This window comes from Corvus moneduloides, chromosome 11 (assembly GCF_009650955.1).
Source record: "Corvus moneduloides isolate bCorMon1 chromosome 11, bCorMon1.pri, whole genome shotgun sequence".
In the NCBI taxonomy this organism is placed as follows: domain Eukaryota; kingdom Metazoa; phylum Chordata; class Aves; order Passeriformes; family Corvidae; genus Corvus; species Corvus moneduloides.
In genome coordinates this window covers 987,384-1,201,236 of record NC_045486.1, presented here as the reverse complement: position 1 = coordinate 1,201,236, position 213,853 = coordinate 987,384, and the positions used below count along the sequence as shown (strand labels likewise).

The following is a 213,853-nucleotide window of genomic DNA, read 5'->3' as shown; positions in this document are numbered from 1 at the left end:
CCCCGCTCTCCGCCCCGCTCTCCCCGCACGATCCCCCCTCCCGGAGCGGCCCCTCCGGCACCATCCGGTCGCCGCTGCGACTGCGCGGGTGCACGGGAGCAGATTTGTCACTTCTTGTTAAAATGAAGGAAAAAAGGAGAAAGTGTTCGTTCCAGCAGAAGCAACATCAGTGCTTAAGGCTCTTTATCAGGGGTTCTAGTTGAGCGGTTGGGAGCCAGTCCATGAAACCTCACACACTTGCCAGCAGCGTATGCAATGGCACATCCGAGCCCTCGGACAGGCAGGATCCACAATCCACTGAGTGGGTCCTCTGTCCGGCCCCGGCTACGCTCCCATCACTGCTCCACACAATGGGTTCTTTTATGGGTGTCTTGTGAGGAGTGAATTCAGGGAGATTTGATGATTCACAGTTACTCTGCCAACTTTAAAAAATAACCCCAGCCCATTACACAAATAATTTACCTAGTGCAAGCAGGCAGCACAGAGAAGCATTCTGCATCTCAGTGGCTGTGGAAGGGCCTGGGAAGGAGGGAGAAAAAGCGAGCCCTTCCAGGAAAGCGCAGCCACTGCAGAATGTGAGGCCCAAGATGAGGGCTGAGCATCGTTACTCCAACTCCAGGTGGACCAAGGTCCTCAGAGCTTCAGGGAAAGCACAAACTGTGCTAGACCCCCGCTGAGCACAGGGAGAGGAAGAGGACAGGGACCACGGGGAAGGCACAGGGACAGCGGCTGTGAGCACAGCTCAGTGTTCTGTGGCAGAGCAGGAGCAGCCAGAGAGCATGTACCAGTCCTTAGGGTGGGTTGTGCAGCATGGGGGAAGCAGGACAACAGGCTGCTCCAGTTCACAGGGTTTGGGGGGCAAACCCCTCTGGGGGATGAGCATGCAGGGCTGGCAGCTGGCAAGGCCTGAAGGGACAGGGACACACACCAGCAATCTGGTGGACCTGCCCTGTGGGATCCTCCTTGTGCCGGTGTGCTGACCTATGGAGCAGCCAGGGTCCTGAGCTGATGGCTGCAGAAGCTGCAGAACCAGGGGGAGTGGGGCAGCCCGGGCATACCCCAGGAAAACAGCACTGCTCTGCAAACCCTCGATCCAACAACCGAGCACAGGTGAACAGAGGGAGCCAAGTGCAGAGGCAGAACAAGAATGTAAAACTTGACAGGGGAGGGTGCAGCCAGCACAAAAGAGGCAGGAGGAGAGAAGTGGGAAAAGAGGCCATGAGCAATGGGGTGAGCTGGAAGGGTGAAGGATGGACATTGGCTCAGGAGCTTCTTCGCTGGTCTCAGCAAGGATGGTGGGGCAGGAGCAGGGAAACATCAGCAAAGGAGTGTTGACACATCAGCTGAGGAGAGCTGGGGCGTCTGGAGAGACAAACAACAAATCCTGAACTGAGATAAAGAGTGAGAGAGGGGAAGCCATTGATTTGGGATGGGGAAGCCAGGAAGCTGTGCCCACTCTGTGCCCAAGGTTGTGTGAAATCTCAGCAGGGCAGGCAGCAGGCTGGCCAGCCACTCTTGCTGTTTTGGGTTCTGCCACTCACTGATACCCTGAATATTTTATGTCATCTGATAATGTCATCTGATCTTTGAAACACAATTTGCCTTGGTCTGGACAGTTTCACAGTGCTGAGAATATTGGGGTGGGGCAATGGAGCCTGCCAGCAGTACAGCACGTTATTGGTTAGGGGGATAGAAGGCGCAAATGGCAGACAAGAACGAGTCAAAGTGCTGCATGCAAGGAAGTGGCTGGGACGTGAACTTATTTCCAATATATTGCTTAGGGCGGGTGAGGAATTTTTGGTGGTGGGCAACATAACAGCTGACGTGGGGAAATGGGAGAGAGATTAAAGCTCTATTAAGCTGCTAGCAGCTGTGGTAAAGGAAAAAAGAAAAATAACACAAATTTGTACAGAACAGGAACATGACAAGGTTTTTTGCTGAGAAGGATTCTGCCCTGAAAATCTGAAAATCTGCTTGGAGGGTAACAGCCCTCCAAGAGGAGCATGTTGATCAGGACTGGGAGCTGATGCCAGGGCATTCAGGTGGAGGCATGAAAACAAGAAAATAGTAGAACATTGTAATTGAAAGGAGAAAATGGGAATGTCTCAGGCACTTTACTGAATCATAATAAATCACCTGTTAGACAAAAGGCTCGAAACCCAAGCCCACTGTGGGGAATCCTCACAATCCTCCCTCATGAACATACTGCTCCCCAGCACAGTTCATGCCGAATGTGTGTCTGCTGCACCAAGAGCATGGGTTTGGGGCTGAATCTTGCTCTACATAAACCCACAGTTTTAGGCAGAACTACTCCAGAAGGGAAGAGGAAGAAAAAGGAGCATCCCGCCAACCTGGTGACAGTCCTGTGGCCGTGGGCTTAGTGGGCTCCAAGGATGACACTGCTGGACTCCTTACACAGGACTTGATGAACCACAAACGTGGCTGCATCCCCTGCCCGGGAATCTGGGAAGGGGCTGGGCTGGGATGCAGTGTGTGACCACCCTTAGCTGTACTTGGAGCAGGGCTGGAAAGGCGACACCAAGGAAGAGTCAAGAGGTATCAAAGAATGATCCTCCAGGAACATCAGGTCTCTGGAGAGGGTGCCACTGGGGTGTGAAAAGATTGGTATACACTGATGGTGTATCGTCTCCCAAAACAAGGAAAAGCCAACTTACACAATGACAAGAAAAGTCCAGGGATAACGATGTTGTGTTCCTTCACAGCCAAGAACACTCTGGAGGGACCTCACAGTTCTGAGCTCCCTCTTCACAAAGAAAAAACAAACCAAACTAAACACGGGAAGAGAAGCACAGGCCATTTTATAAAGGATTCATCCTAGTGGCAGTCACTTCTTGCAACACCCACAGGGACTCAGAGAACGAAGACCAGCGTTTCCTGATAACCACCTGTGCCGTAAGACAGATTTTGATTTTCTTGCCAAATTGCTTCAAACCTGTGAGGCCACCTCTGAGGTCAAAGCCGAGTGTCTGAGGGTGTTAAGCATCTTCTCTCAGAGTGGTCCACAATATAGTGGTGAAAGAAAAATCCCAGTCATGAAATGACCCAACAGCGCCAGGGGTTTCTGCTACTCAGATATCATGAAGAATAAAGAAGCAGCAATGGCTGAAGAAAAATAATCCAATCATGAATTAATGATCTTTAATAAATATCAATGTCTAAGATATTTTGTGGAATTTCTACTTGAAACAGCTTCTTAAAAGGAAGGATTACATTATAATTCACTCTGTGACACTTTCAACCCAGAATTTTTTAATGAAGAATGGGACTGGATGAGATTTAATCATAATAAACACTTCAAGCTTGAGGTATAGAGAAGCCAACAGTAACTATGGCAACGTGGTCACTCCAGTAAGGCTAATGCAGATTATTTCCAGGGCAGTAGCCTTGTGTGTGTTCAGGAAGCAGAGGTAATGTTGGCTTAAAGCAATTCCTAAATTAAGGAAAAATTTTTAAGCAGAAAGCTGTCTTGCACTCTTTGTTTCCAGCTTCAAACTGTAAGTGTTTCATGATGTGCTGAACGTACACACAGCAGCCTCAGCCGAGTATTGACATGCTGCTTCCAGGGACACTCATGTGTGTTACCATGAGTTGGGCAGACCCTCTGGTCATGGATTCACAGACTGGTTTGGGTTGGAAGGCACCTTGAGGCTCACCTCAGTCCATCCCCTCCCATGGGCAGGGACACCTTCCACTAGACCAGGTTGCTCCAAGCACTGTCCAGCCTCGCCTTGAATACTTTCGGAGATGGAATATCCATCATACCCACTCTCACACCACTGAAGCTTTGCAAGAGAAGGCTGGAGCCAGGCTGGAGGCCACACTGAGCCACAGATGATACAGACACCAAGCTGTTTGTTGAAACCCTTCACAGCACTGCCGCCAGTTACTCATCCCAGAGTAAGGCAGCTTTGACATTTCCCCAACTCTCCCTTGGTTTTTCTGCCTTCCTGAGATCTCTGAAAGGCAGAATCCCTTGTGCCATACCTTGGGTTGATGGAGTTGGGGAAGGGGGATTGGCCATTGATGTGTGGCTGAACCCTCTGCAGCCTCTCTGGGAAGTTGCTGTAAATCCTTACTTGGTGATGGAAGCTACTCCAGTCCGGGCTTGAGGGTCACCTGGAGGTGTGGCCTCTGCCTCAGGCTCATGAGACCTGCAGTAAACCAGCCAGACTGGGAGAGACTGCCCATGCAGGAGAGCACTCAGCTGCAGCGGAGACAGCTGGGGAATAAAATCTGTATGAGCTGGGGCAGCAGCACCCAGCCCTGCTGGCTGTCTCCTCTGTGGGCATGGCATGGCTCTGATACAGCATGCTGGACTGCTGGGGAAAGGCTTCCATATACACGTTTCCCAGTGTAGGAGTAAAGTAGCTGGAGATGCGTAACACGGCAGCTGTTGGTGCTGCGCTACATCACCTTTGTTTTTTGAACCTTACATCTTCTTTCCTGCCAGCAAAGTGCTGTTACCTTGTCATATTAACAGAGAACTACTTCTCACTCTGTTCCCTTTTTTATCTCTGTAGTGAAGTGCAGTTGTAACTTGGCACTGACAGAGCTGTATCGATGGGTCCTGCCTTTGCACCCAAAATAACTGCAGCCGAAGTCAAGTCCTGATTTGCGTATGCAGAAATACATGTTGTTTTTCAGGTAAAGCATCCCAGAAGTTTGCTTTTGATTTTTATTTTGTACAGGTTTCCAACAGCTCAGTTGTAAGTAGAAAGGTATCTTCTGAAAATACAAGTGTAGTATCCTTGAAGCCATGAATATTCAGAGAAGAAAAAGAGCATTCTAAAATACACACCCATCTTGATCCCAGCCTTTTTCACTGTTACCATCTTAAGCCCTTGTGATACCATTAGAATTCAGCATTATGCTGGTCAGTAATTCAAGTCCCTGTAAGAAATGGGAATATTTATGTGTGACTAAATGCATGAAGAATTATGATAAACAACTCGGCAAGGCAACAGCAATTTTTCCCAGTAGCCCTAATTCTCCTGTTAAAGGCACTGGAGTCACAAGCTACTCAGAACCTGTTGTAACTGCACGAGGCAATGGCCACACTGCACAGTGCTTATCAGTGGTGAAAAGACTCTTGCAAGCAGTTTCCTGCTGGAGATCTGCTACCTCTGTTTCCTCAGGGAGATTGCCCAGACTCTGTGGTCAAAGCTGCGCTTTCATTTCCCTGCTGCAAGCAGCAGCTTCAGCTGGTGCTTGAGCGGCCACTGCTTTGGGGAGTAGGCACTCAGCATCCACGCCCAGGCTCTTCAGGAAGGACATCCCCTGCACAATGCTGGCATTTGCATGTTAATATCCAAGGTGTGCATCTGAAATCCAAGCAGCTGTTTAAGCCTTGCCCATGAGATGGGTTGCAGCCCTTTGCCCTGTACTACGTAAGCCCCCAAAGAAGTGCTTTTGCACACAGCTCTCCAGGAAAAGCAACAGGAGCTGTTTACTCCGTTGGGCTGTTTCCATAGCTTTGATCTTGTGCTAAACCCAAGGTGGCCCAGACTCCTCTTGGGCCCATCCCTCCTGTGCACACCGTGCTGAAACTGAAGCTGCCAGAGCCAGATCGTTAATTATACTCCCACTGATTCAGAGGAAAGCTAAATATGTAATATTTCATGTGAATCAGTCACCCCCCTTTCTCCATATGTTGTTGTTCCTCTCTGCCTCCATTTTCTTCCATTTTCCCCCATTCTCTCCCTCCCCAGGGGTGAGGATTCCCCACCCTGCACTCCTGGGAGCTGCGGCTCCACCATCCAGGATGGTCCCACCATCTCCTCTTCCACCATACGGGCACAGTTCTCTTCAAGGTTGGGTACACACCTCTGCCATTTGGTGCAGTTGGATTTGCAGTTTGGTTATGACCTGACCCATGCTTTGCTCACGTAGGATGGTGCGGTTCTCCCTTGGGTACGTGCTCCCAGGAGTTCATCCCAGTGCCAGGGGCAGTCATGTTTTGTGTCATCTCAGACTAACACCACTGGCCTTTCTTTCCCTCATCCCCGTTCCCTGCAGTGCTGAGCTCCCCAAGCCCTGTCTGGAGCAGCCCTGTTGTATCTGGCACACACAGGTGACAGTCAAACACAAAGTGACAGAGCACTTGCTCCAAGGGCTTGGGGCTGTGACGGTCCCTATGCAGGAGCTCTGGACCTCCAAAGCCAAGGATCGGGGCTCTGAAGGTGACAGGCCCTCACATCGAGGCAGGTCCTTGTCAGGCTCTGTTCCACCAAACCCAGGGGTTCTGCATGTGCAGATGTGATCCCAGAGATGCAGGTCCGTGGCCTGCTCAGGGTCTGCCCCACAAGAAACACAAACTGTGGGGAGGGAGAACTGAAATGCAGCAGTGCTTTAAAACCAGTTTTAATGTTCCCAAATCCAGATGATCTCTGTTGCAGTTACTCAGATTTTACATTTCTGGTCTGTGCCACCGGCATACGTTGAACTTTGCTGAAACAGTACTTGCCAAGAACTGTTTGTTTCTTTTTAAAGAATATCAAGGCTTTGGGGATTTTGGTACAGCATATGATTTGTGGGTTAAAATACATGATGTTCACATGCAAAAGAAATAAAGCTAAGAAATGCAGTGTTTATAATCACCCACTGAACTTAAATAAATTGATTTAATTGGTTTCTGAGGGGAAGGAGGAAAGAGCAAAACAGGAATTCTTGTCACGGGAAGGCATGATTTCCATCTGAAATCTAACACAATTAATGCATCAGGATTCAGTTACCAAAGGCAAAAAAAAGAAGGGAAATCAGGAGTCAATTGAGTTGCTGCAAAATTTAATATCTTGCTGTCATCTTTGTTCTTGGTAGAGAGTTGCTGTAGCAACAGACCAAAAAAAGAACTTGCACAAGAGGAGGAGCTTGCTGCTCTTTTAACAACATCTCTTTACCCTCCCTGAATTACTGTTTATGGCCAATCAGTCGCATGCTGCAGTATCAATGACTATGGACACAAGGCCAGAGCCTGCAGGTACTATACCTGTCACATACACAACAGTGTTCTCAGCTCCTCTCTGCACGTCACATGCAATTCTCTTCTGTAGAACTGAGCCCATTCTTACCACATGCAAGATACATCTATTTGTTGATCCATTTCCATCACTGGGGGCTCTGCAGCCTGCAGATCAGCACTGCGTGGGACTATGCTGCTATAAATAAGAGACAACTTTCCCTACCACTGCTTTTCTGGATGATGCTGATGGCACAGTAGCTCAGGAAGGACAGGCCATGGGGTAATGGTGCCAGCAGCCTCAAGCCTGGTCCACAGAGCAGAGCCTCTGGAGCTGCGTGCAGTTGGTCACGCTGAAGCAAAGGAAATGCTCCAGCGTCAGTGGTGGCTGGGCTGTCAGTGTTTTCCAATACTTGGGTCCCTGCTGTTTGTTGTTCCCAATTAATTTAGTCACACATGATTTCCAATTCTCCATCTGCAGTGTGAAACCTACTAGCAGCAATTTCAGGCATTTTGGGATCCAGAACTCCTAAGTGCAGGTTAGAAAGCAGGAGGTTTCCTCGTGTGCCCTGTGGAAGGGCCCCTTCACAGCCCAGGAGGACCAGCACCCACCACAAGCCTGGCCATCATGGCCCTGAACATCCCTGCACCAAAAGAGGGTCCCTGCACATCACAGCATCTCCACCTGATGTGGTGCTTGATTGGATTTGCCAGCAGTGCACAGAACTGAGGATGATCCCCCATTCCTGCCTGTGCTGTTGGGGCCCAGCGTTTCCAGCAGCACCCTGAGCCACTTGGCAGCAGTGAGGGGCAGGAGGGCAGGCATGGGGCCCACGGGGACAGAAACAGGGGCTGATCTGGGACACAAAGGTCTTGCCCACATCCCCATTTCCATGTCTGTAAGTGGAGTTAGCATTCCTGCTTCCTTCTGGGGGTACTTTCATGTCTGCTGATACAAAGGAACATCCCCTTGTGTGCAGGCTGGATGGCCCTGCAGTCTTGCCTCTGTGAAAGAGCACCACCAACCTGTTGCAGAGATTCAGCCTAGGTTGATTTTTTTTAAGTTTCACTCTGTTGCTCCTCTCTGCAGCACCTCCATCTGTCTTGGTATCACCTGTTGCCAGGGGGCCCTCACCGAAGCACACCACATGGGCACCACAGCACTCTGCCCTCACCAAAGCCACCCCTGGTGCCATCACCATGTCTCCAGGGTTGCAGCAAGGGCCCTGCCTGCCTGTGGACCTGCTGAAGCAGTGGCTGGAGCCCTCCTTGCATCCTGCTGGGCATTTTTGCTCAAATTACTCAGGTCTGTTGTACTTGAGGAAAATGATCCAGTACCTGCAGCTGGAGCCAGGGGCAGGGGTGGAGGGGCCCACCCCACACCCTTTGTTCAGTGGCAGCAGCCCCTGCTCAGTTCTGCATTGCCGGGGGCTTCCAGCAGGACAGGGAAGAGGAGAAAAGGAAAAGCCTGGGAAACTGAGCTTGCACTGTGTGCTCACACAAAGCGCTATTGTTCGGTGGCTCAGAGATGCAGTTTAGTAGGGCAGGCTGTCCTCCCCGAGCAGCCCCGGGCAGCACACAGGCCCAAGGGAAGCTGCGTGTGGGGCCTCTGTCTGAACTGACAGCGATTGATGAGGGAAAAGGGGCCAAATGGAAAACACAGCTTTGAGGGAGAATTCAGCCCTCTCATTAGAGCTGAATACAGCTGGCCAAAGGGGCCTTTTCCTGGAGAAGCCCCGGGCTCCAGCCACATTCACAACTTCACTCAAAATTCCAGCATGAAAGTGTTCTTTCCTGAAAGAGTGGAAAGTTATGGAGTGTTTTTAAGTGCCCCTTCAACGGCACAGAGACCCAGTGACCTGGCCTGTGCACCACAGCAGCGCCGAGATACTGAGATTTGATTTTATTATCTGAGGTCTCAGTCACCTGAGTAGCAGCCCACCTGGAGGGATTTTTTAGCTTTTCTTAGGAACTTGGGCTAGGCACACTGAAATGGGTTCAGTGCATTAGCCATGACTGCCCATCCCATGGATTATCTACCATTGGGCACACACAAGAAAACACCAGCAGTTCCACATACAAGTTGCTTCCCAGGCTCTTGGCTTCAGCACTAATTTAGCAGACAGGGATTTTCTGATTTCCTCCACCAACTCAACTGAATGCAAAGTAGGCTGGGATAATCACAGCCATCGGAGCCGAAGGGCTGGTGAGGAGGGGAATGGTCTGTGTGTTCAAGGGCTCCAGGGCCTTTGCCAGGAAACTGCTGAGTCTGCTCCACTGCACCCCGTGGTTTCTTGAGCTTTGTTTCCTCAGACATTGCCTTCTGCTAAGGCCCAAATGACACCCAGCCTCACTTTGGGAGGTGAAGCCAGCCCTTGGTACAAGGCTTAAGTCAGTGCATGTGCTTTTGTACTTTCACGTGGCAAAACCAGGAGAAAACTGCTGATTATTGTTGCTATTACACAGCGAGGCCACACAGTTAACCCCATTGTGATGGATTGGCTTAATAGGCATAAGAGAAGGAGAGGGGAGGGGAGGGGAGTGGCAGTGAATGAAAGAAGAAAAGCGAGGTTGAGGTGAAGGTAAGTAAGTACCCGGCTGCCTGCTCCAAACCTGCTGGCACAGGCCCCATTGGCAGGGGGATGCCGAGTGGCACTGGCACACAACACCCTCATGCAAGGGAGTGAACAGGGTTGCACCAGGGCCTTCACACTCACACAGGGCCCACTTAACACACTGTGCAAATCCTTTCCCTTGGCTGCAGCTCCATGCCTGGAGCAAATCCAGACCTACCTTAACACCTCGGCACCTTCAGCCCCGGGGTGCAGCTGGGAGCAGGAGCCATCAGTCAGGCCAGTCCATGAACACAGAACAGAGAAGACTGGGAAGGTTTTCTGGGAACTCCTTAGCATTCCCCCTTCATTCCTGATGACAAACATTCATATGGAACTGCCTCTGAGAGCTCCTGTCCAGCAAGGAAATGCCTCTGCAGTGCCAAGCCTGGGCCACAACTGGGCATAATCCCCTGCCAACAGACAGCACAGTCCTGGGGTTGCTCCTTCCACCCACCCCTCCACAGCACAGCCTAAACACAGTTTTTCTTCACAATTAAACAAAATTAAAGTTGCTGTTCAGACCCAATAAGGCAGCTGCTTTCAAAAACAACCCTGCAAGAAGGCTGAAACTCCCCACAGCACTAGAGAAGAAAACACAGTTACCAGCAAAGGCCAGGCAATATTAACTATAGCACTTCAGTAACAGCAGCTATTGATTGATCATCCCCAACCGAACCTGTGCACATCCTGGGAAAGCCTGACTGTTCCGCTGCCACTCCCCACTGCTGGCTCAGCAGCTGAAAAACTATATTGGAAAATCCTTGAGGATGGCAGCAAGAGGAGCAGCAGATGAAAGCACAGGGAGAGCTGGAGCAGCCAGCACCAGCTGTGTGCCCCACGCTGTCACAGGGACTGACTGCAACAGGGTGGGACTGCACAGACAGTGCTTTAGGGCACCACTGCAGTCTGGATCAAAAGCCACTGGAGCCAATAGATCATCTCCCAGGGATTTCAGCTGGCTTTGGATCAGTTTCAGACACATTTGGAGGAAGGTCTTTGAGACATGAACACAATCCTACAGCCCAGAAGCACTGGGTCTGGCTGAGGAAAAGCCAGGCTCCCTCCTAACAGATCCAGCTGTTTGCAGATGTGGTGTCAGGCCTGCCTGATGTGATCACAACCCTTGCATCACCAGCGCTGCTGTGGGGCTACAGCAAAGCTGCTAAACAAGCACTGAGGCCTGGCAAAGCCCAGGGTCCTTCCTGCTGCCCTAATAAAGCTGCTTTTGGGCTGGAGCAACCAATCCTCCCTCCTCAGCAGAGTCAGGGTTAGTCTGCACCATCAGTGCCAGCTCTGGCCTATAACCTGGGGGCACAGCCCTGCATGCAGCACCTGAAGCCAGGGAGATCTGCTGATGGAGATGTACCTTCCCTGGAGAAGGAAGGCTGTTTAATGGAGCAGCATCAGTCAAACCTTCCTAGAACAGCTGAAGCAGCATAAGCACTTTGCTGACGTGAGCTGTGTCAGCACGTCTGGACCTGGCCAAGCCCCTCCTGGATCTGCAGAGGGCTTGGGCCGCATCCACAGCAGTGAGGTGCCCCCGTGGCCAAGCCTCAGGGTGCCACCCTCTGGGAGGGTCACCAGGCCTTGCCTCAGCTCCAGGACAGTGATGCTGCTGCAGCTCACAGGGAATCCTGAACCTTCGCACGCTGCAGCTCGGGCTCAGCCACGGGGCTGCCCTGCGCAGAGTGAGGTCTGGCAGCACTCCCTCCAGTTAGCACCATGGGGACAAAACAGCTGCCTGGGGCAGGCAGGGAAGGTGTATTAAACCATCACAGCAACTCACTGCAAGGCACATCTCAGCCCTGGCCATGCCTGCAGGACACAAAGAGACTCCCAGAGTGAGGCAAGGACAGCAATCCACTTTTATGCCATGTTTTTAAAGCTTTTTTCTTCCCTCTTTGACCAGCATCACTGTGCTTTGGGTTTGACAGTTTGTGTGCACAGTGAATCTAATTTGATTTGTATCCTTTTTGTCTCCCTCTATTTCGCACACTACATTAGGCTTTTGTTCCAAGGCAGTTAAAGCAGATTTGCTGTGTGCTTCGAGCTGCCTTGCAGTGCTGGCAGAGCCTCAGAGCACAGATGAGTGTCACATAACAGATACGCTATCGATAAGGGGGAGGCTTGCACAACAGGAAGGCCCAGAAAACTAGAATTCTCAACAACAGCAGTGAAACCAATTGTGTGTGAGCAGGTCCCTCCAGCTGGAGAACTGCACCCTGCAATGACAGCACTGTGGTTGCTGGAGCTGCAGCCACTGGGGGGAAATTGTCAGGGAGGCTCCAAGAGCTTCAACAGAAATAGCAGCCCTGCTATTGTTCAGCTACACCCTGATGTTTGATTTCTCCTTCCCCTCTTTTTAAGTTCATGCTGTATTGACTGTGCTGCTCTCACAGCCCTGTGAAATGTGGAGGTGGCGGAGCAGCAGCTGTTCGTGGCCCAAGGTCTGCTCCTGCAGCCCCCCAAGGCACTGCGGGTCTGCCCAGCAGAGCTGTGCATCCAAACTCCGCTGCTGGGATGGGCCAGCTCCTCCTGGACACTCAGTGAGCTGCACGTGAATCCTTCCCTTTAGACAGGATCAGGAATGTCCCAGCATATTCTAAGTATAGCCACGATTGCTTTCCAGAAAAAAAAGCTGCACTAATTTGTGTTGGCACTGATTTGGCACTGGTTTCACATGTGCCAATCATCATGATACATTTTCTTTTCCTCCCCTAATCACTGCAGTAAGAAAAATCTGGTTTACAGTGACAGTGGAATATCCATTAGCTATTATTTAAATGTATACAGATCCATAGATGCTTAAATGTACTTAGATGCAAATGCCTTGAGAAGGAAATGAGGACAAAAGATATTTTGTCAAGACAATAAAAAGTATATTGTTTGAGACAAGCTACTGGTTTAATAATACTAGAAAATATTTTAAAAATTACTGCGGACTTCTAATACCTGTGAGTTTCAGTCTGAAGGAAAAAGCCGACCCTCCTAACATGAGAACAGTGGTGCTGCAAGGAGGGGAAAGCTGAGGCAGAACTGTGGTGATCAGACAGCCAGGGACAGAAGCAAAGCTGAGGAGGCACAGCTTGAGATGAACCTGAGCAAGCCCTGAGTTGGGCTGAGCTGCTGAGCCAGTGGACAGTCACCGTGGCTTCATGCTGGGCTTCAGCAACCCATGGTCACAGCACTGCTGCGAGGCTTGCACTGCCCTGCTGCCTCCCAGCCCTCCTCTCCATCCTCTTTCTCCCGCTGGCACTGTGAGCAGCACAGCACTCAGCTCTCTATGCTGCTCTGGCTGTCACTGAACCTGCCAAAATGGGCTGCAGCTTGTAACTCACGCAAGTTAAAGGATCTCTGACCTGAGAGGTACTGGGGTATGTGCCTAGTGTGGGCCCCTGAGGCACAGACCTCTCAGGAGTACACTGCTCCAGAAGGGAAAACTTCATATCCTGAGGGGTCTCCAAAACACAACTAGGAATGAAGGCGCTGACCTGAAAATACCAAGCAAAAGCTTGAGTCAGTCATCTCCAAAGGCAAAGCAGAAGCACAGCCCACATGTTTGGGGTTTCACCTTCTCAAAGAGCCAGATGGGCCTTTTTATTCATTTCACTGCCAGAAGACAAGGCAGTGACCTTGGCTCCCTGCAGCAGTGACCCTGACTCCCTGCAGTGGTGACTGTGACTCCCTGCAACAGGATTCCAGAGGCTCTGGGTGTGCAGCTCTGCAGAGGTGTGACACCTGTAAGCTCTCACAGCTTCTCTCCAGTGAGGACATGACCCTGCATTATGGGGCTCCCGTTCCAAAGCACTGGCATTGCAGGGATGCAGCTGGATCCAGCAGCTCCCAGATTTGAGGAGCAGAGCAAAACACATGTGTAAAACAGGAACTCAGCTGAACTGTGCCAGCTGTCCGCGTGCCCAGAATTGGTGCAAAACACTGTCAGATCTAACTGGCAACATCAACTGTAATACAAACAACGCAGCCTTCTTGCTCCCAGGGACTCACAGCCAGTACTTGTATGAGAGGCAACACGTTGTGGGGGATTTTAATTTGAAATAAAGGCTGGAACAACCTTTCATTTCAGGTTTTAATTAAGCTCCCCTGCCTCAAAGCTACAGAGAAAAATTCTGAAAAATATAATCCAAGACCATGGTAAAGTCTCAAATGTCAAAAGCGAGCAAAATCCTGAGCTGCTGTTGTTTTAATTGTAATTTAGTTAGTCCAAAGGACACAGCATAGTTTCCGAGGAAGCTCGTGCTTCTCCAATGCTCACAGTCTGACTTTCTGTAGGACACATCAAATGCCAGCCAAGTTGCAGATATAAGCCTGCATTTCATCTTATCACAAGATGCTGATTTACCTGCATTCAGGATATTATTTTTCCATCCTTTCACCCTCTCAACTCAAAACAGCTACTTGCAGAGCTCTTGTCAGTCTCTGGCTGAAGGCCTGGATCCCCCATTCTTTACAAACCAGTCCCAAACCTCCTGTTCCCAAGCAGTATGACCTGGGCTCCATGAGATCTCCCAGCAGGTTTGCTCATCTCCTTCTCTTTCTGTCTGGGGTTTGGCTAGTTTTTCCCCAGGCAGATGTGCAGATAGCCCAGAAATATTTACAGAAATTAAGCATTAAGAGCTCCTTCCCTTCTGCTGGACCGAGGGAACCAGTGTTGGAGACTGCAGTCCTGCCCAAGCACCATCCGGGCAGTTACTGTCTCCTGTTTCTGTAGCCTTGGCATCCCTCCCGTGTCCTGTTGCACTCCTGCTCTGGGTTCTTCTAAGAGCTGTTTCATTGCCAGTGTTTGACATCTAGCCCTTGGCGTGTGCTTAAGAGGAGGAAATTGAGCTGACACCAGCACCAGAGCCTGCTGCAGCCTCACGGGGAAGCTACTGCATGCGCAGGGAGCTGGGCCAGAGCAGAGGGAGCCCCATTTCCTGAGCAAACCACCCACAAGGTCACTGTTTCATAATCAGCTTGAGCAAGATCATGGGGGAACAGCATGAAACACTCCTGCAAATGCTTCAAAACTGCTACAAAAACTCAGCCCCAACACTGCAAGATCTTTGCTCTGACATAGTTCGCACTAAACTGAATCCCACTAATCCACAAATGGTTTGCTGGGTGAGTGTGGTTCAGGCTGGAACAGGGGCATGAGTTGTTGCTCCCTGTTCCCTCAACTGTCTCTTCTCATCCAAAACAGCTCCAGCTCACAGCACATCCAAGTCAAAAAAGAAGAACCAGGTCAGCAGAGACAGTGACTGACACCTCCACACTCTATTATGACATGAAACCACTGGGAAATCGCCAGGTAAGGAAAACCAAGAATTTGGGACAACTGGCACCTCCCTAACACTCCCTTCCACCTACTGATTTATCCTGCAAAATAATGCACAACTGATTGAACTGACTGAATACTGTCATCCTCAGGGAGGAGCCACAAACCACATACTGTTGGTCCCCTGGAGGCTGTGTATCACAGGCCTTACACACAACACACCTGACACATCACAAGCAGAGCTGGCTGCCAAGGCCCACCACAGGAGCAATGAACGCACAGAGCTAATGGGTTCAATGCTGTGGAGGGAGTCCCACACCCTCCAACCCAAAATCTTGCAGGTAGGAATTTGGGTGAGTGACTCATGTCAGTGCTAAGTTGGATTCATTCCAACAAAGGGTTATCTTCCCCTCCTATGAAATGAGTTTAAAGATCATCATGTTTCAGAATTCCAAAATTACAAGCCTTGGTTCTCTCACGTCACTGTTTTGCAGCTCAGTTAAATCCCTGTCCCTGCTGAAGGGATTCCCTCCAGGCCAGGGTAAGGCATGCTGGAGGGGCAGGTCTAGAGAGCAGGAGCACCTAGCCAGAGGATTGGCATCCATAGCCCAGGAGACTGATGATCCTCTAATTATTGCCATGGCTGAAGTATTTCATATAAGCCACATCTGATGATAAAAGTCTGCTCCTAGCAGCCATGTAGTCATGGATATAGAACAAACAAGTCACTAAATAGCAGAAAAACAGTGAGAAAATTTAAACCTGGAGTTTTTTCTGGACTCTGCTCTCTGCAGAGTTGCACAATGTTCCCAGTTTTGCTTTAAAATATCTCTGTGATTTAATGCCAAAGAGCTGGGTTTCAAGGGAAGCCTGGATTCCCCGTGGCTGACTTCACAGATTGAGTTCAACACTGTGTAACTTGGAAGGCATCTCCTCTCAGCCTCTGAAAAACCCAGTGCTGCAGAATCTGTTAAGGAATCAGTCAGATATCTGCTCAGACAGAACATTCATCACAACACAGTAATACCCAGAAATTAAACCATAACGTGCAGCGGGTTGTCTCTGGCCCAGAAGAGCATGTAACTGTATGAAGAATTAATACAGATCAGTGGTGCTTCACAAAACCCTGTTGGGGTCTGTGGGTTTAGAATGGAAACTTAATTATCAAATCTGAGTTTTCATCTTACTGACATCATCCTTTTAAAATTACTTAGGATGAAGGTGTAGCAGTAAGCAGACACATTATCCAGGATTACTCCTTTTCCTAGCAGAGGAAGGGCTGTCCACTTGCTGCACTATGAACCTTATGCAATTCCCTATGAGTCCCTGCGTGAGCTGTGCAAGCCCAGAGGCCTGAAGGAGATGCTGGGTTTGGCAGGACAGGTAGCAGGAAATGCAATGCTTGCACATTGTCGCTTCTCACCTTGATGCTCCCTGCACAGCACTTCCAGGAGAGAAGGACCTGCAAGCAGGCACCTTCCCCATGCCAGCACTGATCTCAGACCTGGTTGATAAAAGGTCCCTCAAGCCTGCGGGGCTGGAGGGGAGGGAGAGGAGGGTTTGTGGCAAGGCATGTGTGATGGGTCAAGCCACAGATTCAAGCACAATTGCCAGCACGTTGAACAAACATGGCAGAGAGAGAAGGAGAGAGAATGGGAAAAAAGTCACAGATTTTCCTTCCCTGCTCCAGAAGTTTTCCAGCTGGGCCTGTGGGCAGGTCCCATCTGGCGGGCAGCTCCCGAGCCCATGTTCAGAGGGGCCATGTCCTCCTGCCCTCCCCACAGTGCTCCAGCAGCACCTGTCCCGGGTGCCCGCTCTTGGACACGCTGTCCCCATCCCAGGTACCATCAAGGGCTCAAGAGGAGACAACCAAGGTCTGAATCCTTCCTTTAGGTTTTCAGTTGGTTTCAGCCAGCATTTCCAAAGCCATTACACAAGCGGAGCACAAGTGGAGCACAGCTGCAGAGCCCTCGTGTTGTCACCACAGCAGTGATAGGAGGGAACAGGAGTCCCACTGCCACAGGCACATTCAAACTCACAACACAAGCAGATTCCAAAATCACTCAGATGTGAGAGGGGTGGCGGTGTTTATAAAAGCAAGATACTACCTTTTTTTATTATTTAAATGATCATTTCCCTATCTATCTTTAAAATGGGGGTGGAAATACTGAACCTTTTTAAGAACATATTCAGAATTTTTCAGGAGCCTGGCAGCAGCCCCAAAGCCAGCTAAAGCTCTGCCCAGTTCCTTTTGTCACTGTGTCTAGATGCAAACCAGAAATTCCTTGCAGTGTTGCCATTTTGACTTCTCAGATCCTCACATCTTTTTTTCTTCCTCCTCACATTCCCAAGCCAGGGGGAGGCACAGAAACCATTTTCCACTTCTTACTCTCTTCCCATTGTCCTTTCATGTGCAGCAGTCAAGTATTCTCTCCACATAATAATTTATTTTAGAAGAAGAGTGAGGCACAGGTGGAAGGATCACCTGAATTATGAAACTGCTTTCACTAGCCTTGATGTACAAACACCTTGAAAAATTATTTGTAAAGATGACTTTTGTCACACAGCGATCTCAGACAAATGGGATGCTGAGTTTACGTAGATGGGATGTGACTCTCAAGTAAGTCCTTCCACTGCATGCTATTCTCACCTAGTTCTGTTCTCTCTCTCACACAACTGCAGCACTCAGACCTCTCACTGTCCAGGTGATACTTTCTTTTGAAATGTACTTTTTAAATGAGATTTCAGATTTGTGCATGCTTATGCTTCTAGAGGTGAAATTAACCCTGAAAGCCATGAACTCAGTTCACTGGACTGAATTAAGTCCTTACCACACCCCAGTAAGAGGCACAGATGGATGTAGATAGATCTTGCACTGCACATGCTAGAGCTAGTTTCTGCCTATTGTTACACAGCCTCACAGAAAATACCTAAGATTAAGTCACTTCATTTAGGGAAACCCCCTTCCAGAGTGACTCACATGGAGACAGTTTCCTGTCCACATACTCCCCCACTCCCTCGACAGGCGCTCTGAGCAGCTCTCCCGCTTTGAAATCCCAAGCACAGGGATAGGATTCCAAAAGTGCATTTTTTTGCAGAATAGACTTTAAGGAGGTGATCAAACCGTTTGTTTCACGTGGTAAGAAACAGTGCAGGCTTCCCACTTAAAAGCATGTTTAATAGAAATGAGCTTTTACTAGTAGATCAGACTTTTTTAAATAAAACCCAAAACCCCAGGCTCCCCAAAAATGTCTTTTTAAGTGTGTGTGTGCCGGTCTTCTTTCAAATATTCCCAACAGAAGGATTTCCCTTCAGTAACATAACTTAAATCTTCTCTGCAGGATATATTTGAAGAAATTAGCTGACAATTCAGCTGAGCTGTCCGCAGCCATATCCAGCTGCAATGCCCATACAGGTTATATGCAGGCTAAGAAAATTCCCAACAGAGTCATTGGCACAAAGGTCACTCCAATTTCTGCCAAGCTTCTGCTGTTTAGGGAGTTGGGATTTCCCAGTACATCCAGCAGAGCCTCCCTGCACCATACAAGCTGCTGTGCACAGGACACAGTGATGTTCATGCCCAGACACACAGCACCTCACATGTCACTGTGGTCTGTTAAGCACTACAATAATTCTGCTGCTCCTCCCACAGCAATGACTAACGATTAGCTGGAAATAACTGACTAGCCAGGAACAAAGGTCTGAACAGCAGCTCTTGTGTACAGGCAATCTCACTGACAGGTGCTGGTTACGCTGGCTTGGAATGAAAGAGGTTACAGCACTTGTGTGCCACTGCTTGGAACACAGAACCCTGGTTCTAGAGAAAAGAGCCTGAAACTGATTTTTTCTCACCTCAAAATATCAGCAATAGCAGGAGTGCTGAGCACTTAATGCATCCTCTGAACATGTGGTTTAACACGACAGATGTTGGGCCAACAGCGAGAGGAGTGACAGATCCTCCAGTCCCCAGAGCAGGGTCACACAGAGGTTAACGGAGGTAAATTAACTGAACTCTTTTGATACTGCAATACACTATGCATCTTGTACATTCCATCCTAGAAAATAATTAAATAGACTTCATAAGAGGGGGAGTTTTTTGGGTGTGGAGGAGAGACTTTATAATTCCATTAGCCTCTGTTCTGGCCCCTAAGTGATACTTGGCAAGTCTGTTAATATGCAAAAGCTTCAATTTGCTCACTGATAAATTAGCTGTTAGGAAAACAAAGCTTCAGATCAAAGACATTAGTAAAACACAGCTGCAGACTCTGAAGATGCTTAGCAGTGCCCGTGGTAGCTTCCCAAGGCTGTACATTCTTAGCACCAGTGGCCTTTTGGACTCAGGTAGGAGCTAATCAGGTGTAACAGAAAAATACAACGATGCACATTGCATGAGATTATATATTCCCCTCCCCTTCTGAATTGTGTTTCCAGATCTGTTAAAAAAGACTGTAGGGTTTATTAGTTTTCCATTCCTTAAATCTCATGACAGCTCTACCAGCACTGTGAGCAATCCCAGTGTCCTGGCTGCCAAAGCAGATTCAAGACCATAAAGTTCTATCTCTGGCTGGAAGAGGAAGAAATCCTGAACTGTGCAACCTCTTCCCTTCCCCACACAGGCCACTGAGGCAGCACAAAGGACTAGACCCCATTAGCCCTGTCTGACTGCAGTTCACACCACAGGCTGTCTACCCACACTTCATTCAGACCTTGCCAGCACCAGTTGAGGTTAAAATCCCATGAAAAATCCTGAATTGTAAACTACTTAATCTTTGCCTGATTTTTTGTTTAATTATGTGTGTAGGAATCGTCTCTTTACTAAGTTGTCTCAAAGTAAATTTGAGTGTCGGGTCAGAAGCAGATGCTGTAGGTTAAAAGGTGATCTGAACAATTCCCCACACTAACCCTCACTCCTGTAGTAAATCCCTGGCAACCTTCTGAGTAGCAGTGAGGAAGCACAAGAGTAGCACAAGAGGAAGTAACTCCAGTACCAGAGAGGATGCAGCTGGAATACCACTGAGGAAGAAGTGGTATAGCCTTGCCCACAGTCCCCTGAAAGCAGAACCTTCTTCAAGAGGTCATAGGAGGGAAGAGCCTGGCACCATCACACGCATCTTTCCCTGATAAGCTTTCTATACTGCTCACAGCATTTTTACTTTGGAAGGGCAAATTTTTGATTTCAGTCTGCTGCGCACATATTGCAATACAAAACGATATTTTTAAAAGCAACCTCTGGAACCAGGAAGCAGTCCCTTGGGGCATCAAACATGGCTTCAAGACAACATTCTTGAAGTCTCAAACTCTACTCTGTATTTCTGAAAATTTCCTCTCTGAGGTCAGTGGTTACAAGGCCTCTGAGATGGATTTGGCATTGATAGATATCAAATTTACCTTCTCCAAATTCTTCTAAATTCTTGTACTTGTGCATTACTGAGCCCATAAACCATAGCCAGAGCAGCTCAGCTCCTTCTTCAGGTCACAGGTTTTGGCAGGACTGCTTATGGTAGGAAGAAAGGAAAAACGTTTAGGAAGCAGAATTCAATGTTTGACATTAACTTTGAAGAAATTACCTTGGAACCATTGATCAAACCCCATCTTATTTCTGAGATTCCCTAACTGGTATTGTTTCACTTTCCATTCCCAACAAAACAAGCCCGATCCAATTAAATCCAGTCCTATTACCATCTACTATCATTTTCCTCAAGGGAAGCAGGAAGTATCCTTCCTCCTGTCAGAACTGACCTTTAACAGCCACGCACCCAGTGTGGCCATTCAGTGCAACCCATGTGCCAGGCCCATGTCCAGCCCCACCCTCATTCTCTGCAGCACACGTTTCCATGAAGGCAGAGCTGTGTGATCTCTGATATGAGAGCTCAGACAGCTCACCAGAGGAGGGTGCTTTAAGAATGTAGGGAGAGATGTAAAAAGAGCCAAAGACTACAATTTCTTGAGTCTCTTCTCGACTCACACTGAGCCCAGGATAACCTTGAGGTGAGCCTCAAGTGTATCTAGTGAAGGCAAGGTGGTTATCCCAGAAATACTCACTTCCTACCTTCATATGTATTTCAAAAGAACTGTGACTAAACAGGCAGAATATGGAAAGCCACTCATTCCTACACAAGTGTGTGATTTTCTTCAGATCCACAAGAAAATGTGGTTTTGCTGTCCATGAATTTGGATCTAAAATGTTCTGTCACCACAACCAAGAGCTAATCCTGCCCTGTCCTGCAGTGTAGCATGCTAGTACAAGGACAGAAAGGCAGCTGGGAAATGTTACATATTTGTGACTTGCCAGAAACTAAAAAAGGCTCGTGCAGTGCTGAGCCAAAGGGAAAAGCCCAAGCAGGACAGACTTGTACTGAATCCAGGTGGGAGCCACAGAGCTACCACCACAGCACGGACTGGAGGCAGCAGCGTGGTGCAGCAGGCTGCTGCTTCAGGGTACAAAAAAGTCATTTGCAGTTGCCTGGCAGTTCACAGAAAAACCAGCATGCTGACTGTTCTCAGAGTCCCGATGCTACCTGAAGTCAGGACTGCTGATCCATTCATGCTTTCCCCCGTCACGGTCTGAATTGGCAGCATTGCTGTGGTTCCTTCTCAGCCATTCCAAAGCAGCACTTCCAGGATGGCTGAAATGCTTCCTTCTATCTAAGGACATTTCAGGCAAACTCTGTTTGCCCTGAGGTTTAACTCATAAAGTCTCCACAAACCACATCAAACAAATGAGTGAATATAAGAGTTTCTCTCCTAATGAAGTAGGTGCAGGATGTCTTGAATGGAGGACACTTGCTTTTTCCACCTGGCACTCTGGGCTTTCTGCTGGCAGGACCCTGAACACCCTGACAGCCTCATCCTTCCCATCAGCCTGCAAGACATGATGGCACTTGGGAACAGGGGAACCCAGAGCCCAGGGAAACTGTGAAACACCCAGATCATTCCACTGGACCCAACACTGTGCTGGTGGGATGCTGCTGCTGTGGCCTAAAGCCTGGATGGTCTTTGGATGAGGGACATCAGAGAGGCCCTGGCTGCACATCATTGATGCAGACAGGCTGCTGCTGACAGAACCAACACATCTGGAATGACATGTGGCAGCTCACATGGGACTCTGCTATGCTGCTGCCAAGGATTTGGAGTAGTCATGATATTTAATTTGGATTGTGATCCATTTCCGTCCAAAGTAAAAGTTGAGATGGCCTGAAGCAAAATCCAGACACTGAAAAAGATCAACTGTCTCACTTAAAATGTTTTCTTCAATGTGGGTTTCTTAGGATGACATATCCTGGATATGAGATCTTCCTATCCTCCAGCTTTTCCATGATGGCCTTGCATGTTTAGGGATCTCAGCACTCCTTAACGCTTTAAAAACCTGGGCTGCTGCAAGGAGCACCACTTGTGTTTTTCTGCTCCTGAAGCCCAGGCTCCTCTGTAGGTATGTCCCAGGAAGCACAGCCTTTGCATCTGAGTGCTGAAAGGCTGATTTGGAAGAAAATGTATTTCCTTGCTCCAAGAACTTTAACCCTTGCAAACTCAAGTGCTGGGTGAAATTTATACAACACATGCCTAGGCGTCACTGCAAGACAAACCAGATCAGTTCACATCAAATTCATTCTGCAGCTCTGAAATGAACTCAAACCAAGTGTTTTTTCCAGGCAAGGCAGGTGCAGGCATAACTTGGCACTTCAGTATTGGAAATTCTATTCTGTAAATTCGTTTGCACCCTAACAAATTAATTAAACTAATCCAATAAGTTAATTTCAGTTATCCTGGTAAAAATTAAGCAAGGCGTTGGAACACCTCTCACTGTTTTCATGAAACTCAGAGTTGTAAGGTGATGTGTGTGCACTGAGTTTCTTGCTGATGAGGCTCCCTCAGCAGTTTCCATTTCACAGATATCACAGGTGACAAGCTCGGTCCCTGGGCACAGGTGTATGACCAGTACAGCAGGGCTGACCAGTCTGACATTTTCAGCACACCTCTCACATTCTGTAGAATGAGCTGCTCATCCTCTGTGGCCTTATCACTGCTCTGATCGCCCAGAGTAGCTCTGCAGCCACCCACACTGCACACCACCACCACACTGCAGCTCTCCTGCACGCCCAGCACACGTTGCTAATTGTGGTTTATTTGTTCCTGTGCAAAATCTGCTGGGGACAGGAAAGGCAGGACAGTCCCATTAACCAAACACCTCCAGCAACAAGGGTTTGACACACAGTTCCTCACTTAGACTTGTGAACTCTTTGTCATGTCTTATCACCCACCAGCCTCAGTTCACAGCTCTTGTGACTAAGGCATTGGGCTCACCAGAGCTGCTACAAACACTGACTAATTCTTCCCCATCCAGTAACCGTTAAACAGCCAGTTCACTTCTCTCCTAATCTCTCAGTGTCAAAATAACATTTCTTTATCCTTCAGCTGTAGATTCCCAAACACCATACTATATTATCTTTCTCACACACATGAAAATAGTAAAACTTAAGAAAAATTAGGTAACGAGATTTGACATTGGGAAGAAATTTTTTCCTGTGAGGGTGGTGAGGCCACCAGGCTGCCCAGAGAAGCTGTGGCTGCTGCACCCCTGGAAGTGTTCAAGGCCAGGTTGGATGGGGCTTGGAGAAACCTGGTCTGGTCCTAATTACAGGATAAGTTGTTGGTTTTAATAAGTTAAGTGTACGGCAAATATTCTTTAGTTGTGTGCCAATATTGTGAGACAAATAATGATGATTCCAGGATAATATTAGGACCCCTTGGTTAGCTGGACAATTGCTATTTCCATCATTCCATTGACAACCCTGAGGAGCAGAGTTGTGCAGAAACACCCAGCATCCTCTGGGATCCAGCGTGCTATTGATACAGATTCCAAATGGACAGACGTGGAGCACCTTCCAGACAAGTGGACAGCAATGCTCCTCCTCAGGTGTGCACTAAGCCAGCCACGAAAACAATGCTGCCAGCTAATCAGGAACTGCTATTCCCTGTAAACAGGGCTCCCAGACATGCCCAACAGGCACCTGCTCACTTTAACTGAATGCTGCTGATCCTGGGAGCCAGTCTGGTTCCTTGGCTCTAGGAAGGAGTTCATAATGGACACACAACACTGCTCTGGTTTGGTCATGAAGACAGTTGTCGTATTTTCCCTCCTTTCAAAACACAGGTAGGAGAGCTGCTACAAGACCTGTCATCAACCAGAAACTGTTCTCCAAGTGGTGCCTGGACAGATTCCAAGAGCTGCAGCAGAGCAAGCTGATCCCCGCTTCTCACCTTTCAGTGTGAGGCCAGCTGGGAAGGTCAGAGCTGCTGGTGCTAGGCCAGACACATGGAGTTCATTTAAGTGTCTGGCAAACAACTTCACCAAAAGATGCTGAAAATTCTTCTAAAGTAGCTCAGCAATCTGAGCTTGTTGTCCCACTTGAACCACAAAGTTCTGCCTTGCTATAGGTGTTGCTGCAGGATAAAGCTGAGCAAAATCTGTGACTACCTCTGCTTTAGCTTATTTTTAAATTCTCATTGAAGCCATTTCACAAACTTTCTCCAGCATGTTTATGACCCAAATTACACGGGTTTCATAGTATATTTTCAGACTTGAATCACAAGTCAACCCACACCTTCCCTCATCCTTCTCATCTGAAAGCAAAGCAATGCTTCAGAAGGTTCAATGGCAGGAGCAGCACCTCAGGCCTCCTGTTCAACATGAAATGTGACAGCAGAACAGAACACACATGGGGAAATGAACACAAACAGTGCTGCTGACAGTACATGCTGCACCTGCAGAGGTAGAAGCTGCAGGGACAAGTTGTGCTTACATTTATCAATCCAGTGCTGGGTGTAAAGACTCCAGGACCTGAAATGAGGAGGGAAAATAGTGCCTATTCAGCTTCATGCAGCTCACACTTGGTCATGGTGACAGGGGCATGGCCATGGCAGATAGCTAAGAGTGGCCTCTCTTTCTGTCTCTCCTGAAAAAAACATTTAGCCACTAAATTTTTCTTTAAAAAATAATTCTAATTCTGGAAACACACCAAAGAAAACAGCCGAACCATCGAGACAACTGAGTAACAAGGAACGAGAAGAGAAATGGCCCCCCTACGGTTTACCACCCACGGCACTGGGGTTATGGCAGCACCGGCGGCTATGTGGGTGCTCAAGGGCCAGAACCCCCGCAGCCCAGCTCTGGAGCTCAGCGCCGGGAGCCGAAGAGGGGCTGCGGGGATACCCACACTCCCGGAGGGCTGGGCTTGGAGCCGGGGAGTGACCCGCGGGCCCGCCAGCGCTCCTCGAGGAACATGAACGCCCGTGTCACAGGGTGGGAACACGCACGGAGCCGCGCACGCCCACCCCGGCCGAGAGTCCGACAGGCGCTGCCCGCGAGTCCGTCCGGATCGAGCTCCGCGGGGCCGCGACGCCGCCTCCCGCCCGCGCCCAGCCGCGCACCGCGGGCGGTGGAGGCGGTGCCGCCCGGCACGGAAGCGGAAAGGGCGGGCGGCAGTGCCGCGTGGGGCGGTGCGCCCGGCGGCCGTGGGTGATCCGGGGGGCCTGTCGTGGGTGGGTGTGGGCGGTCGCCCGCCCTTCCTCGGCAGCCCGGCATGGCAGAAGGGGAGGCGGCCGGCGACGCGGGGCTGGGTCCGGCCCCAGCCCCAGCCCAGGAGGGCGCGGAGCTCGCGGCCGTTATCGGCGCTACCGTGCCCACGGGGTTCGAGCAGACGGCGGCCGAGGAGGTGCAGGAGAAGCTGGGCTCGGCATCCAGGATCAGCAGGGATCGGGGCAAGATCTACTTCGAGGTCCCGGCCCGGAGCCTGCCTCAGGTCCGTGCGGGCTGCCCGCCCCGCTCCCCGCTCCGCCCTGGGCGGGGCTGGTTCGGTGCGTCCCAGCCCCTCCGAGCGGGGCGCTTCGGTCTCGGAGGCCTCCGGTACGGACAGCGTTCCGCACCCGGCCACGGCCGGCCTGGGTGCAGCAGCTGTATCCGCCTTTATTGGGGTTTGGAGGGAGATGAAATAGATGGGGACGTTAAACCAGTGCGAAGATGTAAACTGATAACTCCCGTGGGGCCTAAAGGTGGAAAACTGTAGTCTCTGAAACGACATAAGATGGCAAAATTCTAACGACAGTAAACACAGTCCCTACAGCACACGGTTAGTAATGTGTCGCCGTGCGTTTTCATCTCTTCTAGGTCCATCGTCTGAGGTCAGTGGATAATTTATTTGTTGTTGTTCAGGAGTTCAAAGACTATCAGTTTAATGAAAATAAGGTGAGTTACTCTTCATTTTTCAGTCAGTTCTGGGATTTGGAGTGTTGTTCGGGGTTTTAAATTTAAGACTAATATCAAAGTATTCTGTTTGCTTAACAAGTTTTTCATTTGTGATATTATTCCAGTTCTCTTTTTCTGGCTTGTAGATGGAAGTGTGGCCATGTCGTTTAACATAATTTCTACAGTTAAATACTTTGCATTGGCAGAATCTGGGATAAGAGCTGATGCCATGTTTGTAGGTCACAGGCGTAGGACAGTGAAGTGTCACTTTGGTCACTTAATATGGCGTTGTCTGTTTTACAAGATAAATTATGAAGTCCTGTGGGTCTGGTGATTTTCAGTGTAATTCCGTTTAGTTGTGGCATAAACAGACAAAAACCTGTAAGCTTTGCTTAAACATGTAGTGGATTAATGTTCAATAAACTACTTCGAGAGACCTAAAAACAAAGGATAATTTTTTAAAGTATGGAATGACTTCAAAGCACAACTTTTTCTGTCTGTTAAAGGAAGATGCTCTAAAGGATTTGGAAGATTTGGTTAAAAAGCTGCCCTGGACCGATCCATTGAAAGTTTGGGAGTTGAACAACAGCTTGAAAAAGAAAAAGACAAAACGCAAAAAACACAATCTGCAGAGTCCTGCAAGCAGAGAGAAGCTGAATGATGGTGGAGAAGAGGGAGGAGCAGACCAAAATAACACGAATGACCAGGAGGACTGTGCCCAAAACCCTGTGGCTGTGGAACCCACTGGTGGCCAGAATACAGAGAAGCCCCAAGGAGTGACATCCAGAAATGGGGTGGAGGAGGAGGAAGATAACAAGCAATCAGATGTGAAAGTTGAAGTGCAGGCGAGTTCTGAGAGTGGGACCAAGGCTGGTGACAGTCAGACAAGTGAAGGAGAGGCGAAGGTGCTGAGGTTCCGAGTGACGTGCAACAGAGCTGGAGACAAGCACAGCTTCACATCGAATGAGGCCGCAAGAGACTTCGGCGGAGCTGTGCAAGAGCACTTCCAGTGGAAAGCTGACATGACTAATTTTGATGTGGAGGTATAGTGGCATGCCTTACCTAAGTTTCTGCTGTACAAATTTTTAGTTCTTATTTCTGATGCTTAGAGAACCCCAAACTGCCTTCCAGAGACTCTGGAACTGAAAGCTGGTAATGCTGAAATTGGCCTTTTCTGAAGCATTCATTTCCCTGGCACATTATGTGTGTCCTCTGATCGAAGCACTTGCCTTGCTTTCAGCTTTAGTAAATCCTCTAATGCATTGTTTAATACCCATCTAAGTTACCAGGAAATGCTCCATATGGAAGCTGGTTTGGGGGTAAAGGGGACAAAAAGAATTAACAATAACTGTCTGGTGTTTATTTCCTGTCAGGAGAGAGCAGAGGCTGGGAAAATACAACTGGCACCCCTGGCTTGTCGGTGGTGAGGAACCACCGTTTTTGAGGGGCAGAAAGACTTGAGTTTTTCTTGCTGGTTTACTAAGGGCTGGCCACTGTCCTGGAGTGAGATTTCACCTTGCTAGTTAATGTAGTCCCCACCACAAATACGATTTTTATTGCTGCTTTGCAGATGCTTCACTGTGTCTTGCAGGAGTTACCAGGCTTCTCCCCCAGACTTACAAACCAAATCCTTTAAGAAGCCAGTGCAATGGTTATAGCACTTTGAGAAGTCTTGTGCAACAGATTCAGTGTGAATGAGAGACTCTGTGAATGCTCTCCTGAATTCTGTCCTATTGAAATGGTGCTTTGCTTTACTTCCATGAAGAAAAGCTTTTTTATACATCATTCCTGGATTTTAAATTACCATCTAAGATTCCTGTAAGTATTTACCAGGCATTCTGTGGAAAGCTTCTGTTACTCCTGAAATTCACTTCAAGTTTTTTCTTTAGGTTCTTCTGAATATTCACAGCAATGAAGTCGTGGTGGGGATTGCATTAACTGAAGAGAGTCTCCACAGACGGAACATCACACACTTTGGACCCACAACGCTGCGTTCAACTCTGGCTTACGGCATGCTCAGGTCAGGGCAGTTGTGTTGTATTACGCTCGGTTAACAAGTTATTTGTTTCAGAAATTAAACCTTTTATCTCCCCCACTGCTTCCTCAGAAACCATTTCTGTTAATTCTTAAAAATAAATTAAAAAAACCTGGAGTTGCTGACACCACATGCCTTGTAATACCAGTGGGTGTTTCCCAGCCAAGGAAAGTAAACATTTGCTGTATTAGCCAAGTTTCAAAATAGTGTATCACATTCTTGAAAGACTATTACTGCATTGCTGGTTATAAAATAGTGATTAACTAGTGGAAAAAATAATCACATGAAGGTTTTTGTTAGAAGGGTAGAATCAGAGTGATGAAAATAGTACACTTTCCCTTCTTTACAGAAATTCAGGTTTTTAAGACATTTCTCACCATATCTTTTCTTCTGTTCCTCAGACTCTGTGATCCCCAGCCCACAGATATCATAGTTGATCCCATGTGTGGTACAGGTGCGATACCAATAGAGGTGATTCTTCCTTGATTTTTTTAAACTTAATGAAACTTGTCTATATCTGCAGCTGAATAATATGTGTAAGTCTGCTTGGTAATGACTGAATTTTAAGCTCCAATCTCACCAATTTTTGAACAGATACAAATACACTTTTTGCAAATTACCTCATTTTCCTTCCCTAGAACATAGCAGGAAGAAGCTAAATCCAAAAGTATTTTGAGCTTTAAAGGTGCATAATACAGCTGTCTGTTACAGAATTCTAAATTCCCTGCCATCCACTTGCAGTCACTTTATTGTATTCTGTCATGTTTGAGAAATTATTCTGGGGTTTTTTTCATTCAAGCAATGTTGATGCTAATGTTGCTTATTACCATTTTCCCCCCAGGGAGCTGCAGAATGGCCCTACTGCTACCACATTGCAGGGGATAACAGCCCTCAGGCAGTGAAGAGAGCAGCAAACAACATCTGCTCCTTACTGAGGAAAAACGAGAGTAAGGACAGGTGAGAAGAGCATGAGGGATTTTCCTTTCCTGCAGTGTTGTATGCACAGAAATCCACTTTGCAATGATGCATTTGAGTGTCTGATTCATATCTGCTAGTTGATTTTGTTGCCAACGTTCTAGACCTCCCCAGTGTAAAAACCTGAGTGCTCATGTCTCAGGTAACTGCCTTTGCTCTTGCAGCAGCACTGCCCTGGGTGTTCCCTTGGACATCATCCAGTGGGACATCTGCAACCTTCCTCTGCGGACGGGCTCCGTGGACATCGTAGTGACAGACATGCCCTTCGGGAAGAGGTGAGATGTGCTGGGCAGGTGCTGCGCCTCACTGCCGTGGCTGCGTGCACTGTCCTGGTCCAGGGCTGGGCTGCTCCCCAGTTAGGTACTTAGATGGGCCCGGTTGGGAAGGAGTTATGAACCCTATGTTAAAAATGAAGCTTGAAAGTAACAGTAACTGGGGTCCTGAATGAGCAGATTGATGTCTGGGAGACCAACACTGAACTGGTGTCGGTGATCACAATGGGGATCTGAATGTATCTTGCAGGATAGGGTCGAAGAAGAAGAACTGGGATCTCTACCCAGCTTGCCTGATGGAGATGGGCCGGATCTGCACCCCAGGGACGGGCAGGGCTGTGCTACTTACCCAGGACAAGAAATGCTTTGCCAAGGTTTGTTCTGTGAGAGAAAATCAAACCTATTTACACTTGAAAATACATTGAGGGAAAAATTGTAAGCCATCATCATTACAAAAGATACTCCACTTATAGAGCAATAATTAGTAACACTTAAATGCAGTTTTGGACCTGAAAAGTCCCTTAATGTTGTCATCAGATGGGTTAAAGAATAATAAAAAATAATGTTATTGTCTTAACAGCATTCTTGGGCTGGTTTTGGCTTGCAGGCCTTGTCCCGCGTGGGACACATCTGGCGCAGAGCTCAGACCGTGTGGGTGAATGTGGGGGGACTCCATGCTGCAGTGTATCTGCTGAGGCGCACCTGGGAGAGAGCAGAAGAGAGAAGATCCTTCTGGTAAACTGTGTGGAAGAAGATGAGACACCTCCAGACTTTGTTGAATAGCCATCTGGTAAAGCAGACACCTGAGAGCATAGGTCTGTCAGTTTCAAAACCAAACAACCTATGCAGAAATTGTCACACAATTAAACCAGGGATCAACTTGAGAGCTACCAGTTCTACTGTGTGTTCTGAAACCTTACTATCTAAATCACCTCCCTGCCACCCAAACTGAAATCGGTTAGTGGAATTAGTAATTCTTTCCCTGGCCTGAATCTTCTCTTGTATTTTTCAGTTAAATGTTTATTTCTTCTGCTTACAGTAGAAAACATGTTGAAGCAGCTCTGGGGGTAACAGTAATTTATTTACCGAGCTGTATCTTCAAATGACTAACAGTACTACTAAGACTTTCACCTTAAAGGGTTCAGAGGTAGTATCCATAATGTAGTTTTCTAATTTATATCATTGCGCAAATGTAAACTAATAATAAACCAGTATCTGGTTTTTGTGGTCTGATAAGCAAATTCCAGTTGGCAGACAGTATGCTGTGCTGCTGATTCTCTTGCCTGTTACCTCACCTTAGTGTAAATTACTAGTAAATGTCTAATCCATATTATAGTATTCCATTGCCATGGGTGAGGGAGTAACACACAGCCTTAGAATACAGTCTGTGGTTACTATTTGAGGACAGAGATTCTTTTAGCAGTTGTATTAAAAAGTTCATGGTTTTGGTGTCTACCATGGGCACATCAAGGTGGCAATTTGAGTTTCTTGGGTGATTTAACTACCGCAGTTACGCTGCCACAGTATTCACAAAAATATTGTTGCAAATTTTTTTTTTTCTTCTGTGACCATACTGTGATTTCTCAAGCCTCTTACTCTGCTCATCAGAGGCTGAAAACACATTGCCAGTTTGCCCTTTTTATTACAGTGTGTTCATGCTAAGTATGTGTAACTGTCCAGAGGTGAATTGACAAGTATTAAAGTTTTAGAAGTTTTGCATAAAGAGATGAGTCTTAATTGTGTTCTTTTTCTGGTTCGTGTTCAGATTGAAGAATGTGGGAAGATGAGGCACAGTGATGTCTGTATAGCTCTGCTCTCTTACTAATGTAAATTTGTGCTCTGAGTTTGTACGGTTTGAAGCAGTTGCTGTTAAAGCTTGCAATTCTCTTTTCATGGAAGATTCGCACCAGACACTGAGGAATAGTGGCTTTTTTTCAGTTAAGGCGATCAGCCTCACTGTTTATATGCCATGTGATCCCATAGTGCTGCTCATAGCTTCTTTACAGTATCAGGATATGAGCTACGTTCTAGGATGTGAATTTACTATTTTCTTCTCATAGAAGGAGCACAGGGGAAGTGACTCATTTTGCGCAAGGGCCAGCAAACAAGCATGGCCAGCAGTTCTAATACCTCTGCCTGTATTGGGAAAGGTGTAACTGACTGGTGATGGTTTCTCTTGCATCATTCTCTACCAATTTATACACTTCTCCCTCGCAGGCTGCTAGAGGGACAGAAATTAGGAAATGATCCCTCCTCTAAGTATTGTTGGAGAATACTGAGTATTCTAAAAGAAAAAGCTGGTGAAAGGTGTTGAGACATACAAGGAAAATGCACTGTTGTTATGCTTTTAGTACTGTAATTTGCAGTCACTGTGGAGAAAAAGACACTTAAACTGCCTTCACATACTTCATTACTGCCTAGGGTGGAGGAGTTAGAAAGAGTTGATATTTAAGGTCCCTTCCAACTCAACCCATTCTGTGATTCTGTGTTTGGAGGGATATCTGTTATCACACACTTGAAAAAGCAAAATGAATGGTTTGGGTTGGAAGGGACCTTGTAGATCATCCAGTCCCAGCCCTTGCCATGGGCAGGGACACGCAGTGAATTACACTATCCCAGGTTGTTCCAAGCCCTGTCCAACCTGGCCTTGGATTCTTCCAGGGATGGGGCTGCCACAGCTTCTCTGGGCACCCTGCGCCAGGGCCTCACCACCCTCACAGGGAAGGATTTAGTCCCAATATCTAGTTAATTTTTCTCAAATTTTAGTGTTTTCGTGTGTGTGAGAAAGATAATACAGTGTTTGGGAATTTACAGCTCAAGGATAAAGGAATGTTGTTTTGGCACGCAGAGCTCGGGAGAGGAGGGAACTGGCAGTTTTAACTGTTACTGGTGTTTATGGCAGCCCTGGTGAGCCCAGTGCCTTAGTCACAAGACCTGTGAACCGAGGCTGCTGGGTGACGACTTGTGTGCCAAACGCCTGTACTGTTTTCCGTCTATTTGTTAAAAGGCTCTGGCGGGTCCCCGAGCGGGCAGCGCCGCTCCGCCGCCCCGGCCTCCCCTCACGCAGGCCCCGCCCCGCCCTGCAGGGCCGCGCGCAGGCGCCAGGGGGCGGCAGCGAGGGGCAGGTCCGAGGCAGCGCCGCCCTCTGGCGCCTGCGCGCGGCGGGGCCGGGGCGGGCGCGGGGCTGCGATGTCGCCGCCGGGGCCGCGGCCGGGGCGCCCGGGCGGGGCCGAGCCTGTCCTGCGCTCTGTCAACACGCGGGAGCTCTCTGAGGTCGTCTTCAACAACCACAGCACCCGCTACGTGCTGCCCGTCTGGCTGGACTTCGAGGGCCAGCCGCGCTGCTACCCGGTCCTGCAGCCGCGCACCGGGCGCGTCATGCGCAGCTACCGGGGTGGGTGCGGCGGGACGGGACGGGACGGGACGGGACAGGCTGGGGCGCCGCGGGGCCCGGGTGGGTGAGATGGTCGCGGTGGACTTTACCTTTTTGCCTTCCCCCGCCGCCGTTCTCCTTTCTCTTCCCTTTTTCCTTCTTCCACTTTTACCTTTCCCTTCCTTTTCCCTTTTTCTCTCTCAATTTCCTTTGCTCTTTCTTTTCCTTTCCCCCTCTCGTTTTCCCATTTCCTCCTGCTGGTTTTTTTTTCTTTTCTTTTCCTTTTCTTTCTTTTTTCCTCTCATTTCCCCGTTTTTCCTTTCTCCTCCCCATTCATACCAGTGACTGGGGCCATGGTAGTGGCCTGTGCACAGGGAACTGAGCTGGAGATTAGCTTTGTCCCTTGTGAGCAGATGCCTCTCAGAGCCACTCATTAAAAAGTGCCATAATTGGTATATTCCCACCTCGTTCCCTGCCAGGGCACCTCTGGCTGTTCCGGGATGCAGGGACCAACGATGGGCTGCTTGTCAACCAGCAGGAGCTGTTCGTGGCAGCCCCCAATGTGACCAAAGCTGACATCACACTGCCAGGTAAGGGACAGGACTACATGTGCCCTAGGGAATTCTGAACTTGGTCTCTTCAGACCTGTTACAATTAGTGAGAAATCATATCCTCATGAAATTAAACCTGCTCAGACACTGGAAGAGGTGCCTCTTGGCAGGAACTACATCTGTCTGCTCTCTGGAGAGCCCAGCCTGTCGTGGGTCACTGCTGCAGGCTGTACCGTGTGTTCACATGCTCAGAGCAGCATCATTGGCATTGGAGCAGCAGCCGAGAGCCCTCGTGACAAGGTTGTGTTGCGTTTGTGTTTAACTGCAGTGTTCACCCTGAAGGAGAGATGTCTGCAGGTTGTGCGCAGTCTGGTCAGCCCAATGGACTACAGGAAACTGGACATTGTTCAGTCGTTATATGACGAGCTGGAGGATCATCCTGATATTTGGAAGGATCTTCAACGGCTTTCTCTGGAGAGGAATGAAGCACTGAGGAACAAAATTCTGGAATAACACGATTACTCACTTCAGTACTTTCCTCAGTAGCAAACCCCTGAGTCTGAGCAGCGAGAGTCGCCAGGAAACACCAAGAACTGATGCCTCTGTTTAAAGCTTTGAAACATAAACTCAGTAACATTGGTGATAGCAGGTCAAATCCCAAAGACTGAGCAGCACCTGGAGGCATGCCAGGTTCTGATGGCTCAGTTCGTTTCTTCATTACATGTATTGCAAACCATAGGGTAAGATCAGAGCAGCTATATGGAAAATACTCATACGAAGTAACTTTCATTGTATGAGAAAGTGAATTACACCAAGGATTAATTTAGCCCAGACTAAGGGTTGTAAGTGTCACCTATTTAGTTTGAGTAATTTGGTTTGATGGAATTTCCCTTTCATGTGTAGCCTCAATGTGTCTGTGGGTCACAGAGCATGGGGGGTTTGTACATGAGGGTTTCCAGCACCGCCTGAAGGTCTGACAAACATTACATTGGTGGAAAGACGAAGTGTAAATGCTTGGAGGTTGTTCTGCCTCTTGCCTTTCCACGTACAAAGCCATGTCATACCCACTCTAGGTCTGACATGTTTTTATTCTCATCATACCTCGAATGCCTTATTTGCCTTTGTCATAGGATTGTTGTCTGGCTGATCTCAGCCACACAGACCAGATCCTAGTTCTATGACACCCTTGTTCCCCAAAGCTGCCTCCCCAGCAGCCTCTACAGGGTTCACAGGAGGTAGATGCTTTAAGTTCTGTCTTTTCCCCTTGCAGTGCTATAGTCTGGGTTGTAGTAGGAGGCCTTTTCAGGGAGCCTGGGCCTCTTGAGCTGCCTGTGCCTTCTCAGGACCAGTGGGAGCTGTATTTGCTCACACAGCCAGTTCACAAACAGGGCCATGCTTAGCGGCAGACTGCAGAAACAGAGATAACATTTCTTTGCCTGTATTCTGTTCCCCCGTGTCTTAGTGGAATGTGCTCTTCAGTGAATGCACACAGAGAGTTCAAAGCAGCATAGTTTAGTGTTACATGAATTGTCTGCCGAGCAAGATGTGGTGGAACTCAGGTTAGAAGCAGATTGGTAGGAGACTGATTACAGCAGGTTATTTCTGTGAATATGTTTCCTTCCAGCTGTACATTCTGAGAGCAGATGTGAAACAGAGAATCTCAATGTATTTTGTAAGTATGGAATGCCTCCCTATTTGTAAACTTGTTTTTCTTACATATTTGAAGAAACTGATCTTTGACATAAAAATGGAAATGTGTGCTAGCTTTCTGACTGTAATTCTGTCAGGTATATTCCCCAGTGTCTGTGTGTTTGTATCCCTGTGATACTCTGACAAGTGTTGTGGTTGATCAGTAAACAGACACTTTGGAGTGTACAGCCTGCCCAGCCAGTTGCTGCAGGGCTGTGTTGTGGCTCTCATGAACTATCAGCACAGCTTCAGACAGTGTCTGGGCAGGAATGGGGCTACTGGCAAATTCTGCTCTTACCACCTCTCAGATCTCTGAGGGGAAAGTGAGCCCATGCAGGCCTTGGGAGCAGACATGGGTCAGTGCCCTAGGGAGCCTGAGGGTCAGAGGGTGCTTTCTCTGCTCTTAACCATACCTGGGAGGGGGTTCCCTCCTGGTGTCTATGAGGCTGTGCACTGCAATAAGCATGGCAGCTCTGCCAGACCCTGGCAGAAAGCTGGCCTGCTTGGCTGCAGCTTTTCCTGTAACAGTTGGTATTAGGTGTTGGGTTTAACAGTCTCTACACGGCACACACGTTCTGGGTATTTCTTAGTTGGGTGGGGTCTGTGATTTCTTGTGTGTCTTATGAGAATGTATTTTTCTGCTCTGGAGTGGTCCTTTGGATCAGAATAAAAGATTGGAGAAACTCCAGCTGGCTCTAACACATGAACATTGGGAAATGCAGTCTCCTACTAGTTACTCAGATGGGTTAGTGATGAGTGAAAGTCGTCATTTACTTGTGGCAGCTGTGTTAGCACGGTTTCAGTCGCTCCCAGCACGGCCTCTTTGGCCATCTCAGGAGCAGCAGTGACAGCAGGTCAGGGCCAGCCCGAGCGAGCACGGTGTGCCGGGAACCTGCTGCACGGGAAGCGGCAGGGCACAACTGAACGGGAGAAATCCCAGAGAAATAGATGTTTCTGACACCATGCAGTGTCCAAGGGCTCGAGGAGAGCACACAGCAGTGGAGAGTCCTGCCCACGCCACGTTGAAAAGGAAAGGCCCAACAGCAGGAATATACAGGATTGTTTCAGTCTCTAATCAGTCGATTCCAGTTCCCCAGTAAGACCCTGCATTACTTGCAACATTCAGAGCAGAACTGAAGCCATACACACAGTTGGATGTGTTCTTTCCCCTTGCTTCCCCCGAGGCAAATAGCTAAAATGGTTTCACAAGTTTTTCCGGTACCCAAGGGGAAGAAGTATTTTCTTCCTACTTTTATGTAATTCTTTGCAACATAATTTCAGTCTAATCTTACATCCCTTTCAGAGATGTTCTAATCATCTTCCCATTAAACCATTTAGATGTGTGTCAGAGGGACAGTAAGCAGGGAAAAGGGAGGGGAAAACCCCACAAATGCAACTATTATTGTTGAACTTGTACTATGGATAGAACAGCTCATCCCAAGGCACTTTGAGTTGTCATATTTTAAATACACTTTGGATAGTTTTGTTTATTTTTTCCTGTCCTTTGATCTTATAGTTACAATAATACTGCATTTTTCAGCTTTTCCTTGTCACAGCGGAGCTAAGAAGTTCATTTGAGAGGTTCGTGATTTCTGAGGCCAGGAGTGCAGAAAACTGCAAAAGTTTGAAAGTTTGATACTGAAAACAAGAGTTAGCTGTACTGTAACATATATGCAGAGTACAAAGAAACAGTGACTTAAAAGCTGTCAAAACTTGTATCACTTCTTGCAATTCATACAAATTTAGACCTAGGGCTAAATATGAACAACAAGAGCAGAAGGACGGATGGTTACACTTAACGTATTGCTGGCAGTCTCTAGCAGCAGAAGTATGGCAGGAAGGCTCTCCTTTTTGCCAGAAGTATTTGTAGCATTTACACTGGCAAATTAATTAATCATACATTTTTATCAAAATCAGGTTAAATTAAAAAAAAAAAAACAGAAAAAATTGTTGACTTCAAGAATGCATTTTAAACCTAATCCTTGACAAGCAAGACCTGGCCCTCTGACCACTTCTGATGTTCTTTAGTTCCCACTCCCTGCATATCCTGCCGTACACCATATTGTATTGAGTGAGCTCCTGTGTGCTGCCGTGATGGCAAGCCCTGGCCGGAGGATCCCTGCGCGGCATCACCTGGCGGCATTTTCAGTGCCTTCTCTGGTGGTGCCCGTTCCTTCCTCAACCATTGTGAGATCTGTGTCTTGCTGCCCAGTGGTACGGCCCCAGCACGCTAGGGAGCGTGGCTGGTGGAGCTCTTGGGGGGGATCCATCTTTACATCCCCCTCTCTATTGTCACACGGGTGAAGGAACCACCAGAAGAGTGCCCGGGGGACGTGGCTCTGCCGGGCCCCGCTGCCGATCCGCACACATCCCGTTCGGTCCGTACCGCCGGCCCTGCCAGCTGTGCGCAACACCCGGGAAAACACCTCTCGCTTCCGGCACGTGAAACTCGTAATTTGGCAACCAGGCTGGAGTAATAACCAGTCATGGAAAGGAAAATCTGATTTGCATCTGGGGCCGGAGCCTGACGTCAGCCGGAGCAGGAAGCAGCGCTTCAGAGACTGCCGGGGATCGCTTGCAGTGTTGCGGGCTCTTTCCCCGGCAGCGAGCCTCCCCGGCCGGGCGGGACAGGCTGTGAGGGCAGCTCCTCAGAGAAGAGGAAGCTCTGGGAGAAAAGAGGAGAGGCCGGTGAGAGTCGCTGCCCGCGGCCGCGGTGCCTGGCCCGGGGAGCACCATGCGCAGCCGCTGCTGATGGCCGCGGTGGGGCCAGAGGGCTGTCCGGAGAGGGACCGCGGAGCGATGGCCCTGCAGCAGCCGCCCCTCGCCCTCAGAGGGGGCTCGGGCCCGCCGCTGTACATCCACAGTATGCCCGCCTGGGTGCTGGAGGACTTCTGCCATAAGATGGATTGCTTGAGCGACTACGACTGGATGCGGTTCGGTGAGGGGGACATGGGGCAGGCAGGTGGGGTCGCGACGGGGCTGGCGCTCCCCGAGCCGGTGGCGGGGCCGTGGGGACGCAGGGACAGCAGCGCGTTTGGGACGTGCTGGAAGGGCGCGAGGTTCGGGCGAGCTTCGCGCTGTCCCCCACGCTTCCCAGCGCTCGGCAGAGCACATCCTGTAAGCAGGGAATTCCCGGGCACCGGTCTGGTTTTGTTTTTCAGACACAGGTGGAATGCCAGACTTCTGTGGTCCCTTGGCTCTTCCCGGGCAGCCAGGCTCCTTCCGCTCACTTCCCGCAATCCTTCGCACTTCCCTCTCCAGTCGCACTATCTCCTACTTCTGTCTCACTGCCTGTTTTCACAACTCAGATCTGCTCAGATGTTCTATTTTTTTCTTTCCTCCGTCTTTTCATGTATCTTCCCTCATACTTTCTGCCCCTGTTTTTCTCAGTCCTGGCTGAGTACAGTCAGTAAGTACAGAAAATGTAGTCCCTGAGTTGTTGTTTTTTTTTCTATATCCCAGTGCAAACAATTTTAACCTGAATCTTTTCTTAGTGCTTACCTTCCTTTATTTGACATGACTTCCCTAACTGTGTGCTGAATAACCTCTTACCCCAGTTAAACTTCCTGATGTAGGGTGGGATTCATCTCTGGAGGGGTTTCATCTCCACTACCTTCAGATGCATAAAACTGTATTTCTGACATCCTTCCAAAGCCAGCCATGGTGAGAACTCAGGAATCTTTGTCTTCACACGAAGACCCCAGCCCCCAGCCTTTTTCCTTCAGGCACAGCCCCTCTGAGACTTCATCTCTAGGGCTGTGTCTAGGTGTGTGGAGTGGAGCTGGGGCAACATGAGGGGAGGTGGGTTTTGTATGGGTAAGTGAGCTGGGAAGAATACAGCTGGGTGACCAGCATGGTCAGGAAATGGGACACATTGTGTAGGGTCAGCTTCGGCATAGGATCTAAAAATAGCTGCATTTCCCTGATAGCTTTATCGGAGCATTACTAACACCCAGGTGATTCAGTTATTGTTTGGCTCACCACAGCACAGGGATTCAGGAATGCAAGTGGGAGTGCAACCACTCCACTGCTGTCACCTGTTTAGGGAGAATCACCGCAGGAATTTCATCTAAACTTACTTTGGTACAAGGTATTAAGGAGAAAGATTACAGGGAAAATACGCCGAAAAGTGTAAGTGGGTCTTCTTTTCAAGTGTCTTTGATAAAACAAATTTTTTTCCAGGATAGTTGAAGGAAGAAAAGGGGTATCTTACTTTAGGAACAGAATTTTCTTCATGTCCGCATAGGTAATTTATGGTGATCTTTCCTTTTAAAGATATGCAAAAGCAAACTGTGTCTCACACCTTAGCCTGCCCTGCTTGCCCTTGCCAGTTTTTTCTAATTTTTAAACAGAAATATCTGTTCTCTCCCACCAGCCTCCTATGTGATCACTGATCAAACAGAGCTACGGAAAATCAAATGCATGGAGAAGACAGGGATCAGCATCACGAGGGAGCTCATGTGGTGGTGGGGGGTGAGGCTGGCGACAGTGCAGCAGCTCCTGGACCTGCTGCAAGGGCTGCAGCTTTACCGAGCGGCTCAGGTCATCCTGGACTGTGAGTAGTTCCCCTTCCTCCCACGGGTCTGTGCTGCTCCTCACAGCACCCAGGCCCCTCCTAGGACATCTCCCTTGCTAGCTGAAGAAGATTTTTTTAGGACTCACATCCTGTGTCAAATTCTAAAATGTCTCCATTGATTGTGATTTTCTGCTCGCTCAAGTGAAACTGGTGGTGAGAGGGAAGAGGTGACACAGGTGGACTCACCGGTCCCCACAGCTCATCACCCCACCTTTGTAGTGCCCATCTTGGACCCTTCAAGAAGTGCCAGGAAGACAGGCTGTGGCCAAACCAGGACTGGTGCTTTTATACATCAGACAGGGTTTCAGAACACAGAGGCTGCACAAAAGGTCCCTGCCCTTCAGGCCTGGTCCTGTGGCACTAGATCACATCCTGAGAGTAAATTTTGAGAGATCATGGCAAGAAATGGGCATCCTCTCTCCAGCTCACCGAGCCACTCAACTGCTGTGATAATAGACCTGTGAGATAATAGAGCTGTGGGCAAGCTGCAGTATTAGGCTAGATTGTGTAAAGCAATGCAAAGGCTTCATAAAGGGGGTTTCAAAGAGGCTGGAAGTGACAAATCCTGTGGAGTGAACACATTTTAGTTATTCTTCTGGATGATCAATATTAATTTTGTCCCAGATCAATTCAAATGCAACAAATTGCAAAATCACAATGAAATTATATTTGAAAAAATCTTATCATTGAATTTTATATAGCAAAACTTAATGTAAACAGCAGAAAGTCTGGATTATTTGGTACTTCTGCTATGTGGAAGTAGCTAATTTTTTTTCTGGAACTAACCCAATACAGGCATTCCACCGTGTGCTCACTCATAAGCAGAAGTGATTTCTACAGGTTTAGACAAATCTTTGAAGTCTTTACCTTCTACTTCTCCATTTTTCTTTGTATCTGAATACGCTTACTCAGGTGTTCCCTCTTGGGCAGATACAGAGGATATGTTGCTTGTTCAGTTGGGCACTTCAGAAAACTAAGCAGTCCTTACATCACCATGATTCAATTCGTTCCTACTTAAAGGAATCAGACACAGCACAAAGGGAGATCTTTTGCTGGCACGTTACTTCCCAAAGAGTTCTACCTCCCTTCAACAATTTCTTCCACTCTCCAGTCCTACTTCTGAATGTCCATAATAATGTTTTCTATATAAGTTCTTTAGCTGCTGTGCTGCCCTGTTTGCCTGACATGCAGGAAGTTGCAAAACTCATGAAAAACCCTGAAAAGTAGGTTGAATAAGGGAAGTGATTCTAAGTTCTGAAACTTCTAGGTTAAACTACGTGAGGAAAAACCAGAATACAGGGACTTGCCTGCATAATGCTGGCACTGTCAGTTTTGACTAAAAGCCTGCAGACTGTTGGATAGCTAGTTTTAAAACCCTGTAAAATTTGGGATTTCTTAGCATTCTGACACAGTAACAAAAATACCTGAGTGTTCAGAGTTTTAGTTTTCAGACCTGGTTTCATTCAGACCTGAATTCACGGGTGGCATTGAAGAAAGTGGATAGAAACCTTAAACAGAGCATGCCCATTTCTGCCATTATTGCTCTCCATGTACTTCTGCTCTTCAGCCTCACTGCCTGAACGTGCCATGGCTTGGCTTCTCTCCCACAGTTCGCTAACTCATGGTCCATACAAGAAGCCCAGATTACATGGGAAACACTGGGCTTCCCGCTTGTTCCAGGCACTTCCCTGGGCTTTCTTTGTACAAGTAAAACAACACAAAGCTGCTGTCTGATTTCAGAAGCAAACAGAGGCCTGGCATGTTTGATTCTGAGATCACCTGGTAAGATGCAAAGCTGGTAGAACAGCAGGACAAGAACCACCATGTAATAATATTTGGGCTTATGTATTTTCTGTGTAAAATAAAACATTAATTTGGATTTTTAAGAAAATGTTAAATGTATTGCTGATAAAAGGTGCCAGATAGAAAAACAGAAGTTTAGAACTACAACAGGAAAATGTTATCAGGGAGTAGAAAGCCCTTATATCACCCCACACTGGGCATTTCCAGGCTCCTTTTCATCCTCAGTTTTAAATGCATTTACAGATAAGAATTCATCTGCTTCGGAGATTTTAACAATCTCATATATCATAGTATCTAGAACTTTTGTACTTTATTTCTTCGCATCCTAACTGTAGCCTAGTCTCGTCTGAATAACTCCCCCTCAGCTGTACATAGTTTTAAGTTCTTGTACACTGTAAGCATCTTTGTACTTCTTTTAATCAGACTTCAGGTTGCTTTTTCAGGCCTGACTCCGAGGTTTTGCCAAGCTGTGTACAGCACAGGATCTGTTAGAGCTGTAGTGAGTCAATAATTCAGTCTTTAAGCTTTTTATCAATAAGTTTTGAGCTTTGACCGTTTTTTTGTTTTCCCTAGATTGTCTCTGGTTTGTTTCTTTCTGTTGCTAAGTAAAATATGAGTCTTTCTTACAAACAGTCCTGTATATGAAAGTGTTTCCTGGGAATAAACCTAGTCATGCTGCTAAAATCACACAACTGAAAATAGTCCTAAAATGTTTAACTGACTAAACCAAGCACAATTCTGTCCATCTTCCCCTCAGACCCACGACAACTGAGAGAGAACTCAATGCCTTCCTTAGGCTGGGAGATGTTTGTGGTTTGAGATTGTTACCTGAAGGATGCTATATAGAAAATGATAAATATCTATTATTGCTGATTTCTTCTTTTAAGAGACTCTGCATCTCTTGAATAATCATTGCTGGTATTTGTTTGAAGCTATCAGTTCCTGTTAATTTTCAGTAGAAGTTAATGTCATGGGTATGGTCTAAATTTAAATACCATGTAAATTGCTTGAATGTTCATTTTAATGTTGAGGTTGATTTGAAGCTTTATGTCCTGACTAGGATTATTTTCTGGTCACTGATTAGAGTCAGACTCTTATTTTCCCTGGTTATCCTCACATTCCCTTTGCTCTATTTTGAAGGGACATCGGCCTCTGATGTCACCAGCCCTAAGAAAGAAGAGCTGGAGCCGCCCAAACAGATCATATCTGTACCTCCCACAGAAGGCAAAAGGAGAGAGAAAGAAAATGAGATAAGTTCGTTGCCATGCCCAGACTCCTCACACCTGGGAGCAGTCCCAGCAGGCAGTAAGTACAGTACTGAACTCCAGATTTGCTCTGACATGAAATGACTGCATAGCCAAGGCTGCTGTATTTGTGCTCAGGATATTACAATGAAGACACTGATCTCCCAGATGGGCACAGCTGAGTGTTTGCCTTTTTCCTAGTACTGCTGTCTCCTGCTTATTCCTGACATTAGCACACAACCTCCTGGCCGTCCTTCCTTTAGCCCCCTTGGCCTTGAGACATGCTGGCTGTAGCTATCCTCTGGGATCTCAGGATGATTCCCAGGTGTCTGAATGCCTTGGTCTCATCCTGGCTCCATACCAAGACTACACCAGTGCATGCATTTCCTGCCCCATGTCCCTCTCTTCATGCACAATAAATCTAGGCCAGCAGAGAACCGGGTAGGGATCAGCAGCCCCTGTGCTGGGAGAGGGAGGGAGAGAATCCCAGCACATACTGGGGAGAGCATCTGCAACAGCACAGACACAGGGAGCTCCATGTCCCCAGCCAGGGCTGGAGAGGGCTATGCAGTCATCGTGCAAACAGGAACCAGGAAGAGAGCTACCTGTCTTCACACAGAATTTCAGTTTTACAGCTTGTCACAGATTATCTCTGGTCAGAAAATTCAAAAAAATGCCCCAAATCTTCATAATTCCTAGACCTTTGTAGTTAGTCACAGGTGGTGGTATTACAATAATAAAGTGTGTCTTCAATGCTGTTATTTCAGCTTCAGGTGCTGTTTCTGAAGGAGCCTTCTATTCCCTCCCTGCTCCACCACCTCCCCCAAGAGACCTTTTGAGTTCCCTACAGTCCATTCCTCCTGTTTTATCAAGTGTGAAGGTAAATTCCCTTAGTATTCACTGACTATAACAAGGAAAATTGCCTTTATCATGTTCTGTCTTTTTTCAGTTAAAGTTTATCCCTCTACTTGTACAAAAATCAGTGATGTAGAGAAAACATTGGGCTCGGTTACAAAGGGTTTGTACTGAATACAGTAGTAATGCTTCAGTTAGATTGCTTATGGTTTACATCACTTTTTTTGCCAGTGAAGGACCAGCGAAGGAAAAATTTACAGTGTTACATCCTGCATAGCTCAAAAGGGATAACATACCCACAAATAGAAATTGAGTTCGAAGGACTCTCACGTGTAGATTTTACAGTGGACTTACATTTCTAGTGTGATTGCAGGACAGGACAGTATATACCACTGATCAGTCAGAATCACATATCTCTTTTATTTTCATTTTATACTTAAAATGTAGTTTCTGCTCAAAACTGAGCTAGTATTGAATGTAAGTCATGTTGTCCAAAGCCTTGTGTAGCTGACAACTGAAAATCTCCCAGGATAAAGGTTTCATCACCTCTCTGAGCCCCTGTTCCAGTGCTTAACCATGACACTGGGAAAATTTCTCCTCATGTTCCTAATGATTTCAGCATGAAGTCTCCTGTTCCTTCCTCCCCACAGTTCTCTCATCTTTCATACAATCTAGCTAGATCTGTCCTGTCCTCAGAGTGTTTCCCAGATCTGTGGGCATACCTTAGTCCCATCATGGTTGTTCTTGGCCTGTTTTCTTTGGTTTATTTTGTCTGAGGCTTTAAGCTCTTCCACAATAACATGGTCCGGGAGTACCAGCCAGGAGAGAAGATTGACTCAGAGAGCAGTAGTTTCAGAGTTTCTTGAGAATAAGTTAGTGCTTTGTTTCCTCAAGCTGGGTGCACATTAAGGTTGTGAAAGCTGCATGATTAGGCTACAGTGGGACTGCAATTATAGTTGGTATTAGGACTTACCGCACTGGAAGCAACAAATTATTGTGCAACTGACACCAGATGCTTCAAAAGTAGATATGAAGTTTCTACCAGGGCATAATTACATTGTGAGGGACCCCACTTTCTCATCCAACTATTTCTTAACATAAAACCCAACCATAAAGATTAATATATCTTTTGTAACTCAGACTAACATCAGTTCACATAAATATATGGACTTTTAAACAAAACTAAGTCCGTTTCCTGGGAAAGGTGGAAATGCAAATTGGTAACTGATTTCAAGTTGCTTCTAGTATGCAGAAGTTTTACATCATCCCAACACATCAATACAGGAATTACCTACATCCTAAGGAGTGATTGCATAGTACCTTTCACAGTTTCATTCAGCAATCACAGTGATTGCTTAAAACATGGAAAGGAAAATATGACACTGAAAGAAGGAAAGAGCATATGGATTATCACGAGATAAACTTGTTTCTTCTACAAATGTGTAGCCTTGCAGCTCTTCTACTCCTCAGCAGGAGACGATGGTTGATCTCCCTAGCGGGAGTCTCCTGTGGACCCAGAGGGAAATTGCTGATACCACAAACAGTTTCAGTGACAAGAACAGAATCTGTGAAGGTACTTTTGCAGACATCTACAAAGGCCAGAGGAACAACATGGTGTATGTCATCAAAAGACTCAAAGAGGCAAGTACTGCACCTTTTTCTAGAAGAGGGTGTGTTATTAGCATCTCTTGCCCATTAGCAGTTGTTGTTTAATATTGTGTGGGCACGGAATGAGAATAGCTGCACAAGAGGAGAGGTAAAAATGAAATGACATAAATAAGTAAGCCTAGATTCAGAAAACACGTGATGGATACTTTACTTGTGTGAGTAGTTCCATTAACTCTGTACATAGGAGTAGCCTGCAGTATAGCTGCCTGCATTGATGATCGGATCAGGGGTGTCTTTACACTAGTTTTTGTTCTAATTCTCAATTAATTGTTTTCTTTGACTTAACGTTGCCATCAGTGGTACTCGCCTGTTTCCTACACTAGCTTGTCATCTAGATGCTACCAGATCTTTATAAATGCAAAGTCCTAGTAATTACTAATGACATTCTCTTGCATGTTTTCATTTTGCAGCTGGAATGCACAAGCCCAAATTCCACCCAGAGGTTCTTTCATACAGAAGTGCAGATTTGCTTTCGGTGAGTGGTTGGCTTTCAGAGGCAGTGATGCATGTCCTGCTCGTGGCCTGCTGCTGGGTGTTCCATCAACACTGGGGTGTCTGCTCCAGGCACTGTTCTGGGTGGGAGCCCTGGGCAAGCAACATGGCACCCGGGGCTACTGCTGGTCCTGGCTGAGCTGGCACAGCCACTCTGCAGCCTTGGGACGGGGAGGACACAGTGCCCACCTTGTACCCCTGCTGCAATGTGATGGGCTCTTGCTCAGTCAGCCTTCTGCCATCTCCTGCCTGGGACCATTTTGTGCCTCCAGCTGTGCTTCCAGCTGCAGCACACCATTCCAGTTGCCTTGAATTTAGGAACTTATTCCAGCTCAGGAATGTATTTTTCTGTGTTGCTCTTACATCATTTGCAAATCACTGCTGATCTGTGCCTGCAGGTGTTGTCACATAAACATTCTGCAGCTGCTGGGGTTCTCGGTGGAAACTGGATTGCACTGTCTGATGTATCCGTACCTGCCCAATGGCTCCCTGCAAAACAAGCTTCAGTGCCACGTAAGCAATAATCTGGGTCTGCCATCTACTTGTGATTGCAAGTCCTCTCCTGGAACTGCAGGAAAAACAATTGCATGTCTTTGATTTCTGAGAAACAGCCAGGAAAAAAGGTGCCCAAGTGCCTTGGCTGCAAGCACCAGAAAGGCAGCAGCTCTTCTGCTGGAGTTTGATTAGGACTCAGGCTAAGCCTTTGGTTTTCTGAACTACCAATCTCTTACAGTGTTTTATTCTATTAATTACCAATTTTTTCCTCCTTTCCTTGCAGGATGATTCTGCTCCACTGACCTGGGAGACGCGAATTAGCATTTCTATAGGAGTAGTCAGAGCAGTGGAGTATTTGCATAATTTTGGAATTCTTCATGGGAATATCAAGAGGTAAGGACTTTGGCATATCAGCACTTCTTTGGTCACCTGGTAATTCAAGGATTTCTTTAACAATCATGGCTGAAGTTTATGCAACTTGGAAATCCATTTGCAGTATTTTCTGCTGTTCCTTGTTTTGTAGGGCCTTTACCCTTTTTTGTTTAACCTGTCTCTCTTTCCTAAATGATGGAAGCATATTCTTTTGAAGTAATTTTTGAGCACTTGTTTTTCCCCTTCTTGCTTTCTAACATTCTTAATCCTTTCAGTCCTATGCAGCAGGCTAAATGCTGGACGCTTTCAGTGCTTAATTTTAAAGTACAAAACTAATTATTTGCCTCAAGATAAAGTAATGATTTGACCAATATTGTTATTTGTCTGTCATTATCACAGCTCAAATGTCTTGTTGGACGAAAACTTTACACCAAAGCTTGGGCATTCTGGCCTGCGATTGCATTCTTCTGATAAAAAATCAGAATATGCCATGATGAAAACCAAAGTCCTACAAGCGTCTCTTACTTACCTGCCAGAAGATTTTGTCAGACATGGGCAGTTAACAGAAAAAGTGGATATATTCAGCTGTGGTGTGGTACGTTGCCTTTTTTCCATGCTTTGTTGCACTTTTTAGTGCTTCTAGACAAGAAATTGAATGTAAGAGCCAGTACCTCATGCTGGCAATTTCATATTATAGTTGCTGGCTCTATAATGTGTTGAAATCCTGGTTTTAATTACATTCACACTCCAAATATATCTCAGTTTGTGGCAAAATTAGGTGAATCTTTCAAACAAGGGAAATAAAAGTGTTTCTTATTGTAAATAAAATATTACTGCTGATGGCTTAAAACAAATTAGATGCTCAAAATTCTTGCAGACTCACCACAAGAACTGCTACAAACTTGGCTTGTTCATTTGTAATTTCAGCTAAAATAATTGATAGTCTATGATGTCACCCATCTCCAGGTGTTTCCATTTAAGTAGGAAGTTACTCTGTTTAGTGTGATTTCTTATCTACATTTGGTTTTGCTTTCTTCTTATTCTTTGTTTCAGCAATATCTATTGTACTATAAAATCTGGAATTGGCTCTGGAGGTAGATCTAAAGCCTCATAAATGCCCTGAGATGGCATTGTTGAGCCATCTGAAGCAAAAATATCAAAATGCATTGAAAGTTCAATATTTCTTTAGTTAAAAACTTATTTTTTAAAATTATAGTTCATTCTGAACAAATAATTTTATCTTTCAAATACACTTTCTAGGTCTTAGCAGAGATACTGACAGGGATTAAGGCACTGGATGAAGACAGGCACCCGATTTACCTGGTAAGAAAAAGCAGCAATAATGAACACCAATATGAATGAATGGGGTTGCCATCATAAAAAATGATTTTAATTTTATTTAAATACAGTGTGATATTTGCTGTCTGCTGTACATGTCCTGCAGAAGGGATGTTTAGGAGCCATATCCTGGTTCCCTTAATGTCAGTAGTCTGCCTGCCATTGGAACAGAAGCACAGTAGATATTCCCATTTCACATACCACACTCATGAGTGCTGGCCTGAGTTGTATTAGGAGAGATTCCAAAATAAATAAATATTTCAGAGACAAAGTCTTGTGCTGAAATGCTGCCACACATTTTCTCTGTGCCAGGAAGAGGTGGTATGAGCCACAGTGAGTGGGGAAACCTGGGTAGGAGGGAACTGTAGATGCTCATCATGATGTTTATCAGGTGTTTGTCTTGTGCTCATGCCTGGAACTGATATCCCTGCCAGTTTCCCAAGCTGAGGTTAGAGCTACACAAACCACTTCCACAAGCAATCAGAACAGTCAAACTCACAGAATGCATTAAAACCATCTGTAGAAAGCAGCCTCCACCTGCATTTCTTCTGTGGGATGTGCTCCTGATTTCTCGTCTGGCTGAAGCCTTGTGGTGGAGAACAACAGTCTTCTCACTATTTGCAAGCAATTCAGAAGTGTTTAGAGGGGTTCAGAAAATCAAAGATCCTGTGTTCCTGATTTCTTTAACACGTGTTACAAAGGCCTGTGTAAGAATGCTGCTCTACACAGTGTTGGCACTTTTTCATTCCCATATAAATGAGCACAAGCCAAGAAGAGCTGGCTCTGCTTTAGGGAATTTGACATTGCACACATGCAGGGAAAGCCACTGGCCTTTTTCTCTCCTGTGAAAACAAACATTTCAGTCAGTTCCATGAACTTTATTAAAGCGTTTCAGTCTGTGAAGCAGACATTGAGAAGCACTAATGACGAATACACAGCAATACTGATTCTCAGAGATTCAGACAAAAATAAATGCTTGTGTTCATTTTGCCTTCACTAACGCATCTCCTTCCTTTGAACAGAAAGATATGATTGCCGACGAAATTCAAACAGCAAAAGAAAGCTCACACTCCAAAGTAAAAAATTTGGAAAAAGTGGCTGCCAAGGAAATCTGCTGCAAATACCTAGACAGAAAAGCAGGGCACTTGCTGGAAGAGGTGGCTGTTGATTTTGCATCAGCCATCTGCCTTTGCCTGAGAAAGAAAAATTCGAACATAGCAGAGGTAATATTTTAAATACATGGCCAAGTCTCCTTGTCATCAAGGTGCAAAGCTAGAATGTTCATGTCTTGCTTATTTTTGCGAGTGTTGACATAAGAGAATATGTGTAAGCAGGGGTACAGGAATTATTATGCGTTCACAGATTTGGTTGTTAAAAACAGGTACTTGAAATTATGGAAATGGCTGAAAACAAATTAAAAGAACATTACATCTGTGGAAGCAGCACTTCCGGATTCTCCATGAACACTCCAGAAGAAACTGATGATGAGACAGCCAGTCTGAGCATGGATGTGCCTTCTGCAGTGGGGAATAAAGAGGAGAGCACCCAGGCAGCAATCCTGACCAGTGGCAGCCCCTGCGCCCCTTTCATGGGAGCTGTGGCACCCGACACGTACAGCAACTACATGTCACGGGTCCCTTGTGAATCAGATGAGTCCAGTAGTTTCATATGGAATCCTCCAGAAAAATCCACAGAGGAGTTACCTAGCCACAACTGTTCCAATTCAGAAAAAGTGGCAGCCTGTGATTACAGGATCAAGCAGGAAAAGCCTGCCCAGGGACTGCAGGAGAGAAACATGGCGTGCGCCAGAGGTGATGGCATCCTGGAGACAGCAGCTGCTGCACAGGGCACCTGTCCACAGGGAAACACAGACCTGGACTCCTCGTGTGGTTCACAAGGTAAAAGTGCCCTGGTTTTACAATACTAGGGACAAATTACTCTCCAGAACTGCTTAGCTTCCTCTTCCTACTTTTAAACACGTATCAGTAAATCTTTGCTCCTTGGTTATGAATTTACTAATAAATCTACAAAACATTTAGCGGTTTTCTAACAGCTTTTTTTCCTAAGCCAGTTTTGTTGGTTGCTTGCTTGCTTGCTTTCATTTTTTTAAATTTAAAATTATCATCTATTCCTTAGACAATAGATGGATTTTTTCCTCAGTATTTGGGCTTTTTTTGTTTTTCAGCCTTAGCCAGAGAGACATCTTGGAAAATACAGATAAATGATCAAAAAAAGAAGCTAATGGAAAATATTTTGCTGTATGAAGAAGACAAGTTAAACAGTTCTGAACTTTTTGAATCATAAATTGGATGGACTTACAGCAGTGGCCAGCCCAGAAGAAATAAGGACTGTCTCCTCATTAGAAAGATGGTAAAAGTGTACCTTTCATGTAAGATTAGGTAGCATATTTGGAACATTAGCCCTGAGTAAAGGAAACAAAAGTACCACACGGAGAAGCAGCAGAAAATCCCTGTTCTGTAGCAGATTAAAGCACAGTCCCACTCTGTACACAGAAATGCCTTTTGCCTTTTCATCTGCAATGTGAAAAGGAATGGCAAACACAAGTGCCAAAATAATTTATGATTCATTTGCAGTGCAGTGTGTTTCAGGAGGCATCTGTTCATCTCATTAAACCGCAGTCCGGGGAGTTACAGAGCAAGCACTGACCAGTGGCCAGGCAGCAATACCCTGTGTTGTTATCCCCACTGCGTACAGCAGACAGGAATCCGCAGAGTCATTGGGGAGGCTTTCCAATGACTCTCTCCTATTCCATATAATCTTAGTCCACATACTCAAAACCACTGCATTACCAGAGAGGGGGATTTTTATGCAAGTTCTCAGAATGTTGTACGTGGCTTCATCTCGGTTTCAATTGCACTGACCACAGGTGTAAGTAAATAACTTCAGCCACTTTCCTCTACTCTCAGAGCTTCTCTCCCACATACACATGTGACACCATTTAAGTCCAACCTTTCAGTTCACTGTTGGGAGCTCTAAGACCATGTTTAATACTTAATAGGACTACTTTTGGGAATGTTTTTTTTTCTAAGTGTCCTTTACACGTTAATGTTTCTCACTGTGTTTCACACGGCAACTGTTGTATATTTCGGATTACGGAAAATATTTTAATTTAAAATAGCTTTGTTTCTTTTACAGGACACTTGAAATTTAATTTATTTTGGCAATGGGTCAAATATAAGCTAGTAAGGGGACTTGTTGATGGTCCCACGCTGACCAGGTGTTCTCAGAGGAATCCTTGTGGGTGTCCCTTGGTTCACCCAGCAGTAGGAGCCTCGGTCTCAGCCCCAGGGATCACATGCAAAAGACAAAATAGAAACTTGTATGCTGGTGTATTTATGATCAAGTGAAACCCGCTTAAGAAAGTATCACTTTTATTTTTATGATATTCATTATTCATTATATTGCTAGCATATTCCACTCGTGTGCAGTCTAGGGAAATACAGGTTTATTATAAACCAATAGAACTGTCAGAGTATGTAGCTCAGCTTACAGACAGGTGAGCTGTCTCCTGAGCACAGGGAACAGGGCCTGATGTGCAGAAATGGCTGGAATTCACTGTGCAGTTCAGGAAACAAACAAAAAAATTAATTATATGTAATTATTTTAATTGGAATTGTGTAACAGTATACATTCCTAGCTTTACACAAAGGCCTCACACCTCTTTTTGTACAGTACCTAGTTCATTGTATGTATTACTATGAGCAAGTAAAAGTATTTTAACAAAAGACTGGAATTATCTACACATTTCTCAAATTATTCTCTACACTAAAAACTGGTAAAATTCTGTAATTATAAGTGCCTTGGATACTGTCTATATATTTACCAGTGTCATTTTTTTTATTTTACCAGAATCAAACCAAGATAAGATTAGTACTGACATAAGAAACATTGTATATTCAGATTGGTCAATAACCGCATAGTTCTACAGGAGATTTGAGATACTTTATGGCACTGAAAATGTAATATTCATTGTTTTTCATGGGTATATTCTGGGAGACCCATTGCAACAACCTCAATGAGTCTTCTCCAGAAAGGAATGCACATGGATACACTGCAGAGCTGAATGGGAAACCTGAGAGTTTTAAACTGAGAAATGTAATTTGTACACAGTTCTGTTTCAAAAAAGTGCTTTAGAGGTTTTGTTCTCCTGTAGTCACCAAATGGAATTGTTATTCTTTGCCTTGTACCCTGATAGTTTTAAAATATGCTGAGGTGATATAGGCGGCCTTATAGAGTTACCTGAATATTTAACCTAACATACATAAGACACTGTGTGGTCTTATATTAACACTGTTATGTAACTTGGCAATTCAGAAGCCAGTTTATGCATTACCATTTACTAATAGCTTTGTGAATAAAAAAACTGAAAAGTTCCTTTCTTTCTTTTTGCTTTTTCATGATTTATGGCACAGAAAATATGTCTCATTCCACCCTATTTGGGGAAATCTGCATTTGCAAGGAAGCAGATCAAGGTCTCCTTGCTCTAGTAGTAATTATTAGAACAAACATGTTTATTCAGTCTTCATTCACTGTTAAATAGCTGATTTTTTTCCTTTCTGATGTCTCTAGAGAAAAACGTCACCGTAAAATGAATTACAAAGAGGACTGAGGTAGAGGCGGGCCGGGGCTGAGGGGGGCGGGCGCAGCGCCCTTCGCGCCCTTCCCGCCACACCCAATGAGCGCCAAGGCCCCGGCCCGGGGCGGGGCCGTGTCCTGAGGGGCTGCGCACGGGCGGGGCGGTAAATAAATGTGCGGCTGTCGCTTTTCCTGCGCTTCTATTAGAACGCCGGCTTAACGTTGGTTTTAAAAATAACTTCAAAATGTGCCAATGGGTTCACGTCCTTCTTTCTTCCCTCATGATGAGTAAAGTTATAATAGCAGAAAAGAGAAGCTGGCACTGCTTTACGTTCTCCTTGGGAATTGCCAAGGCCAAAGGAAGAGCCGTGGCTTCGTAAAGCCTAGTCTCATGATGTACCGTTACAGGAGAAAAAACCCCACCAAAAAACCCAAGCTCTTGCAAAGCTAATTCCATGGATGGGAAGACGTGACTGTGGCTTGGCTGAAGACAGACTGTAGACTGCCTTGATCAGGTCCCTGTGAAAAGATTATTTAATACAGCACACCAGGTTTTAACCAATAGGACTTTATTCTGTTGGTATCTCAACAAAAAAAAAATCCAAACAACTGAGGTACAGTACAGAAGTGTGACTAAAAAAATAAACCTTCAAACCATGGTTTGATTTATTGATGTTGGTGAAATAACCAAGTTTGAAATTACTGTAAAGCAGAAGACATATGCATTCCACTACTCCTTTTCATCTTCAAGAAAGCAAAGAGACTTTCACGTGGCCAAGCACATTATTTGCAGAAAGACACAAGTACAACATCACTGTTACCAGCAGGGCTAGCTAGCACGCTACCAGCTAACCCGAGAACTCCACCAGCCCTTTCCCTCACTTGAAGCAAAGTTCTGGCCTTTGAGGGCACAGAGTATTTGTCCCCTTGCATAAAAGAGTTCACACCTCATCATTTTAACAGCTTCCCCCGTTCTGTTCAAGTGCTTGAACTCTGAGCACAGCACATCCAATCAAATTTGACCCCTGAACCAGAAAAGCAGGGAATAATTCTTACAGTATCAAGGAGTAGTATCAAGAACAGTACTTGGCTATACTGTTTACTTTAAGGGAATGTCAATTAAGGCTGATTATCAACATATTGTAGCCTCCCAGTAATAGTTTTAGAGTGCTCATAAAATTGGATAATTGTTTCCCATGTTCATGTCCAGTTTAGATAAAATCAGTTCTCATCCAGCTAAAGACACATTGCAAATTAGGGACAGTGATCACTTGTTGCAGCTGGAGTACTCCGCTGTGCATCACTGCTCATTCTGCTGCCCTTCTATCACAGCAGACACCCCTCCTTGGCCCTTGTTCACGTCGCTGATACACGCCCACAGACCGTCCACCGACTCCTTCCACAGTGTCACCTCAAAAACAGGAGGAACAGCTTTCAGCTTTAAACACATCCTGTTTCCCCTTTTCTTGTAGCTACCACAGCACTGGTTTGGTGATAGCCTCCATTCATATGAGCAGAGTATGTGAATTGTCAGTACCCCACAAAATCAAGTTCAGCCTGCATTTCTGCCCTCCAGTAAGGACTCAGAATGCAGTGCACGTAGTTTTCCAAAGGTTAGGATCTTCCTGCCCTCTTGATAAATCAGAAGAAAAAATGTCCCCACTGCAGCAAAGGAGATTCTACGACAGCCATGTGTTAAACAAGTGACAACAGCCCGTCTCATTTCAGCTCCTCTGGAAACAGGGCACACAGCAGCAAAAGCCAAGGCAGCAGTACTCACTTTGTTGTCTCCTCCAGACACTGCAAGGATATTGGCAGTGATGGACCAGCTCACATGCCAGACGACATCATTGAACTTGTGCAGCAGCTTTGGCGACCAGGAGTTTCCAGAGGCATCATCACACGTCCAGATAAACACTCGGCCATCCTGCAAAAGCAGAGACCAAGCTGTCTAGGCACAGGAAACATAACCCTGATTTGCCCTTGGAGCTACACTTCCAAATCACAGCTCAGATACCACCCCTTGATGTGTCTGCATGGATTTGTGCTCAGCATAGCAAGGGGGCTGTTTCCTTGCTATGTATAAAGGCAAGGCAGGAGTACAGCTCTGATGAAAAAAACCACCAACAATAACTTGCAAATACCAGAGAAGAGCCCCCAAAATACATATGTATCAGCTGAAATACTTCCCCAAAATGGGATTTTGTTTTCCAGTCACATGGCAGGAGCTCATTAAGGAGTCTTCTTGATATTTAAAAAAAAAAAAAGCATTTACAGATTAGCAGCAAGAACACAACAGCCAATATGAAAGCTGAGGACATCAAAGCTGATTAAGAATGGCAGTTATTAGCAGACAGTATTTTTAGAAGGAAGTTCAGTGAATTTGATCCTGAAACACTAAAATACGACATTAGTTGGAAGGTCTTCCTCCTAGTGAGACCATCCTGCTCATGATTTTCAAAACAGAAGCCAATCTTTGGTACAGAAGCACACACACATAAACATTTGTCCAGAAATGCTTCTAATTGGGCTTCTGAGTTGGGGAGGAACAGGAATCAAAGGCTCTTATGCAGAGACCCAGATATAGCAAAGGATTGCCAAGAGGACCTGTTAGAGCAGCTCTATCCTTACAATTCCTTTACTAGAGAAACAGGGAAGGAAGCACACGGAAGTGAGCGCACCAAGCGCCTGCCTCTGTCGCTCCAAAGAACGCTCACCTGTGAGCAGCTAGCAATGGTGCTGGTTGGCAAACCTATGGATGGAGCCCAGGCCACGTCTCGCACCCAGTCACTGTGAGCCTCCAGCTTCTGCTCTTCTTTCCACTGACCGTCTTCTTCCCTGAAAACACAACTATATAGTCAGGAGGGTAGCGGCAGCATTTCTCATCCCCTGCCTAGGAAGGCCTTGGATTGTAGCTTTCAGACTTTGTATTGTTCATCCAGACAATACAAAGCACAAGTGTTCCCCACTTCTCCAAAAATCTCTATGGCTTGAACTGACAAAATCCCTTCCAGGGGACACAAAGCAGCACAGGCAAAGAGGTTCTGACCTTCAGTTACTGTCAGAAATCTGCTATTGCCCAAGTTGACAGAGGTAACCAAAGACCATTAGAAAGCCACCCTTGGAGACAAGATCACACAGGGCTGGCATAAACTGCAAGAATCATGGGAGATATTGTGCACCACTAAGTTTCCATTTTTAAAACACTTCTCTAAAACAGTAATTCAAAAATTATACAATAGGGATGCTGAAAATATTACTTGAGATACTAACAGGGACACTCAAAGCCTAGAGTGTCAGGTTTTATCTAGCAACAGGGCACTTACTTCCAGATCTTGACCAGGTTGTCACAGCCACCAGATGCAAATCGTTTGATGTAGTTCGGCTTTTGACCAGAAGGTTGTTCTATAAGGCTCCCTGGTACAACAGCAGGAGCCCAGCTAACTGCATTACATCCAATCTAGTTAATGAAAAACATCACTGTTAAAAGTTGCATACTTTAATTAACTAAATAAATAAATAAAGGCTGCTGAGGGGGTGAAGAACATGTAGCATACTCTCTATTGGGAGTGAAGAATAAGCCCATCTCAGAAAAACTGAAGTCTTGCACAATGCTGGATGAATATCGGATGAATAAGAAATCCAGATGCAGCCTAGTCTCACTAAAGTACTTACTCAGAAAGCCTGAGGTAGCTAAGGGTATTTGCACACAAAATAGTTCATCTTGGATGTGTAAATAGGAGAGACAGAGACGGAAACTGCAAAAACACAAGGCACACACAGTTGCTAGTATTTAGGAATGCAGGAGTAGAACGAACCTTTGGTCCTAAGCCAAATTTCCTTCTACTGGGGGCCACTGCCATTAGCTTATTACGTTCTGCTTAAACAAAAATCTCCACAATTTTGGGAGAAACAGGAGTCCTGCAGTTTCTCCAGCTTATTTATTCAGCTGGTGCAGGTATTCTTAGGACCAAGGCCACTTCTTACTAGGTAACTTTCAGCACTGTGTTTAACAATAATGCACAAGAGACAGGCATTGCCAGTGCTGTTAAGTGAACTTCATCTTATTTCCATTTCATTTTAGTGACTAAGAAGTATACCTGCCTACTCTGGATGAACTTAAACTATTCTTGGTTCTGATGTTTCACATAATTTCTTTGCCTTTCAGTATTTATCTAGTCAACTCTTTGAGGCATCACCTCAGTGTTACCTGTCGCTCTGGGAACTCTGGGCTGCTCCAAAGAACCCGACTCACCGTGTGTGCATTGCTGATCTTTTTGACTTCCCACTGCCCATCACCCGTGTAGCTCAACAAGGAAATGGCCCCATCAGAGCTCCCACAGGCCAGGATCAGTCCATAGTCGTGTGGTGCCCAGCAGACAGAATTCACTGGGAAGGGCAAGACAGACCAGATTACACACAGGGACTACCTAAAACTGACTGACCAATTCACTGACTGGTATCAGCGGCATAGTCACCAAAAGCAAGTGGCTTTGAAAGCTGAGAATGCGTCAAATTTCAGCAAAAGCCAGCCAATAGCATTGTTTACTGAATGACAGAGAACTGCCTTTATTTTTGGCACCTTATTAGAATGAGAACACCAACCTAGCACTCTTAATGAGGTTAAAAACTCTTGACAACAGCAAGGAGCATCACTGATTAGAACGAGAAGTGAATGGCAGGCAGAGGATTTAAAGTACAGATCAGAAACCCAGCAAAGCTGGAGACTTCAGATCTGCATTGGGAGGGCAAATCATCTGAACACAACAGTTTCCATTTTAAAACAAAATACAGCATGATAAATGTAGTTTTTCTTACTGGAAACAGAGAGTATTTTCCTCAATAATTCAGCTCCCTGCCACCTTTATTTGAAAGCTGACTTATTTGTATAACGACACCTATGGAAATGCGGTGTGAATCAGTAGAGAGGGTTATCCAGCAATACAACCTTAGGGAAATGTCCTGTTAGTGCTGAACAGATTTAGTCTCTTCAGTTTTTATCCTCTTCTGTTTGACAGACGCTTTCTTCCTTAACACTAACAGATTTAATCCAGCCTTACCCAAATTCCCTCATCTCCCCAGTCTCCATTCCCAGCTCCATACTCCAACCCTCCATACCTGAGGAATCATGTCCCGTGTACTCATAGGTCTTTTCCCAAGTGCCATTTTCTTCCTTCCAGATAATAACCTTCCTGTCATAGGAACAGGAAGCCAAGATATTCCCATACATAGGATGAGCCCAGGCAACCTGCCACACGGGACCTTCATGCCTGCAAGAAACAACATCATTTGGAAAAGCCGAGAAAAACCCCTTCCGGCTGCAGCTGCCTCACAGCATCACTGTTGTGAATCACTGTTCCAGGAGGGATTAGCACCCTGACATGAGGAATGGGTAATGCTAAGATGGCAATATTAGTGCCCTGACACAGGGCTCTCACTGTCATAGAAAACAATTCCAAATGTTTATTCTTGTATTAGTGTATTTTACTTCTTGAAAATCACAGGTGTAATGTACTAAACAAATGACCAATCCCCACTGTGTTTCCCACTGGGGCTCTGTCCCCGCCCCAGCTCTGGGAAGTTGTTCAGCACAATCTTGGAGGAGTTCACCCTGGAGTTCAACCTGCACTTTGTGCTGCCCAAGGGCAAAAGGACAAAGCATTAGGAGTTTGCCCTGATTAACCTCTCCTGTTGTGACATCTCACCCCCTCAGGTCTGCAATGAGGATCTGCCCTCCATTCCGGACGTCAAAGATCTTCACGGATCGGTCTGAGGAGCAGGTCGCCAGGCGCGTGCCGTAGTAATCCATCTGTGCATCGTGCTGCAAGAAGAGCAGGGAGAGCTGCGCTCAGCATGGCCAGCTTGGCCTGGTGACTGACTCCACTGCAGCACAGCCGCACCAGGCCCTACGTGGCAGGGTCAAAAGAACGGATTCAAACAATCCAGACATGCCACATAAGCAATTTGTTTCCCTAGCTGCTTCTTCAATCACTATGTAAATGTTACACAGAAGGAATCCAGGGAATTCTCACTGAGCAGCAACCCAGAGAATTTTTGATGAGAGAGAATTCAGGCTGCTGACTACAAAGCAGTGACCAGTTATGTGTTTTTGTTTCTTAAAATGTAAAGTGGGTGTATTAATACTGCTCTAAATTATGTTTGAAACTTCATCATCACCAAACCACAGAATCTTTAAGGTTGTAAAAGACCTTCAAGGTCACTGAGTCCAACCTTTGACCGATTATAACTTGACACTAGACCAGAGCACTGAGTACCACATCAGTCATTTCCTGAACACCTTCAGGGATGGTGACTCCACCACCTCCCTAGGAAGCCCCTTCCAATGCTTGATAGTCTTTTCTGTGAAGAAATTCTTCCTGAAGAACTAGGCTCACCTAACCGGGCTCCTTCCTTCTACAAATTACTTTGAAACCTTTCTTCCTACCCACACTAATACATCTGCTCCCAGAAAGATCCATGTAAAGGAAAACCAGTTCTATCAGTTGAAGTTCTGTACCAGTAAATAGACACATGTATCTACTTTGCCCGTACTTCACAGACACGGGCAAAAACAAGCCCGCACATGAAAATTAAGATTTTACATCAATTCCCCTTCCCTCCGAGCCAACTTTTCCTCTCCACCCAGTATAAAATGGCAAGATCAGGATTTCAGACAGCATTCTGCATCCAACGCCCCACGAGTGTCCTCTTACACGGGCACCTACATGCCGCCCTCACTGCTCACAGAGAACCCCAGAGCAGCTCTGTTACAGCAGCCACCGGATCAGGCGGAGCAGCTCCCCGGCACACTTACAATCATGTCCTCGTGGGACGTGTCCACGGTGTTAATGACCGAGACCTGCGGGGAGAAGGAACAGAACGAGCTCAGCGCACCAAAGCGCGGCCGCGGCCCCTGGAGCCCCAGGCCATCTCCGGCCGCCCAGCTGGGGGCAGCGGCTGGGCCCGGTGCCCCCTGTGCCGTGCCCCGGGCTGCCCGGGCCGCGACGGGAGGCCGCACCCGGCTGTGCTCGGGCCCTGCACCGGGACGCCGCCGGTTCCCCGCCCCCGCTCCCTCCTGCTCCGGACCCCCCGGCTCTAGTCCCGGGGCGGTCCCCGTTCACCCCCGCCTCACCATGGCGGCGGCCCCGCGCTACTCCCGGCCCGGCCTCTGCCCGCGCTCAGACGTGGCACGGCGGTCCCGCGCACAACCGGTCCCGCCGCGCCCCGCCCGCTTGCGACGACGTTCCGCTCGTGCCGGGTTCCGGGGGCGGCCAGTGCCTTCGCTGGGCAGGGAGAGGGCGAGGGGCGGGAGCGGGGACTGACCTGTCCGGCCCCGGGCACGGGCAAAGGCACCGGCTGGGCCCGGACAGAACCCTTCGTCGGCAGGGGCCGCCGCCCCGGCCCCCAAAGCCGTCTCGCCCGGCTCCTCCCGCCGCCTTGGGGCCGCCCGGCACGGAACGGAGCGGGCGGCGACCCGGGCCCCGCAGAGCCGGGCTCCGCCATGGCCAGCGTCTCCTACCATATCTCCAGCCTGCTGGAGAAGATGACCTCCACCGACAAGGACTTCAGGTGTGGCACTGCGGCACGGGACGGGCCCTGCGGGCGGCAGCCACCCGCGAAGGGCGCCTCGGGGCCCTGGGAGGAGGGGGCTGCCCAGAGAGGGGCCCCTTCCCACCGGGGGTCCCTCCGCGCCAGGAGCGGGTGTGTAGGAGCCCTGAGATTTGGATCAGTTCTACTGACACGGTTTCAAGCCGACTGTGTCCTAGCTGAGGGGGGAAGGTAGAGAAGCCAGCGGTGTCCCCCTCCTTGCCTAGATTGCTGCTTGATGAAAGTGGAACGGGAATAAGAGTCTTGACTGCTGGACTTCAAGTTGTTATTTTTTTTGTGAATGAAGAACATCGTAGCAGAAATGCTTCTAATTTGTTTTGATAATTTGTGAGATAGTCAGTGCATTAAAAGGGAGTAGAGTCCTATGTCCCCGGGTGACGGATGCTGCACATACTGGCTCTGCTCAGGCTGCTTTGAGAACTTTTTCTGTGTGGTGGGGGAATGTGCCTCTCTAACAGGACTGAGATGCTTTTATTTCTTTGTTTATGTCGGCAGAAAGTTGGCGTCCTTTTAGGGTTAGGCAGGTGGCTCGATGTGTAAGGCAGTCTATAAAAAGTAATTAAAACTGACATGTATGAAAGGTTTCACTCCTGAGCATATTGTTCTCTCATTACCTGGAAGGTAATGTTTGGGCCAGACTTGGTATTTTGAGGTCTAAGAGAGGGTTTAGTAATAGCTTAAAAGTAGGTTGATTTTTGTAGAAGCTGCTGATGTTCTCAGATGTCAAAATGGGTATTTTATAAAGAAGTCAGTGATGGAGTAGTTGTACAAACAGTTTGTTCAAAGAATTTACAGTTAACACTCCAAACTAGATGTGCCCAACACATGTCATGTCACAGAGATATTGCAGGGCCATTTCCTCCCAGCACATGGCCAAACGTGACCAGTTAAAGGACCAAGTTTCTCTTGCTCCCCCCTCACAGATGGATCTGTTTGTGAGATCCCAAGGTCCTGGGGCAGGATGGCAGCAGGCAGCAAATCCAAAGCTGGATGTGTTGCCGCAGAAGGCTCTGTTCAGCCTGTGGCCATAATTGGTCATGGTGGTTCAACACAGACATTGAACTGCAGAGTGCAGCTGAAGAGCTCTTGTAGAATCAGAAATAGATTGCACGTTAACATCTTAGGGCACATTACTGCTGTTTTCTCACTCTGGATTTCGGGCTGGCTATGGAACACCACAGCAGTCCCTCGTTCCAGATGTACCTCACTGCTGCTCAGGAATGGGCTTGCAGATTGAACGATGACCTGTACATGAGAGATCTTATGTGCTGAATGAGTGACATCAGAGCCTAATTTAAAAAGGAGCTGTCATTTGGTAACAAGAGAGAAGGACTTTGTGGTTCCTGTTAGACATCCATTCTGTGCAGGGCTAACATTAGAAAGCAGCTAATACATGATAGCCACATTGAGGTTTCTTAGAACCTCAGACTCCTATACCAGCACCTTTTGCACTTCCTGCTCCCAGGAAAACAGATTCCAGAATTTCTCAATATCCATTTTGTCCCTGTTAGAAAACTGACTGTCAGTTGGGTCTTTGTTTTTCTTTCTAATCTGGAGTGATAAATATTTGATTTTTTTTTTCTCACGGCAATCTAAATAAAGCCTAGTGCACTTCTGAGGTGTAGTTTGCATGGAGTCATGACTTTATTTTTCATTTTTGAAAGTGATAGGCCTTGTCCACGTGTGGAGTCATACTATCAGTGCTAGGTTAGCCAGAAAGAACAGAGCTAGGTGCATCCTTAGACCCCAGACTGCTTTTCCTAGGCCAGGCAATTGGTGAAAAAACTCATCATTATTTTTTTCTGGTATGGTTAACCATCTTCATTTAGTCGCTGAGAAAAAATACACATGCTAAGTGCCACTTTTAGAGTTTTTGTTTACCTGACCCCTGTTAGGTAGTTATCTACTTGTAAGACAGTAGTGATTTTCCTTTTTCTTCAGGACAGTGTTGTATGTTACTTTTCGGTAGTGTGTTTTCATACAAGCACCAATTGCCAAGTTCTGTCCCAGGTGATGCAAAGGTGATGCATTTGTGTCTGTACATCAGCCAATCCACTTTTTACCCTGTGTCCTTTCAGGTTTATGGCCACCAATGACCTGATGATGGAACTGCAGAAAGATTCAATAAAGCTAGATGAAGACAGTGAGAAAAAAGTTGTGAAAATGCTTTTGAAATTGCTGGAGGACAAAAATGGGGAAGTACAGAACCTTGCTGTCAAATGGTAAGAGCCTGGACAGTAATAGCCATGTTCCCTGGCACTAGTAAAGCCATCACAGACTGCAGAGTGTGTGAGAGTGGAGCCTGGCCCTTGACACTTCCCTCAAACCTCCTTTGCAAGGGAGTTTGCCCTCTCTTGCCAGGCACTGCACTTTTTTTCTTTGTAGGCGCTCACAAGGGGTGAGCACACAGATACCTTTGTAGCAGCAAGAGATGATTTTGGAAGTACTTCAGTGTTGCTGTTACAAACATTCTTACCACATGGAAAGCACATCCCTAAGATTTTATTTCTTCAGGGAGAAGCACAATTTAAAATTTTGGTCATCGAGCTCTTGGCCTCTCTCAGGCTTTGAAATCCAGTGCTGAATTTCTCCATGGTTCTGTCTTTGACAGCAGTGGTACTAAACATGTACAGACCTTATGGTGTTTTAATTTCAGGTCCAAATCCTTTTCTTCAAGGGCGTTTTCATTGAACTTTATAATGCACTTGGATTTTTCCCTGCCTTGGTTCTGAGTGCAGCCTGTGCTGTTGCTTTGTCTTTGACCATTCCCATATTTTTTTAATCCAAATGAACAAAAGCAGAAAGTTCCTCTATTCGTGAATCCTCTGATAAAGGGATCCTGCTGCTGACATGTTCTTTCCCATCTCTTTCCTCAGCATGGCTAAGTGGGAGTGTTCAGTCTAGAAATGCCATTGAATGGCTCAGTTCACCCCAGGGCTCCAGAAAGGTGGGCCATTTAAAGACAACTTTGGGTTCCTCTATTTTTTCCTGCTGTGGATCCTGTTCATATTCCCTTCTTTTCAACCACATGCTGCTTCTATCCCTGTTCTTTCCCCATTATCTTTGGCCCTTTCTTTTTGATTCCCACTGTCCTGACTTTTTTTGGCCCTGCTTCTGTCTTTGCCTGCTTTGGGTTGGTTTATTCTGGGTTTTAAAGCAAAACAGTTGGGCACTGAGCAGAGGACCAACTTCTTAACTTCTTTGCCTGTTTATCTCTGGTTGTATCTGCAGTAACTCCATACTTACTGCAATCTCTCATCCATCCAGAGTGTGATAATGAGGAGGCCTCAAAATGGAACCAGGAGTATTTCCTTTATGTGCTTAAGGAGGTGCTTAGAGCGGAATGTCAGCCTTTCCCAGATAGGTGGCCAGGATCTCTAAGAAGGAGCAATGTGATGGTTTGAAGTTGGATTGGGCAGTTGGATTAGGCCCTTTATCCTGACTGGCTTCTCCTCCCACAGCCTGGGCCCACTGGTTGGCAAAGTGAAGGAGTACCAGGTGGAGACCATCGTGGATACGCTCTGTACGAACATGCTGTCAGACAAGGAGCAGCTGCGAGATATCTCCAGCATCGGCCTCAAAACAGTTATTTCTGAGCTGCCACCAGCCTCCACAGGTACACTGTCTGTCCCCATTTGTCACTGAGGAACAGGGAGTCCCAGCCTTTGGCAAATGGGGGAAAATGCAGAGTTCAGAGCCTAAAAGTTACCAATTCTTTACTCACCTGCCAGAGGACAATTAGTGAAATCAGGAGGAGAAACGGTAGAGCTGAGATACCAGTGTGATGAAAGATGGAATGAAATGAAAACTTGAGCTATATTTTGAACTGTGTATCCCAAAAGTGCATCAGCTTTTCAGGGGATGCCTGAGGCTCCCAGCAATAGGATTTTCCTCTGCAGCCATCTCATGAATCTGTCCTGATTAGATCTCCCAGTGGTGATTTCTTTTTTCAAAAAGGGAAAGAATGGTTCCTAGCAGCAAAAAGACTCCTTGTTAACTGACAGCAGGGAAAAATATCTCTCTTGCAGGTTCCACCATGACAGCAAATGTGTGCAAAAAGATCACAGCCCAGCTGACAGGAGCCATTGGCAAGCAGGAGGATGTGTCCGTGCAGCTGGAAGCTCTTGACATCCTGTCAGATATGCTGAGCAGGTACCAGAGGATTTCCTTCTGGCAGCTGTGCATGGCAGGGGGCTGCAGGGATGTGTCTGCCTTTGATTTCTTTACTTCCCTAATCCTATTACTGGGACTTAAAAACACAGGATTTGGTTGGCTGCTCCTAGGGAATATCTGAGTAGAGCAGGTCCCCAGCAGGGATGAGAGATAACATGTCAAGCCTTTCTGTGCTTGGGAATGGCCATGCCTCTGGTGATGGATCCCACAGAAGCTTAGCTCACACAAACATGGAAGGGTGAAGGCAAAGCAGAGAGGTTTTTTTTAGCCTATGAGCCCATCACATATACTTTTTTTCTTTTCCTGGCTGCCTCTTGTTGCATAAGTCAGAGTGACAGTGTCATATGTCATCTGCATGCAAGAAATTATTAGCACACCCTTGGGTCATCCAGAAGGACACAGTCAAAAACTCCTCCATGATGGAGACAAATAACTTCTCCCTGTGTTTTACAGACCAAGTCAGTGTTCAGACCAAAATGACAAACCCACCCTTCTCCTCCCCCTCCCCATAATGCACATGAAGTCTCCATAGCTGAAGGATTTTTAGATTTGTTGCTGCCAAGAGGGCTTTTTTCTGAGCTTTTGGCTTACACCTTCTGCCTTGTTCTGTTCACTGCAGGTTGGGAGGAACACTCTACTCATTCCACTCCTCCATCCTGACCTGCCTGCTGCCCCAGCTGACGAGCCCCAGGCTGGCAGTACGTAAACGGGCCATTGTTGCCTTGGGGCACCTGGTCTTGACCTGCAGTGGAAACATCTTCTCAGAGCTTACAGAGCATCTGCTGGCAGAGCTGAAGAGGAACGAGTCTACGTCGACCACCAGGACGTACATTCAGTGTGTGGCTGGCATCAGCAGGCAGGCTGGGCACCGCATAGGTAGAATGAGTAGCTTGAAATGATGCTGGGAAATGTACATGCATTTTAGAGCCGCTCCTCTTAGTGGTCACTGTTGTTAATGTATTAGTGACTTGTGCTTGTGATCCCCTCTGTGGTTCTGGCCTGGTTCTCTGATCTCCACTTGGAAGGGAGGAAACACCAGAGTATCTCTCTGGCTGCCCTTTGCTAGTGACTTCTCCTCAAGATCTTGCAGCACTTCCCTGGTTTGAGTTAACACCTCTATGATCTAGGTCAGTGGATTCACCCCCTTTTAAAGGACAGGAGAAGTGCATGGCAGCATATTGTATTACTTGTCTTAAAGACCTGCCAGAGTTGAGATCAGATCCTGAGAGATCTCTAATCAGAGCTCTTCCTGTGACTGAAATGCCAACGAGGGGCTGCAAACAGGGAGCAGGGATTGGCTGCTGAAAACCAGCACAGCTGGTTTTGGTGGGCTGCTGGCTCCTTGCCCATGAGGTCGGGGCAGGAATGCTCTACCAGGCAGGCACAGGAAGGAAGTGCCAGGGGGCTGAGCTGTCAGCTACCCAGGTGAGTGAAGGCTAGGATGGTTTTTCACTGCTGCTTGCTTTGTCTTTCCCAGGAGAACACCTGGAGAAGATAATTCCTCTGATTGTTCAGTACAGTAACGTGGATGATGATGAGCTGCGGGAGTACTGTTTCCAGGCCTTCGAGTCCTTTGTGAGAAGGTGTGTCCCCTTGGGGAATGCCTCTGCACCATCCAGTGCATATGTGTCCTCCTGGTGTAAATATCCATACGTTTGGCATCCTCGGAGGGCCTTCCTGCATGCATTCCTGTTGGGAAGGCAGTTCACATATGAAAGCTCTTCTGCACATGTAGGGTTGGACGGGAATTAGGAGCTGCTTTACCTCAGCATGTGAGGCTGTCCTTCTATATTGGTTTTTCAGGAGTGGGAGTTTTCCTTGTCCGTGGAATGTTCCTTAGCCAGAGGGAACTGCCTCACTCCTGGTGCATGGAGGGAGCTGGAGGCAGGCAAGGGGGTTGGGCAGAAGAGCTGCTGAGCTGCAGCTCTCATGTTGTTTGGTCAAATATTTACTGCTTGGAAAAGGAGCCCTGCGGAGCTGCTGAGGTGTTCTCTCAGGAAGGGAGGATTCAGTCAGGGTGTGTATGTGTGAACTGACACACACAGGTAACCAAGGGCAACCATCAAACCACAGCTGAAATGCCAGCAGTAGGTTTATTTCACAGGCTCTGTTTGGCTTAGTTCATCGTAACTCAGAGAAGGGCGAGGGGGCTCACTGCCTGCCTCACTCTAACAAAATGCTTCGTGCATGCTTGTGAGAGTGTGTTACCTCTCCACAGGAATTGTACTTCTGAAAACATGCAGAGGATGAACAGCATTAGGTATAACAAGTGGTGTTTTCCCACACTGACATCTTTAGCATTCCCAGCTGCAAGGTCACTTTGAGCAAAACTATTCCCTCCTCCTCTCCAAATCTGGTTTTAACTCATTCCTCCCAACACGGTGAAGGCAATTGATTTATTTATTTGTCCTTATAAAAATTACTGCATCCTCCCATAGGGGAACGTGGCCTTGCTTTATGCACAGCAGGAAGGAGCATCTTTGGTTTAATTCATCTTATCAAAATCTTCACATGGTCTGTGAAGCCCTTTGGGATCCTTTTGAGATTAATATTACTTGGATATTTAAAACAGCTTAGTCTCTGATTACCTCTTAAAATTTTCATTTGTTATAGGTGCCCAAAGGAAATGGATCCTCACATCTCGAGTGTGATGGCACTATGTTTGAAGTACATTACCTTTGACCCAAACTACAACTATGATAATGAGGAGGAAGAGGAAGAGATGATGGAAACTGAAAATGGGGAGGATGAAGAGCAAGGTGCCTGCTTGTGAGGATGGCTGTGCTCAGCAGAACACGGGGTTAACATTTCTCCCCTTCCTGCTTTCTCCTCCTGGAGAGGGCAGCTCTGAGGATCAAGTGATCCTTTAGCTCCAGTTTTCTCATAGTGCTGCACCTTGTTTTCCCTTGTGTTGTTTCTAGAAAGCGACGATGAGTACAGCGACGATGACGACATCAGCTGGAAGGTCCGCAGGGCTGCGGCCAAGTGCCTGGAGGCCATTGTCAGCAGCAGGCACGATCTCCTGCAGGACTTCTACAGAACTCTCTCCCCAGCCTTGATAAGCAGGTTCAAAGAGAGGGAGGAGAATGTCAAAGCTGATATCTTCAATGCTTACATCTCCTTGCTGAAGCAAACACTGCCCACCCAGAGCTGGCTGCACTCTTCCGATGCCTCTGGCAAGGATGATGTTCCCCTGACGATGCTTCAGAACCAGGTGTGTGAGCAGGTGGCGGCTGGGTTAAGTCACAAAGCAGTGAGAAGTAGGTGCCTTGAGAATGTGGCTAGCTGAAGGAGCCCTGGGGCAGGGATCTAGAGGGCACCAGATCCAGAGGGCTGGCTATTTACTGTCTGTCTCCTGCCATTCCCGGGGTAAGAGTGTTGGCACAGCACAGGAGCATTGGGGTACAGCTGGCACTGCCCTTCCACTAGCCACTGGCACGTGTGTGCAGGCTGAGGCTGGGTGGCTTCTGGGTGAGGTGTCTGGCTGGTGCCTTACTGCAGCTGTTGCTCGGGAAACTTGTTGAATAAACTGTGGTAGAAATGTACCAGAGTGAGCCTCTGCGAGCAGCTGAGATGACTGAGGTATCCCCTTCTTATTTGCTTCTCCAAACTTCAGGTTCCCAACATCATCAAGGCCTTGCACAAGCAGCTCAAAGAAAAGAGCATCAAATCAAGACAGGGTTGTTTCAGCCTCCTGACACAACTGGCCAGTGTTCTTCCTGGCTGCCTGGCAGATCATATACCTGCACTTATACCTGGTAAGCCTGTCCATGGTCTGGGGTGAAGGAGCAGGGTTGGCAAAATCCATTCTGAACATATGTGCTCCTTGCCTGCGTGTTCCAGTTTTACTCCTGTGAATTATTCTGCTCAGCATTAGGACATACACATGAAGCTGTGCTCTGTGCTGATGTGCTGAACAGCTCCCACATTATTTCTGGCCTCCGCACTGAAAGCCAGGATAAGAATGTCATGTTCATTTCCACAGTCCCCTGACAAGATGCTTTTGGGAGGGCCTATTCCAGCCTCCTCTGAAAGAAGCTGTTATCACACTGAGAGCAGAAATACAAATGCCATTTCCTTTGGCAAAATGCAGTAGCATTTTAAAAAAATCTTTATATTGACTGATTCTTTAATTTGCACCACCACATTTTCCTCTGAGCTCTCTGGCCTGTGGGCTTACGAAGCATCCCACTGCTGGAAGGCTCAGGTCCCGCCTTTGCTTTTGGTGTGACTGTACAGTGAATATGAGAAAAGTCTCCTGTGATTGTCCCCGGCTAGATCCATGAACCTCCTTCTTTAGGAAAAATATGACATCATCATATTTTCTTCTGCACAGGTATTGTTTTCTCCTTGGCGGATAAATCCAGCTCCTCCAACATGCGGATCGACACACTGTCCTTCCTCCACGTCCTTCTCTGCAACCACCAGCCAGAGGTATTTCACCCTCATGTCAAAACCCTGCTGCCTTCTATTGTAACCTGTATTGGAGACCCCTTTTATAAGATAACATCAGAAGCTTTGCTGGTGACTCAGCAGCTTGTGAAAGTTATCAGGCCTTTGGACAAACCTTACACCTTTGATGCCAAGCCCTATGTGAAGGACCTTTTCCCTGGTACTCTGAAGCGGCTGAAGGCAGCTGACATCGACCAGGAGGTGAAGGAACGTGCCATCTCCTGCATGGGACAAATAATTTACAACTTGGGAGACCATTTAAGCACTGACCTCCAGCCAACCTTGAAGATATTTCTGGAAAGGCTCAAAAATGAAATCACCAGACTAACAACAGTTAAAGCGTTAACCTTAATTGCTAGTTCTCCACTTAAAATAGATTTGAGACCCATTCTAGGGGAAGGTCTCCCCATTTTAGCTTCCTTCTTGAGAAAGAATCAACGTGCCTTGAAACTGAGCACTCTGAATGCTCTGGACATCCTGGTGAGGAACTACAGCGACAGCCTCAAGCCTGCCATGATTGAGGCTGTGCTAACAGAGCTCCCTGTCTTAATTACCGAGAATGACATGCATGTGTCCCAGGTGACCATCATGTTCCTTGTGACTTTGGCCAAGGTTTATCCATCCTGCCTCTGCAAGATCAGCGGCTCCGTCCTTGCTGAAATCTTTCAGCTTGTCCACTCACCTTTGCTTCAAGGAGGGGCTCTGAACGCCATCATTGACTTCTTCCAGGCACTGGTCCTCACAAAGATGGCTGCCATGGGTTACCCAGAGCTGATGAAGCAGCTGACGGCACCCATTTACTCCTCGGGTTCGGCCGGGGCCTCGCTGACGTTGCACAAACAGGCATATCACTCCGTCGCAAAGTGCGTGGCAGCCCTGTCCTCAGCCTGCCCAAAGGAAGCCCCTGCAACAGTGAACCAGTTTGTCCAGGATGTGAAAAGTCCCAAGTCCAGCCCTGCTGTTCAAGTGCTGGCTTTCCTCTTCCTGGCAGAGGTGGGCCGCACCACAAACCTCAGTGCTCAGAGGGAGCTCAGAACCGTCATCCTGGAAGCGTTCGCTTCCCCCAGCGAAGAGGTGAAATCTGCTGCCTCCTACGCGCTGGGGAACATCAGCGTTGGGAATCTGCAGGAGTATCTGCCCTTCATGCTGAAGGAGATCGGAAGCCAGCCCAAGCGACAGTACCTGCTGCTGCACTCCCTGAAGGAAGTCATCAGCTCCTCCCCAGCCGACAGCCTCACGCCTTACGTGGAGGATATCTGGGCTCTGCTCTTCAAGCACTCTGAGTGCACAGAGGAGGGGACGCGCAACGTGGTGGCGGAATGCCTGGGGAAGCTGACTTTGGTGAACCCTGCTGAGCTGCTGCCCCGGCTGAGGAAACAACTGTCAGCAGGTAATGGGTAGGGCAATGGCCAGAGCGGGGAAAAGCTGCCTTTTGATGGAAATTCATCTTGTAAAGCGCTTGTGGGTACAACAAGGGAGCAAAGCCAGTTGAGAGGAGAGCGGGTAACAAGATGGATCTCTCTGCAAGGGGGATCAGAGGAGCACTGGTCTGCACAAGAGCAGGAGGATGCTGGGAACAGGGACTACACAAGGAGATTGTGCAGGAGCAGATTCAAACACAGAGTTGATAAGAAGAATCCTCTACTCCCATATTTCTATAACGTGTAACAGAACTAAGGGCAGAATATGTATTAGAGAGTTACAGCAGTGATTTTCTCTCTTGATTTTTCACTGTTTTTCTTCCCCTCTTCACTGCAGGCTCCCCACATGCCCGGAGCACTGTGGTTACTGCCATCAAGTTCACGATTACAGACCAGCCTCAGCCCATCGACACTCTCCTGAAAGGCTGCATAGGTAGGCTGGTATGGGCAGTGGTGTGAGCTGGGAGCATGAGAGGTTGAGTGTTGTTAGCTGCTCAACGATTTTCCAGTCCTGTATGAACCTAATCTAGTCCAGTTAGTTTTTATCCATGTTTCTCAGCTTTTGGGATTAAAGAGCAACACTGTACTGTGAGTCCCTTGCTAAATGCACTGATGCCTCGCTCCTGGGCATGTTACATTGTTTTTTAGAATGCTTAAGTTCCTTCTGCATTTAAACTCAGAATTCCAGCACCCCACAAAAAGGATCTTCAAAAAATATAACCTGCATGAGAAGTGTGTGATGTCCAGGGAGCCCACACATGGATCTGCTCTATAGAACTCGGCCTTCTGTTTCAGAGATGTTTGATCAGATGGGATCTGAGCAAGAAAAATCCCCCACAACTTCCTTGAATAACAAAGCTTCTGATTTGAGTTTAGGGTGAGGTAGCTAGAGTCACACCATTTGTTTTTATGCCCAAATGCAGGATAGTTGTGTTTCTTTACTGTATCCCAAATGGAGGGAGAGAAAGCATCTCAAATGGCTCTGACAGACCATGCCACTAGTTATTTTACCATAAATGCTTTCATAACCAGCCTCCTTGAAATACACCTCAATATACTTTTAAAATGCTGCAAAACCATTGCAGCCTGTTGGCTGCAGGACTGACTGATGTTTTCTTATCCCACAGGTGACTTCCTACAAACCCTGCAAGACCCAGACCTCAACGTTCGCCGTGTGGCTTTAGCCCTGTTTAATTCTGCTGCTCACAACAAGCCTTCTTTAATCCGGGATTTACTGAATACAGTGCTACCCAGCCTGTACAATGAAACCAAAGTCCGAAGGGAGCTCATCCGGGAGGTAACTGGGCTCAGCTGTGTGCCACACTCACAGTGGCCTGTGAAGCTGAGATGGAACTGTTGCTCTGTCTGCTCTTTGGTGACAGCTGTACTGTTTGTCTTGGTTCAGGTGGAGATGGGGCCATTCAAGCACACAGTGGATGATGGCCTTGACGTGAGGAAAGCCGCTTTCGAGTGCATGTACACCCTGCTGGAAAGCTGCCTGGATCGGCTGGACATCTATGACTACCTGAACCATGTGGAGGATGGGCTGAAGGATCACTACGACATTCGGGTAGGCGCTGTGCCCTAACTGATGTAATTTTCTCTGGGCGGCAATCAGGCTGTGTATCCCCACAGCTCCAGGCCAGGCGGTGCAGTGTCCCCAGGGCTGTCAGCCCTTTGCAGACACCTGCAGCACGGTGCACACCTGGGCCAGCTGCAGCTCCAGCCCACTGGCTGCCAGGGGTGTGTTTCCAGTACCACCAAAGCTCTTACCAGAGCCCCTTGCAAAAGTGCAGAGGAACTCCCCATGGTGCGGCTACAGCTCGGCCTGTCAGCAGAGTGGGCCCAGCTCTGAGCCTCGGGGCCACAGAGAACCAACACCAGTTTACCTCCCCTCCTGCCCAGATGCTGACGTTCATCATGGTGGCACGGCTCTCGGTACTCTGCCCCAACGCTGTGTTGCAGCGGCTCGAGCGGCTGATCGAGCCCCTCCGGGCAACCTGCTCCACAAAGGTAAGAGCAGGATCGTGCAAGGGCCTGGGGTGGGTCCTGCCCAAAGCTGCTTCTGCTGCTGGCCTTCTCCCTCAGTGCTGCTGAGCCACCTGCTTCCCTCACTTCCTGGCTGAAAAGTATTCTGCTGGCCTTTGCTGTTGTGTTGGTTCTGTGCCTGTATGGGCTTTTCTAAATGCCAACTGAAAACGGGGCTTTGGATTTGCAGGTGAAAGCTGGTTCAGTGAAGCAGGAGTTTGAGAAGCAGGATGAGCTGAAGCGCTCGGCCATGCGCGCAGTAGCTGCTCTCCTGACCATCCCTGAGGTGGAGAAAAGCCCAGCAATGGCAGAGTTTTCATCCCAGATCAGATCCAGTCCTGAAATGGCATCACTTTTTGAGAGCATTCAGAAAGATTCTGCTTCCCTCCCCACCTCGGAGTCAATGGACATGAGCTAAGATGTTTTTTCCCCACCACCCTCCTGCCCTTGGGATGCCCCAGCCAGACACCAGCTGGGCAGGGAGAAACAAATTGAACTGCTCTCCTGCCACAGCCAAGTCCAAGTCCCTGGGCAACCACAGGAGAAACTGGGGATGGTGTGTGAAATGTGACAGCTGGACGTGGCTGGCTTGATCCAGCTGCACTCGCATCAGACACCTCACAGAACTGGAACAAGACCTGAGATCAGGGGAATACAGCCTCATGTAGGTGAGGGGCTGGAAGATGAATATTCCCACTTTTTAGTAAGTTTAAAGGGGTGCACAAAGCAATCGAAGTTGTGGTCCCATGAGCAATAGAAACTACTTCCTCTAATAGTCCTTACTGCAGTACCAAGGTTTTTTAATCACTGCACATGCACTTTCTACCTTAAATTGCCCAAGAATGTATTAATAGTGTTTTCACTAAATAACATGGCTAAAAACTGGAAGCCATGTCTTTATTAATGGGTTCATCCCACAGGCCTTTTGGGAAAGGAGACCTGCACCTGCCAAGCTGCAGAGGCTGCACGGGGCAGGGGGGTTACTTGACACCCCCACCCTCCTCCTGGAGCTTCACAGTTTTGGCATTTGGGAAATACAAAGCTTTGTTGCTTGGCTTCCATATTTATGGTTTTGACTGCAAAATACCTCAACCATCTTCCCCAAGGGATAATTAGTGACTGTTTCAGTGACAAACCCTGCTTTAAGCTTCACTTTGCACTAACACTGGCTTCTCTCCCCTTGGAGCACCTCAGTGTTGGTGTCACCAGCCACAAGGGTCTACTGGTCCTGTCACAGATCAGCAGCAGGCATCTGCAGGAACACTGATGGTCAGTGTGTCACATGGCTCAGAGGTGGCAGGCAGGAGCCAGGGGTGCAAGCACACAGTCCATAGTAGCTGCTGTGCTCAAATCCTCCTTTGTGCAGGAGAAAATGCCTTAAGAGACAAAGGTTCTAACAACCAACTAGAAGATGAGGCCATCATGACACGTTGCTCTAGCCATGAACTGCTCTGTGCTTTCTCTTCTGACAGAGTGGTTGATGTGAATAGTATTTATAGTGCTGTGTGAAAGGACGTCTGTTGTCCGGGTGGTATAGAAAATAAAATATACTTGTGAAGCTGCATGCCCTGAGTTCACTGGCCATCACCATGACACTGCTCCTTGAGTGCCCCAACAGCAGAGCCAGGACTGCTGGAGCCCTGCAGCCAAACACAGGCTGCTGCCCTCTCCTCTGCCCATGCAAAACAGCACCCGAATTGGACTGACGCTTTATTAAATACACCTCGTTACTCATTCTCCTCGCTGCGCAGTCTGGCATTGGGGTTGGTGATCTTGATGGCGAGCTGTGCAGCTCTCTCCACGATCACCTTCCTGTTCTTCGAGGACACATTGTGGGCAATCTCTGCACAGTACGACCTGTTAGAGACAGATGGTGTACTGGGCTTGGCTCTGGCAGCACCGAGAGCCAAGGCAAAGCCCTCTGGAGCCATCCCACCATGGGAGAGCAATTGGAGCTGTCCTGCCAGCAGTACTCAAGACACAGCTGAGCATGGGAGCAGCACTGGAGGGGCACTGAACCGCAACTGCCACCCCTCACCAAGCCGGAGCCATCTGGCCTGAAGCAGGAGCTCTCCTCCAGAACAGCTCAGCTTGTGAATGACTCGGGCAGAGGTAGTCGTTAATTATTGTTCTTACTACTTTGTAGTGAAAACAAGCACTGAAGCAGACCAGTGCCCAGGTCTGACCCAGAGCCCCAGTTCTGACCCTGGTTACCACTGACGCGGCACAGCCTCGCTTGCCGCTGCTGTGTATTTCTGCCAAGGGGATGAGGTTGCCGGCCCCAAGGCCTTTCTGTGCCCCCACCCTCCAGTGGCACTGAGGGAACCATGATGGCATCTGTACTCTCAAAAGCTATGACTTCCCTCGTTTTCACCCCGACCGTGCCACCTCTCCCAGGTGGGAGTATAGGCCCCACATACTCACTTGTTGCTCATCATCAGCACTTCCAGCTCTTTCACATTGTGGACCAGGAACTTTCTGAAGCCTGTGGGCAGCATGTGTTTTGTCTTCTTATTGCTGCCATAGCCGATGTTGGGCATCAGGATCTGCCCCTTGAAGCGCCGGCGCACTCTGTTGTCAATGCCTCTTGGTTTGCGCCAGTTGCGCTGCAGAAATGCAGAGAACAGTTACAAAACGAGATCATCCTGAACATACCTGGCCTGAAGGCTGCATACACCGGCCTCCACAGATTCTCCCTGCCCATCTGCTGCAGCTTGGCACCATCCTGCTGGGCTTTCCTTCACCACCAATGCCAAAGGCATCCCCACGGTTCCAGTCCTTGGGAACCTGCAGTAACTCCTCACCTTGATCTTGACATAGCGGTCAGACTGGTGCCGGATGAACTTCTTGGTTCTCTTCTTGACGATCTTGGGTTTCACGAGAGGCCTGAGAGCAGGCATGGTGGCTGCGGGACAGAGTGGGGTGAGCGAGGGGCGTGGCCCAGGTGCGGTGCAGCTCCCCGGGCCATGCGTGTCGCAGACTGCCTTCCCTCGCGGGCCACGGCGGGCCGGTGAGGGAATGGGTCTTCATCTGCTGGGGCTCTGCCTCCCGCCTCCGAAGCTGGCAGAGCACTGGGAGCTCTCCAGATGCGATCCTGGGAGGTGTCATCCCCGCGGCCCTGCGATCCTCCCACCCGGAGCCGCGCACGGCGGCCGCGAGGACCGTGGAGATCAACAGCGACCGAGACCCCCTGGCGCGGGACGCGCCGCCGCCGGCGCGGGCTCCGACCCGACGGCTCCGGCCGCCCGCGCTCCAGAGGACCCGGCCCGACCCAGTGACCGGGCGCTGCCCCGAGAGTGCGGCCAAGGCGGCCCCGCCGCCCGGGAAGGGGCACGGGTGAGGCCTCAGTGCCGCCCATCCAGGGTCGCCCCGGCAGGCAGAGGACGGATTCCGGCCCGCGGGGGCCGCTTCCCGCGCCCCGGGGAAAAGATGAGGCGGAGGGAAAGGGAAAGGGATGGAACCGGTCCGTGCCAGAAGCCCCGGGGGCCGGATGGCCCCGGATAGCGCGGCCGGGACTCACCAGTGGCGATGGCGCGTCCACCGCAGGCCCGGCTGAGAGAGGGCGGTGCCCCGCGCGCAAGCGCTTATGGGACACGCGGGCGGTCCTGGCCGGTGCGTGAGGCGAGGCAGCCGCGCAGACAGGGCGCCAGGCACCGGCGAGGCCGCGGAGACGCCAGGCCGCAGCGCCGCGAGGTGACAGCGGGCAGGTTCAGTCCGGCGGGGGCACCCCGAGGGAGCGGATCGGTGCTTCCCGCCCACCGTCACGAACGGCGCGCCTCCTACGAGGCTGACAGGACCTGCGGCATAATTTCCGTCGGCCTGTGTCCGCCAGCTACTTCCGCCAGTACGAACGGGCGGGCAGGCGCCACGTAGCGGCGTGGCGGACCCGATCACGGCGGGTCCCGGCCCGCGCCGCCCGGGCGCAGCGGTAGCTCCGGCCCGGGCCCCTTCCCCGCCGCCGGGCCCAACAACAGCGACAGAACCGCCCCAGCCCCGGGAACAGCGCAGGCGGGGACTGTGCCAGCCCTGAGCGGCTGCGGGCACTGCCCGAGGGTCCCCGAGAGCGGCCCCAGCTTCGGGGAGCCAGAACCCACCTCGACCCCTCCCCTACTACCGGAGAGACACGGGGCCAGCCCCTGGATGAGACTGGGCAGGAACCAGTACTCCCAGCGGCACCGGGGGAAGTGCCAGGACTGGACAGCGGGCGCTGAGCAGGGTCTGCTCTGTCCACACTCCCTGCACAGGCTCTCCCCCTCAGCCCGTGTCCAGGAGCACAGAGATCAGATCTGACTCCTCCAGCCCTGCTCCGGCCCTGGGGGAGGCAACGGTACGCACTGGATGGCTGCACCCAGGAGCCCCCAGGCCGGGGACGCAGCTGCAGGCACAGACCTGCACTGCAGGAAGGGACAGGCACTACAAAATAGGGACACGTTTATTAAAAATATAGCGATGACCCCAGCCATGACATCACACAAATATTTACACCAAGAACTGTGAGGGCACCCGAGGGGAGGTGGCAGGGCCAGGTCACCCCCGGCTCAGCTCAGTCGATGCTCAGCTTCTCCCGGTTCTCCCACAGCCACGTGTGGTATACGTTCAGCTTGTGGTCCTGTGGCTGCACCTGAGACACAGGGAAAATGTCGAACATTTACTAAAACACCTTAAAACATCTCATCGCTCCAACATTGTGATTGTTGGTTTTCTAATGCCACGGGGTCAGTGGGCACAAGTGGGATGCTGAAGGACCCAAAGGGCACCACCCACCTCCTTCCACTCGTTGACACAGAAGATTCTGTAGGAGTCATTCCCGTACTTGCCAATGCCGTGCAGCTCGATCGGGTACCGCCACGCCTTGCTCAGGTACTCACCTGCAGGACAGGTCACAGCACCCTGCACACATGGCCCCTGCCCTCACTGCCTGGACACAAGGAGCAGCCGGGCAGGACCCTCTGCCACTCTTACATGTCTTCACTTCGGCACATTTCAAATGAAAACCACAAGTTTTAGGTGTTTCCTGGTGAATGCAGGCCATGAATCCCCACAGATTAAACACCTTTTCAACAAACCACCGTGGGAGTTTTAATCAACTGTCTCCCCTCAGAACAAAATATTCCTCTGCAGGTTCTGAGCATAGAAAATATCGGAATCAGAAAAATCCCAGCCAGAAGGGCCTTCTGCAGGTCACCAGAGCAACCCTGAGCAGAGCCACCCTATAACAGTGCTGCAAACACAGTACACCACTGCTGCAGGTGCTTGGGTCTCTTCTACTTGAAAAAGTTTCCTGGTCTCCTGCAGAACACACTGTGGCTGGCATTTCTTTCCCAGCTCAGACTGGGATCAGCAGCTTTGCCTGCGTGACACCAATGGATCCCAAATGCTGCACAAAATAACCCACCAACCCACCAAACAGAGAAGCCACAGAGCAGCATTTGGATCAAAGCTGTTTGCCTTTTGCCAGCATAACCAAGATTGTTCCAGATGTCAGGAGAACCCACCTGAGAACTTGATGATGGTTTTGGCTCTGAGTTCATAGAGGCCGAGAGGTTTGAGCAGCTCTGACATCTCTTTCCAGTCTGCAGCCCTGGCTACCTCAGGAGAAGGATACTTCTTCAGGAACTCCCAGAGCACTGGAATGGCCATTTTCCCTGGTGAAAGAATCCCGTGAGCAGGAGGCTGGGCTAGGAGTTCTTCTGCACTATCCATATGCTTTCTCAAGTGAGGTCTTCCAAGGCAAGTTACCAGCTAAGGATTATTGTTTCACAGTGACACAAGTTAATATACATCCATGTTTCCATTAATGCCATTAGAACTGGCAGCTGTTTCAGCCCTCTGTAACACCTCCCAACATTTACACACCAACTCATGCTACTCTACTTACCTGAAGTTTTATTGAGAAATATGGTGGCAATGAGAAGCTTCCATGGATCATGGAAGAGTGTTTCTTGGATAAGATTAAAAGGAGAACGTGGAGGAGTCCATTTTCTGAGGGCCTTCCTTCTGGGTGCGCTGGGGGCTGCACAGGGGCAACACAGGAACATTTATTAGACAGGAAAGGATGGCTTTACCTATTTAATGAAAAAAAAAATTAAAATGAAGACCTCTGAAGCAGATTTATCTTTATGGAGGCACTGTGTGTAGGTAGAGCCACAGCAGTTCCCACGCAGCCTTTACAGGGCTGCAGGGGACTGTGTCCCACTGGCACAGCTGCAGCCAGTGTCAAACTGCAAGGAATTTTCCACATCATCACTTGATCCTGAGCCATCCTATCCCTTCCCCATTTAAAAAATGTATTTCTCTAAGTACAATACCTTCTTTGTTGTATTTACTGGAAAAATATGGACTTGTTTTCCTTCTCTCCACTTGTGTGCGTGGGACAGACTCCTCTGTAAAGAAATAAAACTTCAGCATTAGGAAGAAGAACCAAGTATTTTGCGGTCATGTTTCACACCATTTCTGCTTTATGCTGTGATGGAAACAGAAGGAATTCTTCTCGTGCAAAACACAAACGTGCCTTAAATCTCCTCCAGATTATTGTCTGACACTGTACGGCTTAAGAGCTTGGTACAGTAAGTTTCAGTCTTTAATTAGTCTGCATTAATTTAAATGCTGTTGGATAAAAATGAGACAGATCTGGATGTCAGAGCAGCTTGACCTGAAGCAGAACACGTGGCCTCAATAGTCAGGAGAGGCCCAGGCAGAACACGAGAATTGGCATCACATTCTGCACTTGCACATACGCACCTGGTGACATTCTGACTGCTGTGAATGTCGTCCTGTCCCATGGCTCAGCATCCACCTCCGTGTCAGATTTAACATTCTGCTTACCCAGATCCCCCGGATCTGGCACCTTCCCTGTCTCCAGTCCATAGGATTTCTCTTCAGATGCCGCAGCACGTGTGCCACTGGAGCCTGGCCCCTCCTTTGGCAGGTGACCCAGCTCCCTCTGTGAGCCAGCCACTGACCTCAGCCGTGCCCTGGACATTGCTGACAGAGCTTTCCCTGCACCCACACCCTGGCTGTCAGCTCCACGTGTGTCTGTCTGTCTCCGGACCCTCTTGTTCTGAACACACTCGGTCTCCTGTGTGTTAGAGAGTCTTCTCTGCCTCTTGCTCTTGGGGTCACCTTGGTTCTTCCTTTCTGAGCCCTTCCCAGGTTTCCTAGTTTGGACACTTTTCCCATCTACCCCCTTTCTTTTGGTTTTCAAACCTTCCTCTGGGTTTATGCCTTCCATTACTAAATCTGTGCATTCCACAGTAGATGTAACATCTCCCAGGTGTCCATTTCCAGCCTGGATGTTCTGAATTCCAACCTCAGCACCATTCTGTGCATGGAGCTCCTGCACTTTGCTCTGACAATCCTCCTTTTCCAGGTCAGTCCTCACGGCTCCCATGCCACATCCTCTCAACCCTGAGCGTGTGCTCCCTCGAGGAGCTGTGAAATCAAAATCTGCTGCTTTCAGTGTTGTCTCCCCAGTTTTCTGTAAATACTCCACAAGTGCTCGTTTTGACCTCAGCTTCTTCCCTTCAGGGCTGTGGTAGGAAAGGAAAGTAAATTAGCAATGACTTTCTCATTCTGCAGCTCTTCGCTTAAAAATCTTCAATAATACATAAAACAACCTCAGAACAAAGTACAAAAACAGTTTTCGGGGCGATGTCTGGGCACGTTTTTATGGCTCTGCCAAGAAAGGCCACACAGCGCTCACTGACAGCCCCGGGCCTCACCTTATGAAACACACGTCGATCCTCCCGGCCGTCCTGCCCGCCCGCCGGCGGCTGCTCACCCGCTGCCACCCGCGGGGGACGGCGCTGGGCCCCGCCGGGCCGTGCTCCCTGCTGCGAGGGCTGGGGCCGGGCCGTTCCGCCGCCGCGCTTCGACTGCCGTCCCCGGGGCTGCAGGGGAAGAAGAGCCCGGGTAAGGTCCTGCTACCGGGGGAGCTCCGGGGTCAGCAGGGCGGGCCTGGGCACGGACCCCCACACGACCCCGAGGCCGGCCCGACACCGTCCGCGCCCCGCTGACGAGGCCCGTGCCCCGTGCCCCGTGCCCCGTGCCCCGCGCTCCGGCCCCACCGGCCCCACTCGCCCTCACCCGTTCCCCGCTCCCGGCGCCGCCATCTCCCGCGCTCCGGTCACGTGACGTTCAGAGGCACGGCCTCCGCGCCCCGCCCCGCGCGGACGTCCCTGCGCGGGGCTGGCAGCGCCCCCTGGCGTGGCGGCGGACCCGTGGGCCCCAGGCGCAGGCGCGTTGCCCCTGGCACCGGCGGGGTCGGGGAGCGGCGCCCGGCGCGGAGCGGGCCCGGCCGGGAGGGCGGTGCCGGGCGGTGCCGGTGCTGGTGCCGGTGCTGGGTCCGGGCCGTTCTGGGTCCGGGCAATGCGGGCCGCGCTCACCTGGCGCGACAGGGCCGAGCAGTGGTGAGCGGCCCCGGGGACAGCCGGTGTGTCGGCCCGTTCCGCTCCGAGCGGCTCTTCGGGGCGGGGTCGGGGGTCCCAGCGCGGGGTCGGTCCCGGAGGTTCCTTGTGCTCGAGGAGTTTGTTGGGAATCACACCCACGCTCAGTGTGCCGTTACCAGCGCTGGCCGTGTGACACGTCTGACGGGCAGGGAATGTGTTTTCTGTCTCCTGACACGGAGTTCTTGGTTTGTTTGTTTCCCGCAGTATTTACGACCTCGCGTTCAAGCCGGATGGGACCCAGCTGATAATTGCTGCTGGAAACAGGCTGCTGGTAGGGAAACCTTCCTGTCCTCTCTCCTTTACAGCTGTATGAGCATGATTTCTTTCACATTAACTTATGAATATAACCTATCCAAAATCCCCTTATCTCTGTCAGTGCAGCCTCACAGCAACATACATATTAATGCAGGCCAATTCTAAAGTGTTTTGAAGCTTTTTAATATTTCTTACCAAGTCTTAAGCTCTATTTCCAAAAGTAATGAGATTTAAGTTATTTGCGTCATCTCGTCTTCTTGTGCCTTTCCCGAGGTTTGAGATCTATGAACCTGCCCCCAGTCCTGGCACAGAGTGCAGGGGCTGTGCTCATGCAAGTTGCATTAAAATCTCTGTGACGAGGGGAGAGACTCAAGCCCATGTCCTGGCATTGTGGTGATAGGAAAGACGTGGGAACATTCCGCTCAAGCTGTCTGTGGGTCCTTGGGGCTGCTGCAAGAGCAGTTCAGGACCAGCTGCTCTCAGGTCTTGCAAAGCTTTCAGATGGGGCAGGTGTAGGAACTGCAGGAAGGGATGGAGGGCATGGTAGGATGGTGGATGAATGGATGTTTGGATTGTAGAGCTAGAGTTCAGCACTGCAGGACAGCAAGTGTTATTTTCAGGGCTAACAGAATAATGTATTTAGTGATGCTCCTTAGCAGTAATTTATTGTTTAAACATCAAACGTAGAGAAAGATGTTTTAACAGCAAAATGTAAAATATAAAAATAAAAGATAAAAAACCCAATGAGATGTAAAACAAGCTGCCAAACAAGCTGTTGAAAAATGTCTTTTGTGTGTGTTATTTTCTAGTACTGACTCTTCTTTCTTTCTAAGAATTGTCATGTTACAGAAAGCTGTGTGCTAGAAAACATTTGTCTTGTATGAACTGTATGCAATTCAAAAAGCAGACAGAAAAGGAAGTGCATCATCTGTTAGCCTTCAGTAATTCTATATCCTAGTCCTCACACTGGAGGTGTTTAAGGCCAGGTTGGATGGGGCTTGGAGCAACCTGGGATAGTGGAAGGTCTCACTGCCCCATGGCAAGGGAGTGAACTGGCTGAGCTTTTAAGTCCCTTCCCACCCAAATGTGGTTCTGTGATTCACTGAAAGGTTTTTTTGTGTTAAGTTCTTTTGTTTGTATGTTTGGATCGGTTTTTTTTTTTCTCCCCATTTGAACAGGTGTATGATACTTCTGATGGAACCCTAATTCAGCCTTTGAAAGGACATAAAGACACTGTGTACTGCGTGGCTTACGCTAAAGATGGTAAATAGCACTTTGGGGCGTTGTTAGCCTGGTTTGTAAAGTGCATCTCTCCCATTTGTGATTGCCCATTGAAATGGAGAAATGGGGGTTGTTTCAATTACAGCATGTGAGTGCTGGAGGCTTGTTCTTTAACAAGTACTGGGCTTTGTTGTCCAGTGGAGGGTTTGATCTGTTGTACAGGTGCTACCTGCACAAATGCCTGTAAGGTCACCTGTGAACCCAAGAGCTGTGCTCCCACTGCCCCTCCCCTTTGACTTCAGTGTTAGGTTTAGCACTCGGTGAGTGTATGTTCATGGGCAATGTGAGGAGAAGGCTCACCTCAGAGATTCCTGTTTCTGCTACTCATCTGCCTCTGAGTTTTATTCCTGTAGTTCTTCTATCCCAGAGTTTCTCCTGGTCCTTCATATGTTACGTGCTCACTGCACTGTGCTTCCAGTTCTCTCACTGTCTATGACTCTCATTCAGTGGGACTCACTCTGTGGGCTTGGGGGCCTTCCTGGAGCTGCTGCTGTTTGAGTGATGACAGTTCCTGGGACAGTGTACCAGTTTAACTTGTCACTGTTCCCATCAATCTCCAGCCTAGGGATGGACAGCACTGGAAGGACTGTTTACTGGCAAGGCCATGGAAATGGTACAGTACAGCCGTTGGAACTCCATGTGGCTGGGAAGGCACATCCAGGCACTCAGTGTCAGCCCCATTATTACTTGAGCCTTGTCAAGTTCAAGAACTTCTTGCTCTCTCTTTGATTGAGTATTTGGAGTGAAAGTGATTCTTGTATGTGTGGGATTTAAATTATCTCTAATTCTTAGGCAAGCGTTTCGCATCTGGCTCTGCTGATAAAAGTGTGATAATTTGGACTTCAAAGTTAGAAGGAATTCTGAAGTACACGTAAGTGATGCTGTTCAGTTTTGTGCCTCAAAAGCTGATTTTGATTATGCACTGCTGCAATTAAAGAGCACGAGCTGTTAGATTTGGGAGAAGGTTCACTAAGGTCAGAGAAAAGGAGTGGTAGGGGAGGGAGGAGGAAAAGAGCAGCTGAAGCATCTGAATGAGGCAGGAAGGCAATTAAAGGCATAAAAGGCAGTGGGGAATCCAGAGAAATCTGTGAATTTAGAGGGCTGACAGAGAACTAGGGAAAGTCAGAATAGGTCAGAATAAAATGAAACATAATATGACCAGTCTTCTATAATAAACTGTAATTCTGGTTCAAAGATCAAATTAAAGATGGGTTTGGCACTTTTGGTGTATTTCAATCATCTGGCTCTGTTTTGAGTCAGCCCTCTGAAGCAACAACTTCGTGTTCTGTTTCCTGACTGCACATTTATCAGGAGTTGGTTTGTGTTAGCTGGTCACTGCACAAAGCCTGCACAAGCACACTTGTTTAGAATTTGGGTACAACCTTCAGACATCTTTCACAAACCACAATTGCTGTACAGCTTTAGCTAATCTTGATGAAATACAGTGAATCCTGTGACTTGGAGACAGTTTTTATAAGGTTTATTACTGATTTACTTTACAGTAATAGATTTTCTTGATGTACTGTAAACCAATCCAATTACTTTGGCATCTGCTGAAGCTTTCAGCTCACTTGCTGAAAGTCAGAAAAGGGGCATTTAAGAATGATTTATTGAAATCTGATTGTAACTTCATTCTAGGCATAATGACGCTATCCAGTGCGTTTCATACAATCCTCTCACTCATCAGTTGGCATCCTGCTCATCTGGGGATTTTGGTATGTCTTCTCCCTTGAACTTTTCCCTTGAACTAGTGAATTCCATTATAGCTGGATAGCTAAGCTAACCACAGATAGATGCAGCTCTATAACTCCAGAACAGATGGGACACAAAGGTACCTAAAGTTCAGTGACATTGGATACTGATTTAAATCACTTAAATTCAGTGGGAAAGAACAATGTAGCGAGGGGCCACAGGATAAATGTGCGGCTCTGTTACTGGAATTTTTTGCAGACACCCCCTCTGTTACTTAGATGGATTTTTTTTTGCCATTTAATAATAAATATTATGTATTTAAGTGTCATTCTAACAGTGGACAAGACTTTGATGCCTCTAAAATCCCAGCTGAGTTCTCTGAGAGTATTAGTTTCCAGTCTGAACACTGGCACGCACATACTTGTCATTGGGTTTTTGTTTTCTTTCATCGAGGCTTGTGGTCTCCTGAACAGAAGTCAGTCTCTAAACATAAAACAAGCTGCAAGATTACTTGCTGTAGGTAAGTTTATCTGTGTCATTTAAGTTAGTTTCAATACAAACCATTTCAAGTCAGATGGAAGCTTTAAAAAAAAAGACTTTTCCCTCCTTCTTTTTCAGTAGCAAAGTGCTGGGTTATGCTTGGTCCTGTTTATAACCAAATCATACTGAAGGCATCAGAGACCTATTCTGGTCTTGAGCAAGCGTCTTAGGTTCTCTCTCCATCTGGTCATCCATCTTGTACAACAACAATACAATGAAATTGGAGGAGATATAATTGCAATTTTTGTTTGTAGTTCATTCCCTGTCCATTTGGTGTTTTCAGTTGAAGGAGGTATTATCATTGGGGAAGCTGCAGCAAGGATTCATTAACTGAAGTCATTCATCTGACTGAAGAAGAGACCAGAAGGGACCCTAGGCCCCCTCTGTCCAACACCAGACAGTTCTGTCTGATCATGTTCTAAAATGTGGCTTTTAAAGCATTTTGGTCTGCTCCCAGACTGCCATCCCCAAAATGTTGCAAATATTGCAAGCTTTAATTTATTTTACTTCCATGTATATGATAAAATGTTCTTGATGAGTGTGTACTGTTGCTATAAATGTGGATTTAGATGCATAAACAAACTGTAAGATTACTAGCTACCTCCCAGAACTCCCCCTTAGAAATATACTTTAATCTAGCATTTCTGTGTGAATGTGCTATATACCATCCTGCCTTCCTGCTGCTGGTTTGTAGTAGCTTACTCTTCAGTATGTGTGTGTTTTCTCAGCTGGACAAATGATGGCCAGTACCTTGCTTTGGGGATGTTCAATGGCATTGTCAGCATAAGGAACAAAAATGGTGATGAGAAAGTGAAAATAGAGCGGCCAGGGGGCTCTTCCTCTCCAATATGGTCAATTTGTTGGAATCCTTCCAGGTAAATAATTTCATCCTTCCTTTTTTTCATGCTGAATAGATTATCCTTGGCTCATTGATTGCAGAAAGGCTTGACTTCTATCCCAGCTGGAACAGGTTAATGCCATCTGTGTTACCTTTTTTAAGTGATTATATATTGGGGTTTTGGCTTTGCTGCCCGTCTTCAACTGAATGGAGAACCTGGGAACAAGTTACCTTTTAGATTGGAGATGTGGGATTGTTTAGGTTGGAAAAGCCCTCTGAGTCCATCGAGTCCAACCATTCCCACAGCACTGCCAAGGCCACCACTAACACCTGTCCCCAAGTGCACATCCACATGGTTTTTAAATCCCTCCAGGGATGGGGACTCCACCACCTCCCTGGGGTGCTGTGCCAGGGCTGGACAGCCCTTTCAGAGAGAAATTTTCCCAGTACCCAACCTGAGCCTCCCCTGGCACAGCTTGAGGCCATTTCTTTTGTTCTCTCCCTTGTTCCCTGGGAGCAGAGCCTGGCCCCCCCCGGCTGCCCCCTCCTGTCAGGGACTTGTGCAGAGCCACAAGGTCCCCCCTGAGCCTCCTTTGCTCCAGGCTGAGCCCCTTTCCCAGCTCCCTCAGCTGCTCCTGGTGCTCCTGACCCTTCCCCAGCTCCATTCCCTTCCCTGGACACGTTACAGCCCCTCAATGTCTTTCTAGAAGTGGGGAGCCCAAAACTGACCCCAGGATTTGAGGTTCCACCTCACCAGATCTACTGAGACATTTTTTTCTTGTTTTGTACTCTTTTTGGTTAATTTTTTTTTAAGGATTTAGGGGTACGTTCTCTTTGGATTGGCAGAGAGAGAGGGGAGCTGTTTTTTCATTTGAGTTCAGAGGGAATGTTCTTCCAAATACATGAACAAGCAGTTGCTATTGCAGTAGGTGGCAGAATTTTTGGAGTAGAGTAGATGAAGAAGAGGAGGATTCAGTTCACAACTATTTAGAGGAGATCCCACTACTGGATCCTTGGCAGTAGGCAGGATACTCAGCCAGGTATAGAAGACCACAAGGAAAAGGAGGTCTCTTTCAACTTGTGAGTGAAACTTCAAAGAAACATGAGTACCTATGTTACCTGGAACAGCACTTCATAGGAAGGACTAAGGGCAGAGTATTATGCAACCTCAAATATTCAAAAGATAGGAAATTCTAGATCAATAGTTACCTGTATGGTCTTAGTTTGTTCTGCTAGTATGTGTTCATCATGACGTAGGTGTGTGCTACCCCCCAGGTGTATGTGGCATGCACTGACCAAAGGGAGGGTGACTTGGCTTGTCATTAGGGGTTTTTTTGTGATTGTTTTATATTCAATCCCTGGCTAGAGGCATAGTCTGCAGCAGAACATTCAGGTTACCATCTCCTCCTAGGCGAGGAGCTGTGGAGAAGGTGACTCTCCTGTTTTGCTCCAAGCTGAACAGAACATGTCAGACTACTGGAATTAAATTTGGGACCTGAAGTCTTTCCTCAGCCTACTGTTGGCCTCACATGAACATTTTATTCTGATAATTGCAGTTCACTCTTGCTCAGCTGTGTAGACTTTGATGATGGCCTTGTACTCCTGTAGCTAAATCAGAATGTGGGCCTAGGTGCTTCACCTGTCAAGGGATTGTTTGCTCCACTGTGTCCACTGCTCACACAGCTCCAGCTGAAGTGATGCTTCAAGCTTTGGGTCATTCCTGTAGAGGAGACTGGTTTTGATTTTGTGTCCCCAGGCTGTTTTCCACAGGTTTAAATGACAAACTGCTGTCCTTTCAGTTTGTGACTTTTAAAGAGTAACATGAAGTGAATTCTGCTAGTCTACTACTTGGTTCTGTGGCTCTAAGAAATTTATTTAAAAATTGCTGTGGAATTGCTACTTTTTTTTTTTTTTTTTTTGGCAGGGATGAACGCAATGACATTTTGGCTGTGGCAGATTGGGGTCAGAAGCTTTCCTTTTACCATCTGAGTGGCAAGCAGGTATGTCTTAGAGAGTTTATTCAATACTCACAGGGTATTTTTGGTTCTGTTTTGTGTCCCTCAGTCAAAGTGTTTGCATACTGGTGCTTTATTAGTTACATTAAATGTCTTCTGTTTTCCCAGCCTTTTATGAGTCTACTGTTTTTTTAACCATTTCTCCTTCAGCTCTTGTTTCTCACGTAGCAGCTCAGCTGCTGTCTTGCAGTTCTTCCATTAAAGCCCTTACAGCTCTGCTGGCTTCTGTGACATGGTTCACTGGTTTGAAGAGAACCTCTTTGTGGTTTTTTTCAGCTGGTTAAAGGGGTTTTTTGAGTTGTTGCGTTCTGAGCAGAATGGTTTGGGACTGGAGGGATTCTTGGACATATTTTAGAACTGCCTTTGGGAATCCTAATATAGCCAGTGGTTCTGGGTATTGAAAAGCCATGCATGGAGGAGACGAATGGTATGAGTGATGGCACTTGTTGCCTTCAGAAAAAATGAAATGATCCTTTTGTTTATGTTTTTGATTGGTTTTTTGTTTTATTTTCCCTTGTAGATTGGGAAGGACAGAGTGCTCAATTTTGACCCATGCTGCATCAGCTACTTTACTAAAGGAGAGTATCTCCTACTGGGAGGTTCAGATAGACAAGTTTCTCTCTTCACAAGGGACGGCGTACGCCTGGGCACTGTGGGAGAGCAGAGCAGCTGGGTGTGGACCTGCAAAGTTAAACCAGACTCCAACTATGTGGTGAGTAGGGACATTTTTCTGACTTTTTCACAGGGAATTTGTCACCTAAAGTAAGATCATACATTTCAAACTTAGTTGCTTAGACATTCCTACCGAGGCAGTAGAACCTGAGCAGTGTCTAGGGAGATCCTAGAACTGCCACTGGAATTACAAATATCCTGCAGAAGTAAAACCTGAGCTGTAAGAAGGATATAAGGAGCATAACACCTGCTGTCAAGTGGTAAGACATTTACTGTATTTTGATTAAAAAAGAGGAGGGAAAACTAATTAAAAACACCAGCTAATAGCTTCTGCAATTGACCAAATCTAATTCCATGATGGGTAGAAAATACATACAGGGCAACTGTCAGCCCAAAATGCTGCACTCTGAGTCCTGTACAAGTGGGAAGAGAATGAAAGCAAATCTAAAAATAAACAAACGAACACACCTCCTCTGCAAAATACTTAACCAAAACCCCAACCAAATGAACCCAAGGCCCCCACCCAGCATGGTGTCTCCATGGTCTGTGGGGAGATCAGTCCTCATTCTGCATTGCACTTGAACCATGGTTAAATATAAGTCAGCTGTAATTGGTCTATACATTACACAGGAAGAGGGACATGGTGTTCGTATAAACACCACACACTCTCCCAATTCTCACCTGTATGTGCCAATTAACTAAAATTATTGTCTTCTTGTGTTCAGGCAGTAGGATGTCAGGATGGAACAATCTCCTTCTACCAGCTGATATTCAGCACTGTCCATGGCCTCTATAAAGATCGCTACGCCTACAGGGACAACATGACCGATGTTATTGTCCAGCATCTCATCACGGAACAAAAAGGTAGTTCTACACTTGCAGCCTCATGTGGTTTGTTTTGGCTTTTGATTTATCTCCATCAGGACACTTGGAACATACACTGCATGTACCTGACAGGCTGTTGTCACTTTGGCAGTCAAACCATGGAACACACTTTGCACGAGGAGAGCGCAAACTTGGGAGTGTGCAAGTTCAGCACTGACAAGTTTAATGAAAGATGTGGGATTGGCAAAGATACTGGGAGGGACAGGGGCTTTTAAAATAAGGTTTTAATCTCTGAAAATGAGATAAAAATACTATGTGTTACATTTAGCTTTTATTTTCTTTACTTGTAACCTCAAGCATTTGTGCTTATTTTGTTTCTTCATTTCTGCTAGCTTTTTATGGCAAGGAATCAAAGTACTGCTCCAGACTCCAGAACATGCTGTTGGCAAGTCATAAAGGGTGGTAAACTATGACAGGGATAGTAGATTACGTAGATGCAGAGCAGCAAACGTACCTGATCAGGAATGTGCTTTGAATTTTAGAGGTGCTCTAGAGAGATTCAGTTTTACTTTTCTGATTTCTGTATGTTAGTTTTGTGGCAGCTTATACTGTATCACTTCTGTGTTTTTTGTTTCTAGTTAGGATAAAAGGCAGAGAGCTTGTGAAGAAAATTGCAATCTACAAAAACAGATTAGCCATCCAGATGCCAGAGAAAATCCTGATTTACGAGTTGTACTCGGATGACTCTGCAGATATGTACTATCGGGTGAAGGAAAAGATCATAAAGAAATTTGAATGTAACTTGCTGGTGGTGTGTTCAAATCACATTATTTTATGCCAGGTATGTGCCTTAAAAGCTAGAGTAGTCCTGGGCTGTGTTCAGTGTTCAAGGCTGCTGTCCCAGTCAGTGGCTGGCAGGACTGCCCTGTGGGATCTGTTACAGCTCTTGCCAAGGCAGTCTGGCTGTGCCATGCAGTGCTGACATGATGCTGGGCAGCTACTGTGGCATGGCTCAGGTGACTCTGCTTCAGTAAAACAGGCTCTCTAGTGAGTTTGATAAATTAGCACAGAATCCAGGGGTACTTTTTGGGTGGGAGAGAAGTACTAGTAAAAGACTAGGGGTGTTTGTTTTTGTTTGTTCATGGGATTGGAAAATCTTAAAGAATTCACCCATTAAATTGAGTATTTAACTGTGTGATTTTTGAATGTAAAAGTAGACACACTGCTAGTATAGGTATAAATGTCTCACATCAGACACAGATTTTTGTCTTCACCTCCCTGCTGTGTTTTATGTCTTGCTGTGTCCTTAGGAGAAGAGACTGCAGTGCCTCTCATTCAGTGGTCTTAAAGAACGAGAATGGCTGATGGAATCTCTCATTCGTTACATTAAAGTAATTGGAGGGCCTCCAGGAAGAGAAGGCCTCTTAGTTGGTCTCAAGAATGGTCAGGTAACACATCATGTCTGGTATGTGTTTTTTCACTGCAAATAAAATGTGTTCTGTGCTCTTAGAGGGAGATCTTAGGAGCAGCAGGCCTAGAATTTTATTTGACAATCTCATTTTGGGATTAAAAATTAATTACTTCTGTCTTTCACATTCTGTGACAGTAAAATTCATACAAATATGTTTAACTGTGCCTAAAAGTCTGTAAGTTGTTAGTATCAACTGACAAAAATTAAGTTCTTGGTGAACTGAGAGCAGGTTTGCCATTAGTTGGGGTTGGAGGTGGGTACATGTCTCCTGATGACCACTTGTGAGGGTGTGGCTGTTCTCCAGGTGTAGGTGCTGTCTGTTTCACACGCCAGGTGGCAGCTGGAAGTGTCAGACTGGAGCCCAGAGGTACTGATTGCGAGGAAGTTGAGATCCTGTGTGTCTTCTCTATGTTTTACATTAATGTATTAATGAAATTGTGTAACTAGTGGAGAATCCAGGATGCATAGCATCTGATTTATCTGTATAGGCTTGTGACCTAGAGCATGTTGTAGCAGCCAGTCTGCTCAAGAAACCTCAAACTGGAAGCATTTCCCTAATTTTATTGCAGTTTGTCTCTGAAAAGCTTGCAATTTCATCACGCTTTCAACAGCACCGAAGTTTTTACCTGCTATGCTGTTTCCTGTTCTAGGGACAGAAATGTCTGGAGTGACTTTGTTTCAAATCTGTCTAGATCCTGAAGATCTTCGTGGACAACGCCTTGGCGATCGTGCTGCTGAAGCAATCCACGGCCGTGCGCTGCCTGGACATGAGCGCGTCCCGGAACAAGCTGGCCGTGGTGGATGAGAACGACACCTGCCTCGTCTATGACATTCATACCAAAGAGTTGCTGTTTCAGGTAAAAATTAACAGTTGTTGGGGTTTTTTTAAAAGGTGGCGTGGGAGGGCAAGAAGTACTTTGGAGCACAGAACATCCCAAAAGTGTTGCTGCACAGGAATTCGTTTTAACTCATTTAAGATATTAATCCCATCTTGTAGAATTTAACTGTGATCTGTTTATGAAAACCACCTTTTCAGAGATGTTGGAGTAGGAATGAGAAGACAGGAAATCTATGTGAGCAACAGGTGAATAAAGAGCACTTAAATATGTGACCTTTTCAGTTTAATTTAGAACTCTGCCCTGGTTCCCTGTGAAGCATTACAGTTAAAGAGCATTTTAGTTTTATTAGTACGAATGGAATTAAAGCCTGAACATCTTTGTTCATCTGGTGTTCGTAGGCTATAAAAGGAATCATGATAATGCTCTCTTCATTGGCAGTTTAGCAGTCACTTATTAATGTTGATTAAATGTTTTCATAACACACTGGATAGCAAGGATGGAGTGCTGCAAAGATAGGGTCTGTAACTTCCTTTGTGTAATGGACTGAGGAAATGATCAATTAAATGTTCTAACTAACGGTATATTATTGTGGAATTTGGTATAATGTTCTACAGTTTGATAGTAGACATCACTAGTAAATATACATAAAAGGCAAGACAATTATAGCTGTGTATTAAAATGTAAAATACGTCCCTATGAATCTGTTTAGGAATATTCTAGGCTTTAGGATATTGCAAATGTGAATAATTGGTGTGTGTACACACCAGGCTGTAATGGGTCAAACGTTGTAGCTGAAGGAGGCATGTTTCTTAGGAAAGATGTGATTGCATCAGTTGTAATCCTGAGTTGTTTTGCTCACTAGGAACCCAATGCTAATAGCGTGGCCTGGAATACCCAGTGTGAGGATATGCTTTGCTTTTCTGGAGGGGGTTACCTCAATATCAAAGCTAGCAACTTCCCCGTCCACCAGCAAAAACTGCAAGGCTTTGTTGTGGGTTACAATGGCTCCAAGATCTTCTGCCTTCATGTTTTCTCTATGTCAGCAGTTGAAGTTCCGCAGGTAATCCTTTAATCTCATTAAGTGTTGCTTTATATCTCATAAACATGAATGTTTAACAAGTGAAGAAGCTTTTCTGAGATTTACTTGTATTTCATTACTAAAATGATTGCAGTTCACACTTCCTTCGTTGTTATTTAAGTTATATTGTGTGATCTATTTTATTTTTGTTTCTTTGGCATTAATTAAGCTAACCTCCTTTTTGCTGTTGGTAATTGTATCTGATTCTCCCTTTCTCCTTGCAAATGCACGTAATCTGATATAGTACAGGCCTTACCTCCTGCAGTATTTTTACTGTGTTCTCCCTATATGACTTTTCCCCAGTTGTAATTTCATTTTTCTTGAATATATCAAATACTGTCTTATTGTTGCTTCATCTAGATATGTTTAGGCAGTATTTAAACTGTATATTTTAGTCTGAATGTATAATACATGTGTAGTCTTTATAATCGGAATTTAGGGATTACCTTCCATAAAATGCTGTTTTCTGTGTCATGAGATGCAATGGAAGTCCAAAAAAAAAAAGGAAAAAAAAAGCAAAAAGATTGTGACTCTCTGCATCCAGGCGTGTGCAGGATTTGCCTCTGAGAGTCAATGAAGGAGGCAGAATGCCCTGTGCTTGTACTGACTAATGCACACCTGTGTTACAGACCCGTCTGTCCCCTGAGGCCCTGGGCAGGTCCTTGATGAGGCTCTGGGTTGCCCAGGGTGGATGGCAGCCACAGACAGGGTCACCAGGCCTTGAACACTCCTGTCTGCCTTTGGCATGCTGTAGGCACTGAGACACCACAGAATTACTGTGCAGTGTCACAGAGGCAGCTTTTCCAAAGCTATGCTTTTGGAGAGAGGGAGTACCAAAGGGTGTACAATTTTCATATAAATGGATAAAAATAACACAGAAATGGACCTGTGTCCTGCTGGGGTTGCAAACCCAGGTTAAGGCACGAGTGTTGCAGTGCTCCGTGTTCCCTCAGAGGGCTCGAGCTGTGGCTGCAGACCCACATCTGTCTGTGTGTGCCACCCTGCAGCAGCTGGCAGTTCCCTGCTTGGATTTCCTTTAGGGCAGGGGCAGGTCCTTGAAAGCCTGAGTGTCTTTTGGGCCTATATAGCCACAGTGCTGATAGAACAGCTTTGTCCTCGAGCTTGGGGCAGAAGGGTTACTTCCCATGGCACCCTTCCTGTGTGTCTGGGTGTTTCCAGGGACGCATCGCGCCCGGCAGTGGTGCCACACCTCATGCTCTTAGCCTTTGCAAACACACTGCCCCTCCTTTGCTCTGCTTCTGTAGTACTAGAAAAGCTCAGTGTATGTCGTATTTAGTATGTTCAATTCCCAGAAGAATTCACATTCTTAACTATTTCCTCATATTGCAAGGAACTGAAGATTTCAAAATGGATGAGTTTGGAATGTCATTAACCCAGCTTGTTTAAAGATATGATCATGATCACCCCAGAATGTTGTTCTGTCTGTGTACAAAACCCAGATGTTTATTCTCTGGGCAGCTTGTAATGGTTGTGATTAGAATATATCTTTTTTCCCTCCAATGTTTGTAGAGAATTTTATTAATATATCTCAGTATTATGCTTTCTGATACATGTTTTTTTCTATGGCAATCCTCAGTCTGCACCCATGTATCAATATCTGGAACGAAAAATGTTTAAAGAAGCCTATCAAATTGCCTGTTTAGGAGTGACTGATGCTGACTGGAGAGAGCTGGCCATGGAAGCCTTGGAAGGGCTGGAGTTTGAAACTGCTAAAAAGGTAAAGCATATATTTACTCGTTTAGCAGAAAGCTTGGGTTTTATATTTATATTTTTATGTGTGTGTGTGTGTGTGTATAATGCATGTTTTATGACTGGAATGCAAGTGATGTTCCTGGGTTACTGTCTTGCTTGTCCTTAGTGTGTCTTGTTCCACAAACAAACCAATTGTTTGTTCTGTACTCAGGATTTTGAGATGAGGTTTTGAACTGAAGTCTAATGTATCTCTCTAGGTAAATGCCATGTTCTAAATCAAGGTGTTCGGTAGAAAGAAAATGGTTTCAGCTGGAAGATGTGTTAGTGGGTTTGGGGGAGCAGAATTGGGAAGCCGTTCAGCAGCGCCCAGCGGGTGGCAGCACAGGATGCTCAGCTTCCCTACTGCTACAAACTTGCCCTTTTCCTCCCTAAATATTTAATATAACCTCAGTACAAATGTGAAGATTTCCTGTTCTTTGTTATCTACCCATTAACGTTCTGTGAAGGTCGTGGTGATGGGATAGTGTCATTTCAGTCCTTTTCTGTGTGGCATGCCTTGCTTTGGAGAGTGGTCTATGAGAGGGCATATACTGAAGAACTGAGATTTTCTCCGGTATAAAATACTTCCCTATTTTCTTTCACCACCTCTTCTCAAATAAGTGAGAGCAAACTGAGTTCGGTGTCATGAATACTGTATGAAAGACAAAGCATTCTAAAAACACACTGAGAATGGTCTGTAATGATAGGTATCTTTTAATAACAGATTTTTTTTTTTAAAAAGGAAATGAAATGCTTTATTTTTCTTTTTTTTTTTTCTAAGTGGAGGCATCAGAATAATTCCAGTCTCATGTATGGCTTTATGCAAATAGATACTTTTAAAAAGAAGTTTTCAGTGCCTCCTTGGAATTTTAAAGTAGTGCCCTCTTAGAATTAGAGCGGATTAATTCGAACAAAAGCAGCTTCTTGACATTAAAGGCTCTCATAGCTCCTAGTCCAATCCGTTGTAAGCAGAATACACTGTGCCCTCTTAAGTATTAGTTTGGTTGGAAATCTTGAATGTGCAGCCCAAAGAGTTAAATTTCTGTTTTGTGATGCATGTCAGGAATAAGTGCTGAGTTGCTGCAACTTGCACGTGACTTTGCCACTTGAGACGTTGGGTTGCACATTCATCTCTATTTGCAAAGATATTACACTGTCTTACAGTACTTTTATCTTATCGTCTCCTTACTTCCTTTCCTCTCTCTGAGCTCCTTTCATGCTGGATTTTCTGAATGGTTTAAAAACTAGAAGCATATGCAGCAGGCTTTGGCAATACAATCAGTTATATCCCCTTCCTTGTAATAGTTTCCTGAAATTTCCTCGTCTGTGTCACACCTCACATCAAAATGGAGAAGCTATTAAATAGCCAGAATAAAAGCATGTAATATTTTAATTGACACTTTCTATTTCTTGGGGGACTGGTATGCACAGCTCCTGTTCCCTGCTGTGCTGCTCGTGTCAGGGCCGAGCTGTTCTGGTTGTACCTTGTCTCCTTTCCTGCAGCAACTCAGGGGCCACAGTCATAGTCAGAGCCCCCTTCAGGTTTGGGACTACACAAACTCAAACCCAGCTGTCATTTTTGCATGAAGACAGCTTGATTCATGCAGAATAATATTTGGGTTTTTCTGGGTTTTCAAATTAATGCCTTTTATTATTTTATTATTTTCAATAGGCATTTACCAGGGTACGAGACCTTCGATATTTAGAACTGATCAGCAGCATAGAGGTAAGCCAGTGTTCAAGATGGTGTATTTTCTTAAACTTATTACTGTGCCAAAATCACTACTTCCTGTTTTGGAAGGAATTTTGTTTGGATAGTGCTTCTGACAGTTGGAGATGTGTTTGAAGTGAAAAATCCTGATTAGTAGAGGTGACTCAAATTCTAATCGTAGGATTGGAACTTCATGGACCAGAATGTGGGTGTGGGATGGGAACTTCTGTAACTGTCTTCAGGGGAACTGGAAAAACGTTCAATATTCAATTAATAATTGGTAGAATACTACTTTGCTGACAGAGCTTAGTATAGAATACTTCATAAACATGAGTTCATTAAGCTTTTCCCTACCCCCTGGAGGTAGGTAATTACTATTATCTCCTCCTTGCAGGGACAGAAACAGGCTCAGAGAAATGAAGTGACAAACTCAGGGTCTCATGACAAGTCTGTGACAACTGGAAATAGAATTTGGGATTCCATACTTCCATACTGTGCTCTAATCACTCCTTCCTATTCTTTTCACACTTCTTGATAGAATTTCACTCAACAATAACTGTCTGTCATGAGCACTTGAAAACACATACATCACCCTTGTCCTTCTGCAGAGATGGCAAGATAATGCTTAAAGATCTGCATGGAGATGGCATAAAGGGAATTTTTATTCCTTGTGTTAATTAGATTTACACCTTCTCTTAAAGGATACACTCCTTGTCTTCATGTCTTCAGAGCTGCCTGCTGCTGTCAAAATGCCAGCTGGTTGCAGTGAACTTTTCTCTTACACAGGACAAAGGTCTGCATTAAGAGCCTCTTCTTCTGTTGGTTTTCTTTTTTTTTCTTTTCAAGGGTGTAGGTAGGTGAGAGTGTTCTCTCACCAGTAGTAACCTTTCTTTTCCACATATGCTTCTCCAGATCTGCTTTTATTGAGGATATTCTGGATTTGTCGTGTCATATCCTGTTTAAGAAAGATTCCCCTTATAAGCAGGCATAAACTTACTTTCGCATGTCATGAAAATGCCCCTTCTGCAGTGAGTTCTACATCCCCACTTTCTCTCACCTGCAGTGGATTGGATTCCTTTTAAGGCTTGTAGGGGTGTAACTAAGCATACATCTTCCATTAATATGATGGTTTTCTCTCAGTAATGACACTTTTTTTTCCTAATTGATGTCAGAGAAACATAGTTGCCACCTCTATCTGGCAAGATTCTGTGGAGTCTTGTAAAAATGGTGTAACAACTCCTCAGATTTTTCATTTAACCAAGTTTTTGAAGGGAACTTTGAGCACCAGCTCAGTGTCAGCCCAGTCAGTAAGTGTGACCAGGGAGTGATGGCTGAGCCCCTTTGGCAGCAGAGGATTGAATTTGGATGCTTGTGGAACGCTTTTCCCCTTGCATGCAGTTTTCTTTAAATCCAGTTCGCAGCTATGTGTTTGTCTATGATGTGGGCTAACTGCAGCAATAATTTTATGCCAGGCAGGGCAGTGGAGTGTGTCCAATACACAGGATAAGGCACACACATTGAAACACACACGTGCCTGCAAACCTGTGTCCTGGGTCCCTCCCAGTCTGGGTACTGCTGCAGTTTGATTCATGTGAAGGGTTTCTCCGTGGCTCTGCACACACATGAAGGGTTTCTGCTTGGCTCTGCACTCACACTGTTCTCGTGGTCCCTTCCCAGGCAGTCAGAGCAAGCAGTTCTGGTTACCAGCAGAGCATGTACAGGTGCACTGGAAGTGACTGGTACTGACCCAAGTCCATGAGCTCTTGCATGTGGGGAGAGTGGAGGTGTCGCTGGTTTGTATTCGGAGGCAGGCTAACATACTTGCTGAATCTACTTATTGCTGGCAGTTACCCTCCTGTTTGTCATCCCACCTGCACACATTGTTAATTTAGCCAAATTATGTGCTAGTGACTTTGTAGGGAGAAAATGAGGAGCCCATCAGATGCCTTTTTTAAAATAGACTGGTGTAATGATAGCATGTGTTCATTTTCCTGTGTGAAATCAAGACAAGTGATTTTTCATCGCTTTGGTTTGTATAGTGACATTTAATTTTGCTCTTCGTAATTTTAATTAAGGAGAGATTTAATTCTTTAATTATAAATTCACCAGAAATGTAGGAGAGGTGTAATTATGATATCCCGTTACAGGTTTTTAATTATTAACAGTTAAAATCTAAGCCTGAAAATCTAATTCCTCAAGGGCTGTTTCTCACCTAGGTCCTGATCATCTAGAATATTTTCTACATCTCTCTTCAGTTTTTCTATTCTTCCAGGACCGGAAAAAGCATGGAGAGAACAACAATGACCTGTTCCTGGCAGATGTTTATGCCTACCAGGGGAAATTCCATGAGGCAGCGAAGCTGTACAAAAGGAGTGGCCATGAAAACCTGGCTCTCGAGATGTACTCTGACCTACGCATGTTCGACCATGCAAAGGTAGGACTTGGCACCTGAACATTTAAATGCAGAAGTATTGATTTACCTGTAATTGTTTGCAAAGTATGATCCTACAAAAGATTTTGAAGAAATGTGGGCTTTGAATTCCAATTTTATTTTCTCAGGTATTTGTTTGGAGTTCATTTGGCTTATAAGGGGAAAAGTGTCTCTGGCCTGGGTGTAACAGTGGCATTTTCCTTCAGAGTCTGCTACCAAGGCAGCAGGTTGTGTTTTGTAGAGTCTCAAATACGGCTGTGGAAATTCAGGGCTTTTCAGTGGATTCTTTTGGTGACACCACCAGCAACTCTTGTGGTTACATAGCATTATCCATAGTAATTTTCCTTCTTTTAAAACTAAAAATTTTGGGTGTATGACTCCTTCTTCTACCTTATCTTACTCGAGAGTCCCTTTTTATTTGTTTGTCCTCCAAAGATGACAAGGTAATACCCATGTTATAATAAAAATATATTTGTGTCAGAGTAAATCAGTTCTATATCGATGCATTTTAAAAACTGCATAATATGCTAACCTAGAATATTTTTGTTTACTACAGTATTTTTTCCAAAGATTCAGTGTCTTGGCTTTTTTTTAAACTCTGTTTCCATGTAGGAATAAATTGAATATAATTCTAAAAAGTGATGTTTCTGTATGGTGATAAGAAGCATTACTTGGCTTTTAAGTCTTCTATGGTGTTTTCTTATCAAAATCCCTGAGAATGCATGCACTGTTTAGTCTCATTCATCACTCATCAGAGCCTTATTCTGCCCAATCCGGGACAAAGAATTCACCATGACATGCACAGAAACTCTGTAGCAGAGGTTCCCCAAGCCATGCTGCAAAGAGATCTTTTTCTTCCAAGAACTCAACAGAAACATTTGGGGGCTTTGCTGATGTAAGCCCGACTTCCGCTATTTTTGGCTGATGAGTCTTTGTTAGCTTCAGTGTTTTGGCTCCTCTTGAACATAAATTTAATTCATACAGGAAAATGTTCCCATAAGTCTTTGTAAGAACCTTTTAATTCTTGGCTGTAGTCATGTCTATATTTAACCAGTAGAGAGCAAGAGGTCTCATGTCTCCTGTACTTCAGAGTGACTTCATTCAGAGAAATTCAAGATACTTCATAAGGCAGCTTGTGCAGGGAGTGCACAGGACATGGAAGAACATGTAAAACCCCCTTGTTGGCCAGCTATTTATCCAAGGAAAGATATATGGGGGAGGGGTGTGTTTTTGTGGTGGTGTTTTCACTGATGCTGCCAGAATTATTCAAAGGGACCCACAGAACCTGGTTTCTTGTGCATGACTTTGATGAGGTCTGGACGGAAGGTCCAGACTGGAGGCAGAGGTTGGGAATCCTTTGATACCTGGTCACAGGCTCGTTATCACAGCACTGGATCACTAATTACTGGCAACTCACAAAAAAACTGTTTGTACTGTGAGAAGCTAAGCTTAGCCTTTGATTTTGGGCTTATTTTGGTGACCTAAGCTGGAAAACAAGTCATGCCAAAGAGGTTGTTTGACTTCACTCTTCAATGCAGTTTTCCATATTCCAAGGCTGTCAGGATACCTGTGTAGCTGTTCCCTGGAGCAGGGCTGTGCTGCAGGAGGCAGGCCTGGGGCTCATTTAGAGCTGGCACAGATGGGGTGCAGCTCTGGCTGTAGTGGAGAACTGCTGAATTGCAGTGGTGAAGCAGATCTGGTGTGTGGGTGCTCCTTGTAGAGGTTTTTGCCCATTTGTTGCTTTGGTTTTGGTTTTTTAAACCTCAATCAGAATTTGCCAGAAACACAGAGGATACACAGTTTTCCACTCTTTTTCCACCTGTCATTTCTCCTCTGTTCTGATTTTTCTTTTGATAGAAGCTGTTTAATGGGCAGTAGCCTGTTCTGTTAACAGACAAAATTGCCCTTAATCGATCTTCTGGTGTTGAAGAGGGGTTTTATACTTTTTTCCTGGCACATGATGTCAACAGATGTGAACCATATGGTGCCAGAGCTTTAGTATTGGCAGAAGAAGCTGAACTAACTATTAGAAATATTTCCAGAATGGTTGTCAACACAGGGTCCAGGCTTGGTGTTTGCATTCCTCCCACAAGTCCAAGCAGTGCTTCAGAGCACTCTCACTTTTGAGCAGCTGTGGTTCTGTCCTTGCAAAAGAACGTCGTTGATATATTTTTTAAAATATCTTGTTTTCTGCAAAGACACTTGATAATTACTTCAGCCTTTAGTTGATTGGTGGTAGGGCATCCTGATGCCAGCATATGATTAAGTGGATGTGCTGTTGTTAACTGAGCATGTGCTGGGACCAGCTCGTCTTTGAGAATGAATCCATACCTGCTTGGCTTGCAAGAGAAAATCTGAAACTTGGAATTGATCTGTTAGAGTTTTTAGATTAGTACCATTTTGTTTTGGGAAGGCCTTTTCCTGACAAGCTTGCAGAAATCTTAACTCGTATCCACCGAACCAGGCTCAGCAGAGAGCGGGAGGGGGCATTAGTGTTGCCTCTGAGGCACCTGCATTGTCCTTCTCTGGGGCTGGCCAGAACCTCCTGCTTTTTGGTTTTTTAATTGAAAACTGTCTAAATGGGAGATTTGCCACTGTTTCCTCCCAGACCCAGGGCCTTGATGATGAGCTGCTGAAGGCTGGCTCAGTCCATGTTGCTCTCCATGGAGTATTTCTGTGCCTAGGAAGCATCATGATATCCATTACAAAAGCCTTTATGTATTTTAGAGTTTAGACTGTAACGACGTTTGTGACCAGAAGGTAATGCAGTCTTTTGTATTGCACTGTTGCAGGAATTTCTGGGATCTGGAGATCCCAAAGACACAAAGATGCTGATAAAAAAACAAGCAGACTGGGCCAAGGATATCAATGAGCCAAAGGCAGCAGTGGAGATGTACCTCTCTGCTGGCGAGCACATGAAGGCCATCGAAATCAGCGGGGACCACGGCTGGGTGGATATGTAGGTTTTTTGCCACCTCAGAGATAATATATATTAAAAGCTTGAATGAGATATTATGAATTCCACATAATTTTAAAATAAGACCGTATGTGTTTGGTATCTGCCTTTATATCAGGAGTATCTGAAACACATCTATGATTAAAAATGTTTTAAAAGTTGCATATGTTTAGAGGGTAGGGCCATAAATATATTACAAAAACAAATGCATTACAGCAGTGAAGAGTATGCATGGATTCATCTCCAATATGAGATTGTCTAAAATAGCTTGAATGCCTTCAGGGTAATCATCACAGCAGTAATTGTACCTGGTAGCCCATTGCTGCTGTTCTCATCTAGTGGGTAAAGAAGTCACCTGGGGCACGGAGTCTTCAGAAATTCTGTAGCTGCTCCTGTTGCTGGTCATTTCTCACCAATGTAGGTGGCACTTTGGGTCATTTGCTGAGCTGCCTTAAGATCTTGGCCAGGCCCCTCAGCCTGCTCTTGCCTCTGTTTTGCTGTGTGGCACAGGGGGTGATGTTTATTCAGGAGTCTGTTGCTCAGGTCAGGGTTGGGGAAGTGTGTCCTGTGCCACTGAGTCATGTAGGATGTGTTCCCTCCTTCTATCTGCATGGCTCTGCATGGAGTCTGAGATACAGAGCTGAATGTGTGAGTAAAGAGGGAAGGAAAGGGTTTGAGTTTGCAAGAGGAGAAATGCTATTTGGAATGTTTACTGAAACTGTTTAAAGGGTGTAGCATGGTAGTACTATTATGATGTTTATTAAATGTTAACCGATTAAAGGTGAAGTTATGACAGTAATTAAAAGGCAAAGCACCAAGGCAGAATCTGAAACATCTGGCTTCTTTCTGCTGAGTCTAGGTTAATCGAAATTGCTCGAAAACTGGATAAAGCTGAGCGTGAGCCTTTGGCCAAATGCGCCTTCTATTTTAAGCAACTTGATAACCCTGGCCATGCTGCAGAAACCTACATGAAGGTTGGTGACCTGAAAGCATTGATCCAGCTCCACGTGGAGACTCATCACTGGGAAGAAGTAAGTGTGCCCTTGATTTCTGTTTTGAAAACCACTGCTTCTTACTATCACTGGTTGCAACAAAACAGGGAGGCAAATGTCTGGCTCCCCCAGCATCGTAGTGAGGGAGAAGCAGGCAGGAGAGAGGGAGGCTTCTGCAGAAGGATTCAGAGTATCTCAGTTAATTGTGTATGCCAGCATGTGTTTGGTGGTGGTGTGGTTTTCTGAAAGTGAATCTAAATTGCATTTATAGTGTTACTTCAATTTCTTTAGAGGATGTATTCAGTAAAAATACAAATATTTTTTGTCTCTTGCTGGGAAATCTACTAAATTTCCTGGATAATCACTTTCAAGTCTTCCTGTTTCAATAGTCAGTCTGTTATTATGCTAAGCTACTTTTCTCTTGTTGATTGCTTTCTATTTTAAAACACATAAGTTTTCTATTGGAGAAAATATGGATTACACTCTCTATTATGTGTATATGTTTTATTATGAATTTTATTAGAGCTGAAGGATTGATGCCATGGAATATTCTAAACCCTTGAACTGTTTAAACCTGGCAATATTCTAAGAATGAATTTTTTATTTATGTCAGGCATTTGCTCTGAGTGAAAAGCATCCTGAATTCAAAGATGAAGTCTATGTCCCTTATGCTCAGTGGCTGGCAGAGAATGATCGATTTGAAGAAGCCCAAAAAGGTGAGAATGTCACTGACAGATCACTGCTCGCTCCATATTTGCTCCATAGTTCTCCACTACAGAATATGCAGACTCTGCCTTGGCAAATTTCTTATCAGTGGTATTCAAAACCAAATATAATCCATGTTTTCATGCTGGTTTTAAAGTAACTGGAAATCTCCTTATTTTATAGGAAAGTGTGATGGATGTATCAAAAATTATGGCATCTAAATATATGTCCAGATTTTCTATCTTGTACATCTGAGTGTGGCATGTAAGGGATATTTGGCCTATAATCCTGTCTTAATATTTTTATCCCACAAAAATTCAAACATTAGCAGCCGTCTTATAAACCTGAGTGAAAAACATAATTTTTCTTTGTATTTAGGTAATACTGGATTTGCACAAGTAAAGTTTTCCTGTTTCTTTAAGCTTTTTGTGGGGTTTGTTTGGCTTATAAGATTACATTTGAACTGTCAAGTTTCCATCCTATGGAAAGGCTTCAAAATTCAGTCCACAAACTGTTCCAGAGACAAGGAGCTGTTGAAGTGAGCTCTGTGTGAAGCCAGGAGGGCTTCAGTGCAGTGCCTTGGCTCAGGTGCAGTTCCATGTGACAGCTGCACCTGCTGTTCCCTGAGCCAGCTCGGATCCAAGCCTGGCGTAGAAGGGCCCAGGTAGGGAACGAGCTGGGCCTGATCTGTCTCTGCACAAGACGAGTTTGTGTCTTGGCATCAAGACTTTGAGCACCTGGTTTAGGGCAGTGGGGTGATTTGCACTCTCTGAATGCAGGTTATAGGCCCCATTTGTTCCACAAAGCCCTGTGCTGCTGGGGCTCAGCAAGTGTAGATGCCCAGAACTGGGGGAGCTGGAGGTCCTCATGGGACTGTTGCAGTCTCGTGTGAGGTCTGGTTCGAGCTGAGCTGGCTTCACTCAGGCAGCAGCAGTGCTGTGGGGTCGGGTTTTTTGGGGGTTGATTCCCCCCCAGTCCCATTCCTTTATATGAAGACTGCATTGGCCGAATGCATGTTTGCCAAGTGAGAATTGAGGGTGTTACTTGGTGCAGCAGAAAAGGATGTGGTGTTAGTAAATGACAGAAGGGTATAGTCTGTGCTGTACTCTTTTAAAGTATTCAGCACAATATTTTTAAAGTATTCATACACACCAGAGCACTGACTTCAAACAATTTATTGTAGTTTTGAGTAAAGTTGTGATTTGCAGTGTTTGGAGACCACTGTTGTTTGTACAGAGATCTAATCATCACAGCATCTTCCCTCTTTTCTATTTAAAAAACCCCCAGCAACCAGTATTGTACATACTCCTTGAGCTCAAGAGTTGCTGAGACAGTGTAAAAGTTTCAAAATACCTACAGATTCTTCTCGTGTTCCATTAGTGTCACTGCTTTCAAGGAGGAAAATACCAGTGTATAATCCCTTTTATCCTGCCCTGGACAGAGTATTTGATAGGGGCTGAATAGACTGCTCTCAATTCAAAAACATGAATTTCCGTTAATTGATATAATCACACTGTAAACCCCTCTTTGTTTTGGGCTCTGTAGCGTTTCACAAGGCTGGCAGGCAGAGAGAGGCTGTGAGGGTGCTGGAGCAGTTAACGCACAACGCCGTGGTTGAAAGCCGATTTAATGATGCAGCCTATTATTACTGGATGCTTTCCATGCAGTGCTTAGACATAGCCCAAGGTGAGTCACTGAAAGGAAGCTGGTGTTTGTTACCTTATTGTGCACGTAGACAAACAAGTCCTGTATTGTGATAGCATTGCTGCAGCTGCTTCACTGCTGGGTGGTTTGGTTTGGGTTTTTTAATGCTGTACATATCTCAGGCTTGTGCTATTTTTGTAGTCCTCTGGTTTTCCCATGTGCTAATTTAAAACAAATAAACAAACCAGTGACATCAGCAGGCATAAGGCTCCTTCTGAAGTCTGGTGGGATGGTAATTGTGCCTCCTGGGACCATGTGTCTTCCTGCACCTTCCCACCACACCCATTGCCTGGAGGGTTAACGTGCTAGTAAATAAAAGATGTTGGAGAGTAAGTTACCTCAAATGTTCGAACATAGGTTAGGGAGGGTACAAATTATTTCTGACGACAGGTAAAACTTATTGTTTGCTAGCTGTCATCTTGTCTCCCAAATGTATTTCACTGGGAGAGAGGTGTTAATAGTTAACAGGTGTAGTTTAGTGATAATGAATACAGAGGGTTGGGAATACTGCCTTTTGCCTGGTGCTCTAAGTACCTTTGGTTTTAGTTCAGCTGATCTGTCACCCCTCAGATGTTTGAGATGCATGTTTTTCCAGATGGCTTAGTAGTGTATTTGGTGTTTGTGAAAGTTTTCAAAACTAATTTTATTTGTGAACTCTGGCATTCTGGAAGAGGTTTCCAGGGATGCACACCTGCTGCTTTCTGCCTGTAGCTCAGCTGTAGCCTCTGGCTGTGTCAAACCATTGCCTCAACTGTTCTGTGTTTTGCCATGCTTGTTTCAGGCCAGAAGTTTGCTCAGAAGAATAGCAACTCTGTAAACATACGATTTGCTTGGGTAGCTGGGGCATACTTGAGCTGGTACAAAGCTCCTCTGGCAGTGCTGGTGCTAAAATCATGACAGGTTGTTTTCTTCCAGCTGAGTCTCATAGGCTGCTCTTTGAGACTGACACCAATGCCTTTGCCTCCCGCAGAGAACGAAGGACAGCAGACTGAAATGTTGCAGAAGTTTCATCACTTCCAGCATTTGGCAGAAGTTTACCATGTCTATCACTTTATTCAAAGATACACTGTAAGATACTCACTTTAGAATTGTGTATTTATGCTTCCTGAGCTTTTTTCCTTAGGGAGTCCAGAAATAACTAGGACTTTTCAAGCAATCAAATATTGAATCACTGTACATCATTGGTACTGTATAGTAACTTTATTTATTTATTTAACTTTATTTTATTTTATTATACAGTCTTCAGCTGGCCTATACAAGAACTTGCTCAGCTGCTTACAGCTGCAGGTGGAGCAGGGCTGTGCCAATGCCTGACCTCCTTCACACCCATGGCCCTTTTTGCTGGTTACCTTGGTTTGGTCCCCTGGTACCTGAGCCTCTGCTCCTGCCCAGGCCAGGGTCAGTTTTTCCCTTATTCGTTGGGAAACGGGGTTGAACAAAAGAAGGCACTTTAGCCTGGGGATTCCTACGTGTGTCAGTGATAATGCAGTCACGAGTGAGGAGCTCCTACTAATTCCAGCAATTAGAGTCATGTTGCCATCAGTGTTGGTGCAAAGATCTGTTGTAAAACATTTGAGAACCCTTGCTCTGTGCCCTTGCCCAGAAGAAGACTCTGTGCTGTGGAGTCTTTGCTGTCAGCCTATTTTAGATCTCACAGCACTGTGGCTGTGCAGACTGCCCTCATTTTTAAATAACCTGTTAAAGGTTCTGTCTTAGCTACACTGATCTCTCTGTGTCTCTTTTCTGTGTGTATCAGGCATGAGCTTTGGTAATATAGACATACAAAATCCACTTGCTATGTTCTGTCAACACCTCTTTTCTCAACAGATGAAAGAAGCACAGTACTAGAGATGCCTCGTGTTGTGATGCTTACTGATGTAAGTTGTTGGTTTTCCAGTTGAGAAATGTGTCTTTTTCATACCACAGGAGGAGCCTTTCAGCTTCCACTTGCCTGAAACCCTCTTCAATATTTCCAGGTTTCTGCTTCACAGCTTAACAAAGGAGACTCCTTTGGGGATCTCAAAAGTGTATCCTTCCAATACAGTACAAAATCTAGAAGTTATCATGTGATACATTAAAGGAGTAACTGCTGTTGGTCCAAGGCAGGGACCTCCTGCAGGGAATCTTCAGTGTCAGCTGTTGGTTATCATTAATGGGAACTGATTTTTGTCCCTCAGGAATCATCAGCATCTTCAAACTATTGTGTGCTGAGCTGCACTAGTTTGTTATTTGTTATAGTTTTGGAGAGTTGTGCAAATCAAATAACGTAACTCTGTTAGGCCACCTTGAACACCTGCCCATTCTGGTGTGTCACCTGTGTCAGAGGAGCAAGTTCTAGGACACCAGTCACTGCAAGAAGATGTTGGTTCTGAATCCTGACGGTGTTATTGCAAGGAGACTGAACTGAGGCAGAAGTGGGGAAACCCAGGAGCTTTTGCATCCCTTGAGGCTGGTGTGGCAATGTGGTCTGTCAGGCCAACATCTGCATGGCTTTGTCAGTGCCAGTGAGTCTCTGGGGAGTGCTTCCTGAAAGGGCTGTGTGAGCCCTGTGAAATGCACCTTTCTCTAAGAGACAGCCAGAAGGTCACGGGATGCCATAGGGAGGCCTCATCTTGGTTTCACTTAATTTCTGGCTTTGGATGGGATGTTAGCTTTCCTTTTCATAACTTCCTCACTTACAAATGTAGAATCTTTATCATAAAGTCTTTGATAACAGGCCTTGTGGTCAGTAGGTGTAAACAGCAGTTACTGGTTCACTCTGGTGAAAAGGAAGGACAACACTTGGTTGCTAACATGGGGCACACTTTCCAATCACATCAGGTGTATTTACTCAGTGTCAGTGGATTACTTACACTGTAAAAAAATTTTGTGTTTTGGATTTTTTGTGTCTGGGAGAAAATACATGTACCCCAAAATTAATGAAATAATGTAAATAGAGTCAGAATATTTAACCTTAGCATCATTTATGTAAGGTCAGTTCCTTACCTTGCTAATAATTGCCCACAGATGTTTTGATAGTCCTTTCACACGTGTTTATAAATTAAGTCCTGTAAATAGATTTCTCTGGATAAAGCCTGTTTGAAGTCCCAGTGTTGGATATGCTTAATTGCACAACTGCTACGATTAGACAGAGTATTGCATGTTTTCCTAAATGCTGTATGTATTTTTATTCCTTAATTAAATTATAGCAATACATTATTGGCCCTGGCAAAGCAGAGTAAAGCTCTTGGTGCATATAAATTGGCTCGTCATGCCTATGACAAGCTGCAGGGACTGCAGATCCCAGAGAGGTTCCAGAAATCCGTTGAGCTGGGCAGCCTGACAATCCGGTCCAAGCCATTCCATGACAGTGAAGTAAGATGTAATGTGTTTCATGTTAATCATTAATATGTGGCCTAATCCTGGAATACAAGTTCCTGTGTGCACAAAACAATCTGAAATATATTATGCATCGCTCTGTGATATAATTGTATTTCTGCTGGAAACACAGTCCTTTTATTGTTACTCTTCAAGTCAGACTTCCTTCTGCTCCTGAGAGCAAATTAAAATCAGCCGTCTCTTTGTGGGCAGCTTCCATCCTCCCTCTCCTCTCTTGCAGTCACCTTCCTCGCTGCCTGTTAATTCTTCCAAGCCCTTTTCTCCCCAGTTCACATGCTATTGTTCCACGGTCTTTGTCTCTCTCTCCAGCTGGAGGTCACTTTCATTTGTCCCACTCCTAACACTCTTTCCCTCCTCCCTCCATCCCTTCAGTAACCTTCCTTCCGTAAATCTTATTTTAACACCTTTTCTTCTTTCACTGAAATCTGGCTTTCTGCAGTGTTCTATAAAGCCATGTCTCAGGGAGTGCTCACTAAAAATAAATTGCATTGTACCAGTGAACATGCACCTGGCCTCCTGAAATAATAGAAACACACCCTTTAAGAGCTGCCTAAAATAACTCTGCTCTTGAAAAGAGATGAATTAATTGGAGAACCTAAATTTGACCAAATCTTAGAGCAAAAAACTTTGCTTCAGCAAACTTCTCTTCAGCTTCTTTTGTCCCTGTGTATTTAATGCAGAATTCTGCTTCTGTTACTGCAAAGGCAAGGTGAAAATTTAATTGTTAAAATGGTGAAGACAGCTATTTTTAATGGGAAAACTTGCTGGTTTGTTAAAAAGGGAAAGCATTTTCAGATGTTGAAGGATCTGTTTTCACAGCAGTGCTTCTCCAGACTGGCGCTGGTGTTGTATCAGTGTTGTCAGCTGAAGGGGCCCGTATTTAATTGAAAACAAAGAGTTGGGGATGTGCTGGTCTGTGATTACCATGCTCTCAATCTGTCTTTTCAGGAGCTCGTGCCCCTGTGTTACAGGTGCTCCACCAACAACCCTTTGCTGAATAACCTGGGGAATGTCTGCATTAACTGCAGACAGCCTTTCGTCTTCTCGGCCTCCTCCTATGGTGTGTTGGGACGTCAGGTTTGCTCATGCTTTGCAAGTAGATAAATTTTAACAGAGTAGGTTAGTGCTTAATTTCTTCTCTCTGCAGTGTTGTTTGGGTAAACAAATGTTCCTTTACTGCTGTTAAATTTGACTAAGTGGGGGTTGTTGGATCTCACTTCAGGGCAGCAACAGCAGCACAGCATTGTTTCATTGCCAGACACTGAAATGCGTCTAGTGTTCTGTGAAGGTGAACATAATCCTTTCAGAAGTTCAGGAGATCTAGTTTGCTGTAATTTTTTTTTATTTAACTTGTTTCATGAGAGAAGGTGGGCAGAACACCACTGACATGGAAGCCAGAGGCTGTTTGTTACTGAAGGAGCAGAGTATCTGCTATGAGGCATTTCCTGAGTTCCTGCAGGTCAAACACTTCCTGCCTTTCCCACCTTTTAGAGGTGCTGCACCTGGTTGAGTTCTATTTGGAAGATGGCATCACAGATGAAGAAGCTGTAGCTCTCATTGATCTTGAAGCTCCAAGAGCGAGTAAAAGAGAGAATAAATGGCAAGAGATGATGAGTGACCGTATCCTTTTGATTAGAATTGGTTTCCAGTCCTTTTCATAGGGAAGTATTAAACAATTTTGAGTTTATTTTTTCCCCTTAGGTTTAAACCTTTCTTTTTGTCATATGACTGATGTAAGTACAATTGCATCTTGCTTCTTCATCGTGTTGGTATGACAACCAAAGTATGGTTTAACTAAACCTAACATTGTGAAGAAGCTTTTCCATCAGGACAGTTTATTTCTGATCCTGTGCAATATTTATTTTTAACCATGGAATGCCATGCTTCACCTATTCTGTGTGAACTGCTTTCTGACAAGGATGGGGGGAATCTGGAGTGCGTTGCTTCTAATTAAGAGCTTCCTTTAGAGCCCGCCTTCTCTCAGCCAAGGGAAGTAGCACTTCACAACTTTGGTTTGGAATGCTTTGGCATCCAGAGCTCCCAGTTGCTGGGGAGGTTTACAGAATATGAGATGTAGAGTAATGCACAAGAACACACAAACTCTGACTAAAGCTGCCCAAAAATGTGATTTCAATAGATTGCTTCCTTTGCTCTGTCATCTGTGGACGGGTAAGAGCTGATGTCATGCCTGGCTATGGTCCGTCTTGCTGTTCTACAGCAGCTGCAGTGATAAACTTCCCCAGTCACTGGAAATCCCAGCAAGGCCTTCTTGGTGCTTTTTATAGTGGCCTGGGCACTTCCAGTTTGAGATACTCTGAAGCAGCAAGGGTACTGGTCCTGCTGGGATGCTTTCATAGGATTCTGTCAGTGCTGGCTATGGTAAGCAGAGCTAGTTTTACAGGAATTCTTGTCCTTCCTTAAGACATGCATCCAGATGCTCAGAGTTTGAGACTTGATGACAGTACAGATATTATTGAGGATGATGATCCCTTTACAGCAAAACTGAGCTTTGAGGTAAGAACTGTACTAGTATCTACCAACAGAAATTAATACAAGATTTTACTTTACAAAGCTGCTCTTCTGGTGTGTGTGTGGTACAAAGAGAGCTGCAGAGCAGGGGACTGGGAGAGGGATGGCACTTGAGATGCGAATGGACTAACCAGTCAACTCCTCCCTTAAAAACAGCAAACAAAACCCCTCAAAAACAAACAAGCCAGGAAAACCCACACACACAAAAGCCCCAAACAAACAAACACAAACATCACAAAACAACAAAGATTTTAAACTAAACGTTGCTGGAATTTCGTTTTCTCACTGTGCACTGGTACAGCAGCAACACACCTATAGAGCAGGCCTTACTGTGAGGGTTTCATAGAGACTGAGCATGGCTGTTATTTGCAAGGAGGGATGTTAAAGAGGTAAGAGAAAGCTCACTGGAAACAGATGTGGCTGGATGCTGCTGTCACTGAAGGTTTTGATAAAGCTGACTGGGACTTTGGTGGGACAAGGCTTGGGCCAGTTCTACATTAGCTTCTTCTACTGAATTTAACTTGGCTTCTTAAAACAACTTACAAATCCTCAAAGGGCCTTGCAGCTGGTAACAGCGATTCTTTGCAAACGTGCTCTTGTGCAGCAAGGAGGCTCCGAGTTTGTCCCAGTGGTGGTGAGCCGTGCCGTGCTCCGCTCCATGAGCCGCAGGGACGTCCTGATCAAGCGCTGGCCGAGGCCGCTGCGGTGGCAGTACTACCGCTCGCTGCTGCCCGACGCCTCCATCACCATGTGTCCATCCTGCTTTCAGGTAGTGTTCTCATGGAGAGGCTGAAAAAATAAATGAAAAGCCCTATCCAGAACCTGATGGGTGAAACAATGCTAATCATTGAAACCTCATACTCTAAAATGTACTGAGCAAATTCCTGAATGAGGTAGAGACAGAGTAGTGAAACCCCAGCTCTGAGTTGTGTGCTAGATAGAGGAACAGCTGCCTTCGAAGACTTGGCTGTAGCTGAATTTGAGAAGTTGCCCTGACAGCAAGTCAGAGCCTCTCAAGCAAACCTTGGCTGACCAACAGAAGCTGATTTGTATTTATTTCCTTTTGCTCTGTCTCTCTGACTTGCAGCCTGATCTAGCAAGGAAAATCAGTCAGTGACTGTTATCTTGTGATTCAGTCCTGCTCCTGCCTCCCTCAGAAATTACTTCTTGAAATGCTGGAATTCAGTCATGTTTACTTACACAACTGTCTAATTGTCTATCCTTTTGCAAAAGTAGTTAATGGGTTTGTGCCTTCTCAGCAGCACTGGCAGAGGTCTGTGAAGTGCTTGCTGCTCTGTTCCAGGCTGTAGCATCTCAGGTGATTGAAACCAAGAGGACCAGTTCTCTGTGGTGGTAGTTCCAGAATATCTGTGCTATTGAGCAGCCATTGAGCTCAGTTTGCATTTTCTTGGAGCAGGGTACAGGCTAACTTGTCTTAAATCTGTTCCTAATTAATAGATGTTTCACACAGAAGACTATGAGCTCCTCATACTCCAGCATAATTGTTGTCCATTCTGTCGGCGGAGAATAGATGAGTCAAACCAATGAAGAAAACCAGTCTTTTACCTCAACAACAGACTCCCCTGTTGGCTTGGCAAAACACTTCTTAGATCTAAAGAGCTTTCCTAACAACTTAGTTATGTCATCTTGTCCCATTTTGTATGTAAGAGTGGAACCAAGTTGAAGAATTGTAATTGTTTTTTTTAATTAAAATGTCTGGTTTTTGTGAATGTGCTCTGCATTTTCCAGGCAAGCAGCTGAAGTGCCACAGAATTTTACAGGAATGTTTCTAGGATCACGTTCAGCCTTTAAGAAACTGGTTTTACTCCAGATTGTGCTCCTTATAACACACCAGTTATTGACAGATCTTCAAATAAATGGGACTATTTTTCACTATTCGTTGTCTCAGAATTTGCTATAATACCCATGCTTCTGGTCTTGAATTTCTTTTTCCTTTCTATTCCATTTAGGCAAGAACAGCATTTAGAGTTTAGAGCCCTTCAAATATAATCTGAAGAGTTCCACTGCTCTTGGCACTGGGGGCATCTCACAGCCACCCTGGAGCAGGTGGTGGCTGAATCTATGTGGAGTTCACCTGGTTAAAGTGCAGGATGTCAGAGTGTGGTGCTGCCATGGAGGGCCGTGCTAAGGGAGTGCTGCTGAGCGGCGTGTCCCCAGTATTGTGTCAGTCCTGAGCCAAGGGCAAGCTGTGTGTGCAGGTGGGAGGGGACAGAGCCGCTGCTCTCCGCTGCAGCCTCTTGCAGAGGCACGAGACACGGGGGGCATCAGTCCCAGGCAGCACCCGAGCCCCCACGCTGGCTTGCTCTGCCTACAGAACTGGGCAGGAAATAGGAGAACAAAAGCCAAGAAACTCCTGTGTTGAAATAAAGACAGTTTAATAGCTGAAGCAGAGCTCTGCGTGCAAGCAAAGCAAAGCAAGAAGGAATCTATTCCCTGCTTCCTGGAGAGCAGGGCTCAGCGTGAGTAACCGTCACTTGGGAAGGCAAACACCACAAAAACATCCTCCCTTCTTCCCCCTTTCCCCGAGCTTTTATTTAGGAGCACAACATCATCTGGAGTGGCACACCCCTTTGGCCAGCTGCCCCAGCTCTGTCCCTCTCTGTTCCCTGCCCTGCTCTGGCCTGTTGCTGAGGGGGACAGAGCAGGGAGAATGGAGAGCCCAGTGCTCAGCCCCAGCTGCAGCAGCGGCCTGTTCCCAGTGCCGGTTTAGACACCAACACACAGCCCCCCACGCTGCTGGGAGGGAAGTGAGCTCTGTGCCAGTAACACCAACGCACCCCCGGACAGGGGAATCTCACGAGGATGGTCACGGGGTCATTCCCAGCAGCGGGAAGATTCATGTAGGTAACCAGCTCGCCTGGAGCTGGGAAGTGATGTCTCTCTTGACTTTAATCCAGTATAAACTGCCCGTGTTGCCATGAGTTCTGTTGTGATGGCAGCCTGTTTGTTCCAGCCTGCCTTTGCCCTGAGTGGGAAAGGACGTGAGCAACTGGCTGAGGTGGTTGGTGCTGGCGGAGCAGCTCCCACGGGAGCAGCACTTTGCACGTGAAACGGGATGTCTGTCTGCTCGAGTTCCTCTGGAAAAGGAGACCCTGCAATCGCACTGCCGGGTTTCCGAGTCCCTCAGTGGTTCCTGACCAAGTTTGCTTGATTTACCACTTTAAAAACATTCTGTTCTAATTACAGCTCGTCTGCTTTCTAACTCAGCTGTCACTGTTTGCAGTGAAGACTCTGCTATTGACGTGGATAAACAATGCTGTTTGAGATGGGAGCCAGGGTGGAATTCAGCTCCTTCTGGAACTGAGCTGGCTGTGCGGAGCCAGTGGGAATGAAAAATTATAAAAATGAAGAGAAAGGGTTTGCTGTGACACAGATACAAAATGGACCAAGCAAGGAAGCTTTTTTTTTTTTTAAACAACTCTGTGAATGCAGTCTAGCTTTGAAAAGTGTTTTGGGCTTTCTGGGCAGAAACACTCCACATGTCTCATACATGATGAAGGTGTTCTAGTCCAGGCTGCCCTATGCCATGGAGCCTCCCAGCCAACTTCATGCTGAGGAGTCCCTGGAGGCACAAGAGGTCCCACCACGGCACGTTGGTTGGAAGGTGTTGTGAGCAATTTGCCCCGTTCCTCTGTCTCACTGCTGCCTGCCTGTCCCATTGCTGCGTCCAGTGGTGACGCACGCCAGCCCTAAGCTTTGCACAGCAGCTGCTACCTCAGCAGTGGCTTATTGCATCAGCTTAAAGTGTTTAAGGAAATAAACCTTTAATCCCTGTGTGCCCAGGTATGAGTGAAACAGCTGCATTTGCAGTTAGAAAGTGGCACTGCTTTGGCCTTGGCAACAAGTGTGAGAAATTAATTGAGAGGGACTTAGGGTAAGCAGTGTGTGTGAGGACCTGGTGTTTTCATGTTAAGGTGAAGGAAGACTTTTGGGACTGTCCAGAGACTGTGGCCTGCATTGGGCTGCCAGCAAGATCTACCCTAGTCTGTGGTGCCAGCACTTCAGCTCCTTCCACCTTCCCCACTTAGAAGGCAGGTTTCCCAGCTTGGTCTCTGCTCTGAGTACAGTGCTTTGTGCATTTTTCCATTAAACTTATTGCTAAACTAACCTACAAGGAACATTGGTGAAAACTAGGCCAGGACTGGAGGAAGTTCATAAGGCTGAGAGGACATGAACTGCTGCCCACCTTGCACCCATGAGCTCCAGCAGCTCTGGTATGTCCTCCAGTGCTGGATGAGGCCCTTGAGTTCACCTGCTCCTGGCTGTGAGGAACCCTCCGCTCAGCTTTCAGTGCAGCCAAAACAGCAAGGGGAGGTGGGTGCTCAGCTCCCTTCCAGCCTCTGTCACCTACAAAGGGGCAGAGCAAAGAGTCTCTTTGTGCTCACTTCCTGTCGTTTTGTCCCACTGCCTCTGAAAAATTAAGAAAATGTGTAACTCAGCTGCTGGTTGGCACAAGGAATGTTTCAAGCACAACTGAGTGCATAAAGTGGTGAGCCAGAGAGACAGAGAGGACATGGAAGGCTCCAACAATAGCCTTCCCTACGGAGTTTGATGATTATGCAAGGTTTGAGGAGACTGAGGTTGTCTGTCAACCAGCATATGAAGCTGAGTGTTGGCTTCAGCTCTGAACCTCCCAACAGTGCCCTGGTCCAGCAGCCTTCTCAGCACTGTTGCAGAATGATTCCAGTCCAGGAGAGATGGAGTAGGTTATTTATTAGGTGTTACCAATGTAGTTGGCATGACCCAAATCAGATGCAAAGACAGACACAGAGGTGATGGCACAACTCGTAACCTGCCAGTGGGGCCAGTGTTTCATGGCAGTGGTCAAACAGCCAAATCCTGAGTAGAGAGGTGACTGGAGCATGTGGAAGGTTTGGTCATGCTGCCTTCTGCAGCCTCCCACAGGGACTGGCAGTTACGTGGCGATGGCTCTCTGGTGGGGACTGGCTGGTCTCATAGACCACATTCCCCTTGTGAGAATGGGGCTGGGACTCCCCTCTGTCACTGAGGGACCACACCACACCTGCCCAGCCCGGCCACCATTTGCAGCCCCCAAACCCACTGTCCTGGGATTTGAACCGCCCACATCCCTCCTGTTAGCAGGGAATGGGAAGGGAGAGCAAGGCTGTGTGAGTGGAGCTGCTGCCTGATTTGAGCCCCTCCAAAAGAATGGTGCAGTGCAGAGCTACCTCTTTATATATGCGACCATGAGCTGTGGTCTCCAACAATGACAGCACTGGCCAGAAACTGGTGTCACCTTAACACCTTCCCAGGAAAGCCAATTATCCAGGGATGATTATGATTAATAATTCTCTAAACCCTAATCGTGCTGACACCAGTGCCTGGAGCTTACCCTGGGGGCACTTTATAAGAGGTGCCCTGTGGACGCGAGTGTAACTGGTTCCTTGGGGTGACAGTGAAGGCTGAGAGGTGGCAGGAGCTCCATTTCAGAGGCGATTTCCTCCTTGCACAAAAGAACTCCCAGAGTAAGAGCAAAAAACGCCTCACAAACTGCAACCATGAACGGGACAGAAGGCCAAGACTTCTATGTGCCCATGTCCAACAAGACTGGAGTGGTGCGGAGCCCCTTTGAGTACCCCCAGTATTACCTGGCTGAGCCTTGGAAGTTCTCAGCACTGGCTGCCTACATGTTCATGTTGATTCTGCTCGGCTTCCCCATCAACTTCCTCACGCTGTACGTCACCATCCAGCACAAGAAGCTCCGGACGCCTCTAAACTACATCCTTCTGAACCTGGCGGTTGCTGACCTCTTCATGGTATTTGGAGGCTTCACAACCACTATGTACACCTCCATGAATGGGTACTTCGTCTTTGGAGTAACAGGGTGCTACATCGAAGGCTTCTTTGCCACACTGGGTGGTAAGTTTTCCAAATATTCAAATGTCTTCTGTCAGGAATTTCCCCAGATTGTGGGAGTGGGAGGGAAAACACGCAGATGATCTTGGAAAAACATGGTACCTGTAATGTCCTTGACCTGCTACTGATGTGAACTGAGGCCACTGCCATGTTTCCAGGTAGGAGCTGAAGAAACTGACAAGTGACACTTTTTTTTTAAACTTTATTTTGGGAGCCACCTGCTCAGTATCCTGAGAACCACAGTGCAGCAGTGAAAAGCAGCCAATGCCAGATTTTGCAGTTGTTGGATTTGCGCATCTCCTTGGCTCACTTTCTGACTCGAGAGATGACAATGTTTTCCTCCCATTTTGCAGAACTGAATCTGCCATTGGCTCTGGTGTGGTGCATGGTGGTACAGGCAAGCAGAGCTGGCTCTCCTCCCCATGCCAGCCTGGTATGGAAACAAACATGTTAAACAGAAATTGTGTATCTAAAAATGCCCTCCTCCATTCAGCTCAGCCTTCAGCCACAGCTACTGTTCCACTGGTTTGGTCCTTGTGCCACAAGTTTTCTGGGAAGCTGTGGGTAGTGAAGGGAAATCCTGGGATGACGGGCACTTGCCGCATCTCAGAGCGTGACCACAGGCTTGCAGATGCAGGTGCTGTCTGGGATGAATGGTGGGATCAGCCATGGAGCTCAAAACATAGCAGCAAAGTGGTTCCTGTGGGTCAGCAGTACAGTAAGAAGGGGTCTTCTCACACTGACCTACCACATCTGGCCTTGACCATTCTTCATTTATCTTTCCAAACCCTTGGTGGAGATTAAGCTGCTGCCAGGAGTTGTCCTCAGGAACATCAGTCTGAGGAGGCCTCATGCTGCCATCAGGGTGTTTTTCTTTTCCTGTTGCTCAAAGTCCCTGTGTCCCTTTCCACCCCTCTCCCCCGGTGCAGGTGAAATTGGTCTCTGGTCACTGGTGGTCCTGGCTATCGAAAGATACATAGTGGTCTGCAAGCCCATGAGCAACTTCCGCTTCGGGGAGAACCATGCCATCATGGGCGTTGCCTTCTCCTGGATCATGGCCTTGGCGTGCGCGGCTCCCCCACTTTTCGGCTGGTCCAGGTAGGGAAAGCGTTGGACCCAGCGTCGGGGCTATGGGAGCCTGGCTGGTGGCTCATCTGTGGCTTCCAGCCCGTTTCCTCTGCTAGGTGCTGACCTGCTGGGCTCACCTTGCAGGTACATCCCCGAGGGCATGCAATGCTCATGCGGGATCGACTATTACACTCTGAAGCCAGAGGTCAACAATGAATCTTTTGTCATCTACATGTTTGTGGTTCACTTCACGATCCCGCTGTTGATCATTTTCTTCTGCTATGGGAACCTGGTTTGCACTGTCAAGGAGGTGGGTACCTGCCGGATGCAGTGGCCGTAGGGCTACCGCATCCCCAGTGCTGGGAAGGGGCCCACACCAGGCTCAAGAACGGTGACAGGGAGGGCCCTCCAGGGGCCAGCCTGGCCATCCATGAAGAGGGAAATAGCAAACTCCAGATGTGCAGCTTGACTACCGTGAGCTCTGACCCTGTGTCCCTACCAGTGCAGCACCCACTGGTGCCATTACATCTCTGTTCCCTTCTGCCCGCAGGCTGCTGCCCAGCAGCAGGAGTCTGCCACAACCCAGAAGGCAGAGAAAGAAGTGACTCGCATGGTCATCATCATGGTCATCTCCTTCCTGATCTGCTGGGTCCCCTATGCCAGCGTTGCGATCTACATCTTCACCAACCAGGGATCGGACTTCGGGCCCATCTTCATGACCATCCCGGCATTCTTTGCCAAGAGCTCCTCCATCTACAACCCCGTGATCTACATCGTAATGAACAAACAGGTAACTGGCAGGGTGCCAGGCAACTCCTCTTTTGTGTTTCTCTTTATAACAGCCGGCAGAGAGTTACAGCATCTCAAGGTGCCAGTGGTCTGGAGCGGGGGTTGTTTCCAGCAGGTCTAGTCCTGGCACGTGGGAAGCTGACTGTGCAGCTCATCCTTGGTGTTGCATAAATCTTACAAATGCAAGGCCATCTCACCTGAAATAATGCAGGTGCTGCATGGAGGAGGAGCCAGGACTGGAGCAGGCAGGACTGGCAGTAGATGGGGTGGGCAGCAGACAGTGGGGCAGGAGGCTCCATAGGCATAGTTCCTCCTGCACCGCAGTACTGGGGACTTCCAAGCAGCTCTGCTGGGCTTAAAGATGGCTCTGCAGCCAGAGCTGCATGGTGTCTAGCTGCCTCACCCTGGGCTTCCGTCTTTCCCAGTTCCGTAACTGCATGATCACAACCCTCTGCTGTGGCAAGAACCCACTGGGTGATGAGGACACGTCTGCTGGCAAGACAGAGACCTCCTCCGTCTCCACCAGCCAGGTCTCTCCTGCATAGGCCCCACAGGAGCAGCCAGTCCCTGGGGTGCCACCCTGGGAGCACAAACTTAGCCCCGCCGCCGCCACCACCTGCCCCTGCTTCACCATGGCCAAGGCCCTGTGGGGCGGGCTCCTCGCTCCTGGCACTAGGAACCCTGGGAACAAGGCTGAAAATGTGTACACACGTTTTGTAATTAAAATGCAAAGGCTTAGCTCCTCTGGCGTAAATCCATGCATTTCTGTTGACTTGCTGAGAGCTCATGCCCCTTCTCTGAGTGCAGATTGGGTCAGAGAGCTCTGCCATGCCTGGGCCATGGCAGAGCTGTCCTTGCCTCCCTCAACCCACCTTGACACCCCAGCCAGGGCACGTTCTGCATCTGCTGCTGCCGGGGCCGGAGCTGGGGCCACTTTCTGGCTCTGTTGCCAGAGATGGATCCTAGCCAGTGCTGCCCAGCCGCTCAGCCCCATCACACTCTGGCTGCCCAGAGCAGGTTTGGCTGCTGCACAGTGCCCTGGCTCTGCCAGATGCTCCCAGCTCCAGCCCTGTCCCATCTGCCAGAAGTCCTGGGAGGCACTGTGACTCCTCTGGGGAGATGGGACAGATACTGGTGCACGGGTCCTGCCTGGCAGGCAGGTGGCACAGAGGGCCCTGCCAGCACAGCACAGCCGTGTGCGGACGCAGCACTCAGGGACAGCTCGGTGCTCAGTCCTCCAGCACTGGTGCAGCAGCACACGGATGGAGTTTGCACCCTCAGCATCAGCTCTGCTCCGTGTCCCCCAGCACCCCTTCCCTGCAGTCCCACCTCTCTTCCTTAGGCATCTTTGGACCCCTAGGGCCATCTCCCCAACGAGCTCCCCCATGCCCCTCCCCATTTTGGCTGTGGTCAGTTTGGCCTCGGCCCAGCAGGAGGTTTGGGGCAGCTCTGGTGCTGTTCAGGCTTGCCGGGCGCAGGGCTGATCTCCCCCCACGCCGCAGCAGGCAGGACCCAGCAGCATATGGCTCAGCGATGCCGACATATGTTCAAAGCACTACAAGATGGCATATTGCAATTGTAGCAGTGTTCTTCATTTTTATTTTTAGTTCAATTATACAAATAAGATGTTTTTCTCACTGTTCAGTGTTATCAACATTTGAAACTATTTTTGTACATTATTATCCTCTCTGATTTCTAATCCTATGCAGCTTTGCAAGGACTAATAGGGAACATATAGAGCCCATGCGAGTTAAACCCTTAATAAAGAGCAATTTGCAAGTACAATTCTCTCATTATTTTTTTTATCGATACTTCTGCATATTCAGTGAAATCTAAAGATTAGCGTTTTATGAATAATTCAGTGTTTAGGCTGATGTCTGATTCATATACTTCAAATCTGGGAGGTGGTTTTGGAGGGAAGAGGAGGAAGGATTCAGTGTTTATTTGCTGTCCGTGAGGCTGTGCTCCCCAGGAGTGTGGTGATGCCTGGCACTGTGGTTCTCCTGCCTGTGCAGGACTGGCCCTGGCACAAGGCCTGGCCCCGAGCCCACAGGCTGTCTCCCCAGACTGTGCCACCTGGCTGCTGCTCGTGGTGCTAGGGGCAAGCAAGGGTTTGGGACCCTCCTGCCAGCTCAGCCAGGTGCCAGAGGCATCACAGAGCTACCAGAGAGGTGATGGATGGATCCAGGATGAGGAAATACACCCAAACCTTCTGTGGTGCCAGCCCCAGCAGCCCTCCTGTGCCCCCAATGTCTCCTTCCTGGGGAATTTAGAAATGGACTGGAAATGGAGCAAGAAACAGGCTGGTGCTGGTCTGGGGGGGAGGAGAGCATGTGGGGCTCCAGGCAATGGGTCTATCTCCCAGCTCTGTGCTCCAGACCTGGCTCCCACTGGCACTTCAGCCAGGATCTGGCCCTTGGGCTCGTGAGGTGGGCGCAGACCTTGACAAGGGTCTCCATGGGCAGCGCTTTGCAGGTCCATTGCTGGGTCTGCTGAGATGGCCATGAGCCCGTCCTGCCATCAGGTAATCCTGCTTTACAGCTTCCTCATCTTTCCAACTGACAATGCACACGAAAGCCTGTGAGTCCTGCATGAAGAGGGCAGTCCCCAAAGTGGGGACATTTGCACTGTTGCTACACCAAAGAGCCATTGATGATTTACTCAGGTTCTCCTCACAAGCGCAGGTGCCCACACGGAGGAGTCATGGAAGTGATACGGCTGCCTGTGTCCAGGGCTGGGAGTGTTCTCCCCAGAACATGGTGGGATTCAATGGGCAGGGGTGAATGGTTGTCCTGCTTGTGATGCCTGGGGATACCGGGGGAGAGTTGTTCCTCCTGCCTCCACTGGCTAACCAAGCAGCTCTCCATTTTCCTCCTCTCATGTGTGGAATCTTCCCCTGCCCGCCCCCCCATCATTATCAGAGTCCCATTTCCCAGTGAGGCCATACTTGATGAAGGGAGACAGCACATCCGACCAGCACACTGGCAATGGGTCTGTGTGGGCCCCATGCTCTGGGCTGGTTCCCTGTGCACTCCACAGCAAGTGTTGTCAGCCAGCTGGAATCTCAGCCCCCCAACACCCACCCAGCAGCAGGCAGACACCTTTCTTCTGCCTGTTCAGGGCAATCACCCTGCAACCCCCCCCCCCCCCATCTCTCATTCCTCTCTGAACCCTCTGCTTAGGTGTGCCCCTTCTCTCTAGTCCCTCACAAAGCTTTGGCAAAGGGCCTTCAACTTCCAGACCCCGACTCCCACCAGGGCTTCAACCAGAGCAATTAGCAGCTGCCAACAAGCACCTGCAGCCAGGCTGCTCATCAGATAAATTGGATGGAGGTGAGCTAGGTATGTTAGTAGGGTTTCTGGTGCTGTGGGTAGAGTTGCCTGTGCTTGCTTGGGTTTGTGTGCTGCCATGGAGCCTCAGCTGGGTAAGGGGTCTGCAAATGCTGTGGGGTCCTTCAGAGCTGGAGCTTGGCTATGGCTATGGTTGGGCTATGGTGGCTGTGGTCCTTGGGAGGCTGTAGGGATGAGCAGGGTTGTGGCTGCTTGGCTTCTAGGGCTTTGCAGCCCATGAGGGTGTGAATGTCTTGGGACTGGACTCCCAACCTAAATGGTGCCTCTTTCAGCAGCCAAACCCGCTGGCATGGCCCAGTGCTTTCGGGCCCAGCACCCTCCAACCCTGCAGATGGTCAAGGAGGCACTGCGGGCCCATGATGAGAAGAAGGGTGCCTCAGTCGTTGCCATCAAGCGTTTCATCCTGGCCAAGTACCCCACTGTGGACCCCATCCGCCTCAAGTACCTGCTGAAGCAGGCGCTGAGCAAGGGGCTGAGCTGCGGGGACCTGGTGCGGCCCCACAACTCTTCTTCTGTGGGAGCCACTGGCACCTACAAGGTGAGCAAGGGCTGCTGAAGCCACAGGGCTGGGGACTGAGGTGCTGCCTGGCCCTGTTGACACCCCTCTCTCACCTCCAGCTAGCCCTCAAGAAGCCACTGCACAAGCAGCAGGTGGGCCAGGCAGATCCTGACAGAAGGCAGGCTCCAAAGCCAAGACAGAAAGGGACCACCGAGGCCTCTGTGGCAGGAGCACAACAGCAAGGTAAAGGGCTGCTGGTCCTGTGAGCCAGCTCACACTGCCTGGCCCCACCTGCACTCATCCATTGCCCTTCCTCCGCAGGTGCCGCGAAGCAGAAGCCAACAGCCACAAAGCAGCAGCCAAAGGCGAAGCCTGCGAGTGTGAGTGGGGGCCAGCAGTGGGGTTGGGTGGCTCATGGCATGGCAACACCCTGAGGTACTCTCTTCCCTTCCCTCCAGGGCCAGTCACGAGCAGCAGAGAAGCCCAGGAGCGATAGAGCAAAGCACCCTCGAACTGCTGACCGGCCCCGGGCTCATGGCACAGGGCCTTCGGAGCCCCTGAGAACTGCCAGCCACCACCAGGCCCCCCGAAAAGGACACTCAGGACCCAGCGCAGCTCTGGCTGCTGAGAATGCAGGAGGGGGTGAAAGTGACAGTTCTTCAGGTGCTGGGGTGAAGGGGCCCCAAAAGGCCCCCAGGGGAAAGAGCAAGGGGAAGGTGCCCAAGGGGGCACAGCAGGATGCCCCCAAGGCACAGGCAGGTCAAGACCAGGCAAGGAAGCCCCGGGTGACTCCAGGAGCTGGGCAGGGGAAGGCCAGGCTGAAGAAGGCAGCTCCCACAGCAGGGGACAGAAAGGCTCCATAAGGAGCTTAGCCCTGCTTCAGCTGGCCCCAGGCCCTTGGGGTCTGGGCTGGTTTCAGTCCCTAGGACAGGTTTTAACTCAGTGTTCTCCTCATCCTAATAAAGCTGCTTTACTTGCCTCATGGAATGGCATGACTGTTGTGGGTCCCTGTCCCTGCACTTCTATCTCTCAGTGCCAAAATCCCTTAGCCCTGTCCTCAACCTGCATGGCATGGTGGTGAGCTGATGCTGCAGGTTTCAGCTGCCTTGCTGCCATTGCTCTCTCTGTCCCCATATGTCCCCAGCTGTGGTGCCAAGGGGATGTTGGGCTTTGGGGGCTGTGTGTGTGCAGGCTGGCAGTGAGCTCTGGTGCCAGGTGATGGGCAGGGACCCTGAGACCCATGGGACACAGCATGGTGATGCCCCCAGGAACAGAGAAGCTCAGGTTTGGCCAGTTCTGTTGTGGAACCATGGTGCCCACAGCCTGTGTGAGGTGTGCAGCCCTCTGTCCTCCTGGCTGCCCTTGCGCTAATGCCTGGCTGAGCTGGGATTACAGGAGCACCAGGGCAGCAGGTCTGGGTGCATGCCATGGGCAAGTCTCTCCCAGCAGAGGTGAAGCAGCCTGTGCTTTAACTATAATAAGAAGAAGGTAGAGTTGTTTTAGGGCTCAAAAACCAAGTTTGGGGTGTTCCTGTAGCCTCCAGCTTAGCTCATGCTCTTATTACCTGTCTGTGACACAGTTCCCACCTACAAACCTATCTTGTGAGCTCCTGTGGGTCTGTGTATCACACTTTCATTTAATAACTTCAATTGCCTGAATTTCTCTTGCTCTGCCCAGAGCAGAGCCCTTCTGAAGGTCATGCTGATCATGTAAAGGGTTACAGTCCTCCTGGGCAGGAGAAAATAAGTGGAAGTAAAACTCTTTCTAAAGAGGATTTTGTTAATCTGCAACTTGCCTTGCCGTTGCCCTCCAAGGCTCCTGGCCTTGCTTTGGGGCTTAAGCAAGAGCTGAGCAAACTAACTTCTCTTAAACTTCAGCCTTGACTGTGTTGATCCATCTTTAATGGAGCTGGAACTCGTGTCTCCACAGGGACAGGGTGGGGAATGTGGCAATGTAACTGAGCAGAGTTCACTGCTTTCTCAGATGGGGGTGGCCACACAGAGCACCACTCACCTTTGTGGCAATGTCCCCAACAGCGGCAGGCAGGAGCTGTGTCCTCCCTCTCAGCAGCCACCAGGTGTGAAATGCAAAGCTCTCTTGCTTTGAGAGAGCCCAAATAATTAAATGGCTGGATTTAGCTTTGCAAAGAATCAGCTTCCTAGCAGAAGAAGAAAATCCCTCTGGTGTCTGGAAAGCACAGCTCTTACTAGGGGAGGGGGAAGATTTAGCAATGCCATGGTTATTAAGGGCCCTGGGCCACAGCTGGTGTTGGGGTGCTGAAGCTGCAGACTCGAGTCTGGCAGTGCAGGGAGGCACTGGCTCCTGGGGCTGGGGAGAGGCACCTGGCAGAGGTGAGGGTGCCTGGTCTCAGCTGCTTCTGTGGGGTTACTGATCTTCATGTGCACAGCACTGGTCAGTTCAGGTGCTGTTGTCCTCATGCCAGTTGTCCCCTCCCGTGCCTGGTCCTGGAAGGAACCATTGCACTGGCTGTGGCAGTGGTGTGTGGAGAGCCCCGAGGGGTACAAACCTGTCCTCACTGGGCTGCTGACCCCACACATGGTGTCTTGCATGTGCAAAGCTTGTCTGTGCAGGTGTCTTCCATGTGTGTCCTCCCCATGTGCTTGGCAGGAACTGCACTCCACAGGTTCAGCACCTTGTTTTATTACAAAGATAGGCTTTTTCAGGAGTCTGCCACTTCCACTACACAGCAGGTAAGGGCACTACACCCACAACACGTGCCAAGGTTTAAAAACATCTTACAAAGGGCTCAGAGGTTCAAGACAACACTACAAACCCTCTGCTGAAGTTGTTCCTTTAAATGGTTGTAGCAACTACTTTTTCTCTCTTTTTTTTTTTTTTTCTTTTTTTGGCTTTGGAAAAAATTAAATAGTAGAACAATAGCTCCAATACATGGCCCAGCCACAGCACCTGGAGGCAAACTCTACTTACTCCTGGCTCACCTGTATCCTTTCCCTGTAACAAACAACATGGGTCTACAGCTCCATGGCCCTTTCCCTGCCTCCAGCCAAGATCAACATTCTCTGCTACCTTGGTTCTTCTTGCCCTGGCCTTTCCTATGCTGGGCCTGCCTACATCTCTGGCAGCTATTCACAGTTTCTAAAAGAAAAAAAACATCAAGAAATTTTTGTGAAATCACTTTCAAAATAAAATGTAGCCCAGCTACATTCTTAGAGTTTCTATTCTGAAGCCACATCCTCAGCAAAGACATTGAGACCTCCACAGTGTAAGTACTTTTTCTGTAGTTCTCTTTAAAAAAAACTTTGATCTTCCCCTTTCCCTCCCCTCCCTCCCCACCTTTTAACATATTGGATAAAGTCTATTGTTTGTTTTAAAATAGATATCTATGTACACATACACAACTCTGATGTTCTGGTTTCTGACAAATGTGGCATTACTGGAAATGATGGAATGGAGACCACCTGTCCATGGCAGTGAATCACCCAAGAGTTTTGGTGGACAGTCATCCAATACCAGACTGCATCCTAGCCAGCTGGATGACTAATGAAGGCTTCCCTGACACCCTCCTGCAGTGAGGTAGTAGCTTTGTTTCTGTCCTATATGGCAGGTCAAACCGCGGTGGCTGTGCTGGCTCAGCCCTATGGGCAGGAGCCTTTGCCCGTGCAGGAATGCTGGCTTTGAACACGTAGCATGGGCATCCAGCCTCTACAGGGGGCCTGTGTGACGCTGGACAGGAGAGCAGTCATAGCTCCCCGGGCTGTGGGAGGGAGAACAGGCCACCAAGCTGGCTTGGGGGTTGCCCCAGTGAGATGCTGTGGGGGTGGCACTGGCGTGTCTAGTCTCGGACAAGCTCCATTTGTCTGCCACAGGGACCTTCTCCCTGACCCCAGCCTGAGCTGGGGCACTCTCTACCATAGTTTGCAGCTCTGGGTGCTGGAGATGCTCTGCTGGCCTGTGTCACTGCCAGGGGTTGGGTCCAGTGCCTCTGCCTTTAAGGGCTGAAAACAGGCTGGCCATGCAGCAAGCCCCACTCTCTTGGCTGCTCTCAGGTACCAGCCACAGGGCTGGGCCCAAAGCAAGCAGAATAAGCTGCTTTAGGAGACACCTCTGCAGCACTGGCCTCGTGTTTAGTGATGGTCACAGGGAGAGGCAGAGACAATGCTATCTGGTGTTTGCCCTGCGTGTGGCTTGAGGCCACTGGCAGAGGGGCTGTCAGCAGGTGCTGGCCCTATTGGCATGAAGGGTGTTACGGAGGCTGAGGTGGGGCAGTGCCAGGGACACGTGTGGAGCCAGTGTGGTGGGGCAGGAGCAAGGGCCACGGTCCTTCCCTCACCCGCTGCATGCAGTCTAGGACCATGCCTGTGACCAGCTGGCTGGGTGGTAGAATGTTCACCTCCCCACCATGCTCCAGCTTGCCATGCATGAGAGACCAGAACCCAGGAAAGGCAAAACAGCCCTTCTCATGCTAACACAGACTGTGCTCCCTCCAGCTCCCAAACAGCTGTCTCCATGAGGGATAAAGTGCTTTCACCATGCCTTAGCTGCTTGGGAAGCAACTGCTTTGTCTTAGCCCCGAGTTTCCTATGTTGCCCAAGTCTCAGATGGAGGAGTGGTTATGTTTACATATACAGTACAAAAATTAAAAGGCACAAAAATACACAGAATGCAGCAGATAGTGAACAGCTGATAAGAGTCCCTGGTGTTGGAAAAACAAGGATGTTGGAGGGATGGAGTGGGAGCTCAGGCTGTGATGGTCTTTGCTGTCTGTGGTCATTACTCCCTGAGGTGACCCTTCTGCTTTGTGTCTGTTGTTCCAGCCTCTGCAGCCTTGTCCCGAGGAACCACGCACAGGGATGCATGGAGTGCTGACTGCTTGGGTGCTGACCAAGGGGAAAGTGGTGAACTGAGCTTGCCACAACTGTCATGCCTCCATTTCTGGCTAGCAATAGCAAATAAATTATGGGTGCCACAGCGCAGACCAGAGGAGTTTTAGCTGCTCGGAAAGGTGTCTTGTGGCTTCTTGAGAGGTGGGGGAAACTTTTAGCCATGGCCAGGCCCACCCCATCCACAAGGCTTATCTGAGTATGACCAAGGTCTGCCTGTGGCTGAAGGCAGGTTCCCTTGTGGCACTGTGCTGCAAGAAAGGTCACTTCCAGGGCTGCAGCCAGCCTAGGCTTCACTGCAGGACTCATAGATGTTGTCCTCCATGAGTGCAATCACTTGGTCAAATTTGTGCTGGAGCTGGGTGCGCTTTGTCGTGGGGTTTGCATCCAGGGCGGCCACGATCTGTGGGAGACACAGGCAGGCAGAGTGCTGAGACAGTGTGGGGTGCCCACCTGCCAGCCCAGCTCCCCCCACCAGACCTATGGAGCCCAAATCCCAGCCAGAGCTCCAAAGGGGAGAGCCCACCCCTGCCCCACAGCCCCTGTGCTCACACCCTCGGCACCCCTGCTGTCCTAGGGTCCCTGGTCAGGGCTGGCAGTGGAGTGGTATATGACAAAAAGGCACTGCTATAATGGAGCTGAGGGCACAGCACCAGCCCACAGGTTACAGGGGGGCAGGAGCCAGCCGGGGCTGCTGCCTTGGTGGGGTGGAAGTTTTTTTGGGGGTGAATGCTTTGCTCTCCTGAAAGGGTCTACACATCTGGCAGCCCTTCTTCAGCCCAGCCAAATACTGTTAAGATCAGCTGGGAAAAGCCAGCCTTCTCTTCCAAGAAGTTACCAGCCAAGGGACAGAGAGTAGGTGCATAGGCATCTATTACATCTGTACTGCAATTATGCACACCCTGATAATCCCTGTTCTGTGGGACTGGATACAGGTGTCTGCCTGTGGGGTTACCCCTGCAATGGTTCCTCCTTTCCCAGGCAGGCCAGAACCCAAGTGCCAGAAAACCCACTCACCTGGGAGCGGTATCTCTTAGCGTATTTGTATATCTCAGCCATGGCAACATTGGTGTTGAACTCATTTCGGTATTTCTTTATAAAGACAGAAAAAAGAGAGGAGAATATTAGCAGGATGGAGCATGTGAGTTCCAGCACAGCCAGCAGGCACCGACTACAGTAAAAGCAGGTTTTGCCTGACTTTACTGTCACATTGTTACAGCTGGATTTTTAAGGAAGGTGCATTTGCTTGCATCAGGGTGGGTCTTGGTCTTTTCAAACCAGCTGTAAATACCCATGCTGGGCAGCACTGCATATCCCTCTGTGCCCAAAGCCATTTCACAGGAGGGGGCAGCACATCAGCTGCACCGCAGAATATTGACAGAAAAATCTTGCTTGGTGCCCAAAGCTAAAACACCCTGGGGAGAAGGTTTGATTTTGAGGAACCTGCGGTGCATCACTGGCAGGACTCTGATCTGAAGTGTGGCTGCCAGCTCCTGTGGCTGGTACCAGGGTTGGCTGCCAGTGGCTGCCTGGGACTCAGAGCTGTCCCTGGCAGTTGTGCCTGGGAGCCAGCAGGCTGGGTGGCTGCAGGACTGCAGAGATCCTTGCCTGAACTTCCTGGCTTTTGGCACTGAATTTTGCTCTCAACTCCCAGTGGTACCAGAGCTAGTTAGGCTCAAGCAAACTCATGGGTGTTTACTGCAGCTCTGGCAGTAATTGAAGATGCTTGGAATTAGGTCAGATGAAATTTGTGTTTGGAAGTTTCAGGCAAAATGTCCTTTCTTGTGTGCTCCTTCCAGCATCTAAGCAGTAGCTGATTGCGACCTATGTGCATTCCCTGCTGTTGCCAGGCTCCAGCAGGACACTGAGCCGGCAGACTCAATCCCATCCCCTCCACCCCCTTACCCGTGACTCCTCCGCGAGGTGGGCATTCATCTCCTGCTCACTCAGAGGGGGCATGTCGTGGATTTGCTTGTAGTATCTCTGCACTATCTTCCGGTACTCGGGGATCTCCTTGGCGTACAGCAGTTTGTTGGTTGGGGAGTCCTAGAGTGAGGGTGAGACACCGAAATCAGGCACTGTGTTGTTCCTGGCTGAAAACATTATCCTGTGTGCCTGACGAAAGCACTGATAGGGACCTCGGCTACAGCTGGGCACAGGGAACAGCTTCGCCTTTGGTCCCAGCTGTCACTGAAGTGCGGTACAGGACAGCAGCGAGGCACGAACAGCTCATGGCAGAAGGGCTGAGACAAATCAAGGATCTGTGGATGGGCACCATGTGCCTGTGCAGCCGCAGCACCATCCCGCTGCCCTTCATCCTTGTGTGAGCTGAACATCCATCAGCTCAATGCCAGAGAAGGGAGTGAGGGGTGTGTGTTTTAATTTGCAGCAAGTGCAGGCTAAAAGCACGCCCGTGGCCAGGCAGGGTGGCTTGCTGCCAGGTGATGCTCTGCAGGTGAGGTAGCATGCCCGTGCCAGATCAAACACTTGGGCTCTGTGGTGCTGTGTGTGTGGAAACTGGCAACAAGGGAAGGGCTTCTGCATGTATTTGCTAGGGTTTCTTGAGCAGCCACATTGATTTAAGCCAAAGAACAAAGCCATCTTACAAGTTGAACTTTGTCAGTTGAAATGTTGCTTTTGCATTTTTCACGTAGCTTTGATTTATTTTGCATTGGCTAATCCAGCCTGCCTGGCCTAAATTGAGTGCATGTAAAGTAATTAACGGAGAATACTGAGTTCTCTTGATTAATGTCAGCTTGGACACAGCAGCCTTAACCTCCCAGCCACACAACTGGGTTATGCCAGTGGAGGCACAACCCTGCTGCCCTCCTTGCAAACAAAGAATGAATAATTTTAACCTCAAGGCAATGCTGCCCTGCTGATATCATTACCCCAGGAATGAACTTGGCTGCCTAGCCTCATGTTGCATCCCCAAGGGGAACCGCCCCAGGCTTGGGGACACCAAAGGGAGTGAGATCACCATGTCCTGCCACCAGCGTGCGGGACTGCTCCCCAGTGCTCTGACAGGTGGAGAGGGGACCTGTGGACAAGAGGGAGTGGTGGGTTCTGCCCGTGGGCAGCATACTTGGCTGTGTCAGGCAGGAATAGGGGAGCCTGGGGTAACTCCAATCTGCTGCTGCAATCTGTAGCTTGGCTAATGCTGCAGGGGAAACAGAAAATGGGCACCAGATCCCACAGCAGTTTATTTTCAAACCCAGTGACAAGGCATTATGAGAATATGGCCAACTTACAAAGAGCCTGCTCATAGCATTATATTCTTTTTCCTTGGAAACACAAAGGAAAACCATGCTGCCTCTTTTCCAAGTTATTTTTTAATTTGTGTCCGATTTGTCTCTATTACGAAGAGATGGGCACTGGTTTATTAACTGCTTGTGCACTGTAGATGTATGGACTGAGTCTGCTCTCACATTTGCGGTATTGAGAGCAATGTGCTGAAACCAAGGGAAGAATCCAGCCTGGAAAAGGCTCAGTGATACACTGTGTGTACATGCAAACTGATTTTTATGCTGAGGATTTATCCTTCCCACATTACTCAACAATTCATTCACTTATGCTATTGTATTCCTGAAAAATGTTTCCATCTGCTGTCTGACTCCAGCTGACCCCTCTTCCCCTCATCTGCCACTTGACAAGGACAAATTGTAGGTGTTTCGTAACACATGCAAAAAAAAAGACCAAAACCCAAACAAACAAAAAATCAAGCACTCATTAGATCTTCCTCCAGCATTAGCCTCTCCCAACAAAGGCTTCCTGCAGCTCTGGGGCTGGGGGCGTAATGCCCACCCCCTCACTGCCGGCTGTCCCCCAAGTCACACACTGCCACCACCAGTCTCTGGGCTGGGGGGACACTGGGGGTGAGTTACAGCATTTCTTAATAAAATTTATGTCAGGAAGTTTCAAATGTCAACACCGTGCTCAGCCAAGGCAGCAGGAGAAAAGAGAATATGCACACAGGATGTCTTACTGCTGGCCAGCCCTGTGGGACTGTGTGTGCAGCCTGAGGGTGGGAGATGGGACCTGGCCCATGCAGCCTGGCGTTTGCTTGGAGCAGGCTCAGCTCCCCCCTCAGTGTGCTGAGCCCACCGGCCTCCAACCGCACATGGTCACTGTGGGATGGACACGCTGCACGGGAGGAGAGCATCAACGGTGGCTGTGTTTGCCAGGTGCCTTCCATGTGCTGATGGATGGTGTCACTGGGATGGCCCTGGACAGCCTCACACCTCCAGGTGAGCCAGGCCTGGGCTCTGATGCCTGGACAGGCAGAGCCTGGGTTCTCAGAGGATTGGCTCACTTCCTGGGCTTCTCTCTTAGGTGAGAGGTTGTGCAGAAATCACCAACAGCAATGACTGAAGCTTCACCTGGAGCTACATCATTTTCCATCCTGTCACTGGGAGTTTATGTTGTCCCTCAGCTACTTTATGGGATCATTATGCTGATGATGTCCCCTAAACCAGCCCTGACTGGGCGAGCTGGGCTCCCTGGTGGGGTCTGTCCATGCCCCATGCTGGTGCCCTGAGCAGAACTGGCCCCCACCTGTGCTCACTGTTCCATGTTATGCCCCTGCCTGAGACAATAGCAGAAAATACTCATCTGCTCCAGCACCAGCTCAGCTGGGTCAGGAAGCATTTCAGACACGGTGCTGAGTCAGCAGGCACTGTCCCATGGCTGCAGGACAGCTCATGGAGCTGATGGGTAACCCTGAGCACACAGCCCAGTGGTTGGTCTCCCCCACCCTCAGAGCCCCCCAGGCTGGGGGCCCTGCCTTGTGCTCATCGTGCCTATGACTGTGCGTCCCCGCTCCCTGGCTACTGTTTGTGACAGAGGAGGTGCAAATTTCAAGCTTAAACCTGAACAAAAGGGTGGGGAAGGGAGGGGAAAATGCACCCCTGGAGACAACCAAAACTCAGCTGCATGAGCCCAAGCAATGGCTCCAGCCAGCCATGGGAGGGCGGCTGGGCTGGGGGGAGGCTGGGCTGGTGCCCTCCTGCAGTTCCTGCCCACCCAGACTGGTCCATGTCTGTGACTGCCTGAGCAGGAGTGTGGTGCCCTCGCTGGATGTACCTTGCCCAGCTGCAGGTCGGAGAGCGAGCAGGCATCGATGAAGGCCTGGGCGATCACAGACAGACAGGCGTCGATGTGGTCTGTCTTGTCAATGTCAAAGACGAACTGGGGGTTTTTCAGGATGTTGACCCAAAACCTCAGCGGTAGGCTGCAAAGGGAAGGATCCAGGGACATGCACCAGATGAATTTTTGTGTACCAGAGGAAGAGGGGTGGAAATGCAGGAAAGATGACGATAGAAAGGGAGTAGTAGAGAGGAAAGCTGAGGAGATGGGTTCTGCTATTTAATCACCCCCTGTAGAGACCCTTGCCTTGACAGAGGGGCAGGCACACACCTTCATCCTCAAGACATTTTTTCAAGCTGGAAGATGTGGCACGGACAGGTGATTGTACGTACAGCCTTCTCTAGGCACACACATGCCCCTGCTCCTTCAGCAGCTCTCAGCAGGCCCAGAGAGGCACCAGCAGCTTTGCCTGTGTGGGTCTGTTGAGTCAGGCTTCCCCACTTGCTGCTGATTGGAGCAATGGTGTCACCTCCTTTTCCCTCTTTACTGACAGTAACCATCATCTGGTTCTGATAGTGAGCCTGGCCCCACAAAATGCATGTCATGTATCTTTTTTTTCTGCTCTCTCATAATTTTCTCCTTCAGTTATTTCACTGCTGATTTGGCCACAATACAGCTTCAGTCTATTGCTCACCCTTCCTACCCTCCACAGCAGCTAAGAAGTGAAAGCCACTGTAAGTCTTTGCTCTACAGGCCAGTGAAGGTAGTAAAGAGTAGGCAGAGCTGTTGCCCAATGGTTGTATCTGCATGCCTGCTCTCCCAGTAAAATTTGGTTTTAATTTTCACACTTTGGGCTGGAAACAGTTCCTGCCTCCGCAGTCTCCAAAGTGCTGAGCCTCTCCTTGACACTCTCTCCAAGCTCCCTGCTCTCTCAAATCTTCTGTTTTCTTTCCTCCACTATTTCCCCTTCGCTTTGGCTCCTGCACCCCATTCCTGCTGCTCATGTCCCTCAGCACCACTCAGTCTAGTCCCACTGCTGCGGCACTCACCAGCATGCCACTGTCACAGCACCCGCTCCCCGAGTCCCCTGAATACCCTGGAGACTCACCTTGGTTACAGATGTGAGCCAGGAAAACTGCCACTAAGGGCTGAAAAGGCAGAAGGCAAATGAAAAGGATCCAAATATGCTAGTTTTAAAATTTCCATGACCTTTTAAGATATGACATGGTTTCAGACTCTGTCTCAGATCCCCAGTGCTTGCAGCTAACACTATTGGCTGTCTCACATCATCCTGCTTCTCCTTTCATTATTTGTGTGTGCCAGTTCTTTCTGCCCTTTGTCTGCCCATGCCTCCTCTTTCAGCTCACTGTTCCCCTGAGCTTCATATTTGTTCAAAGCTCTCCAATCCTGTGCTTGGCTTCATCTTTCACAGCCCTCTCTGCCACCCTCCCTGTTTTCCAAGTCCCTCTTCTACTTTTAGCAACCTAATGATTAGTCCAGGACACCGGGGTTTTGCAGCTCCTGCTCCCAAGAGATGGAAGGAAGAAAAGAAGGATTTCCTTTTCCAAACCTGTTGGTCTTCCAGATGTGCAGAGTGTCAGGGTCTGTGATCCCTCTCTTCTCTGCCTGCTCCTCTAGGAAGTCAAAGAAATACTTCACAGCCACGGGTGGTTTATCGTCTCGGATACTGAGAATGGCTTTGAACAAGTCATCCAGGAACTTCTGGAGTGTGCCCTGCAGGACAAGGACACGGTGGACCCTGGTGAGAGCAGCAGCACCCAAACCCAGGAGAACAGTGGAGGGGCTGTGACTGCTGCACACAAGAGGAAATGCTTTGCTGCCAGTTGGATAAGTCAGAAGAGAAAGGGGATGCTGACGCAGAGAGGGAACGGTTTGTTTGTGGATAGTAATATAATGAACTTGCATTTGGGGTTAATTTCTTTTGGCATTGAGATTTTCTTTCTTACTGCTGGGATCTCACATCTGTGCTTTTTCTGTACAGCACAGACAAAGAAGACCAGAGACTGCTGGCCATCCCTGTGATCTTTTTTTCAGTGAGGCACCATGCTGGGATTAAAGATGGGCCAGATCTGACCTCAGATCACACAGACATTTCTCTTGCTCCCACAGCTGAGCATCTCCATCTCCTGTCCCTGCAGCATCTCTTTCTGGGGACATGGGTTCAGGTCTCAGCTATGCATTGGAAGCCCTGAGGCAGCCAGAATTGCTTTTGTCTGCATGGCCCCCAGTCCATCCTGGGGAGAGCATGTGGGGCATCACACAGTAGCAAGGATGAGCTGGGAAGCTGGAGGGACCCTGAGGAGCCTGACAGCCTCCCTAAACATGCTCCAGCCATCCAGGACAGGATTCCCACTGCCTTCTGGGAGCAACCAGCCCTGCAGTGCTCCTTCCCTGGAGCAGGCTTCTCCCTATAGACCACGAACAAACCCACCTGCCAAGCACGGGGGCAGCCTGGCTCCTACCTTGGTGGAGAGTAGCCTTGTCAGGTAGATTTCTGGAAGGACCTTCTTCCTATGGCTCTGTCTGTGGGACTTCTTATGTTCCACTGATTCATCAGTTGGGAGAACCTGGTCCCAGATAAAGCACATGGTCAGAGCACTCTTCCCTGGAAGTGTCACACTAAATTTTCCTTTCAGCAAAGAATTTCAACCACATATAAAATTCAATTAAAAAGCAGTTACTGCTTTATAACACACCCTTATATGGCTTTAAAAAAGTGATTCATAATACTCAGTTTTTCTGACATTTGTTTCTCCTGTCTCTTTATTGCCTCTCTCACCCTAGATGAAGAAAATGAACCCATCCATCTCCCTTTGCACACTAGCCTGCTTGCCCCCCTGGGCTCTCACACCCCTGTCTGGGCTGTACCTAGGGCTCCCAGAAGCAATGCACATGGCTTCTGCAGAAACCAGCTTTGCTTGGATTAGGAAAAAGCACAGTACATAGGAATACTGGCTTTTTCAGAACACAAATTAATATTCTGCTGGTCAGGTCAGTGAATTACTCTCCATAATGACAAAGCAAGCAACTGACGTCCATCCTGGCATTGTTTCACATGTGAAGAGTTGATTTCCCATCCCTTCTCCCTCCTTGCTCTGCATGTGTGTGTGCGTGCGTGCTTCTACTTGAGCATGGAAATGCTTGCAGAGAAAAAAAACCACCTCAAACCAGGCTATAAAATATTGTTGTTGTCCGTAACACCTTTTTTCATAACAGCTTTTAGCAGCATTTAGCACTTTGCGCTTCCAGCATGGTACACCAGCAGGAACCCATGGACCTGCTCAGCCCGGGAAACAGGCGGAATGCCAGGAGCTCCCAGCAGGTGACTCAGCCAAGGTGTCACTGGATGCCACCACTGACACTGTGCCATGTCACGCCACACTCTGACTGTGCGCCTGAGCTCTCTGTGGCTGCCAGCAGCTCCATCATTCACAACCATTTCTCTGCCATCCTGGTAATTCTTGATCATGTCCCTCAGTTTATCTACAGATCACCTTTCTCGCCTCTTTGAACCCTGGTGAAGAGAATTAATGAGCCCTGATCCAGCTTGTTCACCACATCTGACACTACAGCCCACAGATGTAATTTAAGTTAATATCTGCAGCCCCCACAAGCAGCCATCATCCCTGCAGCCAGGAGCAGGATACTTACCAAGTGGAAGTACTTTTCAGTGTCCAAATCCTTCACTGTGAAGAAGAAGAGAGACACAGTGGCTCAGCCAGAGGGTCCAAGCTGAAATCCACCCCACTCGTGATCTCCATGTCAAGAGGCATTTGAACCCCAAAAACCTCAACACCGAGCTGGTGTTCTCACCACAAGTGATCTAAGTGTTTCTCCTTGGTTTGGAGTTGTTTACTGCGTTATGGGGCACGTGGGAGGTACCCTAGGAGGTACTTCAAGGGGGACCTGAGATCTCCCAAGGGATGTTTTAAGAGACACTCAAGAGGGCATGAGAACAGGATGAGCACAGGGGCACTCCTGCACCCTGACCCTGCTGTGCCCCACGCTCCCAGCATTATTCCGAGCCTCATCATCAGGGCAGCTCAGTCCCAAGCAGCTCCTCACCACGGCAGGCAAAGGACTCCTGGAGAGCCAGGCTCTGTGCAGACAGCCTAGAAACAGGGTTTGAAATTCCTTGTTTAATGTGGATTTTTGTCTCCCTTGGTCTGTTTTGACTCTGCACAGCCTGAAACCTAGAAATGCACTGGCAAGAGACTGAATATATCTAACTGGGAAGGAGAAGATTTTCTCAACCAAGTGGTTTCAGATTCTTCCTTTTAATCACTCTGTCAGCACAGATTGGATGCCAGCCCCCAGTGAGGGTGCGAGATGGAAGCTGCAAACACCTTGAGGGCTGGGAGAGCACCCTGCACCCCATGATGCAGAGGGAGGAGACTGGATAGCACGTCTAGAGCCACCACATCCACAGCACCCAGGAACGGGGCCTGGCAGTCTTCTAGCATTCCCAGCCAGAGACAACCCTCTGCCAGTGACCCTCTGACATTCCTGCCCTGTCACCAGCAGCAGGGAAGAGGAGCGAGATGTTACCTCTGCTCAGTGTGGTGTCCTTCTTGTCCGTCAAACTCATGGCCAGGGATGCCCCTTCAGGGATCTGTGGAGGAAGGGAAGAACACGCATTGATGATGGGGGCCTTATCGGTGCCTCCCTGGTCCTGGGGAGATCCCAGGAGCTAGGGGATGCTGGTGCAGTCATAGTTCTGCCACAAACATGCCCCTGAACCTGCCCTGCCCCTGCCCCCCACCTACGTGGAAAGGGAATTTTCAATACAATTACAAGATAGTGAGGTTCTCAAACCTGATGGGAACTGGGCAAATATATGTATCTAAGATACATTTTTGGATGTCGACAGCAGGCAATTTGAAAAGGAAGGAGAGTTTGGCTGTGCAGGTGCTGGTTTGCCATTCCCCAAACAGGAGAAGGAAGTGGTTGTGCCCGGACCCGTGGGGCTGGCGCAGCCTCTGTGCTGCAGGGCACCGTGCCAGCCCCGCTCCACAGCACGGCTGTTACCCCGATAACCATATTAATGAGCACTCAGCTCTGCTTTTGTTTTCCATGCACGGCTACAGACCAGTGAGGATTATGCTTCCAGACATACCAGGGAGTATGAACATCGTTAAGTATTTCTGGTTTCATTTAATTTTAAACAGAAAAACAGTCAAGAAAACAATCTGATTCACCATGTTTCCTCGTATTTTTGGCCTCGCTTCCTTGATGGTATCCCCAGCCCCTGCTCTCGGAGCAGGCACTGACAGTTGTAGCTGCGATTTCAGCAGGAGTGCAGATCAAGAGCACAGTGATACTAATCAGCTAGGCTAGTGGCCCTTGGGAATAAGAGCTTTTTTCCCCTCCTCTTTCTGTTGTCAGGATAACTTGTTTTGCATGAAGAGTGTTAATTAGTTTCTGTGTGTTGCAATATTAACAAGATGCTCGCCAGGGCAGATGTCTATTCCCTGGAAGCTCTCATGGAGCTATGGCAACCTCCCTGCTTGTTCCTGATGATCCCATTTTTGGAGGGGAACCGCAGCTCACCCTGGAGGCCAGGCAGGCTCCGAGGAGGCGGAGCTCCCCTGAGGTGTCGACAGCTTTACCTTGTAATGTGCTAATGTGTTAAGTTTCTTCCTGCCGTCCTCCACCACTGACGTGTCATCGAGGTCCCGCAGGATGTAGCTGTCAGTGCTGGTAGCGAACCACTCTGAACACAGAGAGGGGACAAGTGAGACCCCAGCCCGAAGGAAGCAAGACCCAGGGGGTCTGGGACCAAATTGCTGCCCTGATGTCTGCCCTCCTGTCAATGCTGCTTCACCCACTGCTCTGACAGGCACCAACAGCTGCTGCACAATATTAAGTGCTTCACCTGGATTTACGGACTGGCTGGTCCCATGCACCTGGTCCTTACCGAGGTCAACGTCTTCCACCCTTGGCCACTGGGAGTAGGGGACGTTCTTGCAGAAGGCCTCCAGAATTTTCTCCTTCACTTGACTGAGTGTGTCCGTGTCCATGGCTCTGACGCTCAGGGAATCCATCCCACAGCCTTGGAAGGAGACGTTGAGGTTCTGCAGGCAGAGGCTGAGTTAGGGGTGACCTGCCTGGTTCTGCTGGCTCCCAAGAATGCTTGGAAGCTGCAGTGCCTGCACAGCTCTGGCTAGTGTGCCCTGGGCCCTGTGCTGATGGAAATCAGGCTGAACTAATGTGGCCATCGATGCTTTACATCATGAGAGGCACTGATTTACAGCCCCAGGGGCTGAGGGCTCTGTTGATCAAGCTGGGAGGACACAGGGAGCAACATAGCAGCCCCCTCTCATGCTGTCTTGCTAATGGGGCTTGACCACCATGAGGCAGGGAGAAGGGTCAGCCCCCATTACCAGCTGTGTCCTCAGTTGCTTGGCTCCGACTGGTGACTAATGGAACCATCAAAGCTCATTGCTCAGCCTCTGCTTGATGCAATGGGCCAAGCTCCACTGTTTAAACAAGCTCTAAGCCTGCTGCAGGATGGGTCCGCAGCGGTGCTGGAGCCCACTTACCAGCACCAGCTCAAGAGCTCCTGAACAGCAGGACAGTCAGCTGTGAGGGCCTGCAGGCTGCCACAGACACTCGCTCAGAGACCAGGGGGGCACAGCTATTGCTTCAGTTGCAGCCAAATGCAGGGCAATGAGAGCAACTCTTTCTGTCAGAAACCCTCTCCTCTTTTTGTCTGGGTGCCTCTTTCTCTCACCAGCTGTGCAGACTCAAATGCTATGAGCATGGCATCTCGCTCTCATGCCAGCTCTGGGGAAGCCCCAGCACATGGGTACTCACCCTCGGCTTTGCCTCTATGTTCTCCCTCAGCAGCCACTCCTCGTTGAGGGTGTACCTGGCCTTCCCCGTAATGGCGTCGATGGAACCCTTGTTAATCTGCTGTTTGATGGCACAGATCAGCAGGAAGAAGGGCTCTCCAACCGTCTCCTGGGAAAAGGAAAGAAGACCAAGTCAGCAAACCAGACATTGTAGTGATGGCTCCATCAACAGTGCGGTAGGGACAGGCTGTGTGTGGACACTGAAGGTGCCTCTGCACACCAGAGAGCAGCACTAGTCCACCTCAGGTGCTGCAAACACTGGGGGGCCATCACCTCCCAACTCCCACTTGCATCTCTCTGAGGCTGCTCAGAAGTTTTCAGACTCATGGCAACATGACAGCGCAGATGGGGAAGAGGACACAACAGCCAACAACAGCCGCAGGCCATTTTTGGGGATGCTGTAACTGTCAGCATCAACATACCCCATCCAAGTTCTGCAGCAAGCACTGGAGCTGTGGAATGCCCTCGATGGGCTGTGCCAGCCTGTGCTGTCTCACGGGCAGAGCTGGGGTGCTGCTCAGAAGGCAGGGGCATATGTATGGCTGTGCTGAGCGGGGACGTGCACACATGATGCTCGACAAAATACAAATGTGCATTAATTTACATGTGAATTACACAGGAACAGGGAGACTCTAGCATACTGTGCTACAGAGATGCTTCCTGCAATCTGACAGAGTGCAGACTGTATGACATGCTGCACTCAGCAGGACAAGAAAGGGCTGATGTGCACAAAAATCCAAGTACAGAGATATTTGGGCACCCAGCTTTCTCATGAATGTGTCAGCTGAACTGCTCTTTGCACTGCCTGATTTGCCGCTGAACTCCATGGGAGTGAGCCCACAGCCTGGGCCTGTGGCTCTGGGAACCAGCGTTCATATTTCTCATACCACAGCAGAGCCCTCATCACAGCAAAACAGAGGATCAGGGTCAACAAGCTGTTCCCATGTGACAGCAAGCAAACACACCATTTAACTCCTTACATTCATCAAGCATAAGTTCATGGGAGAGAGGTGAACTGTAGCACTGCTATAACAAGAACAAAAAATATAAAAGGGAGCACCTATTTGTGATGTGATTCAGCTACACAGTTTAATGCCAAATTTCGGATCCTCTTCTGCCTGCTGCACTGATGAGCAAGGGAAACATAAGCTATTTTCTTAAGGAACTCTTCAGTGTTAGAGCACATCCCATTCTCCCTAACGTTCATGTTCAATTTCCTTCCAATGATGCAAGTGCAAATTCTGCACATTTATGTATTCTGAGCATCCCCCCCGCACACACAGGCCTGCCATCTGAGAGCCTGCTCAGACAACAGATACCCAACAGTTCTGATATTTCTCAGCTAGGAGCTGCTAAATCCTGTTCAATCTGCTTCTTAATTAAAACTTGGTGATTCTTTTATTCTAATTGCCCTATAATTGCTAAAGCAATTAGTTCGATGTCAATTTGGATGCGCTGCATTCGGTGCGGTTGATGATAGGGCGATACAGCAGGGCTGTCAGTGGGCACACACCGTCTGTGCCAGCAGGGCACTCACTTCCTTTTCAAGGGTAACTTCATGAATACAGGGAAGCTCCCTGGGTCTGCTGCAGGAGTTTAATGATTCCTGCAATGCTCCTATGAGCAGGCAGCACAAAATGGGCTCAGAGCAGGGCTGCGGGTGTTGGAATGGAGGAAGGCATGGCTTCCAGAATGTAGAGGAAGGTGTGGAGTCAGGAAGTGGAGAAGCTGAGGATTGCAAAGAGTGGAGAACGTGCAGAAGACACAAAGAGTTCATTTTGGAGAGAAAGGCAGAAGCAAGATATAACAAGGGAACAACACTGACACAGAGACCTCCTCGGGCTGCAGTACCACTGCCCCCATACTGCAACCACAAGGTGCCACTGGCTGGCCCTGCACACGGGGTCAACAGTCTTCAACACTGGCCACGCTACCAACAGGAACCCTGTTTGTGTCACACATGAGCAGGGACAAACCTGAGGCTAAACGCAGGGCTGGGCTCTGGAGCCTGCCCATCCCCGCCATGGGCAGCTCCAGCCGCAGGGAGACTGCAGTGCCTCCAAAAACATTAAAAAAGGGCAAGTCCTACTGATATGGGAACCCTTATGGCTTGAAATGAGCATGGGCTGCACGGGTCGGGGCCAGCTCTGCTCACACAAGGCTGCCCTGGCAGCGGTGGGCGGGCGTTGCGGAGCAGCGGCACTGCGCGGTCACTGCGGACACGCTGCAGGGTGCACGGGCAGGATTCGGCCCAGGCCAGGCCACAGGGGACAGAGCGACAGCGCTCCACTGGCCAGATGCTATTTCTGTTTGGCTTTTTGGCTTTCAGGCTCAGGAACTGTGGGATCTAATGGAAATCTGCAGAAGTGCTAATCAGACAGCATATTTCAAAGCAGGGAAAGAAGGGCTGGCAGGCAGGGACTAGAGATAAAATGGCAAACTTGTGAAACCTCCAGCATTGTTCAGAAAACTCATCTGGAAAGGAATCAAAACCGTCTTTGGACTTGGCTAGTTAGGAGAAAGGAAGTTTAACCAGAAGAGATCAGTGCTGATTCAGGACAAAAAAATAGTTAAAAAAACACAGTCTGGGGCCTTTTTTTCCTCCTATTGTGAATGTATTTTAATGAGACTTCATTTTCATTTTTGACTGAACTGTTATGGGCTCTTAAAGCTACCCAGGGCACTGAAATAACTGCAGTAATGGAAAGCACAGTTCAGGCTGGCAGGACTTGAACTGTTCCACGCACAAGGAGCGTGGGAGGGCTTCAGTTTTATATGCTTGGGAAAACAAAAAGGTTTAGAGCACAGACTGGATTCACATGTTGCTGCCCTATTAACACAACTCTGACAAGTTATTATAGATGTCCTCCCAGGAACACACTACAGCCATTTCCAAAATGTTTTGGTGAGGCTAGGGTGGGAAAAGCACAGAAAACAGCTGCTTATCCCAAGTGCCTGCTAATTTTGGGACAGTTATCTGTTTGCATTCTGTGAAGAACCAAACCTCCATCCCACATGCAAAACTTGGGTAAGTGTGGACACAGACATAAAAGCTGAATTCCAGAACCCCACTTTTGCTTTAACTCCCCAACCCTGTTAGGAACCAGGCACAATGGTACCATGGTAGCTTATGGAGAAGGCTTTCTTTTAAAGATTTTCCACCAAAAGTGTAGCACAAAGTAGAGACATGGACCATTTCATCTACAATTCTCACTCAGTTCTGCACAAACAGAGTTCTGCATTGATTGTGCAAATGCTGCAAGTTACCTCTGAGCCCCTGTGCCTCGCAGCAAGCCCCCTGCTAGCTCATCCCAACCCCTCACACGCTGAGCCAGCCCCCAGCAGTGGTGACTCCACGCCTTCAGGTGCCCTCCACATGTGCAGACCACGAATGCCTGTGGCCGGCAGCTCCTTCCCAGCTGAAGACAGCTCCTTCAAATCATTTTCCCCCAAAACACAAGTGGACGGGCTGTTAGGCAGAGCATTAATGCGAAACAAATGTTTTGAGCATGTAGCGTTGACTTACAAGGGAAAATACAAGCACTTGGAATTTTTCCACTGCACAACGGCAGGGACTTTCACAGCAGCTGTTTCAAATAGACATTGTGATTAATGGGGATAATTCAGGAATGAAAACCAGGCCCATCATCACATGTCTGACAGAACAGAGCTACAGGCAGGCGGGCAAGCCTTCCTTTTAACCAAGAAATGCCTCTCTGAAGGCAGCAGAGTTTGATCCTGAGGAACGCGAGGCACATGGGAGGCCTTTGGCTATCACTACTATTTAAATCACAGCCCTGAGCTGACACCAGCCGTGTGGAAGGAGGTGGTGTCTGTTCCACCACAGGGGCTCCGTCCTCATTTGTGTAGCAGGGAAGATGCCAGCTCTGCTGATCTGGACCAAGCCCCTGTCCCTTTGCACAGCTGGGCTTGTGTCACCTGGGACAAATTTCCTCTCCAGACACTCGTGTCTGACCAATTCTTTTCCCTCTTCATACTTCAGGAGCAGCTCAGTGTCTCCTTTGATCCCACCTTCACTGTGGAGCATGTGTGATATCAGAGTCTCTTGGAAATCAACTTCATTGTGCTTTAGTTTGGAAACCATTTGCTTTCAGAGATGGGAAACAGGCTGCAGTGATGCTCTGCACTGCCGTGGCTTCAGTCTGGGCATGGGAGGCCTGGAGGGGACTGCAAACCCAGTGTGCAGCCTTAGCCCCTGCCAAGAACCTGCTGCAGGCAGATGGAAATGCACATTCAGCCAGTGGCCCAACAGCTCTGCAGAGGACCTAGTCACCTTGCAGTCCTGCTCCCACCACACCCTATTCCTCTCCTCCCTCTGTGGACCACGAGCAGGGGGAAGCCCTCTCACAGCAGCACTGCCTGGCCCCGGGGATGGCCACAGCCTGCGGGAATGAGCAGCTCCCACCCATGGCCGCGTGTGCAGCTCCTTGCCATCAGCAAGCCGTGTAATGTGCTCAAGCCTTCAGGCCCACGTGATAAGGCTCCACTTCCCTCTTTTTCTTTTTTCACTGAGAAAGCCTTCTTGCACAATGTCCATTTTTAGCACAAGCTGGAGCTGGATCAGATGCCTCACATGTGGTCTCCCCTCCCCAAAAGGGAAAATCAGCACTTTCTTTCTCCAATGGTTAAACTACAGGCACAAAATCTGAAGATTAAAAAAATTTTACTAATTTCCTTTTTTCTGTCCTTACAGGCTGGATAGCTGTGCTACATTGGCACAGCCATCCTCATCCACTCTTGTAACTCCTCTTTTATTAGCCTGGCTAACCGTGTCGGCTAAAATGAAAGATGATGAACTACAAAACTACTGGCTTTAGGACAAAAAGTGATCATCTGGGATCAGAAGACATCACAGTACGTATGAAGACAATATAGAATTGCTTCTGTAGATGTAGAAAACACTTTGGGAAAAGAGATTTTTTCACAGGCTTTTTCAAGGCTCTTCCCTGTGGGTGTAATGGGGTATCCTCCAATTAACTGCTGTGGAATCAATTAAGTTATTGCTCAATTCTTCTGGGGAATTCCAAAGAGAACTGGCAAATGTTGGAGATAAAGCACTGAACAGATGGACTGCTGTTGGCTCTGAGATGCCAAACGTATTCCTGCTCATTACCATCAGAAGACAGTCGGCCTTCTGGGACAGACACCCCACCTCTCTTGCTCAGATTTGTGTAGAACCACGAGGATGTCTCTGCATAAGAGGCCCCACACACCAGTGGGCACTGATAAAGAGCAGCCCCTGCCCCAGTGCCCTTGGCCTGCCTGAGCATCGTGGTTCCTGAGACAGACACTGCTGACTGGTCAGCATAGCTGTGCCGGCTGGTCACAGAAACAACATATAACCAGGCAGTTCCCAAAACCTCCAGCCATTCTGGTTATTTTTCAGCTCCCCTATGGCTCTTCTCAAGTATAGCGAAAACATTGATCCGTGCTTCAGCCTGCCATGAAGACTGAGCTCACCAAATCAGCAGAAGTGGAGAAGTAACTGAATTTCAGGTTGCTTTCCTACACCTGAACCATTCAATACATCAGTTTGCCAACTGCTAGTGACCATTTGAGTGGCACTGCTAGCAAGTGTCAGGTCCTCAGCTGTCCCCCACATCCCTCATCCCCGCTGCACACAGAGGTGACCCTGCACCTGCCACAGCAGTGACTGGTTCTCTTACTCTGAGATAGCTGTACATGCAGATGGACATCCAATTCGTGAGCATCTTCTCCACCACAGATTCTGTCCTCCTTAGCATCAGCTTGGGGTTTTTGGAAGCCGAAGCATCTATTAGATCCACCAAGAGGTCCTTCATGATGCTGGTGTAATACTCCAGCTTCCCATGCAATGCAATAGTAAGCAGGGAGGCCAGGTTACACCTGAAACACAGAATGGTACAGGACTCAAGCCCCAATCTAACAAGACTGAACTGCTGACTGGCACTAAAAAACCCAACATACAAAGGCAGTTTTTCAGACAATTTTCATGGACCTTCTTAAGGCTGTTAGAAATTCCAACCCTCTTTCAGTGCTGCAGGACCTCAGGTCAGCTTACATCCTCTTACTGGTAAGCCAAATGAGTGAGCGCTCTTCAGGGTTTATGGCAATCCATTTCTAACAGAAAAGTGTAGGCAAGTGTAACTCAACCGTCCACTGAAACACACAGCCCCAGACTGGCTGGATTGCTCTGGGCTAGGAATAAACCAGTCTCCTCCAGCTGCCAAGTCTTTGGTTCTGAAGCTCATACCTGTCTCTTACAGCAAAGTCCTTCTGTTGCTCGAGAGCGTGGACAAACACGATGAGGAAGTGCTTGTTGTTGAGTAAGGTGGAGAACAGAGAAATTCCTTCTTCCATGTTGGGTCTGCAGTTCTCAGGAATCTGAAGAAAAATTTAGAAAGCAGACTGAGAAAACCCTGCTTGTTGTTTTTCTCCACATTTTATCCCTCTTGACAGCAGGGATGCCCCTCCTGACCACAGAAATACCAAGCAGAAGAGCCCCTCCTCCCCCGGCTTGATGCAGCCAGCAGCTTTGCTGGCAAGGAGCACACAGCTGGCCAGTGGCAGTGGCCATTCCATTCTGTTCAGCACTCCTGAGGATACCTGGAGCACTGTGGCCAGTTTGGGGCTCCCCACTACGAGACAGATGGAGCAAGTGCAGCTGAGGGCTGACAAAACAATTAGTGGGTCTACAAGGAGAGGGGAAGAGAGCTGGGTTTGGTCAGCTTTCAGAAGTTCTAGAGGGACACCTTACTGCAGCCTCCGAGTTACAGAGCTGGGAAGGATCCCAGGCCAACGCTGGAAGAGCAGATTCACAGATCTGCCTTCTTCAGCCAGCCAAAGCTGATCCAGTGCTGGTCTGTGTTAATGGTCAGCAACACCCAAAAGCATTTGCTCTGTTAGTGGGTTACTCACCTTCCATTCCCCCACCAGGAGTGGATGTGTTTCCTGGACCTGGGAGCCCACCTGTGAGCTGAGCTGCTGGGCTGGCAGGATGTAGCACTCCTCGTAGAGAGAGGAACACTGGAACCAAGCACAGTGTTAGAGGAGGACACTGCACCCACCAGGAGACTCCCTGTGTGCTGTGCACCTCAGGGGAATAAGATGGGAAGGCATGTCATTGGAACTAAAGACACCCGTTCCAAAGACATGCATGGGGCTGGCTTATGGAGCCTTGAAACACTTTGCAAGAGCCTCCCGAATGAGCAAACACCACAAGGATGGGGGGAGGCAGACGTCTGCAGAGACACAAGGCTGTTAGGGCAGGGAGACTGCAAATAGAGTAATGTGACAGCTAGAAAACTCCCAGAAGAGAAAGCTTTACAGAAGACTAAATCAAAATAGAGGAGTTCTGGGTGTTTCAACATATGTAACTTTTAAAACAGATGGGAAAAATGTTTAAATCTCTAGCATTCATATACCAGACTGAATCTTAAAGCCTCTAGTGTGCAGAGATATGGAGACTGGGTAACTGAAAAACCTGAGTAATAGCTTCTAATGAAACACTCTGCAGTCATAAATCATCATCTCAGTCCTCAGCACCGGCACACAGCTGCCTCGGGGGTGAAATACAGCCGCAGTGAAGGGCGCACAGCCACGCAGCGGAGCAGCCGGTGACAGGAATGACGGCACCAGCACGTCTGGTGCAGCTCTGGTAAAGGACTCCGGGCAGACAGATTCAGACTGGGTGCCCAAGGGACATCTTACTGGGAGCACCACACACCCAACCTTGGACAGGGAGGAAGAGAGAGACAGAGACATCCAAAGGGCTCCTGAGGACCAGCCAAGCTGCTGGGAATGCTTGGGGGCACCGTGCATAGGACAAAAAGCCCCTCTCCCTGACTGCCTATGGCAGATTCACCCTTCAGCCACCCTTCAGCCTCTGGTGAATGGAATGGGGTGACACTGGAGCCCTTGAGGAGGAGTTCCCAGCACGCTGCTCATGTGAGAGCTCTTTCAGAAGAGGTGTGCAATGGCCCCAAACAGGCAAGTTGGAGCAACTCCTGGGACAGTTGCCGCCAGCTTCTGTCATATGAGCCCGATCTTGTACGACACCCCAGGAGCTGCGGCTCCACTTTGATGACAATTAAGGCTGAAATATGTGACAAGTAAATATACAACAGTGGAATGATTTTGTGACACTGTAAAAGCCTTTTAGCAGAGCCCTAAACTGATTGGGAAGTATCTGGGAGCAATGAGGTGCCCGTGACACGCGCTGTCTCCTTACTTTGGGGAAGAATGTCCTGGTGACAAAGTGCTTGTACTCCAGGAAGGGGATCCCCTGGCTGCGGTTTAGCTCCTTGGTCAGGTCCGTCATGTCTGTCTGCAGCTCTGCAAAACCTTACACAAAGAGACCCAGAGATGGTGAGAGCCCAGTCCTCCACCAGCTGAGACAGGCTGGCACGGGAAAGCATGGCACGTCTCATCTCTGCCTCGTCGAGCTGTTCCCTTGTGGGGGCTGAAGCTGTATTTTCTCTGAGCAGCACATTCCCATTGGGGTTTAACCACTGTACACCTTGCCCCAACCACTGACAGAACATTCTCTGCCCCAGGAGCCCAGCCCTAGGGCAGGCTGTCCCCTCAGGACAGGACATCAGCTCACGTGGTGCGGTCACGGACCGCGGGATGGTGGGTGCCAACACTTGGAATACTTCTCCCATTGCTCTACGAGGAGTGTGCTGCAGTTTTTGTTTCACCCATGTGGAAAGCACACTGAAGGTTAGCGTGACATTCAAGTAATCCTCTGACACAGCCAAGGGCCATTAACCCCAGAGAAGCTGGTGGCACTGGAGATCGGTGGCTTGCCCAGGCCAGGCAGCAGGACAGCGGCAGAGCCACACTTTCAGCCACTGAGCCTCATTCCCAAACCCTGCCAAAGCTCACAGGTGATGACAGAAATTCTCCTACAAATAATTCTACAAACTTCATCACAGCAGAAGGTGAATTGCTTCAAGCCTGCTAACCTGACACTCCCCTCCTAGCCGTGGCTCCTCGGCATCCAGACAGGGACTTACCTTTACGGATTTCCTCCCGGATCTGCGACTCCATCTCCTCCATCTGGAGCAGGGTTTTCTGCCAGTAGCGCTCGGCTCTGCGGCTCTTTGTGCAGAACACAAAGAGAGCTGAAAAAGAGGAAGGGAATAAGCCTTTTGGACCCGGGCTTAGGAGCAGCTGCCACTGGGATCAGAGCAGTTCTCTCTGACATGGGTGCAGAAAGCTAAACCCAGAGCTGGTTTCACACCTACCACCAGACTGGTATCTGCTCAGGCAGTTGTCAATTATCTGTAAATAAGTAAAACCAGCTGGAATTTAATGATCGTGCTGTAACTGTCATCTTCAATTTAGGTCTGGGCTGTCTGTATTCAGCTTAACTGTGTATTAATATGTTCCAGCTGATTAATGAATAGAGAATTGAGGATGTTTACCACCTGTATTACAGCATTCATGTCTGACAGTCTTCCCATGCCTCCAGAAATACGTTTCTAATGATGGGTGGTGCATCTAACAAATAGGGTGCATTAGAGCCTTTATTAAAAATAACTTATATCCTTGTTATAAACCCCTCATTTGCTGTGAACTGGCAGGTTTTTTGCTGCAGTCATTATGGGCATGTGATGTGATGAGCAGGTACCCTAGCCCAAGGACAAAGGTGTGCAGCAAAGCTTCCAGCCAGGTACATACACCAATGTGCCTGCTTCAGACTTGCAGCTAAGGATGCTGACTCTCTCTTCCCACTTAGCCAGGCACCTGTCACTGCTTGTTCCTGATGACAGGACCTTGGGCTAAGAGCACCTTTGGAATGGTCTGGGACAGTCATGCCTGTGACCAAGACCAGTTTCTCCCATGCTTCTTTATTTTGTGTTATAGTAACTACTAAGTGTTTGGGGAAAAGGGTAAGTTTATAAATATCACGGGTTCAAGTAACAGAGTTGAGCTGTGGATTCAGCCAGGAAAAGCTCTGTGCTGCAGGGAGCTGTGGTCCTGGTACTAGCTGTGTGCCATACAGAGAGTATGCACCTACTGCACCCAGACCAGCTTCAGGTACTGCACAACTGCAGTACTCAGAATAACCTTGACACCTCCCATGCAATGAGAAAAACCTTGGCACAGCCTGGAAACACATTGTTCTTTCCCTTACCTACGACAGAGAGGACCAGCAGGATGCTGCAGATAACGATGGAGACAATGATCGCGGTTTCTCCTCCCCCAAGGTGCAGCATGGCAATTGTGTAGTTGAACTTGCCAACTTGGATCTGAGGAAGGAGAAAGGAGGGAGGAAAAGCAGGAGCTGAGCAACACGTTGCCAAGGGGCCAGGAGCAGGGGGGACACAGGGCAGCACTCAGCAGACCTTCACCCAAAGACTCACTGACGGTGCTGGCACAGCCTCCCAGGCTGTGTGGGAGGCCGGGCTGTGCCTTTCTCTGCCAGACCTGGGGACTCTGTGCATCTCAAGGGAGCCCAATTCCCTTCCTGTGCTCTGGGGGATGCCAAGGCCACACCCAGCAGGCTGTGATGCTGCAGTGGTGCCCATCCCAGGACCACCACAGGGCATTGGTGGCAGAACTGAAGGCCCCCTCGTGACCCCACTGTACCTGCCCAGAAGAGACAGCCCTTTCCTAGAGAGCCCATGGCACTGTACAAGACTGCCTGTACTGCTCTTAATAGAAAATCACTTCCACTGATCATCAACTTTGTTATGGCTCTGAACAGCCTCTGGACCCTTGCTGCACTAGCCTTTCTCCTCCAAAATCAGAACTGCTGCCATGCAGAAGAAGGAGGGTTAAGAAACTTTAAAGTCCTTGAAATACAAATAAACTAAGGGAATAAAAATAAATAAGACCATAGACGAGTAATGATCTCGTGGCTAAAGCAGTGAAAGGGGTGTCAGAAGGTGCTGGCTCTGCTCCCAGCCTGTACTTCTTGTGACAACAAGCACAAACCCCTAGAGCTCAGTCCTTGGGTCTCCTGATCTCCAGAAGGGAAGAGGCCAGCACACATCACAGGCTGGCAAGTTATTGGGTGCTGTTTACAAACAGCTCTTTGGGCCCTTGGGATGAAAGGATTCCACAGCATCATCTCATAAGGAAAACTCATGACCACACAAGGCTTTCGCTTCTGGAAATGTGAGTTTCACTTCTCCCACGGAATGAGAAGTGAGAGAAACTCGAGAAAAAAAAACTTGAAATGAGGTAGGGAAGAGCTGCAGTAATCTTATGGTTTTGATTAATCTTTTGATTAATCAAAATTAGTCTTTGATTTCCTGTGTCATGGAAACCCCTCCAGGAACGGTGCCCACTGGGGTGAAATTCCAGCAGCTCTCAGCCACTGGACCAAAGCCATCCCACAAAAAGGATCTTCCCACCACCTCCACCACCAGACACCATGTCACACACAGCTCCACCCTGAGGGAAATCCAGCCCGAGCTCTAGGAGCATTGGTGAGGGCATGGCTGCTGCCAGTGGAAGGCTCCAGACACTGAGAGCTTTGGTCTCTACCCTGGCACGTTGTCCAAGAGCCATGGTGCTCATCAGGGACAGGAGCCACAGCACTGTGAGAGCACCTGGGCAGGTTCACTCAGCAGTCTCACAGCCACATGCCCGGCCTCAGGATCTCCACTTTTTCCCTCTGAAATGCTGCAATGAAGCAGCTCCTCAACGTATTTTGAGTCTTTTTTTTCCCCCACCAGCTCAGCCTTTTGCATTTTTCAGAGAAAAAATCATCCCACAGCCGCTGTTTAACTCAATGTTTAAACTGTTTGGTCATGAACAAAGATGGGCCTGAAGGTCTTGACAAGCCTCTCTTGTGTATCTGAACAGCTCTACTCAATAGGCAAGGCCCCTGCACATGCCTGCCCTGTGTCACCAAAGCCATTTCTGGTGTGTTACAAGGCAGTGGCCACTTGTGGAATGGCCGGCAGGCGAGGGCCCCAACCACGTCTGTAGGTTTAGTAAGGGTGCACAGGTATGAATATAAGCAGATTATTTAGCTGCACATTCATTGCTGGTGCACTCTGAACAGCCTTGTGATGTTTAGGGCTGGATATCCTTCTCCTGATTCCTGGGGACCTGCCCTGACTGGTTTACGTCACACCAAGACTAGCAAACTCAAATTTCCTTTTCTTCCACAAAGGGATTCCCCTGTTTCTCAGTTCTTACAAAAAATTTTTTTTAAATTACCCTATTTAAAATTCCTGTTAAGATGACTCAAAAAATTATGTTACTTCTGCATTTCCATGTTTCCAGTTTGCAACAGAATTTCATACACCTCAGATTGTTGCCAGTAAACTGGATAACCCTGTCAGTGAATTGGTAGTGCATCCTTGTGCTTTTCTCCTGGGCAGCCCAACTGCACAGGTCCCCAGCTCCCTTCAGCCCTCCTTCTCCTCCCCACCCATGCCTCAGGCTCCCATCCATGCCCTGCCAACACACGGACCGGGAGGGGGCAGCGGGGTCTCCACGGAGGTGGAGGCATTTTCTCTCCAGATACAAAGAGCCACAGTCACATCCCAGCATGGCAATGGGCTGTGTATGACATGAGGGAAACTGAGGGCAAGCACAGCAGTTCAGTCAAACCCTCTGGAAAACAGGACAGTAACAAAGTGTGGGGAGTTTTGCAGACACAGAGAGGAACAGCAACCCTGAACACTGAACTCTTTGCAGTGAGAAAGCAGCAGCCTTTGGAAGCCCTGAGTACTGCTCTCACCCTCCTGGTCATACCGCAGGGACCCAGCAGGGACCCAGCTTGGTGAAGGCTGGACTCTCACAGCCACTTGTAGCCCTTCTGCTGGTGGGAGCAGAGCCGATGGCTTAAAGCTTTAAGGAAATCCCCAAACATATCTCATGAGGAGCAGAAAATCACTGCAGGTGACAAAGCCTCACATGCCTGAGACCTCACTGTGCCTTACCAGAACTGACCAACCTCCCCCAGCACAGTGCAGTAACTCAGCAGGCAGCTGCGGGTACCCCATGACTGGGAGCACAGCAGCCCTTCACCACAGCTCGGGGCAGCCTTCATCCCCATCCCCTGCGTCCTGCTGACCAGCTGCCCTGCGACAGCTGCCAGCATGGCGTGCTTTGTCCACCCTTCCACCAGTGCAGCCTTCTGCAGGGTCCCAGGGAGTGAGCTGGGCAGGTCCTTCACCCGCAGGGTTTGCAGGAGACCCCTCCGCCCCACATGCGGAGGCTCCGGACTCACCGTCACAGGTAGCTGCCCTTCCGAGGAGCTCAGTGACTCATTGATGGAGCAGTGGATGACTTTGTCTGAAACAATCTGGATCTCACACGAGATCAAGCCGATTTTCACCTGGTACTCATTGCTCTCCAGGCCCAGGCTGTCAGGCTCTTTCTAAAGACAGAAATAAAATCAGGATGTCAGGCTGCAGCATAGCAGTTAGAATTGCAATTGATCTTCCTGCTGTACTTTCCATATTCCCTGCTGTTTTGCAGACCTGGGAAGACTCTCCCTCACCAAGGACATTTTTCCAGTACTCCACAGGAAAGCCAAAACCGGGCCAGTCCCGATTTTCCTGTTTCCCATTCTTCACTCAGCATGGGACATAGGATGAACAAGCCCCTTATGGAACCTGGAAAAATCTGCTTTTGATCAGGCTTGCTGTGCATGGAAGATAAGGATGTAAGCGCCCATCTGGGAGGGGGGAAGGATGTACAGCAGAGGGGACAGCCAGGGGATGCGCCTGCAAAGCCTGAGAAAGGGGGAGCACATTTCTGGAGCATGTTGCAAACAATTAGGATATCCTGCAGCAAACAATGGCCTTTGAATTACTATTGCTCATTGTCCAGGCCACTCAGCTTCTGCACCCTGACTTCCTTGTGAGCTGAGCTGAATTCAGTAGCCAAAGAGAAGAATGAATGATCTGTTTGTGCAAGAATAAACACCTATTGTCAGGCCCTTCTGTAGCACCTGCCTGGTTTCAGGCCAGGGCATTGTCCTTCTTTTCCATATGTCCAGTATTTCATTTAGCCCCTTGCTACAACACCCTCCCCAGGCAGCTCTCTGGCATCATGCCTCAGAAGGCATCCCCAGACCAGGCTGCATCTCCTGGGGCAGAGAGATGCAGAAGCTGCCGGCTGAGCCAAAATCACCTGCTCCTGCCTCTCCAGTTCCCATCGACCCCCTTGTTTCTCCTGTGTCTGTGGACAGTCACTGTGCTGGTATTTAGGACAGAGGAGCTGCCCAGGGTGGAGATGGCAGCACCCAGAGAGAAGCAGAGCTGTAACAACCACCCTCTTACATGTATGACCAGAGTTAAGGGCTCGCCAGGATGGTGCTTGATCCACTTCTCCTTCTTGGCTGTGGAGAACTGGGGGTCAGCGTAGTACCCCAGGCTGAATTTGCTGATGTGCAGGGCCTCCTCGGGGTACATCTCCTCATCCAGAGCCGAGCGGTCATCTGTGTAGAGGCGCCCATTGAGATAGAAATCGACGGGGGCCGGCTTGCTCCCCACAGTAATGTTGGAGGCAGCTGGAGAGGGGCAGGTGATGGCGGTGTCAGTGTGAACCTTACAGCGCTGAAAGCAAGAGAGTGTGAGCATGTCAGAACCCAGCACCACAAGTGCTCCCAGCCCATCCTGAGACATGGGCCAAGACCTCAGCTTCACACCCTGGCCACCCTCTGGCAGCAGGCACGCAGCCCTGCTCCGTCACTGGGCCACACCCAGCTAAGACACCCACCGTGTGCTCTCTGCCGATGCCACGGACAGCCATGGACACATTCTGGACCAGCCCAAAACCTCTTCCTTCCAGGGTGATGATCCTGCCCCCGCTTTGAGGAGAAGGGAAGAAAGAGAGGGTGACTGCAGAGGACAGTGCAGCCGTGGGATGTGATGGCTGCGTCTTCCTCCTGTCATTTTCTCAGAGATGTTTCCAAGCTGCCTGAGCAGAAAATGTGACCCAACAGCCAAAGTCTTCTTCCTACTTACAGCAGAGATCCACACAGCTACCACAATATCAAGGAAGAAAGGAAGGCAGGAGGAGTAGATGCTGTGATGGAAAGGGGGGAGCCTCTTGCAGCATCAGTGAGCTGTCCCCCTTACTCCCACTGCCCAGAAGAGCAGCCTCTGCATGCCAGGGTATGCAGCAGACATCCTGGCCACTGGCCATGTAAGTGGCCTGCAAAGCTATGGCCAGGAGACATCCCCTGCCCCCGCCCATACCCCTGTCCCTGTCTCTGCCCCTGCCCTGCAGCAACCCACAGAGAACCATGAGACTTGGAGAGGGAAAAGTTCCTCATCCTGCATCTTCCAGGAACTTCTGATTTAGATCAAAATGTGAAAGTTGCTATGTTTTGAATCTGCTTGGGGGGAATGCAACACATGGGCCTCTCACTGTGCAGTCAACTAGCAAGAATAACGAGCAGCCCCGATGTGCACAAGGCAGAGCAATGGCTGGAGAACCATCACCACTCTACTGCACCCTAGATCTACCTTCCCCTTCCCCCGTATCACATTTGACTTGTTTGGAGTATTTGCCAGGGAACAAGCAAGACTCACAAATCCTATTATCTGAAGAGCACTCCAAGCACAGTGACTTTGGGCACGAGGCCCCAGGGTTCTCTGAAGCCTGGGGATATCACCAGGAAGTTATGACCCAAGTTTCTAACTAGGAGCCTGTCACATCTGCAGACTAGTGTACAACTTTTGTATTGGTTTAGATTTGGTTATAGGGATTATTTTATCCATATGGTAAGAGAAATCAGATCCAGCTAAACTTTTACACTAGTTATTGACGCCTCATGGTCAACAGCCCAGCAATGTGCTGAAGCAGTCAGACTGCATGAGCCACACTGGAGGCTGGAGAGAGCCTGCAGTTATGGACCCTGTTCTCTGAAATTTGGGAACTGCTGTAAGTACCAAGGAAGCAGACTAAGGTGACTGAGAAATACCCCAGTGGTGTCCTTTGTGACTATGGGCAGGACATTCTTCCCTTGTCTCTTTTTAGACACTGCTCTTGCCACTCAGCAGTTGGAAGCCTGCGAGGGGCTGTGCCTGGCTGAGTCATGGCTCTGCCTTTCCCCTGACATTCCCACAGCCTGCAGCCTTGGCATTGTGCTTGGGAACAGAGAGGCAGCTTTGTTCCAAGGAGATCAAGTCCACCAGAGCCTGCTCATGCTCGCCCCTGGGCGCACTGCTTTCAGCGATGTCCTGCCGGCACAGCTGCTGGCCTCCCAGATTTCCTAGTCAGCCCCGGGTTTTTCAGGTGCCACAGGTGAGGAGGGTGGTATTTCACCATGGTATCCAAAGGAACAGAAGCCTGAGAACTCCACAGAGATGTGAAACTAAAAGCAACACACTTTAAAAATTAAATACTGTGACCTCAGGGAAGGTTGAAATCCAAAATTACAAAACTCATCCTCCAGCAGTTTTACTGCCAAGAAAAATCCTCACAGAGCCCCCACCTGGGACTCCCCAAAGTACTCACCAGGTGTGCACAGTATAGTTACCAAGGCTGACATTTTTCCACTCCTAAATGCATCAAAACAAGCTATGGACAGTCCTGGTGTGTGAGACCTCTTCTACTCCCATGCTGGGGTTACCCTGGAACACCCCAAGAGCAAGCTGAAGCGCCCTCTATACCCATGCAGCCCAGGGCTGAGAAGCCCCCTTCTCCTGGCAGGACCCTCTCCCCACCCTCTCTCTGCTGGAACTGACCCTCTCTTTCACAGGCTGTCTCAGCTAGGGCAGGATCTCACCTGATCTGGCTCTTTTTGGGGTTGATGTCTGATATAACCGGGTTCTTTTCATACTTGAAAGTGATGTTGTGGCTGGCACAGGACTTGTTCTCGAACTGCACGCAGACTGGCACAGCCGCAGTGAGCTCCGCAGCGGGCATGGTGCAGGTGATGATGCTGTCGGTGCGGCTGCGGGAGGACAGGAAGGGTGAGCTGCAGGGAGCCGTGGCTGAGCCAGAGGCTGGAGTCTGGCCTGAGCACCCCCTGACAGGCAGGTGGCAGCCACAGATGACAAGGAGCTTCCAGTCCCGTGCCAGCTACCTGTTACTCCAGGCCTGCTAACAAGCAGTTCTCAGCACACGCCATCCCATCTGCTGGGCCGATTCCCCAGACAGACAGAGGGGAAGGGCAGGCAGGGCGATGCTATTCCAGCATGCACTGGTGCCCCCCACCAAAATCCTCACTCTGCCTGACTTCTTGGGGGACAGTATCAACCTTCCTAATGCTCTGGCTCTCATCACTACTCCAGTACCAGCCCCCAGCCCTGCTCCCACCTGAGGTCAGTGCACTGCTTGGAGGAGTTGATGAGGACACGGAGCTCTGAGCCGACGTCCAGCTTGGTGCCTCTGATGGTCACTCTTGTTCCTCCTGCCTTCGGGCCATTTGGAGGAGCCACGGACTGCACCACAGGAAGCTAAAAACAAAGGGGAAATATGTTTTCTAGCCTAGTAAATCTGCAGCTGGATATTCCACACTGTACGTGGGAATTGATTCAGACCGTGTGAGTGTCCAGCACTGTGAAGCTCGAACAGCAGCACAGCAAAAGCTTTTGCTGGCAGGGTTTCAGAACAAGAGAAGTGGTACAAACACTAAGGAGTGAGATCATATAAAACCTCTGTGACTCTCTGGGGTCCCTAAATACCAGCTGTAAATGAAACATGGGGCCAAATGGGAGCCCAGGATCCCACCATTCCCCTCACATTTCCATCAGGGGGTCCAGAGCCAGCAACAGCTCAAGGTCCGTCAATAAAAGGAAATTTCTCACTCATTCCCTCCCTCACCATCTCAGCACTTCCAGATCCATGTCCTCCTAAATGCAAGGATAATGTTAAAGCCCCACCTTGAGCTTGGTGAAAATGGCCACCTGGGTTTAGATAATTGAATATCAAACCCCTGGCGAGGAAGCTTCAAATCTGCATCTCTTGAGGCAATGGGAACTGAGGGGGAAGTTGCTTTGCCTCTTGCCATTTGCAGCAGAAATTAGCATGTGTGTTATCTGCGTTTGCAGCCCCTGGAAATCTTCCTAAGATTCATGAGCTGGAGGCTTTGATAACTCACACGGCACTGAGCCCTCTTGTCTGCTCACAGACACCCCAGGAGTGGCTGCTGGCAATGTCCCTGCTCCATTTGAGCAGGACAGCCAGGGCAGAGCAAATTATGACCTCAAGACCCTTCCACAGGGCACTGGTGACTCTCTCTCAGACAGCACATGCCCTGAGGCAGGAGACCCACAGGGGCTGGCCCCACTCAGCCCCAGCCCACCCCTCGCTCATGCAGAGCAGACCCACGCAGGCAGGCAGTGCAGGCTGAGCCTGCTGCTAATGCCTTGCCTGGCAGTCCCTGCCACACAAACCCATGTACTAACATCTACCCTTGCCCTTGTCCTACGCTCAGATGGCTTCACTCCTCTACAGCCACTTCCTCTGTTGGTTCTGGCTGTCACCCATTTCCACCAGATCTGTTTTGCTAATTTGTATTTCCCTGGGTGTCTGCAGGCAGCTGTCTCCTGCCCTTGGCCCCTAACCCACATATTCATAAGTGCAGCTACAGCATCAGCAGAGAGGATTATTCTTGTTCCCCAAAGCCCTTCCCCTTAGCCGGAGCCAGCGGCTGCTGCCCTTGGTGCACTGCCAGCACCAATCACCTCCATCGCAGCTTTGGCAAATCCAGCTCATCCATAGCCTGCTATGATGTCCTGAAGAAGCCTCTCCTTCCTCCTCAGCACAATTACAGCTGAATTCTGTCTCTTCTAGAGAGACATGTATAACGGGGACTTTGAAAGATATAGCACACAAACAATATTTGGTATTTCATGAAGGACCTTCTTTGGAAGGGCAGTTCTGAAAGTCTTTTAAACTTTTCCAGGCAAACTGTATCAGTGCCCAAGCTCAGGCCTCACCAAGACCAGCCTTTCATGGTGTAGGCTACTCCATTTGCATGCCATCAGATGTGAGAGGAGAACCAAGAAAACAAGAGTGTTGCTTGGTCTGCAAATGGCGTGAAAGCCACTTTCAGTGTGACACACCTCCATCATGTAGTGTCCCTCTCCAACACACGTGCACAAGGCAGGGCACTCCCTCATATCTGCTCCAAACTTTGCTAAGACAAACAAGACAGACAAATAGACAGAGACAGCAGCTTTCTGCTGTGCCACCCAAGCAGGAACGGCTCCTCTCCCACTCCAGGAAGGGCCCTGCTCCCTAAGCTTGCCCAGGAGCTGCCGGCACAAGGCTGCCATGGACCCAGGCTGAGGTCAGGGACTGGCTTTGTTCAGCATTGGTGCTTCCACAGATGTTTCCTGAGAGGCTTTTCCTCACAAGCTAAGAGCTGGTGAAGGAGCCACCCAGCCCATTTCCACTCTCCGGGCCCCTCTCCCCTCTGCCAGCCAGACAGCAACCAGCAGTGGGGGATGTGCCACCTCAGCACACACATCCTGAGATCCCCAAACCAAGGGACTCTCACTGGGTCATATGCCACCAGTGGCACCTTAATCCACTCCCAACTGCTGGATCTCAGGGGCTGTTGGGATGTGAACCTGGACACCTGGAAACTATGGAAATAGGATCCAGGAACTCCTGCTGAGACTGGCCTGGCAGTGCCATCACCTCACCAGTCTCTCCCCATGCAGTCAGGCCTGGCTCTGCTGGGGGCTGGGACATGCCACGCCTGTGCTGGTTGCATGCTGTGTACCCCTCCCTGAACTAAACACCCAACCTGTCATTGGCTACAGGGTGGGGGAATGGCACTCCATGATCTGCCCCAAATCCCTCACAATAGCCACCAGGAATCAAAGTATTTCCTGGGGCTACAGGTCTCCTCCCACAACAGCAGCTTGCAGCATGGGCTGTCCTGCCCCAGATGAAGCTGCAGTGGAGGCACAAAGGCTCCAAGCATTCCACGTGCCCTCAGCACCCACCCAGCGTGGCTGTCCATGAATACCGTCCAACCAAGAACAAGGTTTATGTAGGGAAGAGAAGAAATGCATGGATTTCTCTCAGGTTTATAGAGATGAAAGCTATCTTTGTGAGACAGCACAGCACAAAGCTGTAAAGAGCTTTTCATTTGTACAATGACACGGGGTTAGCTTCAGTCTAATCCCTACACATTATTTCATGCAAAAATTAACACGATCTTGGCAGCAAAAATATCAGTTCTAAATAATGTGAGTTCATGGAATGTAACTTAGCACAACGGGACTTCACAAGTCTCAAAAAAATCTCACAGGTTGTAACAGCACCTCAGCAAAAAGGTGCAAGAAAACTAAGGCTCCTTTTTACAGCAGGAGAATTGTCAATAAAGCCAGGACGAGACACACCGCCACAGGAACTGAGTCTGGGAGTGCAGCTGTGCCACCAACATCCTGCTGCAGTCCTGCCACACCCCACACAGGTAACCACAGCTGAGGCGACACCTCAGCGGACCCCCACATGTAGGGGTAGCTGTAGATCCTGTTTCTCAGCCGGCTGCAGAAGGCGTGGGGAGCTGCAGACTCATTTTAAGGGGCACAGGAATCACCAAAGAAACACTCAGGAGACAGCCACTCACCACGTAGGAGTATCGTTCCCTGGACCTCCCTTCCCGGCTCACGTTAACCGTTACCACATCCGAAAACGCCTCGTGAGCCTCCCCGGTCTGGCACACGACTCTGCGGATGGATGAGGCAGGTGGCAGCAGTGCCAGCGGCAAAGGGCAGCAGCCGCTGCCCTGTGCCTGGCTGCAGGGACAGGGAGGGACAGGCACGGGCAGGGGACATGCAGGGGTCATGGTCCCTTCTCCCCAGCTCCCCCAACTCACGTCTCAGAGACGACGTATCTATCTGGCAGTGGGGTGCAGGGCACGCTGCCCACCCTGATGGCGCCAAGTATGTCGCTGAAGCGGCGGCCCAGGTTCCTCCCGCGGATGGTCAGCAGCGTGCCCCCCTCCAGAGGTCCATGCAGTGGCTCGATCTGCAGCACCAAAGGGCAGGTCATAAAGTCAGAGCATCACAGGACCCCAGAATGGTTTGGGTTGGAAGAGACCTCAAAGATCATCTAGTCCCAATGCCCATGCCATTGGCAGGGACACCTCCCACTAGACCAGGTCAGGGGAGAACCAGGAACTTCAGGCCTTCATCCCATAGCCAATCCCAGTGCCCAAGCACCACTTGAGCCCTGTGAAGCAGACGGAATCACTCCTCACACTCCTGCTTGCCCAGTGCACCCAACACCACACTCTCCTTTCTCTGGCTTGGCAGAGGAGAAACTATCACACTTCTATGCTGTGTTGGGCAGTGGGGTTTGGTCACGGATCATTCCAGCTGCAAACACATCTGGGAAGAAACATGCTTTCTTCCACATCCCAGCTTTGAATCCATCTCCTACACCACTGGTTTCACCTGACAGTTGCTGCCCCCAGTGCTGTGAGGGGACAGGGTGTTGGCTGTGGTACCGTGACAGCACCATGAGGGGCTGCGTGAACTTCAGCAGGTGAAACAAACCCCTCCAAGAAGGAATGGCTCTTTCCCCTTTGCACAGGTAATAGCACACACAGCCAGTGGAACACTCCTGGCGGCACCAGGCTTGGTGCCCTCTTTGCTGGCTGTGCTCCCCCTCTCCAGGAGGGCTCTGTGAGGGCTTGTCTGCTCGCATTAACTCCAACAGGTTTGGATTTACCAGCCATTATCTGCTAAGGAAACAATAACAGACTTGGTAACACTGCGAAAGTTGTGGTTTCCTCCCATTATTTTCTGAGGACGTGCTGATAAGACTTGATGAGTGTGGGAAAGACAGGCTCAGGGGGAGCACCCTTCTCCCAGGGTGACAAGAGGGAAGCAGCAGGTGATGGGCATCCTGCAGCTCCTCCATGCAATGTCACAGCACCCATATCACTACTTGCCTCCCTAAGAGCAGAAATCCCACACACTTGTCAACATTAGCTGTTTCACCTCTCCAGCTTCTCCTTTCCTAGGGATGCCATTTTAAGATCTGGTCTATGTATTTTCTTTACCACTTGTTAGGATCTAATTTGCTGGCTCCTACCATACCTCTAAGCAGAACGCAAGATCCAAAGGCCTCCAATAAACTTAACTACTTATTTAAATTTAAATAAAACTCATTTCAAAATGCATGATGCTCAAAGGTCCCTCTGCCACTCCTAATCTCAGCAAAACTGCAGAGCTCATGTGCCTGGAGACAGGGCTCACTATTACATTTCAGCCATGCTCTATTAAACGCTATTCCTGATAAGGATACTTCGACCAACCCTACATATCTTTCTTGCTTTAACCAACCCCAGGAACTCTGGGACATCGTGCTGCTGTTGTTTTTCCCACTAACATGATGAAGACTGGATCCTGTCACTAGCAAGATGTCCTTGGCACCAGGTGACTCAACAGCATAGAAAGTCTGAATAATTCAGTGCTGGTCTTGACCCCATCCTGTGCCAGGGACAATGTGCAGATCCTTCTCTGCCCCAGGCAGGACAGTGCGGCCAGTTCCAGCCCTTGGCACCACCCACCATGCCACACCACACCGTGAGCACCCTCCATGTTGCTTTTGGGTCTTACCTTCCGGATCTCAGGAGGTGGGCAGACTTCAGAGACCTGTGGAGGCTCGGTGTGCAGCCTGCAGCTGGAGCTGCTCTCACTCCAGAGGCAGCGGTGCCCCAGGTCCTCCCTCCCCAAGCACTGGGAGCAGTCGGCACTGCCGGTCGCACAGTTGTACACCTCCACTGAACCACCAGAGAAAACAGACAACATGAGCTCCAGGCCTGAGGCTCTCCCAGCTTTGCTTAGCCTAAACCCCTCCCACTCCCACCACCTGCCGGCTACATTAATCCCAGTAAAATCTGAAATCCAGCGGATGAGCAGAGCAGTCTGCACATAGAGTGCACTTGGCTACCGTCCTGCAGATTTCCCAGAAGGCTTGGGTGCTTGTTCTCACTGTTATATAGTTTAGCACTTTCTTTTCCTTTTTCTCCCCCTTGAGAAACAAGCAACACCCGAACTTGGAACCTTTTGTCAATTTATGCTACATGTTTCCAACTCTCAGCATCCACATGGGAAGCTGCTTGGTGAAGTTGGCTCCATCCTGCCAGCAAAGCAAACACATTGCTTCCACACTGACAAAAATGGGCTGGTTTGTGCTTTGTACAGTGTTTACAGTTCCTTTCCCTCCCCCTGTGATGACAGACCCCTTTCATTGCCTTCTCCCTTCAGATCTGCTCAGCTTCCACATGTTTTTCTTATACTGCCTTCACATCTCCATTAGCTGGTGCCCTGGCTTACATTTCCTCTCCAGCCTCAAGACTTCTGCCACTGGAGTGTGGATATCCACAGAGGTAACGGTCAGAACTGCTCAGGAAACATGGCTTTCACACCCTTTTCCCCAAAGGAGACTTTGCAAGAGTACATAAAACACAGAAACAGTCACATTTGGCACTTCTGCTCACAGGAGCATCTTAAGGCACTTCATGAGCAACTAATGAGTCCCTCAGCCTCAACACTCTGCTGTGCTAATGAAATATCATCAGCACCAACACTCTGCCTGTGCCACACTAACAAAACATCACCAGTACCGAGGGTCTCTCCTATTCTCCACAAAAAAAAAGCTTATTCCACATCATCTGCAGTCCTCCCAGGGGGTTACACTGGGTGGTTTTCCAACCAACACCAGAGCTTGTAGTCCTTCAATGGACTATCAAAACAGAGTGTACAATAAAAGCTAATAAATACTGAAATAATAAACACTTACATCAATGATTTCATTAAAGACATTACAAAAGATGCCCGTGTTTGTCTGGCAGATCTCTGTCTCTGATGCAAGGCAGTCTCTCTAATGTGACTCACACCAGCCTGAGCAAGGCGAGGAGGAGCCAGAGCAGCCTTACAGTCCCGTGGGAACTCCAAATACTCTGGCCAATTCCGATGGATGCAAACATGGCCTGTGTAAACGAATTCCTTCTCCATGCAGGAGGAGGGGAATTCCACCATGCTTTTTCTGCTGTGGTTCCTGCTCCCAGCACCACCCACACAGAACTGAGTCTTCTACACAACCAAAGCCCAATGTCCCACCCCCCTCCTCAGGGTTACCACTGTATCACAAAATGACACCCTCTTCTTTCTGCAGAGAAACAAGATCTCATGCCAGCCTGTGGTGGTATTTCCAGGTATTTTCACTTTGCAAGATAATCCTCATTCATTCACAGGGATTTATCACGGGGAAACCTTTCTATCCTGGTCACTGGTTGTCGGTGCTCGTGTCTTTGTCCCTGTCACAGCCATCCATCAAAGGAAAGCTCCCTTTGGGTTCTCCTCCTCTGCACCTCAGATAAATCAGCCCCTTCTGCCACAGCTGCTGACACTGTCGAGAGGCAAAGGAGCTCAGGAATGCTGCCCCCAGCCAGAGCCTGTGGTGAGGGGCACCGCCAAACCTCCAGCTACACAGAGTGTGGTGGTAGCTGCTGTGCAAACCCGGCTCCACGGCCGATGCACTGGGCTCATCCTGCCTGGGTACCTTGTCTGAGTCTGACTCATTTCGAGTCTGACTGCCTGCCTTCCTCAGTTTGCTGATGTAGCAAGGGCTTTTTTGGGAATCCAGCCATTCTTCCCAGAGACAGAGAACAGGCCAGGGGTGAAATGTGTTTACACATTTTATTCCTTCTCAGCAGAGGAAGCAAAAAGAAGGACTCAATTTTCACAGCACATGGAACCTTGATGCCATGCTCCTGTGCGAGCTGAGGGAAGAGCCCTGCCCCATTCCTTCTCTCCCCCAGAGGAATTTCTCTCCAGCCCACATCCCTGCTGTGACTGAGAGCACTGGTGTCACCTACGCCATGCACTGCTGGCAGTGAGACCTGAGCTGCCTGCACTTCTGGGCGGGGCTTGACTTCACCTGGCTGTAACAGGGATGTCGTGGGTGCCAGTCTGGGCTCTGGGCTCACGTTCATGGGGGGTGACTCTGGGTAAATATGCTTTTTGAGTGTGCCTGAGAGAAGGAACTGCGCTGTGCCCAGTGGAGCCATGGTCTCTCTCCTGCAGCCATAAACTCTGCCCAGGTTTGAGAGCCATTCAAGCCAACCAGATGAGAGCAGCATAAAAATATTTTCAACTCAGACCTGTCATCATCTCTGGACTGTCGATAAATCTGTCTGGTCTGTCCTTCAGCTGGAGGTTCACTGGGAAGTGATGGCTTTTTTCTGATGTGTGGAGCTGCACACAAAAAACAAACAAAAACTTACAAAATTTAGTAAAATAGGAAGTTCTGCACATACACTACATGGATTAACCTTCCTCATGAGGCTTCTTTGACCACTGCTCCTCCAGACACGAGGGTCTTATCTTTAGCAGAAGAAGGGGGACGGCTGTTTTGTTTTAATCATTTTGCTGAAGTCCCACTAAAGGGCACCAGGACACAGGGCACATCATGGTGAGCACAGAGCCCTGGATTGCTGCTATTTTTAGCAGAAACAGACAGGAAAATGAACAGCCTGGCCTGTCTGCACATTCTCAGTGCGGGGCTGTGATACAGGTGACGTGACAGGAAAGTGCTCTTCTCCAGCTTACACTTGCAATATTGCTACTGGTGAAAGCCCGAATGTTTGCTGCATTTTGCAGGTGCAGTTTGCCCTCTGACAACCACACACTACTTTCCAGTGAGTATCATAGCATTTTCTTAGGCCAATTCCTTGTTCAAAATAAAAACTACAGAAACAGCAACCCTGAAAGGTGGCCAAATAATTTTGCCTGAACTGAACTCTTTCCATTTAGAAAGGTAAACAAGCAGCTCTTTCCCAAGCCCCAGGGGAGCAGGGGCCAAAGCCACTGCAGATCCCCACGGAACTGGGAGCACCGGTGACATGTCTGCGCCCTGCCAGCATCAGCACATGCAGAGAGCCTCTTGCCAGAGGGGTGAATGCAGGAGTGAGGGATGGAGGGAAGAGAGCAAGTGGTGTCCCACTGCCAGGCGGGAGGTTGGGGGTGAGACCCTGCCTGCCCTTGGACCTGAACCTCAGCCTGGGGGAAGCAGGGCTGGCAGCCTCACCCCTCGACTCACCAGCACACGTACACACTCCACGGCAGAGGAGTTCACCCACCGGGCTTCAAATGTCCTGTCTGTCCCAAAATGGCACTCCAGAGCTGTCTCCTAGGAGAGGGAAGACAAGGGCAGAATGGCTGCAAAAACTGTTTGGTGCAGTTCTCTGTCTGTCAGTTGATCGGCAGGGCCTGTGTCCCAGCTTGATTTTGCCATTGGCACCTGTGCTCTGTCCAAGTCAAACAGGAGATGATACCCAACACTAAAGGTGCAGACCAGGAGCTGTGCCTGGCCCACAGGACACACAGACCAGGAGCTGTGCCTGGCTGAGCTCTTGTAACCCCAACAGCGGGGTACGATAGCTCCTGTGGGCCAGGGTGTGTGGAACTCATGCTGCAGTGCAGACTGAGAGCCAACATTGTCCCAGGCCACCTTGTCCAAACCAGCCCGTGACTTGGGCTCAAAGTAACCTTCCTCCTCCTCTTCCCAATGACTACACAGAGCAAATCTCTAATTCAAATGAGGACCCAGCTGACAACATGTTCAAAGACAGACTTCCATCCTGTTTTCCTGGTATGAAATGATATCCTGCACCAAATTATTGCTGTGCCCACATTCTGCAGGAAAAAATCCTATCTCCAAGCAGTTGATGCTCCACCACTACTGAGGTCTAACTATCCTTTGAATACTGGCAGATCTGATAAAAGACATGGAAGGAAGCACCAGACTCCTGGCAGACAGCTGCTGGCTCAGCAAACACACAGGGAGAATCTTGCCCAGTGTGTTACTGGAGCACAAGGCAGCTCTGGCTCTGCAGGCTCCCCATACCCCTGGCCTCACGTCCCTGCCTGTGCAGTGCCCCTACTGCAGCAAAGGGGTCAGGGCACATGTTTCTGAGGCTTCCCACTTCAGCAGCACTCGTGAGTTCCTCCAGAGAGGGAAAGAGACGAAATCCTATCCAGCAGCCTGGGACAGAGAGCAGAAGGTGGTGGAAGGGAGCCAGACTGCCAGAGCCTGTCCAGCTGCCCCAGAGCAGCAGTGCTGCTGCCCCTTTCCTGCTGACTCCATTTCCTGTGGGTTCCACGCACTATTGCTTCCTCCTCAGCCACCTCCAGCATCCAGAAAGGAAGAAGGATTTCTCACCCTGTTTTTCTGATTGCAGAGGGCACAGCCTCCTTCCTGGAGGCTGGAGCTGTGCAGGAAAAGGCCACCCCATCCAGGCACGAGGGTCTGCTCTGCTGCTGTGCTGAGGGCAAGAAGGTGTGGTGGGAGTGGTGCCTCCACAGTCCCTGGCAGCACCCCCCAGCACCCCAGAACAGCTCCACCAGCACTTCCAAAACTCTCCTCTCCTGAAGAAGAAGGAGCCACTTGGCTGCCCAGCATGCTGGAATCATCAGGAGGGACAAGGCAAACCTGGCCCCATGAGCCCTGTTGATCTGAGCCAAAATCACTCAGGGCAGCTTTCTACAAACACCAGAGCTTACTCAAGCACTATCCCAGTGCTCAGCCTCTTTGCCCCAAATTCCTCTGGTTCTTTCTGGCATGCAGCACATCTCCGAAGGCACCACTTGATGTCCACTCCTGCTTTTCACTTTTAGAGCTTGTGTGTCAGAAAATTTCACAAAAAAGGCTTTTTCACACCAAACAAGCTCTGCAGTGATGACCTGAAGTTAAACAATGCTTCCATGCTATACTCAAACACTGTGGCTCCGACAGTGCAGGGCTCCCTGCCTGCCACTCGGAGCTGTGTCCTTCATTCCTCAGCGTGGGCACTGGGGCCAGGCCAGCATGCGGTGTTGGGAGAGCATGACACTGGCATGCTCCATGGTGGAGCAAACACCCACGAGGGAATGGGAAGTTTTATTTTCCCCAAACACCTCTCCAAACCTTCCCAATGCCTTGAGGAACTCATTTACCTTAGAGAAAGTTGCATTGGCCAGTGAGATCATGATGTCCCGAGATACACCTGTGGGCATCGGCTCCAAAGGGGCAGGTACTATTTGAGGACAGTCAATTTTCTTCTGCTAGGTACAAAAATAAGGAAAAAAAAGAGGTTAGCTGGGTGCATGCTGAGCATCCTCAGCAACTAGGGAAGAGGAACCATCAGGGTCCTTGATAAGATTCATTTCACTGGGAAACAGGTACTGCCAGATGCACAGTGACCGTGCACCTGCACCTCAGCTGCCACTCCGGCAGTGACAGGACCAGAATGACTCTGAAAGATGGCACTGCCACCTTCAATGGCAGATTTATTAGTGTGACCCTCTCCCACCCCCTGCATTGCTCACTCTGGCCAGCAGAGAGTCTGTGTTCCAGGGTCTCCATCCTGCACAGCGGCACTGCGGAGTGCACAGGCTGCGTGTGCATGGAGAGAGGGTATGAGGAACCAGAGGGGCTTCAGCGAGGGGGCTGCAGTAGTAGGGTAGCTGCAGTGAAAGGCTTAAATGAAGCTGAAAAATGATTTTAAAAGGTCATCTGTCTCCCTACTTTTGTTCTCGTTTTAAATTGATGTCTCAGACACTGGAGCTGACTCAGAATTCCAGTCTATGTGACAAACCCGTCCTGTTCTCTCATGAGATGTAAATCACACTGCGAAACTACAGCAAAAATGAAGCCAGATTCTGCATGGCCCCAGGGTACATCCAGAGTAATGCCTGTGACAGTGGAGCCATTGGGGTAAAAGACAACAAAATACTTGGTCCATTATGCAGAATCATTTGCAGCAGGCAAGATTTCCTCTTGCTTGCATTAAAGGTTATCCTGCTGTGGCTCCACTGATGCCAGTGCTGCTGCTGCTCCAAGGAGAGGCCAAGCCTGCCCTTCCAGTGCTATGATGCCTATTCAGACACATCCCTGCAGCTGGACACATCCCTGGGACCGGACAAGTAGCAAGTGGCAGGTTTCTCTCCTGCCCTCCCCAGACCTAGATAGGGGTCAGGGAACTACCTCGAAGTGCCTGTTTGACTGTGGAAAAAATGTTTCACTTCTGTCAGGACACTCATTTAACAAAGCACAGTTGGTGCTGCCTAAACAAGGAGATTAAATAACAGAGATGAACGTGATAAGGGAAGCAAAACAACAAAGCAAACGACTGGGGAGAGATTTCAGTCCCAAGCCTCTTCCAAGGGAATCCAAAGAGTTAAAAGAAAACCAGCACAGCTAAAACTGAAATTTCAAGCAAAACCTCCCATGGCCTGGTGAGTCCTTGCATGTCACCACAGCTGGCACAGCTTCCCAGAGAAATACACTTCAGAGGACTGATTAACTTGTCATCTTGCAGCCCCTTCTCCTGCTGTTCACCAGTGACAAGAAATAGAGCTTCCAGCTGACTACAGCCTTCCCATCTGGGTCAGAGGAAAGGGGCAGAATGTTTAAGATGCTGTGGATGGAGCTGTACGATGCTGCTCTCCCTGCGGAGCCATGCTCAGGTGCAGCTGCACCAGCAATGGTTTGTTTACCAAAAGCTCCGACTGCACGATGAAAGCACCGTGTTTCCAGGGCTACAGAGCACCTCTCCTGCACCTGCTCACGAGATCAGCAGGAGGCACAGAGAGAAAACAAACGTGCCCAAGCAGGCCAGCATCCAGCCCAACTGTACCTCTGGAGCAGGAGATCTGACGAGATGAAGTTAGTCCTTTACTAATTGAGGACTAAGCCAGGGCAGTCCCCGGGTGACCCCACAGCCCTGATGTCACCCAGCATCACTGCTGAGACTGACACCAAGTCCCTGGCCCGAGCAGCACAGCAGTGCCCAGCAGCACACACAGCATGAGCACCCACTGCCCCAACAGACTGGCACGTGCCAGACCCCTGCAGAGTTCCCTAGGCCCTGGCACAGGACAGACACCCAACAGGAGCAGCCATCAGGATGGTTTTCAACTTCCCAGCACCCATCGAGACAGCCAGAGAAAACACCAGTCACTGAAACTCGTGAAGTGGACAAAGAAGAGGCTGCTTCCCCAAAACACCTGGGTATGCACAGGCAGGCACAGCTGATCCCAACACACTGCCCCGTGCTGCTGGGAGCTGCCACCCGGCAGGAACTTTTCCATCCCTGTTTCCCAGGGATTTACAGGGTCCCCGTGGAGCTGCAATGTGGTGGCTTCAGCTTCACCCCCATGCCCTGCACTCAAAGCCACCCACCTCCTCCCCCTGGAGGAGAGCAAATGCCAGAGCTGGCTCTAGGGTCAGCCTGAGAGTGAGGGTGGCACATCTGACACGGGGCCAAACTCCTCTCAATGATGAGCATGGGGAATGCTGGAGACCTGAGTTAAGAGCAGAGCACTGGTGCAAAAAGGATATTCAATTTACAGTGCAAAAGTTTGGCTTGGATCTAGAGCAGACTGATTCCTAAAAGGCCCATTTTATTTAAATTAACTTAAATTTAAATTTCAGTAGTAGGAACACTCTGAGCCTCTGGGCATTAAACCTGCAACTTGGAAAGGGGCGATTTTCTCCTCCAGATGAGCACCACCAGTGGTGCTCCAGCACATTATTAACATACAGCAACCTCTAGTCAAAGCTGAGGGAATGGTGGTGTGGCTGTTTCTTCTTGTACTCAAACTCAGGTGGCCCAAGATGTGGAGAAAGAGCAGCATTGCTCCAGGTATGAGAAGAGATGGAGAGCCAAGGGATGGAGCCCACAGGAGGCACCAGGACAGCTGAGTCATTTAGCCAGCTGCCAGCCTCCTCACACACACGCCTCGGCACGGCGCAGCACGCTGCAGTTGCAGCTTACCTGCCCCCACACATCCCCCTCCTGAGCTCCAACTGAGGACGGTGCTCCAACTCCAGCAGGGCACAAGCCACGGCCAGCGAGTGCCAGCCACTGCTGGAGGAGGCTCAGAGCCTGAGCAGCAGTTTAAGGGGCCTCACCTTCATCTGCAGCATGTCGTCACACTGTGAGTGGTTGGAGACGCAGGTGTAGGCGGAGGGGCACCAGTGACACTTCCACCTGGCTGAGAGGCAGCTGGTGCACCTGAAATGGCAAAGGCATGGTGAGAAAAGCAGAGTATAGGTTGCTCAGAGGGGCCACACCTCAGCCCTGCAACCCATCTTCACACTGTTCAGCCTTTAATGGTGCCTAGAAAAACCCACGGCAGAGGCTGGATTTCCCTCTCCTCTCCCTGGGAGCTGGCAGGGGATGTGGCCAGAGCCCATCACCCCCAGGCATCCCTGCCTGGCCTCAGGCCACAGCAGACTGGGAGCCACCATCCCCTGCTTAACAAAAAATGGTTTTCCCCAAAAAAATGCTCTTTCCCCTCATCTGTCTCTCTGAGGAGCCTGATGTGTTGGACCTGACAAAGACTCTCCCTGCTGTTTACACAGACATGGGAGCACTGGCGGGCGCTGTGAAGCCATGGAGGGTCCTGTGGTCAGGTCCTGCTCTTATGCTCCTGAGAGGTGGATGAGTTTTGGTGTGTGGCACCAGAGTCCCCATCAATCTGATGGGGCTCCCACCCAGGGCTGGAATGACCAAGAGAGCATGACCCTCCCTTCCCCAACACTCCACAGATGCCCCTACAGATTGCTGGGGAGGCCACCTCTGCTGCTGAAGGGTTAATAGAACAAGCTTTATATAAAAATATTATTCATGTTTAAAAGAAACCCAACATGTCCAGATGGTTTGAGGACCTTCCTCTGGCATCCCATCTCCCACAATCCTGCCAAATCCTGCCCAGGCCCTCAGCTGCCTACTGGCAGGGGTTGTGCTCCCCCATTAACCCCACATGGGAGGACCCTCATCCAGCTTTGTGCTGCACCCTCCCAGCTTCAAACCACCCCACTTTTGTCATCCCAGTGCCACCCACACCCTGCCACCACCCGTGGTGGCTCCGCTGCCTGTACACTGGGGTCACTTACGCTCTCTTTGGGTAAATGTTTCCAATCCTTTTGCAATCATAGATGGTGAAATTGGCCCGGATAATGTTTTTGTTGTTGACCCGGAGAGAGGTTTCAACGACCACGTGGTCTGAGAAAATCAAGCCAAAGAATATTGGGTTGCAAGAGCCCCTTGCTCACACTCACACTCAGTAGACAAGAGAGACGCCTTGGGAAAACAAGGGCTAAATCTGATTTGTTTTCTCTAGGGCTTCCTCCGAGCTGCATTTCAGAGCTTGGACCAGTCATCTTTTGTCCTCTGACCTTCAGCTCTTCCCTCCTAAATCAGCACTTTACATTACTCTCACAGAAAAGAACATTATGTCTTTCGGCACAAAATTCCAGCATGTTATGCAAGTGTTAATTAGCAGATTTAATTATTGACTTCACATACAGTTGGTGCCAAATTATGTTTTTTAAAAATGTGGTAATTAAAACATGTTAGTTACCATGTTTTAAAGTCCCGCTCACTTTCCCCATGCCAACAAACCTGCAGAGAGCGGAAATCCCTTTTTTGGCTGCTCAACACACCATGCTACCTTCCCTCCCCCCCAAAATTGCTTAATTTTTTTTCTTTGCAATTTTGCCATATAAGCACCAGGGAGAAGAAACAATGCCTCTTTCAGAATACGGACAATAAATCAGCGCACTGGATTCCAGAAATTCATTTGGACATTGCTGTAACCAACAATACAGAGCAGTTAATGATCTCCCATTCTTTGGATAGTTCGGGAGAAAAGCAATGCAGCTTTACAAATGGGCCTAGGAAAAGTGGAATTTTCAAAAGGACTAGCTAATTCTCCCCCTACTCAAGTCAGCCATCTTCAACAGCACATTCACTCCAGGCTTGAAGGATGAAAATTTAACAAGCACTAAAGTCTGGAATGAAGCATCAAACTCCTCCGAACACACTGAGAGTGGCTGACTCCATCACTAAGAGGCCAGTTCAGATCTGGTCAGCTCAGCCAGCAGCTCAGCTGACTTCAGCCTCATCCACGGGCGCTCATCTCCTCCAAAGGCAGCCTCGAGACAGGCATCCCCTTTGGTACCATCAGAGAACAGGGGACACTGGACATCTCTGTCTGGGTTTTGATTGCAAAATGGGGGCTAAGAGTTCCTGAGCTCCTTTAGGTACCCACTCGCTCTTCCTCCAAAACTTCTCCTGAAAGGCAGCATGTGTTTTAGAGGGAAACTAAACACAGCAATTGAGATATCAATATAAAAACTACATTATTTGCCTGGGGCTAAAACATTTTTGGCTTAGTACAAACTAAATCTAAAGCAGAAGCTTGAACCAGATAAAAATAAGTACATGAACTGGCATTTAAATTCTGACATTTAAAACAAAAATTGATAGATTTAAAATACTATCAATTCATGTAAAGATGGTGGAACTCCTACGCTTCGGAGTCATATGCCCTGTAAAACACAAGCAGCTTTGGGCTTTTCTTCCCTGTATGTGTTAACTGTGCATACAGATGAAAAAAGAAATAAAGCCTATCAAAAACTATGTCCACAAAAGCAGTCAGAAGGAACGCAGCTTGTTTGCCTCTACATACCTTGGTCATGAGGAAATGCTGGATATTTCTCGTGTGGAAGCAAACTGCAGTAAATAAATTGGTTTACATAATCCCCAGCAACTCTGGCTACTGTGTGGATGTTGTTTCCATAGTCACATGAAATATTTGTTCCATTCAGGTTTGGGATAGTTCCATTTATTTGTATTATTAGGGCCTATATGAGACAAAAAAGTCAGTTATTATCACAGAAAATTATATTTAGAAATTTTCAACATTTTAGAAGCTTTTCAGAGGTAGGCAACTCCAAAACAAGCCCACAGACAGGGTCTGTCTTGAAACAAACAATATTTTGATGAAAACCTTTAAAATATAACTAAAATATAAAAATAGCAACAACACAAAACCAGGAAATGAGTTGATTCAGCTGTCTGCAGCTGATTGTCTGTATTTGAAATTTTGTGACCCTCCCCTGCGTGTTTGGTGCAGCAGCTCCAGGTCTTTTTTGCCTATGGACTCGGCTCTAGGTGCTGTTTGCCCGCAGACTTGGCATCCAGCCGGCTCAGGCTCTGGGGTGCAGCAGGTCACCCCCAGCTCCCCGAGAGCCTTGGCCTGACACAGCAGCATGCAGCAGAGCTCAGCATCCCCACATCCAAGCCACAAGGAGCCATGCTGCTCACGGGAGGAGCACAGATAGTTACCGGCCTGAGAACAGGCAACGGCTCTAAGGATGCTGCAGGGGATTGATTGGGTATTGGCATCAAACGTACCGGGTTCTCTTTGTCAATATTGATCTCAGGCTCCAGGATGGTCATGGAGGGGCACTGCTGCACTCCTTCACTCACACTCGCCCAGAAGTTGGCCCCTGTGAAGTTGGTGCATTCATGCTGCAGAGAACACCTGAAACGAACAGAGGAACAGCTCACGGTTCATGAGTTTTAAAACAGCTGATAAAAATGTTGAATTTCTTGTAAGGGAAGATCCTGAGAAAATCCTGTGTCTGTATCTTTCTCCTTCATCCATGCAGCTAAGCCTAAATATTTGCTGCTAGGTTTAAAGTGTCTGCTTGCCATGATAAAAGCATGTACCCCCACAGCACCAGTGGAGCACCGGGACTGAGGAAGGCAGGGGAAGGCCAGTCTGAACCCAAACTCAGGAGAAGAGGATGACATTTTGTCCAACATCTTCTGTTTGCAAATGTGGAATCTAATTTTGAATATCCCTGTTTGCGTGTGATTGTCTTCTGCTGATAGATGAGATCTGCAGGGGCAAAAGATGGACTTTCATAGGGTATGGGTTCTCCCAGTCCCATGGTTTAACACCTGCAAAAGATTCTCTGCACTGGCAGCTGCCTGTGGCATGACAATGCAGCTATGGTGAAATTTTGGCTCTGAAGAACATCCCAACCCTTTGGGCCAGATGCAATTGTTTTTAACAGCATGTATTTTGTAAGGAATGGAAAAAGACTGTTGGTAGTGTGACTGTGGGGAAATACAAAACGTGCCAGAAATTCTTGCCCAGGCTGAGGGCCAAAGGACAGGCTGAAGCGCACCAGACACGGCTGGTCCTACCTGGTCTCCATCGTGCACCACCCGCAGTAGGCATCAGCGGCGGCCAGGCACTCCGTGCATGTCGAGTACTGGCTGCAGGCAGCCACCTTCACCCGCGTCATCTGCACAACAACAGCACAGCTGCTTCCAAAGCTGTCACAGCCCCACAGGAGCACCCTCCCAACTGGGACACACCAGCACGGCCACGTGCAGCTGGAGACAAGACACCAGCACCTCGGGCTGCGATACCCCTTAGCCTGGAGCAAACTCACCCACCATGCCACGGGAACAGACTCTGGCACAGCTTGGAAGCAGGAGCTGTGCCACAGCCACTCGGCATGGGGACGAGCCCAAGAAGCTGTCTGCTGCTCACTGGGGGCCCCCAGAGCCTGTCTAAGCCAGGGGCCATGAGCCCCAAGACAGGAAGGATGCCCAAGGGCTCCGGCACCCACAGAGTTTGTAGCCAGCTGAGCTGGGCTGAGCGAGGCTGGGCTGAGCTGCTCCTTTTCAGCTGGCGCCATGGCAGGAGCCATGTGATGACCAGGTTACAGAGTGTGACACTGCACCTTTCAGAGGTGTCAGATGGAGATGGCTTCGCAGCTTGTCCCTCTCTGTGAAAAGCTCTCACCCAATCCTGCAGAAAGCTCCTTTTCAGAGAGAGCCCAGCACTCTCTGGCTGTTTACACAAAGATCAGAAAGCAGCACCACTCTAGAAACCTTGATTTGTAAAAAAATCAAAGTACCTCTGGGGACTCACTTGGCAGGAGCAGTTGGAAGGGAAAGCATGTGTTGGTTTCTACTCTTTCCTCCTTTGATCTCTAAACACTTGGGAAGGAAACCTGAGTGGTTTGGAACAGTGGGGACTGAAAATGTGAGGTGCCAAGAGCCCTGAGCTCCCACCAGGGGAGCACACCCCGGGCTGTGGGCTCCTTGGCCGGAGCCCCACTTCACTCACAGGACGTCACTGTTCCCCAGCTCTGCAGGGCTCAGCAATCCCACCCCAACCCTGTCAAGCTCCTGGGGAGCTTCCCAGGATGCTAACTCCACCAAAGAAAAATTAACTCATCAGATTTATTGGAAAAGAAGCAGTCAGAGGAGGCACCACACAGGGTGTTTGATCAGCTCGAGTGGAGGGCACAGCCCAGTGAAGGGCTGAGATGAGACAGTCGGAGCCATCAGCTAAAGAGGCATCCTGGGAGGGGTCTGTGAAATGATAATGACCAATCTGCAGGGAATTAGAGCTTGGAAAATACAAATGCAACATGTAACATTTGTGGTTGCGCATCTGTTTTGGCAGATTAAAACGTAATTCAGGACAAACCACCAGTGCCTGGAGCGCTCAGCTCTCATCTTCCTCCTCTGTTAACTTGATGGAGATGAGACCGTCTGTCTGTACCTGCTGCACCTCTCCAGGTCTCTGCAGAGCCCTCCTGCCAAGGGCTGAGCAGAAACCTCCCCAGAGACCACTTCTGACAGGCAGACTTTTTGCCTGTAGCATCTCCTGAAAGCCTTCCTAAAGACCGTGTACTGTTATTTTGGGGTTTCTGTACAGGAACAACTTTGGCTTATTTCTGCATTCCCATAAGTGTAATCAGTTGCAGTATCTTTCACTCTCCTTTTTATCTGACCACCACATAGACCTGATAAGCTGGGCTGCATGGTGTTCTCACCCAGCAGAGGAGAATGGACAGGCACCTCCCCAGAAAGCCTGGTGACAGCCAAAGCTCTGAACATCTTGGCTCTGACCATTAATCTTAAAGAAAATCTTATTGTCCCTTTCTGCTCCCAGCTCTGAGCTAAATCAAATGCATGATGTGCTCCAAGAACTGTTTTGTTGAGGACTGAAGATCTCACCTGGTAAGAGGTCATCAGGTAGAGGTAGGTGGAATCAGAAGGGTCAAATTGCATGATGGGATGGACAGGCTCTCCGTAAGCCACTGAAATGGATCTCCTGCTAATAACCCTCATTGTACTGTCCAGGTTGATCTATAGAGAGAAGAAGCCACTCACTGAGACCATTTTCAAACACTAAGGGGAGAAGATTATTTCTCCTTGGTTATAAACAAAAACCAAAGTGGTATACAATGGTGCCCCACATGGTCAAGCACTGTGAATCCCTGCACACTTTGCAGGCTGCACACACAGAGCTTTCCTGGAAAGTCAGCTCTGCTCTGTGTCAGTGGACAGGCACCCCAGCCTTGCTCAGTGGCGCAGGACCCTCACAGTCCCTGGTCCCTCTGAGGGGGTACCTCTGGAAAGTGTCTGATTGGAGGCTCTACCCCTGCACAGCTGCATCCAGCAGGAACAGCAGCGTTTGTGTTACCCTCATGCAAGTGGCACCAGCCTTCAGCCCTCATCCCATACATATGCACATTCTGTACAGAGAACATTGAGTTTCCAAAACTTAATGAAAACCAATGCAAATCAGCAACATGGCTGTACAGCACGGCATCCCCTGCTCCCTGAATATTTGAAAAATAAGTGTTATCACTCCCAGCGAGAAGAAGCTTCTATCCCTCCTGACTCCAGAAGACCACAGCAGCTGCCACAAGAGTGCCAAGTCCTACCTTGCCTCATGAATCACCAGCTGAAGTGCTGGCAGTGATGGAGGAGGGGGCACAGCATCAGCCTGCCTTTCACTTCTCTTAATGTCTTGGAATTTGACTTGAAAATACAGTAAATTAAATGTGGCATTGCTGAGAGGAAATAACAATGGGGCTACACAATTTCTTGTGACAGCCACTTTTCAGCTTAAAACAGAAAGGGAGTGAGGAAAATCCTTGCCTCCTTACTAGCAAGGGAAGGTAATAATTGTAATGACCAAGTATGCCTCTGCTCTCTAAAGTGTGGATTAATTAATTAACATAGGTTAACTAATTCTTACACTAGAGCAGCACTGACACACCCCAGTATGACAGCACAGGCTCAAAGCAGAGGCTTCTCTCTGCTAAGAATCACATGCAAGCACTGAGAGCTGTGCAGAAAAAACAGGGAACTATCATTGTGTTCATTTTAAAAGCTGGCTAGCCAGAAGCTAAATTATTTCCCTGGGATCACCCAAGATGTCCATGAACTGAGCCCTGACATTCTCTGCTGCAGCTCTGCAACCATCCTCTCTCCCTCACTGCTGAGAGGTGCTCCACACGTGGCTGTTTACAGATACCTGTGCCTCGGTCCCTCTGCCTCCTGGGCACGTTTACCCTACACCTTCTTCACACAGGCACTTTCCCTACATCCCAGGGGGCTGCAGGCTCTGGGGGAGAGCCGTCACAGCAGCACAGGGGGGCAGTGACCACCGGTCCTGGTGCAGCAGGCTAGCAGGCTGGGGTGGGCTGGAGGACAAGCGCTGCCCTGGTGTTGGTGGGAGCAGAGTGAGTGAAGTCCCGGGTAACCCCACTGCAGCACTTGTCTGCAGCCTTCCAGATGTGGACATGTGGGACTTGTCAGGACAGAACCCTCCCGCCCACCGTTACCCGTGAGAGCACCACACCCTGGCATGTCTTACCGCAGCCATGCTGCCCAAGCACTGCTGTCCCTCTCACGACTGCTAGATGTGGGACTGGCCCTCACCAAATGCCCGTCTGCAGCCGCAGAATTGCATTAATTCCCCATACATGCCCCTGGTAGCCCTAATTACTGCTGGCAGGAGCTGGGCAAGCACTATTTCTGCCCCTCTGCTGTCTTTTCTCAGGCAACAAATCTGAATGATTTGCTCACGCAAAACATCTTGCGTCCCGTGCCAAAGAGCAAGGAGCCCCAAAGGTAGGAGGGCTTCTGGTTATGCAGCTGTGTTGTGGAATTAGATTACAGCTATCTGAGCAAATTATCCCAGCACAGGGTAGCCAGGAGCCTCTCCCTAATGGAGGCACTGCAGATAAGGCTGGGCTCTCCGAGATGATAATGGAGCAGAGCTGTTAATGCCGTGTGAACAGGCTGCGCTGCGTGTGGCATGTGCCCCCCAGCCTGCTGCACCTGGCCCAATGCCAGCTCCCCTCCCACCCTCCCAAATTACCTGCCCTTGTGGGCAAAAATCAAAGCAGGGAGTTCCTTTGTGATTGTTCCCACATTTCTGCCAGGAGCATTTAGACACAAGGGAAGAGACTGGATAAGTTTTCTTCTATCCAAGTATTTTGATCCAATATCCCACATTATGCACCAGTCCCCCCAGGCAGAGATAAAGCAGGTATCAGCTGTCTCTGCTCCAGGCCTTTTCCCCCCTCTTCTCTGTGGACTTTTGATACTGGGAGTTTATCAGACTGCTGTGGCTGCCTGGAATCAAAACTTTCTCTGGCAAACTTCAAGCACTAAGGTTACAGAGAGCTTGGCCTTGCATCCTGGCTGTGGATCTGGGGCATTGCATCACCCTGCTTCACCTCTGGCATGTTATTTAGAATAGACTCCAGCATGGGTTCACACCTGCTTTGAGCTCAGCTGTGAAGAAGAATCTCTTTATGATTCCCCTCTCTGCACGGAGTCTTCAAAGCCAGCAGCTCAGAGGGAGAATTTATTAGAAGATCTTTTAATAATTTTAATAACTTCAACAAGTAAAATAATAACAAAACATTGTAGTTAAAATTATATCATATTGTGTATATAATTGTTTTGTTCTACAATGATATTAATTAACAAAATCGTTTAATAAAAATATTTAATAATTCAATGCTCTACAATAGCATTTCAGCTTAGGGTTCATCAAAAACATCCTGCTCACATGGCAGCCCTGAGCAGTGATTAACAGCCACCAGTCATCAGGCAGCATGTATCACTGTCCAGGTTATGGCAGTACCCAAAGACTTCCTCACTGCCTGATGGAAGCAGGTGCTCAAACCAAGTGGACAACAGATGTCATCCTCTGGGCAGAACAGAGGTGATGGAAGGGGAAGCCCCGACACCCACCCTGTCCCCAAATCTGCTGCCCCATGCTGGTGCTGCTGGGCCCCACTTGCCTTCAGGAGTCCTCCACTGGCCGTGCCCAGGAACACGACTGTGTAGTTGTTGACACTGGCCACTGCCACCGCAGTCAGGCCGCTGTAGGTGAAGATGGGGGTGGCTGTGACAGGGTTCACGATGGCCAGTGGGTGCTGAAGGTGTGCGGCTCCACAGTCCAGCTGCTCCGGCTGCAGCTGTGGAGAGACACAAATATAACCAGGCTGCACAAACTTCAGTACATTCCCTTGCCATCCTCCCTCAGGAGCAGTGGGGACAGACTTCTCAGAGCCCTGCTCTGCCTTCCTAGAGCCCCTCACTGCTGAGTCATGGAACACGAAAATGCAACTGGCCCTGGACGACGAGCTGACCCGCAAGGGCTGGCACATGGGGCATAAGGCTGACAGCAGGGCTCCCACATCCATTCACTGTCAGGTGCCAAGAGGACAGTGGTTAAGGACTTGTCATTGACCTGTGTCTATGAGCAGGCATTTGACTTGTTTGGCCCAAAGCAAGACAACAGACTTGACTCTCCTGTGCTAAATTAATTAGTGCATCTGCTGCATGACAGCAGCATTTGCATGTGCAACTGATGTCTTGTATTCCTGCTACCCTGCCAAGACGCACCCAAGATTTATGACCCTCTCACTCCAAAACCCCTGAGATTGTCATGTAATTTCTGCTCAGACAACTTGGATGGATTCGACAATGCCTGAACATCACAACAGTCTCACTGCCAACAATTCACCTGCTGTCACTCCTGCAGCAGCTTTTCTGAGCTGCAGCGGGTGCAGCCAGAGCCGTTCAAATGACGGGCACGTTTCAAGGGCCAATACCACATCATCTACAGTGTTACCCCAGGTTTAGCCTACAAGAGGCTGTGACCACACTGTCACACTCCCCGGCAGGGCTGGCATCCCGGCAGTGGCAGGTATCCTCTAAATGCATTTTGCAGTTTTACCACATCTCATTCTAGTAAAAAGTAAAATCACAGACCAAATTCTTAAGTGTGTATGTTTGCCCTGTAACTGGGCCACGCAACTTTTTTATACTAAACAGAGGACATGGCAAGCCATTCATGTTTCTGGTTTAACAATTCCTTCCCTTCACAAACAGATATTTAGAAATTCACTTGGGTTTATTTACTTGTCTTATGGATTTTCTCTAGCTCCTCTTCATTACTCTTTAAGAATATCACCACTTGAAGCTTCCAAGGCTCCTTTCCGCAGGGAAGCTGAGGTACAGAGGCACCTCCAGCCACCTGGGACCTCAAGGGATGCTCAGCACCTCCTCTCTACGGCAGCTGCGCAGGAGCTGGGACCAGCATTGCTGCCTTCCAGCCTGCAAGACATGGCCCTTTCTTCTCACAGGTGGCCAAAATCACGGGAAGTCCCTTATCTGCAGTGCCTGCCTGCTTATAAATCACGCATTTCAGAGCTCATATCAGTGCGAAGTGTTTTCCACAGTAAACAGGATGTAACTATTCTAACCCAGGCCAAGCTTTATTCTGGCTGCACACATCCTTCCTCTGAAACACCTTTCTTCAAATGACATCAGATCTTCCAACAAACGGATGGGTAGGAGACATATGGTATTTCCCTCTCCCAGGTCCAAAGAAGGGACAACATGCTGTGCTGCTGCTGCCTTTACCCCACAGCACCAAAGGGACAGCTAACTCCATCACATTACAGTAAACAGGATACAGCCAAGTCACATCCTTCTGCAGGCACCAGGCAGTCACCACAGCTGGGGAATTGCACTGGATGATTGGAATAGAAGGCCATCTCCAAGTGGAAGGGGTTAAATCTCCCTCCTTCTTAAATCAAGCTGCCCTATCCTGAAGTGGGAAAAGCACAAATGTTAACTTTTCTTTCAAAACCAATCTCTTTCTATAATCTGCATTTTAAAACAACCCGTGGGCATTTACTGTATTGCCTCTATTTTTCTTTGACACGCTCTGGATACTCAGTAACTCTCAGAACTGTGCGCTGATTCTACATCCAAAACCTTCTGCACACAAAAGGTTTGCCTCTGCCACTCTCACTGATGATGAGCCTCCTTGGGCATAAGCTGGGGACAGTGCAGCCAGCACCAGCCAAGCAGCACTGCCAGCCCCACGCACCACCAGGACGAGGGGGACACGCTGCTGTGCCCCTGCACACTGCAATATGTGCTGTTACTGCAAACTTCACAAGTGGTGCGAATTAATTCAAATCAAGGGGCCACAGCTAAGACGATGGTTAGTCAGATTAACCCCTGAGTGAGATTGCAGAAACAAAGTGGGACAGAGATAAAAGATTTCCCGCCACATCAGAGCTCAAGAGTTCAGCTGTCTTCACAGTGTGAGTTCAGTTCTTTATCACAGGCCTACAAGGAGCATAAAAAGCGATTTCCCAGAATTTCCATTACAGCTCCCCAGCCCTGGGCATGCAGGATGTCCCTTCGGGAAGGAAGTCTGTTGGAAACAGAAGGAGGAAGAGGAGTGGTGAGGCAGCTCTCAGGAAAACCATGAAATGCGCTGATTTCTGCATCCTGTGTTTGTGACCTTAAAAATAGTTCTCAAGTAAAGCTGGAGCTAATTTGTGACTCAGAAGCTGCGGTGCAGAGGAAAGCCCTGAGCCCCTGCCCTCCACGAGGCTGTGCTGGCTGCGCTGCAGCAGCTCCAGAGCTCCGGAGTGAGAAGGGGAGCCCGGCCCCTTTCAGACTTTGTATCAGAGAGGATTAAAGTGTTGGCTTCCAGCATGCCTGGAGTCCTGGGAAAATGACACAGCCAGCACCGGATAATCCGCTCCAAACTTGTTGATTTGTGGGACTTAGCCATCATCTTCATAGGCTCAAAATTTGGCAGCTGCTCCCACACAAATGACATTTTCAGGCCATTAAAGGCTGTGATAAAAGGACTCTAGTTTTATCTCTTGCCTTCCTTAACATAAGCCATTAGGCTTTTATTAACATTTAGGTATGACTCGGGGAAATTTCTGACTGCAGAGAGAATATTCAGAATAATTTGGATACTGTCTAAGGAGAATACCAGGACACAGACTCTCACTGAGCAGTAGGGACAGGCTAAAAACCAATGGGGAAATACTGCATAGGAGAACGGACACAGCCAGTGATGCCAAGCCAGCCTGGCTGCATTATGCAAAAGGAGAGTACAAGCCCTGCTCTGTGCTGGGCACAGTCCAGACCAACAACACCCCCCAGCATCCCCGCAGAGCTCCCCCGCCCCCAGCAGTTTGTACACACAATCACGCGTTTATCTGCTGCAGTGTTGCAACCAGACCTGTCAAAACCAGGCTTTTTGAGATGCCTGGAGGAAAATGTCATCCTCAGAAGAGGACTCCACTGTTGAGGCACTTGAGATGTGTCCAAGCAGCCTCCAACTGCAGTGCTGCTCAAGGGCAGGCATTAGCACAGAGCTCCTTAGACTTCCCATCATATGTTTTAGGCAACAGGAGGCAAATCAATGTGTGCTTGTGGCCAGTGAAAGCACTCAGGCTGAGAATCTCTGACAAAGTGAACATGGACAAATTTTTCTCAAGAATTACCAACAGCACAGGACCCCTGCAGCACAGCAGACATTCTTTTAAAAAAAAAAAAAAAAAAAGGCTAAAAATGAGATTTGCACTCTGGTTTCACTGTTTGCTTAGACCACAAGTTCCTCAGGCAAGGAGGCAGCAGTTGTGCTGTGTTTTGCCTTGTTTTGCCCATTTGCACAATGCCAGCCCTGGGGCTAGGGTACTCTGCAAGCCACTGATGTGACACACCAGTAATGGTCTATCCCAACATCCCTCTGCTCCCAGCAGCCACCTGGACCATGTCCCTGCAGGGAGCTATCTATCACTCTTAGATCTTATCTAGGAGTGAATCTCTTATCATTCTTCCCTCTCTCTACTCTTGACTCCAAACTTTTCTTTCCTGCCAGCTCCTAAATTTCACTCTTGGCAGCCTCACATGGGACTGGTGGCTGGGGTAAGGAAGGGCACAGGGCAGAGTGGACTGCTAGAAGGCAGGGCAGAGCAAGCACAGGACTGATGGCTGGGGAAAGGCACAGCCAAAGTCAGGCCAAACCACTGCAACTTAGCAGCCACAGCCATGATCATTCACCTCCACCACAGCCACAGACCTCAAACCACCAGAGGTGTGAGGGTTTGAATGCTGGAAGAGGCTCTCAGTATCTCAGATCACCTCAGAGGGCAAAACCTACACTCCATCTGCTTCTCTGGCAGAGGTAGCCCTGGGCAGAGAGCACATATGCCCACTTGGTTGCTGGTTGCCAGAACGCACCTCAGCAGGAGGACACAGAGACTGGGACAGGATCAGAGCACTGCTGGGCTGCAGGCACAGCCAGTCTGCTACAGTGAGGCCAAAGCCTGACAACAGCTTGAACAGCCATGGGTCCCTACTGACATCCAACCACCTGCTGCTGTGAGTCCTCAGAGGCTCCAGCCTCAGGTCCAGCAGTGGCACCAAAGTTGGATGCCTGCAACTGACAGTGTGATTCCCCTCTAAGTCTCCTCTGCTCCCTCCTCCAGCCACAACTGGCGCAGCTCACGGCCACCATCACTCCAGCAGCCCCAACCCCACCACGCTGACCCCAGCTGGAAAAGAAAGCTGAAGGCAATGTGGACAGGTGACTGGCAGGACCAGCACAGCCCTCCTCCAAAACACCCTCCCCAGCCCTGGCAGCCCCAGCATGGGTCTGCCTTCCTTGCTCCACACACGTCAGGGGTCTGGCACCCATCAGTGCTTTCCCCAGCAGGGCACTGAAGCAGCAAGTGCAACAGCATGGGGAACTGCTTGAAGCAGAGAAACATGAAAAAATAACACTTTTTAAACTAAAATTGCACATCCTTCATGCCACCAGGAAAACTGGTCAAGCTTATTATGTTAGCCTTCATCCTGCATTAAATACAATACTTCAGATTATACAATCAAATCCACCAGGAATGGGCAAGCAGAGGGATTAACAAACAGGCTCCAGAGGGGTTGTCACAGTTGGAACAGCACGTGTTTGAACAGCAAGAGCTTGTACGTCCTTTAAATTCACCCCTGTTGGAAACTCAGCTCCTCTTCCCATTCCCTGGGGACAAGGGGCTGAGCAGATCAGCCGAGCGTGCCTCATCTCAAGGACACCCACTCCTGCTCAGAAGCCCAACAGACACCTCCCCCTTCGAAACTGCTCAGAGTAAGGCACTTGGTTTATTTCGGCTGTACTTTCTTAGCTGTTCCTTCCTTGGGAGAGCCCCCCCCTCCACCACTCAGCCTGTGTTTCTCATTTACGTTAAGGTTTGGCTTCAGTAGCCAACCTCAGACTATTCAAACTCTCTTCCACAGGGAAGAGTCCCGGGTGAACCATGAGTTTGGCTCCTCAATCTTTGGTTGTTACTATTTTATTATTGCTAGTACTAACACTTAGCACTTCACATGCTCAAAGTGCTCTGAAGGCATATCTGTGCAAGTTAGAGCTGAAAAAAGCATCCATTAAAGTAACAACTTCTTTCCTAACACAACTGGTCTTTTGCATGTGTCAGTTCAAATCTATTTCATTTAGCAATAGTTTATAGTAAATGTTTTCCTGTATTTTCCTCATTAGTTCTGCTGAATCAATTAAGCACTGAGATAATGAGCAGAACTCTACCCTTCTTTTACACATCCTAAGTAAAACCTGCCTTTGAGAAGCAATGCTGTGCTGCAGTGCTGTCCCTCTCTGGGGACCCCCCACGCATCACCTGCTCAAGAGCCTCAGCACCAGAGTCCAAAAAATAAAACCTCCTTGGTTGAGGACACAGCCCACTAAAGAAGCTTGTCATGGAAAGGTTAATAAAACCCTTTTTGCTCATTAACCGAGCACTTCAAATGCAGAAGCAACCAAGCCATACAAACACAGTCTACAGGAGACACACCATTTGCCCTGATCACAAGTGCACCCTTCCTCCCCTCTAACCCCTGCCCTCATTCTGGGGACAGAAGAAATTCAAGTAAAGAGATTAATCAGATGATTATGGAAGTGCAAAGGATGAACATGTGAGCCAGGCTCCTCTGGCCTGTGGCCTCACACTCACATCCTGTCTCCTCTCACAGGCAGCACCTGAACACAGCAAAAGGTGTTCTCCAGGCATCACTCTGAAAGCACTGTGCCTGTTGACACCTCCACAGTTTCATCTCTGGAGGCCCTCACTCCCTACCCATTCCCCTCCCAGTTAGGAAATTAGGGTCATAATAATTACATAACTTGAATAATTTCAAAAGTTGTTACAAATCAATGGTCTTACTGGATTCAGCAACTGAGCACTGCTCTGATTTGGTTTAAGCATGTAAGGCTTTCTTTTTCTCTATGATTTTATATTTTGTCTTCAAGATTTGTAGAAACTGCTGTTTTCAAAGCTTTTTGGAAAGACCCACTGAACTTGCTGGGACACCAAATTTCAGCAGAAAATGATACTACAGTTAGGAGATCCCAGGGACATAACACTGCAACCCCAGTTCCAACACTTGACATCTTTTTCCAGCAGCTTATGTGAGTGTAGCCAAGTTGCAGTTCCACAAACAGCCCCAGCACCAAGGCTGTCATCATGCTGACCAGAGCAGTGTCCTGTCTGGGAAACCCAGCAGGGATGCATGGGGAACATCCATCCCAACCCTTTACCCCTTACCTTGTTCCAGAGACCCATACACATAAAACTAGACATTACCTGTATCTGCTCTCCAGACACAGATTTCTGTCTGTTCAAGCAGACATTTAGCCCCAATTTCCTCCCCATTTAATGATGTGCTACACCAATTGCCAAAAGCCCAACCTGAGCCCCCATCCTGCACAAGGCAGTTCTCAACCTTGGGAAACCAGGCACAACAACACAACAGTCCTGGTGCCTCTGAACAACAATGCCTAGGTCTATGAGACAGACTGAAGGATGACAGGGACTCGCAAGCCAAACAAGTTCAGAATTATATTCCACTAAACCCCCTCATCTTTCACCTCTCCCCTTCTTCATCAAGTGCTATCATCATACTGTAAAATCTCCCCTCCTAAAATGATCACTCCACACACGTCTGGGACACATGCCAGGTTTACAATAGCCCTTTTTAATTAGGTGACCCACCAGAGATGGTGCGTGGCCACAAGCAGCTCACAGCCTGCTGGATGTTGGCAGCGGGCAGCAGTGGATGAAAACCAAATAACCAAAGGGCTCCTGCTCCAGAAGGGAGTTGTACACAGCAGCAAAATACCTTAAACAGAGATGAGACAGAAACAGAAAGGCAAGTTCCAAATTTTCTTCAAATAATAGAGGAACGTTTTCAGAATCCAAACTTCCAGGCAATTTTGCTTCTGGGTTAGAACTGAAAGATTTGTATTCCAGTTCCACTTAAAATACATAACTTGCAGACGTCTTGTCACAGCAACAACCTTCCAGTGGTCCAGGCCCAAAAATAGACAGCCTTGTTCCAGTAGCTGGCACAGCGTCGGCTGGGTTCTATGGCTGCAGATGCAAACATGAGCCTGCAGCTTCACTGGAGACTGGGACTTACACTGGTGCCGCAGCTCAACCACCCCGCCAGAGCTCCACAGCTCCCACAGCAGCACTCTCAGGAGCATGGCAGCAAACCCGTGATTGTGGCTCTGGCCATGTTGCCTTCAGAGGAGGGGCACAGCAGAACAAGCCCCCTGACAGGGAAAAGAGCTTGACTGTCCAAGTTAACCCCTATCATGTTGCCCACTGGAGAAAAAGCCTGTGCTGAGCAGCCTCTTGTCCCACCTTGCAAGGCTGTGCTTATCCACAGGTCGGATAAACGGGAGAGGAAGGCACAGGGATTGGCAACAGCAGATCAGACCATGTGCCATCACTGCTACAGCCCTGTTACTGCAGGATGCCACAGCCACCACATCCCTGCTCCTTGGAGACATCCTCATCCCAACCCTCACAGACCTGTGTAAGGAGCCAGTGCGCACTCTCTGTGTTGGACAAGCCCCACTGACACTCAGTGGGTATCAAGGCAAGATCATCATGGGCTTTGCTATCCACCCTGCTCACTAGCACATCACATCTGGCAAGGGCTCATCTGGGCCCTGTTCAATCTGGGCCTTCCCAGGCACGAGCTGTCCCACGCCCCTCCAGCCTCGCTCTGTTGGAACAGCGGCTGCCAGCAGAGCTGCTCTCCAGATGTTAGGAATTAGTACTGCTCCCTCTGCTCAAAAACGTCAATAAATTCTACTGGCCTCTCAAAGTGGGAGATGCGGTAGATAGCCTGCCACCTCCTCCACCTACTGCAAGGTGCTACAGCCCAACTTGAAAATAATGACTTAAAATCATTTCTTTACCAACCCAACAGGAATCAAAACCTAAAAAACCAACCAAAACCATCCAACCAAACTAAAAAAAGAAACAGCAAAGTGGATCACTCCTGCAGACATTGCTGTTGGTCCCCTGTCACACTGTGCTCCCAGAGATGTGTGCTGGGGACAGTCACACAGAAACACTTGGGACCTCAATTCAAACCCTGACACTGCCACTCTTCTGATCAGAGACATCGATTGGGGAACCTGAGCACCCACCTCCCCACCATGAAACGAGGACACCAATGCTGCCTGGGCACAGGAGCTGCACTGTACCCAGGGCTCACCATGCCAAACGGACCTCGAGTGCATGGGGTTGTAGCGACACTGCCCTGGGGCAGGGCACTGGGGACAATGCAACAGCCACCCACCCCTGGAGCCATTTTTCTTCCTCCGATCAGGAATTCCAACCCCATCCATCCCATGCCTGGTACAGAGGAGCAGTCACACCCCCATCCATCCCATTCCCAGCACAGAGGAGCAGCCACATGCCCCATCCATCTCTCCTCACTGGTGCAGCGGAGGGGCTCAGCCCCTGCAGCAGGGAGCCGCTGGCAGCCACGGTCCGCCCCAGCACACGCCGTGCACAAGCCTGGTGGCGAGGCACAGCGGCGCTGCTGCAGGTAGCATGTGGTGGCACTCCGGTGGCTAACGCTAACCACCGCCGCTTCCAGCTTGCCCGGTGTTTCCACTAAATTACCACAGCCAGGGGCTCAGACTTACTATGTTTCCAACCCCTAGCTGGGAGAGGGCATCAGAGTGTCAAAACAGTGCAGCTGAACAGACACCTGTGGGGATTTACAAGGCATAGTAAGGTGTTTTTACAGCATCCCTGAGCACCCTTACCCATCTCACAGTGCCTTATTCTCTTCTCCAGGTGCCCTCAGCCCCAACACTCAATCACTGTAAACTAGACTTTGAAACAGCAGAAAAGAGATGGCAAATCCCTTCATTTCCATCCACCGAGACCCTGCATCTGAGCATCCACTGTGGCTCCTGGGGTGTGGGTTCACATTCACATGGAGGAGTCAAACACCTGCCCTGGAAAACCCTTGGCGTTAGCCAAAATGACCCTTTTCCTGTTTTCCACCTAACCTGTTATTTAGTTACAGGGGATCTGATGAGTTCAGTGAATCAAATCCAGCCTGAGCATCCAGGTACTAGGAATGACTAGGTCTGTACACCAGCTGTTGGCAGAGCTCTCCAGAAACCGGCAGCGTGCTCATGACCCCCCTGCCCTGCCAAACGACCAGCACATGCTTTGCCTGCCCAGCCAGCAGCACTGGGCTCCCAGAGCAGGCAGGCACTGTACCACAATCAGGAGCCAGTTTCTGTTCCCTAAAGCGGCACAACTTCCTGTTTCCAGGCACAAAAACTTTTGCCACTTTGACCGAATTTCCCTTTGCAATCTGGGACCTGTTTGAGCTTGAGATGCAAAGCAGGGACGAGCCCTGGGGCCCCCAGGAAACCATTCCCACCACCCACCTTCAGCTCGGGGGCACCAACCTGCTCCTCGGGAGACTCCCCTGCTTGGCACGGCACATGATGGCCATGCCAGCCCTGGCAGTGGGAGAGCCCCCAGGCACTGGCAGCCCACAGAGCTGAGCCTGCCTTCCCAGGCAGGATGGTGTTCACACAGCTCCCAACAAGCAACACAAAGCTGCCTGTGTGCACCTTGACTGCAGCAGCAGGTTGTATTTTCACATAAATTCCCAAGGAAACCTAACCAACAGCTGACCACAACTCACTAGTACCAGGTGAGAGACATAACAGGTAGATAGTGCTCTGGGCTGGGTCCAAAGCCAGGGAAAGCTCAGGCTGTGGCTTAAACCTCTCGTTGGGACATCCTGGGTCCCACCGGCCTCTCCATGGGCAGCCTGGCCCCTCATCCCCAGCCCTTGCAGGGCAGCTGGAGGGCCAGAAACCTCCCACTATCTGTAACGCTGCATCCTAGAGCAAAACGTGATGGTGACAACAACCATAGTGCTGCTCTACAGTACCTGGGCAGTGACACCTTGGGGTGGTGCCAGCAACTCTAAACAGCCCACACTGCAAAATGCAGAAATTAGGCTTGCTACAAGAACTCTGCCTCATTTTTAATGAAGAAATTAAGTGTAAATTCCCAGTTTCCTTTCTGTGGCTAATCCTCCGGATTTACTTGAGTAGATGTAGGGTTAGAGCACATTTAGTTTCATGTTTGGAATTTCTAAATCAGTATAAACCAGCACTTCAAAGTAACTCAGCTCCTATAAAACCCAGTCCCATGGAGATGCCACAGTATATTTGGACAGTAAGTAGATGCTTTGTCATATTCCCACGTGTATATGAGATTTTTTTCTTTGGGAACATTTTCTAACTGGTTTTAAACCACATTTCCATGCCCAGGCACACATATATACAGAGACTGTTTATATAGTCTACCCAAGGAGTTCATTTTATTTAACAATTCATTATAGTACAGCTCAGTGGTGGGTATCTCATCATTACACCCCCAAACACGGTGTTCAGTGACCATGCAGGATCTGACACAAAGCCACAAGAGCCAGAAACTTGAGAATTAATGCTGAAACGTTTCATTATCCCATGCCACTATGCCTATGGTTTTCAGCAGAGGAAACAAACTGGATTTTCAGCCTTTTTTGGGTTGCAGACCCCAAAACATTTCCCAAGAGAGATGTAGTTCCCTGGCCAGCAAATCTAGGCCTCATGAATGTAAGTCTGCTTTCTGTAACTCTCCAGGAGTTTTTAGGAGACCATGGGGCTCATGCAGAAACCACAGAAGACACTGAGTTTGGAGCAGCTGGGAGCATGGGATGGGGTTTCCAGTTCAGCTTTTCCTCAAATGAGCTTGCTCATCACAGCAAAGTGTGCACACAAAGGCGCCTGGCCATGCCCCCTGCCAAAGTAACCATCGAGAGATGGGGCAGTGGCAAGAGCACACTGTGGGGGCTTTGCTACATTGGGACACGGCTGTGATGCAGCCTAACCAAAGGAACAGCCAGGCAGATCTTTGTTTTCAGTGGCACTGAGGGGGACACTCCTGGGGTGCCCCACACAGCCACTGCTCTGGAGCCAGACGGAAGCTGGGGATGGGCTTTTGCCTGCTTTGCTTTCATAACGGCTTCAGCATCCCACAGCTGTGCCACGCTCCAGCCATGCAGCCAGCATAACCTTCAAACCCACTGGGCCATGATCCTCCTGGGGAAGAATAGCTCAAATATGAGCTATAAACCCACACAGTGTCCCAAGAATTTGATAAGCTCTGTCAGCACACTGCTGCAAATACTGTTACAGGCAGTTTGCTCCAGAGAGCTTCTACTCCTCTTCCCTTCTGGGGGCTCGAGTCCAAATTCCACACGGGCTTTGAGTGGGCAAAACACCGCAATGGTTCCATGCAAGTATTCCAATTTAGCTGCCTTTGACACAAAATTCATTATAAAAAACTATTTCTGTTGAGGGGAAGCAATCCTAGAGCTCACCCACTCACTGTTGGTGCAAGAACCCAACCAACCTAAATCCTTCCCTCACATATCCTCCTTCCCTGAGCTGCTGCTGTGAATTCATCTCCTCCGTACATGACTTTTCAGCAAGTCATGAGAAGCACCAACAGCCCCCACTCCTGACCTAGACCATCCTCCTCTGCTTATTTTCTCCTCGTCTCACACGAAGCTGTTAAGCATGTGCTTAATTGCAAGTAAGCATTTCCATCAAAGAGAGGGGCCGTTTCCAGGCCAAGCTGGCAGCTCCCCTTGCCCAGCCTGGGGAATGCAGGCCAACGGGCCAGCTGGCAGATCCACCTGCCTCATCCACCCTCCACAGCCCCTCGTGTGGCCAACCCCACACGGTCACAGTGGGAGCCAAACAAGTGGCTGCCACCACATTGACCTGTACAGGGACAAAGCCCCTCGTTCTGTGCCAGCCTCCCTTAGACCTCACAGCACGGCACTGGGTGGGGAGCAGCCCTGCCCTACATCAGTCAGTGCTGAGCAGAAATACTGTGGGGGCTGACAGGGAGGGCTGGTGTGTTGACTGCCCTCTCCCAAAACCCCTCACTGGAGGGTAAGTGCTGGAGCTCCCTTGCTGAGTCAAAGCAAGTGCTGCCGGAGAGGAGCATTCAATTAGACTGGAGAGCACACAAGGGGTCAAGGTAACGCGGTCCTTTCACTCAGCATTACACCAAACAGCCCATGGTCCAGACTTGTAACAACTGACTACTTTGGCTGAACACACGCTTGGAATGAATCAAGCCAATATCAGAGCTTTTTTTCTTCCAAAAGGATATTAAAACCCAAGTACCTGGTCTGCAGGAACAACTAATGAGCCACACTTACGAACACCAGAGCCCCTATCAGTGATGCACACGCAATGGGAAAACTGGAAACTCACCAAGAGGAGGAGAAGTGGAGCTCACAACGGGAAGACAGATAGATACTGATCTGCTCTGCCAGACCAGCTGCTGCTTTAATACATTTTACTGCTACGTTTCCAGGTCTGGGACACAAAACATATTAGAGTATTTCACTGTCTTGAAGGTGGAAATTGATGTTAGGTTTTTGCAGCTCAAAGAAACACACTATTACAACTTTTCTCTTGACAGTGGCACTCTGGGACTTGAAAATAAAACCAGCTTATTAACTTGTTGGCAATTCTAAAGATTAAGTAAAAGGCAAAAAAAAAAAAAAAAAAAAAAAAAAGGAAGGCTCTCCTGACTAGCAGGATGGCTTCCCACCAGGCTGGGTCAGCGGTTTTAGAGGAATATGCTTCAAATAAGTGGAAAGTGTAGAAATACTAGGCATGAACAAATATTAATGTTATGCTTCATTTATATCCTGCTGCACCTGACATCAAAGGATCTCAAAGCAGCTTTACAAATGCAATCTGATGCTACATGAGTTGGGTTTCTGAATAACAATAAATACAGGAGTATGTGGGAAACTGAGGTACCTCGGGTTAAATGACTGGTTCAAGGCCAGTGACCCAGCAGCAATGTCAGTTGGTAAGGGAACCCAGACTCTCCATCCATCTTGTATCGCCACCAGTCTTACTGCTCTCTCCACATGAAAAAATTTTCTTGCAGCCTGATCTCTCCACAGTTGCAAACATGGAGGGTTCCCACTGACTCCCAATGGATTGGCAGTGCTCAGTTATTCTAGTTCATTCCCCTGACCCTCACATCCCCTCTTGCTCATCCCTTTGAGAACACAGCATCCTTCTCAGCCTTTATGGCATCAGTGACAACAGGCTCCTGGTCACCCTCCCTGCCTACCCAGGTAGTACTTGGAGAGGAAGGTGCTGCCAGGGACACACGTTACAGGGGAACAGCGTGACAGGCCGGGACCAAAGATGGAGTGAAATCTCATTTGTGCCTGGTCTCCCCTGAGTCACTCGTGAATTAGCTGTCTAAATACCTTACTGGATACAGTATCTTACACTTGATACTTTCAACATCAACAGACTGGTATTAGTCATGATTATTTTCTTCACTGAATAAAAGCTAGAAAAAAACAGTATCTCCACAGTAGTCCTGGAGCCCTGGGGAAGCTCAAGGGTGATGGGTGCTTCTGCCACTGTCTTTCAGTTACCGGCTATTCACTTCCCAAGCACCTCCAGCAGCCCCAGACGCGACGCTGCTGCTTGGCCCGCCTTGGCAGAGACAGTCCAATCCCGCCCGGGGCTGCGGGGCTGCTCCGCAAGGATGCTGAGCATCAGCCACAGCCAACAAGAACTGCGGGTGCCTTCACATCCTGTAAATAGGATTCCTGACTCCCAGTAAGTCCTCTGAGAGCCGTGACCATGCCAAGATGTCAGGACTAAGCTCCCACTGTTTAACACACCCAGTCTTTGTGGAATTAACTCCAACTACTAGATTTCCTGGCTGTCAGACAGCTTGTACTTTGCCACCAGGGAAAAACTGTTCAACTTTGCAAGAGCAGGTCTATGAACCAAGTGCATTAAGACTACATATTTTACCACAGAGTGGAGATGCCACACTAAACACTCCGGTTACCATGGGAAACCTTTCTCTCTTTGCCACTGGCATTGCACAGGGAAGCCCAAGCCCAAATGCTCTATCTTGCCTCTGAAATCAACCAGATGTTTTCACAATCTTTGATGTAGCCGAGCTGTGCACCCGTCCCAGAGGAAGGGAAAAATGCAGCATTAAAGTAGCCCTTTTTTCTCTCTTTTTTTCCCAAGCATCGTATATTTTTAGTGAAAAGGGAAACAGGCGACTCTGTCTCGTGCTAACATTTACGGCCACTCGGTAACAAATTCTGACAATGGCAAACTTCTGCCACAAACGTGGGGAGCCAAGGCAGCCTGTGTGCGGTCCCTGGCAGGGCTCTGTGCCGCCGTACGAGACGTGGGGCTGGCGATGCCCACAGACATCCGGCCGCGCAGGGCACCCACGAGAAGTGGGGCATCGGCGATCAGGTTAGGGGAACGATGCTGTCCCCGGGCAGGCGGGAGGGTCTCCGGGGAGAGCAGGGAGGGGAGCGGGGTGTAGGACTCAGCCCCCCACCCGGGGGAAACGCTCCAGCTCGGGACAGGTGGCGACAGCAGCGGCCGCGGGACGGGCCACGACGGGATGGGGCCCCTGTTCCCCGCCGACCACCGGCTCCCCGCGCCCCCTCGCCCCGGCAGGTGCCCGCCGCTCGCCATACCTGTATATTCCTCTTCTCGCAGGCCGGGCCAGTGCCCTGCACCACGCTGTCCAGCACGGTAACCATGCCGGCGGCCGGGCTGACGAAACAGGAGTTGCGGGCGGCTCGGATCGTCTCCTCGATCTCGGCGAAGCGGAAGACGCAGAGCGCGGACTGCGGCCGCCCCCGGCCGCCGCCGGCTCCGGCCCGCTCGAAGACGCCGAAGAGCAGCTCCTCGGGGGGCGGCGGGGCCGGGGCCGGGCCGTGAGGAGCAGCGGGGCTGCGCCAAGCTGCCCGCGCCGGGAAGACGGAGACGAGGCGGGTGAAGGCGTCGGCGGCGCCGCCGCAGCGCAGCCCCAGCTGGATGTAGGACTCGGTCAGCTTCTTGGTCTCGCCGCTGCCGTTGAGGGTGGCCTCGGCCGGCTCGCCCAGGCAGATGCGGGCCAGTAGGCTGTGCGCCGGGCTCTCCTTGTCGCCCGCGTTGGCCTCACTGTTGAGCGCCAGGTAGGCGTACGGGCGGCGGGCGGGCGGCGCGGCCCCGTGCTGCAAGAAGGCGCGGACGAAGCTGAGCTTGTGCCGCGCCTTGTCGCCCTGCTTGATTTTGAGGATGTTGTCGTCGGAGGGGTTGATGTCGAAGGTGAAAAGCTTGGCCAGGTCGCCGCGGGCGTTGAGGGCGCGGATGGCGATCTCGGGCGTGTTCTCGAAGCGGTGGTCCTCCAGGCTGCGGTTGCGGGGGAAGAAGGGGCTGCCGAAGCCGGTGTAGGTAGCGGCCACCAGCAGCCGCGCCCCGCCGCCACCGCCGCGGCGCAGCACCAGCCCCACGGTGGAGGCATTGGGGTGGTTGGCCGCCACGTTCAGCATGCTAGGGAAGACAGTGACCGAGTCGCTGCCGCCCGGCGGGAAGCGCACGGCCACGGCCGAGATGTTGGCCATGCTGCGCAGCTGGCAGAGGCCCTGATAGATGGAGCCGCAGACGACAAGGACGCCCTGCTCCGGGTCGGGCTGCAGGATCTTGTTGTAGTTGTTGGTGAGCACCCTGGGGTGCTCACAGGAGGCCTGCGGCAGCTGCGGTGCGTGGCACAGCGGGCTGTCCAGCACCGGCCCTACCGCCGCCTCCGCCTCCAGCGCCAGCTCGCCCCCCGACAGCTGGAACAGCCGGTTGACGGCCGCCAGGTAAACGCGGGAGCCGGGGCCGTCCAGCGCGAAGTTGTTGGTGAGGGTGGGCGAGAGGAACTTGCGCTGCACCTCCAGGCCGGCGGCTCGCCCGGGCAGTAGCAGCGGTAGCAGCGGCAGCAGCAGCGGCAGCAGCAGCGGCAGCAACGCGGGGGGCCGCGGCTCAGCGCCTGCCGCCGGAGCCAGGACCGGAGCCGGAGCCATCCCGCCGCCGCGCCGCACAGTGCATGTGCCCGTCGCCGGGCGCGGGAGGGGCGGGCGCGGGGCCGCTTCCTGCGGAGGCAGCGCCCGCCGCCGAGCGACGCCCGCGGGAAGTGGCGGCCGCGGCGGGGGGCGGCGAGGGGCGGCGGGGCGCGCGGCCGCGCCCCCTCCCTGCCCCCGCCCTCCGCCCGCCCCCGCGCCCGCCCCCGCGCCCGCACCGGTACTCACCGCGTCCCCGTGCCGCGGGCCCGTCATGTGCGTGCGGTGAAGTTACCGATGTCCCCCGCGCCGCCGACTGGGCGGCACCGGGCGGCTCCGGACAGGGCGTCCCCCCGCCGCGGGAGGGGCTGCTCCGGGCTGTCCCACTCTTCTCCTCCGCCTCCTTCGCGTTTTCGAGCAGGACAGGCCGGGGGGGAAGGGGCGGGGGAAAAAGCACTTTTCCTAGCTGCGGAACAGCACGGCGAGCCGGAACAGCCCCCACGGAGCCCCCTTGCAACCCCCCGCAGCCCACACATCCCCTTCCCCAACAATACCCGCTGTCTCGCTGCCCGGGGACCGGGCGGGGTGCGAGGCGCGGCCCCACCCCTGGAGCAGCTCTGCTCGGACGACTCATCCAAAGTGGAGCGCAGACCGGCCTGCGCGTCTCCTCTGCCCTCCAACGGGCGCCGCTTTAACTGTGGAGGCAAGAAAGACCCAAAAAAGTGATTTCCCAAATTACACACTGGGATGGTGTGGGGGATAGCCCCTGAACCACCGCCCCATCCCGTGGGATCGCTCCACCTGAGCGGGTTCACGCTGCTGCCTTCTTCCCTGTCTGCGGGTGTGTCAACTGACTCCTTGTCGTGAGGGGACACGTCCGAGACTGAGGAGCACTCCTGGGCAAGGCAGTACGGAGAGCCAGGGCCATGCATCCTGCAGCAGATACTTTGTTTGCCCATATAGCTCATGTCCCTGCAGGCTTCATGAAACAGCCCTGAGCAATTACCCAGCCCAGTGCTGGCCTCCTGCCACAGTATCGGGACACAGGGCACCCCCAGAGGTCACCCAGGAGCTTGGCTTCCTGGGCGGCGCACACAGGTCCCCATGCAGGAGGGGACATGGGTGTGCTCCAGCACATGTCAAATACCAGGGTCATGACATGCCAGGGTCAGCACTATGTGGATGTTTCAAGCTGAAGCACTGGCAGAGCTAACAGGCAAGAGGAGTGGCTGTGGGATGTGGGCACAGCATCCTTGTCTCCAGCCTGAGTTTCCACCAAGAGCAGAGATCTCGCTTGGAGCACCGGTGCACTGGAGGAAAGTCAGCACTTGGTCTCGCTGTGCAGTTGCAGCAGTTGTATCAGCATAACTGTGGGGGTTGAGCATGAAGGCATCTCACCATCTGCAAATAGCTAGCAGCATTTAAAACAAGGGTGGGAAATGGAAGCTGGTGTTTGGTCACAACTGCCTGGAAAAGCTGCACAGGCGAGCCCTGGAGAGCTGTCCTCCCTCTCCCCAGGCTGTGCCTTAGTGCCCTGCCCATTCCTGTGGCATGGAACTTTAGTTTTACAAAACATGTTAGTGAAGCTGATGGGGATTCTGCACGACTTCTGTTCTGGAGAGAAAAATCCTCTGTTGTTGTCTAATCTCATTTCTACACCTGCCAATTTTCCTTTTCCCTTCCTGTCCTCCTCACCCTCTTCAGAGCACTAATTAATGCATGACTGCCTTGGCCATGCCATGTCCACTGAAAATCTGCATTGAATTAAATGCTGTGCTTTCTTGCTATCTAACTCATTGTCTTTGCTAATCATATCCTTAATTAAGAATTATTAGCTGTTTTTAAATGTGGGACTCCCAGTCGTTAGTGGATTTTTTTTCTTAAACTACAAGTTAGCAATTTTTAAATGTGATCATGTCTTTAATTGCATAGAAATAAACCCCCATGATCCCAAACCCTTAATCTGCCTATTTGAGGATTTCTTATGGCTGCTTACCCTGATAGCAGAGCATCTTCCATGTGAAATCAGCCTTTTAAGGCATATCAAATTAGGTTCCAGATTACAGTGAATAAAAAAAAATTAGCCAAAGAACATTGAAAAAATGTGTGACTTACCCAAAGGTATCCAGTATTGGCTCTGTCAGAAAAAATTCCCCAGGAGCTCTGACTCCTATTGCCTATGCCAAGCACTTGTCTACACTGATACAATTAAAGACAAAATATTTGTGGTATTGAAGGATTATTTGACATAGATTTTATTGCTATTGTTGTTGTTAGGAAACAATTTTCTGGTAAGATGCTTTGAGGGGACTATTTTCCAGAAATTATTTCCCACCCCTATTATCTGGGCTGTTACAAGCTCCAGTGAGTATTTCAGGATAGTGCTCCTAATGGAGTAGTAGAGGTTTTTAAATATCTCCTACACAGATTTCACCATTATTTTTTGTTCAGGAAGAGAAAAAGGTCAAAATTAAACCACAAGCCTCTTGCCATAGAGCATCACCCCCTGACAAAATCCCTTCCCGTTTGACTCCTGTGCAGGTCTGAGGATACCAACGTCTCAGCTGGGGCAGGGGGAGAGGGGCTGTGCACACAGGAACTCAAAACTGCTTTAATTATTGATAAATGTATTTACACAAGAACACTTTCCCTTTAGGGGAAACATGAGTTACTCATGCAAGTACTCAGGTTATACTGACTCAACACTGTCAAACCCCTGGATTTCATGACTTTAATACAGAGAGTATAAACATCTATTTATTTAGCAGGGGTTATCTGTGAGGTACCCATAGAGTGCCCTGTGGATTTGGGAAGTATGTCCACCCTCACAGCCAGAGATGGCCAGGTTTGCCCTGGCAGCTCTTGGGCCAGCACCGGCAGCCCATGGCAGGGTGGAGCAGAGGTGCTGTGCACCAGACAGGCGTGCAGGACCACTGGTACCTCAATGCCTGGTGGCAGGGACCCCCAGGGACCTGGGAGAAGAGCAGCGTGCTTCATGTCTTTGTGTCTGACACTGAGTGTATCGGGAAGGCCTGATCGGGTAGCACATGCTGCTGCAGAAAGCAGCTGCCCCTCCTTTGCCCCACGTGGTCCTGCAGAGAAAAACCCAGGGGTCAGTCACTCCAGAAGGCCTACAGAGCACCCTGGCAGAGGAGCTACCACCCCACAGCTGCTGTGGGAGAGCACTGGCAGTGCAATGGATCAGAAGGTGCTTCTGCTCTGACTCAGGCAGCCAGTCCCCCTTTTTCTCATTTCCTTTACTCCTTGCCCCTCAGCGTGCAATTTGGGTCATTTCTATACGATTGCAGAGCAGGTTGGCAGCTGACCACAAGGTGAATTCACAAACACTTACAGGCATGTTTTGAATCTCTTTAGTCGCTTGCTTTCTGTCTCAGAAACCTGTACTGATGGAAAATGGCCACTGGATAGCTGTATTGCATCAGAGCAAGGGTCCACTCCCTGTCTTCTCCCCATCCTGTCAGAGGCCACGAGCGGTTATCCAACAGAAGAATGAAACAGGTAGGAGAAAGCGGAACAGTCCCCTTGGTCTCCGCTGTCCCAGCCCAGAGATGGCCAGAACAGGGCTGTCCCTGAAGTAGCATTTCTGAACAAAGAGCCATTCACCAGGGAAACACAAGGCAAGATGAGGAGGAGCCGAGAAGCACTTGGACACGGAGAAATCATTGCCCAAACAAGAGCTGTTCTCTGATCACCACTTTCCAGCTGTGCCTGTTACCCTGCCCTGATACACTCAGCTGTTAGTCTCCCGTATCATCAGGCTTAATACATTGGCTAGTGCTCACTCAGGCACTTCAGGGCACTCAGAAATAACAGTGGGCTTGGAAATAGACCGATTAGCAATCCTCAGTGTATTTTTGGATGAGTGTGGACCGAGACCCTATTTTATTGTTATTAATCTGTATTGCAGACACTGTTCATGGAGGAGGGGAGACTGTCATTACTGTTTTTACTAATGATTTAGCACACTGGGAGTCTGCTAGGTGCTTAGCAGAAAGACTAAGGCAAGGTCACTTCCCCGGTGTCCTTTAATCTAAACACATGCTCCAGTGTGGTCCCAGGCTCCGCTGCAGGCAGCGGTAACAGGAACCGCAGGGTCACAGCAAGCTCTGCTGCCACCATGCTGCTGGCCCCCAGCCCTGTCTGAGCAAGGACGAGCGGGATTTATGGGGACCTCAGCCACTTTCTGAGTAAAACCAGCCTTTTTTTCCATGAGCCTCTTTGTTTTCAAAGATGAGCCTTTCCCAGTGTAATATAGAGCCTTGCTCTCGTCTGGATGTGTAATGCAGTCATAACCTTGTCTGCAGCATGCAGCCAGCTGACGTGTTCACCATGAGGGATTTGCCTCCAGAGAGGAGCTGTGTAGACAGAGATTGTGAGCACAAAAGGGTTTCTTTCTGGGCTAATGACAGATTCGGTGCTGGTGAAAGTTCACACACACAGTAATGCCAGGACTGGGAGGTTTATCACAAGGCAATAAAGACATGTATCTTTGGTAGCCTGTGCTGGGTTTCACCTGGGCCCTGTGGGTGGAGAGAAGCTCTTTCACCACCTGGGCCCTCACTGGATGCAAGAGCAGCAGGTTTTCCAGTTTTCCCCAGACCTCATTGGTGACCTGTTGCTTTTATTTTCCCTAGAGGCTTAGGGAGGACTCAGTTATCCCAGCTTCACACTGGTCAGGGCTGGAGATGCGGCTCAGGAGTTCAAATGCAGCTCCAGTTCTGATCTATGGGAAGCTCAGCCTGTGCTGAGGTGGTGGCCAGGTGAAGCACAGTCCCTTCCACCCCAGTAACACTGACGGTCTCTCGTCCATACCTATCTCTTGTCGACGTGGGCATCACAGGCAGGCGCGGGTGCAGGTGCTCATGGCAGAACAGGGCCCTTCTTCAGCTGGGTCCAGGCAGCACCAGCCTTAGAGGGTTTCTGTGGGTAACAAGGGTTTTCACAGCATTTTGTACGGGCTGCCCAAGCTTGTTAAGCCCCTCAGAGCCGTGGGGCACTGCCCACAGCATTACAGCACAACGGGACTGTCCACGTCCCATCCGTGCCAGGCCCTGCGTGTCCTGACTGCCTGCCAGCCATGTAGGATGCAGGACTTGGCTCTCAGCAAAGGAAGCAAATTCAACATAAAGCAGAGCATTCCCTCGTGGGATTCCCAGCAGGGGCCATGCTGATTGCTCAAAACAAAGCTTGGCTGCCTTGGAAGGGAGCCTGACTCCTACCCCAGGGTTCACACAGGGAAGCCCCAGCTGGCCCATACAGCAAAGCCCTGCAGCAACAACCAGCAAGGCTGATACTACCAGCTTTGTTCAAACATCTTCCACCAAAGCCTGGAGGAAGTTTTCCTTATGAAGTCAGGCAGGATTGTGCTGCCTGCTCTGCAATATGCTAACTTCGCCGAGAGCAGTTGCTCAATACGTGTTTAAGTAGACAGGCCACCACTACTCGTTAACCAAAACAAATGGGAAAAGGGGAAAGCTTACAACACAACAATTGCTTTCAATTAGAGGATATATCTATTGCCAAAATATGTCAGTGGGATTTGACAGACTACATTTTTTAACTGTGTACTACTGAAGAACAGGCTGCACTAAAATGCAACCTAAACTAAACAGGGATTTAATCCCCTTCCCTTCCTTCCCACGGCATAATCATCAGGCTGTAAATATATTATTACAGCCCACAGTACCCTTGTTAATTCCAACCAATTTGACTTACCTCAGTGGCTTCAGTGTTGTTCTCTCCCATGCTCACTGAGCTTATTGAGCCTTCAGTATTGATGCTCATTTTGTGCTTTGAAGTGAAAGGGTTAAATGTGGTTAATTGTAAATTTATTGTTTGTTTTGTATGGCTTAATACAATCCTAAACATTTTGGTTAATATTTCTTGTTGCTTTAAAAGGTATACCGTGTTGCACTGAGCTGGCTTGTATGTTTTTGGATGTGTTGTATGCAGAAAATGTGATCTCGTTCTCAACATTTCCCAACAGTGACCCCAACAGTTTTAAAGGCTTCCATATTTCTCAGATACAGGCAACACATTCATTAATCTTAGATATAAATCAAAAGGCACACACAAACACATACATGTATAAAAAAGACGTGTGCACATACACATTTAAAATGTCAGCAAGCCCTGTGCTGGACTTGGTTGCATTTTGAATTTTGTAGCATAGAAGGAGAGTTCTCAGGTGGTTCCAGTTCACCTTGCAAAGATACTGTCCCTGCACAATCCCCATGTTTCTGTGCACAGATAGGTATTTGTGTTCAAAATAAAAATTTGAATTCATCACAAATTCAAGGATGTGAAATATGTGATGTTACCAGTGTGCTGATGGAAACAGTCACATGAATCTTTATACACTTGAAACCAGTTTGTGATCCAGATAACCCAGTGGAATTGGCACCCCAAGTATTTTACCCACCAGTGAATGTGACCCTGAAACTGAGCAGAAGTAGTGGTAAAGCAAAGGGAGTGAAGCAACCTCAGCTGATACGCCTGAGAAGAGTGGAAAAGGTAATCAAACAACCTAAGGAGTAAAAATGACCTTTCAACACTCTGTTTTAAACACCACACGGTTAGAAACTGGGGTACTTTTAACACTTGAATGCCAGCTCAGCTGTTCCACCTTTCTATCTAAGCAGTCGTCTTTGTGCTATTTCACATCAAAGTATCACATTGTACACAGCTGTGCAGTGTGTTTCAGGAGTTATGGGTGTCTCTGGTGTCCCTTTTCTCAGGCTACCCTGCTCCACAAGGGATAGAAGGACTCATACAAATCTCTCTGCAATCCTACTGAGCTCTATGCAAGGGACGTTGCTTACACAGGGTGCAGAGCGGTATCTCCAGTGGGTTAAATGGCCCATTAGCCCTGCAAAGGCTGGGGAACAGCAGCAACCCTTTGCTTCATGGTGTTTGTTCAGAGAGCAGTAATGAGTTCTAATAAGCAACAAGGACTGACGAGCTGCAAGTGCTGCACTGCCTGGGTGCTGAGCTCCTCTGCCTCTCGGGCTGAGGTATGGATTGGCAGGACTTGTTCCTCCAAGGCTGGAAGGAGGCAAATCCTGTGACACACACCAACAGGTCAGATTTGGGCTCTGTCCGCTTTTGTCTCCTCCAAGACCCAAACCTGGGATTCCCACCTCCTGCAATCACCAGCATAACCTCCAGCCAGTGCAGGACTTGGGTCGGTCCCCCTCTCACTCTGTGGGGTCAGCTCCAGCCCAGGGCTATTTAACTCCCCCCTGGTGAATGCCAGCTGGGGGAGGTGACCCCTGGATCTGTCAAGGGTCACAATGGGAAAACATGCATTTCACTAGGTGCCTTTAGGATGTGCCATGAAATATGGGACCTTTCTCCTCCCTAACAGCAAGTCCTTTCAGGCCAGGCAGCTAAATACCCAAGATTTGTTCCCACACAGAGAGCCACTGGCACACAGGAATCAGCTGAAAGGCTTGGGTCAGTTCCTGGGGAAGAGGTATGAGCAGCACCAAAGCTATCACGGCCAGCAATCATTAGGCTTTCCCCTGCAAGCCATGCAGAGGTGCCCAAGATGGACAGAGCCGCTGAGATTTCTGTAGCCTGGAATCTGACCTCCTAATCTCATCTCCTTCTTGGTGCTCTCTGTCCTCTGGCACAGAGAACAGCTTGTCATGAAAGGAGAGGCTCCCTTAACCTATTTAATGGTACTTTTTACCTTCAGGCTCCTCACATGCACTGGGTTTATCTTTTGATCGATGTTCCTCTTCTAAGTGGTGTCTTTTAAGCCTAGGTTTAAAAAAAAACCAGCAAAACTTACTATTGGTTTCAATCAAAACTGTCAATCTGTCGCCTTGCTCATTGGAGCCTTGCTTAGCAGTTTTTAGACTTCTTTGTGCAGCACTCACGAAGGAGTCTTGGGGCCAGTCTCCAAGCTCCTGGCACACCTGGAGAGGCTTCTTAGCTCACAAATGGCCCCACTGATTTTATCAAGCTCTTTGCTAAGCAGTTCTGTAACCACCACTGGCAGGGACATGAGCATGGCCCATGGCAAGTAGCATCTTTGTTCTAGCTTGTTCCTGGGACTGAAAAAGGATGTGCATGTGCTTCCCAACAGCTCTGACTGTTCTGGAGCTCTCAGTCAGACACCCATATGGGTCAGGCACCAGTTCTGCTCCGCAAAACTCAAACCACAGTGGCAGGCCCTCTCTCACTTGCAGGAAACTTGCAGAGTAAGCACGGTACCTAGAGTGCAGGATCCCGCCATGGGGCTGTTCAGATGCAGAAGGCTGAATAAATATTAGTGGTTAAACTAGTAGTTAACCCACCAGTTGAAATAACCAATAAATCCTGTGTTTTTCTCACAGTTGATGCAAATGAGAGTTGATTATAAACATCTCATGCCTAAATTATACCTTAGAGAATCCAAGCGACACAGTTGGCCTTGCCTGAATTATTTCAATGAGAACAAGGCAGACAAATTAGTGTAATTGTCCAACTCCTTTGTCTTGCTGGCTTTTGCCCTGCTAGGAAACTCTTGCAGTTGGATGCTAATGCAGGTTTTGGAATGTAAATGCACCTCTGCTCCAGATCTGGAACTATTAGGAAACCTGTTCTCCTTTCATTCTTTTTAAGATAGAAAGGGGTGGGGTTGTTTAAAAATGGGAAGAGCCTGTTTGTGGTCTTTATTTCAAAGGAATATTACACTCCAGCTCCAGAATGACCATTAAGAAACTGGTAGCCAACACTTTTTTTTGTTATGCTGGGTCTCACACTTAATCAGCTTCAGATCTAACAGCTCTGATCCCATGCAAGAGATGGGGAACAACAGCATGTAATAATATATCAATTTCCATGTGCCACTTTACTTGTCACATGAAACTTTGCATCTGTTTCACCCTACAACCTAATCAGACCAGCTCCTGGCTGGAGCTTTTTTGTTTCAGAATTGGACTAAAAAAGAAAAAAAGCGCCAATGTCTACTTCCTCCCTAAGGGGCCAAGTCTTCCTTCCTTTCATGTGTTCATCCTCCACAGACACAGTCTTGGAGGAAGGGGGGAGGGAAGCATCAGAAAAAGCAGCAGAAGAATGAATGGATTTAGGACATACCAAGTAACTGAGGAAGTTGGTCTCATCACAGTTTGGGCAGCAGTACATCTGTACGGCACGTGGTAAAGGCACTGCACACAGGCAGGTGAGCACACCAGCCTGCACAGAACAGGCTTCAGCACGAGGCACACAGGCAGGCACAGCCAGGTGTGCTGTACTGCTGCAGGACCTGATCCACCCTTCCAGAGGGACCTGGGCACTCACAGGCACCACACACACAGACCCTGGATTTCAGCCTCCCTGTTCACACTGCCAAGAGGTGGGCTCTGCTTGCTCAAACAGCAGGTCTGTGTGTGGTGTGGGAGCCAGAACTTGGAAGAAGCAAAAGTCTTTATGGCAGCTCCACCAGCTCATCCTCACATATGTTGTTTACCAGGATTGCAGCATGCTGCTGTGAGGAGATGCTTGTTGCAAGGCCAGATTAACAATTTTTTGGGCAGAGCTGCGGTGTTGACTGGCTGGCCCAGACCAGGAGGAGATGGATTTTGTTTCTCAGCCCTGATGTTGCCAGGTGCCCCCAGAGCCACAAACCAGACAGGCTGTACAGTGGCCACACAGGTCCCCGGCTCTGGGCACAGCCGGAGAGGAGCAGCAGCCTGCTGAGGGGGAGCGCTGGAAAAAGGCATTTGGATTGTACCTTTGCACTCACTGCCCCTCTCTAGGGAGCAGATGTCTCTCAAGATGTCTAATGATACAACTCTATGGAAGAAAATAAGTAATTCTTTAATTTCAGGAGGTCGTATTGTGAGCTTAAAGCTAAAACAGACAACCAAACACTTTTCTGATTTGAGAAAGGAAGAGATACCAGAGCATTCATTTTCCAGCATCACAATATGGGACCCTTTCCACTTAAGAAAAACAAATCTCTGTCTCCTTATCTTTTCCTTTGCTGCAGATTCATTACTAATGAATTCTTACCAGCTGTAACATTCATCTGCACACTTAAAAATCAACCTTGTAAAAGTCTACTTGCCCAGAGTGAATAATTCTTTGGTGGGTGAATAATTTGTCTCCATGGAGGGACTCATGTTTGGTTTATGCTTTTGCTGCTTAGGATAACATGCAGTGGGAATATACATTTTGTATAATTCTGTACTATACCTAAGTGTTGCGGGAATTCAGTCAGGAGTGGGTGATTTCATTTTTATTGTCCTTAACAGCAACTGAATAAGTAAATATGAAATAAAGGAAAAATCAAATTATGATCTGAATCTTTGATTTTTCTCAATATTACCCCAATAAAGGATGCAGGAGACAATACGATGGCCAGGATGGGAAATTTCCATGGCAGTTTTTCAGGTGCTTCCTAAAATGTTTTCCGTTAAGTGTCCCTAGAGGTCCAGTATTTGTGTAATTATCTGAAGAAAGAGGTCTTGACTTTTCTTTCCTTCTTTGGTTTTCTTCATCTAATGCCTCCTTAAGGCTCTGCAACCCACATTTTTCTTTACAGAACGAAAGAAACAGCATCCCTTGTTTTCACACTTCAGAGAAGAGACAAAAGAGACCTTTTGGCAAAATGTCAGATTGTGTGACTGATAACACCCCCCACCATTACAGACTATGACTTGTGGCCACGTCAGGCTCAGAAGTGAAAACAAAACACATACATTTTATATTGGCCACTTCACTCCATTCAATTAAATTAGGACTAGTCATTAGCTGGTGGAAAGGGAAAATAATTTCCATCAAGAAGCCTGAGGGGCTGGGGGATGGGGGGGGGGGGGTGGGTAGCATCTGACATTCCCTCTCCTTCCTCCCCCACTTTTCCAGCATTTTCCCTCCAGAGATGTTGGTGTGAAACCAGCTCACATGACAAATTAAAGTGATTCATAACCCAGCTGCAGTCCCTGCTGACAAGCCCCATTGCAGAGCAATCATGCAGATTTTATGCACCCAGAGCCCAGGGAAGGGTCTGGGTCATGGCACACACCACACTTCAGAGCAGTCTGACACAACTTGTCTGAAATCATCCACAGCACGTGAAGGCCAAATGGCTGTCACTTGACAGCAGTTAATAATGCAGTTTTAGAAGGGATATTTTCTCTGCTAAATTAAATTTTCAAGACACCACCCTGCATCTTCAGAGCTTATCTTTTTGCCTGGATTTTGGTTTGGTTTTTTTTTTTTGGCTCTCCTGTCAGTCTTTAAACACACAAACAGGGATTACACAGATAAGCCTGCAGTGTGGCTCATTCTAGCAGTGTCTTATCAATCACAGTTAATTAACTGGGGAATCCATAAACTGGACAATTCAGCTGTGATTCTCTTGTCACCACAACAAAGTTAGAAGCAGCTCAGTGCCCATTTCAGAGGTGCAACTGCAGCCCCAGGTAGGCACCATGGCAAGTGGGAGGATGGCAGTGGTGCAGAACAGCAAGTTCCTCCCCATACTGAGTACAGGGGAGAAGCACGGGTAGCCCCCACACTGGCAGAACCCTCACCAGCCCGTGAGGACAACATGCCAGATCCAGGGCCCATCCAGGGGATCCCCTCAGGAGCAAAAGCAGACAGGTCCTTTAACCACCTGCTGCTGAGTAACGGAGACCCGGCTGGCCCACGTGGTGACCGGCAGCCACGAGAGCCACAGGATAGAAAGTGCTGTGGCCCGACCCATAGGGAATGCCTGCGGAAAGACTGAAGCCTGGCCCAGACCAGCTAGTTTAAGTTTTATCCAACATGGGATATTGGTGGTTCTCCTAAGACCACGGGAAGGTCTAAAATGTGGGGAACACCTTGTCTGGACCTCAATCATCCACATCATGCCAACTGCATGCTGGTTGCTCTGAGAAGACCCCTCAGAAAGAGATATTTAGAGGTGTTTCCACAGATGCCTCTGATGAGGGTGAAAAGTTGCAGCAAAAATGCAGAGCAGGAAAAGGAGGGATTTCAAAATAATGACCTAGGCTGATTTCAACTCTGAAGTAGACGGAAGGAATGGAGCTGGGATCCGCTCCCATCAGATGGAAATTAATTGGACTATTTCCCGGACAGATTGGCCCCAGCTGGGAAAGAGAAAGAAGGCAAAGAGGAAAGATGGTTCAAGTAGGAAAACAGAAGCTCAGATATACTGGGCATTTTCAAGAAAGTCAGATTAGATATATTATCAAATCAAAAAGCATTAGATTCAGCTGGCAGTATCCTGGGAGCCAAGAGACAAAGCTTGTCAAAGCTGATAGTAATTCAAGGTGGAAAAGCAACCAGGCTTTGTGATTTTTTTTTTTTTCCTGACCATGACAAAAACTGGTCTGCCCCTCATGGGACAAAGGGGATGCACTGAAGGATGGCAGGTGCTCCAACATCTCTCCCACTTCTCCAAGAGACCTTAGGCAATGCCATCAGAAACCTCATCATTTCACCTCCCGGTGCCTGGCTGGAGGAGGGCTGGCCTTCCAGGCTGCTTGGCAGGAGTCCCTGAATATTAATTAATGCATTCTTATCCAGGGCTCCAAGCATATATTAGAAACTTTCTTGGTGAAAAACTTCAGCCCTTCACAGACCCTCCCCTGAAAGGGCAGGGATGGGTTGTCATGACCTGTATGTTGTGACAGCTACCTGCATGGTCGGAAATTCTCAGGGGTTCCAGATGCTTCCAGCAAAAACAAACCAAACCTGGGCAAGAGCTCACAAGCTGAAAGCCAACAATAAACAAAACAAACCCAATCACTGATTAGTGTTGGCTTGTTCCTCCTCAAGAGGCCATGGGGGGAACCGTGATTAGGGGAGCACCGGCATATCCTGAACCTCAGCCTGCGTCAGTGATCTGATGAGTTACTGAGACTGCTGAAGGAAACAGAGCAAAGTACAGCAGTCTCTGCTTTGCCAGCCTCCAGGATGGGAGTGCATAGAAGGACATCCTTCAGCATTCCCAGCGGCACAGCAGTGGGAAAGGAAATGAGTCAGGGCTGGAGCAGGCTAACAGAGAAGCAAACCCAGCACCCTTAAAAACCATGGTCTGGTCTCAGACAGGAGGGACAGACACAGGCAATGGAAAGAGGAAGCATGGCAAGAAAAGCCAGCCAGTTCCTGCTCCATTCTGCCCCCTCTCCCTGCCCAAATCCTGCACCAGACCTCCCACCTCTGGAAGCAAACGGGGACTCGTACGGTGGGGCCTTGAGTGCTACTGCCAGTGGGGCAGGCAGTGAGTCTTAGGGCCCCCCGGTGGCCACCAGAACTTTCCTGGTGCTCAGTCTATGCCTGCAGCCTGGATGTGGCCGGTGTCACTGGGGGAAGGCACCTGGGGCACCAGCGCTATCCGCCCCACTCCTGCACTGGCTCCCCGAGCTGCTGGTGGCTGATACAGCACTGGGGCCTCAGCGGGGCTGCTCCCTGACTATGCAGGGGTACCCTGGACTGACCTTGTTCCACCCTGTCCCTGGTCTCAGTGTGGGGAGATGCCTCAGCAAGGGGAAACCCCAGTGTGATGCCTCTGGTCTGAGTGGTGTAGCCAGGAGGATTATCAGTCCTGGCTGGCCTCGGCTGTCTCTGGGCCTGTAACCTTCCTCAGTGCCTTCATCTCAGGGGGAGGCAGTGGTCTACCACCAGCTGAGCCTCACCATCACCCTGACGAGATCTGCAGGGACAGCAGATACCCCATGCACATGCTTCAAGGGGAATCTTAAAAATAGAAGGCAGCAGAGTGTGGACCAGCTCTGCCAGGTGCTACAGTCACAATAAAACCAGCATGAGGTGTGAGCCAAGCCAGTTGGGAGGGGCTTCACCCACCCACAGTCCCCTGGGAAGCTGGTTGGCATGCAAGGGGTCCTTTGGCATCTCGGTACTGAGCTTGGGCTTGGTGCCTGTGTGACTCTGCTCCAATCATCCCGGCGCGGCATCTGGGCAGATCCCTGGGGTGTGGGCACCTGCTGCCTTGCTGCCTGCTGCCACTTTGAGGCAGTGGGCACTGGCGAGCCCTGCACCAGCGCAGGAATTCAGCATCAGGAAAAGAAAATTGAGCATAATTAAATAAAAGCCCTTTGTAACCCAGATAGTAGCAATCCATGTACTCTGCTGCCATTATCACTCCTGCTCGCTGGTACATCCGTGTGTAAAGCACGTTTAGGTAAGCCTAACAAGGGCAATTTTGTTGACCTACAAACTGTGCCTTACACGTGTTTCTGTAACAGGCATGGAGACCAGGCAAGGCCAGCTTCGCTGCTCCTTTGCACACACTTGGCGCTTATCAGCCGGCAGAGAGAAAAAGCCGAGGCTGTCCCCATGTATCAGCCCTCCGCAGTAGCTGGCTCCAGGCTCCCTGCGAACACCGGCCACACTGCTGCCACACTTTGCATGAGCCGTCTGTGCCCTTGCACACCAGAGCAGCGAAGTCCCAGCCCCAGGCTCAAGGCTCCGCTATGCGGGCAACCCGCTGTGGGGCTGAACTTTCCCCACAGAAGGACCTGAGTTGTTCAGGGTCAGATGGGACACGCCGGCTCACTCACCTTTTAAGTTCCTTGAATTCCCGCACGGGGTTCCACAAGCAGCTCCCACAACTGCCCATACACCAGAGCAAAACAAAAGATTATCTTGAACAGCAGAACCTCCAACTACCTTCTGCTGATGGGGAGAGGGGGAAGGATTTTAACAGCTCAGTTAAAAGCCCTTTCCCAGCCAGCTCGCTGCATTTCCCAACTCACAGCTGTGCCTTGTCCCCACAGCCCTTGCTCCGCAGCCTCCCTATTTTCATCCGGGGCCACACCTTGCCCCCAGTAATTAACCACAAAGATAACACCTGGAGAAAGGGGCAGCTCTTGGCAGCTTCTCGGAGGGAGATGTAGCACATGGACGACAGGCATTTTGCTAATAGGAGAGAACATCTTCAGGCTGAACCTCCACAGGTTTATCTTACCCTAGGGGCACAGGCAATTTTTCCTTGCCAGCTCTGCACTACCATGTGCCTGCTGAGCTGGCCTGTCTGCCACCTCCAGCCTCCATCACTCTGCAGTGCTGCTACTGCAGGGCTCCCTCCTTCCCTGGCCTGTGTTAGGAAATGGGGAATTTACCAATGTTCCTATGCTCTCTCTGTCCTGTTCTCAAAGCACCTCAAAATCTCATATGATTTTTCAATTTCTTTGTCTCTTAGGAAGCCACCCTGCATCCAAGAAAAGGTTCCTTTCTGTCTGAGCTCTGTAGCTAGGGACACCACTCCAGCAGAGTAGGGCTGAGGCTGGTCTTTGGGGAGCCTTGATCAGCACGGTTTCCCCTTTGTTGCTGGGACAAGCCAGCAAGCACGACAGCACATTGTCTGGGAGCCAGAGAAGACACTAAGCCTCTAGAGCAAGAACTGCCAGCAAAGACACCATAATGGAAATGGAACAGGAGAGGCAGCAGCAGGAAATCAGGCCTGGGCGCCTAGCAGAGCTGCAGTGGATGAAGCAGGGAGGAGCTTGTCAGCAAATCTTTGTAGACTCCAGCCCCACTTTGAGGAGAGGAGAGGAAAGGTCCAGATCAGCCAAATGACTGATTTTCACTGTAATCACAGACCCAGCCATGCTTAACAACAGAAGCAGAGCATTCAGCCTTATGTGACTGCTGGTTTGAGAGCCATCAAGCACGTCCCATGAACAATTACCCCTCGGAATGGCTCCCTCCAGAGCAGGGGCAATGAGGCATTGCAGAGCTGCAGCCTGTGTCTGTGTACTCCCCTTCCACGCAGACAACGGAGCTGAGTGCAGGCCTGGCTTCTCCGTGCAGGATCGGAAGGGGGACCGCAAAGCCTGAGCAGGGAGAGGCTCTTCCTCATCTGAGCCAACACGATACAGGACTGGATCCAAGCAGTAAAAAACACTGAGTTACTGCTGTAGTGATGAGGAACCATGGGGGAGAGGTGTCCAGCGCAACAGAGCCAGCGCAGGGACTTCGATGTGCTGCTGCAGCTGTTGCCGGTGGCCCAGAGAGGGAGCGGTCGGGACGTTTGCATGGCCGGGCTGTTTGTACGTCCGGGATGCCCCGGAGCCCGGGGCAGCCTCGGAGAGGTGTTGGTATGACCCAGCAGGTCCGCGTCTCCACGTCCCCTCCCGCTGCACAGCGCTGCTCCGGGATACAGCAGCACCGACCGAGCAGGGCAGGTGGGCGGGCTGAGCTGTGCCAGCCCCCACAGCCGCTCCCGGTGCCCGTCTCCACGGCCCCTGCGCAGCTTCCCTCCACTGCCAGGTGCAGCTCGGGGGTGCGGGGGTGCGGGGGTGCGGGGGTGCAGGGGCACGGCTGCCGAACCGCAGCCCCGCACACGGGGGCACCTCGGGGGTCCCGGCGGCTCCGCCCGCGCTGCCCGGACGTGGCCGCCAGGGGTCGCCTGAGACCGCAGGCGGCGCGCGCGTGCAGTCCCAGGTACCGCCGCCAGGCGGCGCCAGAGCCGAGGGGGCCGCGAGTCCCCTCAGGGTGCGGCGGGACCCGCTCGGGTCACTCGGATCGGAGCCGTCGGAGCCGTCAGGGCCTCTCCGCTAACCCTGAGATTAAAATGGTTCCCATCCGCCGGTACAGATCCCATCCCTGCGACTCCGCAGGAGCAGCGCCCCTGTGTGGTGCAGGCGGTTCCGCTCCCTCCCGGCCGCTCCAGCCCCGGTTCCGGCGGAGAGCACGGGTCTTTCCCGCAGTTCAAAAGGGCAGGTTTAGTCTGCATCCGGCCGCAGGCCGGGAGCTGCCCCCGCCTGAACTGCAGGAGCCGCCGGCACCCCCTGGCCCGGCTCTGTGCACTCGGGGTAGCGAAGACTCGGCCCCTGCTGGGCCAGTCTGACTGCTCCCAGCAACAATCGGCTTTTGCCAGCTGGGAAAGGAATGGACGGGACAGACGGAATGCCAGCTGATACCTACCTGACAGTCTGTTTCCAAAGGTGGAGGGAAATGCCGATGTGCCCTATGGAGGAGGAGAGCTGATCTGAAAGATCTTTCAAAGAAACGTTTTTGGAGGAACATACCCCACGTTCCTGAGCAGTGTGGGACAGGACTATTCTACCCGTGCCAAGGATCGTAGCGGCTTCAAGATGTGTGAGACAACGACCAGGAGGGTCGGGGGATGTTGCTTCCTTGAAGATGTTTTCTGCTGAGGAGTGCTCCATCAGTGAAATGTGACCTGCTCCTCATACAACCCCTGTTCTCTTCTCAGGATCCTTTGCCCAGGTAAGCAGGATGTTAATTTGTAAGATACCCCATTTAGTTCTCAGGGTGTGCCTGAGACAAGGATGAGCCATGCTTTCTGGTCACAAGCTCCTTCCCAGAGCAAACCAAGCAGCTGCCTCCCTCTCAGTCTGCTCATCTGTGTCAGCACCATCCCCTCCAGGTACACATTCAGCAGACCTGAGGAGGAACGGGCATTGGCTTGGCCCAGAGCTCCTGTTCACACACAGGGACTGGGGAAGCACGTGGGTGATGTGCAGATGTGTCAGCAGTGCCAGAATCGGGTGGAATTGAGGAACTGACTGACAAGATAGAGCAATGTGGTGTCACACTCATCTGCTTCTCCATGCTGGCCAGACAGTCCTCCTCCCTACAGATCACAGCTAGGGTTAGGCATAAAGGTGTTCTTCAGACAATGAACTGGAGCCAGGGGTGTCCCCAGGCTGTCACAACGGAGATCTGATAGGTGACCCCAGTCTGAGAATGCTGTTGTGGGTGTAGTGGAGGAAATTTTGAATGCCTTCAGACCTCTTGGTTGCAAGGCAAGGAGAGTATCAGCTGTAAACAGGCAGGGCTACAGGCACAGCTGCACTGGGGAGGAGGGCTGAAAACACATTGCATCTTCCCATCCTGCTCTGGCCTTTCTCCTCAGGCACTCTTACTTATTTTTTCCCCTTTGGCCAGGGTTGGCACAAGGCTGGTACAAAGGCAAAGAACACATATGAGGTGACTCTCATTCCTAATTTCAGGGGGAATCTGGCTAGGGTATGAGCCACTCAGCAGAGCTGGTTTGCCCTGGAATATTCTATTTCATGCTAACTCAGGCAGCAAAGAACCCTCTGCCCATTTCTAACTCCAGTCAACAAGGGAGGATCCACTAAGGCTGATGAACTACTCATCAACACTTAAAGGAAAAAGCGGATTTGGTGTTTAAGGAACAACTTGAAGACAGGTATTTTGTGGTAGGGAGCTGGCTGTTTGCCCAAATTTCCACTATTAGCACATCAAGGTGGTGTTATTTGGTTGGGGAGAATGACTGCTCCAGTGAGAAACATCAGCCAATTCCCCACCTCCACCACTGCAACCCAGCATGGCTGTACCCTTGCCATACCCCCGTTTGTTCCCCAGGACCTGGGTGGAGCTATCAAACCACTTCCCACAGACTAACCAAGAGATGAGTAACACCACCTAATCCCCTAAATTATCAGATTAAATCTGTTGACATGGGAGTAGGCCAGTGCTTTCACCTTTGGTCATCATGCCCCCCTGTTGGTCCTGAGCCACAGCCAGTACCTCTCAGGTGACCGCCCCAGAAGAATGCAGAACCATTTACCCTCACAACCATGTCCCATCCTGAGCCAGACAGCTCTAGCAAAAGCAGCACCATGCACGCAATTCATCCATAAACTGCTGGAATTTGCATTCTGGTTGTGAGGAGATTATAGGGGAAAAGTCCTGCGAACAGCTGCTTTTGCTTTTTGATCTCTTGCTGGTTTTACAGCACTTGCATCTCTGTGAAAACAGAGAGAAGGACTCAGTACTTTCTCCTTAAAAGTTTTTTCCATTCTTGGTTCTTTGTTCCTGATACCACATGACCAAAACCCAAGAGAACAAGTATCTTCTCCACACCAGTGAAGAATCTAGTCACTTCTAGTTTGTACAAATAATAAAGGATTCAGAAATTCTTCTGTGAAACATGGTAGACAAAATACCCCTGTTTAGAGCAGTGGCTCAACCAACATTTTAGTCTCTTACCTTTCCTCAGGGAGAGGGAACCAGCTTTCTGCTAGGGAGTG

General features: G+C 49.0%; 11 protein-coding genes and 1 non-coding gene across 22 annotated transcripts; 7 read left to right on the top strand and 5 right to left on the bottom strand.

Annotated features, from left to right (window-relative positions):
• Nucleotides 1-25,338: 25,338 nt before the first annotated feature.
• Nucleotides 25,339-31,115, top strand: THUMPD3 (THUMP domain containing 3). 2 transcript variants are annotated; one of them, XM_032120928.1, is made up of 9 exons: nucleotides 25,339-25,665; nucleotides 26,031-26,108; nucleotides 26,615-27,151; nucleotides 27,998-28,128; nucleotides 28,545-28,614; nucleotides 28,985-29,100; nucleotides 29,286-29,393; nucleotides 29,641-29,764; nucleotides 29,998-31,115. In XM_032120928.1, the coding sequence occupies exons 1-9, from the start codon at nucleotides 25,447-25,449 to the stop codon at nucleotides 30,127-30,129; spliced, it is 1,515 nt and encodes a 504-aa protein (XP_031976819.1). In that variant the 5' UTR covers nucleotides 25,339-25,446; the 3' UTR covers nucleotides 30,130-31,115. The 2 variants fall into 2 exon arrangements, with proteins under 2 accessions (XP_031976819.1, XP_031976818.1); XM_032120927.1 differs by having other exon boundaries at nucleotides 29,283-29,393.
• A 1,445-nt stretch (nucleotides 31,116-32,560) lies between these two features.
• LOC116449534 (von Hippel-Lindau disease tumor suppressor-like) lies at nucleotides 32,561-35,691 on the top strand. Its single transcript, XM_032121168.1, has 3 exons — nucleotides 32,561-32,784; nucleotides 33,243-33,353; nucleotides 33,643-35,691. The coding sequence occupies exons 1-3, from the start codon at nucleotides 32,580-32,582 to the stop codon at nucleotides 33,825-33,827; spliced, it is 501 nt and encodes a 166-aa protein (XP_031977059.1). The 5' UTR covers nucleotides 32,561-32,579; the 3' UTR covers nucleotides 33,828-35,691.
• Nucleotides 35,692-37,390: 1,699 nt separating this feature from the next.
• Nucleotides 37,391-52,241, top strand: LOC116449531 (interleukin-1 receptor-associated kinase-like 2). 3 transcript variants are annotated; one of them, XM_032121161.1, is made up of 13 exons: nucleotides 37,391-37,941; nucleotides 39,379-39,558; nucleotides 42,523-42,687; nucleotides 43,394-43,506; nucleotides 44,955-45,122; nucleotides 45,560-45,624; nucleotides 46,040-46,154; nucleotides 46,420-46,529; nucleotides 46,908-47,103; nucleotides 47,769-47,831; nucleotides 48,869-49,069; nucleotides 49,228-49,744; nucleotides 50,032-52,241. In XM_032121161.1, exons 1-13 carry the CDS (start codon nucleotides 37,755-37,757, stop codon nucleotides 50,148-50,150), a joined length of 2,199 nt encoding a protein of 732 aa, XP_031977052.1. In that variant the 5' UTR covers nucleotides 37,391-37,754; the 3' UTR covers nucleotides 50,151-52,241. The 3 variants fall into 3 exon arrangements, with proteins under 3 accessions (XP_031977052.1, XP_031977051.1, XP_031977053.1); XM_032121160.1 differs by having other exon boundaries at nucleotides 37,395-37,941; nucleotides 44,928-45,122; XM_032121162.1 differs by lacking the exon at nucleotides 37,391-37,941 and adding an exon at nucleotides 38,068-39,249 and having other exon boundaries at nucleotides 44,928-45,122.
• A 753-nt stretch (nucleotides 52,242-52,994) lies between these two features.
• Nucleotides 52,995-60,162, bottom strand: SEC13 (SEC13 homolog, nuclear pore and COPII coat complex component). 3 transcript variants are annotated; one of them, XM_032121167.1, is made up of 9 exons: nucleotides 59,962-60,162; nucleotides 59,257-59,301; nucleotides 58,148-58,263; nucleotides 57,561-57,712; nucleotides 56,698-56,831; nucleotides 55,769-55,902; nucleotides 55,160-55,280; nucleotides 54,223-54,369; nucleotides 52,995-53,853 (listed from the first exon to the last, which is right to left on the bottom strand). In XM_032121167.1, exons 1-9 carry the CDS (start codon nucleotides 59,962-59,964, stop codon nucleotides 53,743-53,745), a joined length of 963 nt encoding a protein of 320 aa, XP_031977058.1. In that variant the 5' UTR covers nucleotides 59,965-60,162; the 3' UTR covers nucleotides 52,995-53,742. The 3 variants fall into 3 exon arrangements, with proteins under 3 accessions (XP_031977058.1, XP_031977056.1, XP_031977057.1); XM_032121165.1 differs by lacking the exon at nucleotides 59,962-60,162 and adding an exon at nucleotides 59,766-59,948; XM_032121166.1 differs by lacking the exon at nucleotides 59,962-60,162 and adding an exon at nucleotides 59,575-59,666.
• LOC116449530 (cullin-associated NEDD8-dissociated protein 1-like) lies at nucleotides 59,931-73,688 on the top strand. Of its 2 annotated transcripts, none has more exons than XM_032121158.1 (15): nucleotides 59,931-60,011; nucleotides 62,129-62,272; nucleotides 63,512-63,666; nucleotides 64,079-64,202; nucleotides 64,843-65,099; nucleotides 65,701-65,806; nucleotides 66,837-66,982; nucleotides 67,145-67,437; nucleotides 67,840-67,981; nucleotides 68,560-70,065; nucleotides 70,434-70,529; nucleotides 71,224-71,393; nucleotides 71,502-71,666; nucleotides 72,002-72,109; nucleotides 72,315-73,688. In XM_032121158.1, the coding sequence occupies exons 1-15, from the start codon at nucleotides 59,944-59,946 to the stop codon at nucleotides 72,540-72,542; spliced, it is 3,708 nt and encodes a 1,235-aa protein (XP_031977049.1). In that variant the 5' UTR covers nucleotides 59,931-59,943; the 3' UTR covers nucleotides 72,543-73,688. The 2 variants fall into 2 exon arrangements, with proteins under 2 accessions (XP_031977049.1, XP_031977050.1); XM_032121159.1 differs by lacking the exon at nucleotides 59,931-60,011 and adding an exon at nucleotides 62,927-62,997 and having other exon boundaries at nucleotides 62,185-62,272.
• A 133-nt stretch (nucleotides 73,689-73,821) lies between these two features.
• On the bottom strand, nucleotides 73,822-75,964 carry RPL32 (ribosomal protein L32). The gene is made up of 4 exons (XM_032121169.1): nucleotides 75,645-75,964; nucleotides 74,929-75,029; nucleotides 74,549-74,730; nucleotides 73,822-73,981 (listed from the first exon to the last, which is right to left on the bottom strand). The coding sequence occupies exons 2-4, from the start codon at nucleotides 75,022-75,024 to the stop codon at nucleotides 73,852-73,854; spliced, it is 408 nt and encodes a 135-aa protein (XP_031977060.1). The 5' UTR covers nucleotides 75,025-75,029; nucleotides 75,645-75,964; the 3' UTR covers nucleotides 73,822-73,851.
• On the bottom strand, nucleotides 75,093-75,228 carry LOC116449664. The gene has a single exon (XR_004242487.1). It is a non-coding gene; the product is annotated as a small nucleolar RNA SNORA7 (small nucleolar RNA).
• A 574-nt stretch (nucleotides 75,965-76,538) lies between the features above and the next one.
• On the bottom strand, nucleotides 76,539-80,276 carry MBD4 (methyl-CpG binding domain 4, DNA glycosylase). Its single transcript, XM_032121163.1, has 8 exons — nucleotides 80,210-80,276; nucleotides 79,846-80,013; nucleotides 78,866-79,653; nucleotides 78,433-78,507; nucleotides 78,003-78,137; nucleotides 77,620-77,769; nucleotides 76,889-76,992; nucleotides 76,539-76,745 (listed from the first exon to the last, which is right to left on the bottom strand). Exons 1-8 carry the CDS (start codon nucleotides 80,233-80,235, stop codon nucleotides 76,668-76,670), a joined length of 1,524 nt encoding a protein of 507 aa, XP_031977054.1. The 5' UTR covers nucleotides 80,236-80,276; the 3' UTR covers nucleotides 76,539-76,667.
• Nucleotides 80,277-80,396: 120 nt separating this feature from the next.
• IFT122 (intraflagellar transport 122) lies at nucleotides 80,397-112,131 on the top strand. 3 transcript variants are annotated; one of them, XM_032121192.1, is made up of 29 exons: nucleotides 80,400-80,532; nucleotides 80,776-80,842; nucleotides 82,005-82,089; nucleotides 82,900-82,978; nucleotides 83,746-83,822; nucleotides 84,253-84,319; nucleotides 85,068-85,214; nucleotides 87,102-87,177; nucleotides 87,713-87,904; nucleotides 88,590-88,728; nucleotides 89,328-89,530; nucleotides 90,000-90,137; nucleotides 90,853-91,017; nucleotides 91,862-92,059; nucleotides 93,675-93,815; nucleotides 95,502-95,555; nucleotides 97,813-97,974; nucleotides 100,764-100,930; nucleotides 101,787-101,958; nucleotides 102,533-102,635; nucleotides 104,170-104,310; nucleotides 105,299-105,396; nucleotides 106,255-106,355; nucleotides 107,517-107,682; nucleotides 108,655-108,766; nucleotides 109,198-109,326; nucleotides 110,141-110,220; nucleotides 110,840-111,004; nucleotides 111,694-112,131. In XM_032121192.1, the coding sequence occupies exons 1-29, from the start codon at nucleotides 80,492-80,494 to the stop codon at nucleotides 111,781-111,783; spliced, it is 3,555 nt and encodes a 1,184-aa protein (XP_031977083.1). In that variant the 5' UTR covers nucleotides 80,400-80,491; the 3' UTR covers nucleotides 111,784-112,131. The 3 variants fall into 3 exon arrangements, with proteins under 3 accessions (XP_031977085.1, XP_031977083.1, XP_031977084.1); XM_032121193.1 differs by having other exon boundaries at nucleotides 110,791-111,004; nucleotides 111,694-111,892; XM_032121194.1 differs by lacking the exon at nucleotides 82,005-82,089 and having other exon boundaries at nucleotides 80,397-80,532.
• A 3,515-nt stretch (nucleotides 112,132-115,646) lies between these two features.
• RHO (rhodopsin) lies at nucleotides 115,647-119,775 on the top strand. The gene is made up of 5 exons (XM_032121195.1): nucleotides 115,647-116,136; nucleotides 117,063-117,231; nucleotides 117,346-117,511; nucleotides 117,752-117,991; nucleotides 118,416-119,775. The coding sequence occupies exons 1-5, from the start codon at nucleotides 115,776-115,778 to the stop codon at nucleotides 118,533-118,535; spliced, it is 1,056 nt and encodes a 351-aa protein (XP_031977086.1). The 5' UTR covers nucleotides 115,647-115,775; the 3' UTR covers nucleotides 118,536-119,775.
• Nucleotides 119,776-120,805: 1,030 nt separating this feature from the next.
• Nucleotides 120,806-122,826, top strand: LOC116449554 (histone H1oo). The gene is made up of 4 exons (XM_032121196.1): nucleotides 120,806-121,878; nucleotides 121,959-122,082; nucleotides 122,161-122,219; nucleotides 122,298-122,826. Exons 1-4 carry the CDS (start codon nucleotides 121,597-121,599, stop codon nucleotides 122,700-122,702), a joined length of 870 nt encoding a protein of 289 aa, XP_031977087.1. The 5' UTR covers nucleotides 120,806-121,596; the 3' UTR covers nucleotides 122,703-122,826.
• Nucleotides 122,827-124,484: 1,658 nt separating this feature from the next.
• Nucleotides 124,485-194,917, bottom strand: PLXND1 (plexin D1). 3 transcript variants are annotated; one of them, XM_032121189.1, is made up of 36 exons: nucleotides 193,512-194,917; nucleotides 178,535-178,711; nucleotides 175,443-175,574; nucleotides 173,610-173,710; nucleotides 172,809-172,938; nucleotides 172,081-172,255; nucleotides 170,504-170,612; nucleotides 169,517-169,619; nucleotides 166,558-166,665; nucleotides 164,663-164,752; nucleotides 163,725-163,818; nucleotides 161,176-161,339; nucleotides 159,426-159,577; nucleotides 159,177-159,276; nucleotides 155,906-156,045; nucleotides 155,373-155,540; nucleotides 153,356-153,446; nucleotides 152,917-153,192; nucleotides 151,860-152,009; nucleotides 148,803-148,917; nucleotides 147,679-147,786; nucleotides 146,892-147,004; nucleotides 145,580-145,687; nucleotides 144,915-145,045; nucleotides 144,349-144,547; nucleotides 138,624-138,770; nucleotides 137,725-137,881; nucleotides 137,417-137,520; nucleotides 136,356-136,419; nucleotides 135,459-135,493; nucleotides 134,270-134,374; nucleotides 133,357-133,520; nucleotides 131,784-131,931; nucleotides 128,607-128,747; nucleotides 127,719-127,793; nucleotides 124,485-127,104 (listed from the first exon to the last, which is right to left on the bottom strand). In XM_032121189.1, the coding sequence occupies exons 1-36, from the start codon at nucleotides 194,865-194,867 to the stop codon at nucleotides 126,988-126,990; spliced, it is 5,847 nt and encodes a 1,948-aa protein (XP_031977080.1). In that variant the 5' UTR covers nucleotides 194,868-194,917; the 3' UTR covers nucleotides 124,485-126,987. The 3 variants fall into 3 exon arrangements, with proteins under 3 accessions (XP_031977080.1, XP_031977081.1, XP_031977082.1); XM_032121190.1 differs by having other exon boundaries at nucleotides 166,558-166,662; XM_032121191.1 differs by lacking the exons at nucleotides 159,177-159,276; nucleotides 159,426-159,577.
• Between the last annotated feature and the right edge of the window lie 18,936 nt (nucleotides 194,918-213,853).

What these genes read in the sequence shown, in the direction of transcription:
- THUMPD3 (XM_032120927.1), top strand. Translation starts at nt 25,447, where the DNA reads ATGGCAGAAGGGGAGGCGGCCGGCGACGCGGGGCTGGGTCCGGCCCCA. An exon ending in AAAAACGAGAGTAAGGACAG is followed by an intron (nt 29,101 to 29,282) that starts GTGAGAAGAGCA and finishes TTGCTCTTGCAG; the next exon opens with CAGCACTGCCCTGGGTGTTC. An exon ending in ACAAGAAATGCTTTGCCAAG is followed by an intron (nt 29,765 to 29,997) that starts GTTTGTTCTGTG and finishes TTTGGCTTGCAG; the next exon opens with GCCTTGTCCCGCGTGGGACA.
- LOC116449534 (XM_032121168.1), top strand. Translation starts at nt 32,580, where the DNA reads ATGTCGCCGCCGGGGCCGCGGCCGGGGCGCCCGGGCGGGGCCGAGCCT. An exon ending in CGTCATGCGCAGCTACCGGG is followed by an intron (nt 32,785 to 33,242) that starts GTGGGTGCGGCG and finishes GTTCCCTGCCAG; the next exon opens with GGCACCTCTGGCTGTTCCGG. An exon ending in AGCTGACATCACACTGCCAG is followed by an intron (nt 33,354 to 33,642) that starts GTAAGGGACAGG and finishes GTTTAACTGCAG; the next exon opens with TGTTCACCCTGAAGGAGAGA.
- LOC116449531 (XM_032121160.1), top strand. Translation starts at nt 37,755, where the DNA reads ATGGCCGCGGTGGGGCCAGAGGGCTGTCCGGAGAGGGACCGCGGAGCG. An exon ending in GGGAGCAGTCCCAGCAGGCA is followed by an intron (nt 42,688 to 43,393) that starts GTAAGTACAGTA and finishes CTGTTATTTCAG; the next exon opens with CTTCAGGTGCTGTTTCTGAA. An exon ending in ATATATTCAGCTGTGGTGTG is followed by an intron (nt 47,104 to 47,768) that starts GTACGTTGCCTT and finishes TACACTTTCTAG; the next exon opens with GTCTTAGCAGAGATACTGAC.
- LOC116449530 (XM_032121158.1), top strand. Translation starts at nt 59,944, where the DNA reads ATGGCCAGCGTCTCCTACCATATCTCCAGCCTGCTGGAGAAGATGACC. An exon ending in CTGTCAGATATGCTGAGCAG is followed by an intron (nt 64,203 to 64,842) that starts GTACCAGAGGAT and finishes TGTTCACTGCAG; the next exon opens with GTTGGGAGGAACACTCTACT. An exon ending in GAGGAAACAACTGTCAGCAG is followed by an intron (nt 70,066 to 70,433) that starts GTAATGGGTAGG and finishes TCTTCACTGCAG; the next exon opens with GCTCCCCACATGCCCGGAGC.
- SEC13 (XM_032121165.1), bottom strand. Translation starts at nt 59,945, where the DNA reads ATGGCGGAGCCCGGCTCTGCGGGGCCCGGGTCGCCGCCCGCTCCGTTC. An exon ending in AACCTGGTCAAGATCTGGAA is followed by an intron (nt 55,281 to 55,768) that starts GTAAGTGCCCTG and finishes TTGTGTTTTCAG; the next exon opens with GGAAGAAGACGGTCAGTGGA. An exon ending in TGTCTGGAGGAGACAACAAA is followed by an intron (nt 53,854 to 54,222) that starts GTGAGTACTGCT and finishes CCTGTTTTTGAG; the next exon opens with GTGACACTGTGGAAGGAGTC.
- RPL32 (XM_032121169.1), bottom strand. Translation starts at nt 75,024, where the DNA reads ATGCCTGCTCTCAGGCCTCTCGTGAAACCCAAGATCGTCAAGAAGAGA. An exon ending in ACCGCTATGTCAAGATCAAG is followed by an intron (nt 74,731 to 74,928) that starts GTGAGGAGTTAC and finishes GCATTTCTGCAG; the next exon opens with CGCAACTGGCGCAAACCAAG. An exon ending in GTGCTGATGATGAGCAACAA is followed by an intron (nt 73,982 to 74,548) that starts GTGAGTATGTGG and finishes TGTCTCTAACAG; the next exon opens with GTCGTACTGTGCAGAGATTG.
- MBD4 (XM_032121163.1), bottom strand. Translation starts at nt 80,235, where the DNA reads ATGGCGGCGCCGGGAGCGGGGAACGG. An exon ending in ATCGACGTGTGTTTCATAAG is followed by an intron (nt 79,654 to 79,845) that starts GTGAGGCCCGGG and finishes TTCCTACCACAG; the next exon opens with CCCTGAAGGGAAGAAGCTGA. An exon ending in ATTTCTCAATAAAACTTCAG is followed by an intron (nt 77,770 to 78,002) that starts GTAAGTAGAGTA and finishes TTCTTTCACCAG; the next exon opens with GGAAAATGGCCATTCCAGTG.
- IFT122 (XM_032121192.1), top strand. Translation starts at nt 80,492, where the DNA reads ATGCGGGCCGCGCTCACCTGGCGCGACAGGGCCGAGCAGTG. An exon ending in GAAGGAATTCTGAAGTACAC is followed by an intron (nt 82,979 to 83,745) that starts GTAAGTGATGCT and finishes ACTTCATTCTAG; the next exon opens with GCATAATGACGCTATCCAGT. An exon ending in TCTCATCACGGAACAAAAAG is followed by an intron (nt 88,729 to 89,327) that starts GTAGTTCTACAC and finishes TTTTGTTTCTAG; the next exon opens with TTAGGATAAAAGGCAGAGAG.
- RHO (XM_032121195.1), top strand. Translation starts at nt 115,776, where the DNA reads ATGAACGGGACAGAAGGCCAAGACTTCTATGTGCCCATGTCCAACAAG. An exon ending in CTTCTTTGCCACACTGGGTG is followed by an intron (nt 116,137 to 117,062) that starts GTAAGTTTTCCA and finishes CCCCCGGTGCAG; the next exon opens with GTGAAATTGGTCTCTGGTCA. An exon ending in TGGTTTGCACTGTCAAGGAG is followed by an intron (nt 117,512 to 117,751) that starts GTGGGTACCTGC and finishes TTCTGCCCGCAG; the next exon opens with GCTGCTGCCCAGCAGCAGGA.
- LOC116449554 (XM_032121196.1), top strand. Translation starts at nt 121,597, where the DNA reads ATGGTGCCTCTTTCAGCAGCCAAACCCGCTGGCATGGCCCAGTGCTTT. An exon ending in GAGCCACTGGCACCTACAAG is followed by an intron (nt 121,879 to 121,958) that starts GTGAGCAAGGGC and finishes TCTCACCTCCAG; the next exon opens with CTAGCCCTCAAGAAGCCACT. An exon ending in GGCAGGAGCACAACAGCAAG is followed by an intron (nt 122,083 to 122,160) that starts GTAAAGGGCTGC and finishes CTTCCTCCGCAG; the next exon opens with GTGCCGCGAAGCAGAAGCCA.
- PLXND1 (XM_032121189.1), bottom strand. Translation starts at nt 194,867, where the DNA reads ATGGCTCCGGCTCCGGTCCTGGCTCCGGCGGCAGGCGCTGAGCCGCGG. An exon ending in GCATCGGCAGAGAGCACACG is followed by an intron (nt 153,193 to 153,355) that starts GTGGGTGTCTTA and finishes TCTTGCTTTCAG; the next exon opens with CGCTGTAAGGTTCACACTGA. An exon ending in GCATGTACAGCTATCTCAGA is followed by an intron (nt 138,771 to 144,348) that starts GTAAGAGAACCA and finishes TCCTTTTCCCAG; the next exon opens with GAGACGGTTGGAGAGCCCTT.